Raw genomic sequence first — 288,358 nt, 5'->3', positions numbered from 1 at the left:
TTTAGAATATTGTAGGCACTTAAATCTTGTCATCATTTGCTGCACTGACTTGGACGTAGAATTCATTGATAAACAAGAAGAAAGCTGTATATATATAGAAATTCTAGATTTGGAGAGAGGAGATTTGAAAAGATTTAGAAAAGTGACAAATAAGATCCCATGACTCAAAATTCCACCAGGAAAATAAATGCAAGATGAAGTTCTCAAGAATAGAACAATAATTACACAGAAACAATTGGTAAGAAAAGGTGGTGCTGTCCAAAAGTTGTGAAAGCACTTTTTAAAGGACACATTAGATAAGAAGTAAAAAGAGTAGCAGATTATTAATATTTGTCCTTCATTTTCAAAGAAGACCACAGTATCAGGAAGGTGACTCCATGATAAACATGTGAATTGGATTTGAGTGAGAGGGTTCTGTGCTAGGTCACCAGTCTCACTTTTTCCTCCAGAGCCATCTGGGTCCAGTTATGAATCAGGACAACTGGAGATGGCCCTGGATGTGAGGCAGTCAGGGTTAAGTGACTTGCCCAAGGTCACACAACTAATAAGTGGCAAATATCTGAGATCAGATTCAAACTCCCATCCCCATGAATCCAAGACCAGTGCTCTATTCTCTATGTCACCTCAAAAGATTTGCATATTTCATTAAAGTAGTGTCAAAAATGCTAAAGTTAGAAATAAGAGCAAGATAACAATAAAAGCTAAAGTTTAACAAAAAAGCAGCAGGGGTTTAGATTTCTGGAGATAAAAGTTACTGTTTGTTCTTCAATCTAAAAAAGGACTATGACATCTGGGAGGTGATGTTATGACATATATGTGAATTGGATTCAAGTGAGAGAAGGCAGTATATAGTCAGCAGCCTCACTTGCTCCTCTGGAGACAGTTGGTTCTCTCATTTTGATGCTGCTTTCTTTGTCCAGGGAAATAATTGTACGAATTGGAAGGAAGAACAACAATGTTTTAACAACTCATGCTAAGTAAAGAGCATATAAGAAGATACCTATTTGCTCTCAATGAGTTCAGAACATCAAATGTAGATGAACTAAAATGCAAAGTTTGGAAAGAAATGGAGAATGTAATTCTTTAGCTAATGATGATGATCTGTGAAATATTGCAAAGAATGGGAGAGATGCTACTATATTGGAAAATGGCAAATACTGATTGATTTTCAAAAAGGGGAAGGGGATTTAGTCTGTAAAATATAAGATGGGAAGTTTCTTTTTTATTCTTGGAAAAGAAATAGAACATACAATGATATGATTTATATAAATAATATACTTGTACTTAATAACATGTTATTTTAGGGGCAGCTAGGTGGTACAGTGGATAGAGCACTGGATAGAGCACTGGCCCGGGAGTCAGGAGTACTTGAGTTCAAATCCAGCCTCAGACACTTAATAATTACCTAGCTGGGTGTCCTTGGACAAGCCACTTAACCCCATTGCCTTGCAAAAAAATAATGTTATTTTAAGTTCTATAACTTTTATTAAGCAAATAGCATTTACAAAGAATTTTAAAGACAAGAAACATTAATAATAACTAACATATATATTTTTATATGTATATGCATATTTGACTATTCCAGATACATCAGCTATATCTTCTCATCAGTGTTTTAGGAGAGCCCCCTGAGGGTTTGGGACACCTTTTCTCTAATGCTTCCTTCACATTACCTACCTTGACTAGCATCCTATTTCCACCATAACCAGTTGACATCATTTAACTTTTACAATTATATTTCCTTCAAAGATATATCAAGAACCAAAATATTCTCCAAAATATTTCAGTGACATACTCTTTCATACAATACCTCCATTACTGTGTAGAGCAGGCTTAACACAGTTTCTATAATTTTGATCCCCCTAGATTCATGTACAAATTCAGTAGTGCTATTGGATCATTCTTTCCCTCAACTAAGTCAGGGCTGGATTTTGAAAGTCATTCCTTTTCTTTGAGGCATCTGGATACAAGATGGGACATGAACTTAAGTGGACTACTGGGTCTCAGGAGGCTCACTGTGATATTTTGGAGATCACAAGACCATAGTTACCTCTAATATCCTTCATCATAAAAAAAGAACAAACTCTAGAGAAAAGAACCAAAGTCTCTATTATTTACAGGACATCTGCCGGTCTCAAGTGGGGAGGATATAAGGTCTGTCCCCTCATATCATCTTTTTTTTTTCTCATCAGATGTTCTCAGACTGGAAGAAGTCAAATGAAGAGTAGAAATAAAACCACCTAGTACATTTTAAATGCCTTCCAAAGCTATATAACTACAGTCAGTCAAAGGGATTTCTATATACTCTCTTAAGAATAATATTCATATGTTCCAAATCTCTCCAAGGCCCTTCCACTACATATAATCATGACTCTTCTGGAAGTAGACTTTTTAGCATCTTCCACATGGGGATTTGCATCAGCAGTACTCTTCATAAGGACTGGACACAGTGACTAATACTCCATTACATTTCTTTACTATATAGCAAAATAATCAATTTGGGTATTCTAGTAGAACACATAAGTGGTCACTAAGAGCCAGAGTTGTGTCATCAAAAACATGTCAAGCAAGATTAATATTATTTCTTTTTTAATATAGTTACTCAATCAAGAGAATGCTATAGATCGAACATACCTAGATTCCAGCAAAACATTTGGCAAAATTTCTGCTATTCTTCCGGACAAAATAGAAGTATATGGGCTAGATGACAGAGTGATTAGGTAAATTTGGAACTAATTCAATGACTTTACCCAAAGAATGAATTATGAATGAGTGAATGTAAACTTGGAAGTAGTCTCTATAAAGGAATGCTCCTGGGATCTGTGCCTGGCTGTGTGTTGGTTAACATTTTTATCAATGACTTGATGGAAGCTGTGCTTATCAGATTGCAGATGACAAAAAAATTAGGATGAGAAAGCTAACATATAAGATGATGGATTTTCCCTCATTTGAGGTCTTCAGGTAACAGTTGTCTGATCATTTGTTGGGGATGCTATAGAGGGGATTCCAGCACAGACATGGATAGGACTAGATGACTTCTGAAGTCCTTGCCAACTTTGAGATTCTATAATTTTGTGAAGATATATGGCAAGCAAAGAATTCATTTGATACACATACACAAATACACATGTATATATTCCTGTGTATATATTTAACATGAACATGATACACATATGCAGTATATATATATATATATATATATATATATATACACACATAGTTTATTTGATGATGACAGAATCAGTTTCCAAAAATATCTCAGCAATTTAGGATTTAGGATAAAGGAAACATCTTGCATTTACCTTAAAAATACTCACAACTATATAGGTACAGGTTGGAGAATACATAACTAGATATTAGTTTATATGAAAATTACCTGAGATTTTAGTTGGGATGCTGTCTTAATAGGAATCATTAGCCCCAAAAGGTGATATAATAATAATAACTGGAAGTAAAGAAGTCAGATCATCCACTATACTCTGTCCTGGTCGAATGACATCTGGAATATGGTGTCCAACTATGGGTATTACATTTCAGGAAAGACATTGATACAAAGAAGTTTGTTGAAGTCAATGAAAATATGCAAAACTATATCTTACAAACATTGGTTAAAAGAGGTAGGGATGCATAGCTTAAGGAAGAGAAAATAAGAATGTGATTTTTATCTTCAAGTATGACAACCAAAAGTTGTCATATGTAATGTGGACTAGACTTGTTTTTTTCTGGATTCCAGTAATAAATAGGGCCAATGGGTTAAAGATGCATGGAAGCATATTGCATCTCTATTCAAGTAAGAGTTTCCTAAACAATTATAGTTGTGCCAAAGCAAAATGTGTTGCCTTGGGAGATATGAATTCTCTATAACTTGAAGTTTTAAAGTAGAGGGTAGGTGGCTGTTATAAAGGATGGTATGAAAAGGATCCTTACTTCAGCTAGAGATTATACATAATGATTTTTAAATTCCTTCCAATTCTAATAACTTAGGCAACAGTTCTGGGCAAATCACATTCCTTCCATATCTCAGTCTACCCATCTGTAAATGAGGACACTGATGATCACTAAATGTCCTACCAACTCTCATAGTATTATGGTTTAATGAGCACATGGTAGAATATGGTCAAATAAGCATGCTGCAGTCCATGGTTTTTTTGTGGGGTTTTTTTTTGGTCCAATGTAGCAGGGAAGCTTGAAGAATGGGAATCACCTCATTGCAGGTTAGGGAAAGTACTCTGTTTCCAAATCAGAATTAGAAGGCCTTGACTTTTAGAAAGATGGAGTCTTCTGAAAGAGTAACACCTGGGACCCTACTTTGCAGATGTTAGAATACTTCTAGGAAAACTCCTAGAGGCAACGGTTGGTCTTTGCTGGCATTATGAGAAAGTAAACAGCAATCAGAAGCAACCAATTTTTTTTAGAAAGAGGAGAGTAGCTGAAGAGGGGAGGATGAAAATGGGGGTGGGGACAGAGAAAGCTAATTAAAAAAAAAGTTATCATTTTTCCTGTGGCTACAGCCAGTTATAGTATAATGATTTGGTGTAGGCAGAACAAACATGTGAAGGATGCCAACAAGTAAATAAAAGGCAGAGGAGGAAGGATCAACATGTTTTGCTGTCATTTCCAAGAAAGCGATCCTGTCCCCACCAGCCTCCCACAGTAGATGACCAGAAAAGAAGGAGAAAAAAAGCAAACAAATACCACTCCTTGGAAGTGAGAGTCCTTACTACTGTGTTTCACAGCCCACCCTCCCCTGAATGCTGGCTGGAGACCAGACCAGCCACTTGGCGCAGCCATGGCAGCCTGCTCACTCTTGGCACTGACTCTACATGGCAGCTGGATGGCTTGTAGTCAGGGTAGTTTTGCAGCTGGTAGTGGTAGCAGTTGGCAAAAGCTGACTGTCCAGATGGGCACTAAATTTTCTTTAATGTTTATAATATGTCAAAAGAGAATAATCCTATGTCAAAGTGGCTTAGAAGAACATTTACTCAGGAGCTTACAAAGATACTCCCTTTTTGACAAGCCTGAGTTTGTTTCATTTCAAATACGTATGCAAGTCCTATTTCTTCAACTTGAACCTTGGATCTTCTTCCATTATTAACTTTTCAGAGATATCACTGAGCTCCTGAAGAGAGGAAGATGGAGGGGGACAAGGACCTTGACCTCAGTTCACAGTCTGCGGTCTTAAGGTTTCACTGTATTAGATCAGGAGAGTCTCAATTTGAACTTTTTAGAAAGATCAATTCAAGATTTGGGGGAGCAGAAACATTGATTTTATTAGATTTTTTTTTAATAAGTCCAAAGTCAGCCAAGGCAATGAGAAATTGTGTTACATTAAAAGAAGTGACCAGAAAGACATCTGCCTCCTTGGCTGCTAGATCCTTGACAAGGTGAGGAGGAATGCCACAGTTATCTTTTCTTTTTTTGTCAAAGTTCCTTGGGTGGGAAAAAACAAACAAACAAAACCAGATTAACTTTATTTAGGGAAGGAACAGAAGGAATAGTTTCTTTGTCACATAGGAATCTAATGAATATTTTCTCTTATATGAATATTCACCAGAGAAATGATTTGAGGAAATGACTTCCCTAAAACTTTTCCTTGCTGAAATATTGTTTTAGTTACAAAGAGCAATTTGATTTTTAGAAAAGTATAGGTTTGGAAAATGAAAGCTACAAATTGCTCTTTACATTGTCACAAGATACTAATTTTGTGAGACTTTGATACAGATTATATAGAGGCATGTATTATGTGAACACAATTAATTAAAATTAAAATGCCTTTTCCTAAGAGATCTAGCTATGTAAAAATCTGATTAGTTTTTGATTCTCACCAGTTCTGACAAGGATTGGCTTCTAACAAACAATGAACTCCTATAGATTTGCCCTATCCCTATTCCCTATTTTTTTATTGCTGTCTTAGTTCTATAGTAGCCCTACCCACATGACTACAGTTTCTTTATTGCCTATCATACTAGATTGTAGACTTTAATGAACCACAGTTCATATATTTCAGTTTCTCCAATAGGCTTTATGTAATGATAGATGAGTAGTATCTCAGAGAGAGAATATAAGAATAATGAGCTATTGATCAGCTTCTCTCTGCATCTTATTACACAGGCCATCACATGGGATGAACAGAGGTTAGCAGAGGAAAAAATAGACTTTCATAAGACCATATAGAGGCTGAAAGCATCCTTTTTTGGTGACAGGAGAATTCCATATGTAGATTTCACCTCCTCCTTGTTTGGTCATATTGCCACCATGTGAAACCTCTAACCTCCAACCCTCCTTTCCCCAGTGGTGACTCCCACTCCAGAGTAACCATTTTGAGAAAGATTTCAAATATGCTTCATTTCATTCTGACCTCCATTCTCTCTGGACTCTTATCTACTGTATTGCCCTTACACATAAGGTAACCTCTTCAACCCTCCTTCCTTTCTAGCACTTTCATATATATATATATGTTGTTTTCCCATATTAAAATGTAAGATGGCAGGAGAAAGAAGTAGACTGCCTTGTGCTTCCTTATATTTGTATCTGCAGTGCTTCACAGAGTGCCTGGCAAGTGATAAGGTCTTAATGATTGACTTATTTATGTCTCTTAACTGACTAGGCAATTGGCATAAACTTTTATTCTACAAACTCACCTAGTGTCTGCTAAGTGCAAGTACAAAGATGGATGAGACATAGGGCCTGATCTCAAGGACTTTACAATCTAGAGGAATATGATGGAGATATGAATACACAATAATTGTAATAGAATGAATGTTATGAATGCAAAGGCAAATCCTCTCACAGTAATAGAAGGAATTTGAAGAGTCAGAGATCATTTGTACCCTGAAAGGGGCAAAGTCAAGAAAGGTGTGGTACTTCACTATAAAAGTACTATAAAAAAATGACCTGAGAAGATTTATATGAACTGATACAAAAGTGAAGTGAACAGAACCAGGAGAATATTGTACACATTAATAGCAATATTGTCATGATGATCAACTGTGAAAGATTTGGCTACCCAGATCAAGATAATGAACCAAGATAATTCCAAAAGATTCATGATGAAAAAATGTCTTTACCTCTAGAGATAGAGAGAAGTGATGAACTCTAAGTGCAGACTGGAGCATACTTTTTTATTTATCTTGCTTTTTATTGTTGCTGTTTTGTAGCATGGCTAATATGGGAATATCTTTTTTATGACTTCACATTATAATAGATATCATATTACTTACCTTCTTGATGTGTGGGAGAGGAAAGGGAGAAATTTAGAACCCTATTTTTAAAAGATGAATGTTAAAAAATAAATATTTTTTTTAAAAAGGGAAACATATTTTGTTTGATCCTCACAACACTCCAGGAGGTGGGTGTTATTATCCTCCTTTTACACTTGAGAAAACTGAGGCAGACAAAGGTTAAGTGACTTGTCAAAGGGAAGTGTGTGCATCTGGATTTGAGCTCAGGTCTTCCTGGAGTCAGTTAAGCCACTGTGGCTGAAAAATGTATCACCCTCCAAGAAGCCCAATTAAACCAGTACATATGCAGTCCTCAATAGCTGGTCTGTAGAGTTTCCAAGCATAGTTAGATTCTATGGGTATGTTAACAACATGATTCCACCATTGGGCATCTTAGCATTCTTTTATGATCTATAGTTCCTAGGTTAGATAAAGTATACAAGTTTGGATTTCTACTAGAAATTATATATACTTAAAATAAACATACAAATGAAGCAATGAAAACATACATAAGAAGCAGCACTTCCCTAGCAAATTCAGGTCTGGATTAAGAATGATACTTAATGATACTTATGCTAAGTGGGCAGATTGCAAAGAAAGTACTCTCCACTGTTCAATAATATGTTCCATTTAATTGCTCTGATATTGAATAAAAATCCCCAAAGAATTTTAGCTTCCAGCAATGATTTCTGTCTTTCTTTTGGAGTCTAGACTGATAATGATTTACTGAAATGTGTGGTGAGCAACATAAGAAATGGTCTTAAAAATGTTTAATATTTGTGGTTATTGTGTGGAGGGAGGGGATAGAAGAGGGAGTAGTCAGGGAAAGGAAAAGAAAGCAATATTGTAGCTCGGTACTAAATTTCCAGATGGAACTATTATACTATAAATAGGACATGAATATCAAAAAGCCCAACTGAAAATAGTTAGAGTAGGTCAAGATGGGAAAGCAGGGTTAGGAGAGAGAAGTTTCCAAATCAAACCAGTGTTCTATAAAAGTATTAATGTGAAATTGTCTCAAAACTATTTAAGAAAAAAAGAATCTTAGAATCAGTAACTTATTTGGATTATTTTCAACAGTGACTATCATGCTTTCCTGAATATTCATGAGTAAATCTACAAACATAATTTTAAAAGGGTAGTGAAAATTTGTAGCATTATACCGCAAATCAACTTTTATGATCTCTTTATAACTTTCATTTTGATTTTGGTAGGTAAGATTCAGAAAATTATGTGGTCACACCCGCCCCCAACCAATCTCTCTCACCAGTGACCTTTGACCTCCCTACAAGAACATTCAGTCCTACTTAATCTAAACAGGCTTAAATTCTTTTCTGATGATTTCAAAAGCCAATATCACAGTACAAATCAACTAAGACCTCAATTTATTGACAGTATATTGGTATTAGTTTCTGGTTAAGTAAGGGTTCATTTTTAAGTTATCTAGCACTTATTTGTGTATTAAGCATGCTACCAAGCATTAATATTAATATAGCCTTTTAAAGTTTCCAAAACATTTACATTCATGATTTCATTAGAACTTTGCATAACCAGAAGAATGAATAGAACACTGGGCCTGGAGTCAGGAAGACCTAAGTTTAAATATGACCTTAAATACTAACTGTGCAACCTCTCTTTTCCTCAGTTTCCTTAGCTGCAAAATGGGGATAATAATAGCAGGATGTCATGAGGATAAAATGAGATGAAATTTGTAATGTGGCCTCATACAGTGCCTGATAAATGCTGCTATTCAGTCATGTCCAACTCATCATGATCCCAGTTGGGTTTTGTTTTGTTTGATTGTTTTTTTGGCAAAGATACTGAATGGTTTGCCATTTCCTTCTCCAGTTCATTTTACATAGGAGGAATTGAAACCAATAGGATTAAGTAACTTGCACAGGGTCACACAGTTAATAAGTGTCTGAGGTCAAATTTAAACTTAGGAAAATGAGACTTCTGATTCCAAGCCCAGTACTCTATTTACTGTGCCACCACTGTACCTGCCTGATACACTGTAAGCACTTATATACTTGTTTCCTTCCCATTTTATGTATCAGGAAAGAAGCTCAATAAATTTAAGTGATTTTCCCATGATCACATAGCTAATTGAATGGGATTTGAACCCTGGTCTTTCTCACTTCAAGTCCACTCTATCTATTAACTATATCATTCAACTTAAACTTTTGTTTTAAAAAAATTATATTTCATGTTTCAGAAAGTAGAGCAGAGTGAAAAACAGGTTTTTTTTTGGCTTCCTGATGATGTTGTGGTATGATTGAGGCAGTACTGACTCTGGAGTTGCAGAGCCTGTATTGTATTCAAATTCCACTTCTGATGTTTGCTACCTATATGAGCTTGAATGGAACACCTGGCCTACCTGGGTCTCAGGTTCTTTGTCTGTATGCAGATAGAGATTTGTGGAGTTCTTATCCCCACTCCCAATCGAATCGATGAGTCAGGTGTTCAGTAGGCAGCTGAACCTCTGACCTAGGGGTACCAATGAGGGGCAGCAGGATTCTTGTAATTCTAGGGTCTGGCTCTTCCCCACCCCAATGCCACCTCTCTCTTTTCACTTCTCTTTTTTATTATTAGGAGACACCTTGTTGTCCAGAGCTAAGACCTAACTAGCAAGCTGTTCTGTGAGCTTGACATAACAACATCCTTTGCACACACTTTCTCTCTTTCTGAATGAACTCTTCTGCAACTAAATCACAGAACTGAAAGTCCCTGAGCTTGGGCAAGCATCACTAGACTAGACAGAAGCCCTGCTATGCATGGATTTTTTGTCACTAGGCAACCTTGCCTCACTGTTACTGCTATGTCTCCCCACTGTTACTATAACACACTTTTAAATTCTTTGTCTAGTCACAACTATATATATATATGTATATATATATACATTCATATTTATATAAATATATAGATAGATAGATCTAGACTAATTACCTTGAGTCTAGTTTTCTTCCTCCAGCAGAATAAAATAAGCCTTTTGATTATAACCAATGTTAGTACTTTGACTTTATTTTATTTTTCAGAGTTAATATTTGTTGTGATTGCTTCTGTGAGCTCTTTGGTATTTTTTTTTTGAGCCAACAGCATGTTGTGGTCATTTATTTTCAGAACTGACATATTGAATGAACTCCATATTCCAGTGTTTTCTTCCCAATATCAACTGCTAATTAAAATTAATTTGTCCCTTAAATTATTAATTGATCCAATGATTAACAGCATTAAATTAGGGGTATAGTCAGAGTAGGCTGTGGCACAAGGACTGCTTTTCAGGATTGCTTTCCACTTTTGGTGTCAAAATGCTACCCAGTTCTCACCTGTGGCTCCAAGAGGCTGTAGTATGCACAGCAGTCAAACTCTAGTAACCTATTTCAGCAGTCAGGCTAAACCATACTGAGGATAACAGGCCTCAAATCTGTTATTGAGTTAAGGGGTATCTACACCATGCATGTGATAACTTTCTACAAAGAAATGGGTGGATATGAGCAATTTGTTCCATACAGTCAGTAAAATGGTGGGAGCAGGCAAATGTGGAATGCTTAGAAGTTGGTTAAACATTGAAGATGACAAGGTCATCCACTGCATCCCAAGTCATCACCAGTCAATTTGCCAGATGCAGCTTGCCATCAATTCTGATGACTCTAGAAGAGAGATTGAGACAGTGACTTCATGCAGCTCTGCCTCATTTAATTCTCCTTTTTGAGTCAAAAGGTATCAACCCAATGATGTTATTTTGGTGCTCTTCAAGAACAAAGGACAGATACTGATTAACAGCAGCCCATTATTGATCCAACCAATAAACATTGATTAACTTTTACATGGGGATATAAGAACAAAAGTACAAAGCTTTTCATGTCCCTCCCCCCAAAAACTAGAGTATAGTCTACCTTCTACCACCTCAGTCCTTGAAGAGAACTGGCTCAAACTTAAAGTAATTGCTAAACAACATTCACCCCAAATTCACTTTCAGATATTGGCATGGCTGCTAGATGAGTTCTTCCCTTGCTGAAGCAAGATACAGTGTCTCAGATTTGATCCACACCTGAACTGGGACAAGTAAGTTACTCCTCGGGACCTTGCCAGTGTTTCACTTAAAGTGAGGGATCTAGACTAGATGGAATCTGAGGTCATGCTTAGCTTTTAATCTCTGTTCCCATGTTGAACTTTTCCAGGGTGATCACTCTTGGTATCACTATGACTATAGAGTTCAGTGTGGTGAAGTTAAGGCCCAAATAGGTCTAGTTCAATTCCCCCTCATTTTAAAAAGGAGAAAATAAGACCCAGAAAGGGTTAGTAGCATTTGGTTACCCAGAGAATGAACTCCAATATTTTATTACCCTGCCTCTCACTAACACACACACACACACACACACACACACACACACACGCACGCACGCACGCACGCACGCACATGCAAGTGCACACATGTATGAATTGTTTTCTAGTTCTTTGTTATACAAAGTGTCTGTGCATTTTGTGTTAAAAAAAGTGGGACAGGATTTTTGCAGACTATAGGACATACAATTCATCACTAAAAGAAATGTTTCCTTCATTTTCTGAATCTTATTTGAACAAAGAAAACCCAGATGGCTCACCAGTAAAGATATAAGAGAGAAAGGTTGGAGGAGGTGTTGTCAGGGATGGAACAGTAAATAAACATGTGACACAAACTTATCATCAGTAAAACTTTTCAGCATTTGTGGTGTTCATGTCTTCAGTTAGCTAGGTGAACATTTCCAGCACATAAAATGTCCCCATGGATACATGTGACCAACAATGAAAAGCAAATCTAGAGATAACAGATTCAGTCAACGTTTGAGAACAGTGGTGAAAGGTGAGAAATGCAACTTTTTTTTTAAAGATTTTATTTATTTTGAGTTTTACAATTTTTTCCCCAATCTTCCTCCCCCCACCCCCACAGTAGGCAGTCTGTTAGTCTTTACATTGTTTCCATGGTATACATTGATATAAGTTGAATGTGATGAGAGAGAAATCATATCCTTAAGGAAGAAAAATAAAGTATAAGAGATAGAAGCATTACATAATAAGATAATTGTTTTTTATTTTCTAAATTAAAGGCAAAAGTCTTTGGTCTTTGTATAAACTCCACAATTCTTTCTCTGGATACAGATGGTATTCTCCATCACTGATAACCCCAAATTGTCCCTGATTGTTGCACTGATGGAATGAGCAAATCCATCAAAGTTGGTCATCACCCCCATGTTGCTATTAGGGTGTACAGTGTTCTTCTGGTTCTGCTCATCTCACTCAGCATCAGTTCATGCAAATCCTTCCAGGCTTCCCTGAATTCCCATCCCTCCTGGTTTCTAATAGAACAATAGTGTTCCATGACATATATATATATATATATATATATATATATATATATATATATATATATATATCACAGTTTGTTAAGCCATTCCCCAATTGAAGGACATTTACTTAGAAATGAAGGCTTTTAATCCCCAGATTGATTAGAATAAGTCAAGACATATTATTGATGCAGTTGGAGACAAGGTGTGGACCTCAAGATGTGTAAAGTCCTTTAAGCAGTGAGTGAGTCTGGAATTAGAAGAAGGAAATCAGGAAAGTCTTGAGTGTGTCAATAAGAGTGAATCTGGGGGGAGTGCAGCTAGGTGGCGCAGTGGATAAAGCACTGGCCCTGGAGTCAGGAGTACCTGGGTTCAAATCCAGTAAAAAATAGAAAAGAGTGAATCTTATAAACTGTGTTAGGGGAATGAACCTGTATGAGAAAGTGGGAAGGGAAGGGAATAAAAATTTATTAAGTTTCCTCAATATGTCAGACTCTTTACAAGTATTATCTCACAATAATCCTAGGAGGTAGCTACTATTATCCCTATCTGAGGAAACTGAGATAGAAGTTAAGCCAGAGTTATAATAAAGGTCTGAAGCCAGGTTTGTTCTCAAATCTTCTAGACTCCAGGCTTAGTGCTCTATCCATGGTACCACTTTGAGTTGGGGGATCTGAGATTGTGCATACAAAAGATATATGAGAATGCTAGAATAAAGTAGAATTAGTACCAGGTTTCCCACTGAAACCTGAAGAGATGAGAACTTCATGGAGGAATATGGGTCCTTTAGCCATCACCATGCCATCATTCCAGTATCTGGGATTAGTCATAAAGTTATCCCATTTAGATGACCTATATCTAAATGATCAGTCACTGAATTGAAGGTAGATTCCCCTGGAATTAAAGAGTGCTCAGGGGGGACTAATTTATTTAGAGCTTTAAGTGTAACTGAAATCAAAGGTAACAGCTTGAGTGCTAGTAAATTATTTTATGACACTTGGTAGTAGTATTCCATCTAGCAACCTGCAAAGGAGTTAGGTAAATCCAGATAGTCACTTCCTCTCTCCCCATCAAACTCCATGACATATATACATACTGTGCACAATACAAATCATGGGGTTGAAGCTGAGGTTGGGATGGGGTGATAGAAAAGACTGAAAAGAATATGATGGTGATTCCTCACTCCTCCTCTTTCAGACTTCCAGCAAAATCACTGTCTTTTATTCTGTATTACATTCTATTCCATTCAACACAAAAATGCTTGTTTCTCTAGAATTACGATTACTGGGGAAGGTGAGAGTGGCAGGAAAATGGTATATGAATAAATATCTTTCTAGATTTTTTCATGGTTCATGCATACAATTCTAATGTGAATGACCATGTAGTTTTTGGTCTGGGAGTAAGAAAGATCTTTGTTTAAATATTACTTCCAATATTAACCACAGGCAAGTCATTTAACTACTTGGTACACTAGAAAATACTCTTAAGACTTTAAGTTATAGACATATGCAGATCTGCATCAATAAAGAAAGAAACCATACTGACCATTGTGTCTCTATACTGAGGAAATCATAAGTCTGCATCCCAACCCCAAAATTTATATAATAATGCATGCATGGATATAACTCAAATCTATGGATAGCCTGGTGTATGCTGTAAAATTTTAAGGAACTGCAAATTCTTTACCAAGGGAAAAACAGAGGTAGATCAGCAGTACTAGGCAGTTAGTAGCCAATACTTAAATTTTTGACAAGTATGTAAGGATATAAAATGAAGGCAAAGGCTTTGGGTAATCAGCTTCTCTCCCCCTTTGCTTTTAACCTTAGATTTATTTCCATAGCTACCAAGAATGATAAAGGAGGCCAAAGAGGGAAACTTCATCATTCAAACTTCACACAACTCCTACAAGGTTTTGTTGAATAGAATCTGAAAAGTAGTTTAATGGTCTGCAGACTGACAATCAGGGGTTTAATAAAATCATCAGAGCATTATTTTAAAGCTGAAAGGAACCTTGGTGGTCATTTCTTCCAGCTTCCTCTTCATATAGATGATGAAACTGAAGACCAGATAAAATAGATAAGGTGCCCAAGTCCATATTAAAATAGTCAAGTGGCAGAGCCAAGACCAATTCAGTTTCTATGGTTGCAGATTACTGTCTCATTTTCTAAAACCTTGGGATACCAGAAGATAAGTAGTCAAAAGAATAGGTTGAATCTTACCCCAAGGTTTTTTGCTGTCTACCTAATATGGTGGCAAATAGGCTTATGTTTTTCACTAAAATAAATTTACCATCCTCTCTGCCTTTGCTAGGATTTACATATTGCTACATTCCCAAGAGATCATAGAACAGAGCAAGAAATCAATCCTAAGAAATGAATAGATGAAAACCAGAAGGTCATGGTAGAAAACTATTCAATGACCAAAATAACAGCAGAAAATCCCAGTAGTAATGAAACAATGGATAAGGAGGATGAAACACCCAGCAGAGAACATCAGAGTTCAATGTCATCACCAGAAGAAACAGGTAATTCTATGGCAAAGATGTGAGTCTTCCTGATCATATATATGTTATGTTTATATATGTAGGTGCCTCAATATTTTATATATATATATATATATATATATATATATATATATATATGTATATATATGTTCCCTGGCCACATAGTTCTTTACATACATGCTCTGCATATATTTTTTTCTGATTACTCATGTTCATTGTATATTGCCCTGTCTCAATGGTAGAATTAAAATGTGTGTGGTAGGTGGAAAATGTTTCCTTGTTATATAATTTGATATTCTTTTGAATAAATGTATCTTGATTTGAACTAATGTGTCCACTGATCTTGCAAAAATAAACACATTAGAGGGATTTAAGAGTTATGGTTTAGAATAGATGTTGACCCACAAAGTAATTTGAACCTTGACTAGCCCTAGGTGTTACATTTTAGACAGTGAATAATATGCTCACTCAAAAAAATTTACACCATATTATATATCCCTAGATTTATGAAGAATCATTAGTGGGACTGAATAATACTTCATTGCATTAAATATTCCTTCATTTCTCGTGCCACTGTTTCTTTCTAGGCTCTCACTCATTTTGGGTGAAAACATCAAATACATCATTACCACCAAGTTCACTCTAGTACAATTAAGAGCTATAAATAAAAAGCAGATTCAAATTAATCTTCTCTCTAAAACTAAAAAAGGTGATTTGGGGGACAAAGTTTCATGATACTTATATACACAACATACAGAGCTATTCATACCCTTGATTTTTCCAAGAGCTATAAGTGTTTCATTTCCATGTTCATGAATTATGAAATTATTTGTTATCAATCTTTTATCATTCCATTTTTTTCTCTACCTTATGACCCCAAACTCTGTTCCTCTGTCCTCATTGTGACTTCTAATCTCTCCACTCCACATTTATTTAACAAGTCATTACTTCTTCACTGGCTTCACTCTCTTCACTTTTCCATCTCAAAACCTTGGTGAATCAGTTTGACCCTATTCTTCTCTTGAGATTGTTGTTCCTGTTCCTTTAGCCTATCACTGATCTTGTCCTGATAATACCTTATCTTGAATACTTCCATAGCACACTGCCTTCATTTTTATTCATGAGTGAGTGAATGAAACTAGTGAAAAAAATCAGGAAACCATGCTGATTGAGTCCATGACACATTTATTTTACAAAAATTTACTGGACTCTCAAAGCAGCAAGGCACTCCTTTTATACCCCCCTAATCCCATTCACTACAAACTTTTCAAAATCTTTTAAACCTCCTCAAACCTTCCAGGGCTCTCACTCCCCTTACTGTCTCAGATGAGAATTTTGTCTCATATTCCAGTGGAAAAGAAATTGAAGCCATTCATCAAGACTTTCCTTTTTTTTTTCATCCTTCCCATTTCACATCACTTAGTTTCTGTCCCCCCCCCCCCATTATCTTCTTCACTTAAGTTTCACATGAAGAGGTAGGAATTATCCTTGTCAGGACAAATACAGTTTATCTTCTCTGACAGACTGATCTTCATTCTCTTTGTCTGTTAAATGCTTCTCTACTGACTGCTTCCCTAGTGCCCACAATCATGTCCCTGTCTTCATCATCCTTAAAAATTCGTAACCATCCCTATCATACTAAATCTCTTCTCTTAATTCCTTGAAAAGACCATCTCCAATAAGAAATTTCACTTTACCTTCTTTCTCTCTTTCTACTTAACTTTCTGCAGTCTGGTTGTCAATCTCAACATTAAAGTGAAACTGTTCTCTCTGAAATTATCAGTGATATAATAATTGCTAAATCTAATGGCCTTTTCTCAATTTTTTTCCTTCTTCACTGCAGTCTTTGATACTGTCAATTAACCTTTTTCCTTTGATACTCTCTTTTCTTTAAGTTTCTAGGCACTGCTTTCTCCTGATTCTCCTCCTACTTGTTTGACTGGAAGATTCTCAGTTTGTCCTTATCTTAATCTAGATTGTACCTCTTAACCATGAGTGACCCCCAGGCTCTCACCTGGGACCTCTTCTTTTCTCCATCTATACTATTTTTGATCAATGATATCATCAGTTTCTATAAACTAAATTATCATTTGTATGCAGATAATTTTTAGATCCAGATCAATCTTTTTTTATAATCTCTATTCTTATATCCCTAACTGCTTATTTAATGTTTAATTAGAAGGCCATAGACATCTTAAACTGTACCTTATATTTTGTGTTTCAATCCAAGCTGCTTCATGCCCACTTAGGATCATGAGATTTACCCTTTTAACGAAAATAGGGTACCACATAACTATAAATCAGCCCCTAAATTCTATTTTCCCAGCAAAATAAGCTGAGAATGTGCCATGCCAATCTCTAGACCTGCTATTTCTTTAGCAGAGAAGATACTCAGTGAAGGATTATTTTTTAAAGAAGCTAGCACAATTTCTAATAAATACCTTTAACTGTGGAGAAAATCTAGTTCTCAGGATTTTTTTTCCCTTTGTGGTCTAAAACAAACATGTCCATTGCTTTATAGTTTCCTGTAATAATAACATTTGAGTACAATTGCAAATTCCTATGACAGGCACAACTATTTTTACTGTCTGAAATGATCTATAAAATTCATTTGTAAGCAAGAGTTTTGAGAAACCACTATATGAAGACATGAGTATAAAAGGAAACATTAAGAGGCCCTCTTTGGAAGATTAAGTGAACCCTAACAAATATTGAGGGTTACTCAGAAGTGTTAGAAATCTTTACTTAGTGCTGGAAGGCATCTCAAGCTCACAAATGAATGCCCACCTGAAACCATTCAGAGATCTTTGTTGAGGAAGGGTTTTGCTGACTGGTTAAATCATTTAGGCAAAGGTCTTTTTTATGAGTGTTGAGGGAGAAAAATGTACTCAGGTTAATCATTTAAAAGTCCAAGTCAATTCAAATATAGATAACCAAGATGATCTAAATTCATTAGATAATGGCTCAAAAGTTCACTTCTGTTGCATAGTCTTGGTCTAGTTGCTTTATAATCATGGTTAGTATGCAAGTAATGGTGATCAGAGATCTGTTATAGGGTTAGACAATAAATAGGATAATTTGGGGCTGGAGAAAGGAAGGGATGGAATTGAGATATTGAAAAGTTAAAAAAGTGATTGTGATTGCAAAACCATACAACCAAGTAGAGACAGAAAGACATCGTAAAGCACCACAATTTAATCACTATGGTAACTCACAAAGTATTTTTGCAGAGCTGTTCTCACAGCTCCCCCATGTACAATCAAAACAAATATGCTGAACACTAAAATTTAAAGAGAATTGGTCATTTTATGTGTTGTATTAACACATTTAATAGTGTCATTGTACATAATGTGAAATTTATGTTAAATCCATATAATGTTATAGTAGTCAAGGCTACTTTTGTTTAATTTAGTGAGCATAACCCAACATAACATGACTCTAAAGAAATGTTTTCAGTGTTGCAGTAAAGGTAATATGAATGATCACAGGTATATAAGCCTTTTTTGAAAGTGAAAATTTTATAAAGTTACCCCTCAAAAACATGATCACACTTATGAAGATCAATTCCCATAGTTATTCAATGCATAGAGTAGCACATCTCTTTGGAAGATATGCTCCATTGTTACAATCCCATTTTGGCATATTTTACAATGTTTTCTTCTCCAAATTCTTTCTTGGGTGAAATTTTCCACACTTTTTCCCCCCCAGAAAACTGAAAATGGCAGAATCATTAAAATTTTTTTTTCTTTTCCTTTTCTTCTTTTTTTGCTTTATAATACAGTTTTTAAATCAAAACAAAAGATGTGATTAATTCTCTTGAATTTGGCAATTCTCAAGTCCACTTGCAGATAGATGCTAACAAGCAACAGGTCTTCTGAGAAGTTTCTAAGTAACTGACCCTAAGTTTATATGTCCTATAAGTCAGTGTAGAGTGGTGAAAAGGATGTGGGCTCAGAATCAGGAAACTGTGGATTTAAATCCTCCTTCAGATATTTAATGCTTTTGTAATTTTGGGCAAGCTACTTAATTTCACTGAATCTGAATTTTCTCTTTTACAAAATGAACAGGTTGAACTTAATGTCTTCTAAGGATCCTTCCATTTTTGAATCTAGGATCCTATAAATACTTCCCAGCATTGTCCTAATTCATTTTACCAAAATAATTTGTTCATCATCTTTCCATATTCATCTTCACTTTAGTGTTTCTTCCAACCACCACTTCATCATTACTTATTCTCTTAGTATATCAAAACATATACTTGAAACCTTTCTGATCTAAATCTACCCTGCTTGTTTATGTAATATCACCTTAATAAGTATGCAATTATAAATAAGATCAAAGTATATGGACAAACTATTCTCAAAGGACTGTAAATTATTGAGAACCATGTGAAAAAATGTTTCACATTACTAATAAGAGAGGCACACACTAGTGTGCTGTTAGTAGAGTTGTAATATTCTTGTACAACAATTTTGGGAAACAGTTAGAAATTATGCAAATAAAATTACTAAAAAATCTTTATCTTTTAATGCAAAGATTCTCCTGCTAAACAAAGAATTAATTAAGTCCCCATATGAACAAAATATTTATAGCAGCATTTTTTTGTAGTAACAAAGAATTTGAAACAAAGTAAATGTCTGTTGATTGAGGGATGACTAAACATATTGAATATTACTATGCTGAAAGAAACAAAGAATACAGAGAAGTATGGAAAGATCAACATTAATTGATGTAAAGTGAAGCAAGGAAAGCCATGAAAAAAGCACACACAATGACCTCAATAATGTAAATGGAAAGGACAATAATCACATAATAATAGAATATAAATAAATAGAATATAAAAACAGAATAAACATGACCCCAAAGAAAATATATAGGAAGACATTTATTCCCACTCCTTTCACAAATGTGAAACACTGAATATATTTTCAGATTTTGTTGATATTGTGATTAGTTTTGCTGATTGTTTTTTTTTTCATTTTCCTATTTAAAAAAGTACTATGTTACAAGAAATGACTTTCTGGGATGTGGAGGGGGAGAAATAAAGGAGAGATAATTTAGGCAATACAAAACCAAAACTGATCTATGATTTAAAAAATAAGGACATAACGTTTTGGTCATATGTTGTTTGTTGATATTGTACTAACAAATTTCTGAGAAGGGACCAAATCCTATATATTTTTTGTAAAAAAAGAATCTTGAGCTCACCAAAGGTACTCAATCAATTTTGGTCCAATAAATTTTAAATGAACAACTAGTTGTTTGCCATAGAAAATCTTATTTGATTTCAAGATATGTCCTTATCCTGTAAATTTGAGTACATCACTTAGCCTCTGAAATCATTTTTCCTCATCTGCACAATAAGGGGATTCATTTAGATGATCTCTAAGGTCTCTTCTAGCGTTCAGATTTTATTCATTTCCATAATGAACAAATCACATAATACATATGGGACAATGGAATTGCCACCATGCTCCTGGATTTCCCTCATACTTATGATCTAAGCCTTTATGCTAGAAGCAAATGGGAGCCCATCCAGTTTTGCAGAGCTAAGACTTATGCATTTCTCACTTAGAGTTCTTGACCCCAGGGCAATCATATCACTTCTACACATGGGATTTTCATCAACTGTCCTTGGGAATCTCTCCTAAACTTGACATTCCCTTGGAACTTTGCAAATGAAAACTCTGCAAATAGAAAAACCTTATGCAAATAGCAAGAGGCCAAAAAGGAAGGTGAAACATGAACAAATGAATAAAACAGCCAAAAACTTCCTTGACTACCTGGAGCCTAATTAACAGATTGCTCCTTAGCTCCTTAGAAAAGACAGAAGATCATCCTATGACTTCTGGATTACAGATTACATAAATCATTGCATAAGAGTAAAAGAAAGAATACTAACATACTAACATACCTGAATATTTTAACAAAAACAGGGATTCTGTAAGACCAGATGTCAGTAGAATAGAACTTGCATTGTGAAGTTTCCTGGAAGGCTTATTCATAGCCATCGTTGTCTGTCTTTTGCAAGCATGGATGAGGTACACTACCTTCTCCCTTGCTTTAGTTTATTCAGAACATAATGAAAATTAATGTTCTTATATTGTTTGAAAATTTCATAAAATTAAAAAGGATGAGGCTGGAAACACACAGTGATATAAAAATGACACCTTATTTATATTTAACTATCACTTCATAATTATAGCCCAATTTACACACATATCTCATTTAAGTCTGCAGCAATCCTGTGAAATAGGTTCATTTTAAGATGAGGAAACTGAGGCTTAACTGAGAGATGTTAAATGACTTGCCTCAAGATTATACAGATAGTAAATAGCACTTACCAGTGGCAAAATCTTTAACTCATAAAGCCAGATAGAACAATGCTGGAAATCAATGCATATACCAAGAACCTCCTAATGAACAAAAGGAAAATGGAAAGATACATGGTGGGGATATGTAAACAGTGGTATATTATCCACAAAGACTTAAATGCAGTGAGGGGCATAAAAGACACCAAGCCTACATAAGGATGTAGGAACAATGCTACAACTAGTCATTTTTACAGCTGAGGCAAGCAACATATAATGTGTGCTCAAACAACATTTTATGACAAATGTATTTGGGAGAAGGGAGATAAGGGTCCCTCCGATCCCAGGCAGTTGTTTTTGCAGATCCTGTCACTGAAGGGTAGGGGAAGTAGAGTAAAATTATGGGTTTAGAGTTATTAGAGATCTCTAAGTCTGTGAGTGCAATTCAGTATTCACATTTTTATAGTAGAGGAAAATGAGACACAAAGAAATTTAGTGACTTGCCAAGGTGAAGGAGAAGATCACTGAGTTGTGATTGATGCCAGAAAGAATGTCATTTGCTAATTTTTATTTTCTCTTATTCAGGGCAAATGTTAGTTGCTACTATGACCCCCAAAGGATATTAAATGCTGTCTAAATTTAGGATGAAACCCCACCATACCCATCTTGATACACCACCTTAATTAGAGCTCTTCTATGGTCTGAAAAAAAGGATGTGGGCTCACCATGTAGTAAGAATGAGAGACAGTAGAGGAGAGAGCTCAAAGGTTAATTCTACCCTGGCATTAGTAAAAAATAAGTTCAATAATGCTAATCATTTTTTAAACATAGAAAGACCTCAATGAAGGATGCATAGAGAGATCTGGGTGATAAGACCAAGAAGGATTGCTATCTAAATTAAGAGATTAAGGCAAGGAACATCTATAATAGAAAATCATAGGTTAGCAGCTCGGTGGTATAGTAAAGTGCCAATCCCAGAGTCAGGAAAATTTGAGTTCAAATACAGCTTCAGATCCTTACTAACTGTGTAATCAAAGGCAAGTCATTTAATCTGTTTGTCTCATTTCCCTCATCTGTAAAATGAGGCTAATAGCAATAATTATGATAATATAGATGATATATTAATATAATTAATAATAATAATAAATCTTTCAGTATAATGCCTGGCACATATTGAGATAATAATGGTAAAGCTTTTATTATAGTACCTGGAAAATTAAGTACTATGTATTATTTATTAATATTATTATTTATCTTTATTAATCTAAATATCTAGGAAGTCATATTTTATAGTGTTTTAAAGTTTATATGAAATATTAATAAGACTTTAGAAACATCCTGAAAAATGGGTAAGTAGCCCAAGTATTATCTCTATTTTACAGAACTGAATGAAATTCAGTGCCTTGGATGGGATCATCTAGTGAGTTAGTGGCAGCATTGAAATTTGAACTCAAGGATTCTGATTATAAGTACAATGATTCTTCCCCTATACAACACTGCCACATACAAAGGGAGAGGTGGTAGAAGAAAACCAAAAGTCTTAAATAAAATAATACAGAAGAAACTTTTAAAAATAAGTCGTTCCTACAAAATACACCTGGCATCAGCATCAAGAAAAATGTCTTAGGATAAGACCTTGAACCCAGGCTTAGTGGAGGCCTATTAAAGAAGTAGGGTTGCACTAAACTTTTCTTATCAGGTCAATTATTTTTGCAGATACTCATTTTCTTTGAGTTCTATTTCATAATCCATTTTTTTCTTTACATACTTGAAGAGTTCAAAGTACCAACTCAAATCCTCCCTAAAAGAATCCTGGACGTTGCAATTTAAACAGATCACACCAATTATCTTTGGTGAAGAATCCTTTTTCCGTAAGGTGAAGTCCTAATGAGTTACATCCTTCTATACTGGGGCATGTCTTACTTTTTACTTAAGACACTCCAAAATACATTCTTTTAAATTACCCATGTAGATATCTAAAATAGTTATTTAATATAGGTAATTTTTTTTTCATCTGTGGTATCACAGTATCTTGAAGACAGTAGGGACTAAATGAATATTTCTTAAATTTGGGGAACAGGTAAGTGAAAAAATTTTGAGAGCTAGCAATCCTAAGCACGTTTCTAAGACTATCTTAACTGAACTTATTAATATGTTGTCGAGGATATTTTCCCATTAACAACTATAAAAACTACTATTTAAAATAGAGAAAAAGCATTGTATAATGAAAAGAGCAATTGATTTGGAGCCAGCCATCTATGGTACTGTGTACCATTATGGTACTGCCTCAGTTACATGCTACTCACAATACCTTAGACAAGCCTTACTTTTGTTGTTCAGTCATTTTCAATTATGTCCTACTCTTCATTACACCATTTGAGGTTTTCTAGGCATAGACACTGACAGAGCTTGTCAATGGTCTTCAGAGGAAACTGAGGCAAAAAGGGTAAAGGAACTTGCCCAGGGTCACACAGCTATTAAATGTCCAAGACCAGATTAAAACTCGTAAAGATGAATCTTCCTCACTTCAGACCTGGCACTGTAACATCTACCTATTTTACTCTTCTATAAAACGATGGAGTTGAAGTAGGAGGTCTCTAAGGTCCCTTTCATTTATAAGTCTATGATCCTATAAAATAAAATAATTATTATTTCCACAAAGGAAAAATAGATATGCTCCATACTTTTGACATGGTAAGTCAACACTAGAGATCTTCCTTGTTTTCTCCATATATCCAAATGATATCAGTGGAATACACTTACTATCTGCCCGTCATCCCTTGTCTTTCTACATGTCTATGTGTTTCCTCATCCTATCATACATTTCCTTGATGATATCCTTTACTATTGTTCTTTGAAGTTTCTTATTTGGTTATACTGTATGATGCAGCCTACTCACACCCACCATAACCCTCTTGTGATATTTCCTGACACATACATATTCTTTGATCCAGTGAGACTGACCTCCTGGTTGTTCCATGAACAAGACATCTCTCAGTTCTAGTAATGTTCTCCGACTGTCCCCATGCCTGGAATGTTCTCCTACCTCCACTCGCATTACTGATTTCCCTGGCTTTAAGTCCCATCTTCCACTGTAAATCTTCTCTACCCACTCTTAATTCTAGTGCCTTCCTTGTTAATTGTTTTCTATTTATCCTCTCTATAGTTTATTTCTATACATTTATTTTCCTATTGTCTCTCCCAATAGATCATAAGCTATTTGAGGGCAGGGGCAGCCTTTTGCTCTTTTTTGTATCTCCCAACATTTAACATGATCTGGCAATGATAGGCACTTAATAAATGTTTATTGGTTGATATTAATTTTCAGAAACTATTGTTTTCTATGTCTCATGGACATACAACATTGGTAGAACTTTTTTAGTGAACCTTTGTTTCCAGAAGAAAGTTAATTAAAGAAGCTTTACAGTTTCCTAAGGGTAAGCTAGTTCATTCTCTTCTTTATTTTTAGTTCTGGAGTCAACTTAGTGTCCATTTACATTGTGTCCCAAATATATACTGATAGAAAAGTACATGTAGGCTGTCTGTTCACCTATATGTATAAATACTCTTTATCCCCTTAGCCCTTATGTGAATAATGAAAACAAACTCCTTTGAGAGGTTAGAAAGCTTCCTCTTCTACCAAGCTCTGCAGTGTATCAAAACTTGATACAAGCAGAAAAATGTTATCTTTGAGCTGGAGCATTATGAACATGTTACAATTCACAGGGAGTCCCTCTTCAACTTATAATTATTTGTGTTAGACCTCCCCCACCATAGTATCAAACACTTCTGGCATATTTTGGGTATCATCTGATATTTAAGATCTGAAGGTATTTGAACAGTATTATTTCTGTAATTAATTAAGTAATCACAAGGCACTCTTGAATGATTTCCATGCATAGATGAGAAATAGCTTAAACAAGACTATTTAAGGTGATAATTTGTTCTTTTGAATCAATGTACTTTATATTGCTCATAAAAGGCTAATAAGGGAATATCAATTAATGGACTCATAAGATTATCTCCCCAAAGCTAGAAAATCTTTGTGGGAATAATATATATATATATATATATATATATATATATATATATATATAAAGGACATTGTAATACATATATAGACATGTATACATATATAAGCATATATCTATCTGAACACACACACACATATATTAGCAAAAAAGGCTCTCCAACAAAGTATCACAATAAAATCTTTAAAGATATTGAAATGTATACCAACACAGATACCTATTTGATATTTGTGGCACCATGCCTAATAAATGACTCCCTACAAATACTTTTTTGAGAGATGTAATGTTCTTCTCTGATGCCTCATTATTCTCATCAAAGTCTGAAGCAAATCCTGTAGTTTTTGAAGATGACATCAGCATATTATAAGCCCTGATGGGTTTTGCCAAGCTGGAAAGGCTTCAAATATTGGCTGGTGATAGACTATGTGCATCTGTCTTTAAGAAACAGCCTGAGTGTGGAAAGCCTTAGTGCCCAAAGGTTGGTCATAGCTAAGACCATTTACTAAACCAATGTTGTGATTTCTCTCAGTGAATAGTTTGCCCACATTAATAAAACCACAGACTCTTGAAATATTGATATAAATAAAAGTGCAATCCTATGGCATCAACCATTTACACTTCAAAGAATAGACAGTTTTCATATACTAGAAACTTTTTGTGACATATCAGAAGGCATTAATTATGATTTCCAGAGGTCAAAAAAGGGAAAATGCACATAAATAGAAGGAAAACATGAAAAAATCAAAAAGTTTGGGCTTGCTTAAAAAAAGAAAAACTCCTAATTTTTATTTGTTCCTTGCCAGATTCTTAAATTGAATGACATCATATAGCTATGAAAACTGAAATATCACTTGACAAATCAAAGAAAAAATACTGCATGTACAAATGTTAATAATATCAAAGTAGATTCATATTCCCACTTATAGTCTGGGATAGAATAAGTTAAATATGCTTAAATACATTTGTAAATGATCTACTCCTTTAAAAAATTACCTCAAAGGTCTTTTATGGATCTAAATCTATGTTACTATGATGCTATGATTCTATTGAATTACAGTTTAAAGGATAATTGACTTCTTGATGGTGAGTGCACTTGGTTTTAACTATAGACAATCAGCTCTGGAAGTCATTTCTTCTTGTCAATGTCCACATTTTAATGGATAATTGAGGATTTTGAATTGCATAATCAAACTGATGAATCATGATTGACATAATTCTTCCTGCTCAAGTTTGGATCAATGGTAAATGTATGCTTCTGCATTCAAAAATTGGTTCCCTTTTATAAAATACCTTTTCTCTTCCCTTGACCCTCTCCCCCACCAAAGAAAAAAATTTCTCTTGTTTATCTTAAGCACAAATGCATTTTTTGAATAGATGTTTATGTTTTGAACTCTAAACATTTAAATGGTTACCTGATCAAGTTGCCATGTGATCATGTGCCTTAAACACTCAATGATGATAAAATGTGAGATAAAAGAACAAAAGCACTAATTCTGTCCTTTGTATTTCCATAAGTAATAAGATCAAAGACCCATTTTTTCAAAAGAATAATAATGTCCTGAACATTTTATTTCCATGAATATCACAACAGCAGATGCAATAAACTAACATTAATGAAACATAGCCTCACCACTGACCACTGGATTAATCATTTTTAATGAGAGAAGCAATACTGAATGATCTTCAAGATGGTCCTCTCCAATTCATTTTCTGTACAAGCATTATAAATAGCAGAGAGGAAATCTTATTTGAATGAGAACAAATTTCAGTTTAAAAGATAAATAAATCACTACAGTATGGAAAACTCCATGAGATAAACATGCACTTCCAGGAAGCCAATGATCACCAACCTATTTGAATGCCCTAGTTAAGTATACCTGAAATTAAATGCTTTGTAAATGCTTTTTTTTTAAACCAAAAAGGCATATACCCAAAATGCTATTTTAGAATCAAAGAAATCTGTTCTGAATCTCATTTCACTATTTAATAGCGCAGCTGAAAAATGACTTAAAGATGTGGCCATATGGTGTGAAAATCCAGAATCAAGGAAAGAATGAAATACTGTAAACATGAACCTAATGTGAAATTTGAAAAGGCAATAAAAGGAGGCACCTCCAGGTTTGGTTAATGAAAAGCTGATGATGGAGATTGTCTTTTATTGATTACATTTGAGGACAGTGACTCACTGGTGATTTCCAAAACATGAATCCTGCATTTAAAGGACCATTTAACATATTTCAGGGAGGTTCATCTGAATATATTTCACTCAGCCTGCAATCACTTGTGCAGAAAATTCTGCCCACGAAATATTGCCATACTTTCAAGCACAGCTCATCTAACTCAAAGACACAGGCGGGAAAGAGCTCCAATCTGGTAGCCTCAGACTAGAACCTGGCATTTTATTTGCTTAAACACTTTGGAGGGCATTATTATGCTGCATTAAAATTGGGGCTCTAGAGGGAACATAATAGGATGAAGTGTGAGGAGCCTAAACTGACATTCACTTTTGACTGCTGGCTCTGCAGGACGTCAGAATCATATGTTTTCATTTTGGAACCATTTTACAGGCTGTCTTTGTATGGAATTTTTTAAAGCACTTTTTTTCTTTCCATAAATGCTCTTTTAAAGATGAGCTGGTTTCAATGAAAAAAAAAAAGAATAGATCTGAACCTTCACCCCAACCTTAGGTTAAACCAAGCATTTTTTTGATCTTCAGAAGTTCTACATAACCCTAGCCTCTCTCTCATCCAATACTTTCTATGTTTTGCTAAATATGGTATACATTTGAGTACAATGACACATGCAAATGCCTGGGCAAATGATGGCTTTCCATACCTGAAGGCAGATCTTGTTCTGGTCCAAAAACTGCATGTACATCCAAATTAGAGAACTTCTACAGGGACTGGCCTAGTTCCAGGGAATAATAATAACTAACATTAATCTAATGCTTTGGAGTTTGCAGATCACTTTTATATGTTACCTCAATTGATTCTCACAACTCTATGAGGTACAGATAATATTATTCCATTTTACAGAGCAATTGAAGGTCAGAAAGTATAAGAGAACAGTCCAGGGTCACAGAGTTTGAGATAGTATTGAAACCCAAGTTTTCTGTGCTCTGATTCCAGAACTCTAACACACTACACTAGGTTGTCTTGCTCTCCTCTGGATGACTCCCAAATTCATTTTTTGGAAATTTTTAGTCAAACACTTTCTTTGAGACACTCTCTTTGACCTTTTGGAGGCTTTAGATGTCTTCTTTTCCTCTTATAATGGGTGGGTGGCAACAGAACACCAATTGGGCTGCATAACTTTGGGAAAGCTTCAGGTCTGTTCTATGCTCTTTAACTGTCTCTAACTACCATGTGTCAAGACAACAAAAAAGGAAGAATAATGTTAACAAACTTGAGGATGGCTCACACATTAACAGTTAGCTGCTGCCCTCAAATACACATGGAGCCCACAGCCAAAGAAGTCAATACTTGTGGAAACCAGGGCAACCACATATTAAATGCTGGGAGCTCTAAAAGGCATCAGGGATGGGTTCCCACAATTAAGTGGCATCCTTCTCAACCCTGAGTGCTGAAAGCACAAAATGTGGCTGTGAGATGGGTTCATACCATAAAGAGAAAGAAAGAAAAGGATGCACAAAATAGCTGATAACATGTTAGGAAACCCTGTCTCCCCACCCAAATGGAAAAGTCACAGGGCCTCCTTACATTGCTTTCAGGCCATATGCTCCTTGCTCAACATGGGTTTTTCTGGCCCTTCTCCAATGGTGGTGCCCTAATGTTCTTCATATGAAAATAAAACAAAGGACACCATTCATCATATTTTTCAACAACTGCTTTCTTTTTCTAGATTGAAAGCAAAACTTGGCAATCGCACCACTAATTTTTTTATTTTATTTTTTTATATTTTCCCCTCAGATGTCAAAGTAAACTTAAAGAGGAAAGAAAATAGCCCAATGATGAAGGAATGAAAATACACAAAACCCTTCAGGCCCAACAGGGGCAAACCCATTCATTCATCTGACACCAAGAAGAGGAATGTTTCTCAGTGAATGCCTGGCAACCCAGAGAGACCCACTGCTCTGCTTCTGGAAGATGTGGCTACTTGGTGAAGCTCATTTTGGCTCCCAGTGTTAACAACTCTACAGACTGGCTTCATTCCAAGTGACATTTCCCAGATGGTGTCATCTAGAAAACCTCTTATGAACTAAGGAGAGAAAGAAAACTGGGTCCTTAATTGATACATGCAAATGGAAACTGAATACAGGTGGGCCATTTCCTTAAGACAATCCAATATCTGAAAATACTAGCTTATGCAACAGATAGCCATATTCACCTTATGGGGAAATTAATAATAACAATAGCAGTAATAATAGTAAATTAATACAAGAACAAGATGATAATAATTATACATTAAAATATGTAAACAAAGAAACAGTGGGAAAAATTACTAAGATTTTTTTCTTACAGAAATGGAAATATATATGATAGTGATTTAGTATCAGATTATTGGTACCACAAATTACAGAAAGGTTATTCTTCAAAGGTCTAATAGTAATGATTTATGCAGATAATACAAAGAAATGGGTAAGAAATGATTAATGTATTACTTCAGGTTGCAAAAATTAGCAACTTCTAAATATCCAGAAAGACACAATCAAGTGACTAGAATTACAAACTAGAAACTCACTACCTTTCAGAAACTAGAAGACAAATCCTCATACTAAATACTTACCCTCAACTCTCCTGAATAATCCAACAACAAAATTGAAACTGGAACATTAATACAAGTTAACACTATTCACAATGATTCAGATATGACATTCATCCATATCAATTTTAAAATGTTTTTAGTAAATGTCACTATACAAGGACCAAAGGTTTATAAACTACAAATTACATAGAATGGAAAAAGTCTCAAAATAAATACCTAATTAAAACCATATGGGGAAAGGAGGAAGTGCACATCATCCCCATCATCTTGTTTGCTACTAGATTTATTCCAAAGGTGCTTCTGTGAACCCCAAGAAGAGAAGTTTACAATACAACAAATTTATTTCAAGGACTAAAAGCAATCATTTTATCCATCAACATGGACAGTTTACTAGACATAATGTAGCATATCAATTTATCCCAGGGCTGCATCTACCAGAATGGCATCAAATATGAGAAACTAGAATAATGATAACTGGCATTTATAAATTAATTAATATATTGTGAATTGCTTTATACACATATCATTTGCTCCTGACTTACATGAAGGTGACAACCAAAAATGATTTATTTACAATGGTTAATTTAAAAACCCTTCCATTTCTCTCTCTAAAGCAAGGGTTCTTATCCTATTTTATGTAACAAACCATTTTTGACCCGTGACATACTGACTCTTTCTCAGAATAATATTTTTAAATGTATAAAAAAACACAGAGGGTTACAATGGCAGCAAAAGTTAGTGAAAATAAAGATGTAATTTTTTTCTCATTCAAGTTCACAGACACCCCTAAAACTTATCTATAGACTCCTTGAGATCTTCAAGTTATAAGCCTGTCTTGAGGGAAAGAGGTATTTACGAGATATTCTTCTTTGGTCACTCTTGAGTTAAAGGGAAGAAGTATGATAGAAAGAGTATCCCCTACCCCCCCCCCCCCCAATCACTGCAAATTAGCATCCTGGAAACCTCCAACTAGGTTCTTATGAATTCATGAATGGCATAAGATGTGTTCTTTCTACTCATCTGGATTTAATTCATGATTATAGTCTGCTTGCAAGGACCAGACTTTGTTCTGAGGCCCCTAATCACCCATTGCTAAGGAAAGGCCTTTCCTTGGGGAAAGTTCTGTGCCTTTAAGTCTTTCATTCTATCATAGTATATGCAGAGGAGGAGGCAAGCCAATATATGTAAAAGCCACCGGAATTATGACCCAATGAAGGACCAGGGGCCTCTGGGTGGAACAGTCATTGACAAGTGAAACTACCGAACTTTAGTCGTTAGGAGGAGAGGGAAAGGTGATTATAGCCATTATTTCTCCTCATTTTTGAAGTCATATTCCTACTTTTCTCCCACTTCATGGTGCCCTGCTCCGCCTTCCCTTATATCCTATTGATTGGATCTCATGATGGTCTTTGACTAGTAACTCCACCCAGGCCTTTTTTTGAAGTGAGTCATGTTCTAAGACTACTTTTAACTCCTCTACACCTGCTGCCCATGGGGTTGCTTCTATCCAGTCATTCAGTTAGGTCTGACTCTATTTGACCCCATGGACCATAACCTACAGACCCTTCTATCCTCCACTATCTCTTGAAATCTGTCCAAGTTTATGTTTGTTGTTTTCATGATATTATCTATGTATCTTATCTTTTACCTTCAATCTTTCCCAACATCATGTTTTTGTGAGTCTCATTTCCTTATTATGTGACCAAAATATTTAAGCTTCAGCTTCTAGTGTAAAATCTGAATTAATTTCTTTAAATATTGACATTTGATTCTTGCTAGAGAATCCAAGGGATTCTCTAAAACCTCCTCTAGAATCACAACTCAAAAGCATCAATTATGTGGCATTCAGTTTTCCTTATAGTCCAACTCTCACAATCATAGCTAACTTCTGAAAAATTAATGTTTTGATTATTGTTGCTGCTGTTGTAGTTTGTTGTTCAGTTATGGCTGTCTTCATGACCCCATTTAGAGTTTTCTTAGCAATAATATTAGAGGGAGTTTTTCATCAGCTCTTTATATAGAGGAGGAAATTGAGGCAAAGAGAATTATGTGATTTGGTCTGAGTCACACAACTATTAAGAGTCTGAGGTCAGAATTGACTCTAGGTGCTCTGTTCATTTCTCTACCTAGCTTCTCCCAACTTTGGCCATATAGATTTTTGTCAGCAAGGTGATGTCTCTGCTTTTTAGTATGGTACCCAGAATTACCATAGCTTTCCTTCTGAGTAGCAAGTATCAATTAATTTCATAGATGCAGTGATCTTTGAGCCCAAGAATATAAAATTTGACATTGCTTCAATTTCTTCTTTCTATTTGCCAGAAAGTTATAGAACCAGTTGCCAAGATCTTGGGTTTTTGGTGTGTATTTTTTTGGTGAGGGGGGGTTCTTTTTTTATGCTAAGCTTCAAGCAAACTTTTATACTCTCCTCTTTAACCCTCATCAAAAGTCTTATTAATTCCTCTTCACTTTCTACCATCATAGTGGTATCATCTGCATGTCTGAAATTGTTGATATTTCTCCCAGTAATATTAATTGTGGATTTTGACTCATTCAGTTTGACTTGACATGATGTACTCTGCATATAAATTAAATAAATAAGGCAATAATATACAATCTTGCATATGCCACTTTCACTTAAACCAATCATTTATTCCACATTTGGTTCTGTTGCTTCTTGGTCTACATATAGCTTCTTCAGAAGACAAGTAAAATGATCTGGTACTCCTGTCTCTTTGAGGACTTGCCACATTTTATTGTGATCCACACAAAGATTTTAGTGTAGTTAGTGGAACAACATAGTGCTTTTCAAACTTTCTTGTTTTCTTCTAAATCAAGCCAATGTTGGCAATTTGGTCTCTAGCTTCTCTGCCTCTTCAAAAGCCAGTTCACTCTTCTGGAAATTTTCAGTTCATATATTGCTGAAGCCTGCTGGCTTGCAGAATCTTAAGTATAATCTTGCTTAATGTTTGGTAATTTGAACAATTAGATATTGCCTTTGTTTAGGATTGGAACAGAAGCTTATCTTTTCCAATCTACTGACCACTGTCATTTTATATAGTTTTATTTTGCTTTCTAGGGAACATTCCTTTTTTAATCTCAGGAAGGAAATCTAATCAAAAGAGAGGGGAAAAATCAAGAGAAAAACAGGGTTTGAAAATTTGTGAAATGAATAATAATGGATATTTACTAAGGTTTTTAAAGTTTACAAAGTAATTCACCTATATTATCTCATTTGAACTTCAAAGGAAGATGTCTTGGGAGCTATGTAGTAAGTGTATTTTTTTATAATAGGTTCATTTAACAGATAAGGAAATGAATCTTTATTTTACTTCCATATTTAAAAAAATTCCAGACAGTATTGTACATAGCTTTGCCTCATTTTTGTATACTGCCAAGTTTTATTTTCTTATATCTGCCCTTCCAGAGCCCAATTGAGAATATTTTGATGGTTCCTTGATATTTAAACATTTCCCATCATTTTTCCTTTATATTTTCCACAAAGTTTTCTTTTATGTTTGTCTTATCTGAAAAAGTCACCTGGACTGCCCAATGAGTCCTAGACCTCTCTTCCAATCTTCACCAATAGCTATTTATCTTTTTTTTCCTTGTAGAACCTAATAACCCAGTTCCTACTAGTGAACCCTTCCTATGGGATTGAACCACATATAACCTCCTACAAGAAAAACAGAAAGATCTGAAACTAAGATAAAACTTCTTTTGACTGTTATTGGAAAAGTTTTTTTAATCACTTAGTTTGGAAGCTCCTTGTGTTAGACATGATTTTGCATGAATTTACCTCTTGTCTTTCCAAGAATTCTTAAAAGTTATTTGCTTTTTCTTAAGTCCTCACTATTGCTATATTATTCAGGGATTTGTCCATTCTCTCAAATATATAGAGGAACAGATGGTGAGTATCTCCTGTAACTCAAGCTAAAATGTAGCTCTCTTTAGTCCTTTCAATGTGTGTCTGCTTATCAAACTAAATACCTAATTGTTGGAATTTTAATCAAATGGTCAAAGGAAATTGGGCCTTTCTTGAATTTAATACAGTTTAATACAGTTGAGTTTAATACAGTTATTCCTTTTGTATGTAGTACTTGGAATGAGAAGGGAAGGGTGAAAATGAACTTGTAGTCCCTTCCATCTAGGAACAGTCCAGGAAAAGAATGAGAAGAGAGCTTCTCTGAGACTTTTTCTGAAAATTCTAATATCATAATAAGAGAGATCCAGGTACCCAGGACTCTCTGGAATTTCTAGGAAGGAGTCTAAGCATTCTAGGACCTCTTAGGTGATAAAAAATAGATGCTTCTAGGTAGTAAGAGCAAAAGACAAGAGTCTTGGGACCAATTTGACTCAAAATCTGGAAGTCTCCTTCATTAAGGTCAGATAGGAACATCTTGACTCATGATTCAGCTAGAAGGCTCATCAAGCATGGAGAAAGAACAATGTTCTCCTCTTGCCAGTTCTTCATTTTGGAAGGAAAAAGGACAATGTGCTATCCTTTCCCTCTTTTTTTCTCCATAAGTTGTCCTTGGAAATGCTTGGTTTGGCACTGGATAAAGTTGCCATACAAAGAAGGCTCCTTCTCATTTATGTTTAATTACATGCACAATAAATCACCAGGGAAGCCAGGTGAAGCACCAGGATTGGAGTTAGGAAGACTTGAGTTCAAATCAAGCCTCACACATTTACAAGTTGTGTGACCTGGGCAAATTACTTAAATCTGTTTGCCTCAGTTTCCTTCACTGTAAAATTAACTGGAAAAGTAAATGGCAAACCAGTAAAGTATATCTTTACCAAATGAGGTTATAAAAGTTGGACAGAAATGAAACTATTGAACAACAGGAATAATCATTAGCCTTTGTAAAGTGAATTAAATATAGATTAATTTAATTTTGTTTGAAATTTTATTTGATGTCATTCCTGAGCTCATTCTTCGTAGTTTGTTGCTCATACCTAACAACTTAAGAAAGTTAAATAGAACATTGTATGGAACCATGCCATTGTACTTCCCATGTCCAAATACCAAATTTAAAAATCCCATTCAACAGATATTTATTGTGTAAAAGCTATTTGCAAAATACAAGGGGAGGGGAGCCATGTAATGTCATTATTTCTAATCTTCCAGGGCCCCCCCATATAATAGGGTAAATGAGACTGGCACACCAATAACTATTAAAAGGAAATATTTACTATGTTAGGAAACATCATTCTAGCTGAGCCCAGTCTCTTCCCCCTTTCAAATAATGTTTATGTATAGAGAATGGCCTCCCCTGCTCCATGTAGAAATTGACTTTGTGCATAAGTATTCTATTCAGAGAACTAAATTATCCCCCCCCCCCCAGAAGAGGAACATTTCTTAGGGTGAAATAGAGATATAGAAAGACACTGCTGGAGATTATGTCCCTAAAACAATTTTAAAATTAAACTCAAAAGCTTTTCTTCACTATTCTCAAACAATAGGACAGCAACTAAAGAGAAGAAACTAGAGACTTTCCTATCTCCCAGTAGGGCTCATGGTCAATACATTCTGGAACAAAAAAAAGAGAGAGAGAGAATCAAAAATTTGTTGTATCTAGCCAATTCATGGCTACTAAAAGGCTAAAACTGCTTAACCATGGTGATGATAGAAAAATGATCTCAAAACTGCACTTCAACTTTCCAAAATGACCAAGGTAAATATAAATATATGCTAACTTCTTTAGAACAGACTATTGTTTTTATTTCTTAAAGTGATTTTGTTTCCAATAATTTTATTTTCCTGACTATACTAATAAAGAAATGGAGAAAATCTCAATGAGAATTCAACTGTCATTCTATATTTATAACAAATCAAAATGCCAGGTGATAGAAACTGTATGTAGTGAGAACTTTTCAAGAAAGTCAGCTATCTGGGCTGGCTAAATGGCGCAGTGGATAGAGCACCAGCCCTGGAGTCAGGAGTACCTGAGTTCAAATCAGACCTCAGACACTTATTACCTAGCTATGTGGTCTTGGGCAAGCCACTTAACCTCATTGCCTTGCAAAAAAAGCCTAAAAAAAAAGAAAGAAAGTCAGCTATCATTTTGAATCATTCTGATCTGGTTAACATATTAAAGAGGGAAGGTTTGAAAGAATGAGCCCCAAATGGATCTGGGATGTTGCTGAGATGGATTTTCCAGGCCAGATTGGTAAAATGTGCCACAAAGTAATGCTTCCTGGGGAATAAAGTACTGTTTCCTGGAATCTGTTGACTTATCAGAATCAAGGACTGAAGATAGATTGAATTTAAAGAAATATTGTAATCCTCTCTCTCCCTTCCAGCGTAGAAACATTATGAAGACAAGGAAAGATGTTCAAGCACAAGTTCAGCTGAGAATTTGAGAAGAGGAAAGTAAAGTAGGGCAGGCAGGGTTGATGATGAGTGACAGAAAGGGTTCCTCTGTACCTTTTGTTTCAACAGCCCAAGGAAGAACTTGAGCCTGTCTCTGAAATGGACTTATTGTTTGTATTTTTGCATTGTTCCCTCAGGAATATTTGATAAAGAAAAGAATATACTAGTATTTTCTTCCTCTTCTCCTTTCTCTGCTGAGTTTCAGGAGCAGGCTAAAGCCACAGTCTGACTCCAGGCCCAGCACTCTATTCATTAAATCATCTAGCTATGCCTATTTGTAAACACATCTGCAAAAAAAGACAGAGACAGGCAGAAATTACCACGAGATACATTGTCTGAATTGCTCATATTAGGGGATTTTCTCTCTGATTGGGGGTTCCTAAACTATGTGAGAGAGAAAAATATATAAAACATATATAAATAAAATATAAAAATATAAATTAGTTACTATATTTTATAACTTTTTCAAAGTACAGTATCAAATCATGTGTATCTTGAGCATTAAGCCTTGAGACTGATTGATCCATGAACAGCTTTAAGGGAAAAGAGATTTGATTAGCAGGAGAATGCTACTCCATTTGTCTTCTACTGACAATGCCATCCACTCTATCTTACCCTGAATGAGGGACCAAAGGAAAGTACTGACTAAGGGAACTTCATAGCAGTGGGGACAGCTAATGAGATGAATGGAAGAAAAAGCATAGTTTTGCTACTATTATTTGTCCTTCATTTTCAAAGAGAACCAATGGCATCACAGGTGATGTCTTGGCTTGTATGTGAATTGGATTTAAGTGAGGCAAAATTACACAAAGTTGTCAGCCTTATTTTCTCTTCCTGAATCACTGGAATCTAGTAACAGGACAGAAGTCAAGATTACTGGATGGCCTGGGGTACAGCACATCACTTTGCTATCTTAAATGCCTGACCAAGTTCTAAGTTCTCCAGAGTACCTGCTTCAGTTGTATTCATTGTCATTGGAGTGATGATTCATCCACCCATTCTGCCAAGGAAAATTTTCATATGTTTAGGATAGACATCCCCTAACTCACTAACAGATTTGAGGCCTGTTGGTTACCAATTTGGTTTAGCTTTTCTGCCAGGATGGTTTACAGGGTTGTGACTGCTATCTATGTTACAGCTTTTTAGAGTGAATCAGGTAAATACTGAATTGGATAAGCAGCTCTTAAAAGGGCTCATCAAGCCCTTACACCAGCAGTGTTAGTCCTCTTGAACACTCCATATACCTCAAATACCACCACAGAGGAAGGAGGTGACAAGCATCTAAGGCCTGGTTATTCTGCTAAACTAAACTCTGCCAACACCAATCTCCAACTCTTCAAATGTAAAGTGAAAGAACAATGAATCTTTACCACTTTGCCCTGAGAGAGGAAGATTTTAGATGAATGATATCCCAGGTTTCCATCTGGCCTTGCCTGATGTACCCAGCTTTAGCTTTGGCATGAATAAAAATGATGGCTAGCTTTCCTCCTGAAGATGCCACAGATGAATTAGAGGGTAGGCCTAATTACATATAGTCTGATATATATTTTTAAAAAAACAAATGGGGGCGGCTAGGTGGCGCAGTGAATAGAGCACCAGCCTTGGAGTCAGGAGGAGCTGAGTTCAAATGTGGCCTCAGACACTTAATAATTACCTAGCCGTGTGGCCTGGGGCAAGCCACTTAACGCCATTGCCTTGAAAAATCTAAAGAACAAAAAACAAATGAAGAACTAGGCCAAAGAAATTGAGCTAACTCTAGTCTGACTATTTTATTTGCCTAGCACTGTCATACACTGAGCCCTTGACTATCACTAGATAAAAATAGGTTTGGACTTTTTCATGACTCCTCATTTTGATCTTGCTTCTATTTCCAACATAGCCTTACAGTAACTTGTGATCTTTTCAGTTTTTTATATATCTGACTGGTTCTTGACTTTGGCTTGTAGATACTATCATTCTCACCAGCAACTACCTCCAAGCCTATCCCTACAAGTCAAACCAGAAAAGGTTCAATCAGCATAATTAACATTGTCTAATCAAAGTCTTTTTCAGTCAGGAGAATATTATATTTCCAAATTTTTTTTGTTTGGGGATGAATTGTCCTTTCTCTCAAGTTGAACAACTAGAAAGTTGCTAAAGACATAGTTGAGAAGGACTGTTTTAGATCCGGGGGGCATCTATTTTAGGTAAGGAAACAGAAGAGAAGTTTATCCTATGAAACCAATTCATATATTCTATATATAATTTATAAGTAATTCATGTATATGAACATACACACACATATATTATGAAATAAACTTGGATTTATAACATTTGGTCAAATCAGAAAGTATCAAAGGCAGTTTGCAAGTTACAAGTTGATAGAGAGATACTCCTAAGGGAGTCATATTTTAAAAATGAATAACAGCTTGCCAGCAGTTACTGTTACAAATAGTTGCTGGAAGGAAGATGTTTCTCTAAGAAGTGAAAGTGGTGGTGGTGGTGGTGGTGGTGGTGGAAATAAATTTTCAGGAGAATTTTTGTGCTCTAAGTTCTTCTACATGCCCAATGTAGTTTTCTTTCTCTTTGTTCTTTTCTAACATGTGTTAGCACAGTTAAAAAAAAAAACCTAACAACCCCCAAAGAGGAAAAACTTCAAAAAACAAGGGACTGTGAGTACGAAGTCAGAAAATCAGCAAGCAAAGAAATGAACTAGCTTTTCTGGGGTGCTAGCATATATAGCCAGGACATCTTATTACATTCTATCAGCTTTATCACTCACACCTCATCAGCAACCTCTTCCCCACTGATTGGAGTGGGGAACCACTCCTCCATTTGGATAGAGAAACAAGATTGACACCTTCTTAGACATCTAATTTTCCACCAACATACTTGTTTTGGCCTTGTCTCTTTTCTACCAGGGAACTTCCCCCTCAATTGTCACTCCACCCTTTTTTAGCTTTTTCCATTATATGTTCTAATTTCTATTAGATTATAATGTCCTTGAGGGAAAGAGGTTGTCTTTCTTTTTTGTATTTGTATTCTCAGCTCATAGCACAGTGCCTAGAATACAGTTGGTTGGTTCTTGTCCTTGGTTATCGAAGAAGACCAAAATGATATCACTATGTTTGAGACAAATTACAGTGTGTCTGACTGTGGCTGATCAGCCCAATATGACCTCAGAATGCTCTACCTCAGGTCAGACACAAATGGTCCATGTGAACATCTGGGGTGGGTATTCTAAACTTATAGATGTCACATTTACTTTGAACTGCTTCAATCCTGTCTTTCTCATACAACAAAGGAGTCAGTGTCTCCCATGCTGTACAGGCAATTCTAAAGTTCTTCAATGAGACCTTCAGGGTGTCTCAGTATTGCTTCTTCTGCCCCCCCCCCCGTGAGTGCTTGCACTATGTAAGTTCTCCATAAAAATATTCTTTTTGGCAAACCTATGTCTGGCATTCTAACAACATGTCTAGCCCATCACAGTTGCACTTTGTGGTAATGTTGGAATGCTAGACAGTTTAGTTCAAGAAAGGACCTCACTGTCTGGTATCTTCTCCTGCCAGGTGATGTTCAGAATCTTCCTAAGACAATTTAAATGGAAGCGATTCAGTTTCCTGACTGGGTGCTACTAGACTGTCCAGGTTTCATAGGCTTATAGCAATGAAGTCAGCACAGTGGCTCTGTAGACCTTCAATACTGAGCTAGCTCTGGCAGTGGGAGTGCTAACCTTATTGTCAATGTGTACTTCCTTGGAAAGGACTTTGCCAAGGTAAGTGAACTTATCTACACTACTCAAAATGTCTCCATTTGCTATAATCAATAGTTCCTCATATAGATGATGTGGTGCTGGCTGATAAAGCACCTGTGTTTTCTTGGCATTGATTGTTAGACCAAAATTAGCACAAGGAGCAGAGAATCTATCTGTACTTTATTACATTTCAGCTTCTGAAGTTGCATTAAGTGCACAATCATCTGTAAACAGAAGATCATGCACCAACACTCCCTCCACTTTGACCTTGACTTTTAGCCTTTTTAAGTTGAATAATTTGCCATCAGTGAGGTAACTGACCTTGAGGCCATGTTCCTTCTCAGTGAAGGCATTTGATAACATGGGTGAAAACATCATGCTAAAAAATATGGGAGCAAGGACACATCTTAGTTTCACCCCACAGTGACTGGGAAATCTCTAGAGCATCACCCACTCTCCAGATCCCAGGCATGCATGCAATCATGAAATTGATGTACAATACTGATGAACTTATCCAGGCAACCAAATTTTGAATAATTTTCTATAAACTTTCATGACTGATAGTATCAAAGGCCTTATTCTGATCTACAAATGTTGTATACAGACCTCTGTTATGGCATTTTTCCTGGAGTTTTCAGGCAGCAAAAACTACATGGACTATTCCTAGACCCTTTCAGAAGCCACACTAGTTTTCAGGGAGGTGACCATCTTCCAGGTGAAGGATCAGCCTTATGTAGAAAGACTTTGGTAATAATCTTGCCAGTAATGAGTAAAAGAGAAATACCCTCTGTGATTGTCACAGGACAATCTATTCCCTTTACCTTTGTAGAGATGGAAAATGGAGGCATCCTTGAATTCTTGGGGGATAGCCTCTTCATTCCATATACCCTGTAAAACTTCAGTCAGTTTTTGGATGAGTAATGGACCCCCACCTTATAGATCTCAGCTGGAATGGAATCAACACCAGGTGCTTTGCCATTTGAAAGCACCTAATGACATTCAAAAACCTCTTCTTCAGTTGGAACTTCAGCTAGAGACTCATTGACTTCAACTTGAGTAATGATCAATGGCTTCTGCATGGATTGATGACTGTCTGTTAACACTTTGGAAGTATTCAACCCTTCTCTCTAGGATCATGTCTCTAATCATTAATCAATGTGAGAAGAACTAAAGAGACATTCTCAGCATAGCAGCATGAGTGTTCCTGAGTTTCTTACTGTGTGTGTGTGTGTGTGTGTGTGTGTGTGTGTGTGTGTGTGAGAGAGAGAGAGAGAGAGAGAGAGAGAGAGAGAGAGAGAATGATGATGAAGGGAGTTAGGTGTGCAACTGAGCTACCTGTAATCTAGGTAAATGCTGGTAGTGATGAATTTATGATAAAAAGGCAGCAAAAGTTACATACAATAGCTCATTTAGAGCTAGCTCCTTTTCTCTGAGGTACTTACATGCCATGATAACACTACATTCCATGTGGAAGTGATGGGGAAAGATACTTAAGGAAGCTTTGGGGAAAGTAAAAGCCACATGGATGTTTCTGAAGTTAATGTATCCATAGGCAACCATGGAAACAAGTTTCAAGGATCTTTTATTTCAGTCTAGCCTGAAGTCTAGAACTATACATCAATCCCAGGTGGGATTTTATTCTAGGCTGAATTATAAAGAAACATTATAGTCAAAATGTAGTTGAAACAAAGGTTAGAATAAGTTGGGAACGTCAATACTTAAGGATTGATGAAAATAATACCTGGAATTTCATTTTCTTTTTTTTAACTTTCTCTTTATAAATCATCTTTATATAGTGGTATTTGGTAATATTATTTAAGTTCAGCTGTATTAATAAAAGAGTGTTTATTTTTAAAAGAATGAGTAGCAGGTTAAAGATTGAAATATAGCTCTAAGATAAAATATGTGTCTAGTGGTGGGATAATGGACCACATGAATGAGGAATGGCTCCCACCTGTGGGCAATGCACCCCAATTTCAGGAAATTTTTTAAATTGAGGGGGGCTGACTACAAGCTTGAACTAAGTTATACCAAATGTCTTGTATATGGTGAATCATCAGCAAAAATATTTGGCAAAACGATGACCAGTTTACAAACTGCTAGTAATAAAAAATATATAATCTTGTTGTAAGCAGCATTTTAGTCATTTTTTCAGAAACTCAAGCATATATATATATATATATATATATATATATATATATCATAACTGCTTTATATGTGGAATAAGAATACCTGAATTTAAATGGAGACATGAAGAGACTTCTGGTTTTTAAATCAAAGGACTTAGGTTAGAATCTCTCCTCTATCATTTTTGCTCCCTGTGTGACCTTGTTAAGACATTTAACCTCACAAGGTCTCAGTTTCATCATCTGTAAAATAAGAGATTTTGACTAGATGGCCTCTGAAGTTTCTTTGAGATCTAAATTGCATGATCCTAAAATTCTGATTATATTAGTTATCCCTTCTATATCACAACTTTCCCCATTATGGTTTCAGAAATATTACAAGTCAGTATAATAAATTAAATGGGAAGCTGGGAGGAGTTTAAACATATAATATGATAATTTCCTTTACTAACTCTATACATTTATTGAATCACACAAATTAATACATTATTATTATTATTATTGTTTCAGTAACTAAATCCTGAACTTCCTATGGTCCAAGATCATTTCTCTTATACCTTCCAAAGCATATAGAATAGTGTTTGACACATATCAGGGATTTAATAGAAATTTCCTCTTTACTGATCAATCAATAAGCCTTTACTAAGCATTTACAGTATGCACACCACTGTCCTATATCCTGGGGATACAAAGACTGTATGGATTCTTTTTATTTTCTTTTATTTTGCTCCTTTTCCCTTCTCATTTGAAAATCATGACAGGGCTACTGTGAATAATTTAGAGAGGTTTGGGGAAAATCAGGGTCTTGATCTTGCCAGTCTTATTATAGGCAATGACTCATACACTTCTAAAGGACAGGACAACAGGGATGAGACACCCTTCATAACAGCCTATGCAAAGGATGGTATTTATATCAACTGCCACAACATTTAAAAAGCATTCCTATTTAATGAAAATGGAGTTGTGGAATTAGAGGAAGATATAGAACTTGGTTTGGGACAGCTGGTGGTGAAATGATTAGAACGCTGGCTGTGAAGTATGGAAGACGCAGCTTTTTGAGTTAAAATTTGGTCTCAGACACTTAGTAGGTATGTGATTCTAGACAGCTCACTTAACCTTGTTTACCTCAATTTCCTCCTCTGGGAAGTGATCTGGAGAAGAAAATGGCAAACCATTCCAATATCTTTGCCAAGAATCTCCAAATGGTATCACAAAGAGTTAAATAGAACTGAAAAATGACTGAACAGGATTACTCTAGAATAGTGGCTGTATGCAGATATGGCTGGTTAAAGAAAGATAGAAGTATATAGACTGGAAAGGATGGGCCAAGGACTTGGGGAAATACTTGGGTGAAGCTAATGGGGAGGTAGTCTAATTGATAAAGTGAGACTGTATCCAAAAGGGAAAGTTAAAGGTTTCAGTAGACTAATGGGTTGATTCATGGGACATTTTATACACTACATGTTTGCATTTTATAAGGTAGAATATGTAATATCAATGAACACCTTGAAATTATGCATTTGGACACCCTACCTATTCATTATTTCTCCTTAATATTTCTCCTCTTTACTCAAGAAATATATCAGATTCTGACTGACTGAAAGGTTCACAAAAACACAGATGAAGTGAAGTAAAGAGAGATTTGTTAAGGAAGAAAATAGAGACAAGACAATGGAAAACTGACAAAAAGAACAGACTAGCTGTCTGTCATTTACTAGGAACGCTGATGATCCTGCAGATTCTATGTCTCTATCTCTATGTCTCTATTCTCTCTGCTTAGACTGCAAGAGGGCTTGTTCCTATGCCAAGAACACTGGAGTATAAACAGGTCCTGATGTTTAGGCCTCTGCTCCAACTCCCAAATCATGCTAAACTAACCTACCTCAATGTTTTATGGGATCAAACCTGAAAATACACATGAATTAAAGAAAAGCAGTCAATTGATCAAAATTCAGACTAGGTGCTCTGGGCACATCCCACATGTATAGGAACATTTGCTTTAACCATAGCTGAATAGTTACAGATGTTTTATTAGAGATTGTTTTTAGTAATTGTTCATACCTATGAAAAATAGATTTTCCTAAAAGCCATGTGCAGGCTTGCTTAAAACAATAAGCCTTTCTAGCCCCCAGAGCAAAACATGCTCTGGTTGTACAGTCTGGATTCTTATCAGACAAATTCTGTGCTATGCCCTGAAGTTTCTATGGAAGTACAAACAACCAAGTCAAAGAAATGCTTTAGAAAAGCGAAGCATTGGAGCACGTTGCCTGTCAGTGAGATCCTCATATTTCCACAAAGTAAACAGTAACACGAGAATATTTATACTAAACAAAACTATATATCAAGCCTGCTTTTGCTCAGCCAGAGGGAATGATAAATTCCTTACAGATCTCTATTATAGTGGTCCTTTGTTGATCATGGACTCCACTTCCGAGATGGTAGAGACTAATTACAGTTCAAACTTTCTTTTCATGTCATGCAAAGACAGTATCACTCCCTATTACTTTTTTGCTTTTTTACAGCTGCATTTTACTCAACCCACCTTTCATTGAAGTGTTTTTAAATTTTTATGACCCAATTCCAAAGTTGTTGGAAAAAAATAGCAACCACAAAGCATAATTTTCACTCCCAGACTTGTTTTTTCTCTTCTTGGCCCTCTTAAAAGAAATTAAAGTTTAAAGTTTTAAATTGGGCAGGGAAAGTAATACCAAGCAGTTGATAGTGGATAAATTTTCTTTCTTGTCCATGTCAATTTGATTTTGTTCTGGCACGGGCACAATTGATGAGCAAAATGACCTGGGAGGCATTGGGAACTCTTAAAGTGGGATGATTCCATCTTCCATATAATACCCATTATATGCCCAAATGAAGAAAAAATGGGAAGTTAGGCTTAAAGTTAATTTAAGCTTTTACATAAGTATTTAACATAGAAGAAGGTATATATTAAAGATTAGCTCATTTCAGCAGATTTTCTCCCATATTTATAGTACTTGTTAAGTACCAGACCAAGCAGGATGACCATTATGATATTAATCCTAAACATTTCATCTCACTTCCTTAGCATTGTTCAAGGCTCTATTTGCCAGATCTGTGTGGATGGAACTGATAACATTTGCATTCAAACATAGAAGTCCGAGAGTATGCAGAGTTGGTCCAAGAAGACATACTATAGAAATATGGTGAAGAGAAAGAGAAATGGAAAAGAAGAGAGGGAAATGGGGAGGGCATACAATTCATATGGTTTATGAATTAACTGATATTTCAAATTCTATTATTTGTGACTCAAAAATATTAAGCTAATAAAAATTTTAAATGCACAATTGCCTCAAATTTCCAGTTTGATGCAGAGGATTTATGTTCTAAAAAATAAGCACAACTAAAACTCACATACAGTAAGTAAGGTCAATTAAAGAGATAGAAGTAGAATAAAAGAAACCATATATATGTATATATATATATATATATATATATATATGTGTGTGTGTGTGTGTGTGTGTGTGTGTGTGTGTGTGTGTGTGTGTGCCCATTTGAGCTACAGATTACATTTTCTTAAGGATTCATGGGTTTATTAATAAAATTCCCTTATTTGGACTGATATAATCTAACAGGGCCTGCTCCTAAAAAAGCAGTTTGATATGTATTGATGTAGGCATATAATGGAAGAGTATGGTCATTGAAAGTCATCTTTGATACATTAAAAGTCAATTTCTATCCAATCTGATATTATTTTTATATTGAGCTCAAATGACTGACTTTAAATATTGAGAAAAAGGTTGTAATCTTAGTATAACTCTGTAAAAAATTGCTAGAGGAGAGTAAAGTTGTCACTTTCCCCCATATTTTTCACCCAGAGGTACATTGACCTAGATGCTTCACACCTCACAATTAGGAGCACACATAACTAATATTCAGATACCATAACTGTTTCACTGTTTTACTTTCTACTTTTTATTTGTAATCATAAATAACCAAAGGAAAACAAAAATCATAATTCTGGCCAGAAAAGCAAGTGGTTGGGTCCAAGGATTAAATACAAAACATACAGAACATTGGGATAAATAACAAAATACTGTCTAAGGAATAAGTGAGTTCATCTTCTTTTGTAGTCTCTTTAAATAAATTCAGATCATGTGCTATTACCAGAAAGGTTCATAATCTTTCTTGATAAATAAAGTTTATCAAAGTCCATGAGGAAATTCTACTCATTTATAGCTATACAGGAGCACCATGGAAAATCATGGGTACAATTCAATACAAATTCTGTGTATTTACAGACTATCTCCAAAAACTTCTAAGCACTTTAAAGACACTAATTGTCACAACAAGATGTATTCCACATGTTGGTTTCTTTCTTTTAAAATTTCTTCCAACAAATGCCAGTCTTCTTACCCAACAGCAATAAATTATTTCATCACTCAGATTCCCAATTTAGATACTCCATATCACTTAAAATCAATCAATCAATCAATAAACAAACCAATCAATCAATCAATGAACAAACCTTTGTCCAGTGCCTCTTACATGATAGGTACTGTACTAGAGCCTAGAAATATACATTATAGAAATAATTCATATTCATAAGCATATCAATATGAGAGGTATATAATGTAATGTACTGGGGACCAAGGACCCAGTTCTTATGCTTCCTAGAATGAGCAAGTCATTTAATTTTCAATCTCAGCTTCTCCATCTGTAAATTCAGGATAATAAGACTTATACTACCTACCTCACATGCTAGTAAAGAAGAAAGTGGTTTTAAAACTTATCCCACCCATAATTATTTATTGAGTTGTAAACTTTAAATAATTTATAAAGGTCCTGTTTTTTTTTAATGTCAATGGTGCCCAGTATGAATCCTTAACATAAGACAAACCCTGCTCTCAAAATTACCACCAGAGTACACATATGCTATAATGAGGGACATGAAAAAATGAAAATAGAAATTGGAGTATTTTTTACAGCTTTCCCTACCCCTCAATCCTAAAATTACAGAGTTGGAATGGAGGGACCTCAGAAGTCACATAGTGAAACCTCTTCCCCAAGGCCTGAAAGTTCTCCCTACCACATCCCTTAGCAGCGGTTATCCTGTTCTGAATTGTGTTAAGCTATACTACTAAGTGAATCATGCTATTAGGCCTATGAAAAACTCCTCTATATGTCAATGGTTTCTGAATAAGTATCTATCAAAACAAAGCAGATTAATCCTAAAGATAGCCTGATTCGTTCCAAGTAGTCTGATAGGCAATTAGGTGGTACAATGGGTAGAGTCCTGGAGCTGGAATTAGGAAGCCCTGAATTGAAATCCAGCTTGAGGAAACTTATTATCTCTGCTACACTGGGAAAGCTACTTAACCGCCCTCAACTTCAGTTTCCTCATCTATAAAATGAGAATAATAATAGGACATAGCTCCCACGGTTACTATGTGGATAAAAATAAAATAATATTTTAAATGCTTTGCAAAATTTAAAGAGTTTTAAATGCCAACTAGTGTTTTGGGTAGGCATCTTGGAGCAATATTTGGAGTAGATATCTCTTTAACTCACCAACAGATTTGAGGGATATTGATTATCTGCCTACCTAGATGTTTTACTGGGGTGTGATTGCTGTGCATGCTACAGTTCCTTGGAGGTATCAAAACTAGGTGAGCAGCCTTAGTTATCCCTTTGAGAACAGTGACCATGATTTACCTTCTTTTGTATGCCTACTTTTTAGCACAGTGCCTCACACATAGTAAATGGTTAATAAATGTTTGCTGCCTGGCTGACTGACTTCCATAATCCCCCACCTTCTGGTATTCACTGCAAACTAACTTTCTTCTGAACATATATAATATCCCTTGACATTCTTTGAGAGGTTGTTCTTTCTTCCACAACCTCTCACCTTCAAGTTGGGAGGAGACATATTACTTGCTCCTCAATTCAGACCCTCCTTCTATCATCACTACTCAGCAACCACTTCTCCCTGCCCTTAAAGTTCACTATAATCTATCTACATCTTACTATCACCTGGATACCACTAGATCATGTAGTCTCTTCAACAGTAATTTCTATATGTGATTTCATCTTGTTTTCCAGTCCAGTTCCTGGACTTTCAAACACTAAAGAGTCATGGTTCTGTCTCCTCAAATCCCCTGATTTCCATAGCCAATAATTCTCAACAACACAGAAATGATCAAATCTGATGTACCTCTAACTTAACTCATACCTGGCTATAGGTATTGGAATTCCTAGTTATGACTCTGATTTACATAATCTTTTAAATTATACTTCCTTTTAGTCCCATACATATTTACAACATTTTAAGATTCATTGTTTTACAGATATTATCTTAAAATACAACAACTCTACAAAGTAACTATTCCATGTATTATTATCTCTTCTTAATGAATGAGGAAACTGAGGCACCAAGAAGTTAGATGATTTTCTGTGGTCACAGAGTAAGTGAATGTCAGATGCAAAATTTGAACCCAGGTCTCTCATTTCCAAAAGCATACTTTATCAAACATTACTTTATCCACTGCTAGAAGGTATTGAGAACTTGATGGAAGCAGGAAGTGTTATTAAATTGAGAGCTGCTTCAGAAAGAATAATTAATTAAACTAAGTCTATCTTTACCTTTAATCATATCAATTAGTGATTATATATGTGTATACTTAATTTTTTTGCCTTTTTTCCAAGGACTAGCTTTTTTCTTTCAAGATCTTTCATAACTACCACACATTAGTATGTCCCTGGTATTCAAAGCAAAATCACCCAAACTCTATGCATCTTCTTTTCATCCCTACTAAATGAAGAATGAATGTAGCAGAGGCTGACTTTCCATTTAATGGAAAACCAGCATTTGCTGGAATTACATGAAAATGCCTTCCCGTTTCTTCCAGAATTCTCCAATCTTTTTCCTTAGTGCATATTCAGCACAATCTTTACACTCCTGAGGTGTAAAACCAACCAATGCTGTTTCAATGGTGCTAATTCCCTGATCATGAGCCAGTTTTTTAATTTGAGCTTCTAAAGATTGAGGAGAGATGTAAGAATATTGATGTTCAAGAATATAGTATGTCATATATCCTTTGTTTTCTATAGGTTTTTCATCTTCAAAACTTTCTACATTACAAGCTATTTCAATTTTTCCATCATGGGGAAAAGCCATAGCTTGAACACCCTTTAGTCCATCCACATTGGAGCCTCTGATCATGCTTGCAATCTTTTTTCCCATGGTCAAATCTTGAGAGTCGATTGTCACATTGCAGTTCATCACATAGGGACTAGCACCAATACCTACAATCATTAGAAAATTATATTAGTGAATAAGAACAAATTCCCATTTGAAGTATTTCAAGAAACTTCTCTTTATTCTGCTGTGATCAACAATACAACACTTTCTTTGACCTGTTTTCACCATGAAATAATGTGGAGTGTCTTTTCAGTGACTCACAACTTTCTTTTTTTTAGTTATTTTTCCAAATATATTCAAAAGATAGTTTTCAATATTCACCCTTTTGCAAGCTTTTGGGGTACATTTTTCTACCACCCTTCCTTCTTTTCTCCCTCCCCATGGTAGCAAACAATCTGATTAAGTTGTAAATGTACAAGCATATTTATCATATTTCCATATTAGCCATGTTGAACTCACAACTTTCTAAAAGATTTTCATTTTGGAAATACCTGAGTAAAGTTCACATAGCTTTTAGAGGCAACAGCAGGCATAAGGAAATTAATTATATTAATTCAAAAAGCATTTGGAGGAATTTTTCTGTCTTGATAATTACAAAACATGGGAGATTTTCCAAGGGGCTAAGGCAGGAATTCTTATCCTGAAATTATCTGATCTCTCAAAGGATCCATAGATAGACTTTAGGCAGCTGCCATTTTTTAATAGAAAGAAAATTATCTTTATTTTCACTAACATACTTTGTAATCCTTGCTATTTTATTTCATGCATTTAAAAACATAATTCTAGCTTCAGCAGACTGCCAAGTGGGTCCATAACTCCATAGCTCCAAGTGAGCTACAAGCAATGGTATGATCTTCTTACCTCATATCTCTCACCTCTCCAATCCATTTTCTACAGAGTTTCTAAAGGAAGTCTCCCAAATCAAACATCTGACCATGTTTCTCCCCTACTCCAAAGATTCTAGAGGCCCCCTGGGACAACAACAGCAGACTATCACAAAATAGTCTACCACTTCCATCTAATGCCATCCCTATGTACTGATTCAAATAATAAAAAAAGAAGTCACAGAAAGATAAAATGGAGCCTTGTTATGGATAACGGGAGGGATACAGGAACTTTGCTTTGGTCTTTTGAAGGTAGGCATTATGGACTAAATTTATGCCTCAGAGCTTTCCCCCCCCCCATAGACAGAAAAGCTTATTCCTTTCCCTGTTCCTAAGTGAGTCACTGCCCCATGCTTGAAGTAGTCAATCAATAAACATTTATTAAACATTTAATACATACTAGGTACCATGTAAAACTCTAAATATACAAAGGTAAAAATAGTCCTTTCTCATAAGGAAATCAAATGTGTCCAATCTTTTAGCTCTTCTGGGCTGCATTGCCCAACAAAAACTTATCAAGGGCCACATTTAGAATTTGATATGTATTTGGGAATACAATTTAACCCATATTACAAATGACTGCTTTTTTTGATGCCAGTGCATTTATATCTGGTTTGATAGAGGTTGTAATGATGAGAAAAATATTTTCAAGATGCTTCTCTGAAATTGTTTTACTTTTACTTTTTGTATGCTTTATAGGAAAAAAAATAGCTGAATATATATACATATATACTCCCCAAACAGATGTCATGAATAGGGCATGTTTGTGAAATGCTGGATATTTTTTAGGCAGGTACAGCTTATAAAAGTTCAATAAAGACAGTTGAATAAATTTTTCTTTAAACTCTAACATTCCATTTGCAAGTTTGCAGTGTCAACTGAGAGTGGAGTAGCAAATAAACTGAAATGCAATTGGCATTTCCTAAAATCTTGAAATCTATTCTTAAAGACATGAGACAAAATAGCAATTAATGCTGCATACAGTAAAATTGTCTGTTACAATTATGGTGAGTCTTATAATATTTTAAAAATAAAGATCCTAATTCCTATATGCATTTCTTTTGTAAAAAACAAAAATAAAACCTCCAGCTCTCTGTGAGACCACATACTTGAAAAAAATGAGCCATATTAGTTAAGGGTTAAGCTGGTCTTTGATGTTGCAATGTTGGAGGATGTGTTCACCCATTCCTTCATTTCTTGGTTACAGATGCAGGTCACATGAATGGACTTTGAGGGCCATATGTTAGACACACCTAATAATAATTAGTTATATGTATAATATATAGAGAATAAATGGAAGGTAATCCTGGAGCAGAAGTCAGTAGCAGCTAGACAGTCTGCAGAAGGTGGGCTTTGAGTTGAATTTTGAAAGAAGCCAAAGGATCTAAGAGGAAAAAGTCCAAGGAGGGGAAAAAATCCAGGCATGGGGATTCAAAGGCAGTGTTAGGAGATAGATGTATGAGAAAAAGCAAATAAACTAGTGTGGCTTGATTGGTGAGTTCCTGGAGGGGAGGAAAATTTAAGATAGAAAGAGACCAGATTGTGAAGATTTTTAAATGCTAAACAGAAGAGTCATTGTCAGAACTACGCTCTAGAAAAATTACTCTGGCAATTGGGTAGAGGATGTACTGAAATAAGGAGAGCCTTGGGCAGGAAGACCAACCAGAAGTCTTCCTTCAGGGCCTGAACCTGCTATTGCACGACTAACTGCTCACCCATCCCTTCTGCCTTTTAAGAAAAAGGGATTAAAGGTGGTCTTTGCTGTTGTTTAGTTGTTTATCAGACATGTGATTCCATTTGGTTTTGGGTTTTTTTTTAGCAAAGATACAGTAGTAGAATGCCATTTCCTTCTCCAGCTCATTTTACAGATGAGGAAACTGAGGCAATTAGAATTAAGTGACTTTACCAAGGTCAAACAGGGTCTGGGGTCAGATTTGAACACGAAGATCAGTCCACTGTGCCACCTAGCTGCCTTGGTAGTTTTGTAAGTAGAGAGAAAGAAATAGATATGACAGCTTTTGTGAAGGTAAAAGTGATAAGAAATGGCAAAGGATTGTATAATTTGAGATGACTAAGACTAGGTGACTATTACCCTCAAAAGTAATAGGGAAGTTTAGAAGGAAAGAAGCTTGGGCTGGGACACCAATGATACATCCAGTTCAAATGTCCAAAAGACAATTGGTCATATAGGATTCTAATTCAAGATTTTATAAAAATGCTTAGAACCCATGAAAGATGATGGAGATCATGAAGATAGGGTAGTGAGAAAGAAAAGAAATTCCAGGAAAGATATACTAAGTATAATGTGAATGACTAACCAGTAAAAATGACTGAGAAGGAGCAGGTTGAACAATAAGTAGTTAACCAGAAGAGATCAATGTCATGAAAATATGAAAAGGGAAAAAAAGAATGCTCCAAATCACTAATAATAAAATAAATATGAATAAAAAATATCCTGAGATTTTGGCTCAAATTCCACAAGCTGGCAAAGATGACAAAGATGGGAATAGTCAGTGTTGAAAGAAGGAAGGAAATGAACATTTTTCAGTGATGACTATGAGAAAGGCACTATGCTAAAAGCTTTACATTATTTATGATATACTCTCCTTACAACAAGCCTGGGAGGTAGGAACTAATATTGTTCCAATTTTAGAGTTGAAGAAACTGAGACAGATTAACTTGGTCGGGCAGAGAGATTTTACGTATCCGAGGATCAATTTGAACTCTATCCACTGTACAACGTCTTTGAGAAAATTAGGCACATTATTGTCTTGTGGGGGAAGCTGTTACTCAGCTTAACCATTTTTTGAATCAATTTGGAATTATACAGTAAAGTAACTATTTTGATACAGAGATTCTACTACTAAGTATGTTACCCAATGAATTCATTGCCAAGGACAAATGTCTCCATGTACAACAAAATATTTGCAGTAGCATTTTTTTTGTGGTAGCAAAGACTTGGAAACAAAGTAGATGTCCATCACTTTGGAAATGGATACAAAAATTGTGATACACTAGCATATGGGAATGTTATTTTACTATAAGAAATTATGAATATGAATACACAAAAACAAGGAAAGACATGAACTGATAGCGTGAAATTAGCAGAATCAAGAAAGCAATATCTGAAATGATTGCCATGATTCCAAATGATGTAAATGAAAGCACACAATGAACAAATGTGAATGTTGTAAAATGACAAAGAATAAGCATAGCCCCAAAGAAGAGATTTGGAAAAATTAACACCAAAACCACCACCACCATCCCTCCCTGACAATCCTTAGATCATTACATACGTTTGTCAGTATTTTTGATGAACTGATTAGTTTTGCTCATTTTTTCTATTTCTCTGTTATATGAAATAGCTCTCTGGCAGGGAGAAGGGGAAAATGTAAAAATGAAACATATTAATATGAATTAATTTTTAAAAAATTTTTATTTAAGACAATAGAGTTAAGAGTGACTTGCCCAAGGTCACACAGCTAGGCAATTATTAAGTGTCTGAGGCCGGATTTGACCCCTGAATTAAAAAAAACAGAGAGGAGGGGCAGCTAGATGGCACAGTGTATAGAGCACCAGCCCTGGAGTCAGGAGGGCCTCAATTCAAATCCAGTCTCAGACACTTAATAATTGCCTACCTGTGTGACCTTGGGTAAGTCACTTAATCCCAATGTCTTGCAAAAAAAAACAGAAAGGAGAAAAAAGGTAAAGGTGGAAGAGAAAGTGATCAACCATATCAAATGCTGCAGAAAAATCAAGAAGAATGAAGATTTTTAAAATGTAATTAAGAAATTATGAACATGATGATCTCTGAAAAACATCGATGGATTTACATGAAATAATGAAGAATGAAATGAGCAGAACCAAAAGAGCATTGTGTATAGTATCAGCAATATTGTTTTTAAAACTTTAAGCTCCTAAATCATTTTGACTATTATAAATACCCAAATTAATTAAAAGGACATATGTAAGAAGATTCTATCTGTATCCAGAGAACACACTGATAAATAGATGTATATATAGATTGATTTTTGTATATATACATATTTGTGCCTAATGCTACCCATCTCTAGGGTGGGGGAGAGGAAAAGGGGGGGAAAGGAAATAAATATATGCATATATGATAATTTTATTATATATTTAAAACATATAGCAAGTAGTACAAAATAATAGATTTATAGTTTCATGTTTAATCATCTTTTTAAAATTATAGCTTATTGTGGAAATTCTAATTTTATTTTATAAATTAAAAATAAAATAAATAATTTAAAAATCTTTAGTAACTTTGGAAAGAGCAATTTCAGTTGAATCAGAAAATAGTTTGTAGAGGGTTTAGAAAAAGAGAGAAATCAAGTGGCAAAAACCTAACAGACAGCTTTTCTCAAGAAACTTATTAGGGAGTAAGAGGGATAGAAGATGAATACTAGCAGGAAGTTGGGTTCAAGTAAGGATTTTTTAAGAGATGAGCATTTTTAAGTAGTAGGAACAGAGTCAGTTGATAGGGAGAGAATAAATATAAGAAATAATGAGGTTGATTGTGGTAATGCTGGACAAAATAGGAAGGTATGCAATCAAGGGCATATATGGTAGCATATGCCTTAGCAAGAAGTCACTTCATCTGAGACCATAGAGTAGACAGTGGGTGAAGATCGCTGAGTGGTGTGTGATAAGGAGAGGAGATAGGAGACCTCTCACAGAATAGCCCTCAGTTGAGAGCCTTCAGGGAGAGATGATCTGGGAGGCTTGAGGAGAGAGATGGTTTATAACAGTATTGAGATCACTTAAATCATGAAGCCCAGAATGTCCAGCACATTCATTGTTCTGCTTGCATTGCATATACAAAATATACATCAGTGGATCTATGATCTCATCTGACCAGTGTGGATACTCTTCCCATCAAACTATGTATCATAACCTTTCCTTACCTTTTTAGTCTATATGATTTTTCATTATGTCCTTCTGTAAAATCTCCATTAATGTGCTATCCAATGTGCAGAAGGCTTTTCTGTTTCTTTTAATATCTTACAGATAATCAGTGCTAAAGCTATTGATAAATATTGGTAGATATCTTAATGTCTTGATCTGTCCATATGTGGTCTTTAATTCTTCCTAAAATATTGACTCACTTTCTTTTCCCATAAGCTATATATATTTAGTAAGGTTTTCATATTTTTGTAGGCATTTTTGATAGTAAGCATGCACTTTTGATACTGTGCTATTTTTGATTCTTCTGAGTTCTAAATAAAGGTTTCTAAATATATAATTTATTACTTGGTTAACTTAATGGCAGCATAATACTTCTCAGTTGTCTATGTCTTCATTTGGGAATATATACATTTCTAACAGTAAAACTTTCTAGGGAGTTAGTGAAGGTATAAAAAGGGTAACTTTCTTTTTGCATTTAACAATTCCTTAGTTATTATTGCCAGTTCATTTTCCTGTCATTTCTTTTTTCTTCTTGCTTTCAAACATATTACTTATGCTATCAATGTCCACCAGAAAGGTACCTACTATTTTTTCTTTATACTTCTGAGATTTGGGTTTTTTAAAAACTCACTGGCCTGGCTACTTTCATAGTAATGGTCTCTTTTCATGATCAGAAAGACAGGCTTTACTTGAACCAGTTAAACTATTAAATAAGGCACATTTCCTTCTTTTCTCACACATGGTCACAATGAAACATTTCAGCTCTCATGAACAGGCAGGTCCCTTGGTATAGGAACTTCTGCAGGCATGAATCATATTACAGTATTTCTCTATACTGCTGATTTCACAGAAAAATACATTTCCTAACAGTCAATAGATCTCTCTCTCTCTTCAAATCACACACACACACCAATCACCTACTCCAAATATCTACAGGAAGTAAATCATTGTAACATTTCACAGAACACATTTTGACATTCCTTTTACTCACATAAATCCTGATAAAAGTGTTGCCATATTTGAACTCTATATGGGCATCTATGTGTGATAGGAAGGTAGCCCAGGTTAATATAATGAGCACTGGACTTTGAGACAGAAGAGACTTTGGCTCACATTTTTTCTTTGGATACATGCTAGCTATGTGACCCTGGGCAAGTTATTTTAACACTCTTATTCTCAGTTTCCTCATCTGTAAAATATATGTAGCATCAGTTTTTTTTAATTGGCTAGTTAACTTGTCAAGCATTTCACAAATCTTAGAATACAGTGAATGTCAGCTATTTCTATCATGATGTCTGTCTGTCTGTCTCTCTCTCTCATACACAAACATGCACTCACACAATACCTCTCTGGTCTCCTCTTTTAAAAGCACATGGATACTTCGAATTTCTCACTCAATATTGTACTCCATAATTTTGTATGAATCTATAAATAATACAAAATCTTCTTAATATGCCTTCCTGTGTATTATTAAGAACACCAACCCTTAGGAGAATGGTGGGGTTTGTTGCTGTCATTATTTTTTTAATAGCTACTACCAAGTTACTTCATAATAGTATGAAGTGAATAAGTGATCTCCAAGAATTCCAAATTTCTAATCAAAGAAGGCATTTACTTTATGATAAGTTATAGCTCTTTCTGTCAAGAATAATGGCAGTGACAGAGATCCCACTGATATTATACACAGGTAGAATTTGGTCCTCTGTGATCATTGCAACTTTGAAAGAATTTCTACTTATAAAAGGAAAGCTAATCTCACTATATCCTGTCTAATTCAAATAACTCCAGTCTTGTTTGGAAACTAGAAATCTGATGTGAACATTTTCGTTTCAAGTTGTGGCTTCACTCCCTTCCCAAAGTCTACAACAGAATGGTATTCAGATGTTCTGATGGCAGAATGCAACTCTTTGCTGCATGGTTGAAATCACAATTTTATTCCAACACAACTGTCACAACGCCCTGAAGCAAGCTAAAAACAAGAAGGGGGAAAAAACTCTGGTATGATTTAATTTTCCATGTGTTCTTTAATGAGAAAATTTATCATTCTAAATATTGGTGTTTACTCCTATTTAAATTCCTTTTTTTCTAAAAAGAAAAAGAAACTGAGATTGAGTTGCTATTATGTAGCTTGGAAATATAACAAGCCTGATGTTTTCCTGACAATTCTGCTATTTTCTTGTGTGGAAACACTGTATTTATCATATACTGTATGGCTGGTGAGTCAGATATTGTAGAGACCTTATGGTTAACTGATAGTGATGTAAACTCTTTATGCCAGATTGTTTAAGCAGAAAAAAAAAACCAAATGCACTTAATTAACATCTGATGTGTAGCTTTTTCAAACACAAATGCAATATTTGTGTTTGAGCACTGGCAGTAATGACTGTGAACTCTGCTATTAATGTCTGGTTGAAAGATGCTTGTGGCAAGATCACGTCTGAAGCAACACAAATAAAAACTTGTATTCAGACAAAACAATGGTGAAGAAAAAGCCCATTAGAAAAATAAAGAAGTAGCCATCAGAAGAGAAACATGTAATTTTTTTCCCTTAGAAACATACTGACATATCAAACCTCTCTCAAGAATGGATCCAGATACCATCATTTTCAATAAATCAAAAGTTAAAAAAAGACTCCATATAGTCTTCTCCCTTCTGCCCTTTCCCCCAAATAAGCTTAAATTTAATGCAGTCAGAGATAGTTTGGAGTTTCTGTCTTAGTTTTATTTACTAACCTAGGCACCCTCTACTTGAATAAATTGATGAGTTCAGAGGATCATAGATGCAGAACTAGAATGGGCCTTGAAGGCCATGTCGTTCAACTGTCTCATTTTATGTATGAGGAAACTGAATCACAGAAAGGTTAGGTGACTTAAGTTTACATAAGTAGTGGGCAACACAGGTAGGATTTGAACCAGGCTCCTATGATTCAGTGCTCTTTCCACTGCACCGTGCTGAGAAAGGCAATGATAGAAGATAGTTGGCACCTTCTTTCTTAGGAGTTCTTAACCTGAGCTCATTAGACCTCTGGCAGTGAACAGATTCCATGAGGTCTGTGAAGTTGGAACTTTTAGTATTTGTTAACTGTCTTTGGATATAATTACTCTCCTTTGTAATCCTATGGATTTTGTTTTATGCATTTCAAAACATTATTTTGAGGAGTTCATAGCTTCACCAGGCTTTTACAGGGGTCCATTCTATTCACAAATCTTAAGAGTCCCTGTTTAATCTATTTGAAGACATCTTTCTTATTGGTAGGCTGCATTTCAATTGCTGTCCAATCACTACATAAAGTCCTGTTAATTTTTACCAAGAGCAGTTAGATGGGGCAGTGAATAAAGCACCAGGCCTGGAGACAAAACACTTATCTTTCTGAGTTTAAATCAATCCTTAGATTATTTACAAGTTGAGGTGACCCTGGGCAAGTCACTTAACCTTCTTTGCCTCAATTTCTTCATTTGACAAATGAACTAGAGAAGGAAATGTCAAACCACTCCAGTATCTTTAGCAAGAAAATCCCAAATGGAATCACAAAGAGTCAAAACCTATTGAACAAATAACATATAAAAATGCCAAAACTCAAATTTTTCTAGAAAGTACATCTATGCCCTTCTCTACTTAGCCCTTGTAGAGATAGCTTTCTCTTCATCTCCTTCTTGAGTTTATAGTTTAAGTACCTAAGCACTTTGAGAAATGTTACTTTTCAAAAGATCAACTTGATTGAATACTAAGTACAAGAAATAATGAAATGTGCTCCTTGAAACAAACTTCTTTCTACAAATGGTAAATCATTTTCTAAGATGATATCCTCAAGATTTGAGAACACTTGAAGATATATCAAAAGAATCCTCCTAGGAAATTCTCTGTGTGGGGTCACAATATATACATATATATCAGTTGGGTTTCTTAATGCCAAGAGCAGAATTGTCCCATATTGGACTTCCTGTTTAGAGTGGAGGGAACTGAGCAGGAGCAGATCTTAGTAACCCATTTAGAGAGCTAAATAGAAAGTCCATGATTCCAAGATGTGCTATTATTCTTATCTATGACTCTTAAAACATCATATAAGATTGGAATTGAAAGAACACTTTTCTTCTATTTTTAAACAATTATACACATATGCATGCTTTTCATACAGCAGACTACAGTGTTTAAATTACCCTATAAATGTTTAGGTTTGAGGGGGGCTATAGTGTTTATTTATAGTTCTTAAACTATAACCATTATTGCTCTATCCTCACTTACATTCACAAGTTGACCAATCATGAACTTCTAAAAGGAATTTGGCTTAAAATATTTTTATGTGTTTGGCAGAGACTGAGAATGTTAATCATCCCTGGACTCATTTTGTTATCTTTTGTTTATAATATTCTTAGGGAACTTCAAATTAGAAACCTTATTGATTCTGATTGTACTTTGGTGATCATGTGAATATATTTGTCATCCTAGTATGTTGATACTAAGTGCTGACTTGATAGTAATACTAATATTTTACTTAATTTTTTTTTTAAAGAAATAAACTTGGCAGCAATGTGTTGATCTTGAGCTATGGTGTGGTTTTTTGTTGTTTTTTTTTTTTGTTTTGGTTATTTTGTAGAATAGAGCAGGAGAAGAATTGCTAAGACTTTAGAGTAGCCTGAGATGAACTGAAAAAAATATAAAAGCATATATGAGACTAAACTCCTTTGATCAAATGATAATCAAATCTGGTGTGCCTTCACTTAAACATTAGAGCTATGAAAATGACATTCTAATAAGATATTATTTTATACAAAAATAGATATTTTTTTACTCCTAACTTCATTATAAGATAAAATAAAATATAGTAAAAACTAAACTGCACTTGTAGTTTATTGTGAATCACAGACTCCACTTATATTCTGGCATGGAGTTTCTTAGAAACAGATACTTTTAATAGCTTAAAAAATTATTTTCCATTCACCTTTGAAAAAGTTTATTTGATTTGTTACTAGCATCTGTTCTGGACCTGTTAATGCATTGCTATTTTTGGCTGTTCTTATCTAAGAGCATGGAAAAATAAGTTTCAAAGTCCTTTCAACTTTCAAATCTCCTGATCAAGATGAAGTTTATAATGCTTTCAGGCAAGATTTATCAAGAAGGAGTACAAGAAAGATCACGGAAAATATTTTTCTTTCTTTGATATACAAAACATTCTAGATCTTTCATCAAAACAATTTTGACTGAAATCAAAGCCTTACTTATAAAAATTCCGAATTGACTAATCTTAACAGAAAGTCTATAAAAAGATAGGTAGCAAATAAAAGAAATATTCGTGTAGAAACATTTTAAATAAAAGTTGATCACCACCCCAAAGTTCTCCAAGGGTTTCTGGAGATCACTGACTTTCATGGAAAGTAGCAAAGAAGACTGAAGAAGGTTGAAGACAAATGAAAAAAGTAAAGACAAAAATATTCTTAATTACACACACATTTAGGATTAGAATGAGAAAGAATACGCATACCGATTTAAAAGAAAAAATAAAACTTCCTTCTTTTTAGGGAGATTGGCTAAATAAGAAGAGTAGCATTAGTGTTTGATTTTTAGGTAAAGATACTGACCAGAAAAACTTGAATTTCCCCATTGGTAATTCAATTCAACCCATTCAATTCCATTCAATCTATTAAGTGCACATCATATGCAAATTGCCATGCCAGGCACTGGGGGAGAAATATAGTCTTCATGAGATTTACATTCTAGGGGATGGCTTACACTGATACTGTCATACGCAATAATGCATTAAGGTTAGAGCTTTAGAGACAGGAAAATACTTGGTGAAAGGTTCATAGACAATGACTCACTCATTCTCACAGAGCTACAAAAATGAACAATTCAATTACTCATCCAGATGTTTGGTCTACATGATACTAAACAACTGATTGAACTATATTGTTTATTGAACTGACTGGATGTTTTGACAACATGTAGATACAGCTTCAATCTGCAGTGAAGCTTGAGTTACCAACCAGGGGTGAAGAGTCTGAAGTTTTAGTCATTAAATTTATTCTTGCTCATCTATGAACTGAGCTGTGGGGCAAGAGGTAAGAAATAAATAGGTTTCAGAGAGTTTCTCTCTGCCAATCATTAATGTACTGAGCTTGTTTTTATATTGAAAAAAGAAAACATCTTATCCTTTAGCCCTGTGAGTTTATTCAGTTTAGGTGGAATTATGTTCTTGTAAACATGATTTAATACCTGAGATTAACAATTTTTAGCATGTCTCTTGAAGTGATTAACAAGATAATAACATTCCTTTAAATAGAATGTTAGTGTTTAAAAACATATATAAATATAAATCACATATATACATACCTATACAGTATATATATACATACATATATGTATGTGTGTTTAGTATTTAGTATGATCAGTCATGCAACAAGAAGAGAATGATATGGTCTTGAGACTTTTTCTCCCTTGGAAAGGATGTGATTTGCCTAAATTAGCTACACATTCCCTTGTCCCAAGCCTTTTAATATCCCAATGACTTGGCCCTTTGTTTTATAACTGATGACAAAGTCAGAGCTAAGGAGTTCTACTAGCAATGAGGATCTTACTTTGACAGTGAAGCTCATATCTTTTAGCTGGACCTTGAAAAATGCTGCAAGATTCAAAGAAATAAATCTAAAGTGGTGGAGTTGCAGGAAAATTGTAATTGTTATTAAAATTCATTTTCTGGTCTTAGAGGGAAAGCCTAACAAAAAAATAAACAAGAAAGAATTTAAGACTGAATAAGGTATTAGAAAAAATTGGTGTAACAGACCTTATGGGAACCATAAGTATTATGTATATTTTCAGCGCTATGGAATCTTTACAACAATTGGCCAGGACCTTGGGAATAAAGAGCTCACAAATAAATATATAAAGCCAGAAATATTAACCACTTCCTTTAAAGAATGTAATGAAATTAAAATTCTAATTAATAAAGTTTAAATTATTTAAAACAAATGAGTGACTTAACAAATCAGAAAAATAAATAATTAAATCAAAGTAAATGATAACAATGAGAAAAACACTCCATAACTTATGGAAGATAGCAGAAGTACTTCATAAAGGGGAAATTTATATTTTTAAACATGTGTTATCAAAAAAGGAAAGGAGATCAATTAATTGAACTTACATCTTGAACAATTAGAATATCATCAATATAATACCTCTCAAGTAAACACAAAAATAGAAATTTTGAAAAAATCAAAACAACTTCTGAAAATAATTTTAAAAAATTATTGTTAGAGCTATTTAAAACAAAAACACAATAAAATACACAAACCTTTAGCTAATTTAATTTTTAAAAAGGTAAGGAGCCCAAGATTTAGAAAGGAGCTTTTCCAAGTTATCCCTGACCATGCCTCTAATAAAGAGTTTTCCTAACTCATTTCATTAGGAAGACTTCTTGGAGGGATGACTCATTAAGTAGTTTTTAAACTTGTATTGCTTTCAGAGAACCAACACAACACCCTTCTCAGACTGTTAAATAAATAAAATTGACCCTTTATCTCATTACTATCAGATAGGGGAAAAAATGATGTTTCTAACCTGTTAAGCCACATCTTTTGTTAGGCATAGTTCCTATATCAGGTTTGAGAGAACTGAACTCCCTCCTTGAGAACCAGCCAAGCTGCTTCCGTCTTTGGACGAGGCTCTGTTTCTCGGGCTGGTCAGCTTCCCCAAAAAGAAACAAACTGCAACCAGGCACATGAATTGTCAGCTTTTCAGCTAAGCCTAAGGAGAAAGGGAAGGAGGTAGGGAGAAACAATAACAAAAATCAAAATCTTTAAAAGTGTCCCATACTTTAATTCACATTTGAAAAATATACTTTAGGGTCATCTTTTCTTTGAAGTTCATTTCACAATTTATTTTTATACAAAGAATTCAACTTACTACCTATTATACATATTTACATTTTGTTTTGTACATATTCCTTCCTGGGTTTTCACGACATGGCTCTCTCTTAGTTTTCCCAACTATCTGAACACTTCTTCAGTTTTATTTGATGGATGATAATCAACATCTCACCATCTAGGAATGGTATAGAGTAGGATTATATTTGAGACCTTCTTTTCTTCTTTATATGTATTCTGTTCCTAATGATCTTATCAGCTTTCATGGACTCAAGTATTGTCACCATGCAGATAATATCCAAATCTACATAATCATCTCATTTCTTATCTGAAATCCAGTCCTATATAACCTGTTTGTGGACTTGAACATTTCTCCTCCTGAGTGTCCTAAATTTAGACAACTCAAAAAATAATTCAAAACAGAATTCATTATATTTCACTCCAAAATCAACTCTTTGACTGAACCATATTTTTGTTGAGGGCACACCATTTTTTCTAGTCATGCAGATTGATGAACTCATCATCATCCATGACCCATTACTCTCTCTCTCTCTCTCTCTCTCTCTCTCTCTCTCTCTCTCTCTCTCTCTCTCTCTCTCTCCCTCTGTCTCCTCCCCATCCCCTCTCCTCTCCTCTCTCCTCTCTTTCTCTCTCTCCATATTCAATTAGCTCTCAAGTTTTGTTGAGTCTGTCTTTATGTTATTTCTTGCATTTAACCCTTCTCTCAACTCATACAATCCTCTCCCCAATCAGGCTCTCATTAATTAGATTTCAACAAAAGTGTATTGATCATTTACTAAGTGCAAGTGAAGGCTGGGTGCTAGCAATACAAAGACTTTTTGTCGCTCCTTATTTGAATTATATTTTTCATTTGGTTCTTAATTGTTCTGTCCTTAGTTTCTCTCCCTTCCAATCCACAGTGTAAATGAAAGGTAATCTCAAATAGTAGAGTTGGTGGTGGTGATAGGAGAAGGTGGGGAAAGGTCTTCTGCTGAAGGAGGAATTTGAGATCAGTCTTCCAGGAGCCCAAGGAACCCAGTAGGCAGAGGGTGAAAAGGAATATCATTCCAGACATGGGGTATATCCAATTGAAAAGCACAGGCTAGAGATGGAATGTCATGTGCAAGGGACAGCAGGAAGACTAACATTATTGAACTATAGCATCTGTAGAATGAAGTAAAGCATAAGATGGGAAGATAAAGGGGACAAAGTTATGAAGGGGTATAAATTATAATAATAATAATAATAATAGTAGCTATCATTTATATAATAATGATTATGTGTCAGGAACTGTGTAAAGAAGTTTTTGCAAATATTATCACATTTGGTCCTCCCAACAAACCTGTAGCTGCCTCAGGATGTCAGAGGATTTTATATATTAAATTTAATTTTCAGCTTATCAGGAACCATTGTAGTGGAGTAACATGGTCATAATCATACTTTTAGGAAAATCATTTGGCAACTCATTGGAGGGTGAAGTAGAATGGGGAGAGACTTTTGACTGCCTTTCCTGCTATCATATTTTTGCTTCCTGTTTGACATCATGTTGTACAGCTCTGCCTGTCTCTAGCTGTTCTGTTCTATATAAGTCATTCTCTGCTACTATTTACTGGGTACCTCTGCTGCTCCTTCCTTCTTCCTCCTTTCCTCCTTTCCTCCTTTCCTCCCTTCCTCCCTTTCTTCCTCCCTTCCTTTCCTTCCTTCCTTTTCTTCACTTCCTTCCTTTTCTTCTTTCTTTCCTTCCGCTTTCCCTCCTTCCTTTTCCCCTTCCTTCCTTTCTTCATTCCCAAAATATTTAACTTAGTGTTAGAAAATTCCTTTTAACTTCCAGCAGATCCCTGATGATCAGTCTGTATCTCCTCAAATGATTTTGGAGTCTCTACCCAACAAAATCACAAAGGTGCTGTGTGGGGATGTACAAAAGTTTTATATCAATTTCAGTGACCTATTAGTTCTTAGATCCTGTCTTATAAATTTACATTTATTATTTGCCTTTATTACCATCAACAAAATCATTAAGTCTTTGTTTTAAATTTTTGACAACAAACCTTTCCAGGCCCCCCGAAAATGCAAACTGAAGAAATACTGAAGAAATGTTTGTGTCTAATTTATAAAGATGACACACACCTCTAGTGGAAGATAGAAACACTATATCCCCAAGATAGAAGAGAGAAACTCTAAATTGCTAATCTTAACTCTAAAACTTAATGTTGGTAAAGTCAATTCTTCTCTATGATCCTGTTTTCTCATCTGTAAGTGACCCATAGGTTTATAAAGAACCAAGTTCACTCTTAGGGACTTGTCAAGACTTATCCCTACCTCATAGCTTCATTCAGTTTACTCTGAGAAGATTTGTTCTTGCCTAAGGTTTCGCCTCCCAATACCATAATTTGACTCACTCCTAGGCTATAAACAAAAAAGTCCTTCAGCTGCCCTCTAATAGAACATTGATGATAAAAGAGACTTTATTTGACCTTGTGGGGGGGGAAGCACAAAGAACTAAACCAGCCCAACAGGTAATTAAAAACAATTACTCGAAGACCTCTAATGGGCCTCTCCTCTCAGGTCCCAATTGACAATGCTACTATGGGTAAGGTTACAACTTCTCTGAGTTGAATCCTCCTGTTACTTACCCACTCCTCATCCCTAGCCAGAGAAAAACATTCAGATCACTAAAAAGTTAATTCTTTTCAATGAACCTGTGCAGCTCCCAAAATTCCCAGAATTAGTGAACAAAGTACAGGTTCATTCTTCTCCTTTATGGATCTTTCTCTTTTTATCCAATATGTATCTTTTAAGGACCTACTGTTGCCAAGCATTGTACTAGACAAGGGATTAAAAAGATAAAAATAAGAGTTACTGACCCCAAAGACCTAAATTCCATGGTGGGGGGTGGGGGGGGGGGGAAATGGAGAAAGGGTAATACCATGAACATAACTAAATAAATGCAAAATAAATGCACAGTAAAATATAAAGTCATCCCGGGGGCAAGGCCACAAACAATTACAGAGATCAAAGTAAGCCTTGTATAAGAGGTGATACCTGAACTGAGGCTTGAAAGATAGGATTTCTAGGAACTGAGGAGGACTTGGGTGGGAAGACCAGACTTTGAAAAGGCACAGAGATGGGAGAACAAGTGGTATAGATTGACTGTAACAAAGAGCATGAATGGAAATTATGTGCATTAAGCTTTCAAAGTTAGGTTGGAACCAGGTAATAAAGGGTTTTAAATGCCACACAGAACAGTTTGTATGTTATTCTAGAGGCAAGAGGCAGCCTGGTGATCTTCAACAGAGGAGTAACAGGTTCAGATTTATTCTTTAGAAATAAAAGTTTAACTGCATGAAGGATAGATTGGATAGAGGAGATAATGATGATGGTTGTCCTTTTTTCTTGAAGACCATGACATCAGGGAGGTGTTGCCATGACAAGCATATCAATTGGATTTGAGTGTGGGGTGCTGTGCCAAATCACCAGTTTCTCTTTCTCCTCTAGAGCCATTTGGATTCAGTGACCAGATATGAATCAGGATGACTGGAGATGTCCCTGGATATGAGACAATCAAGATTAAGCCACTTGCCCAAAGTCAAACAGCTAGTAAGAATCACATGCCTGGGGTCAGATTTGAACTCCCCTCCTCCTGACTTCAAGGTCAATGCTCTATAAATTGCTCCTATAGAGGGGACACAGAGGGCAGAGACATAAATTAGGAACTTCTTAACATTTCTCTTCTCCCTATGATCTCCATTCTTGTTGATATCACAATATAAATGACTGATTAATTATATACAATCTATGTGAACAATATGGCCATGAATTAATCATTTATAGCATGGTATCATCAGGGAAGTCCCAGTCAAAAAATTGCAATGATGAACTTGGACATTCATTACCTACAAAAGAAGGGATTGATTGCACTGAATAATATCTTTAGACTCCTTCCAGTTCTAAATTCTGTCATGCTTTAGAGTAAACATTTTATCTATATAAATATATATGTATCATATATATGTGATATGTATGTATATATTATCATAGTTGGTTAGAAAATGAAAAGATTGAGTGGAACTGAACTATTTAAAGCAGGTTGCTCTGAATACTCTCAGAGAATGGAAATTTGGAAATAAATGTTAATTATTTAAATATCCAGTTTTTGCCCCTATTCAAACTGTACATATGTACTAAGATGATAATTCTAAGCATTGGAAATATAAAGACAAAACAGTCCCTGCATTCAAAGACTAATTTGAGGAGATGATTTGTAAAATAATAATAATAATAATAATAATAATAATAATAATAATAACAATAATGTTCATTGAGTGCTTACTATATGTCAGATGCTGGGCTAAGTACTTTAAAATTATTATTTCATTTAATTCTCACAACAACCTTTGAGGTAGAGGATTAGCCCCATTTTAAAGAAGAGGAAACTGAGTCAAACAGGTATTAAGTGACTTGTCTAGGCTCATTCTGTCTGAGATCAGAATTAAACTCAGGTTTTAAGACTTCAGGCTCAATGATCTATCCACTGTACCCCATAGCTGTCTAAATAAAGTTTACTTTCAATACTTTTTGAAAGAGCAGGGTCAAAAAGATTCCATCATAGATTATATGATTATTCAGTGGGAAAAAGCATCTCGATGTGAGAGCAGAAGGCTAGAAGAAAAGGAAGTTATTAGCAAATGGCTTTATTTTTTTCAGTGAAATATAAGGCCAGATCCTCAGCCAAAAGGGTAGGAGAAAAGAATCCATAAGAGGTTTTAGGAGGAATGAAAATATTTGGGAAAAGTTACTGTGGTAAAGGGAATCAAACTTTGCTGATCAAAATAAAGAGTATTAACAAAAAAAATCAGATCCAATTTTATCAATAGTATATCATGTAACCCAAAGAGTATTCATTAAAATAATTTCTCACCCTTGTCTTATTTGGCCAGCTCTCCCGGGAGTAATGGTTCACATCTTACTACCCCAAGGACAATGTATAGTATTGTTCTTCATTCATTTCAGTCATGTATGACTCTTTATGATTCTGTTTGGAATTTTCATGGCAAGGCATTAAGTGGTTTGCCATTTCCTTCTCCAATCCATGAGGAAACTGAGGCAAACAGATATAGTACAAAGTACCAAATTCAATATATATTATGTGATAGGTTTAAGTGCCTAATGAGTCCTTCCATCTTGCTCAAAAGAAAGAACATGTACTTACATGATTAGAAAGCAAAAAGCAGGATAAACTTTTATAGTCACCCAAATTGTTATGAAGATAACCATTATTTTTTCCTAATGTCTCCATATACAGTAGATTTGTTACAACAGAAAAAGCACTGACTCTTGAATTCAGATGACCAAGTTCAAATTCTGCCTGACATATAGGAAAATCATTTACCTTTCTTCCCTCTCTAGGCCTCTGTAAAATAAGGGTGTTGGACTAAGGCATTTCTGTGGTTTGATTTTAGCTCTTGATCTATAATCCTATGATTCTATGTCCATATGTCTTCCCATTATTGTCAGGACTGAGCAGCCTCCTTCTCTCTCCAGCTATATTTTTACTATGCTGAGACTTTTGCTTATATTGCCTGAGACTTTGGAGAACATATCTTGAATAGCCAACTGGCTGACCTTAGCTTCCCTCAAAATTATTTTTCTTTATTCACTTATACTCATTTATTATATGTTTTTTGTTTCAATTTTAGATATTTGTGTAATAAGCTTGGCAATTTCTCCTTTTTCAAAATGAAGAGACTAGTATGAAATGAAAGGTTTGTTTGTCTAACAGTTTCAGCTTGATATTGTTATCACAATTTTTTTTCTACAAATCTATACCAGACATGATTGTGGTTGCAATGTAATGTTTTATAGAGAATTTACAGTAATAAAAGGAGTACATACGGATTGTGTTTAAAAATCAGCTTAATTGATTATATGTGCCTGCTTTGTGTTTTGTGTCTGGAGCATCACTTAATATCATTCTTTTCCTTTCTGCTTTTGTTTCCCACAGAAATATTTAGGATTGCTGGCAGGAAAAGGATGAAACTTTTTTTCTTAAACCATTGGAATGGTACTATGGCAGCACAAAGAACATAACATGTTAAGTTCAGCTCTATTTAACAGCCCTTTGTTGGTCAATATGTATAACCAGAAGGCAACTCCAAGCATGTATTGTTCATCCTTTTTCCTCTGGGAAGAGGCAAAACAAATATCAATTCCTCTGGCAATCTGAAAGTATTCATGATTCACAAGAGTTGTCTCTAACCTTCTTTACCAAATCTTTGATGGTGCTCAAAGAAAATATCATATTCTCTTGCCCTTAAGTACAAATCAAGATTTTTCTACCTCTTATACTTCATACTTGAAGAAAGAAATGTACCACATCTTTCAAAACAAACTATAAAGGTATTAGATAGACCTAAAATCTTAGGAAGGCCAAGACTTGTGTATTTTGTTCAAAAGTAGGGATTTTTAATGTGATGTCCAATAACTTATGTTTAAAGATATATTTTGATAACTGTATTTCATAATAATAATTCCTTAATAAAGGAAGCAAATTATAATGAAAGTTATCAAAATATATTTTGATGTTTTATTTTATACATTTATGCATTTTAAAATATTCTTCTGAAAAGAGAGACATGTTTTACCAGTCTTCCAAAGGTGTCCATGACACAGAAATGGTTAAAAATCTCTAGTCTAAAGGATAACATAGCCTGGCATTTTTAAAGGTAAAACCCAATTATTCCTACCAGAAGCCCAAAAAAGATCCTCAGGTTACAAAATATTTTTATGCCTTTGTTCTATATGAAATATTGCCTGATCTTTTTTATTGTGATCTAATTCATTCTTAGCCTTTGTGATTTGATGAGAATTTTCCCCACTAAAATAAAATTACTAATTATAATTTTTCCCACAAATTCAAAGACCTTTTGAGATCTCTCCATGAATTTCCATGAGGGTTCATGGACTCCAGGTTAAAAACTCCTAGTTGTAGCATTTCAGTGCATACCTTTGCTCAAGTTAATTTTTTCCTCTGGCAAACTGTCAAAGGGTAACCACACCACTTGAGGGAGGAGGATTATTATAATCTATAGCTTTAGGAGTATTAAGCCAAAGAGAACCTTGAACTTGGGGTAGGCAGTTAGTTAGCCACTAAGTGATAATCTGTAAATATAAATTCTAAGAGTTAGCCTGGGAAAGGAATTATACATATATATATATAACAATATATTTGCAGCAGCACTTTATGGTAGCAAAAAATCACAAATAGAGTTAGTGTTCCTTGAATATGAAATAGCTGCATAAATTGTGGTATATGAATGCTAGAATATTAATGTGCTATAAGAAACTACAAATGTGAGGAATTCAGAGGAACAAGGAAATATTTTTATGAACTGATGGTGAATGAAGAAAATAGAATCAAGAGAATCAAGAGAACCATATGTACAATGTCTACAATAAAGTAAATAACGAAAACACAAAATTACATCAGAATTCAGATGAAATACAATGACTAAATGGATGATGAAGTATTCTTTATCCCTCTTGAGCTTAGCATGGTGAACCACAAATATAGGTAGTTGCATAGGATATTAGGTATCATGATTATGATAGTTTGATTTTCTTGACTATTTTGATATAAGAAAAGTTCCCATAGAAGACTGATGGATTTGAAAGCAATATAAATGCAAAGAACAAGAATCATCAATAAAATTTCTTACACACACACACACACACACACACACACACACACACACACACACACACAAAATCTTTACCATCTTTTCCTCCTTCCTATCAAATTAAGTTCATGCTACTTCAGCTTCTGTTGTCATATAGACAATTGAATACAAGTCTGTGATACATAAACTTCAAAATTCTAAAAATCAAATTGCCACTTAAAAATGAACAAAAAGGATGCAAATGAGAGGAAGAATTTTGACCAGCTGGTCAGCTCTTTGAGTATGTGGACACATTTTTAACATCTATCTGTTAACTATAGTGTGGAACTCATATTTGATCATAACAATGTAAAAGAACAACAAACGAACCTGTATGTTATTAACACAATAGACTGTGTATACAATCACCCACAAACTCAAGGAGAAGCATAATATTATAAATAAAGGACTAGATTTTACATACTAGAAGATCTAGATTTGAATCACACCAAGCTATATAATCTTGCACAAGCCTCATCTGTAAGATGGGTCTAAAAATATCTAAAATACTTACTTTACTCAATTGATGTGAGGATGAAAAGTGATTACACATGCAAAGAATTTACAAGCTCTAAAGCACAACTTAAGCATCTGTTTTTCTCAAGTCTATACTAAACTTTTATTCCATTTTACTACAATACTTTAAAAAAGAGCAATAATACAAACAGTTCAAGCTATATGACAGTTGAAATGTTAATTAGTTTCAAACACTGAAAATTTGGAGACCATACATTAAAAAATATTAAGAATCTAGCAATACTTTTTTAATCTTTGGAAAATTATGTGGAATTTTTTAAGGTTGCAATGTGGGGGGGCAAGAGGAAAAGTTTTCTCTTTGAATGTCAAAAAAACAAAGTATTACTTTTTCAGTGTCCTCATTAAATAGAACTGTTAAGTATGGCCCTCCAACCATCCCCATTGAATACATAGCTAACCAGTATTCACCCCATATGCTCAGCTTTGAAGTGTGAAACTGTGACCATCCCACTAGTCTATGACTACCATCAAAGCCATCTCATTACGCCTCGTACTGTGAGTTAAAGCACAGGGCCCTAACCACTCCAACACAAACACCGCATTAACAAAGCAACCGCAATATTCCTCCCCCACATGACTTGAACTCAGAAATTTCTACCATATGTACACACGCATGAGATATGAAAATTTATTGTGCTAGAACATCATTGAGAAGTACGTTAAGCATGTTGACTAAAAGGGGATGTTATTCTAAGGAAATGGAAAAAAAATAAAATGCAGCTGATCTTTATGATGAAAGAACAGAAACATTAAACTGAAAAATGAGATTAAGTGCAATTCCTAAATTGCCTTTCTTCTGACACATTCTTCTGCCTGGTTTTTCTTGTGGGAGTGGAATACAATTTAAAAAGAGAAAACAAAACACTGTCACTCCATGCTGGGTGCTACTGTTTACTCTATCACATTTTACTTCTAAAATACAAATAAAGATACAAATAAAGATAAACTGATAATGTCTATGATTCATAATGAACAGGCTTCTTTCTTAGGCAAGTAATTTCATTGGTAAGCTATATTTCCATTTACCCTGCCAACAAGATGAAAATAATAAATATACATATATATATAGAAATTCTGAAGGCTTATGAGAAGTTAAACCTGATTGAACCCTTAATAAATGGGAGCACAGGAGGGAAATGAATTCATGTGTTACTGCTGTGAATTCTACTGAGAATATAGGCTTACAAAATTCAGTATTTGCCCTATGCAAATCTCACAAGTATAAATAAAGTTACAATGTACTGTCTTATCTCTCCTACTTACTACATAACTCTCTCAAACATTTCTTCAGCTTCCTTACACTGAAGGTCCTGAATTCAGTTGCTCACTCCTCTCCCAATCTGTCGATCCCATTCTAGTTTCCTTCCCTTTCCTATCTAGACTTGACACAATGTTCAGCTATTTCTACATTGTACTTTCTTCAATCTTTGAATCACTTGACCTTTTGAGATTTAGGATAAGGGATTGCTTGCTCAGCCTCCAAATATTATTCCCTTTCTTTCATGAAGTCTATTTTCCATTCAAACGAGCTTATAAAATAATTCCCTAATTTTGTTTAGTGGTCTCCTAATTGAACTCCTTCAGAGCATCCATTTCTGTATTATACTCTTTTCTCATCCCAAGGCTCAGATCAGGCATTATGTCTTTCATGAAGTCTTCTCTGATTCCTCGAACTCTCTATCCCCACATTAAAGTATTTTCTCTGCTGTCATATTTTCCTAGAGCACATTTTCTATATTTCTCTCTCCTTTATCCTGATCATATTCTACTATGTAGCACAGTTATTTGGTACATGCATAATCCTTATTTCAAGTTCCTGGATTTTAGGGTCTTTTTTTGTCCCAGTATCTCTCCAGTGTCTAGCATAACATTTTAGACATAGTAGCTACTTGATATCTGATAAATTGTATTTCACTATGCTATTATTCCTAAAAGGCTCAACATTGCTGAAAAAAAATCACAGAAGTATATTGATTAAATGATCTACAAATTTAAACAACTTAATCTAAACAAGGTCTTCCCAGGTAATAATCTTTTTATTTATCTCTACAACATTTTGGACTGTGAGTTTTCTCTTTTCTATTCTCATTAAACCTACAATTTCAATGCTTTCTTTCTTATTTTCAACATGACCTCTTACTTTAATGAGACTATTGAAGCCATTGGCTATAAACTTTTTCATCTCCCCTAAATCTCATTTCCATTCTTTCTTATTTCCTCCATGAAATTGTTCTCTATCAGTTTTTCCACTCCTTGAATTAATTATTTTTTTTTAGGTTTTTGCAAGGCAAATGGGGTTAAGTGGCTTGCCCAAGGCCACACAGCTAGGTAATTATTATGTGTCTGAGACCAGATTTGAACCCAGGTACTCCTGACTCCGGGGCTGGTGCTTTATCCACTATGCCACCTAGCCGCCCCTGAATTAATTCTTAATCTCTCTTCTACTACCTCTTTTCCTTTAACAATGTCAGGGTCTCTTGAATAATAAATTTCAGACTGTGCTGACCTCTAAAACAAGCACACTAGTAAGAATATAGAAAGGATCAGTAGGTGTCATCAAGAGTACTAAAAAAAAAGTATGACAGAAATTTGGTACCATATACCAAAATAAGATCAAAATGGAAACATGATATACACATAAAGGATACTACCATAAGCAAATTTGGAGAGGATGGAATAATTTATTTATCAGATCTTTGGATAAAGGAAGAATTTAGGACCAAAGAAAATATTAAGTAATACAAAATGTACAGTATATGATTTTGATTATGTAAAATTAAAAAATTTTGTATAAACAAAACTAATGCAACAAAATTATAAGTATAAAACTTGAAACTTTTAAAAAAAATTTGTTACATACAAAAGCAAGTTTCAACATTTACTTCCAAAAGCTTGAGTTCCATATTCTCTCCATTCCTCTTATCCTACCCCCTTCATTGAGAAAGTAAGTTAGTTATTTAGTGTAAGTTAAAAATGTGCAGTCATGAAAAACATTACTACAATAGTCATGGTATAAAAGTAAAGAAAAATAAAATCAGGGGGAAAAAGTATGCCTCAGTCTGTATTCATACACCATCAACTGTCTTTGGGATAGATAGAATTCTTCATCATAAGTCCATTAGAGAAATTGCTTCAACATTTTTTCTCACAGTAGCTATTGCTAGTTGTATTTCCCTCCATCCTATTCCCTCCACCCCCATTTATTCTATTCTCTCTCTCTCTCTCCTTTCACGCTGTCCCTCCTCAAAAGTGTGTTGTATCTGACTTCCCTTTCTTCTATCACCTATGTTCTGCTTCCCCTCCCCTTGTCTCCTTTCTCCCATCTCTTTCCTCTCCTATTTTCCTCTAAGAGAAGATAGACTTCTATACCCAATTGAGTAGTATGTATGTTATTACTTCTCTGAAGCAATTCTTTTTTTTTAAGTTTAATCTGCATTAATGGTATTTTATCCATCAGTTTTTTTTATTTGGACAATCAACAAAGCAAAAAAGCAAGTTTTATTTGTATCTCTTGATTTCTGAGATAATAATGCTCTTAATGAAAATTTTAAATTGGTTAGAGTGAGCTCCAATATACCACTGGTTTGAAAAGTTCTTTACAAAAATTTCATTTTACTGTCACAATCACCTTGGGAAATAGGTAGTGTTATGTCCTATTTTACAGATAAAAAAGCTGAGGTGGAAGGCTAAATGACTTTCCCAAAGTCTGGATTTGACCATCCTCATATTCTAAGCTACTTCTGATGAGAGTAAGGCTCACTCACTCCCCTTCACCTCTCCCCTCTTCATCCACTGCAAAAGCTTTTTCTTACCTCTTTTATGTAAAATAACTTACCCCATTCTACCTTTCTTTTCCTTTTCTACCAGGATATTCCTTTCTTGTTCAATAACTCCATCTTTTTAATATCTGTACCTTCAAATTCAACTCCTGAGCATTGTCTATATATATATATACCCTTCTAAATGCCCTAATAAATGAGAAGGTTCATATGAGTTATCAGTATCATCTTCCCAAGCAGTAATACAAATAGTTCAACATCATTTAAGTCCCTTAGAATTTTTCCTTCCCATCCACCCTCTCTATTCTTCTTCTGAGTTCTGTATTTGAAGATCAAACTTTGTGTTCAGATTTGGTTGTTTCATCAATAAAGTTTGAAAGTCCCCTATTTCACTGAATGTTCAGTTTTGTTGGATGGTTGATTCTTAGTTGTAATTCAAGCCATTTTGCCTTTTGGAATATCATATCCCAAGCCCTTTGAGTCTTCAATGTAGAAGCTGCTTAATCTTATGTCATCCTGACTATAACTCCTTGATATTTGAATTCGTTCTTTCAGGATACTTGTAATATTTTCTTTTTGACTTGAGAATTCTGAAATTTGGTTCTAATATTGCTTTAAGTTTTCATTTTTAGGATCTATTTCAGGAGGTAACTGGTGGATTCTTTCAATTTATATTTTACCCTGTGCTTTGAGGGTATCAGAGAAATTTTCCTGGAGAATTTCTTGAAAAATGATGTCTAGGCTGTTTTTTTGGTCATGACTTTCAAGGAGTTCAATAATTTTTAAATTATCTCTCATGAATCTGTTTCCAGGTCAGTTGCTTTTCCAATGAGATATTACTTTTTTTCTCATTTTTGATTCATTGGTTTTGTTTTATTGTTTCTTCACTTCTCACAAAGTCATCAACATTCCTTAGTTACATTCTACATTTTTAAGGAATTATTTTCTTCAGAGAGCTTTTGTATCTCCTTTCCTATATGGACAATTCTGTTTTTTAAGGTATGCTTCTCATCATTGGCCTTTTGGACTGTTTTTTTTTTCATTTGACCCAAACTGGTTTTTAAGATGCCATTTTCTTCATTTTTTTTATCTCCTTCACCAAGCTGCTGCCTTGGTTTTCATGATTTTCCTGCATTGCTCTCACTTCTCTTCCCAATTTTTCCTCTACCTCTCTTACTTGATTTTCAAAATCTTTTTTTGAGCTCTTCCATAACCTGAGATCAACTGATATTTTTCTTGGAGGCCTTGGATTCAGAAACTTTGACTTTGTTAAGTTCTGAGAGTGTATTTTGATCCTCCATAGGACCGAAGTAATTATCTATGGTTGGATTTTTTCTTGTTGTTAGCTAATTTCCCCAGCCTATGACTTGACCTTAAGTCTTTGTTAAGGTGGGGTAGTGCTTCCAGTATGGAAAACATACTATCCCAAGATTTTGAGGGTTCTTTCAGCTGTTTTGAGGGATACCCCCCCCAGGGATATGCAAGTTCTCAATTCCTCCAAGGTCTTACGAAAGGCTGTGACTGTTCTGTGGCTTTTGCTCTGGTCTGTGGATGACTACAAGGACTCCTTTCTGCCCTGACCCTGAAAACTATCTGTGCAAGTATCTCTGATAAGCAAGATGATTTCAGAAAAACTTGGAAAGATTAACATGAACTTATGCAAAGTGAAGTGAGTAGAATCAGGAGAACATTGTAAACAGTAAGCAATATTGTTCAAAGAAGAATTTGTGAATGACTTGGCTATTATCATCAATATAATGATCCAGGACAATCCCAAAGCTACTAATGATGAAACATACTATCTGCCTCTAGAGAAAGAACTGATGCTCTCTGAATACAGACTGAGGTATGATATTTTTAACTTTCTTTTTTTTTAATTCTCCTTGGACAAAATGATTGATACAAAAATATTTTACATGATTGTTCAAGCACAAAATATATTGCTTAATATCCCAAAGAGGGGGAAGGGAGAAAAGAAGAGAGAGAGGGGATAGAATTTGGGATAGAATAAAAAATGTTTCAAATGTTTTGACATTGCAGGAGAATAAAATATAGTAAATATAGTAAAATATAGTGAAAATATAGTAAAAATAATAAATGATTACAACTAAAATAAAAAGAGTACATGTGCCAAGGTCATTCTGTTGGGTCATTATCACCTAGATTTTTGGTATATTTTGTTCCAAAGACCTCAAGCATCTTTCCATCCAGGCTAATACAAAAGACTCAACCAGTGACCCAAATAATATAAGGTATAAATACATATACATAGGAAAAACCATTCAATTCTCATCTGGTTTTCTTATTCTCTTTCCTATTAACACACTCAGCCCTCAACCCTTAGAAGATTCAAGAGACCTTAATTATCTCTGCTTTTATGTTTCCTATAGGCTAACTCAGAGTATGAAAAAAATTGACATCCTTGTTAGGGCATTTTGGTAGTCTTGGCAAAACTAAATGATCCTTGAGTTCCCTTCTAGTCCTCAATATTCTATGATTTTATTTTTCCAGTCCTAACTTTTTTGACTCTCACTTGACAATGCTGATCATCTCCATGTTTCTTGATAGTCTTTCTTCCCTTGGCTATCATAACATTATTGCTACATCATTATTTTTGTACTTCTCAATCATGCTTCACTGGCTCTTCACTCTCCTCTCATCACTTAATTTTGGATGTATTCCAAGGCTCTGTTATTTTATCTTTTCTCATCTCTCTCTACACACTGTTTTGATCTCATTCATTTCCATGGTTTTAAATATTACTAGTAGGCACTTAATAGATACTTATCTATACTTTAATTCTTTATAGAAATAATATATTTTATCTAAAAGGGAAAATCCTTTAGTTTTGTTATTGACCAGAATGTTAAATAAACAACAACTTTGTTGCTGGCAGGTACATATAATAAATGCAGGAATGTAGAACAAATAATGTAGGGCAGAAACTTGGCTTAGCTCTTTTTTTCTTGTCCCAGATTTTCATGGTAAGCAGGATCCTTATGGGAACTAAGAAGAAGTTATTATAATCTCAACCTCATATATCTTGCTTAAGGCATTTTAGGTGGCATTTTTGCAATGTTTTGAGGGAATACAATCTTACAATTAGGGATTTGATGGAAGTTAAAAGAAATTTTCTAAGTCCAAGTCAGATAGTTGGCTGGGACCAGGGGCTTTGAGCCAGCAACAAAAGAAGATGTAGCCAGATTGGATTTAAGCTTAGCCTGAGGGTTTTTCCTGGCTTTCATTAGTTACCTAGCTGGGTTGGTTATCATTGCCATATATGTGTATGTATATATATGTATATATATACATACTGATTAACCCTCCCTTTCTTAGGAGGGGTTAAAGAGCAGCTATGTCCCAGTTCCCCCTCCCTTTCTTAGGAGGGGTTAAAGAGCAGCTGGGTCCCAGGTCCCAAAATGCCATATCAGATTGCACTTCCAGAAATACTGTAGCTAGAAACCAATGGAGATGACACAATGCCCCATGAAAGACTGAGGCAGTGACCACGAGGGGGCAGTGGAGAGCAGTTCAATGATAGCCCCTAATTGGCTGCTTTATAGTATAAAATCTGAGAGAACCTAGTCACCTGTTTCTTGCTCACACATGTTTCTATCTGTGTGTGGCTTCATTATATGTTCTTGGGCCACATATGTTTCTATATGTGCTCCTCTTACCTGGATCCCCTGTATGTAAGCTCATTCAAACATATTTCCTATATATATATATTCACAGTAGATAGAATCTGGACTTGGAATCAGGAAGGTCTACATTCAAATTCTGGCTTAGATATTTGAGAGACTCTTGGAAAGTCATTTGATCTTTGTCAGTCTCAGTCTCCTTATCTGTAGGATAATATACATATTTCAAAGGATTATTGAGAGAATTAAATGAGATTACATAAGTAAAGTGCTTTGAAAATGTTAAAGCATTAATCATCACCATCACCATCATCATTATTATTAAGAATAAGAGACCCGATAGCCATCAGGCACATTACATAGGATACATTAAGCTAACTTCTAACTCAAGGAGTATATGACTTTTATGTTTAAATCTTTTTTTCCTAAGCTTGACCATAAACTCCCTATAGGTCCGAATTGTCATATAGTATCTTAATATTTCTTAAAGCACCCAGCAACTGAGATCATATTGAATTATTAATAAATGTCTGCAGATGTGCTTCATTTACCCTCATGATATTATTGTGTGAGACAGAGGCTACATATCATTTAACAGAAAGAAAGCTAAGTCAGAAAGGAGTTATTTGTTTGAGCTAATAAAGTCTCTAGTGCTAGAGATGTCTATAATAATAAGGATCATTTACCCTGTTTTATGACCTAGCCCAGCTCTGAAAATAACTACCATATAAGAATCCTTATTTATTGACCCTAACTTCTTGTGGTACTTGAATCCTTTACCAGCAGCAGAGACAAACAGAAGAAAATTAGGACCATGAAAATTTCAAGATAATAGAGAAGGTCCATCTGGACCTACCTGGTAAATCCATTGCATCTCTCTCCTAGAGTGTGAGAAGAAGAGATAGCTATGGGGTGTCGGGGGGATGCAGCCACTTAATAACATCCTCTTCAGTGGGGCAATTTCCCCTAAATATGCCTTTTTGATCTAGACTTTCATATTATAGCATCTTTTTTTATTTCTCTAAGGACTTTTGAGTACAGAATTATCGTTCTACTCAAATTTAAAAATCACATGGGACAGATCATTACCAAATGGCTTCCTTACAATTCTACAGGTCTGATCTTGATACTGCAGCATATCGTAAACTGAAGAGGAGAGCCCAGGGATATTCCTAGCATAGAAGAGGCTGGTTCATCATATTTATATAGCCTATTGTTAGCTATCAGGAACACTAAATATCCTCCCATATATTCACCTCTAAATCTGAACACAAGAAAACATCTAAACCCCAAGGGAAAAATGAGGAAGTCATGGAATATTAGACTTATCATTGAATTTATAGACCATTAAACCAATCCCTTTTTTCAGCACCTTGATATTTTGCTTCATTTTTTCTTTTAATAAATTTATTTTTGAATTTTACAATTTATCGCCAAATCTTGCTTCCCTCCCCCCCAACCTCAACAGAAGGCAGTCTGTTAGTCTTTACATTATTTCCAGTGCTATACATTGCTCTAAACTGAATGTGTTGAGAGAGAAATCATATTTTTTAAGGTTTTTGCAAGGCAATGGTGTTAAAGTGGCTTGCCCAAGGCCACACAGCTAGGTAATTACTAAGTGTCTGAGGCCGGATTTGAACTCAGGTACACCTGACTCCAGGGCCAGTGCTCTATTCCCAACCTAGCTTCCCCAAGAAATCATATTCTTAAGAAAAAAATAAAATGCAAGTGATAACAAGATTACATAATAATGGTTTTTTTTAATTAAAGGTATTAGTCTTTGATCTTTGTTCAAGCTCCACAATTCTTTCTGTGGATACAGATGGTATTCTTCATCACAGATACCCCCAAAGTGTCCCTGATTGTTGCACTTATGAAATGAGCAAGTCCATTAAGGTTCTGGTTTTGCTCATCTCATTCAGCATCACTTCAGGCAAATTCCTCCAGGCTTCTCTGAATTCTCATCCCTCCTGGTTTCTAATAGAAGAATAGTGTTCCCTAACCCACATATACCACAATTTGTTCAGCCATTCCCCAACTGATGGACATCCATTCAATTTCCAACTCTTTGCTACCACAAATAGAGCTGCTGTGAATATTTTTGTTCAAGTAATGTTTTTACTCTTTTTCATGATCTCTTCAGGGTATATACCCAGTAGTGGTATTGCTGGATCAAAGGGTGTGGACATTCTTATTGCCCTTTGGGCATAATTCCAAATTGCTCTCCAGAAAGGTTGGATGAGTTCACAGCTCCACCAACAATGTATTAGTGTCCCAGATTTCCCACATTCCTTCCAACATTGATCATTGCATTTTCTGGTCATATTGTCCAATCTGAGAGGTGTGAGGTGGTACTTCAGAGATGCTTTAATTTGCACTTCTCTAATAAGTAACGATTTAGAACAATTTTTCAGATGACTATGGATTTCCTCATCTGTAAATTGCCTCTGCATATCCTTTGATCATTTGTCAGTTGGGTAATGGCTTTTTTTTTTTATAAATTTGACTCAAGGGGTAGCTAGGTGGCACAGTGGATAAAGCACCTGAGTTCAAACCCTGCCTCAGACACTTAATAATTACCTAGTAGTTTTGGCCAAGTCACTTAACCCCATTGCCTTGCAAAAAACCTAAAAAATAAAAAAAATTTAAAGCAATTTGACTCAATTTTCTATATATTTTAGAAATGAGTCCTTTGTCAGAGATACTAGTTGTAAAAATTGTTTCTCAATTTACTACATTTTTTTTTATCTTGGTCACAGTGGTTTTGTCTGTGCAAAACCTTTTTAATTTAATCAAAATCATCTAGTGTTTTAAATGATGTTCTCCATCTCTTCCTTGGTCATACACTGCTTTCCTTTCCATAGATCTGATAGGTAAACTTTTCCTTGATCTCCTAGTTTGTTTATAATATTGTCTTTTATGTCTAAATCCTGTATCCATTTTGATCTTATCGTGGTGTAAGGTGTGAGGTGTTGGTCTAATCTGAGTTTCTGCCATACTAACTTCCAGTTTTCCCAACAGTTTTTATCGAAGAGAGAGTTTTTATCCCACAAGCTGGGCTCTGGGTTTATCAAACAGCAGCTTACTATAATCATTTGCTGCTATTGCACCTAGTTTATTCCACTGATCCACTACCACTACTCTATTTCTCAGCCAATACCAGATAGTTTTGATGACTGATGCTTTGTAATATAATTTTAGATCTGGCAGGGCTAAGCCACCTTCTTTTGCACTTTTTTTCTATTAAATCCCTGGAAGTTCTTGACTTTTTATTTCTCCATATGAATTTACTTATAATTTTTTCTAACTTATTATAGTAGTTTTTAAAATTTTGATTGGTAGGGTACTAAATATGTAGTTTAATTTAGGTATTATTTTTATTATACTATATTATTATATTATATTATATATATTATTATATTAGCTCACCCTATCCATGAGCAGTTGATATTTGCCCATTTTTTAAAATCTGATTTTATTTGTGAGAGAATATAGAATTTCATAGAGTTTTTGAGTCTGCCTTGGAAGAGAGACTCCCAAGTATTTTATATTGTCTGAAGTTATTTTGAGTGGAATTTCTCTTTCTAACTCTTGCTGCTGTATCTTGCTAGTAATATATAGAAATGCTGAGGATTTATGAGGATTTATTTTATATCCTGTGACTTTGCTGAAGTTGCTAATTGTTTCTAGTAGTCTTTCATATGATTTTTTAGAATTCTCTAGGTGTACTACCATGTCATCTGCAAAAGAGCGGCTTTTGTTTCCTCCTCCCCAATTCTAATTCCTTCAATTTCTTTCTCTTCTCTTATTGCTGAAGCTAACATTTCTAATACAATATTGAATACTACTGGTGATGACAGGCACCCTTGTATCCAACACCCCTCCCTTTTCTTTCCCCTTTCCCTTTGATCCTATGATCTTACTGAGAATACCTCTAGCTTACCCCATTGCATATAATGCTTGTTGATGGTTTCAGATAGATACTACTTATCATTCTAAGGAACAATCCATTTATTCCTATACTCTCTAATGTTTTTAGTAGGAATGGGTGTTGTATTTTGTCAAAGGCTTTTTCAGCATTTATTGATATAATCATATGATTTCTGATAGGTTTGTTACTGATATAGTTAATTAAACTAACAGTTTTCCTAATATTGAACCAATCTTGCATTCCTGGGATAAATCCTGCTTGATCATAGTGTATTATCCTAGTGATAACTTGCTGTAATCGCTTTGCTAAGATGTTATTTAAGATTTTTGCATCTATATACATTAGGGAGATAGATCTATCATTTTCTTTCTCTGTTCTGACTCTTCCTGGTTTAGGTATCAACATCATATTGGTGTCATAGAAAGAGGTAGGCAGAGTTCTGTCCTCACCTATTTTGCCAAAGAGTTTATATAGAATTAGAACCAATTGTTCCTTAAATGTTTGATAGAATTCACTCGTGAATCCATCTGGCCCTGGAGATTTTTTCTTAGGTAGTTCAATAATGGCTTGTTGAATTTTTTTTTCTGAGATAGGGTTTTAATTTAATTTAAATTGTATTAAAATTTAATTTAAATATTTAATTTCCTCTTCATTTAACCTGGGCAATTTATATTTTTGTAAATATTCATCCATTTCACTTAGATTATCAAATTTATTAGTACACAGTTGGGCAAAATAATTCTGCCTTGTTACTTTAATTTTCTCCTCATTGATGGTGAGTTCACCTTTTTCATTTTTGATACTGGTTTTCTACTTTCTTTTGTTTAATCAAATTCACCAGAGGTTTATCAATTTTATTGGCATTTTCATAAAATCAACTCTTAGTTTTATTTATTAATTCAATAATTTTCTTGCTTTTGATTTTATTAATTTTTCCTTTAATTTTTAGAATTTCTAATTTGATATTTAATTGGGGGTTTTTAATTTGTTCTTTCTCTAATTTTTTTAGTTGCATGTTTAGTTCTAAAAATTTGGATGTTATATCACTTAGTGCATATATATTTAGTATTGAAATTGCTTCATTATCTATGGTACCTTTTTGGAAGATATAGTTTTCTTCTTATCACTTTTAATGAGATCTATTTTTGCAGCTGCTTTGTCTGAGATAAGGATTGTTACCACTGGTTTTTTCATTTCAGCTAAAGCAAAATATATTTTGTTCCAACCTTGTACTTTTACTCTGTACATATCTCTCTCTGTTTCAAAGGAATTTCCTGTAAGCAGAATATTGTAGGATTCTGATTTTTAATCTAGTCTGCTATTTGCTTACATTTTATGGGAGAGTTTATCCCATTCACATTCAAAGTTATAATTACTAACTCTTTATTGCCCTCCATGCTATCTTCCTTCTGTTTATATTTTTCCCTTTTATTCACTTTATCCACATTCCCCAGCGGGAAATTGTTTCTGAATACAAACAAATTTGTTTCTGAATACCACCACCTTCAGTATATTTGCCCCCTTGTATCCAACACCCCTCCCCTTTCTTTCCCTTTTCCTTTTGTCCCTTCTTCCTTTTGTTAGTTCCTCTTTTCCTCCCCCCCCCTCCTTTCCCCTTTTTATACTTGAAAGGTAAGATAAGTTTCTCAATTTAACTGAGTGTGTGTATATTTAGGCCTAATTTGATGAGAGTAATATTCAGGTGGTTCTCATCTCCTCCTTTCTTCTCTATTGCAATAGTTGCTTTGTACTTCCATATGTAATGTCATTCACCCCATTCAATCTCCTCCATCCTCCCATCTCTTTGCTGTCCCCCCTTGTTAAGGAGATATTGTTTTTATTCTATGAAAGTCACGGATAAGTCATGAGTGTCCATCACTTCTGCTAAGTATATTGTCTCTAAAATAGTTACAATTTTCAAATTATGAGAATCTTTCTCCCAGGTGGGGATATAGCCAGTTTCATCTTATTGGAGAAGTTTTTTTTTCCCTTTACTGTTTTTATTTTACCTTTTCATGTGTCTCTTGAGTCTTCTGTTTGATGTCCAGATTTTCTATTTAGCTCTGGTCTTTTCATCAGGAAGAGATGGAAGTCTCCTATCTCATTAATCATCCATCTTTTCCCCTAGAAGAGAAGGTTTAGTTTGTTGTATAGTAGATTCTTGGCTGCATTCCAAGCTCCCTTGCTCTTTGGAATTTCTCATTCCAGGCCCTTCGATCCCTTAATGTTGATGCAGCCAGGTCCTGTGTAATCCGTACTGTGGCTCATTGGTATCTAAATTGTTTCTTTCTGGCTGCTTTCAGGATTTTTTCTTTTATCTGATAGTTCTGGAATTTGGCCACAATATTCCTTGGTGTTTTCATTTTGGGATTCCTTACCAGAAGGGGCTGATTTTATTCTTTCAATAATGATTTTGCACTCTGGTTTCATGATATAAGGGCAGTTTTCCATCACTAACTCCTGTACTATTAAGTCCAGGATTTTTTTTTCTCTTCAATGTTTTCAGGAAGTCCAATGATTCTTAGGTTGTCTCTCCTGGTTCTATTCTTGAGATCATTGGTTTTACTGATGAGGTATTTTACATTTTCTTCTATTTTTTCTTTTTCTTTTTTTGGTTTTGTTTAACAGTTTCTTGTTGTCTCATGGAGTCATTAGTTTCCAAAGAAACTAATTTTTTTTTTTAGTTTTTGCAAGGCAATGTGGTTAAGTGGCTTTCCCAAGGCCACATAGCTAGGTAATTATTAAGTGTCTGAGGCTGGATTTGAGCTCAGGTACTCCTGATTCCAGGGCCAGTACTCTATCAACTGTTCCACCTAGCTTCCCGATGAAACTAATTTATTTTAGAGAAGACTTTTCTTCATTTACCTTTTGCAAGTCCTTTTCCAATTGGTCAGTTCTATTTTTGAAGTTTTCCATTTGCCCAAGTGTAGTTTTGAGAGAATTATTTTCTTTCTGCATTTACCCAATTGAGGATTTGAGAGAACTGTTTTCTTTTTATATATGCCCATGGATTTCTTCTTTTTTGTGAGATGTTGCAAGGTGTTAATTTTCTCTTGAATTTCTTTTTCCAATTTTTCCAATTGATTGTTAAACTCCTTCCTGATTTCTTCTAGGAAGTCTTTCTGAGCTGGAGACCAATTCATATTCTCCTCAGAAGTTTTGATCTCTCTGAGTCAGGTTCTTTACCTTCTAGGTAGTTTTCTATGGACCCTCTTTCTGCTGACCTTTCTTCATTTTCCTAGGATCTTGTGTTAGGGAGGGGCTGGCTCACAGAGGTTTTGTTTTGAAATCCCTACAGGCTTTGTTCACATGGCTTTGTAACTCCAAGTGGGTTGGCCAGTAGGGGGTGCTTGTTGCTTTATCTCAAGTGTCTGTGGTCTTGATTTGAGGGGGTGAGGGGCGGCAGCAGGGTATGAATTATCCTTGAACAATGTGGGCTGTGCTGGGTGGGGCTATAATGTTAATATCTCTTTCAGCTGAGGGAGCTCTGCTGCCCACACCTGCTGCCCATACTGTTGCCCACACCTGCCCACACTGGGGGATATGGGGGGCTGGAGACTGTTACTGTATTTGTTCTGGGAAGAGGAGTCCACTGAGAGCATGGAGCTCATGACGTGGAGCCAAGCAGAGCAATGTCCAGCAGCATTCTACAACTCTCTGTGCTGGAGCTCCCCAGACCTCTGCTCCCATAGCCAAAGCCTCCGTGGCTGATCTTTCACCCTGGGCCCCACTGGCTCTCTGCTCTCTGCCCCCAGCTCACCCACGATCCCAGGAGACAGACTTTTTGGTAGATGTTCTTCTCCTAGCTTCTCTTTCTGGATTTTGTTGATTGAATTTCTGTTAAGAGGTTTCTTTCATGTTATTTCTGAGGGGAAACCAGGAGACCTTAACTCAGTGCCTGTCTTCTCTCTGCCATCTTTTTTTTTCTAGTTTTTGCAAGGCAATGGGGTTAAGTGGCTTGCTCAAGGCCATATAGCTAGGTAATTATCAAGTGTCTGAGGCTGGATTTGAACACAGGTACTCTTGACTCCAGGGCTGGTGCTTTATCCACTGAATCACCCAGCCATCCCTCCTCTCTGCCATCTTGGCCGGAAGTCCTTTGATTCATTTCCTCAAAGGACAAAGGAAACCTTAGCTGTCATTTTGATTTTATTTTTTATTTTTATCCTCTAACTTTTTGTGTTGTTGATATTATTCTTTAAAAATATCTGAGAGTCTACCAAAATTCAAATTCAATCAAAATGACCACAAAACAAAGAAATTAATATAAGGTTTAGTTTTTGCAGGGCTTTCATCATACGTTAGAGGGGTGAAAGGTGAGGCATGAGTATCTTTCTAATGATCCCTTGTTTTAATGCAGAATATCCTAAGAAGCCTCCACTGGGTACAGGGGAAGAGAGGTTAGGGAGAGGAGTTGGAGTTTTACATTAGTAGGGAAGAATGTTTAAGGAAGTGTAAAAGGTAAAGAAGAATTTAGTATAATCTATTTATTCTAATTAATTAGTGAGACACCCCAAGTCAATGAAACACTTTTAAAAAGCTAAGAGAACCCAAATTCATGATTGTTCTAGCTAACTCAGAATTTCTAATTGGATAAGAATGCATAAATGAAAATAATTATTACAACTATCAGTTACATAATGCTTTGAAGTTTACAAACAGCTTTATGTACATTATCTCATTTGAGCCTAAAATCAATCCTATGACATTCACTGGTACTTTAGTTTCATATACTTACTGTTTTTTCCTCTTATTTTCATCTCACTATCTTTAGTGATGAAGAGGTTCTTATAACAGTCAGCAAGCCTACAGCAATTTGCACTTATTAGTTATCAAACATCTATTTATCCTTTGTGATTGCTAAATCCACCATATTGATTAAAAATCTTCCTTTATAACAAGATGATAATTTCAAAACATTATGATATAATGAAAAGAGCAAGAATTTGGGGTCAGGAATGCTGGGTTCAAGTATCTACTAGCTACTAAAATAGGTTATAGTCATATAGATGCAGGAAAATCATTTAACCTCTAAGGGTCTCAACTGTATCTTCTGTAAACCATGGATAATAAACCTTTCAAGGTCCTACAGTGACTTTGAGGGGAGTGTTTTTATAAACCACAAGGTGTTATATAAGTAAAAGTTATTATGTTATTTCATTTAATTCTGATATTCCCATTTATTTCTCTACCCTTTTTCAGTTCCTCATGTGGAGGCCATATTCTTGAATTAAGTACTTTATTACAGACTAAAATAAATACCTATGTAAAGAAAACAATTTCTTTCAGAAATGATAACAATGGCAGGACTATGGAAAAAAGGAAAATAGAACAAAACCCAGACTTTGAAAATACCAAAATCTCCTATCCCTAACCAAATATTAGGCTGCTTTCATATGACCATTTCCATAGCAACTGGAGAATCAGAGTAGATTCAAGACTTAAAGTGAAAAGTTGTTCTTCATTTGCCAGATCAGCGTATGTTTTGACAGTCTGTAATAGGTAATCAAAGGGTACCAAGACTACCATGTAATAGTGTTGATGCCTTGTGAATCCATGATGGCATCTTTCCTCTCAGCCTTGAAAATACTAGAAGTACCATCCTGAATCTACTCCTATGGATGCTGATGACTGCTAATCAAAATCATTGATATTATGTGTGCATGTTGCATATTTTAACTGAATGGAAAATTCAAAAGTGAATATGGCAATTTCTTTTTAAATGAGCTAGAGAACACCAGGCCTCTCCAGTACTACAATATCAGTGCCTTAAACCAAAAGGCAAATCTCCATGTAGTTTGACAAAACACATGGCTCTGATACAGTGCTACTACTGAGAACTGTGCCCCTACAGTTTTGCATTTGGAAAGGGCTCACACATGCAGAAGCATATTATTTGCTGACAAGTGTTGTCAGATGGGAAAGGGATTAGATGCATTCTCTTTGGACTCATACTGTGGAACTGCAAGTGATATATGTAAGTTACAAAGAGAAAAATTTGGATTTAGTGAAAAGGAAATATATTCTAATAATAAGAGCTACCTCAAAGGGGAAATTAGTTGCTTCAGGAGGTATTAGACTCCCTCTCACTGGAAGTCTTCAAGTAAAGACAAGGGTAACCATTTGTAAGTATGGTGGAGAGGGAATTCTTATTCCAGAATGTGTCAAACTAAATGACCTGGGAATTGCCTCTCCCTAAATGGGAGAGAATGTAAAAGGGTATGGTCCATGGCAGTGTCCAGAAAACCTAGAGTAAGAAGTTCTTCCCATTCACAAACCAGAAGGAATAGTTTTAATTAATAATTTGGATAATGGATCAGATAAAATATTCCAGAACTATGCCAATGGTACCAAGAGAAGTTCCTGAAAAAAAATTAATTAACAGTTACTTTGAAAAACTAGAGAGTGGAGTGGATATAAACAGGATAAAGCTATATTGGGAAACAAAAGTAAGCTACATAGAATAGAGTATAGGAGTAGACAGCTTTTCAGGAGGTCAATCACAGGGTAATGGAATGAAAGAGTATTAGATCTGGAGTCTGAGGGCCTGATTTGGAATCCTAACACTACCTCTGAGTGGAACCTTAGGCAAGCTACTTCCCTTCCTTATTGGCAATGTGGAAGGATGGGCCTAGGTGATCTCTAAGGATCCATCCATCTTTAAAATATGATCCATAAACAAACTATAATATTTTTGTCATTGGAACAATAGAACAATACTTCAAAAGAGAATGAGGAACATGATATATGGAATCCATAACATAATCTTCCAGTAGAATCTGCAGTGGTCAGAGTTTGTTTAATTTTTTAATACTGTACCCAGTTGTACAGTTGTACCAGTTTTGTACAACTTGAGATGTACAGAATTCACAATATAAAAAGAACAACAAAAACAGCTTAAGTAGTTGGAAATAGTACAGATGAGGCAAAAAAGTGAAAGAGATCATCATTATTTATCCTAGAGGTGAACAGACAAAAAGGAAGCAAAGAAATAGAAATTTAAAGTTAGAAGAGAAATCAGTTGGTCAGACGAATTCAACACACCCAAAAAGTGGTCATCTAGTTTTTCCTTGAGGAAACCTACTGTCTCCAGAGATAGCTCATTCTGCTTTGCAATAGCAACATTTGAGAGGAAATTGGCATCAAGTCAAAATTTCTCTTTTTGGGGACCTTTTATTCACTGTGTGATTACTTCTGGGCCAAATAAAAAAAGCCTAATTTTACTTCCATATAATAACCTTTCAACATTTTAAAGATGACCTCTCTGAATCTTCTCCTATGTAATTTAAACATTACCAATTTCTTCAGCTAATCATCATTTGTCATGGTCTTAAAACTCTCCCTATTCTAATGAACTTCTTCCCTTGTCTACTTGCTTTTCAATAAACTGGAACTGAACACAATATCCAGATGTCATCTAATCCAATATTTTGTTGTTGTTCAGTTGTTCTTCAGTCGTGTCCAATTCATCATGACCTCATTAGGGTTTTCTTGACAAAGATACTGGAGTGGCTTGCCAGTTTATTTTCTAGCACATTTTACAGATGAGAAACTGAGGCCAACAGGATTGTGTCTTGCCCATAATCACTCAGCTTATATCTCACTTAGATTGGTTTTAACAGAAACATAAAACTTTCTGACTCTAAGCCCAGCACTCTGTCTATTGAGTCATCTACCTAACCCCTGACCAGGTAAGTATACAGCAAAACAATTACCTTAGAAGATATATTACATCAAGTAGTCTAAGATTAGATTCACTTTCTTGATTGTCAATTCCTATTGCTGACTCATATTGAACTTGTGATTCACTAAAAATTTCAGGTCTTTTTTCAGACTGTTGTTCAGTTATGACTCTCCCATATTTTATTTGTAAATGGGAAACAATGTAATATAAAGAACTCTAGCCCTGGAATCAGAAGACCTAAGTCTATCTCTGAACTTTGCTGTTTACTACCCTTGAGCAATTCATTTAAACTCCATGGGTCTCCTTTTCCTGAACTTTAAAATGAGGGTGTCAGACTAAATAGTCCATGAGGTCCCTCCCAACTGTATGATCCTATGATCTATTAAATCAACTATATTCAAATTTTATTAAATTTCATATTATTAAGTTTTGCTCAAACATTCTAGGCTATTAAGATATATATATTTGCATCCTGAATCTGTCATCGTTTATGTTAGTTATCCATGCTACTTTAGTTTCATCAATTAGACAAGAATTATGTCTTTGCCTTTATCCAAGTCATTAATAAAAATGATAATGAGGAGAGGGCTAAGCATAACTCCCTGAGGCTCATTCATTAGAGATTCCCATAAAGGAATGTAAAACTAACTACTCTTTGAGTCCAGTCATTCAACTGGTTTCAAATCCATTTAGTTGTACTATATTTGTATTAAGATCACATCTCTCCTGCTTTTCCAATGAAGAACATGAGATACTTTATCAACCATTATATCTACATTGCTCTGATCTATCATTTTAGTAATAGTGACAAAGTGAAATAAGGTGATTCTGGCTTGACCCGTTGTTGCTGAACTTAGGTTGGTTCTTTGTTATTGTCATTTTAATATTCTAGATACCATTAGATATATCTTTAATAATATATTCTAGAATTTCCCTGGAGATTAAAGTAAATGACTTATAATAGATTCCATTTTCTGCTTTAAAAAAAACAGAACATTTGCCTTTCTCTAATCATACAGTTAAGGAGCTAGGTAACTTAGTGGAAAGAGCACTGAACCTGGAGTCAGGAAGACTTACGTTCAAATCTGACTTGTTGGTTGGTTCTTGTCCTTCCTTATCAAGGAAGATAAAAAGGACATCACTGTGTTTGAGACAAATTACATTGTGTCCTACTGTGACAGATCAGACTAATATGAATTTGGAATGCTCTACCACCAGTTGGGCACAAATAGTCTATGTGAACACCTGGGGTGGGTACTCTAAACTTACAGATGTCACGTTTCTTTTGAGCTGCCTCTGTCTTCCTCATAGAGTACAGCATCCTCACTGATGAGAGCACAACAAGCTGGGCAGTCCTATGCCAGTGTCTCCCATGCTTCAGTCAATTCTAAAGTTCTTCAATGAGATATTCAGAATATCTTGGTATTGCCCTGTGTGAGTTCTCCATAAAATAGTTTTTTTTTTTGGCAAGCGTACATTTGGCATCCTAACAATATGTCTAGCCCATTGTGGTTGTACTCTCTATAGTAATGTTAGAATGTTAGGAAATTTAGTTCAAGAAAAGACTTCAATATCTGGTATCTTCTCCTGCGAGGTGATCTTCAGAATCTTCCTAAGACAATTTAAATGGAAGCGATTCAGTTTCCTGACATGGTGTAGACTGTCCAGATTTTGTAGTCATATAGCAATGAGATCAGCACAATGACTCTGTAAACCTTCAATTTGGTTGTCAGTGTAATACCTCTTTTGTCCTATACTTTCTTTTGGAGCCTCAAAAATACTGAGCTAATTCTGGCAATGCAAGTGTCAACCTCATTGTCAATGTATACTTCCTTGGAAAGGACACTACCAAAGTAAGTGAACCTGTCCATAGTACTCAAAACTTCTCTATTTGCTATAATCAACGGTTTCACATATGGACCATGTGGTGCTGGCTGATGGAGCATTTGTGTTTTCTTAGTGTTAACTGTTAGACCAAAATTAGCACAAACAGCAGAGAATCAACCCTCTAAGCTTGAGGCTGCATTAAATGCACAGTCATCTGCAAACAGAAGATCCTGCACCAATACACCCTTCACTTTGGTCTTGGTCTGTAGCCCTTTCAAGTTAAAGAATTTGCCATCAGTGAGGTAACTGACCTTGAGGCCATATTCATCCTCATTGAAGGTGTTTGATGACATGGCTGAAAACATCATACTAAAAAGTATGGGAGCAAGGACACATCTTTGTTTTACTCTGTTGGTGACTGGGAAATCTCGAAGATATTGTCCACTATCCAGAACCCAGGTATTGCATGCTATCATAGAATTGACATGCAATACTGATGAACTTCTCCAAATTTGGACATAATTTTCCATAAATCTTCACAACTGACAGTATCAAAGGCCTTGGTCAGATCTACAAATGCTGAATAAAGACCTCTGTTCTGTTCCTGGACTTTTTCCTGGAGTTGTCAAACAGTAAATACTATTATCAACTGTTCTAGTCTTTCTGAAGCCACACTGGCTCTTAGGAAGGTGACCATGTTCCAGGTGAAGGATTGAGAAGGACTCTGGCAAGAATCTTACCAGCAATAACTAAAAGAGAAATATCGCCTGTGATTGCCACAGGACAATCTATTCCCTTTACCTTTATGGATAGGGATGATGGAGGCATCATTGAATTCTTGGGGGATAACCTTTTTAGGTCATATACCCTGGAAAATTGCAATCAGTTTTTAGATAAGACCCCTCACCTTGTAGATCTCATCAGGAACAGAATCAGCACCAGGTGCTTTGCCACTTAAAAGGAATCTAATGGCATTCAAAACCTCTTTTTCAGTTGGAACTTCAGTTAGGGACTGATTGATTCAACTTAAGGTAAATGGTCAATGGCTTCTGCATTAGTTGATGATAGTCTGTTAAGAACACTAAGAAAGGGGCGGCTAGGTGGCACAGTGGATAAAGCACCAGCCTTAGAGTCAGGAGTACCTGAGTTCAAATCTGGTCTCAGACACTTAATAATTACCTAGCTGTGTGGCCTTGGGCAAGCCACTTAACCCCATTTGCCTTGCAAAAAAACTAAAAAAAACCCACTAAGGAAGTGTTCAGCCCATCTCTCTAGGATCATGTTCCTATCCTTAATCAATGTGGATCCATCAGCACTAGGTAGTTGAGATGCATCGTATGTCTTTGGTCCATAAAGCACCTTCAGGGCACCATAAAAGAATTTTGGTTTGTTACTGTCTGCATAAAATTGAATTTCATCTGCCTTCTTATTGAGTCTTGCAGCTCTCTCTAAATTTTGCTTAGATTTTACTTTTGATGGAATAAAATGCTGATTTCTTAGAAATGGATGAATTATCCTGCTGGTAAACCCTATGGATTCTCATTTTTCATTTAGCAGCTTTTGCATTTCTCCATAATTTTCATCAAACCAATCTTGATGTTTGCAAGTGTTCTGGCCCAGATGATTAAATGTAGTGCTGTATAACACCAGGTCTCTGAAAGCTGCCCACTCTTTTTTCTGCTCCACTGTTGCCAACTGTGTGTTGGCTCAGTTTTCCTTCCAAGGTAGCAACAAACTATTTCTGCTTAGAGAAATACTCTAATCTCTTGACATTAATTCTTCTAGTATTCATTTTGCCTTGGGATCCCTGCTTTGGTTGAATAGGAATATTTAGTTTAGAGAAGATGAGTCTGTGATCAATCCAGCACTCTGTACCTCACATTGCCTTGGCACTCTCACATCCTTTCTGTCTCTTCTCCTTACAATCACATAGTCTAATAGATGTCAATGTTTGCTACAAGGTTGAATTCAGGAAGTTTTATTTACTTGATGGCTTAATCCCTGTTTGCCTTAATCTACTGGAAAAAGAAATGGTAAAACCATTCCAATATCTTTGTCAAGAAAACCCCATAGATTGTATGATCCACAGGATCACAAAGAATTAGATACAAGTGATCAACTAAACAGCAATCTTTTATTTTCCATGAGACTCAAAAATTACTATTCAAAAGAATATATGGGTCAGATGAATAAAATTCATCCAGGGCTAAGAGTTCTCTTAATTATCATCTTATTTATATTGGATATTGACATCTTGTTAATCAGTTTTGTTCTATATAGTCAAAAAATCTGGAATATAGCTTGGCAAAACTGTTGGGAAATTATATATTAAGTATAGATTTATAGAAATAAATTCATGGTGGTATTTCTAGTATTTGTGCCTGATAGGATATTCCCACCAAGAAGAGAGAGAATTTGTTTAAACTTCATCAAGAAAGACATGTTAAACACTAAAAAGGATTACTTATAATAAGCATTTAAGAACACCATAATACATTGCCAGAATCATTTATAGAATCTCTCATTCATGTTTTGTTCCAAAGCTGAATAATTATCTTTCTTCAATTATTAATTGAGGTCCTTCCTGGATATAAGAATTGTATGGATTCCCAAAGTCTCTTGTAGCATTATAATGCCTGACCGCCTCCCAAGATAGCAAGATTTTCTAAGCCTCTCAGCAATTAATCGTTTTCATAAAACATAAATACTCTGATTTATCTAACTTGGTAATAATAGGCCAAAGCTTGAACAATTTAGTTGAAGAGAAAAAAAATCAGGAATTTATTATTAACCAACTTTCAATAGGAACATTCTTAATTTATGAGGAGAGGAACATTTCTTTATACAATTTATCTTCTGTTCATCCTGATTATCTACAATTTTTTTTTTCATTTTTATTTTATCCATGCCACCAAACTAAACTACAGGAATTCCTAAGAATGGATAGTATAAAAAATTTTAATTATAAAGCCATATAACCAATCTTCTATAAATATCACTTATATCTCTGAATGGCCACTGTTCTTTCCAAGTAGTTCCCTACTTGAGGTTGTGTAATTAGTTAAACAACACTGCCATTGTTTGGAACACATTTTGGAATTCTGATAGAACTACCTTTAGGAACCATACTGTATTATTTTCGGTATCCTCAGTGGAATCCTCATCTTTATCTTTGGAAGGTGAATTTGGAACCAACTCAAAGGCATTATGATCCAAGTAAAAAAATAAGAATACTTGTCTAGCCAGGTCATACTATTTGTTAGATATGAAGTATAACCCAAACAATGAGATTGATTTCTTTGTGAAGCTTTGAAGAAAAAACTGCAGACAAATGCCAAAGAAGAGTTTTTTAAAAATAATTGGAGAAAGATAAGCAGCATCTGAATAAGTATATATCATCTAGTAGTGATTACTTGCAATGATGGAATGCATTTGATTGTACAAATTATAGAGTGTTTATTAAAAGAAGCATTTCTCTTTATTTTATAGTTATATCTCCTATAATTACATGATCTACCAAGGATGGAAGAATCCTTAGAGATCATCTAGTCTAACTCCTCTTAGTTTGCAGAAAAATAAAATCAAGACAGGGGAAATACCTTGCCCAAGGTCATGACTTAGTACTAGAATTAAAGGAAGGGATAGGGGCACAGCTAGATACTGTAGAGTACCAGTCCTGGAGTCAGGACCACCTAAATTTAAGTCCAGTCTTAGATGTTTAATACTTACTAGTTATGTGGTATTGGGTAAGGCACTTAACCCCATTATCTTGCAAAGACCATAAACAAACAAATAAACAAATAAATAAATACATGAATAAATAAATAAAGGAGGGGGTATTAAGAGAGACAAATAGTCACAATGTAAAAAAAATATAAACATGTTATTCGATCAGTTTTTTATTCAATTGTTTCCAGTTCTTCATGATCCCATTTGTGGGTTGTTTTTTTTTTTACTACTGGAGTAGTTTGTCATTTCCTTTTCCTGTTTATGTTACAGATGAGGAAACTAAGGCAACAGGATTAAGTGACTTGCCCAGGATCACACAGTAAATGTGTGAAATAAGATCTGAATCAGAAAGTTTTACTCTTGGTCCAGCATTCTATCTATCCACTTAGCCACATAGCTGCCTCAGAACTATACACTACTCAGAAATATACACATGCACATGAACACACACACACACATATACACATACACACACACATACACACACACACTCTCTCTCTCTCACACTTCACACATGGAAGATACGACACTTCAAAGGGCTTAGTAGTAAAGTTTGTTTGTTTCTTGTTCAATTGTTTCAGGCATGTCCAATTCTTTGGATATGGCCAATAGGTAGTTAATGTGGGATTATAGTCTAGGAAAAAAATGGACTCTTGCAATGTAGATATGGGAGCTGGCTATTTAGAGTTGATAACTGAATTTCCAGGGGCTGATGAGATAACCAAGAGTATAGTAATGAGAGAGAAGACCCTAGGGTGCATTTACATATAAGTAGGAGGACATAGATGTTGACAGCAAAAAAGACTAAAAGGAAATAACCAATTAGGAACAAGTCTGGAGAAGAGAGGCTGACATACCTAGAGAAGGGAAGAGTATGTAGGGGAGGGTAATTAATAGTGTCAAATGCTACAGAGATCAACAAGTAAGAGTATGGAGAAAAAGTCTTTAGAGCTATCAGTAGTGAAATCATTGGTAATGTTACAATAAATGGTAACAGATACATTATGTTTCCATATGGAGAGAAGTTTAGTTCAATGGTAATGCTGCAGGTCAGACTGCTAGGTGTTTAGTAAATGAGGAAGAAGGAAGCAGAGAAATTACATTTTTTGTTCCTTTTTTTCTATGAACTTGACTGAGAAGAGACGAAATGTAAAAGGAAACAAGGGGATTATAGGATCACGAGAAACTTTTAAAGTGAAGGAAATCTGAGCATGTTTATAAGTAAAGATAGCATATTAGGAGAAATTGAAAATTAGAAAGAATCAATGAGGCAAGCTCATGGAGGAGATAGAACAGGGTAGAATCAAAAGCACAAGTAGAAAGTCTGAGATTTACAAGAAGGGATTATCTCTTCCTCTGAGCTTGGAACAAAAGTGGAGAGAGTAGGAAATGATGAAAAGTATAGAATTGGGAAGAAGAGGAACCTTAAGACATATATCCTCAATTTCTTCAATTAAGTGTGAAATAAGGTTCTCTGTTGGGAGAGAGAGGAAGATTCAAGATTTGAAAAGAGAAAGTTTGGAACATATGCTAACAGAAGTGGAATAGAGATTAAATTAGGGAAGAGAAAAACAATTAGTGTTCAGCAATGAGGAGTCAGTTGAGATTGGAAAACACAAATTTGTAGGGGCCTCAGTACATTTGTCTGACTTCTTCCACTGCTGTTCAGAAGCAAAGGAGCAGGAATACAAAAAAAGTTTAAGGTAAAATTAAGTCAGGATTAGTGATGGGAAGGGATGAATGATGGCAGTAGAAGGAATCAAGAGATTCAAGATAGAAGACAGTGTTAAACTGAACTAGTTAACTATAGGGTTCAAGATTTTAAAGGGAGAAAAGAGAACCAGAACAGAAATAAGGACCTTGTAAAAAAAGGGACATTTGGAATGATATTTATAAGTTATCAAATCTTCAGAAATCTAACTATGAGTTAATGACTTGTGAAAATTCCCCTGTCCTATTCTACTTCTCCACTAAAAAAATAAAATAAAACGGCAATCATACCTAATCACCAGTTTAAACACCTTGGTTGATTTTTTCAGGAAAATTTTCCCTCTAAGAGTTGAAAATATTCTACCACTTTTCTAAGAACTTAAATATTATAGAATTTGAATAGCTCTGTCTTATGAATATGCTGTTACCAAAAAATAAAAATTAAAAAAATATTGGAAGATATTAGTTGACAGCTGTGTAGAAGGGGAATGTAAAAATAAAAACTGCATGTTGGAGCATCAAAATAGTAACCATGTACAGTATATGACTGTTTTTAATCAGAGGAAGATTGAAGCTATTACATTTCAAATCAAATGTTATAAATTAGTTCAAGAATGCAGCTGAGCTCTCATTTAATTAGAAATGTCCATGTTTAAATCATGAGGTACAGTAGCTGCCAACAAACCAAAAGGGTTAGGGAGGGGAAAAGTACCAAATCCTGGACCTATGATACACAACTGTCTTCTATACAGGAAGAACATCTGGGGAGGCCTGGGCCTGTTGTAATGAAGTCCTTCATGTGTTAGCTAAGTTGAGGTTTAATGTAATTGTCCATCATTGATTTGAAGACAATTAAAATCATTATCTGATCTGGACAGATCTGAACACTTCCTCCCTCCTCCCTTAAAACCCCCTCCCCCAAAAAAACATTTTCTTTTCCATACTGAACCATAACTCATTGTTAGATTAAAAATAAAGTCAATGCTGGCCCAAGTTTCCCTGGGAAATGGCTTCTCCAATCATCAGGTCACATTAAAATGCAGGATAAGCTGCGAAATGTTCTTTTGGAAACATAATCATGCTTCCTATTTGTAGCACTCGATGTATCTGTTACCATTTGTCTCATCTAAATTCCAAATTTATAGCCAAAATGTTAGGCAATTCATTATTTTAAAAAGAGAAAGAAAACATAATAAAAAGGAGATATGCCATTCCTACTGAAGTCATACCAAGAAGAATGCAATTATCCAAAGACAGAATTTCCCCCAACTGTTATGAGCCTGTATATATTGTAATTAACAGTAGTTCAAGCTAGACAGTCCAGGCAAAGGATCCTTTCCCCTCCAATTTACCTAATTCAAAAACACCTCAAGTGACATGGCTCAAAATTTCCAAATTAAACTTATCCCTGGAGCAAAAGGCAAGCATGTGACATTTTAGCTCCAAAGGAAATCTTCCTGAAGGCAGTGGATAAGTGAAAGCGAGAAAATCTGAGGCAAGGGAGGAGTTACAATCTAAGTGGGTTTTTCAACCTCATCATTACCCCCTCTCAAAGAAAATAAGACACAGATGGACAAAAATACACCACTGTAATAGTTTAAGGAACTCATTAGAAACTACTGTTGTTTGCCTCATTATCTATGGTGAGCCTACATGGGGAGGTAGAAACCCAATTTGCAATGGTCTTTCTGTCATATCCTACTTAAGTATCTGTAGTTGTACAACATTGTGGAGAAGAAAAGAATGAGTTACCCAAAATGGAGATAGCTCTGCATGCAATCAAGGAGAGCTACATCATCTCACAGATTGTACTCATACAATTCTTTAAAGCCTTCCTTTTCAGAGGGAGTTCCCAAGTGAGTATTCTCTTCACACAAGCTGTTTAGGTTGGGAAACCTATTTACATTAGGGAATAACACACAAGTCCAAACTTTTACTTACTTCTAGCCACCATTCCACACTCTTCTACACCTATCCCAGAAAGAGGGTAGATAGGAATGAGGTCCACTGCACCAAGGCAAGGGTGAATTCCTTCTTGAACCTCCATATCAATCAACTGAAAGGCCTTCACACATGCAGCAAGAATGGAGTTGGCTGAGAAATATAAAATTCAGAATGATACTTAAATTTATTCGAAAGACAGAATTATTACTTGTTTTTCTCCAGTGGTCTGTTTATAGGTTGTCTCTAACTTACATTAATTTAAAAATAAAAGACCTAACAAACCCCTCAGTTGTCATGAAAGTTTACTTTTTTTTTAACGAAAACTTTATGATGGGGGTAAAAATAATTCATTTTATCTGTCTAAACCATTAACTCTACTTATTATGATAGATTTCTCCTGTTTGACTATATGATCTAAACCCGTGTTATTTTCAGGATATTTATTTTAAAAATTGGTCAGATAAACAACTTTTAAACTTTGTCAAATTGGTAGTGCAAGTAGATACAATGCTAGATCTGAGTTCAATCTATTTTAAATATTTACTAACTGTATGACCTACAGTAGATCATTTAACTTTTGATTGCCTCAGTTTCTTCAACTCTAAACTGGGAATAAAAACAGCCTCTACATCTCAACTTGGAGTGAGGATAAAATGAGATAATATTTGCAAAGCAGTTAGCATAATGCCTGGCACAAGGTAAGTGCTACATAAATGTTAGCTACTATTTCTTCTGTAGTCTTTGTATTCATCTACTGTCTAATATGAAAAGCATATTTTTTTGGCAAGGAAATAGGGATAAGTGACTTGCCCAAGGTCACACAGCTAGGCAATTATTAAATGTCTAAGGCTAGGTTTGAATTTAGGTACTCCTGACTCCAGGGTTTTATCTACTGTGCCACCTAGCCAACCATGTGATATCATATTAAGAGTAGAAGCAGATGGGGACCTTATTCCTTTATTATAATAATTAATGAAATGTGTTATTAAGAGTGATGAACTATGGTATCAAGATAGCACTTCAATTAAAAAAATGTATTTTTTTAAAAGGAAAATCTGTTAAACCTAAAACTTGGTTTGCTGGAAGGAAAAAAATATATATATACATATGTATATATATATATAGATAGATAGATAGATATAGATAGTTAAAATATACACACAATCATAAGTGTATATAATATCTATATACATATATATTCTTTCCCAAATATAAAATAATAGGGTTTTTGTAACTTTTTTATTCCAAAATTTTTTATCGATTTACAAATGATATCTTATCAGCTCTCATACATAATTTTTTCAGTAGTACTTGGCATAGTGTTGACACACAGTAGGCACTCAGTAAATACTAGACTTATAATATATATATAAATATATATATATATATATATATGTAAATCAACTATTGTCTCCATTTTCACACAAGGACAGTAGCTAGCATAATAGTTCCTGACTCCCCTTCTCTAAGCACAGTTTCTGTCATGTCTATTGAAATAGATGAAACCGTGTAAAGAAGTCCTTTTAAAATGCTTATCTCAAGCTTTTATTTGAAGATGGCTATTGGCCATCAACAGTTTTAGACAGTCTTCCACATAAGAAAACCATTACTCTTGGACTCCCAGAATAAATCATAAATAAAATGTAAACAATTCCAGAGGTGTGGCTGTGTGGCCCTAGGCAAAAGTTCCTTTACTTCCCAGTGCTCTTGCCAACTCTGCAATTCTATACATTTCAAAGGTACAGATCTGCTTTGGTAGAGAAAGCTTAGTCATTCAAACTTTTTTATATGAATTAAATCACAGATTCAGTCCCTATCCTTATTCTAGTGCTTTGGGGAACTTAGGAAATACTAGTTTATTTGTTTGTTTGTTTGTTTAGAGTGGACTCCCAAATAAATGAAAAGAAATTGTGTTCTTTTTCTAAAAACTACACATACAGCATTATAGAGTTAAACAGGCAACCAGTGAAGGAAGAGTAGTCAGCCCAATGTCTTCCACAGAAATACATCATATATTATTTTTAAAAAATTCTTACCCAACTTCTCAACAGGTGCTGCTATTGTTATAACTGATCTGTTATACTCAGAATCGGAAAATATATTGAGCACTGTAACTTCAGAATGTTCCTTTCCTTTAAGAAGGAAAAAAACAGAGCACACTTTTAGAAATTATTTTAATACTTTAAGAAAAAAACTACATAGGTCTTTGACTTTAATTTTTCAAGTAATATATTTAAGGGAATCAACAAATGGGGAATACTGGGATGAAAAACTTGGAGGGGACAACCTTCTGAAAATGAAATCATTAGGAAATGAGGAATGTGAGCTTTTTGACCCGAGGAGTCTAATTTGGTACCGTACCTCACTCAGTGGTTCCAAGATCTGCCTCTAGATTCGTTATGGAGTAGCTCACATTCTCTTAGCTCAAACTGAGACATACTCTGGTGCTAAGTCCAAAATCTCTAGCACTCCAACTGCTCATTATCAATCTCCTGCTCATTATTAATCTCCAGCCTAATCCATACATCTCAGCCTCTGTCACAATCTTCCCTTATCCATCTTTCCCTTCCTTTTGACACTCTCAACTGTACTAGTCTGGGTCAGACTCTGACATCTGGCAAATCTGAAGCTTGCCAATTAGTGGTCTGTGTGATGTATGCACCTGTCCATTAGAGACAGGCCTGACACCATCAGCTCTTTCCAGAGACCACCAAACAGTCTTCAGATGTTAATGACTTCCAGTTTCCAGTGGCTAGTGACTCACTTGAATTTCTGACCTAGAGGAGAAAGTTGCCACATCCCTTTACCAAAACTTTCAGCCACATAGTCGGCCTCAAAGTTATTTTGGAAGTTTACAAGCCTGAGCCCAGCTCTTTAAAAGTCTCTCTTAAGCTCTATGAAAACAAATTCAAAGTGAAGGACAAAAGCTTTAGGTGGTAATTAAATCTTTAGTTCTTGCTATTATATACCTTGTCCCAGTATCCTCCTGGCAGCCTAACAATTAATCTTTTCAGAGCAAGGAAAAGAGGCTACACCCAGGAACCACAGTGCCTAAGGCAGCATTGAACACTTAATTTTAATAATGTGAGAAGATAAACATATGTCATTCACTCATAGCCAGACAAAAATGCATAAAGCACTGCTGTGGTGATGAGTTAAAAGCAGACATTTACAACTTGGGTTACTTTACATAGATCTTCTAAAATAATTTACATTTTTTTATTATTACTTAATTAGAATTGTTATTTTAAAAAAGATCTTGTTCTTTTAACTGACTTAAAAATGCATACTATAGAAATATTTGAAAAACAAACAAGGTTCATTGTCTTATTTGATTCTATGCTTATTTATCAAAAAGATTTAAATGTATACTATATATGTTAATATGTAAGGAAGAAATTCACCCATTCCTCCCTTTGGAGTAGTTTTTTTAATACATTCTATCTTTTTGTGAAAAGAAAATTATTTTATTTTTCGTCAGTTTTTTTCCTGAAAAGCTTTCATTCTCAGTTTCATGTTTCAATCGAATAAAATGCTGAAAGAATAAAACACTCCTGCAATTTCTTAAGCATACATGTAGAAAAAAAAATTACTGCTGGCAGGATGAGCTGTCAGTATGAATCTCAGCAGAAGTAAATTGTTTGGTATTTGTAATGGAGCATAATAGCTATAATTCCATTTGAGCTGTTGCCACTAATAAGCTGATAAAAACTATGAGTCAAGACCTGGGCATCCATCAGTGTGTGGTTTCTACAAATTTCTTTGCATATTCACTTAATCACAGAGACAGGTAACTCAATCCCATTAAGTGTTGCTGCTTCTGACAATGATGAGCCAGAACTGGCTCTTAAAGCAAAGAGGATGAAAAAGCACAGCTGCATATCAACTCCAAAGGAGTTTTCTTATCAGCATTTAACAGGTGTTTTCATAGATAGCCCCATTTTCTGCCAGGACTCAAGACAGTAATTGAAATGCATTGATAGCTAAAAACAGCTTTAAAAAATACTCCCTTCCCGTTTAAATCAATAAAAAAAATGACTCCATTCAAAGACAGTGTTTTAAGTTTTGTCTGGTAAGGATGGCATTAATGCTCATCTATTATTGCCAAGGAGAGTTGATTAATTTGTTTAATAATTGATGCTATTTTACTATAAATCATTTACATAAGACTTAAAATTCAATAATATTTTAAAATTGCAAAACTATAATTAAATGACCCTGAAATGCTGTGTCCTCAGAAAAAAAAAATCTTGATAATTATTTGAGAGTTTTTTGGGGGGAGGAGAAAGATTGTTTTGTTTTAACTTGTTTTATTTTTAAAATTATCATCTTTCAAGATATTAAGGCTTTGAAGGCAAAAGACTAAAGACTTACTTGTAAGTCCTGCCAATGAATTGCTGAGTGATCTTAAATCAGTCATCTAATTTCAGGATCCTGAGTACTTGTATTTTTTAAAGGAATTAAAAATGATACATACTTCCCTCCAGAAATTCTACAAGAATAAGTTGGTTTATAAAGAATCTCCATTTCAGTGGGTTCTATGCATACATACTTCTATTAATAAGCAAGCAGGAGGGTTAAAAAAATGTCATGAAAAGGCACATTGAATAATGTCTCGAGAGTAAAAATTTTGTCTTTTGAAATTCATCAGCATGCATCAACATGAAAAACAGTATGTTTTTCATAAATATGGGAAATTACAATATCAAGGATAAGTAGTCATTCTGAGAGGATAGTACACTTAAACATATGTGTGGCTGATTTCAGTCTCCTGTATTCTTGCATAATAAATCAGCAAGGAAAACACCAAGAAAAGCAAAAAAAGTTAAAGGGAGGGGGAAAATTAGGCAAAATAAATAAATGTTCTAAAGTTATTGTTTTCAGAACAGCAAAATATTACTAATAAACTACAATACTAACCTACAATGATTTTTTTCTTACCATCTTCTTCAAAAAGAGCAGCTTTTGCTATTTTCTCAACTACGTTTTTTCTTCTGGCTTCAGAAATGTTTAGTAAACAGGCAGCCAAACGGAGCCCCAGTCTGCTAGAAGACATTGTAATTTCTTCAAAGAGAAAAATACAAATGACTATTCAGTTTTAATTCCTATGGGACTGTTCAAAAAAACGTTTTTGTCTCTGGCTTCTTTCACTTATTCTTTCTTTCATTTTTTTCTTTTATAATACCATGTATTATGTATATATAGGTTTTTATGTATACATATATACATAAACTGGGCAATAGAAAATTATAGTTATTGGAGAATTTATTTCTAGGAGTTTACTCCAACTTGGAATAACAATAAAATTATATGATTGTGAATAGTATTGATAAAAATCTACTCTGTTAAATATCTAATGTGGATGTAGTTGAGGAAATAGAGTTTTGTATGAGTGATAAATGCTTTCTACCTTCCTAACCCAGGTTCTAGTATGGCAAGCAAAAAAAGGTCTTTCTAGAAGTTGAGTATGGATATTATATAAATAAATGATCATGCTTTATTGTAACATTTGTATTAGATTTGGGAATTTAAGCTAATAAGCTAGATACTGACTTAATGAGTCTTCCAATTTTTATCTCTATACTTTCTGAATCAGTCCATAAGTTCCAGGTAACTGGTGCTTTGGGGATTAAGGTTTTTGGATTCTTATGGTTATTGCTCCTTGTGATCACTTTGAGGAATGATTTTGTTGATTAAAATCACTAAATTTTGGAAGGCATCCTGGCTTTTTCAGGACACCAGAGTAACAGTCAATTTTTTTTTCATTACAAGTGATACTTCAATGGTATGAAGAACTTAAAGATATTTCACTAAAAATTTAATTCTCTTTTCAATATCAGTCATTTGTTTTGGCACCTCTTCAATTCTGCAAAGAGAAATGTATATGAATGAATAATTTACCTATTCTGGGACAAAATGTAAGCTGACTACTTTAACTCAAACATGTTATGTGGGGTGGGGCAGGGATTTCACTGGATTTATCTACCATATTTTGTATACTGAAGTTGTATGTTGACCTAATCAACTTAATCTGGAGCAGTTCTGGGTTTTCATGTCTGCTTAAGGTCTGTAGGCAGATTTTCACATTTTGACAGCCATCTCCTAATTGAGAATTCATAAAAACATAGTTATTAGATTTTATAGACATTAATAACATTGTTGTAATAAAGTCTCTCAGACCTCTCTAGTTACTATGTAAACAAAAAATTGCTTTACACAAGGGGTGTAGGCGTCTTCTGGTTTTCATTTGTTTTCAGTGTGTTTATGTAGCTTAATTGTCTCATCAGGCACTTTCCCAACATAATTATGCTTTTTAACAAATGGTGTTTATGGCAACCCCTAGCAGTGCACAAGAAAGGATTAGTTCCATCCTCTCATTCCACATTTGGATTCCCTGTGGACAGCTAACTCACAGAAAGATGGTGTGAGAAAATCCACCTCCCCAGCAAAGACTTGGACTTGGAGATTATACCAGGCATAAGGGAGACCCGGGGAAAATTGTAGTTGAATACAAGTAGACTAGCCATGTCTTTCCTTCCCTTCTATATTGCTGACACCAAATACTTCTGTGTCACCAACACAGTACTAGGGTTGGGTACTTTGCAGTTTTGAGGTTCACCTGTCTGGTCCACATATTCCTTGGGCCAGACAGTCAGCCATGCTTTAAATTGTTTTTGCCAAGTATGCTGAGAAACCATCTTTCTTGAAACATCCTTGAAGTTTAAAACTACTAAGTGCTAAATAAAGTAGACATCTTAAAAGGAGTCACAATGAGTTTCCTAACTCAAGTCTGGTTCTCAGTTTGCCATTCTGGCAAGTGAGCAGGTTAAGTAAAAATTTATTATAAATCTCTTTTTAGAAGGCTCTTGGTATAATGGATAGAGATTTTTAAATTCCAAGGAAGTTTCACCCTCTGACATGTATTGGATATGTGACCTTGGGCAAGTCACTAACACCTATTCATGCACTCCCAATCCTGAGCCCTTGCAATTCTAAGGCTAGAAATTGAAGAAGCTGGCCTGTAGCAGTTTTAGAGATCCAGCAATATAAGAGATCCAGCCCCTTTGTAAGTCAGAGTATCCCAGAATTTGAGTTAGAAGACCTTAGTGACCAGTTACTCCACCCTCATTTTAAGAAGAGTAAACCAGTCCAGAGAGGTTAAGCAGTTTGCAAAAGTCACCTTGAAACTTAGGTCCCCTGACTCTAAATCTGGCTTTCCATTTCATCAACCAAGTCCTTCCCACCTGGTTTTCCTTGCAATGGTTTGCTATGCTTGAGATCAGAGACAATTATAACCACCATAGGGTTCTTTTTGGGACAATCAATATTCAAGGCAACAAATATATTTATGTAAAGGAAAGGAAAATCACCTTTTCCCTCAGAATTATGAAAGACAGTCTTAGTTTTGGGAGTTGATAATCACACCTAAGGTTTGAGATTCTTAGATGCAAATGTCTTCTGGGAGTGTCATCTTTGTCTCCTAAATACAGTATTCATTAGGTCTCTTAGGCATAGTCCTTAAGGCTGGGCATGGAGTCAGCTAAATCAAGTTAGAAAATAATATCTTCCTTTTTGTCCACCCCAGGATGTTGACAGCAGAAAAGTAACATTAGCAGCAGCATTAGCATTAGTATTAGCATTAGCAGCAACATTAATAGCAGCAGCAGTAGCATCAGCAGGAGTAGCAAACTTTAGTTTTGCCTTCCAGGACCCCAGAGAGTATAGACATTTCAAAAGTATCCTGCTGCATCCTGGCTCTCCTTAGAGCAGTTTTATAGTTGTTCTTGAAACAGAATTTGCTGTTGAGAGTAGCCTAGAGCAGGGTTGAAGAAAGAGAGGCCTGGGTGGCAAATACATTGGATGCTGAGACAAGCCGAAAGATAAACCCACAATTTTGCCAGATCTAGTCTATATGAGCCTTTCTTGACATCCTGGACATTGAAAGATTTTAAATTCTTTTTGCTCATTCTTTCATTTCCACCCCAATCCATCTAGTTCCCTGGAAAGTGCAGATCAATAATAACTTCTTTTCTCCTAGAACTTAAAATTTTGGTTTTCCTCTGCCCTGCCTTTATCCATTCCAGTCTTTGCAATTCTTTCTAATTAAAAATTGACTTTTTTCCCCCTAAGGTTTCAGATCTCACCCATTTATCTTATGCCAGTAGGGGGCTCACTTCTGGGTTCATATTCCTAAGTCTTGGAGAGAGCAGAGGGAGTTCTCCCATTTAATATCCCCCTGACTTCAGCATCACAGTGAGTATCTGTGTTTAAAAAATTGCTTGGTGTCAACTAGAATCAATAGGTCCCAGGAATGGATCCAGACTTTGATTTTCAAAGCCCCACTTAGTCCCAGGAAGTTACTAAGGACAGAAACCAAGTACTGCTATTTCTAGGTCACTGATTCCTAGTACTCATGTATGCTCTGAAGCCATGGAATTTCTTTTTTATTTTGCAGCAAGGAGTGAATGACACCATCCTGATAAAGTTCCCTGCCTGAAGTGAAATAACTACCAAGCAGCAACTTTGAAAGGAAGAAATTAATTTTTAAATCTATTTTTAATTTCTAATTATAATTTTTAAAAAAAACACAGATTTGGAGAAAGTAACATTTATGTGGACATTTGGTTTCTAGCCTAATGTGGCATAAAAATAAGTAACATAATGAGTGTTAAAAAAAATCAGGTTCATGATGCTTCTCACATCATCATCATTGTGCTTAGATGTCACAACAGTATTATGTGTGATTATGTCAGATTCAGCCTTCTCCATCTCTGAGTGTTGGCAGGTAGGAGGGCTGTTGGCAAGAGGAGGGGTGTTAACCTCAGGATCCTGGATTGATTCCAAGTCTGGTAATTACATTCTGCCAGCCAAAATTCATCCCATAATTTTAATTGGATAAATCCTTCCTGGCCTATGCTACTGCTCTGCCTGTCAAACTGTTGCCACATTTCACCCCAGAGGTGTCTATGTTTCAGCGGTGAAGGAAGCAATTCCTTTGTGGCTTACATATCAGTTTAAATCTGCAAAATGCTTTGGGATCCCTTGGAATGAAAGAAACTATTTGTATGTATGTATATATATATATATATATATCATAGTTATATATATATGTTATATATTTGCTTTATACTGCATCTGCATACTTAATGCAATATAGAGAAAGACATTTGTAATTGGTGTGCATGTAAATGTTATTAACAAAAAACTGAACTCCAGATAACTGTGATATCAACCAGAGAACTCCATAAGCTACAATAGGCCACTGATGTTCTTTCCCTATGTACTACTCTGTTGAATTCAGCTCTAATTTCCCACTTTCAGAGGTCACCTCATTGTCTCAAGGGACATTCCCATATAAGATATTGAAATGTCATTGCTTTATATCATTTCTTTACTCAGATTATAGAAAATGAAGAGAATAATGCATCCACCCCCCCATTCTTTTTTATCTTGCTCCTTTTTTTTCTTCATTTCATAATCAGCTCCAGGAAGAAGTAAAGATAAAGGCTAGGACTATCTTTAGTTGTGCTTTAGTCATTGTGTCAACCAAACTTGTTTCTCCACCTCTTTTTATCTCACACACAATTCCAGGGGTGAATAATGAAACATGAGGTCCATGTCTTGGCAGAGAAATGATGAACTCAAGAAGTAGAAATAAAACTTAACAGTTTTGGACAAGACAAATATACACATCTGTCGTGGCCCGCCCACCCCCATCCCCAACAGACTAGAGTGTCTGACATGGAATTAGGAAGACTCCTTTTCCTGAATTCAAATCTAGATACTTAATAGTTGAGTGACACTAGACAAGTCACTTAACCCTGTTAGACTCCATTTCCTCCTCTGTAAAATGAACTGGAGAAGAAAATGGCAAGCCACTCTAATATCTTTGCCAAGAAAACCCCAAATGGAGTCAAAAAGAGTCAGACATGACTGAACCAACAAAACAACAAATACATATTTGTTACAATGATTTTGTTTTTCTTCTTTTTCCAGCTGAGTTAATCTTTATTAGAAAGAGCAAAATAAGTGCTTCCTAATTAAAAATAAAGTAAGTTTTAAAAAAGAAATAGAATTCAAGGGAAATTGAGGTCTAAATTGTTCCTGGCAGAAAATTATTTTACTGCTCAGACTAAGCAACCAGATTTTGCTAGAGAAATAAAAAAGAGAGATGATATCAACTACAATTTTAGCAATAATTTGAAAATATGTTCCTGTTCTTTACTAGATTTAAAGATTATTGTTGAGATTCCCATAAAATTAGCCATGATGCATATAATATAATCAATGGCATATTTTCAGAAGGTATTAAATATTACGTTACATGTAAAAGAAATATATGCATTATGATGTTTTCTTATCTTAAGTACTTTCTTCACAAGGATTTATTTTCTAAAGTTGATTCTTAATAGTATAGGAATACATTATTTAGCTTATGAATTATTTCCTTTTTTTTATTCCTTGTGATGCACACTCTTTATTTTATTTCTTTATTGCATATATTCAAAATAAAGTAGGTGGGAGCAGAAAAAAAAAGAAATAGAAGTATCTAAAACTTTAGATATGTTTTCTATTTTCTAAGGAACCATGGATTCCCTATGAAATAAACAAATTGGATAGACATTTTTCTAGCATCTAAATTTTAGATTTTTGTAACCAAGGATTGTTAAGCCTTTATATAAAGTTCTTCACTAATCCAAATGTGATAAATAAATGGCAAAAAGGTGATGACATAGTCTCCTGGGGATCCATGAACCTACCATACCACTGACCAAATATGTTAGAATAACTCTCACTTTTGTCCCCAGTCTTTCTTCCACAGAGATGACAAGGTCTCACTCTGTCTTACAAGTGCTCCCCTCCAGGTTATTTTAACTGGATGTGAACCCTAAACTCTAACAGAAACAGAGAGAAAGTTTTCCTTTTCATCATTACTGCAAAGAATGGAGCATCCCTATCTAAAATTACACAAAAATCACTTATCATTTAGTGTACAGCAAATGTGTCCAACTTATTCCAATGGAATTGTCTTGATTAGTCAGTCTTGATTAGACCTACATGAATAATCAAACTATTTATAACTTGTTTCTTCAATAAAATAATTATTTTTTCTATTGTGTTTGAAAAATAATATATGGCATTATATAATTGAAATTAACATTTTAACAAATGCCCTGAATTAGTTGTTTGTCATATATCCTAACACATAATATTTTTATCTGTATTTCAGGATAACTCCTACTAAGATTATACTTATTTTAAATGTATATACTCTATACTCAAGAGAAAGTGCACATAGAACCATATTTGGATAAAGACAAATCAGGTTTTACTGCTGTTTTCACAGATTTCAACTATTTCTTGAATTATTTCAAATCTTACTATGCCCAGAAGTATTTTCTTCCAAGAAAATCAAATAATTTATTCATTTATATAGAGAGTCAATCTGAAGTATGTTTGAAATTTGTTTTAAGTAGTGTTGATTGGCATTAGGTCAATGTGGTACAGGAGGTTTGAAAAATGTAGGCTAAGGTAAAAGTTAAATTTTAATTCTTTGATTTATGTAGTGTTAGGAAGTTCATGTTCTGTTTATAAAACTGCTTTCTAAAATTATGTTATTTCATGCTGCCTTCTTTAGTTCTGTGTACTAGCCTTTTCACTTTCATTAAAGAAAAAAACCCAAAGAGTTAATGTCCATTAGGAGGGTTTAGCAAGTAGTAAGTGTAGGACAAGGTGACCTGTACCTATGTGCCTTAATCCTGACTTGAAAATGAATTCTTCACAAGTTATTGATGAATAACCTTTCTTTAAAGGCAAACCAAATAAATCCATTACAATATAACAAACGATTATGAAGCATCTGCTATAGGAAAAACACTATATCAAGTGTTTGGGAAGATACAAGGCTTGTTTAAAACAAGTTCCTTGTGTTCAAGGAGCTTATAATCTAGGAGGAAAATAAACTAGCAACATGGATAGCTATAGGACACCATTACCTAAGGACATCAGAGAATTGCAAAGTGAAGAGCAGGTCTTAGAGGAAAGTATATATTTACTAAGAATAGCAGAGAAGACTTTGCAGAAAGAAGAAAGACTTATTTAAATTTGGCTATAAAAAGACAGAAAACAAATAGGGGAAGAAAAAGAGGAAAATACTTCTAGGGGGGAAAAGAACAGAGGCATGAACATGTGATTATGAGTCAGAATAATGCAGTTTTTTTATTGCCACTTAACCTTCTTTGCCTCAGTTTTTATAAGTGTAAAATGGGCTGGAGAAGAAAATGGCAAACCACTTCAATATTTTTGCCAAGAAAATCCCAAAAGGGGTTATGAAAAGTCAGGACACAACTGAAAACAACTAAACTGTGGAGAGAAGTACTGGAAAGGCCAGGTGATACTAGAATGTGGAGAGACCTAAATTTTTAATAAAGGAGTGTAAACTTAAAACAGAAGATAATAGATACACACTGAAGATTTTTGATCAAAGATTTCCAAATCTATACATAGAGAAGATTAATATGAAGGATAGACAAGAGATTAGAGTGTTGTAAAGATTTGTAAAGAGACTACTGTAATACCCCAGGTGCATGTTACTAAGGGTCTCTACCAGGGTGTTGGCAGTAGGAATAATACAGAGGGGACAAAAGTGAGAGACATGACTGAAATCACTGAATTAAATGCTTTTTTTCCCTGTTACAGATTTCCCCCTGTTGTCTGCCTTGTTTTTTTTCCATGATGTAAAATTGATGATGATAATGATGTTTGTCCTTTGTTCTCAAAGAAGAACATCATCATCATGTTATACCAATACAAGCATAATGTAAGAGTGATTTCTGATTTAAATGATCATTTCTTACATTGCTACTCATTGTTATCACCTTTTCCCTTTCTTACTGATACCCTCAAAATTCTAAAACCACAAATATAATATGTATTAACAATAGAAGATTTGTTATAATGACTGAAGAAAGAGCATGATATTTGGGTAAATGGAGTAGCAGAAGATAGGTATCCAGGAATGGAACATCTTTTATTATTTGTGTGAGATTCCTTTCAGTCCCAGTCAGGATATCTTAAAATTTCACTGTAGGTTGAAAAATAAATCAACTTCACAACTGCAAGATGGGAGAGGCATGGCTAGATAGCAGTTTTCATGAAAAGAAAATTGTGGGGGTTTAAATGGACTGAAATTGCAATAAAAATCAACAATGGCATATGAATGCAAAAAAAAAAGAAAGAATCAGTCCTAGGCTGCATTAAGAAAAAATATGTCAAGGGGAGAGGTGAGAGACCTTTTGCACTCTACAAGAGGTATCTACCTCTGGAATATTTTGTTAATGCATACATTTTAGAAAATGATGCTTATCCTGATGAAGAGAGAGGTACATAATAGTTGTATTTAAATATTTAAAAGGCTGCCACATGGAAAAGGGATTAGATGTGTTCTAATCCCAGAGAACTGAACTAAAAGTGAAGTATGAATTGTTGTAAAGAGGCACAGTTAGACTTAATGTAAGGAGAAAAATAATTTTTTCCCATTGTTAAAACTATCCTAAAATGGGATGGGTCACATTAAGACCATAGATCTTCATTTTTTGATGAGAAAAATGTGGGTGATTTGCCCCAGGTCACAGTGAAATGATAGAATCAGGATTCAAAGTCAAATTCAGATTTTTCCATTGAAGTAGGCTTCCTCAGGTAAACTGTCTCCCTCATTGGAAGTCTCTAAGCAAAGGCTGGATAATCAATTGCCAGGTATGTTGCATGAAGAATTCTTGCTTGGGTATACTTTAGTTTATGATACTACTGAGGTCACTTCAAGCACTACAATTCTATGATGCAGTGACATGATATTGCAAGCACTACAATTCTATGATGCAGTGACATGATATTGAGACAGGAGTCTGGAATTAAACTCCAATTTATCCAAATTTTCCTCCATCTTTATTATACTTTGTATAATCATAACTCACACTGCATAATTTAGAATAACCAGAAGTGTCTCATGGAGTTTTTCATTTGAGCTGTTGTTGTTTTCAAAATTATGTGTTCCAAGTACTGTTGAAGGCTACTTGAGCAAGTTTGAGGTGAGAGGTCAATTGTGGCCAACCCCCCCCCAAAAAAAACCTAAGCTCTAGTGACCCTTGAGCTGAAAACTTCCACAGAACTGTGATTTGATAACACAACTGCATCACTCATGGCCTCACTTGTCGATAAGACCTGTTTCCAAACTTCTTGACCTGGATTACATCCTGTTGGGTTACATCTTGCCCAAAACCAAGTTTACATCATTGTTTTTATCCTGTATGCTAATTTTATGGTTTTCTTCTATAAGAACTGTTTGATGTTTTCAATAAACTGGCTCTGCTAAATGTCCTGCTAGCATTCCCCACCTGAGCTGAATTGATCTCCTGCTGGTCAGGAGGGGATCAAAACAAAGCACAAAATTAAAAATCACTTCTTAAAATGGATTTTGAACTTTACTAAAAGGCAGTACTATATGCAAAAATTTTGTCAAAATGACCTTCCAACAAGAGTAATGAGACATAGGATAGGAAAGAAAACCTAAGTTTGAATTCTGTGTTTATGACAAACCTGTGTGACCCTTGGCTATTATTTCATCTTCTTGGGCATTAGGCTTGTCAAATGAGGAGGCTAGCATAAAAATATTTTTAACACTACTATTTATTGTTACAAAAAAGTGGAACTGGACTTCCATCAACTGGAGAATGCCTGAACAAAATGCAATAAATATGCTTAATGGAATTTTACTCATCAAAAGGAAAGAACAATCAAGTAGAAATCAGAGAATCATGGGAAGATTAGCAAGAACTGATTCAAGTGAACAGAGCAAGAAGAATACTTTATTCAATGACTACAATAATGTAAATAAAAACAATATAAAAGGTTATTAGAACTCTAATTAATGCAGGGACCAATTCTGACTTTAGGAGTACTGAGATGAAATATACTTAATATGAGACATATATTGTCAGATGTGGTCAGTGTATTTGTTTTCTTTGGGGAGAGGGAAGATTGTATTATTGGTAGTATCAATGAGAAATCATAATTAAACCCCCCAAAAAAGTATAAATGAAACATTTATACAATAAAATGACTAGATTAGCCTGTAAAATTTTAAGGACAAAATGGAATAGACTGTGAGGGATATGCCTTCCCCTTTTCAACAAGGCTCTTGCCTTGTCCAAATTGTCACTCACTTTCAAGTCAACCACTAACAATTTTAATTGCTTGTTTTACCATTTCTGCTTGGAAAGTTTTACATTAACAGCTCAGTTATTCAGTGAAAAAGTACTTAAAAACACCAAATAATATTATACTCAGTTGCTTCTTCTTTTATCCATGATTAAAAACACAAAGAGTATCAGATGGTCTAAGAATGTAAAATAGTCACAGATAATAAAGAAATATTGTCTCAGGAGATACTAATGTGTCTTCAGATTTTTGCTTTCTGTCCCAATCTCATAAGTTAATTGGTCAAGGTTTCCATCTAGGACCTGGTCCTTCCCAAATAGGAAGTGTGGTTGTGGTTCCATTGAAAAGATATAAATTATATATATATATATACATATATATATATATATATACATATATATATATTCCCTAAAGAATATTTTAGAATATTTTCAAATACTATTGCTTTGCATTGTTTTGAGCAGACAAATATTCAGAGTTGAGAATGAATTTTTGTTTTAAAAAAGTAAAAAAATAATTTCTAAATGAACTATGAAAGATTATTAACATAATCCCCTCCCCCTCCCAAGGGAGTAACTGTGAAATCAGTTGTCTGGAACTAAGAGCATGGTTAAATGCCCAAAGATGCTAAGGAGAGCTAAAGAAACAAAACAATCTATGGAAAGATGAACTAAAATGAGTGAAATCTTTCAGAAGCATCAAAGACCAGAGTTGAAGAAGCTCTAATGTGTGTTTTTCCTTTCTAATTTTGTAAGCTTTATTTGTTAGAACATGAAACAAGTATGCTAATGGGTGTTGGTTTTATCTTGATAAACCAGTTATAAAAGCATATGATTTAGAGCTAGAAAATACCTTATAGATTGAACTAGAATATATCTTATGGATCCTCTGTGTGCATCCCCTTCATTGTAAAGAAGAGGAAGATGAAGTCCATGAAGTTTAAGTGACTATGGATAATAAGGGTCAGAGCTAGGACTCAAACCCAGAATCCTTTACTTCAAATATAATATCCTTCCTACTAACCATGTGGCATTTTCTACATTTCTTCACTTTAAAATGAAGAGATTGAACTGTAGGATCATCTATTTCTTTCAAGTTATAGGTCTTGTCACCCTAGTTCCAATGTTGTTCACAGTCTATACTCTTATTCCTTCCAGCTATTTCCCAAAGTTCATAAAATGTTATGGGAAGCTTAAGTGGTTCAATGGATAAAGCACTGGGCCTGAAGTCAGGAAGACCTGAGGTCAAATCCAGTCATAGACACTTACCGTGTGATCCTGGACAAGACACTTGTTTACCTCAGTTTCCTCATCTATAAAATGGAGTTAATAATAATATCATACCAGTAATTGCATAGTTCTTAGTATAAAGCCTGGAACCCAGTAGGAACTATATATAAATATTAGGTATTATCAAGACGATGATGAAAATGGACTAGGACTATGAATGCATCAAGAAAAATTCATCATCACTGCTTAGAAAGGTATAAAGTATTCATTGACTGTAGTTAGTAGTGTCAACAGAATAGATATAGCATTACCCCCATTACTTCCTAGAATAACTAAAAGAGCACTGAATTGAAAATCATTTTGCCTAGGTTCAGATGTTAGTTCTGTTATTAATTGTGTAACAAACAAATCACTTAACCTTTATGGGACTCAGTTTCTTAAACTTTAAAATGAAAGATTAGTTCCTTCCAACTCAAAATCCTATGACTAGAATGGGGAGGTAGAGAGAGAAGTAAATCTGCCAAAATACTTTTTCATGGTGTTAGTAAAGTTATTTAAACTTTTGATTATGATAATTTTAAAATTTCCTTCCATTCTCTCTTCCATCTACAAATGAATGTTGAGTCTACATGAAGCCTAGATGGGAAAGAAAAACTAGATGCAATCTCTAAATGAAAGTTAAAGATCTTCATATCAGAATCAGAGTCAATAAGTAGAGATATTTATTCATATTTCAAAATCCAAGTGTGCCCAGATAGGATACCTTTTGTTGAAAAAGGATCCTTTTTTGGATAATTTTTTGGATAATCATGAATTAGAACAGTACTTTCAGCACAATAATTTCTATCTGTCTTACCCTGAATTTTATCTCTCTCATTTTCCTAGTATATTAATGGTTTGATTCCCTTAATGAAAACTCAAGGAGAACAATTCCTTTAGAGCAAAGATTATTAGTCCCACAAAACAGTAATACTAAAAACTGAAATCTGTATTAGATTCCAAATAAATAAATAACTAAATCAAATGGACACATTTCTAAGGAATATATTTAATTAGAGATATGCTGCTGGGTGTTAAGCCTAAAAATATTACTTAAGAGAAAATAGTACAGACACTAGATTTGTCAATTTCATTAAAAGCAAAATTCAAAATTAAATAATAATATGGAAAAGAAAATTATAGTTAAGAATGGGGAAGGTTCAGTAATCATATCCTTAACCAGGCACTATGATTGCATCGCATTCATATCCTTCCCAATTGTTCTGTCATTTACAATATCGGCATTCTTAATATTCTATTTGAAGAGTAGTATATCCTATCCAATTCTTATTTGGTGTTTTAACTCTTGAGAGACAGATTTCTTGGCTTTTCTATTGTGCTTTGGGTAAGACAACTTGTTTTTCTTGCTTCCCCCTCCCCTTGCCAATCAGATCTTTTTTATTTCCATTTTTCTTCACCCTATGTAAGCTGGGATTTTTTAGTCTGTATTACACTTCAACTCTTCCAGATGGAATTCTCTTCCTTCAGTTGGTGACATTTGCAGTTATAGGTCTGCCTGTAAAAGTACTTTTGATTCCGCTGTGTTTTTACTGCTGAATATAAATATGGCCGGTGTGAAATACCTGTTTTACTTCTTTAAATCTAAACTCAATTTCCACTGTATGGTGGCTTATAATAACTTCACTCTCCTGAAATCTGTAAAACGGCTCAATCTTATAGTTTCTTAACAAGTTTGGAAAAAATTCCTAATCTTAAAACATTTTCATGGCCATGAAACTGTATGCTTTTTTGAGGCAATTCTATTAAAAAGTTTATCTTCAAAAGCAAAAACAATTAATTCTTCTTACATGATTAATGAAAATATGAATAGCAGAAAAGACTAGAAAAATCTGGAAGAATAAAAGTATCCTTCAGGTAGTTCTGAAACCAAATTCTCTGGAGAATAAGTCCCTTTTTTGAGTAATGAATATTACTTAAACATTTGCTCTATAGAAGTACTTAATCTTCTAGCTTTATATTAAACCTCAAACGTAGGAGTAATATAATTTGATCGTTTGTTCTTAAGAATAATAAAGGAAATCTATACCCACACATTAAATATATAAATTCAATGGGGATTATTAACATTTTCCTAAGATATTTAGAGATAAAGATTACTATCTCTTTCTTTATGAATGTGTGTTGTGATTGTCATTAGTTTGTATTTTTTTAAAAAACCTACTTTAAAACAAAAAAAGAACTTTTGACTTTATGATCCTAAACTAAGTGAGAAAAACATTAGGTCAAGAGACCTTAACTGAAGACCCAGTTTAGTCCCCTCACAAAATGTTATTGGAAATAAAAATTAAGTTGACCAAGGATTTAGCATCATAAATATGTCACATACTATCATGAGAGGGCATTGCCTTTCCCTAATGTGAAAGATAAATTATTGACCAAATTCTATTGCCTTTTCAAATCTTCATAAACTACAATGGAAAGTCTATGGTTTTATATAGCCATGTACTTCCAATTGTAGTACAGAATATATTTTCTATATTTTGTTTAATAAATAGGTTCGTGGAAACAAGCATTTTGGTATGATTAAGTAGGATCTAAACTCCATTTGACAGCACCATCTTGTGGATCTTTGAGGAAGTCATTGCTTATTTCAGTTTAATTATATCTAAATAAGAATTTTAAGTTTATATATAAATTTGCAGTCTGAAAATCACTATTTCACAGTAGTTCTAAGATGTTAGTAATACATATTGATGATGATTTAAAAAATTATGACACTTTAAAAATAGTTACAAAATTGTTTATTTTCTCTACTTTACATTATGAACTTCCAACCTTTAATCATATGGTATGAAAAACTTCCTATGAAGGATACTATCAACCTTCTAGGCACTCAAGTTTCTAAACCTGGAGTCATCCTCAACTCTTTACTCTCTATCACCTCACATACCCAACAGGTTTCCAAATTTTATAGGTTTTTCTGACCCAACATTTTTCACTTCTCACTATTCACACAATTACAGCTCTTATTTGAACTCATTATCTTTTATCTAAGCTATTACAATAGCTGTCTAACTTGTCTCCCTGACTCAAATCTCTTTCTTCTTCAACTTCTCTATATATAGTACCAACGTGATATAGTGATACCTCTATACTTATTCTTGATGAGTGATAAATTTTTCCCATAAGAAATAATGAAATTAGAAATAATTCTTAAAAGTTTTCTAGAAATAATTTTGATTACATTAAAAAGTTTTTATACAAATAAAGCCACTGCAACTAAAATCAAAAGGAATGTGGTAAGTTGGGAAATAATGTTTACAACTAGTGTTTCTGGCAAAGGACTCATTTCTAAAATATATAGAAAAGTGAGTCAAATTTATAAAAAAGAAAAGTCATTCCCCAATTGATAAATGGTCAATTATGGAAAGGCAATTCTCAGAAAAAGAAATCAAAGATATTTTTAATCATATGAAAAATTGCTTAAAATCATTATTGATTGGAGAAATGCAAATTAAAACATCTCTGAAGTACCTCTTCACATCTTTCAGATCGACCAATATGACTTGAAGGAAAATGATTGATGTTGGAGTAGATGTGGGAAAACTGGAACACTGACGCATTGTTGGTAGAGTTGTGAACTGATCAAACCTTTCTGGAGAGAAATTTGGAATTATACCCAAAAGGCAATAAAAATGTGCATGCCTTTGATTCAGCAATGCCACTACTGGGTCTGTATCATGAAAAGATAATGAAAAAGACTAAAAGTCACACATGTTTTCATAGCAGTTCTTTCCTGTAGTGGCAAAGAATTGGAATTTGAGGGGTATACCCATCAATTGGGCAATGGCTAAACAAATTGTGATATATGTATGTGATGGAACACCATTGTTCTATTAGAAATCATGAGGGTCAGGATTTCAGAAAAGCCTGGAAAGACTTGCATGAATTGATGCTGAGTGAGATGATCAGAACAGAAGAACATTATACATATTAGCAACAACATGGGGTGATGATCAAAATTTGATGCACCTGCTTACTCCACCAGTTCAATAATCAAAGACAAATCTAAAAGACATGATGGAAAATACCATCCTTATCCAGAGAAGGAACTGTGAAGTTTAAATGAAGACTAAAATTATTATCTTCAATTGTTAAAAGTCATCTTATATATTATGTCATTTTTTCTCTCAAATGTTTTCTTTTTTCTGTTTGGATCTGAACATGTTCAATATTGATCTATGTTTAGCATGGCTATAAATGAAGAATCTTTATCAAATTATTTTCTGTCAAGGAAGGGGGAGGGAGAAAAATTGTAAAACTCAAAAAAAAAAAAAGATTAGTTAAAAACTACCATGGCATGTAGTTGGAAAAACAAATAAATGTAATATTTTTTTTAGAAAAACATTTGCCAGGGTGGCTAGGTGGCGCAGTGGATAGAGCACCAGCCCTGGAGTCAAGAGTACCTGAGTTCAAATCCAACCTCAGACACTTAATAATTACCTAGCTGTGTGGCCTTGGGTAAGCCACTTAATCCCATTGCCTTGCAAAAACCTAAAAAAAAAAAATTCCCTGTAAGTTTCACACTTTACTGGGCTAATATTAAGTAATACAATTGTTTTTGTAATACAAAAAAACCCACAACTAAATAGACATGAATTTTTAAAAAGCATATAAATAATATAATAAATAATAATACATAAATAAAAATACATAAAAAATAAAACTTAACTGTATTTTATCTATACTGAGAGAAATTCCTGGTATAATGGGTTATTTTTTGTCCTTTACTCTGGAAGAGGACCATAACATCAGGGAGGTGATGCCATGACATGCAATTGAATTGGATTTAAATAAGGGAGTCCTATGCAAAGTCGCCAGCCTCCCTTTTTTTTTCCTCCAGAGACATCCGGGTTCAGTGACCAGATATGAATCAGGATAACTAAATGTGGCCTAGGCTGTAGTGGGGAAAACCTGCATTTTTAAAGGTAAGGTCTTTCCCAATTTGACTGAGGTAAAACTCATTCAGTGATTAAGGCTAGGTAAGAGAGATGAGGCAGAGGCCAAGAATGATCACTTTTGCTTAAGCTGGGAGAGGAAGATTTTCAGGACTTCTCAGGGATTAAGGTGGGTGAGTAAGAAATGAATTAGCCTCTTTCTTTCATAATAAAGAAAAAAATCAATCTGGAAGGGGAGATCCTCAGGGTTTGGGGCTAAAACAGAAATAATTGCTATTTTACATTCACTCTCTGAACCAATCAAGGTCCAAACAATAAGCAAGTGAGCTTAGCCTGGGGTTCTGAACTATTTCTGAGCTATACTGGAAGACGATGGTTGTGCTCTATTTCACTGTGACAGCATTTTCTCTTGTGGGGGTGGTATTGTGACCCATACAAGTTCCTGTTGTTTGTCCTTCATTCTCCAAGAAGATCTTGACACCAGAGGGATGAGGTCATGACAAGCAGGTGAATTGGATTTGAGTGAGGGGGTGCTGTACTAAGTCACCAGTCTCATTTTCTCCTCCAGAGCCATCTGAGTCCAGTGGCCAGATATGGATTAGGATGACTGAAGATGGCCCTGGATGCGAGGCAATCAGGGTTAAGTGACTTGCCCAAGGTCACATAGCTAGCAAATATTAAGTTTCTGAGGCTGGATTTGAACCCAGGTCCTCCTGACTCGAAGACTGGTGTTCTCTCCACTGCACCAACTAGCTGCCCAGATACAAGTGAGAAAAGTCTAGAGCAAGCACAGAATGCTGAAGCATCCCCCCCCACCCCCATCAAAATGCATCAAGTAACAGGTATGATGAGCTATCAGGCTGAAACTAGGAATAGACCAATATCTCATACCCTATATCAGGATAAGGTTGAAAAGAAGAAAGACAAGAAGCTGCAGTACTTCCTGTTAAATACCCTTCTGTAGCGGGTTGGACAAGGGGTGGTGCTTGGGGAGTATTCTTTCACCTTGAACCAGGTATCTTCCTATGGCAAATTACATACTGTCCTTCTTATCCCAAGGTGTGCATCCCCAAAGTTCAACATGTCATTTCCTGTCATGCCAGGTCTATGGCCAAGGTTAAGTGAAGAGGAAGATGGGAGACAGGATAAAAACAACAGGGGTCAAGGGGAGAGAGGATACAAACAACAGGGGTCAGTTTACATCTCAGGAGCAAAGAACCTTCCACAATTACCAATATTTTAACAGCATTGAAAAATTGCAGAATTTGTTTTTGGTACATTCATAATTCTTTCATAAATCTCTGTATCAATTAATACAGAGATTTATGAAAGAATTATGAATGTACCAAAATCAAATTCTAGGTCTGTATCCCAAAGAGATCACAAAAAAGGGTTAAAAAAATCCACATGTAGTGAAATATTTACAGCAGCTTTGTTGTAATGACAAAGAATTGGAAATTGAGGGGATGTCCATCAATTGGGAAATGGGTAAACAAATAATTGTGGTATATGAATGTGATGGAGTATTATTCTGTAAGAAATCACAAGGGACAGGCCTTCAGAATAACCTGGAAATATTGAGCTGAGTGAAATGAGTAAACTAAAAGAACATTATATACACTAACAGCAAAATTGGATAATGATCAACTATGATGGACTCACACATTTCAACAGTTAAGAATCAAAGACAATTCTAAAAGACTTGTGATAGAAAATGCCATCCATATCCAGAGAAGGAACCATCAAGTTTAAAAGCAGACTAAAGCTTACTATCTTCAATTTTTAAAAGTTGTCTTTTGTATTATATCTTTTTTCCTCTCTAATGTTTCTTTATTTGAATTTGATTTTTCTTTTATAATATGATTAATATAAATCTATGTTTAGCATGGTTATACATGTATAGCTTATATTAGCTTGATTTCTGTAGGAGGATAGGTCAGAGGAGGGTGAGAGGTTGAAAATGCAAAACTCAAAACCTTGTAAAAATGATTGTTGAAAACTACCATTCATTTCCTGTAGTTGAAAAAATAAATACAATATTTCAATAATTAAAAAAAAGAAATTCTAGTGGTTCTCTGTTTCTTGTAGGATCAAATGTAGACTTCTTGGTTTGGTAAGCCTGACTTCAATTTACATATTCCATCTTATTGTACGTTACTTTCTTTAATGAATTCTTTCATCTAGTTAAACTATAAGAAGCTAAGTTGTAAGAAATTCTTCACATTTAACACCTATCATCTCTTAGACTTCAAACAGCCTATTCTCCTTATCCAGAAGGTTCTCATTCCCTCTCTCCACTTTTAAGAATTCCTAGGTTCCTATAAGACTCAACTCAAGTATACTTCCTGCATGATACCTTTCATGATTTCCCCCTTGGCTGCTAATGACTTCCTCTCCCAAATTACCTAGCATTTATTTTATATATAATTTCATATATACTTTTATATTGCTACCAGAAAAATGTGTGATGGACTAAAGGTTTCAGAGGTTTGAACAAATGTGAAAGAATCACTTAAAAGATTGACTCTGACCCAGAAGAATTTAGGAACAAAAAGGTTGTATAAGTTTTACTGTGGTTAAAGTTAAGAGAAACAGAGAGACAGAGAGGGAAAGGGAGAGAAGGAGATTTAACAGCAGTTGCTGCTGCCATTAGGGAATAAGTAGTAAGGAAAACTATAAGGGCATGAGAGGTTATCTGGGGCATCACATTCCCCAAGGGCCTCCTAAAGGAAGACTCACCTTAACTGAAGAATAGAGTGAGGTTTTTTGTTTTGGTTTTTGTAAGGCAAAGAGGAGTTAAGTGATTTGCCCAAGGTCATACAACTAGGTCTGAGGATAGATTTGAACACAGGTCCTCCTGACTGCAGGACTGGTGCTCTATCAAACTAGCTGCCCCCCTTGCAAGTGAGTATTTGAAAGGGCAGAAAGATGTGATAATTAGGGATATGTAGATGAAGGGCAAAGATGTCTTATTAAGGACATGTAGATAAGAGGCAATAGCTCAAAGATCTAATCCTTTCAGATTAGGGAAGGGTTCAATTGTGTTGTTGATAGGGGATTTGTCTTGGGTTTAGGGGCAAGGACTTTACCAAAAAGTTCATTGGCCTCAACTCTATAGCATGGACCATAGGATGGGAATCAGTATTAATCTAAGATACATGGTCAGTATAGAGGGAACAGATCAAAGAACATATTTTCTTAACATTTCCTCTACTTCAGTATAAATGTGTGTATATATACATATACATATATATATATATTATATATATATATATGTATATGTATATAAATGTTGCCTGCCCTATAAAATAAAAGCTCTCTGAGGCATGGATTGTTTTGTTTTATTAATGTCTTTCAAATCTCATAGACTAACATGAAACCTGCCATATTATAAGTGCCTAACAAAATATTGCCAACTAATTATAATTGATTTTTGGCATTCATAAAGTGTCTTAAATTTTATAGGGTTTTTTAAAATACATTATCTCATTTGAATTGTCAGCTTTTTATTTGGCTATATATGGTCCCATGAATTATTCTGTGTAAGTTGGAAAGTCTATCCTCATGATTAATTTCTCTCTCTACACCCAAGTACCTTTGTTACATCTGCTAGCACTGATCTTTGGTGGATTTTGCATTTGCCATGCAATAGCAAGGGAAAATTCTGCATCTCAATTTTAATATCTGGTTCTGGACACCAGCTATGAAGCACTAATCATCACAGAAAACACAGTGAAGTTGCCCATAAGGGCATATCTCTCTTGGTAAGCTTAAGTGAAACTGAAACTGAAAATAATTCAGTCCTCTATATCTTTTGACACATTACATGTTCATGTTGTTATTCTAATGTCATTCAGTTGACTTTTATGTGCTTATCCCATTCTAAACCCTATTTCCCCTCCTTTGCCAGTATTTAATTCTCTCTATCATATACAGAGCATAGTAATCACACCTACCTTTTTCTTCTAGTAGAAGGAAGTTCCAAAAGTAAAGTTAGGGGTAGTAAAATCAACTCATCCCATTCGATCTTATTTCACTCTATATGCTATTGGCAGAGAAACAATAAGAAACAATGTTGAAAAAAAGAGCATAAAGAAGGGGAAAGGACCTACAGGTACAAACAATTTATGGCAGCTTTTTTGTGGTGGCAAAGAATTGGAAATGAGAGGCTATCCATCAGTTGGGGAATGGCAGAACAAATTGTGATATATATAAATATAATAAAATACTATTTGTTATTAGAAATGACAAGGAGAGGGGCACTGGGTAGCACAATGGATAGAGCACCCACCATGGAGTCAGGAGTACCTGAGTTCAAATCCAACCTCAAACACCTAATAATTACCTAGCTGTGTAGCCTTGGGCAAGCCACCTAACCCCAGTGCCTTGCAAAAACTAAAAAAAAAAAAAAAAAAAAATGACAAGGAGGGTGGATTTCAGAAAAACTTAGACATTAGTGAACCAATGCAAAGTAAAGTAAGAAGAGCCAGAACATTGCACACAGTAACACCAAAGTTGTGTGATAATCAACTATAAATAACTTAGTTGTCTGCAATACAATGATCCAATACAATTCCAAAGGACTCATGATGGAAAATGCTATCTATAACCAGTGAAAGAACTGATGGAGTCAATGCAGAATGAAGCATACTATTTTCACTTTATCTTTTTCATGTTTTTTCTTCAGTTTCTTCTTTTACAACATGACTAATTAGGAAATGTTTTACATGATTGTACATTTATTACTTATTAAATTCCTACTTTTTAGGGAGAGGGTAGAGTGAAAGGGAAGGAAAAAATTCAGATTTCAAATTTTTAAATGAATGCTAACACTTTTCTTTACATAATATGTAATATTTACAAAATACATATAAATAATAAAAATACTATTAAAAAGAAAGGATGCTGAAGTGGAAAATTGAGAGGGCAGTTTTGATCCCACATAATTACATTCTAGTACAAATAGTAGCTAAAATCGAAATAAAATGATCATGTAATGACCAAATGTTCTTTGCATTATATAGGCTATTCATCTGTTTCATTGGTTAATGTAGTCATAACTCAGTACAGTGGATAGAGAACAAGAAAGTCTCAGTCTTTGATGGAGTTTTGCACATATTGACTGGGTGACATATTGGCAAAGCTCTTCCCCTCTCAGTAGCCCAGGCAACTGAGGAGCTCAGATTTTAAGTTGCTGAGAAGATGCCAATCTGTTTTGATAGAAGAAATTCCTCAGTAGGAGCCCCCTGTACTAATAGAATCAAAGTTCTAGTCCCCGCCCAAAAAAAGCAACTTAAAATTGATCTAATGACAATGGTTCAGGTCCATTAAATCTAGCTTCTAGGCTTAAATGTAAGGATAGATAAGTCCTAAGAGCATTGGGGCCCTATCATTATAACTGTCTTTGAATCTGTCTTTGAATCCTCAGTGCTTAGCACATATGTAATTATTATTCAGTCATTTTCAGTCATGTCCAAGTTACTATGACTCCATTTGGTGTTTTCTTGACAAAGATTTTGGAGTAGTTTGCCATTTCCTTCTCCAGTTCATTTTACAGACAAGAAAACTGAGGTCAAAAGGTAAAGTGACTTGCCCAGGGTCTCACAGCTAGTAAGTGAGGTTAGATTTGAATCTGACTCCCAGCCCAACAATCTAAGCACTATGGAACCAACCCAGCTGCTCCCACTATGCCTGGCACATAGTAGGTGATTAATATATATATGTTCTTTGTTTGGTTGATATCTTGGGTAAACAGCAGAATGTTTTGATTGGAAGTATGGATATAGCATTACACTAAGAACTAATAACTTTAATCCTGATTTTAGAAACCTGCTATATTCCTAAATCATTTAACTTCTGAATTCATTTTCCCATGGGATCTAAACCAATAATGTGTGGTACTGGACATCTAACCTGAAATGCTAGAAGAAAAAGAAATATTCTCATCAAATAAGGAGCCATTGGTATGATACTAGAGAAATGTGCAACAGAGAGTTCTGCCTGATAACACAAAATAAAAGGACCAGAGTGAGGTTTAGGAATTCACTACAGTGTTGAGAGTAAGAAAAGATGTTTTGTAAGTTGAGTCTTAACCTTAACCTCTAACTTACAGAATATTATACCAACGTGTAGTACCAGAATGGATTGAATTTATCAAATGTTTCCCACAAAAGTCAATGACTAAAGCAGATGTGAACAATTAATCTCAACATTAGTTGCAGCTTAGACTTTAACTATAAAACACATGATAAATATTATAGATAAATTGCATATTTTATGCATGTTATATATAGTAAAAGTTACCAATATTTTATTCAACGAATAGAATATATTTACTTTCCCTTATGATTGCCTTAGGCATATGTATATTAAATGTTAATAGATATATTTTATAAATAATTGATATATGTTCTTTCTATAATAACCTTAGGAATGTATATTAATAAAGTTGATATTTTTGTTTATATACAAAATCTTTTTTTCTGTAGTTGCCAATACAATATATTCTAATCAGTTGTTTGTTTTTTGACAAAGCATTCAAGTTAAGTGACTCACCTAGGGTCACACACTCAGCTAGTAAGTGTTAAAGAGTCTGAGATCACATTTGAACTCAGGTCCTCCTGACTCTAGGACTGGTGGTCTAGCCACTATTTCATCTAGTTCTAATCAGTTTTTAAAATTTAAAATGAGAAATGCTTTTACTCAGAAAACAGACACTGTGTGGCTAATTTTTTTTAAAAAAAGATACATATCCTGAAAACATTATCTCTTTTAAAAATAAACAATGCACACTTTTCTCATTCTGACCCATTCCCACCCATTCCAACACACCCTGCCCTCAAACAAAGCAGGTTAATTGAAGATTTTTGTTCCTTTGGGCTTCTGACCTTACTTTTGGTTTTAAATTTCAGGGTAGAATGGGTTTTTAGCTAAGGAACTTTCATTGGCAATCACAGCTTCTAAAGTAAAGGGGGGAAAAACCCTTTTTTGACTTTAAATTTCACTCATTTCCTAATCCAAAAAAAGAAATGAATGATAAATCTCTTCCTGTTAGTAGATAGGTTTCTGGTCTAGATGGAAATTGTTGTGTGTTGATTTTTTTTGAAATCTCTATTGCATATTGTATACATAATTATTCTAAAATTAGTTTTTAATGTAGCAAAGTTTACTTAATCGGGAAGTCAATGATGGAATCCTAGAAATTATTGCATGATTTTATTGTTCTCTTAATTTTAATATTTTTAAAAGGTATAAGATAAGCCATATAGGAGGCTAGAACTAATTTTTCCCCCTGGGGAGGCTTCACAAAGCAATTGTAATAGTAAATAAACTTTATTGTATTCTATGTGCAGAGCAAAAAAAAGAAAAGAAAATATAGCTAAGATACTCTTTTTTTGTCATCAAAGACCGGATGATTAAATCTATCTTTCTTTAACTTCTTTGCCAATGATTCACTACTATGAATCAGTCTTTAAGTTCTCACTTGAAAGTAGCTACCATCATATCACTTACAACGATAACAAAAATGAGCTCATTTTAGATTAGTCATGTAATATCTGCTAGACATTACCATTATAGAAGCATAGAATGTGAAGAGACTTATAAAAAGTAATTTGTTTTTTCTTCTGTCTCTAGACAGGCCAATGTATATATGGAGTATAACTTTTATGTTAAAGGCTTCCAGCCTTTTCCAATGACAATCATAGGATATAGAATTTTAAAAAGTACATTGAGGTTATCTGATGTAACATTATTTTTATACATATGTGAACAAGCTCATAGACATTGAAGTACTTAATTAAGTTTATACAGGCAGTAAGAGGCAAAGCCCAGTCTGCCATAGGTGGAGTAAGATAAGCCTATGTTTCTTCTTGTTTAGTCCTTTAACCATTTACCCAGAAATTGTTCCTGGTCATTCTCATGAAAATTCTCCATAAACCTGTCTCTCATCAATCTTTTTTTTTCAGATGCTCTTTCTAACTCTTTACAGACAGTAGTTCTAAATTTTCTTTCATACAACAATGTTATTTTAATTGAGGTCTGAATGACTCATTGCTGAGGACAGTGAGATTACCACTAGGTGTGTGGAGATAAGGCATAGTGTATGTTGTAAAATGGGGATTAAGGTATTTATACTTTATTTGCAGTTTGATCATTAATTTTGTATTAAAGAAAAAGTCACATTTTAAAATAATATTTTACTAGACTCCAAATCAATAATAGAGCTCCAAATATTTAGCAGTTTTCTCAGCAACTTCAAAACAAATACTTTTGAGAGGCAAATTATTGGGAGTCACAATAAAACAGTTTGTAACATGACCAGCAAAAGTAGACCATTGGCACAGTGGATAGAGCACCAGCCCTGGATTCAGAAGATCTGAGTTCAAATCAGACCTCAGACACTTAATAATTACCGAGCTGTGTGACCTTGGGCAAACCACTTAACACACACACAACAAGTTTTGCTTTGCAAAAACTTAAAAAAAATAGACCATTGTTCTATGCATTTGAACAGGCTGTCCTTTTTATTCAAGATAGGAGATCTAAGTATATAAACCTGTAACACAAATGGCTCATTCATGATTGACCAAAGAAAGTATTATGAAAACATGATAAATGTTTTATCATTTCCTGTACTGTAACCTGGAGCAGTACAGATTTAAACTCAATATGTTAGGAGTTGACAAACTCTCAGATATATGCCAGAGATCTTAGAAAAAGTTGGGTCATTCATTGGACCTTCTGATCAGGACTAATCCAGAGCCTGTCCTGTCATCTTCTCAAGCATCTTCAATATATATACTTGCCATATTCCCTAATAACTAACTTCCCATAATGGTGGTATCTTCAGCTATCTAATACACTTGTACTTTTTTTTAGGCTTTTTTTTTGCAAGGCAATGGATTTAAGTGGCTTGCCCAAGACCACACAGCTAGGTAATTAATAAGTGTCTGAGGTCAAATTTGAACTCAGGTCCTCCTGACTCCAGGGCTGGTACTGTATCCACTATGCCACCTAACCACCCCTGGAATATTCTTTCTACTCACCTCTACTTTCTTGTCTCTTCTTGTACTTTCTAAATACAGAAAGGCTTGTACTTTCTGATTAAAGTTGCTAGTACTTTCCTCTTCAAAATCATCCTTTTTACCTCAAACAAAAACTATTTCAAGATTCCAGTGATGGGTCTGCATGCTTCAGGTCTCTCCATTGCATTCTATTCTCCATTCAGGCACCAAATGATTTTCCTAAAGTACAGGCCCAACCATGTCACTCCTCTATTAAATTCATTCTAGTTAATTTATCAACACTTGTTTATTTTAAACTCCCTTGTGACTTTTGGATTAAAAATGCTCTGATTGAAATTCAAAACCCTTCCCAACCTAGTCCCTTCCTATATTTCTAGTCTTCTTGCACCTTACTTCCTCCCCCACATATTCCTTGATCCCGTGACACTGGCCTCTTGGCTGCTCTACAAACAAGTCACTGTTAACTTCCCTGAATTTCTTTAAATCTCAACTAAAAGGGCAGCTAAGTGATGCAGTGGATAGAACATCAGCCCTGAAGTCAGGAGGTCCTGAGTTCAAATCCCACTTCAGACACTTAATAATTTACCTAGCTGTGTGACCTTGAGCAAGTCAGTTAACCTCATTGCCTTGCAAAAACAACAACCAAAAAACTCAACTAAAATCTCATCATTTATGGGAGACTTTATCCAGTCCTTAATTCTAGTGCCTTTCCTCTGTTATTTTCTGTTTTGCTATACATAGCTGGCTTTGTGTAAATTTGTTTCCATGCAGTCTGTCCCATTAAATTGTAAGCTCCCAAAGGCCAGAGAACGTCTTTTGTCTCTTTTTATCCCCAGGGCAGAGAACATAGTAGATTGGTAATAAATGTTTATTGCTTGGTTGTACTAGATAGAGGCCTGAATAAAGGCAGCCATCATAGGAAAGAAGGGAATAGATCTGAGATGTTAGAGTGATAGAATAAACAATACTGGGTAACAAACTGGATGGAGACAATGAAATAACCAGAAGACTCTAGAATGATTCACAAGTTATGAACCTGGATGGATAATCAGGAGGATAGTATACTGTGCTGGATCATTTCCTCAATGTTCTTAAGGAAGAAAGTATAATTAGAGAAGGGTCTAACATTCAGAGAGTGAGCTGCCAGACCTTGATAGTTTCTCCCTGGAAGATACTTAAATTACATTTCATTTATTGAAATTATCTCTGAAAAGTCCACTACCCAATACTATCCACTACTATTAAGGATACATACTTGTACTGGAAACCTGGTAGAGAAATAGATGCCCTATCTGATCTATTCAAAAGAAAAAAAGAAAGACTGTATCCCTATAAAGATGTTACCCACATCTGGGAATTATAAAGATTAGTATAAAGAGTGAGAGTAGCCCACAGCAATAAAGGAGTGATGCTGAATTCAGGCATAGTTCAACCAGTCCTTGCAGTCTTTAAAGAAGGAAGATACCCTCTTTAAAGGAATGCACCCAGCCATATCTACTCATTACCACTTTGTTAAAATTTTTATTTTCATCCATTTTCTATAAAAAATGTACTTTATTTTTATTAATACTGTTAGTTTTTATTTTTGAATATATGCATTTTTAACATATTTCTCCTTTTTTCCTTTACCTCAGCAGGCTATGCACTGCAACACATTATTTTGAAAGAGACAAAAAAATCAATTAGTTTAAAAACACTTGTTGGTACATTTAACAGAAACAAGAAAGTTTGAAGGTCCCTTTCCCAGGTCCTTTTCACAAAATCCTACATTAACAATGTATCCTATATTATTAATGATCCTAAAAGGAAACTTTGCCAGCAGACTCTTTTACTGAAAAATTCTAAGAGAGTCACTCAAAATAAATATGCTAAAAAAAAAAAACGAAAGCAAAGTTACCATTTAACTAAACTCGTGGTTTTAGAATGAAATTTCCAAATAATTAGATGACAGCATTCAGAACATATGCATAAATTCCTATATAAGACTGCCATATAATTTGGTGAATATCAAGATGTTATTTTCTCAAAATGAATAGTCTTAAGGGAAAATTAGCTCTCTCATATCAATCACCTTATAAAATAGAATCCTGGAGGTTAAAATATGTATTGTGTTGCAGCTGTTAGAATATTATATAAGATTAAGATTCCTCTGAGCAGGCCATTTTCAGCACTTTCAGTTTTTAATATTAGAATTGACATTCTATCTTGAAAAAATACCTAGTATGAATTTTTAAAAATGAATAATTCACATAATGTTTTGTCAAAACTTTTATAAAAGATGCATGACGTAGAAAGGCAAGTTATTTTTTTAAACATGATTTACTGACTTGTCAGTGTAGGCTGTTTATTTTTTAATTCCTTTAAGTCAAAAGGTTGTTATTTAATGTGCCACAATATAAGACACTTTCCTACTCTATCTCTTTTGGGGAGGGTGGAGAATAGGAATGGTTTCTAATTTTGAAGATTCAAAAGACTTAATAGTTGGATGAATTATATCTTAACATTCCCATTAATTTGTCCTTAAATAGGGAAAACCCACAATTTTGAGAAACTTATTATTATGGGAGGAAAGGCCCTGATGTATAATTGTAACCAAATATGAAAGCCCAGATTTTCTAAGCTAAATATTGCATGTTCTTCAAAAGATTTACAAATTCTCATAGACACAGAACTTGGAGAATGAAAAGATTGTAATTTGACAAATTATAGATTTCATTGTTGTTGTTTTTTGATGTGTGAAACCTACAAACAAATATCAAGAGATTGTATTGCAAGATTGAAAATCCCTTGTTTAGTTTTGCAAGGGACAGTGTCCTATGTGGCTTGCAACCCTGCCTTAAAAGAAAATGCAGTGTAATGTAAAAGACACTCTAATCACTACATCTAATTACAAAGAAGAATAACTCACTAAATTTTTTAAGGATTCTTGGGTGGGAGTGCGGTCAAGTGGTTAGAGCCCAGGACTGCAAGTCAGTAGTCTTGGTTTCTATTTTGAACAGTACCTCCATGACCTTCAGAAAACATTTAACCACTTTGTTTCTCAGTTTTACTCATATGCAAATTGCAGCTAATACTATCCATTATTAGGGTTTTCTGAACAAGAAACTGAAATTTATAATTTATATTTTCAAAGTACTCAAAGATCTTTGAAGAATAAAAAACAATTTGAGTTCAAATCTTGATTCTGCTTCTTACTGGAAAATTAATTTAGGGTTTCATTTTCCTACAAAATGAAGGACTGTCCTAAATTTTTTTCCAAAGTTATCTTACAGTTCTAAGTCTTATGAGCGTATGGAGCTAGGTAGGCGTCATCATGGTTCTAGACAAAAAAGTGAAGTATATTCTTAACTGTCATGACGTAAATATAACAAGAAACACAAACATTTTCTCTTAAATTTTTTGAATAAGCTATCAAGCTATTTTGAAACCTATTAAGATAAATTTCAATAATTTCAAAACTCCATGGGGGGGTTAGGTGGCACAGTGGAGCACTGGCCCTGGAGTCAGGAGTACTGGGTTCAAATTCGATCTCAGACACTTCATAATTACCTAGCTGTGTGGCCTTGGGCAAGCCACTTAACCCCATTGCCTTGCAAAAACAAAAACAAAAACAAAACTCTATGATAGATTTCTGATGATATTACTACATCCAGTTACAGTGTAGAAAATTCATTTAGGACATTATTTTATGACCAGTCCATCAATAATGAGACTAATTCTTGCAGCTTCCCTCCAAATTGTTCCTTTGCTTTTGAGTAGTTGTGCCAATGCTGCTCTTTTGCTAATCATTATTATTGTTACTCTAAAGTATTTGGATTCTGTTGCATTGTTACACCTTTGTGTTTGAGGTTTAGTGATTTTCAATGACTCTCCAAGTATTAAGTACCATACAAGTTTTTTCCTAAACTACTTCAGAGGTATCTGGAATAAAATACAGGTAAGTGATTCAAATTCTACTATAATTCTATAAATCAATTACCAAGGTAGCTCTCAATGGGAATAATCAACACCTCAATTCATAAAATAAGAGAAACATTCTGATAGTAAATATGCTTTACTTAAAAAAAATCTCAGGACTCCATGGACTTTTCTGAGACAAAGATATTCCTTGAACTATTTTCTGTCTCAATCTAGGGAGTATGTCTCACTTTTGGGAAAGCTCATTTAGTATAATTTACTAAGTCATTCTGTACACAAATCAGGAACAATTAGTAAGAACAAAAATGATGTAATATTAATGCAACAAATAATAAGAGTTCTTAAAGAAGTGGTAAAATATTCAGCCTTTTCCAAAAAGGTTCATTCTATGAACTAATTTTCTAATACAAAATGTTCTTTAAAATGCAATTAGTCAAGATAATATTTGATGAAGGGAGATGGAGACTATTATGAAGCAAACCAAAACAGCTAAAGGAAAATTCTATTGAATTTATTTGATTAGAATGCAGGATAAGTTAAAGCATAAGTTTCTAGTAGAGAATCTTTAAGTCAGAATAGAGACATCAAAGGGCTACATTTAGTCTTTTATTATTCCATGGTTGGTAAATGCATAATTGTGTTTTTACTAGGACTATTTTATAGATAAAACTTTAAAATAAGAAGCTGATTATCTGCAGTAATGGCTCTAGGGCATATCCAGTTGATATTACATTAGATAGTGAATTAAGAAAAAGTATTTCTTTTATTAAAATTTTATTTAATTCTTTTACTTCCTATTTTTCAGTTACTGTTTTGAACAATAATATCCTTAGTTGGCTGTCCCCAAAAATATATGTCTTAATCTTTGCCCTGAGTCTATCAACACTGTCAGAAAGTAACTAGAATGTTTCATCATGAGTCCCTGGGAATTTCAGTTAATCATTGCATTGTTTAGACTTTAAACAATTCTAAACTTTAAAATTTTGAATTTTGTTATTGTATAAATTGCTCACCCAGTTCTGCTCATTTCATTCTAAATTTATATATGTATCTTCCCAGCTTTCTCTAAAATATCACCTTCATCTTTTCTTAGAGAATAATAGTATTTCCTCACATTCACCTATCATAATTTATTCAGTACCTGATGGGCAACCTTTTAGTTTCCTGTTCTTTGATATCACAAAAAGAGTTGATCTTTTTTCCCCTTTATTTGATGTCTATGGAGTATAGCTCTAGAAGTGATTGTTCTGGGTAAAATTTTAATTACTTTTTACCCTAATTGCTTTCCTGGATTGCTTGCTGGACACTGCTAAACCAACAGTGTATTCATGCACCTATTTTCTGACAGCCCTCCAGCATTTGTCATTTTCCATTTTTAACCAACTTTGCCAAGTGATTGATATTAAATGAAATCTCAGGATTGTATTAATTTTCTTTAATCATTAGTGAAACTTTTTTTTTATATGGTTACTGACAGCTGGGATTTTCTTTTGAAAACTTTCCCATGAAAATATATTTCTTATGGAATGTCACAGGAATTATAGAAGTCAAATAAATATGATAGAATACTGATGTGTTCAAAAATCTAAGAATAACTTCAACCCATTCTCAGTTCCTGCCATAAGTCTTTTCAATCCAAATGTAAGAAAATCTAGGAAGTTTTGATAGTTATAAAAGACTCCAAATTTCCATTTACTTCATCAAATATTTATTAACTTTTTTGCAGGAATTAGGGCAGATAAAGTTCAAATAAAACAGAATTTCTATCATGAAATTTACCTCCTCCTTTAAAATCCACATTTCTGTTTGTTTATTAGTATCTTTATTGATCCTCTACCCCAGTGTTTAATTATCTAGCCCTTCCCCATCATGTATGTACTGTGAAAAGATTTTAAAAGAGACTTCTTAGAAAGGAAGAACAATTAAGTAGCAAGTATGCTAGATTAGAAATCAGAGGTTGGGGGGAGGGGCATCTAGTCTTAGCTCTGCCATTATAGCCTTCAAGACCTTGGACATATCACCAAGCTCTTTAAACCTCTTTCCTTAATGATAAAAGGGGAATTAAAATATGTTCTCTATCAACCTTATAGAATTGATGTGGGAATTAAAGAAACATATAATCTATCTTAGGTATGTGCAATATTTATATTGTCATTCTCCTATTATCTATTATATGTCATATATGCACATATATTAAATTACTTCAAAAGTTGTACATCATTCTACAGACACGCTATATAATTCTGCCCCCAAGTGGAGAATGGAGATAAAAGCCTCAGACCTTGATTAATATAAAAGAAGAAAAAAAGGAGCCATCAATAGTAGAAAAGCTGAATCTTGTCTTAGATAAGTAACAATGAGACAATGGGAAAATCAGTTTTTTTATCTATAAAATGAAAATAATATTTGTACTATCAATCTCCTAAGTTTGTTGTAAAGGAAACGATTTGCAAATTGTAAAATACTATATAAATGTGAGTGATTCATAAACAAATCAGTTCTTTCATCACAAAAAAAAATCAATTATGAGAACAGTAAAATTGAGAATCTCTCTTTCTTGGATATACATTACCATTACTTTCCTCTTATAGACAAAAACACCTATATTTTATACATGGTTCTCTTAGTCGTTGCTGCTAAATTTTTTGCTCTAATTCCTGGAGTCCCTTCCCCATCAATCCTATTTCTATTATATGGGTAGCTCACTGTAGTTGCTCCACAGTAATTTTAAATGTACTATAGTGCTTTATCAAAAGTGGGGAAGAGGGGTGGCTAGGTGGAGCAGTGGATAGAACACCACTGGCCCTGGAGTCAGGAGTACCTGAGTTCAAATCTGACTTCAGACACTTAATAATTACCTGTGTGGCCTTGGGCAAGCCACTTAACCCCATTTGCCTTGCAAAAACCTTAAAAAAAAAAAAAAGGGAGGAGAGTTGACTTCATGTAATACACACTAAATCTCTGAAACCTGGCATCCCTATGACATATATCAGTGTGTTATTCTTATTTTTGAGAAAAAAATAAAAAGTTATGGAATATTGAAAAATCATCATAATGACTGTTCAACATCACGGTCACCTTCTTAGAGTTCATTTTAAATTTTTTCTTTTAGTTTTTTTTTTTGCAAGGCAGTTTTCTTTTAGGTTGTTTTTTTTTTTGCAAGGCAGATGGGGTTAAGTGGCTTGTCCAAGGCCACACAGCTAGGTAATTATTAAGTGTCTGAGACCGGATTTGAACCCAGGTACTCCTGACTCCAAGGCTGGTGCTTTATCCACTACGCCACCTAGCCACCCTGGAGTTCATTTTAAATTTGATGCCTATAATAAACAATTCTTTTGTTAGGTTGCTAATGACAAACAGATTTTTTTTTATAATTGGGATGTAGTATTCACACAAAAAATGGCAGAATTAATTACCAATATTGCTAGTAAAATACTAGCTGCCCAAAGTGAATATTAATTTATCACATGATAAAAAATACTAATATTATAAATGTTGGTAATGATATTCATCTTCTTATATGTAACAAGAAATTTTTCAATTCAAAAGACAAAATATTCCATTTTTAACATGTGAAAACAATTATGTGATATTGACAGAAGATAACAGAGTTGAAATTACATTTAATATACAAATAACATGCCATATTAAAGAACTGATAGTACAATATGCAATAGTTTGGGTTTTTTTAGAATCTCACAACAATATTCCTAAAGTTTGTATTATCCACACTAATAAGAACTAAATTTAATTATACTCAATTCAACAAAAGAGTCAGCAAAATGTAATAGGGAGAGAGCTGGCTTTAGAGACAAGAAGATGAAAGCCTGTCTCTGACACCTACTGACTGTGTGACTGCTGTCAAGTACTCAAATTTATTGTGTTCTCTAAGCAATTCTCATAAAATTTTAAGTTGATTTGCTGAGATGTTGATTTGCATTGGGTAGGGGGACAGTTTTCTTGTTGGTAATCATGGAGCTGGAAAAGGTCCTCCAAAGTAATCTAGTTCAACTCTTACATTTTATAGATGATAACACTGAGGCCCAGGGGGATTAAAATGGAGGCTAATTTGTGTCACTTTGGATATATTGGGTCATATGATCATGGGTGGGATTTGATCTAGGATCAATCAACTTTGGTTCTCTACATCATTCCTTCTTTCACAACATCTTTTATACACCCCTTTCTCTTGACTCACTCAGCCACCAATCTGGTATAGGCTATTGTTCTCCCTATCTCAAATCATCCCTCCCCCCTCATTTTCCATTCTCTACTTAGCTGTCAAGTGGTCTTCCTAAAGCACAGGTCTAACTTATTTCCTCATTCCTACTCCATAAATTTCAGTGGTTTCATATTACTCCCAAGATCATCTATTTGGCACTTAAATTCCTTCACAACCTAGATCCTACTTACTTTCCCAGTCCTTACACTTAATTCGTTTCCACACACTCTATGACACAACCATATAGACCTGTTTTCTCCCTCCATATTCTTACTAGGTGAATTTGCTCTGATTGTTCCTCATCCCAATAAAGCTCTTCTTCTTCACTTCTGATTCCTAATAAGTGAAGGAGAATAGTCACATAAAGGTTGGATAGGTCAGTCAAAGCCAGAATAAACAGAGACTAAATAGGGTTAGGAGTTTATACTCAAGGGATAATCAATGGGAGTCACTAAAGGGTTTTGAATAATAAAAATGGATAACATTTATGTAATAGCTCAAGATTTGGAAAACACAATGTATACTACATTCTTTGAATCTAATAATATTGAAAAGTAGACAAAGAGAAGGAAACTAAGACTCTGAAAGGTTGTGTTTTTCTCTCATTTGATTTTAGATTCAATTCTCATTTTACCATGCCATTCTTCATTTTGTAAAGCAGAGAAGTGACATGATATTATTAGAGTGACAGGAAGATCACAAATATGCTGGAGACAGAAAATCACTGACTACTATAAAAATGTAGGTGAGAAGAGATCATAGGATCCTGGTTTTAGAGTCTAAAGAAGTATTAGAAACCATTGAGAAGTTAAGTGATTTTCCTGGGGTCTAAGTTTGAATTCTGATTTGAGTCCAGTTCCCTATATACTTAGTCTAATCAAGACTTGAACTAGGGTGCTTACAAAAGAAATGGAGAGAAGGGGTAGATGTAAGAGATATTGTGGAGGTAGAAATGGTAGAACTAGACAATTTATTGGAATTAGTGTATTAGAAAACAGCGAGGTGGTTCAGTGCATAGAGCATTAGGCTTGGAGTCAGAAAGACCAAAGGTTCAGGAGACCTACTCTCAATATCCTGGGGAGTGCAGTGAATAGAGAACTAGCCTTAGAATCAGGAGGACAGTAGTTTGAATCCAGCCTCAGACACCTGACACTTACTAGCTGATGGATCTTAGACAAGCCCCTTAACCAGGATTGCCTCTCATCCAGTCTATCTTCAAATGTCCTGATCTATATCTGACCATTGGACCCAGATAACTATGGAGAAGAAAGTTAGGCTGTTGACTTAGCACAGCACCCTCTCACTCAGATCTAATTCATGTGCATGACATGGCATACCTCCCCTAATATCACGGTTTTCTTTGAGAATGAAAGATAAACATCATCTGAATTCCCTTTCCATTATTATTCCTTGATTAAATCTACAGGTATAAATATGAGTTTGAGGAAAGAGAAAAAAACTGGAAGTATTGGGTTAAGAATGGTATGTAAACAAATTTCAGATAAAAAGAATATTTCTCATATCTAGTAAATTTTTCTATAATTCAACAGTAAATGAACAGCTTAAAAACACATTAGTCATAAACATCTCACACAAAGTATTAGATAAATTTCATAAGCAATCAAAATAGACATGACAATGACCACTAAGGTCCATTTTTCATAAAAAGGTGGAAATGGCAGGTAGTATTGCTTTGACATTGGCAGATGGCAGATTAAATCAATACAGCTATTAGCAAAGCAATAAAATTGCTTTGTTAATGGTTATTTTGACCTAAGGGGATTATAAAGACATATAAGTGATTCATAATGGTAGCATAACTGGAAAAATACAATATAGAAATCCACTACCATAAAAGCATACAAAGTAATAAAGAATAAAGTAAATAACCATTTGTGAATATGTAATTTTTAAAAATAAGTGATTTATAAAAATTTACTGAAGAAACATTATAAACAGAAGAGAAGCAACTCAGAAGAAATTGATCAGCTAAATTGTTCAAATGCAAAATGTTGTTTTCAGATTCTTGTATTAAGTCCAAATAATTCATCCTTCATTCTCAAAGTGGACCAATGATATCAAGAGGGTAATGTTTTGACTTTTGCATAAATTGAATTTAAGGGAGGCATTTATTGTATTTAGCTTTTAGCAGATAATAGAATAATTATCATAATTCTTCAGAATGTATTGACATTTCAGAGGAAAGAGAGTTTACTTAATCATAGTACTGTGTTTAATTCTTATTCACTTAATGTCCTGCTTGAGTGGGCATATCACAAACTCCTGGATCTTCATTTCCCTATAAAATGAGAGGAATGGAATAGATGACCTTCTAAAGTCCCTTTCATCTCTAAATCTATGCCCCTGAATGGGAAACAAACAAACTAACAAAAACTACTGGTCACAGGGAAGTCTCGGGTTCATATCTCACCTTTGATTTACCTGCATGACTTTGACCAAGTTTCTGGATCCTCCCTGAGTCTCAGTTCCCTGTCTATAAAATAGAGTTGGATTAGATGACTTCTAATGTCCCTTCTATCTCAAGAGACAGGATATATCATGATTCTACTCTCAGAGAGCAGTAGTAGTTCAGGTATAGTATCAGGGTTGGGTATGTAGAATGCAGAGGATGATTACCTTGGAGTCTTTTATGTCTATCCAAGCTTTAGGCACTCCCCAGTGTCTATTTTATCTGCCTTCATGGCTGTTAGAACAAATTGTTCTCATTTACCTATTCTACCAGGTAAGTTTACACGTGCTTAGGGCAGACACCTCTCTTAATTTACCAATGAGTTTGAAATCTCTTATCCTCAACTGGCCCATATGCCAAAACAATTTCCCAGAATGTGGCTTACTATGCATTCTAGTTTGTTAGAAACACAGGTGAGAATTAAGTAGATTAAGTGGAAGGTAGCCCTGAAGCAGGCTTGTGTGAGGATACCCAGGGTGCTCCTTTAAGGATTCCTAATTTGTCCAACAAGTATTATTTATCCCAGGTTCAACGTGATACACCTCTCCCAGAACTGTTATGAAAATAAATTGAGATAATCTTGGAAAAGTAAATTGTAAACATTAGAGCACCACCTAAATGCTAGCTTACTTCTGGGAGAACAGAAAGGCAGCTGACAGAACATTGCTAAGGACTGACCCTCTGTTCTTCAATGTAGTTGGGGCAGCTAGGTGGAGCAATACATGGAACATCAGCTGTGAAGTCAGGAGGACTTGAGTACAAATGTGACCTCAGTAGCTGTGTGACTGACCCTGGGCAAGTCCCAATGCTGAACAGAAAAAGAAAGGAGAGTCTGGACTTTTTCACCCTATAGAGTGCTGGGGAGGAAGCATATTTGCTCTTGAGCAGAGCAGTATGTGAATATAATGCTCTCCCTTTTGTCCATGAAATTTGGACTGTACTGCCTTCCTGTTAGGTAGAAGTATGGAAGCATTTGGGTGCTGATGAACAAACCCAGATGACTAAAGGTAGCACAGTGGATAGAGCATTGGACCTGGAATCAAGTAGGACTGAGTTCAAATCCAACCTCTGATACTTAACTGGCTGTGCAACCATAAGCATCTCACTTAATCCCTGATTTCCTCAATTTCCTTATCTATAACATGAGGATAATAATTACACTTATCTCCCAAGGTTTCTGTGAGGATTAAATGAGATTATGATTTGTAAAGTTTTTAGCACAGTGTCTGGCATTTAGTAAGTGCTATATAATTGTTATCTATTAAGCTATGTCAACCTTGAAAACAAAGGACCACCTGCTGTTAACTCTAAAAATATCAAAGAGCTCAGACAAGTTATCACAATCACAGCTAACTCTGAAATTTTTTTAAATCAACAAAATAAAATCAAAGAGATAGTTGTGATCATAAGCAAAAGATTTCTTTATTCCATTGGATGAGAAAAACTAGACACCCACTTTAGTGAGGAAAATTCTCAATATCTATTCCAATGATGATGTAATAAACTGAAGCCTTGACAATGAGAGGTAAAAACAACAATGAGACAAGTGTGATTCATAGTTGGGCATCATGGGTCTGGCAGGTGCTTGGCCAAGGTCAAGGACCACCTGGTGCTGGTGTAAAACAATTATTTTCTTTTTTTTATTTTACTGTGGTTGAGTTCATCCAGAGGGTGAGAGCACTGGATTGTTGTTATACCTAGCTAAGGGAACAACTTGCTTTCTGGGTCTTAACTCTGGAAAACAGGGTGTCTCCTAATATTAAAAATTGAGGAGTGTTCTTTGCATGGGGATCTCAACAGCTATTATGTAGACAGGTAGCAATTATCAGGGAGGCAGATCTGAGACCATGGTACTCCCATAGTTCAACAGAATGACTTCCTGTTTGATATTCTTTTTCAAAGGGAGGGAAAAGATGGGACATCCTAATTTGCAGAGATGTTCCAGGGACTATTTTTGAAAACCAGGAACTAAGCTAAGAAAGTTAGATTAGAGTAAGCACTAAAGCAGTCAATTAGAAACCAGTGTTTAGCCAAATCCAGACAGATAGGGAGCCAAAGAAGTTCTCTGAAAGCAGTTAAGAAGGCTGTGAGAATATTCCAAATTCATGACATTATTCCATACGCTTTCCTTAATTCCAGGGTTAACAGTTCCTGATCCTGTGAGAACTCCCAGCAATTCAATCCTTTCCTTTAATCTCTTCAATAACCTGAAAGAGAAGGTGGTTTGGGGCTACTCCTGGGGTTTCTCAAAGAAATGGGAGGCTAAGCAGGAGAGGTTTGAAGAATGGATGAAGCTTCCCAAGAGGGTAGAGGACTTGACTGTTTCTTGTAATTTTATTTTACTAAGTTCAACAAACCTAGTAAGGGTTTGTTGCCACAGAGAAGTTAATTGCCTGTGATTGTCAATTTAGAGGGTCAATAGAGCAGTAAATTTCTAAGAGGAATGGTTAGATATAGAGTTACAGAGAGTTAAATATATTAATAAGCTGTATTTTATGTCACATTATCATGCTTGGATTCATTCAGAATCTGAGTACTCAAAAGTTTTTCTTTGTCCATCCTCTCGAAACCACTTTGATTGGACTTCAGTGCATTATCCATCCAGGTTGATGAAACCACTAGGTTGGTGGCTGGAGTAGCATGCCATCTGGTGGACAAAATTATACATTACTTTTCTTTTTCAGTTAATGGGAAAGATAAATCTTGTCTTTTAGTATATATACATATACATACATACATATATATATATATATATGTATCCACTGGAGCTACTTACATTAACACAGTGCCCCTAAAGAGTCATCTTGAACACCTATCAAGTATACACAATCAAGCTGTGTGGCCTTGGGCAAGCCACTTAACCCCATTTGCCTTGCAAAAAAAAAAAACTAAAAAAAAAGTATACACAATCAACATCACTATTAGAAATAGATCATTAGATAGAGAATCAGGATTACAGATTTCTCTCTACATTTCATTCTTGCTTTATGATTTTGTGCCACTTGCATTCTCCTCCATGTCTAGCAATATAAGCTCCTAGAGGAAATGAACTAATTTGTTGTTGCTATTTTGTCCTGGTAAACCCAATACTTTGCATAATGTCTCACACTCAGAAGGTACCCAATCAATGTCTGCTGATTTGGGTGTAAGTGAATTGAATGCTTTTTTTTAAAGAGTTGTAAAATAGAAAATGGCACAGGAATAATATATAATTCTTCCCTATATCCTAGGAATATTATTAATATCTTACATAAAATATGAAATTGTTGCCAAACAAAGTAAAATGATAGAGAAAATCCTCAAAACATTAGCAATATTGTCCAGTGGAGGAACCAATAAATGGATAAAACATAGTACAGTTTTCTCCCTTGCAATAGTTAAAGGCCTGGTGACATCACTGAAATTCTTTACTGAAAAAAAGGAAGAAGTTGATAAGAAAATAAATCACATTAGGATTGGGGAATAAGAGGAACTAATAAATAGCAACTAGGAGAGAATAAGAAGAAAGGATCAAAGGTATCTCTGGAACTTGTATATAGCCTATTATTCCCTAGGAGAGAAGGAAAACCAGTTGAGGGAAAGGCCTATTGAGAACTTCTGACAGGTTGACTAGAGAACACAGAACTATTAAAAGGATTTAGTTTTTCACACAAAGATTTGTTGTAGGAAATGTGATTATGAAGTCACTGGGGATGATTTGAGACATGATTAGAGAGAATCAAGACTCTAAGATAAAAGAATATGACAGAGAGGGCAATTTATGACTTATTTTTAAAGATATATCTAAAGAAGAAAATTAATGGTAAGATTTTGCAAAGAATACCAATAACTAGTAGATCAAGAATAACAAATCACATTTAAATAATGCCTTAAGATTTACCAAGTACTTTCTTCACAGAAGCTTTGTTAAGGTGTCTTTGCACAGTTAGCAAGAGTTGTTACCTTGATAAAGTATATAAGAAATTGAGGAAATAGAGGTACTGATTTGCCAGTCATTACCAGGCTACCAAGTCTAGGAGATGGGATTCCAACCTAGCTCTCTTGACTCCAAGTTGATCTTGCTGTCTCTCTTAATAATTATTTACATATTATTAAAGATAAAATGATTGCTACAGACTAAATTCAATCAATAATTGTTAGTGATTATGTACAAAGACACTAGGCTAAGTCCTGGAGATATAAAGACAAAAATTAAAGAGTCTAGGCATTAAGCAGCTTTCATTTTACTTGAGGGGTTCAACAAATATTCAAATAAGCAAACATAAGAATGCAATTTAAAGAGGAAAAGAGCATCACAATGTGAGGATGATATACATAGCAATATCTTAGGCAAATATGAAGTGTAGAGAGAGAAATATGATACTCTGTGGAGGGTAGGGGGTGTTCAGGGAAGATAAGTACCTCTGTTATGAGAGCTACTGAGCCTGCTTCAGGGCTACCTTCTACCTAATCTACCTAATTCTCACCTGTGTCTCCAAGAAGCTGTATCATGCCCAGTGGCCACATTTTGGGAAGTTGTTTTTGGCAGATGGGCTAAACTAGACTGAGGCTACTCAAGGGGTCTCAAGCCTATTGGTGAGTTGAAGGGGGGTGTCTACCCTAAGCATGTGAAGACTTCCCCAGGTAGAATAGGTAAATGAGAACAATTTGTTCCAACAGCCATGAAGGCAGATGAAAGAGACACCTATCCAAGCCTAAAGCTTGGATAGGCATAGAAGACTCCAAGGTCATCATTCACTGCATGGTGAGCCATCACCGGGACTCTATCCTGCCACTAGGCTGTGATGACTCCAGAAAAGAAAGAGTGAGGCCAATGACTTTGTATGATTCTGCTTTACTTAAATCCAATTTATTCATGAATCAAAAGACATCATTCATACCATTTTATCATTTTTACCTATCTCAAAGGCCTGTATAAATAGGCAAGTGACAAAGCAGCAAGTATTGATACACTGGGAAGTATAGTTACAACCTTGCATATAGGCAGCCCATGGGGTCAGCTCAATAGAAGCTATAGTGGTATTTGGCAGCTACTTGGGTGTCTGAGCAGCCTTTTAAAGGACCACACTACTCATCTTCTGGTTCAATGAGGATGGTAGGAATTCCACCCTACAGTTGAAATTTTTAAAATGTACAAAATTTCTACAAAGATGATTCCATTCACAATGAGTACATGGAATGTGCATACACATATAGACAATACAAAAAATTCAATAGACCCAAAAGATGAACTTGTGAAAGAACTCACATATATTGCATCTCAAAAGCAGCCTTGAATGAAACAAAGCTAGCAAATAAAGGTCAGCTTACTGAAGTCAGAGTTGGAACAAGTTTTTCCTAGAATGGCTGCAGTGAAAAGAGTGCCATGAAACTGGTATAGGTTTTGCAAATCAAAACTAATCTAGTCAGCAAGCTTGTATGTCTATCAAAAGAGTGAATGACAGCTTATAACAATGCATTTGCCACTTACAGAAAAATGCCACAGCATCATCATCAGTGCCTATACTTCTTCTATGAAAAATCCTGATTAGGTCAAAGAAAAATGTCAGGAAGACCTGAAGACCCTTATCATCAATGTGTCAAAAGAGGATAAGCTTATAATTTTGGGTGACTTTAATGCTAGAGTAGGCTCAGGTCACTAGACAAGGCAAGATTCCTTGGGAGGAATAGAGTTGGAAATACCAATAGTAATGGCCACTTACTATTACTTTTACTTTTAATTATTTTTTACTTACTATTACTATTACTTTTTCATCTCATGAACTTCTCATCACCAATACTATCTTCTTTTTACCTAAATGTAATAAAACTTCATGGATGTACCCTCACAGCAAACATTGGCATCTAATAGACTATATTGTTGTAAGAAGAACAGACAGGAAGTGAGAGTTACAAAAGCAATGTGTGGTATAGGGTGCTGGAATGATTATAGACTTATACTTTCCAAAGCTAAATATCTGCATTCAACAAAAGTAGTAGCTGTAAGGAAATATGACTCCAGAAAACTAAATGTCCACAGATTAGAGCACTTCCCTGAGTAGGAACAATTCATTACTAAGTTGAAGACATGGTTGGTAACAGTAGAGCAAAAAAGGAGTGGATTGCTTTCAATAATGTGGTGTACAGCATTGCATTTTACTCATCTGGGTCAGAACACCAGTAAGCATCAAGATTGACCTGATAAAAATTATGGGAAAATTTAGAAGCTGGTAAATGAAAAAAAAATGAGAATTCTATAGGGTTTACAAGCAGTTCATTCATCTCTAAGAAGGTAGCATTTGATTCCATCAAAAATGAAGTACAAGTGAAGCTTAGAGATGTAGGATTCCTGATTCAGTTAGAAAACAGATAAATTTCAGTTTTATGCTGATGTGATGATGATGATTTTCCTTTACTCTCAAAGACAACCATGACATCAGGGAGGTGATATCATGGCAAGCATATGAACTGGATTTGAGTGAGGGGGTGCTGTGCTAAGTCACCAGTCTCACTTTCTCTTCTAGCGCCATCTGGGTCCAGTGGCCAGATTTGAATCAGAATGACTGGAGATGGCCATGGATGCAAGGCAATAACTTGCCCAAGGTCACACACCTAATAAGTGGTAAGTGTCTGAGGCTGGATTCAAACTCCTGTCTGCCTGACTTCAAGGCCAGTGCTCTATCCATTGCCTTACCTAGCTTCCCCTTTTATGCAGATAACAACAATCCAAAGTACTACTATGATGCCCTGAATGAAGGCTATCTATGGGTCAAAGACCTATGGTGCTGATGGAACCATATTGATTAGTGATAAGGATATGATCCTAGAAAGATGGGCTGGGCATTTCAATATGGTTATCAATATGTTATCATCAATCAATGCTGATGGTTTAACTCAGGTTGAAGTCAATCCCTTCCCAAGGCAATTTTCTAACTAAAGAAGAGATTTTAATGCCATTAGGCTCTCTTATGGCAAAGTATCTGCTGACATTTCTAATTGAAATTACAAGGTGATTACGATTCCATTGCTCATACAAAAGCTGATTAAAATTTTACAGGTTATTTGGCAAGGAGATCATCCCCCAGAAATTCAAGGATACCTCTTTTGTCCATGTCTATAAAGGTAAAGGAAATACATTGTCCTTGACAATCACTGGGGATAGAAGGGGCAGGGAGTCTTCTCTCTTGGTTATTGTTAGCAAGATTCTTGCTAGAGTCCTCCTTAATAGGCTGATGCTTCCCCTGGAAAATGGTCATCTACTTGAGAGCCAATGTGGCTTCAGGAAGAGTAAAGGAATGGTCAATATGCTATTTGTTTCCTGACAACTCCAGGAGAAATACCAGAAGCAGAACAGAGGTCTGTATACAACGTTTGTTGATCTCATCAAGGCCTTTGATGTTGTCAGTCAAAAAGGCTTAAGGAAAATCATGTCAAAATTTGGTTGCCTGGAGAAGTTCATCAGTATTGTACATCAATTTCATGACAGCAGGCATGTCCAGGTTCTGGATAATTGATGAAGTTCTTGTACTTTCCTAGTCACCAATGGAGTGAAACAAGGCTGTACCCTTACTCCCATGCTTCTTTGCAAGATGTTTTCAGCTCTGTTGCCAAATGTCTTTAATGAGGACAAACACAGCATCAAGGTTAGCTATCATACTGATGGTCAATTATTCAGCTTGAAAAGACTACAAGACTAAACTGGAGGGAGTGTTGCTGCATGATGTTTTTGTTTGCAGATAATTGTGCCATCAATGAAGCCTCTGAAGCTAAGATGAAACAAAATATGGATCAGTTCTCTGCTAAACACAGGTTCATCAGACAGCACTATACCATGCATACACGGAATCATTAGTTACAACAAATGGAGAAATTGTGAATTCTGTGTGGATAAATTCATTTACCTTGGGAGTATACTTTCCAGGGATGTACAAATTGATAATAAGGCTGATGCACAGCAGTGCTCAGTGTTTGGGAAGCTCTGAAGGAAAATATGGGAGAGAAACAGAGTCTTTCAGAGCTGTTGTGCTGACCTTATTGTTATACCTTTGAAACCTGGACAATATACCAACACCATGCCAGGAAATTGAATCACTTCCATTTGAATTGTCTTAGGAAGATTCTGAAGATCACCCAAGCAAGATAAGGTACCAGACATTGAAGTTTTTCTCAAGCTGAACTGCCCAGCATTCAAATTCTGCCGTAGAAAACACAACTCCAATGGGCTGTTCATGTTGTTCAAATGCCATACAATTGCCTAAAAGACTATTTCATAGAGAATACACTCAATGCAAGCACTCTCATGAAGGTCAGAGAAAGTGATACAAGTATACTCTTAAGATCTCTCTTAAGAACTCTGGAATTGATTAAACACCATGGGAGAAGGGGCAGCTAGGCAGTGCAGCGGAGAGAGCACCTAGAATCAGGGTCACCTAGCTTGTCATGCCCACACCAGAGAAGGTGTTTTGCACATGTAAGCAAAGCAGAAATGAAGTAGCAAAGAAATAGGAGATGCCCATATATAAAGAATCCACTCTAAAGGACATTATTTGTGCCCAGTTTGTGAAACAGCATTCCAAGTTCACACTGGTTTGATCAGTTCCAGTAGGACACACTCTAACTTGACTCTAACCTAGTGATGTCACTTTGGTCCTCTTCAAGAGCAAAAGACAACAACCAACTAGGCAAGAGGCACTGTGCTCAGTATAGTGGAGTCAAAGAAAGTTAAAGACAGCTCCTGTTCTCGAGGAGCAATTCATAATCTAATGGAGGAGACAACATGAAAATAACTGTAAAAAGTTATGTAAAAAAATCTACAAAGAAAAGGCACTAGAACTAATGATTCATGGGCATAGGGAGTGTTAGTTTCAGTTGGAGACAAACTTTGTAAATCTTTTGTTTACTTTGTTAAGGGAATCTTCCTTTATCATCTAGGCCATAGTCTGAGGGTCTGACCTTCAACCTGATTTTGGATTGCATTCTCTTTTGGTGGGACAGCCAGGGAGCTGGAAACAAGACTACCCATAAGAGACCCCTCCCCCAAAGGCAAAATCTCCAATTCCAGACTTGGATCACTCCCAGATCACCACCTTTCCCATGGACTCTGGGGGAGAATTTAAGGAGATCTGAGGAAGGGGTTCCATCTCTTTTTATCCTCCAGACTCCTGTTGAAACCTGGTCAACTAGACTAACCATTTCAATCAGCAATCCTACTCTTTAAACTCTTCATAACTTTTCTATCACTTTCTTATGTGTTGTAACTTCTTTTAATAAATCCTTATTTTTCTTTCCACACCTGAATTCCTGGGTCTGAATCATGATTCATTGGTGGCAGAAATTGAACCCAACAAGCCAGAGGCTACACTAAGAAGAACTGGGAAAAGCTTAAGGTGCAAGTTGAGATTTTGGCTGGAACTCGAAGGAAGTCAGGGAAACTAGGAAGTAGTGATGAGGAGGGAAATCACTGTGTGCATGCAAGACAACCAGTGAAAAGAATTTGAGGTGTTTGCTCAAGGAACAGCAAGGAGACCAGAATCACAAGACTGCAGAATGCAGGGAGGAGTAGGGGGCATAAGGTGTCAGAAGACTAGAAAAGTAGGAGTAGGTCAGGGTCATAAAGGGTTTTGAACAAAAAATAAGATTTTATATTTGCTTCTGGAAATAATAACTTAGGCCCAATGTCCGGCAGCTTAAGAAATGTTTATTAACTGACTGATTGACTGTTAGGCACTAGAGCTGCCTGTCTGAAAATGGTGGATATCATTTCAAAGCACCACTCTGCATCCTCTCTCATCACTGCTCACAAACTCCCTTCATATTTAAAATCTATGTATTATTGTTAACTCTTCTCTCTCCCTCACTTTTCATATCCTAATCAGATACTAAACCCATGGATTCTACTTTCACAGAATTTCTTGTATCTATTCAATTCTTCTACTTCTACTACCACTAGTCTAAAACAGGCCCTCATTACTACCACTCTGTTCCATCATGTTATCTCCTAATCAGGCTTTCAAAGTCCTCTGACATCTGGTGGCATCCTATCTTTCTAGCCCTTCCTCTTTGATAGCTATTGAATTCCTATACATCCTTTAAAATCCACAAATTTTACCTCCTTTAGAAAGTATTATCTGCTCTCCCAAACAATAATGACCTTTTCCCCCTTTGGACTTCATATAACATTTTTATGTCTCTAATTCAGTTTCAAGTATGATTTTATAATATAGTCATTTACATGTATGTCAGACTACTGGCCTCCTTCTTCTTGGCTAGATTTGACTGAATATAGTCCCCTTGGCAGTTGAGGTTTGATACTGATTAAAAATGAGATACTCATAGGACATTTAACTATTAACAAAAAAAAATTATTTGACCATAGCTGGAGGATATTGAAGGAACATACCACCTCAAACTGATTCATCCAAGTAATGCTCTTTTGTCTGAGTTACCCAACATTCCATCAGTCATGTATCAGAGCCCCTGAAATTCTTCATGGCTTCTTTTTATTCAAGTGATGAGGACCTGATTATTAATAGTCTAAATCAAAAAAGTCTTGTCAAGGAATGTCTCAACACTTTTCTTCTCTCTCTCTCTCTCTCTCTTTTGGTTTTTGCAAGGCAATGGGGTTAAGTGACAGTGCTAGGTTATAATTAAGTGTCTGAGGCAGGATTTGAATTCAGATCCTCCTGACTCCAGGGTAAATGATCTATTCACTGTGCCACCTAGCTGCTCCTAAGTGATTGATACTCTTCTAAGAAAAATAGTACAACTTGTCTGTGGGTAAAGGAAAGAGGGGGGAGAGAGGTGGGGCATAGGGTTAGCATCTTGCTCCTAGCATATTCATGAACACCTTTTTCAACTTGATAATTACACACACACACACACACACACACACACACACACACACAGAGTGTTCTATTTCCCCCAAAACATATGTTTAGCTGAAATAAATTGACAGAGTTCAAGAAAATTAATCCTGTGAGATTCAGCACAAGCTCAGATTGCTGGGAATAATTTAATTTCCAGTTTGGACAATTAGTTAAATGAGTTGAGATAGACTAGGAACCTTTTGTATAAAGGAAGTTTCTAATGAGAAATCTATCAAAATCAATAAATAAATAGTATTTGCTGATTAATTCATTATATTTACTCCCAAATCTACCCCCTTCCAAACTTACTATATCTGTCAAGGGTACCACTATCCTTTTATTCACCCAGTTTTGCAACCTTGGCATCAATCTCAGTTTCTTATTTTCCCCTCACCTGACTTTCAAGCTAATTGTACTTCTATAACATCTTTTATCTTCTACAACTTACACACAATCATTGCTAGATCAAGGCCACAGTGCCTTTCAAATTTAGTAGACTATTGTAATAATCTCTTAATTAGTGACCTCTCCAATTCATTCTCATGAACAGTTACCAAAGCAATTTTTTAAAGCACAGGTGTGACTATCTCACTTCATTGGTCCCTAAGCTCCAGTGTTACCTATAGCTTCCAGGATCAAATGAAAACCTTTTATAATATTTTTTCTGGTGGGGGGCATATTTAATCCCTTCACAACCTGGATCCAACTGACTATTCTAGGCTTATATATAACCTCACTTCTGCCTAGTAAGAAAAGCAATCCATTCCAAATTTTAAGGGCAAGAAGAAGAAAACAGAGAAAACTGTAGCTACACTGTACTTGGTCAGTCAAACTTGTCTTACTGTCTGTCACAATTCATCTCCCCATCTCTGTGCCTTTGAACAGGATGGCATCTATACCTCTCCTCCCCACCTGTTACAATTTCAAAGCTCAGCTCAAGTGCTATCTCATCATCCTTTACTGAGAGAGAGAGAGAGAGAGAGAGAGAGAGAGAATGCTCCATTATTTCTCTACCTCAAGGAATCGAGCTTTATATCATTCTTTTGTTCCTACCAGTCACATAGGAAAAAGTATCCCTCCTCCACTTCAAAATTACTTCCCAATGTAATCAATCCCTTTCCTTCTTAACTCTTGACAGATTTTGCATCCACAATTACTCTCTTCTTCCATTCCACACTTATCCCCTTAATTATCCTTCTCAACTGCCTCCTTGCCTTCTGTTTTCAAATGAACTCAGGATTCCTTTATCTAAAAATAAAAATTAAAAAATACTTAATTCTATTTTTTCTTCATTTAATTGCCAAATTTCTCAAATAAGTGATATGTAGGTGATACTTTTATTTCCCTGCTACTCATTTCCTCCTTAACTTCTTTCAATCTGACCTCAAACTCAGTTTAAACTAGTATTGAAGGTCACCAATGATCTCTTTCAAGAAAAATTGAAAGAATAAATTTATGGGTACTCAGTCTTCTTAATCATTTACTAACACGATCCTGCCAAATCACTCCATTTTTGAAATTTCCACTGATTTGCCTTCTATGATTCTTTATCACACTGCTTTTCCTCCTAATTCATATGATTCTCTTCCACTGATGGCTTTTTCTTCTCCCTTCTGCTAATTATGGATATCTCTCAAGGCTCAGTATTTGGTTTTCTCTTCTCTATTTTCACTGTCTAAGAGAGACAACATACTTTCTCAGGATTTCAACTATCCCTTTTACATTGATGATTCTCAAATCATGTCTTCAGTACCAATCTATTACCGAAGGTTCAGTTTCATATTTTCAGCAACACTTAGTATTTTTAATTGCCTGAACATGAATAAATTTTTCCCATTTAAATTCTATTCTCATAAATATAAGAGATTACCAAAGGATTCTACAAAATGTTGATGAATGTCAGAATATAAAAACAAAACAGAAATGGCTCTAGCACTGACTTACAGAATAACAAATCCCTTGCTCATTTGTCCTTAGTTTTCTCATCTAAAATTAGAGTATTAAAATTAATAAAGCTTTCATTTTGTGTAGGTTAATGATTACCAAATGTTCTATACATGTTAATAATAATAATATCATTTTCTATGCTACCTCTTACTACTTGCTGCTATATTATACTTTTCTTCCCTAGTCTTGCAACAGATACAATACCACATCTGTTTTCTCAACTCTTCTGTTTTGATTGAAGAGGCACCTGCTTAGAAAGTACCTAAGGAGTTGCATTTTTTTTGTTTTTTTGAATAATTAAAACCCTGCTGTAGTCTTGGATGACATCTGGATTCACTTTGAAAGACTTGGCTATGCTTTTCTGGCTCCTGGGAGGTAGTATAATGTCATGGATGAAAATGTGGTGTTGTGCTTCATTTTACAGCATCAATTTTATTCTTGCTTTGTTATTTCCCCATTGCAGTGAGTGAGGGATGCCACTTTGTTGCTGCTGCAATGAGATTAAGGGAAAAGAGTCGAGCTTCAGAAATTTAATGTGCCATATAATGCCTGGCTTATTTTCATCCTGGCATTGACTTAAATTGATGAAACTCACCTGGGATTGCTCTGCAGAATCAATATCAAGGGATTTAAAAACTTTTATAAGCTGATTCTGAAATAATTTATTTTGGGAGAGATAAAAGTAAGGAGTCTCAACTATCACCAGTGGTAATGGAGAAAAGTAAAATATGTTTAAGTATTTCATTACTACAATATCACTGCCTATGAAAGTAGTATATTTTTGGTCACTATTGTATTCCAAATTTTTTCTAAGATCTTTTAAAATGTAATTAGAGGTTTCTATTTAAGATAATCATATGGAGTCCCCCCTGAGAATTACATTGGTTCCCTGAAAATATGGAAAGAAATAGAGGAAGGCTTCTAGTATGGCACAGCAAGGAAAAAGTCTCATCTGCCATTAACCATAAATCAATCAAAGCAAAGATTTTAAATTAAATTTCAATTTTAAGTGTTTTATTGCTCATATACTCTTAAAATTGGCACAGATAATCACAACCATTATTATCAAAATTATGTTGACATTTATCTCAATCAACTAACTAATAATTTCTAAGTTCCTACTATGTGTCAGACTTGCCTTTAAGGAACTTATATGGATGTTAAGGTTATATAAGATTGCTGTAAATGCAACCAAAGAAAGAGTTTAACTAAGTTCAGTGATGATCTGATTATTATCATTAAGCATTTATCACTGTTAAGCACTGTGCTTTGCACATAGTAAATGCTTTTAAATTCATTTGTTCATTTGAGCAAGGCGTATGTGCTTATCAAAGTTTGTTCCATTGTAATGAATGGTGACCTTGATAACCTTGAGAAAGGTTTAGAAAAAGTGATCCTAACACATGGTGATATAAGTCCATGTGTTTGTGGATGGTACTGTGCTAATTCTATTAAGCTCCAAATTGTTTTTAGAGCTATACTGTGGGAAAGAGGAGGCTCAAAGAAAGACTGCTCAGGACAAAAAAGTCAACAAAACAGAAAAGGTAGGAATGCATAATTCTTAATTTGCTTCTGTCTTCACTGTTCAGAAAAATGATCTTTGTACAGAACACAACAAAACAAAACAAAAAGGCTAATAGGGAGTTCATACTCAAGATAAATAAACAGTAAGAAAGCATGTAGCTGCCCTTTATACATGCAAGTCACCTGGCCTGGAAGAAGCTAGATGTTGCAGTAACTATCTGAGCTGGATTTTGCTCAGACACTTCCTAGCTGTGTGACCCTAGGCAAATCACTTAAGACTTACCTACCTTAGTTTCCTCAATTATAATATGGAGATAATAATAATGCCTACCTCTCAGAGTTGTTGTAAGGATCAAATGAGATATTTGTAAAATACTTGGCAGAGTTCCTGGTACATAATAGGCATGTAGCAAATACTATTACCTTCACTCTTCCCAGATGAGAACTACATCCTTAGATACTGCATGAGTATGTATCATTACTAAAGCATTGTCAGTGTTTGAAAGATCATGGATAATGGGAAAGCTAACAAAGGACCAGAGAAAGGAAAACACAACCTATTTTCTTTTTTTAATTTTTGCAAGAGAATGGGGTTAAGTGACTTACCTAAGATCACACAGCTAAGCAATTATTAAGTGTCTGAGGCTAGTACCTTCTAGCTCTAATTCCTATCAAATGATGAAATATGACTTTTAATTTCAATCTAATTATCCTGTGAAATAACACACATCTCTCCCCCTCACTCCCCTTTGACACCCCCCCCCCCCCGGGGTTTCACAATAGAGAAGGGATTCCTGTGGAATCCCATAAAATTAGCATTTGCTGATATTATTCAGTTTTGTCTGACTGTGACTTCATTTGGAGCCTTCACAACAGAATTATCATGTAATGACCCAGGCCCAAAATGTCTATTTTATAATATAGGTTATTCATTTATTTCACTAGATAATATAGTTTAAAGAGTGGATAAGAGGACTTTCAGTTATTTCATTCTAATTTTTTGAGATATTATTTGGTCCTTGTCAAAGATACTGGAGTGGCTTGCCATTGCTTTTTCCAGCTCATTTTAGAGATGAAGAAAATGAGGCAAACAGGGTTCGAACTCAGTAAGATGAGTCTCTCTGACTTCTGGCCTAGCACTCAATCCACTGTGCCACCTAGCTGCCCCAACACCACCAAGGGTATAAGTGCTACTATCCAAAAGCATGGAAGATCCGACTTAGGCAGTGTCAAAATCTAGGACAATTCTATCAGTTGTGAGACTCCTTTCACAGGGAAGAGGAGTAGGGATAGGGTTTGAAAATACTAGCCATTAGAAAATTGACCATTTGGAACAATTGAAAGTAATTTTAAAAAATTTTCTTTTCTTAAGCCTTTTTTAAGGTAATTTTTTCCCATTTAAATCAAATTATAGAATTAACCAAAAAACCCAACAACAACCCCCCCTCAAATTATATAAAAATTAAATTAAAAAATTTTTAAAGCAATGGGGAATGATTAAATACAAATAGAGTGAAAAAGTAACTCTTAAGACAATCAGTACCTTAATCTGTGGCATTAACTAGGATAGAAGAAATAACCATCATCAGTACCTATTTGTGGGAAATTAGTCAGACATTTTTGAATTCGAGACTACCTATTTTAAAGTAAACGAAACACCTCACAATTTTTTAAAATCTAAAAACTAATTTTCTAATGAGATAGGGAATAGGTACTATTGCCATTCTAATTGCTAGAGATGGAAATTTCAAATATGGCAATATTAAATGACTCATCTAATTTCTTTTCTTTTTTCTTTTTTTTTTTTTTTTTGGTCAGGCAATGGGGTTAAGTGGCTTGCCCAAGGCCACACAACTAGGTAATTATTAAGTGTCTGAGACCGGATTTGAACCCAGGTACTCCTGACTCCAGGACCAGTACTCTATCCACTGGGTCACCTAGCCACCCCTCAAATAATTTCTATAATACATTAGTGACAAAATAAAATGCCAAAAAAAGTAACATATATTATTTCAGAATGACTGTCCTCTAAGAAGTATGTCATGGAAGAAAGTAATAGCATTCACAAACTACTTCGCTTCATTATATTTATGTAGTCCATGTCATTTATGTTTTCCATATCATTACTTTTCTCTATTAATTCAAATGTTTATAATCAATGCCACTTTTTTAGAGACAAAATAATTTCAAGATTTGTAGAAAAGAACAGTTAATAATGCATTTATAATATAATTTGAAAAGAAAGGTGAAAATAACTATTAGTATGACAATTTGGTTTAATCAATGGGTGCCTAAAACATTTACATAGTACTGCTAGATTGTCTATGAGCTAAACAACTAAGTTTAAAACCTTACTAAATAAGGCAATTACTATGAAAAGATCTGTGATTGAGTACAAAAAAAAAGAATGACACATAGAAAAAAAGTATCATAGCACCTCATAAAAAGAACAGATTTATGTGGGTTAGAGCAATGGGGAAATGTCAAATGGGTAAGAGTCAAATCTTTAAAATTACAAGGAAGGGCAGCTAGGTGGCACAGTGGATAAAGCACTGGCCCTGGAGTCAGGAGTACCTGGGTTCAAATCCCGTCTCAGACACTTAAAAATTACCTAGCTGTGTGGCTTTGGGCAAGCTACTTAACTCCATTTGCCTTGCAAACAAACAAAAAATAAAACTGCAAGGAACAGTTTTTCAAATAAAAAAAAACACTTGAATTGCCTTATTTGTTTGAAGCCTTTCAGTGTTTCTTCTCAATACTTCCTTGCTTTTCAGTGTTCCTTTACATTTTTAAAGACTTTTCAAATAACAAAAGGAATAAAACATGTGGTTCTAACTATGTAGACCAGATGCATAAAATTTCATACATACACATATATACATAGACAAATATATCTATGAATACATATATGTGTGTGTGTGTTCAAATACTTTATTCTTCTGTTGCAGTTAAGAAGACAGACTTTTACACTTAAAAGTAAAGGTAATTTCAAGTGTCTTAGCCATTGCTCATTTCTTTAACCATATTTGCCTTTTTCGTTTAGAATGTCAGTAGAATTTACCAAATGCTTATAAGGCCTTATAAGTAATGTTTTTAAAGAGCAAAATAAAATTTTATCTTTATATATAGTTTCTACCATTTTATTAATTTGTCTATTTTGTTGGTTTTTCAGATTTTTAGAATTTATATAGTTTTTAAAATAATCTAGCTCTGTTTGTAACATTAGTGATAAAATATCTAAGGTATTCTTATGAATAAATTTTAGCAATAATAAAACATATCCTATCCAATTTATCCCAATGGTGAATTTTCATATAGTGAATTTGATGATGTAAATGCTGCAATCTAAATGAGTGTGGCAGAGAAGTATTTTTTATCTGATTCTAGCAACAATAAGCCCATCAGTGAAGTTCCTTCTTCAGATGACAATCTAAAAAGGTAATGAGCAAAGTGATTCTATCCTGACCCCAATTCACAATAAGAGATGAAGAGCCACAATGTTTGAAAAGTAAAGATGGTTGCCCTTAACCAATGTCTACTGCTTCTCAAGCAGTATAAAGATGCTAGAAACAGCTAAATGATTTTTTTTTATCGGCATTTTTTCTTTTTAAGTAAAATTGTTTCATTTATTTAATGTTCAAATGTATTAAATTGACAAAAGCATTGTCAACAGTTTTGAGTTCCAAATTTTTCCCTCCCTTCCTCACCCACGCCAAGCCAGTAAATAATCTGATATGTTATAGGCATAAAATTTCATATTGATCATATGAAAAAAGAATCAGAATTCAAATAAAAAAATAAGAAAAAGCTCCAAAAAAAAAAAAAAACCAAACTTGAAAAAGTGAAACTAGCATGCCTTAGTCTGCATTCAGACTCTATACTATAGTTCTTTCTTTGGATGTGGATGGGGTTTTTCCATCACATATCTTTTGGAATTGTCTTTGATCACTGCTTTGATGAGAAGAGCTTAGACTATTATAATTGACCATACAATATGTACAATATTTTCCCAGGTTTGCTCACTTCACTAAGCACCAGTTCATATAAGTTTTTCCAGGTTTTTCTGAAATGTGGCTGCTCATCATTTCTTACAGAACAATAGTATTCCATCACCATATGCCATAACCTAGTCAATCATTCCCCAATTAATGGGAATCTCCTCAATTACCAATTCTTTGCCATCACAAAAAGAGCTGCTATAAATATTTTTGTACATATGGGTTCTTTTCCCAATTTTATTGGAATGCAGATATAGTGGTGGTTTTGTTGGATAAAACAATATGGCCAATTTTAAAGTCCTTTGTGCATAGTTCCAATTTATTCTCCAAAATGGTTATATCAGTCAACAACTCCACCAACAGTGAATTAGTATCCCCACATTCCCTCCAACATTTACTCCCCTTTTCCGTCTTATTAGCCAATCTGATAGTGTGAAGAGGTACCTCAGAATTGAAGGAATGAAGCCACATAGGCCACTGAATGAAACTACTTTCAAAATAGACATAGCAACCCACAATGACAGACATTATACTAGCATAAGAGATCCACATCTGTAACTATAAGTACTTTCTGCCTAGATGTTCAGAGTCTAGCAGAGAACAACCCAAAGCAAAAGTCAAATACTGTCCTATTTTTTTCAAGAATAAGGTAGATGTTCTTGACTAAAAGACAAGATGTGAAAGCAGAAATAATTCTGTGCACCTTTTCTACATTATTCTAGACATGGCCTTCCTCAACAGCTGAATAATATATTTAAAAGTTTGTCATTTAAACATTATCCATCAAGAACAAAAAGTGAGTGAGGAGTATACTGGAAATTGTGCAAGTGGCAAACTGAATGCTACAGAAACCATGATTGGAGCCAAAATATGTAGCAAGTTGCAATTTTACAAGGTGTCATCATTGATACATACATCATTTGACATCAAAACAAAAAAAAACCTGTTTGCAGCAAATAATGCACAAGAAAAAAGTATGTAAAAATAAAACTTAGTTACAAGGAAATATGTTTGATATTTTCTATCTGTTCAAATTATATGTTAAACAATAATTATGAGTATAGTTTTACTCTAAATAATTTTTATCCTACTATATTTTCTTTTTAATACATGTACATATGCATTGATCATATATGTATATAATATGTATATATTTATGTAATGTATTACATCAATTGACACTGATTGGTTGACAGAGAAATGGAAATTTCTTTGGGGTTTGTCATGCAGAGTCCATTTTTTTCAAACTTTGGTATTGGTTCTCTCTTACCTACTACACAAGATTCCATTTCCTTAGCCTGACATTTGAGGACAATGTAAATTTTCTGACCTATCTCATAATATTGTAATGCATATATTGTGAAACCAGAATACTTGTCAGGCCCTACACATAACACTGCATATTCCAATATTTATGCCTATGCTCACATTGATCTCTGGTTAAATAATTATTCTTTATGCTTGAAGAGGACCAAAATGACTTCATTATTTTGGGGTTAAGATGCAATGTGCTGTGGCTGATCAGACCAGTATGAGCTCGGAAGGGTCTATCACAGGTCAGACAAAAATAGTCCTTATGAACATGGAGTGGAGATGTCTAAATTTACACATCTCAGTATTTCGAGATACTTCGATTCTGTTTCACTTAGAGAGTATTACATCCTCTTTGATGCAAGTATGCCATGCTGGGTGATCCTGTGTCAGTATCTCCCATTTCTCCCAATAGATTCCAAAGTCTTCAGAGAGCATTTGAGGGTATTTTTGTATAGCTTCTTCTGATCTCTGTTTTGTGTGAATTCTCCATAAAACAGACTTTTAGGCAAATATACATTTGGCATTGAACAACATGGCCAGTCTCTGCAGTAGAATTTTAATGCTGTTCTATATAATTTAACGTCCTTGTGTTGTTTCCTCCCATCACCACTGTCTGTTGGATTCTTTTATAACCTTTAAAACCTAGCTCAAATATTATTTCCTCTATAAAACTTTTCTAGATACTCCATTGATAGTGAAATTTTCCTCTTCAAATACCATGTGCTTTTGTCTTCCCTTTTATATAATTAAAGCAAATATTATTTCTCTATCTCATTGTCTATCTAGCTCATGTGGATAGTTGGGTTGATCTTCTCTGAGTGATTTAGAATATCTTTACAGAAGATCTTTAATAAGCTGGTGACATACAGACCAAACACAAATGGATTTTCTTCTGCAATGAGCCTTTCCCATTTCACTTTAATGGAACTGTCTTTTCTCTGAGATTATTTCCATATTATACTAAATATATTTTGTTTGTACTCAGTCATTTGTATGTTTCTCCCTTATCAATATCAGCTCCAAGAAGGCAGATTTATTTATTTTGCTTTGCTTTGCATCACAACTGCTTAAGACAATATCCTGAATATATGCTTGTTGATGACCTATGGATACTCTTCTCCATCCATTTTCCATTTAGACTCTGTATTGATCACAGAAGTTGGAAGTGGCAAGTACTATTGATATTTTTTGTGTCTCCTTATTTTGTGTCTCATTTGATAATAAAAGGCCTGTTCAAAATTTTTTTTGCTATCCCTTTCAATCCATCTTGTACAATTTTAAAATATACTGGAAGAGTCTCTCAGAAAGCATTTAATTTTTAAAAATCTCTGATCCTTAGTTTTCTTATCTGTAACATGAGGGTTTTGAACTATATGGCAAAAGATTCCATTTAGTTCTAAATCTAAATTCCTCTCATACTTGTGAAAGTCTGTTTTTTAACCTTCAATGAGAAAATCTTGAAATACATGTGTTAGATTACTATGATAGAAATTCTATGGACATGAAAAAGTAATGATGTCCCCTATTTTCTGTTAATGAAGTCCAAAAATTTTTTCCCGAATCTATGGTATTCTCTCCTCTTTCATATATCTTGAGAATTGAGCCCTCAATACTTCCAGGACTAACTTTCTCTATACATAATTTATTCCAGCTATTCTTTTTTTTTAATGTCATTTCCACTTCCTCATACAGCACATCTGGGATTGTGAAACTAGAGTACAAATGTTGTGGTTCCAATATCATTGATGATGAAGTCTGTTAAAAAAATTATTGGTCTTTGTCATTTTTGCTTATTTTCATCACTGTTATTCTAAAATTCTCTCTAGATGACCATTTTGTATTTTGCTAGAATTTCTGAAAAGTCATTTATCCCTCCCACTCTTTTATTAGGTAAAACTTAATTTTTCACGTGTCATAACATTTTACAAATAAGTTTCTAACAAGGTGCTGTGACACTTGGCTGACATCTCTATACTTTACAAAATTAGACATGTTGGCTTAAGCATTTTCGAGACCCTTCTATTCTCATTATTGTAATTTTTAGTAAATCAATAAGCATTTTAACTGCTTAATATATACAAGATGCTATACTAGACACTGGAAAATTTAACTGTATAAATATTTATCAAACTATTACTCCACAGAGTACCATGCTAAGCATCATTGTTTTAGCTTTTTTTTTCCAATCATGTCCAACTCTTTATGACTCCATTTGAGGTTTTCTTGGTTGGGATATTGTAGTGATTTGCTATTTCCTTCTCCAGCTCATTTTACAGATAAAGAAACTGAAGAAAACAGGGTTAAGTGACTTGCGTAAGGTCACACAGCTAAGAAGTGTCTGAAGGCCAGATTTGAAGAGAATTCTGACTGACTCTAGACCCAACACTCTAGCTTCTACCCACTGTAACACTTAGCTGCTCCAGGCTAGGCACTAGAGGATGATTAAAAATTTAGATTAAACATAATCCCTACATGTATTTTGGGGTCTAGAAAAATTTTGTAAAGTCACAGAATTTCAGAATTGTAAGGAATTTTAGAGGTCATTTAGTCCAACTCTTATGTGAAAGACTATATTCTCTAAATCATGTCTGACAAGGGGGTTAAGACTTGTGCTTTACCAAGAGCAACCTAGTTGTTTTTCAAGTTGTATTATTACGTCTTCATAGATTTCCATCTGACTCCCGACTTTAAAAAGGTTCAATTCAGTTTTTGTATTCTACACAAATCCTTTCATGACTTCACCAGTTCTTAATCTTCTACCTCTGTATGTACTCCACTTCCACTCCCAAAATTACCTTGTATGCATATGTGTGTGTATGTTGTATCTCTACAGTGGAATATAATTTTTTTGAAAGGAAGAACAGGAGTAAAAATTATAATATCTAATATTTATGTGGTTTTTACTATGAAATATCTCTTTTGATCTCCACAAAGGTAGGTGCTATTATCCCTCTTTTACAGTAGAGGAAACTGAGGTAGACAAAGGTTAAAATGGTTCGACTAGGGTTACATGCTAGTGTGTGAAACCAGATTAATTCAGGTCCATCTGATTTCAAGTTGAACACTCTATATACTATGTCTCCTAGCTGTCTTTCATTCTTAATGTTTAATAAATTGAACTAAGAAAAATAGTTGGAAGATATAAGGCAAATTTAGCTTAATATAAAACAAAAATTTACTAACAATTAGGAGTATCTAAAAGTGGAATGGGGGGCATGGAAAGCTATAAAGATTCTCCCCAGGGGCAGCTAGGTGCAACAGTGATAGAGCACCACCCTGGAGTCAGGAGTACCTGAGTTCAAATGTGACCTCAGACACTTAATAATTACCTAGTGTGGCCTTGGGCAAGCCACTTAAACCCCATTGCCTTGCAAAAAAAAAAAACCTAAAAAAAATAAAAAAAATTCTCTCTACATATCAGTGAATGTAGTAGAAATTTTTTTTATATTGCTTTGCCTTCAAGTGACATTAAAAAATAAATGGATTGACAGTAGGCATTACTAAAGGAAGCATGAAATCTGAATTTACTCCCAATCTGAAGGACATGCCACATAGCAAGAATGGACACAATAAGAATGGGGTCTAAGAGAAATGTAAATAAATGAAATGGTGAGAAAATCTGGATCAAATACATGCCTTTTTTCTTTCTCTCCTCTTCTCCATCCTCCTCTCCAGTTTGTTTTTCAAAGATGTATCCTCATAATCACAGATTTTTGCAGTAGATTGGCATGAACTTCTTGCAATGTATAAAACAAAAGTACTTGCTCATTTTTAAAAGAAAATAAGACTGCATCATTTCAAATAAGGTAATTATGTCAGTAGACAAGATTCAAGGAAAAAACAAATTTCTCAGGTTCAGGTAACAGCTGAATATGAAAATATATAGGATCCCTATTTTTCTATAACATTACTTTAAAAGACAATTGTATGATGAGAGCTGAAAGGTGGGTCAGATTTATGAGAACATATATATTTCTGAAAGTGAATTATATCCTAAAGGTAGGGAAGAGAGTTCAGGTAATTGAGTCAGAGGCATCTTTGTCACAAGACTTATGAGCAAGCCTGAATTAATAGTATTATACTTTGGGTTTGTTTGTTTTTTTACATGACCTCTGACCTAGTTTGCAATCTACTTCTCTGGAAGGAAAAAAAAAAATACTACAATTCTGTTTTCAATACCCATCCATACATTCTTACATAGCTCATTTCCTTTTCTCCAGAAGATACTTGAATAACTTTTCACCCCCCTCAAGAATGATTTACTATGGCATCTGGACATAGGACAAGTTCAGTGGGGAATTTAAGAGCCTATTTACCTAATGAACATTGTGAAATTGGGTTAAGGATCAAGAGTAGGAACAATCTTGGTTAACTGTTAAAACTCCAAGTCCTTGTGTTAGACACTGGAATGATGTGTTTGCTTTTGTTCAGCTAAGGCTGGTCAGTTGATTGAGTCCCATACAAATTTGGGAGTGAAAGGGCATAAATGGATCATTACCATTCACGTGCTGTTTCAGAAGACTCAATCTGAGATTAGCAGATTGTTATGCAGCATTAATGAGGTTTCAAGGGTGTGCATTTTAATTTTTTGTTTTGTTGTTTTTGTTTTTGCCAGTGCTTTATCCACTATGCCACCTAGCCACCCTGAATCTTAATTTTTTAAAATGACATGTCTTCCTTTAACTGGTCACCTGTTTTACACTATATGATAATGAGTTTACAACATTTTTGACATATCCTTTAATTCTGGTTTATAGTCTCTTGCTTTTCAAGACTTGAAGTACAATGTCATTATTCAATATTCCACCTTTATTTCAGGAAGGCTCTGTAATTCAGAGGAATTCTGATTCTTAGGATGTCAATATATTTACCAAAATTTACCATTTCATCAACCCAGAGCAAGTGGAAGTAAAAAAAAAAAACAAAATAAAACTTCTGATGGAAAGTCAAGTGTAAGAGTTTTACAGTATGACCAAGATGCCTAGTAATTCTAGCATGAATATCAAGTTCTCAGCATTTTGATTGGGTAGAGGAAATTCATGAGAAGATTCCCAGATGGTGAAATGGGACTATAATTAGAAATTGTCTTTTGTTCTTACATTCTCAGGGAAATGATTGTTCCAGTGATTCTGGTATTTGGGTATGGGAGGGTAGAGGAGAAAGAGAAGATGAAAATCTGGTACTATTGATTTGTTGATTGCTCTAATTAGTGCCTCTTATTTTTGTATTTCGATAGTTATTAATTAAAAAATCAAAACCTCTGAATGAGAAAGCCTACTTTTATGATTATCAAGAGTTGAGAATTTAAGGGGGAAAGCACTCAACGTTCAGGAAATTATTTTCTAATTTAGTTCAACTCAACTAAGTTGGGGGCTGGGTAGGCTGAAACTAACCACAATACCCTGCTCCATCATACCATCCATGTTAGCCCTATCCCTTTTCAGGGTCCTCTGTACCCATTCTATTGGTAACAAACTGTCCTTTATATTAGACCTTTGAATTATCACAGAAATTAGGACTATAAACTTAAAAGTGGGAAGGAAACATAAAAGTCATTAAGTCTAATCATTATTTTAAAGATGCACATGTATCAAATTTGCTTAGACAGTTCATATTGGCTTAGAAAATAAGCTTTTAAGACATGACCTGTTTCTTTTTACCTTTGTATCCTCAGCACTTAGCACAGTGTCTTGACACATAATAGCTTGTTAAAGTGATAAAACTTTTGGAAAAGTGCACTACCTTTCCACAGATGGTCAAATATGCTGGAATTTTTGACTCTTTTAGAATCCTTTGTTTTCTTCAAAACTCAATTCTCAAAATATCCCTTTCACATAAAACTTTTCCTGATTCCCTACAGTGTTTTCCAAATGTTTTTGAATAAATGTTTTACATATATTTCTGTATATGTTAGCTCCTTGGATATAATTAAACTCCTTAAAGGGATGATTTCATACTTGTGTTAGTATCCCTCCTGGATCTAGAACACTGACTCATATATAGTAAATGGGGTTTGGTAAATAGTTGACTGGTTGATAATTTAAGGGGGGGGGATTATTTTGGCAACTGTAAAAATGATAGAATGTGGTGAGGGAGAAAAGACTTTGGAAACAGGTAAATCAGAAAGGAAAATTTTGCTATTATGTAGTCATGAGGTGATGAGGACCTGGAATAGGGTAATGGCATAAGGCAAGAGGAAAGGGAAAAGCTGAGAGCTATTTTTTTATAGTAGTAATAACAGGCATTTATGTAACTTTTTTTTTTTAGGTTTTTGCAAGGCAAATGGGGTTAAGTGGCTTGCCCAAAGCCACACAGCTAGGTAATTATTAAGTGTCTGAGACCAGATTTGAACCCAGGTACTCCTAACTCCAGGGCCGGTGCTTTATCCACTGCGCTACCTAGCTGCCCCCATTTATGTAACTTTTTAAGGTTTTAAAACACTTTACAAATATTATCTCATTTGATTCTTTCAAAAACCCTGAGATAGATATTATTAATCCCATTTTACAAATGAAGAAACTGAGGCAGACAGCATTTAAGTGATTAGAGTTGATGCAGAGGAAAGATGAAGAGAACTGAGAATGTAGAAATTGGGTAGAGATGTAAATTGACTAGAGAACTATGATCAAAACAGAAACAATCTGCAATCTGCTCAAATTGGGTAGAGATCCCCATTACCATTGATTCATTGTTTAATGCAAAATCTGCATCCCAATCTCCTCAAGCTCCACAGTCTACCCAATTCCAGATCCAGTATTGAAGGCAGTAAACCTCCTGCTGTCTAAAGGAATGGCAAGACACAAAAACCTGGGCTGGACTCCACCCAGGGCCATAGTCCTCCTTCTGGCCTAGACAACTCTTAGGGCTCCCCTCTCCTGGCCCCACCCCCCATCCCCTCTCATGTGTTGCAAACTTCTCTAAACAAATTTTTGTTTTTGTTTTATCTCCACCCCTGCCCCCCCCCCCCCCAACCAAAGGCTCTTCATAGGCAAATCCAAACTCAAGCAGCCAGGGTCCATAGTATAGAATTTTCTTGACAAAGATATTGGAGTGGTTTGTCATTCCCTTCTTGAGAGCTATTTTGAAGGAGAAAAAAAAGAACCATATGCAAAATCTGGCCTATGTGCAAAATGGCAGATGGGTCCTACAGAGGCAGAAAAAAAAAAATCTTGGCTTGGAGGTTTTAAAATAGTAAAGTTCATTTTAAATGTATTTATGTATATTGATTAAAAAATAAATTAATTCAAATAAAAACATGTTAATAGTGAGTTAAAAACAATGACTTTTCATATGAAATTATGATTTTGAACTGAACATGTTTTTTTATTAAAAAAATTTATTAAAAAATATAACCTCCCTTACTTTTGCTTTACATTTGTTGGATATAACTGTTTACTTGTTTTATACAATCATAATCATTTTAATAATCATCTAGGTATTTACAACCTGGCACCAGAAAACAGATTTCATTATGATGTTGACTGTGATCCAATGGTTTGACTCAGAATAGTAAACTTATGCCACCTTTTGCTGTGAGGTCACTCATTGCACATACTTTACTTGGTTATATTTTTTACAAGCTTATTTTCATACTTTCATGCAATAAAAACCTGACAGCTTATGTTAGAAGGGGCAGCTATCTTCTGTTTATATTTTTTCACAGGAGACAAAGAAAATGTTATTAAGCTATAGAATTCCATTTTGGGAACTATCACTTACCACAGAACAGGAATGGTGGCTAAACATATCAGTTTCCTAAATAAAGTCTGATATATTGTTGTATGTAATTTGTTGCAACTGTAATTATATATATATATATATATATGTATTTACATATGCACATATATATGCATATATTACATATTTGAATATTCAGAATCAAAAGTGCTTTCTATTCTTCATTCACAAGACTATTACCAATGAACCTGATAATCACCTGTCAAATTACTTAGAATGTAACATTATCTCCAGAAGTCTGGAGCCTATCTCTTTATTCCTATGATCACAACAGTCACAAGTCACTTGACATGGTATATGCAGTATTCCTTCTCTACTTGTCAGAGTGATTATGAGGTTTAACCCCAGGTTAGAGCAAAAATAGGTTATTAAAAAGCTGATTTCTTCCACTCAGAAATATTATACAATATTCTTAGGGTCCTACTGGGAAAAAAGTCTTGGAATTAAAAATAGGGTTTGCATCCTAGCTCTGTCACTATTTGTATAACCTTAAGTCAATGACTTTCTTTGGACCTCAGTTTGCTCCCCTATAAACCCAGATGATCGGAATATCTATGGTCCTAACCAGTACTTGAGTTCTCAACAGTCCAAGTTTCTCTCATATACTGGTTTAATACGGATCTTGGTTCAGCCACTTATTCAGTTAAGAGTGTTGCTGAGGGCGGCTAGGTGGCGCAGTGGATAAAGCACCGGCCTTGGAGTCAGGAGTACCTGGGTTCAAATCCGGTCTCAGACACTTAATCACTATCTAGCTGTGTGGCCTTGGGCAAGCCACTTAACCCCATTTGCCTTGCAAAACCTAAACCCCCCCTCCCAAAAAAAACAAAAAAAGAGTGTTGCTTTAGTACTTGAACTTGTATCTTTCTCCGCTAGATATTCGCTGATACTTTGCAACCTCCCTATATCCTAATCACATGAAAATATTAATGAACTAATAAAAATTTAATTCCAACTAAAACATTCTTTTTAGCAGGAGCATCAAAAGATAATTTGAATATTCCCAAGAAAAACTGATTAAAATCTTAGAATATTTTTGCTGCAACAACACTTTTTATTATAGTGCTTCACAACTTAAATGTGAAGGCTGTGGTAGCATATATATCCAAATGCGGAAAAAAAAAATAAATCCAACATCTGAATTCTTTTACTCTTAGAAAACCAGCACAAATACAACTATAATATAAATTTTGTTAAACAAAATAAACTTCATAAATTTTAGGTCCAAATCAAACCTTTTATAAACTATTTCCTGTGCAATGCGATTCACTTTAGGCAGCCTTTCCCCGCCAGGCTTCTAGAGATCTGTTTGGAAGGGCCCGCCCGGTCCCTCCCTCTGGTCTGCGCCTTCGCCTGAGTCCCGGCGCTCCGGACTGCTCGTGCGCGGCCTCTGTCTCCTCCGGGGGCTCGCTCCACTCCCTTACAACGGCGCAGCGTGGCCTCGGGCACCCTCTTCCGTGTGGGGGACCCTGCCCTGCCACGCGGGAAGGCCTGGCGCTGGAAGAGGAGGCTTCGGGGGACCCCAGCACTTCAGAGGGCGCCTCGTCAACGCCACCTCAGGATGGTCAGACGGCTGCTCCGAGGGCGCGCTCCGACTGCTGCGCGTGCGCCGCAACTGCCTTTGCCCCACCCACTTTTCGCTTTCCCTTCGCTTCCTTCCCTTCCCCCTCCCAACCCGGACGAGACACTTTCGAACACTTCCGTTTTGAACTGCCCGGCGAGACCCGAACCGGCCAATAAGAAGCGCGCTTTCCCCAGGAAACGCCCCCCCCCCATCCCCGCCTTCCGTTCCCCTCAGCCAATCCTCCCGCCGCTCTCAGGCCGCTATTCGCTCCCCCATCCCCTTCCTCCTCACGCACGCGGGGCGCGTGGACGTAGCTCGCTGACGACGACGGCGAGGACGCCGCCGCCGCCTCCCGCTCTCGGCGGCCGGCGGTTGGGGCCCTCGGCGGGTGGAGCGGCCTCGGGGCGGGACGGGGCTGAGCCGGCGGCGGCTTCATGAGCCTCCCGCTGCCGCCGCCGCCGCTGCTGCCGGTCGTGAGCAGGGCCGCCCGCGCCGGCCTGCGCCGGGCCGGGGCCATGAACTTGTGCGGCAGCGGCGGCGGCAGCCGCGGGGGCCGCGCCGCCCCGGCCGCGGGCTCCCAGGGTGGGCCGAGCGCCCGGTACCTGCGGCTGCCCCCCGTGCCGGGAGCCGACCCGCAGCGCTGCAACGAGCTGCTCCTGCTGGCGGCGGCGGGGCTCCGCGAGGGGGAGAAGGCGCCGGGCGGCCCCGGAGAGGAGGAGGAGCCGGCGGCGGCGGCCCCCCCAGCACCACGTCCTCTACTTCCCGGGGGACGTGCAGGTAGGCGGCGGCCCCGCGCTGCCCCCCGCCGCCCCCCGCCTGCGGGCCCGGGGGCGGCCGGTGAGGACGCGGGAGGAGGGAGCCCACCCGGCCGGGCGGCGCTGGGGGCGCCGCGCCCGCAGCGGGAGCGTCTTCACCTGGCCGGCCTCAAGAGGTTCCGAGTCGTGGAAACAAGCTCCTTCCTCAGCCTCTCCCCTTGGGTGCCTCGGGCGTGTGCCCGCGCCCCTCCTCTGGGCCTCTGGGGGGGCCTCGCCACTCGGGACCGCCAGCCCGCAATGCCCACCATGCCCACCTGCCTTTCACGCTCTCCCGCAGACGCCAACCATCTCTCCCTCGTAAACATCTTCCAAACGCAACTTGTCTTTGCCCCAGATATGCCGCCTCAGAACTTTCTGCTTGTACTTCCTTGGGAGACACTTGTGCCAGCCCCCGGGCTGGCACCCCACCTTCCGTCCTCAGGGCCTCACGGTCTCTCACCCTCGTAGTCTTTCCGGTTCATCCTTGTCTCCTTTCTCAGGCACTGCTACCACTCTAGGTGGAATTAATAATTATGGAGCACCCGCAAACAAGCGCTTTACAGACCTCACTTGATTCTCCTAACAACCCTTGGAGATGGGTTATTCCCATATAACAGTTGAAGAAACGGGTGAAGTGAACTTCCTCAGGTCCCTTGGTTGACTTTTCCTTTATGCTTGAATAGAGCCAAAATGACATCACTATGTTAAGGTCAAGGTACAGTGTCACTGATGAGCTGACCAATACACTTTTTTTTTTTGGTTTTGCAAGGCAAATGGGGTTAAGTGGCTTGCCCAAGGCCACACAGCTAGGTAATTATTCAGTGTCTGAGGCCGGATTTGAACTCAGGTCCTCCTGACTCCAGGGCTGGTGCTCTATCCACTGCACCACCTAGCCGCCCCAGACTCATACACTCTTGTGGAAGGTTCTTTCAGGGCTGGGGGGAAAGACTGCATGTGAATATTTGGATTGGAGAGTTTCGCAGCTAGCAATTATCTGAGGCTGGATTTGAGCTGTCTTCTTTAATGAGCCTGGCTCTCTTCACCTCATGCATGGGACTGTTGATGATGGAGCTGCCTGCCTCATATCTCTTCCCATGACAATTCATCCTCCAGAATGATTTTCCTAAAGCAGGTCCAGCCATGTCAACCCCTCAACTCCAATGTCTCCCTATCAACTCCAGAATCAAATTCAGAATTGTTTGGTGATCAAAGCTCTTCTAGCCTTCCCCTCCAACGCCTCCTCTTTCTTGGGCTTCTTTTTTTTTTCCCTTGGGCTTCTTTACTTTCCTCTTCTGTCCAGTTATATTGTCGTCCTAGCTGTCAAGCAACAAGATATTTTGTCTCTTCAGGTATTTTCTCTGGCTGTCCCCCCATACCTAGAATGGTCTCTCAACTCTTGTCTCCTGACTGCCTTCTCTCTCAACTGAAAATCCCATCTTCTACTGTAAGCCTTTCTCATCTCCTTTTAATTCTGTTTTCCTTCTTTTAATTGTATCCTAGCTATTCTGAATAGCCTGATGATATAACTTTGTTTGCTTTGTTCACTCCTCTTTAGATTCTGAGCACCTTGAGGGCAGGAACTGTCTTTTGCCTCTTTTATATCCTGTATACTTAGCACAGCACCTGACACCTTGTAGGGAATTAATGAATGCTTAATAACTAATAGCAAAATGATGTGTAGTTTAATATAAATACAGTGTGCTTTTGAGGAAAGGATGTGTGTATACACACACACACACACACACTTGATATAAATAAAATTCATTTCTTGAAAGCATATATGACTAGTATTATTCAACACATAATCTATGCACCAAGCCCAGTATGGTATAATAGTATCTAAAATCAGAAGGAACCTCAACTAATGACAGAAGAAAAATCGCTTTTATACAAGTGACCATTTAGCCTTTGAAGACCTTTTTGTGAAGGAGAACTTCACCCCTTCCCCCATTTCACTTGTTTTTGTTGTTCAGTCATTTTTCAGATGTGTCCAACTCTTTGTGACCCCATTTGGGATTTTCTTGGCAAAGATACTGGAGTGGTTTGCCATTTTGGCATTCTACCCATTGCACCACCTAGCTGCCCATTTCACTTTTGGACATTTCTAAACATTTGAGAATTTTTCTATCTACCTCAAATGAGTCAGCAAATTCCACCCTCCTGCTCCCTTCTGCCCTCAGGGACTAAGAACAAGTCTAATCCTATTTTCATAAGCCCTTCAGATCATTGAAAATTGCTAAACCCTGTCTGCATTCTCCTTACCCATCCCCCACCCCCATTTTTTTTGCTAGGCTGAAAGTCTTCACTTTCATCAACATTATGTCATGATTTGATGACCCTTTCTCTGGAAAATCTCAAGTATAACATCCTATCTACATTTATTACCCCAAACTGAGAGAACAGTGATCCAAATATATAGTTTGACTAGGGCAGAGTATAATAGCTGGCTCACCCCTCATCTTAGACATTCTGCCTCTCATTTTAATCTAAAATTATGGTACTAATTTTGTTTACACTGTTGATTCATATTGAAACTAAAGTTCACAAAAACCTTCATATCTTTTTCAGATGAATGGCTATCTAGTCATGGTTTCTCCATTTTGTACTTGTGAAACTTTTCACATTCAATTTCATAGTACTATATTTAGTACATAAATATTTTAAGTTAAATTTTGTTTGAGTCTTTATTAAAGATGAGTTACTGAAACCATAATTTTCTGAGAGCTGTTATAATAAAGTAATAATTTATAGTTAAAAATATACAGATCATTTGTAACATTAAAATAATTGGATAAATCAAATTTCATTATTATATCTTGTTGCCTTTTTGTCTCAAAAATATTAAAAGCTCTCAAATGAGTATTTGGGTGAATGGTAAAAATAAATAAAATAGAACTATTCAGAAAATATTTTTAAAGAAAATTTCAAATAATCATAGACTATTAGAATCAAAGGAATCTTGGAAGTAATTCAGTTCAACTTCATACCAAATGCAAATCCTCATCCACATTTCTACTTGAACTTTTCCAATGATTCAACATACATTTATACCTGCATACTTGGCCACTTTCAAAGTATAGCTCATTTCATTTTTAAAATCCTTAGATAATTATTTTTGTGAATGACAAAATGATCTTACTACCCAGGTTTACAGCTGGGATGTCTTTATTATGTTCTCAAACTCACCCTATAAATCTGATTAATTGCTAAATCTTATCCCTTCTACCTCCATGAGAGCTCTTGCATCCATCCCCATCTCTTCACACAACTATTACTCAACTATAAATGTTTATCCCCTCTTACTTGCAGTATTACGAAATTCCTTATTTGAATTCCTGCCTTAGGTCTCTATCCTTGTCAATTTATCCTGCACACAGCTGCCAAGGTGATTATTCTATTTTTTTCAGCTTTTATGTATTCTTATTTTGCACAAATAATGGTTTTTTATACATTAATAAAATATTCTTGTTTAAGAGTAAACATAATACTCCCTCCCCCCAAAAAATATAGACTGGCATGAGCGATAAACTAAAGGGGAGAAAAGAAAATTAAAACTAAAAAAAAAATAGTAATAATTTTAGGTATGGCCAGGTGCAGTGGATGGAGCACCAGCCCTCCAGCCAAGAGCACCAGAGGCCAAATCCCGCTCCATACACCCAACAATTACCCAGCTATGCGGCCCCAGGCAGGCCTCCCAGCCTGATTTGCCCTGCAATCCCTCCCTCAAAAAGTAATAATAAAAAATGTGCTTCAGTGTGTGTTCCAACACCACCAGCTCTGTCGTGGGTGGATCATATTCTTTATGGTAGGTTCATTGCTGATTGCAACTCCATCCATTCGTACTTCTCCACTACCATGTACTATATTTTCTCTCTCCTTTCACTCTGTCTTTGCTGTAGGGTAGCTGAGTGGCGCAGCAGACAGATCCTCGGCCCTGGGGCTAAGAGGCCCGGAGCCCACATACCACCCCTTACCCAGCATCCACCTGGCCCTATGGTTCCAGGTAGGCCGTCCAATCCCAGCCCCTTTGCAAGAAGTAAAAAAGAAAATGTGTTATATCTGACCACTCTCCTCCCATGGTCCATCTTCTCCATCGCTCACATCACCCCCCTTCCCCCTGTCCCCCCCTTTTCTTCTTACTCCAGATGCCTATACCCCATTGTAGCCACCTCTGATGAGAGCGAAGATTCCCTCATCCCCCCTCGCCTTCCCCCCTTCCATATCATTGCAATAGCTCATTGTGATAAAGAAAAATCTTATTATATGAACTATCTTAGCCTATTCCTCTCCTTTTTTTTTTTTTTTTTTTTTTTTTTTTAGATTTTTCAAGGCAGTGGGGTTAAGTGGCTTGCCCAAGGCCACACATCTAGGTGTCTGAGGCTGGATTTGAACTGAGGTGCTCCTGACTCCAGGGCTGGTGCTCTATCCACCGCACCACCTAGCCGCCTCTCCTCCTCTCCTTTTTCTTTCTCACATTACATTTCCCTTTTATCTATTGACTTCATTTTTACACCACATTATATCTTCAGACTCAACTCTCTCCTGTGCTTCATCTATAAAAGCTCCCTTTACCTGCTCTATTAAATGAGAAGGTTCATATGAGTATTATCAGTGTCATTTTTCTATACAGGAATACATGTAGTTCATCATCATTAAGTCCCTCATATTTTCCCCTTCTCCACACTCTGTGCTTCACCTGAGTCCTGTATTTGAAGATCAAACCTTCTGTTCAGTTCTGGTCATTCCAGCAAGAACACTTGAAATTCCCCTGGTTCATTGAAAGTCCATCTTTTTCCCAGGAAGAGGACGTTCAGTTTTGCTGGGTAGTTGATTCTTTTGCTTTCTGGAATACTATATTCCAAGCCCTATGAGCTTTTAATGTAGTTGCTGCTAAGTCCTGTGTGATCCTGACTGCAGCTCCATAATATTTGAATTGTGTCCTTCTGGCTGCTTGCAATATTTTCTCTTTGACTTGGGAGTTCTGGAACTTGGTTATAATATTCCTGGGGGTTGGTTTTTGGGGATCTCTTTCCCCGGGAGATCAGTGGATTCTCTCCATTTCTATTTTGCCCTCTGCTTTTAAGTTAGCAGGGCAATTTTCCTGTAGTAATTCTTTGTAAATGATGTCAGGGCTCTTCCTGATCATGACTTTCAGGTATTCCAATAATTTTTGAATTATCTTTCCTAAATCTGTTTTCCATATCAGTTGTTTTTTTCAGTGAGATTTTTTACATTTTCTTCTAATTTCTCATTCTTTTGGTTTTGAAGTATTGTGTCCTGATTTCTTGTAAAATCAGCAATCTCCCTCAGTTCTATTCTTTGTCTGAAGGATTTGTTTTCCTCAGAGAGCTTTCTTATCTCTTTTCTTATCTCCTTCTTACCTCCTTTTCCATCTGGCTTTTTTTCCATCCTTCTGCTTTTTAAAGCATTCTTCTCAGTAACTTTTTGAACTGTTTTATCCATTTGACTTATGCTCGTTTTTAGCATTTTTTTTTATAAGGGTCAGTGTTTTTGGATCTCCTTGACTGAGCTGCTGACTTAACTGTCATGTTCTTCCTGCATCTCTCTTATTTCTTTCCCCAGTTTTTCTTTTAACTCCCTCATTTGATTTTCAAAAGTCTTTTTTGAGCTCTGTCATAGCCAGAGCCCAATTTCTGTTTTTCTTGGAGTCTTTAGATGCAGGAGCTTGTGCTTCCTTATCTTCAAATTGAATGTTTTGATCCTTCTTGGGATCATATGGAAAATATTTCTTAATGGTGTTACTCTTTTTTCTCTGTTTACTCATTTCCCCAGCCTGTGCCTGGTTTTGGGGTGCTTCCTGAGCTTTTGAGTATTAGTGGGACACACTCCCCACAAGGACCTCAGTGTGTGAGGCTGTCTTCCCTCCTAGACTGTGAATGACCACAAGTGCACCCCTCTGAGGTGGGGGGGTCCCTGCTGTTCTATGTTCTAGACTGTGATCAGGCGCTGAATGTGGTCAGAGCCCTAGAGTCCTGTTCCAGGGGCAGAGGACAGAGCTCGGCAGGCTCATCACTCATGCCTGGGGGCTTCTGCTTACCAGCTCTGCCTGCTTCCAGTTCCTGGATTTGGGCTTCCACGACCATGCTGCTCACTGTGTGCCCTGAGGGCTGGGCTTCACGTGCTTGCTCTGGCAGAGCTCCCCTGCTGATCTCCCAAGTTGTGCCTGGTACTCCCTGGGGCGTAGGTCAGGAAACTCCCCCCTGCTGTGAGTCTTGGGGCTGCCTCCGGGAGGCTGGGTACCTCTGTGGATTTTGTCTCTGGAAAATGTAGAGTCCTTAGCTTACAAGTTTTAAGAGAGTGCCTAAGACAGGATCCTATCTTATCTCTCTTGTTGTCATCTTGGCTCCGCCCCCCTCCAAGGTGATTATTCTAAAGCTGTAGTCTGATTATGTTATTCCATTAACTCTGGTGGCATTCTATTACTCTTAGGATCAAATATAAACTCTGCTGTTAAGCACATAAAATCCCAACTCTATCTGACAAACTGACTATAACTTAACTTTCCAGCCTTATTACTTATAATCCCTTCACACATACTTTGATCTAGACAAACTGACTATTCCTCATGCCTTGTCTCTGAATTTATAGTTTTATTCAAGTACCATTTTCTTTATGAAGCCTTTTCCTGATACTCCAGCTTGCTAGTGACTCCCTCTTCTTCAGTTAACTCAGTGGTTTGATATCATGTTGTGTGTGTCTGTGTCTATGCATATGCACATACATGTTTGTGCAAGCAAAGAAATATACACGTAATACATATATATAAACATACATACACATGATGTCTTCCTCAATTCAGTAAATTCAAGGCCAGGAAATGGTTTAACTTTTGTTTTTGTATCTCCAGCACCTGGCCCAGCAAATGTTTATTCTTTGATTGCTGACTTATCTTGATTTGGAATCAACCTCCCTATAATGTTTATAACTAATAGGAACTAGGCTGCCCTGTTGGTTATAAATTTAAAAATCTGCTCGATCTCATATATGATAGTTCTTCAAAGAACCACTTTCAGTGGGTGGAGATCTATCTGCCTGTATATTTTTCATTTTGTTCAGTGGTTTTTCCCAAGACTTATAGTGATAGGCCAGAAGTGGCCCCCGTGACCTTCAGCAATTGATATACAGTCTTTATATTCATAACTAGTTATGGTGGGTGGCTTGATAAAGTGTAGTTTGGGTCAAGGTTAAAGTTTGTAATAAGACTGATATAGAAAGCCTTGCTCTATTACATCCAAGTTGGCATGGTACCTTAAGTGTTGGGATAGGTCCTTAATGAAATATAATATTGCTGCCATATAGAGGTGAAAAGGAATTGACAGGAATTGAGGCAAACCTGCCAACTGCCTCTGGGATTTTAGCTGCCAGAAGGTTTTGACCAGGTCTCTGATTTAACACTGGGTTGTTGCCCAGACAGGTCCAAGTGAAATTGTGGGGGGCCCATTTGCTACAGACTCTGACTCAGGTATGTTCATCTTATCTGTGTGGAGAGCATACAGTGTAGAGGTGAGGTACAGTGCTACACAGATTTCTGTGATTTTTCTCAATAAAGATTACCTCCTAGTTTCTAAGACTTTTTCAGGTCCCAGCTAAAATCCCTCCTTTTGCAACAAGTCTATTCTTGATCTTTTTTTTTTAATACTTCTGCTTGTGATTACTTGTATTGTAGTTATTTGCATTCTAACCTCCCTATTAGACTGAGGCTTCTTGAAAGCATGAACAGTTGTCTTTTCTTTGATTCCACAGGGCTTAATTAGCATGAAAATGATTTTGACTTGATTTGAAAATAGTTATTTCATTATATTTACATGCTATGGTTTGATTAGTTGTTGTCCAGTTGATAAGGTACCACCTTAGTTTCCAATCTTTGCCACTACAAAAAAGCTATTTTTGTAGATAAGGTTCTTTTTCCTCTGCCATTTTGTATTTTATCAGGACTACCTTATATGCATTTTGAAAGTTGAATTTGGTGATAGGGTCTTATCTTCTTCCATTTTTTCTTTTTTGATGACTAGAATAGATGTTATAGCCAGGAAGATGGAAGATTAGATGAATAGTTCCCCATTCTGTTTCTTTCCTAAGAATGTCTAGAGGGTATGGTCTCTAGTCTGATAATGGATAAATCCAGCTGGGATTGAAGTCCTTGACCCAGGTAGATTGCACTATCAAAAAGATTATATATCTGGCTTCTCTTGCTTGTTGCTTGTAAACACACCCTAATTGTCTTTTTTACTAGGAAGCGAATTCTGGCCTGGGATTTGGGTTGAGAAGATTGTAGAATTCAGATTCTTTGAGTATTTTTCCTGGCAATCTTTGAAGGAAAAAAATGACCTTCTCTGTGGACTGTGTCATACAACTATTGGATTATCCAGTGCCAATCAATTGATATCTCCAGTACTACTAGGAGGATGGGAGAGTCAATTTTTTTTGAATGTATTAGTCCCTAAAAATGTTTCATTATTTGGATATAAACTGTCTTCTAGGTTCTGAGCTGGGGTCTACATCAGAGTGGATACCTGTTGATTGTTTCAGTGACCACAAAGGTGGCACAAAATTTCTCATTCTGTCCAACCAGAGCTAAATCCATAAAACTGAATTCCAAAATAGCCTGGAAATTTGATCTTGAATGTCAGAAATAAATGGGCTACAAGGGAGGAAATGGAAATGTGAATTGTATGAGCATGGGGAAAGAGGAGAAAGTTCTCAAATGTCTTTCCATCTATTTTACTGACAGACTGATCCACACACGACTCTTTGCCTGCATAAGTTGTGCCCAGGGAGCAGGAATGGGCTGGGCAGCAGCATAGTATAAGGCAGGGCTGTCCAAAATGCAGCCTGTGATTTTATGTGGCCCCCTGTGAGGGAGTTTACTAAATGCAGAGCTCTCACTAAAATGGCAAATCAATATATATGTTGTCATTTCAATAAAAATTTTTAAAAGTAAGGTTGGACAGCCCTGGGGAACACAACCTTGGCATTTTTAAGGCATTCTTATTTGCCTTTTGTTTTGCTTTTTTCCATTAGGCCTAAACTGGTTTTTAACATATTCTTTTCTTCAGTTTTTTTTGTATTTCTTTCACCAAGGTGTTGATGTGGTTTTCATGATTTTTCTGCATCGCTCTCATTTCGCTTCCCAATTTTGCCTCCATCTCCCTTAATTGCTCTTCAAAGCCTTTTTTTGAGCTCATTCATAGTCTGAGCCCATTTTCTATTTCTCTTGGAGGTTTTAGATATGGAAGCTTCGATTTTGTCATCATCTGAGTATGTGTTTTGTTCTTCCATGGGACTAAAGTAATTCTCTATGGTCAGATTCTTCTTTTTCTGTTGTTTACTCATTTCCTCAGCTCAAGACAGCACTTCCAAGGCTTTGATTTTGGGGGGGGGGCGCACATCCCACTGGGATCTTGATTCCTCCAAGGTCTTATATTATGCTTTGATATGTAGATGCCCCCCCCCCCCATACTTCCCTCTCACCTGGAACTATAAGGAGGAATCCAGTTTAGCTACTTAGTATGGAAGCCCAAACTGCAACCTGGATCTGAGTGTAGGTTAGCAGCAGAGTCCTATCCCAAGGGAGAGCAGAGAAATTTCTGCAGACTTCCCTTTATCCTCTCTGGAGATGCAGGCTGCTTTCTCCAGATTCTTGCTACAGATTCTGTGGTTGGTACTCCTCACTGCACACTCATAATGGTGTAGCAGAGTTCTCTCACCACCCTTCAAGCTGTTGCTGGTGATCTCTGGGCTGTGCTGGGCTGTGCTACTCTGCTGCTCTGCCACAGTGCTCCATGGCTTTTTTCCAACCTCAGGTCCTGGTGAAACACACCTTAACCGTGGAACTTGTAAGTTATCTTGGACTGGGAAAATGCATCACTAAGTCTTTCTGTGGGTTCTGCCCCCTCTAAATTTTGGCTAGAGTCATAATTTGTTGGCTTTTGGGGGGGGTTGAAGTTTTCAGGAAATGCTGCCTTCATGCCACCATCCTGGCTCCATCCCCATCTGTATACATGTTGAAGGTATTCTCGATGCAACTGAGAAAGAAACTGGAGTGGGTTTTTGTAGCAGAGCATAGTTTGTGGCATAGAGTAGGTGCTTAATAAGTGTTTATTATTGACTGACTATTCTCTACAACAGTGTTCATATTTATATAATTGAATGAAAAGTGTGAATAACATGAAATGTTTGTAGGTTAACAGTGTTTTATTTTTTAATTATCTATTTTTCCTGTAAAAATGTTTCTTCCTATTCAACTCCCATTGAAAAGAAAAAAGAACAACAAAATCCCTTATAACAAATATGCAGAACTAAGCAAAATTAATTCCCACATTAGCCTAGCCAAAAAGATGTCAGTCTTCCCCTTAGACCATCACTTGTCTGGAAATGGGTAGCATGCTTTTCATCATCATGGTTCCCTTGGAATCATGGTTGGTCATTGTGTTGATTAGAATTCTTAGTCTTTTAAAATTGAGAACATAAGATCTTACCATATTTATTGCTTGATTACAAAAAGCATTGACTTTTTTTTAGGGGTTTTTTTTTGCAAGGCAAATGGGGTTAAGTGGCTTGCCCAAGGCCACACAGCTAAGTAATTATTAAGTGTCTGAGACTGGATTTGAACCCAGGTACTCCTGACTCCAGGGCCGGTGCTTTATCCACTGTGCCACCTAGCTGCCCCAAGCATTGACTCTTAAAGCAAGAATCAACTTTTCTTTCTAACAAGGTGTCTCCCATGCTTATATTAAAGTAATATGAGATAGTTTTGATAGATACAACCAGAGAGAAAATTTTGTTCAGTGATCCTTGGATTAAATGGTGGATCCAGATGTTAAAGAAAGATAAAATCTCAGGCAAGGTGTTCATCACTATCATTTAGAATGTCTTGTACAATCCAAATGGAAGAGAGATTTCTTATACATTATAAGGTCCTCCAAATGCTCCTGTTTGTGGGTAATATTGTAGTGCTTTCATCAAATCCCAGAATACTACAGGATCTCAATATCCACTCAATAGATATTGACCCAACAATCTACATAGAAAAAAATCAAGTGGATGAAGAATGCTGGGTCAGATTATGATATACAATTGGGTGAGTAGCCCATTTTGTCCTTTAGGATATCTGTCTATGGTAGATGCTACACATGGACACTGAACTGGGCCTGGGCCCCAAATTGAAGAGGCTCAGTGAATTATTCTTGGAAAATTAGGTAATACTGTGATTGTTCCCTGACACAAAAACTTAACTTCTTAATATCAATAATTTGTTTGGTGATTCTATTTAATTCTGAGTCATGGACAATCATCAGAATTTCAGATGACTTAAAGGATATTTTGTAGTAAGCATAAGTTAGTTATAATAAATTTATGCTTATGAATAAGAGACATAAGATTTCCACTGGAGAAAAACATCCATCATGGCATATGATTTCAGGGTTAGTAAAAATATCAAAATACCTGGACAGAGATCTTCAGCAAGTTGGGTTGATGATCTATGGAAGATGCATCTATCTATCTATATAGATATAGATATGTGTAATTGGAATACTTGAATGAGAATTTCTCTAATGGCCTAAGGCATAGATGAGTTGAGATCTCCATTAGTTGAGGGAAAATCCATATCAATTAAAACTTTCAAAAGCATAAAAAATATGTCAATGTGACTTAGTGATATATATATATATATATATATATATATATATATATATAACACCTCCTATACTTGATAGGATATCACAAAAGATACTTTGGTATACCTCAGAGGAAATCTAAAGGTGAAGGTCCACAAACAGCCAACACCCAAGCCTTTGGGGTCTTCAAGACATGTTTGGCAAATAAGTCTGAGCAGTCCCTTGTGCTGTCTGTGGCCTAGACAAACGACTTCTGCTCAAGCCAGAAGTTAATTTCTTTCGGTTACAAATAGTCCCTACTGCCCAATCGATCCTCAGGAATTTAAAAATAATCATCACAGTTTATTTATTGAGACAGACCTGAATGTCTTGTAGAAAATAACATCAGCCATTATATTCAGGCAGTCTACTCTGGACTGTGACAGTATTATGATTTACTCTAAACAAGACCAAAAAACCACTGAAGTTTAGGAAGAAATCTAGGCTTGGGAAGGGCTAAATAACAGAGGTATGGTGGAATTGAAAGAGATAAGAAAGGATAATCAAAATAATAATCAGAAAAATTGCCCAAATTAGTATTGTGTTTTGCAGAGTTCATCCAAGTTAAAGTTGCTGAAGAAAATTCTGGTTAGAATTAGAGGCCAAGAAGGCATTATCAAAGAAGATGATAGAGAAGGACTCTAGAGTTCTATCACCTGAAAATTTCACTTCTTTTTTAGTGTCATGTTGTATTTTTCCTTGCATCTAATCATGATCAGTATCATTTGCCATATTTCCTCTTGATTGAGCTTCTAATTAAGCTATATGCTTTCTGTGTGAATCAGTCCTTGATCATCGACCTAGAGCTGAATAGGATCCGAGTCTTTTAATTTACAAATGAGGAAAGTGAAGTGACATGCTAGGGGGGCAGTAGTTGAATCCATATTCCCTTAAAACTCCTTCAATGCAGTTTGAATTTTTTTTATTTTCATATTCTTTCATTCCTGACGATAGATCTAGTTCCTTCATCTTCTTGAAAAGCACTTTTTTTTCTGATAACCTCTCTGAGTCTTTAAAAAACTTTTGTCTTAATCCTTATTTTTCTAGTTAATCTGAGTTTAGAGATGCATTTTTCAAGCTTTTTTTCACTTCATGCAATGAGACCATATTTCATTTATGGCACAAATAGTTGGTGAGTTCCTTAGGCAGAAAGCCAATTAAATGTAGGTTATAACCTGGGAAGTCACTGACAAAAAATATTGTAGAGGATAGGAACCTGGAAACACTGTAGTGTAACATCCTTGAGGATACTGGGACTCAGAGAAGGGAAGACAGTTTTAAGCTTCTGAGTGATGATAGAACTGAGACTTGAAATCAAGTTGTGGTATTTTTCTACCATAGCATATTGCCTTCCAGTTCCCTTCATTCTTTATCTCTGATAAAAACAACATACTTTTTTTTTTTGCATTCTTGTTTGCCATTAGGTTCCTTGTGGAATGTTTACCTTTAAATCATTTTGGATGACCTTTCCAATTCTTAGTTATTAGCACTAACATATTAGCTTAGGTGTCAGTCCATAACACAATAACAGTTGAGCCAAATTTTCAAGAAAGGGCCACCTCTTTGACCTCTTGATGGCCCTTCTAGATTCCTAATTTTTCCCTGCCTTCAAATGACTGTAGCAATAAACTATCCTAAATAAAAGAAACATAGATTCTCAAGACTCATTCTGTAAAGAAATTCTTCTTTATATCTGGCCTAAAGTTTTATGCCTTGGTTTAAGTATTTCTCTTCTTTTTTTTCCTGTTGGGATTAGGGATTTTTTAAACATGATATCAGAAAACTCTTTAAGAAATATATTTACGTTTGATATAGCACTGGAAAAAAGATTAATTCCAATCTCTGCTGTGTTACTAACTTGACCTTGAGCAATTAATCTGTCTGAGATTTAGTTTCATTTTCTTTGCAGCATAGGAGAATTCTAGTTTAAAGTTAAGATAGGAGCTTTCATGATTTTTATATGCCATTGTAATAAACTTTACTTCTAAGGTGTTATATTGTTTGGGAAGGGACTTTCTTGGTTATTCCATCATGATTTGACATTGAGTTTAATAATAGTTTGATCATTAGAACCAGGTAGATTTACCTGCCTTCTTGGTTAATCATCTACTCTTTCATATATGTAATCATTTTAAAGTCTAGAAGCTAAAGCTCCCAGTTTAATTATTCTGTTTTATATATCTGTTCAGAGAATGGAATAATAAGTAAAAAAAAATCAATCAAACATTTAAGCAATTACTATTATGAAAAATAAAGGCCAAGATTCTGAAATAGCACTGCATACACACATACATCAGAGTTCATTGTTAGATGTAGAGCAACTCAAGTACTTGTATTCAGTTGTTATTAAAGTGAACAACATGGAGCTATCACAGGAGAGAATTATATTAATCTTAATTTACAAGAGAAGTTTGTGGCAAAAATGCAGCCAAGTAATTTATAGCAGTATTTACATTTCTATAGTGCTTTAAGATTTACAAACCACTTATAGAAGAGATGTTGAATGTATATATATGTACTGTTTCTTAGTACCTAAATATTTCTAAATATTTCTATTTGGAGCAAACCAACCAACCTCCATTTTCCATCTAGCAATACAGAATCTTAAAGTCTTCCCTCCAATTGTTCCCCCCCCCCCAAAAAAAAGAACAATGAAAGCTGAAAGCTATTTTAGGGCAATACTTATGTGTCTATCTATCTATTTGTAACAATGATTTTGTGATGGTTCTTCTCTTTCAGAACTATCGTGAAATTATGGCATGTCATTCGGAGAATTTTCAGTGGGAAAATTGGAGTCTAGAAAATGTTGCTTTCCTTCTATCACACCACTTCACTAACAGTTATATTTGGGTAGTAAAGAGCTCCCGAATGCATTTGCACAAGTTCAGCTGTTATGACAATTTTGTGAAGAGCAACATGTTTGGTGCCCCAGATCACAGCATTGAATTTGGAGCTTTTAAGCATCTTTATTCGTTATTAATTAACGCATTTACCCTCACGCAGAACATTGTCTTGTCAAAGAAGAAAAGGTATGGTTTAAGAAAAGAGGCAAAGAACTACTCTAGCTACTGTAGAGCAAATTCATCTCATACTTCAAATGGCTGCCAGGGGGAGAGAGAGAGAAAATATGAACAATATGATGACTCTGACACCAACTTTAATCCACCATCTTTTAAAGATGCATCCTTTACTTTGATTGGATTCAGTAAAGGATGTGTTGTTTTGAACCAACTGCTTTTTGAGCTGAAAGAAGCCCAGAAAGATAAGAACATAAAAACCTTCATCAAAAACATAAGAACAATGTACTGGCTGGATGGTGGTCACTCTGGAGGAAGTAATACTTGGGTTACTTACCCCGAAGTGTTACAAGAATTTGCAAAGACAGGGATTACAGTTCACACTCATGTTACTCCTTACCAAGTAAATGACCCCATGAGGTCTTGGATTGGAAAGGAGCACAAGAAATTTGTACAGATCCTCGAGGACTTTGGGATGGAGGTGACCAGCCAGATTCACTTTGAGCAGGAACCTCCTTCCATAGAAAATCACTTCAGGGTTCATGAAGTATTTTGAAACTTGAAGTTTAGCAATTTGCTGTATTCGAATAGTTAAAGAACAAAAACACTGTTGTAAAATCAAGTGACAAGAAACAATATTCACCTTGTTTTGTTAGTTTGAGGGGAAATAGAAGCACAGTTACTAAAATTTGGTATGATGTGTTGACAGTATTCCTTGAAAATGAATTCCAGTGAGTCTTAATTTTACTTGGGTTAGAGTTACAAGTCATTTATGTTATTATCAGTGTGGTTCTTGCTAATCCTATAGTATGACCCTTGAAATTAGATATAAAGTTAAATATGATTGATTTAAATTATAAAATTGTTATTGGCATTTAAATAATTGGAGATTTTGAATATTTACTTCTAACCTTAATCTTGGTAATGATAAAGAAACTTTTTATCACCCTGAAAATTTTAAGATTTGATTTCATTATACACCAGGCTGAGAACATTCCTTTTGTCTTATTCTTTCATAGAGGGAAAGACATGATATTTTCTGTCGTTTGGGAATAACTACCAATTTGTGCCTCATTCTTAATTGCCACAAAAAAGATATAATCTTTATTGTTCATTTTACAACATATGTCACTACATAGTCTTTTCTTCTAGGTATTATAAAATATTTAATATATTTTATGTATAAAATGACCAATAATTTTTAGTGTACAGAGTTGGCCATTAAGTTTTAACATTCAATCTCAAATTTAGAGTTTGATTTTTAACAATGCTTTTTGACAAGACATACTTTAATTCATTTTGGTCAGAAACTTTTGGGAAATTGGTCTGAAATAGAAATACATATTTTGTACTAGTTAATACACACACACACACACACACACACACACACACACACACACTGTGGTCAGTTTAAACATTTAATTTCATGAATCTTATGAAAAAACATCAACATGGGTGGTAAAAAACAAACCAAATAATAAAATCATTGCTCCATTTTACTTTCCCCAAAAGAAGACAAAAATTCTACAGCTCTGAATCACTGGTTCCTTTTCAGAAGAGTGATCTGCCTGCCAAAAGAAAACAGCTCTCTTTGGCCAAAATGCAAAATTACTGCAGAAAGAAGTTACAAAGGAAAGTTTAAAGACACAAAACAAAATTTAATTCTGAATTTGGTTAACACTGAAACATAACTAAGGTGATGGCCCCTTCTACTTTTTTTATGACCTAAATAATACTCTGAGTAACCAGGATGTCAGTTATCAATGAAAAGAAGTTATGTTGAAAAGATTTTTTTTAATCCACCAGGATGGATACTTTACTTGGCATAATAACTAGCTATTAGCAGTAAGCCTAAGAGATGCTTAACTCACTCTTTTGATTTGAAAAAAGATATATGAAAAGTAAAATAATAATGATTGAATAGAAAATTTCTTTTGACTCACTGAATGGAGTAAGATTGATGAAGATATTATAATCTTGGCTTCAGGTCATCTAAAAATAATTTTATAGAAAAAGCATTTGCTATTGAAACATTCCAAATTTTCAGATCTTAAAAGGAAATGGGATCACTGTCTAAAATTTTCCCTGAAAAGTGCTTAAAGCAGAAACATACTTTTTTATTTTAGCACTTAGTTCTGTATAGAAATGCTGTGTTTATAACTTTTTGTTGGATCTTTTTTTGGGGGGAGAAAAATACTTTTTTGTCTAGACTTTCTTTAAATGAATAGTTTCTTTTTGAGACCAAAAATTCCTACAGCCCCTCCCCCCATCTACTCCTAACCTTAAAAAAAACCTTCAAGCAAAGTAGTTGGTAAAATAGATTATACAATTAGCACAATTTACCTAATTGCAATATGATTTAATTCTCATTCATATGTGAAATTTACTGAGTTATCTTACTGTATATAGTCTAATGAGTGAAAGAGGAGAATTCATTTTCCATTGAGATTGAAATGAGTTTTGGAATGGGAAAGTTCTGTGTTTTATGCTGATAAATAAACATCTCAAGTACTTTATGTATTAGTGCTAATGTGAATGATAAATTGTGAACTTAATACCCTTTCTGAACTTTTCTATTTGGATATTCTGTGGAAATCAAGAAAATTAATGTGTCAGGGTCCTGGAACTACTAATATATCAAAGTGTTATTTTTTCCTATGCTGGAAATAAATTTCTCCTGAATAGTGTTTAATTTTTCAATGTATTGGCCTATGTTTTAATTATTGTTACTAGTATTTCAAAGCAAAATTTTCTTTTTGTGTCAAAATGTTTTTTTACTTTTGTAATTGTAATAATATATACTTTTAAATTGTGCCTTGTGTCACAAGTTGAAAAATAGACAAGATGATGACAATGTGAAAGGTTGGTCCAACCACAACATTAATGTATAATTGTATTAAAAATAGTAATCAATAAATTGTTTGGGGGTATATTTTACACATAAATAAGTAGTTAACAAATGTTGAGATGTTTGAGCAGAAGCTGCTAATGTGCCAGGTTAAGATTTAAATATGTGAAAGACTATTAAATTTTCTTTTTCCTTGGCTAGTTTTATTATTTATTTAAATTAATTTTAAACATTAGTTATAAAAATAAGCTATATATTCTTATATAAGAACAATTTTTTCTTTCCTAGTTTTGAATTACTTTATGAAATTTAGCATTTTTTAATTTTGATTCATTTGATTTTTTAGAGTGGGCTTAGATCTCAGAAATAAATTCTCAAACTTAGTAAATTTTAAGAGTTCTGTGAATTGTTTCAGTTCTTTCGTTACGTTGTTTATCTAAATGTTTAGGATCTTTAAAGGATAAATCCTTATCAGGGTTTTAATGTAACATTCGTTTTCCTGGCATGAATAATTTACTTTACTTTTGATATCTGTATCTTATCACCATCCTTATTTGGGCAAGGTTTTTGTACTTATATCAAGTGGGAATGTGTGAAAAGTATTTTGCTGTGCCCAGATGGTCTGCAAATAAAAATCTTGGGGATTTAATAATTAAGTCTAGTGTATATGCATTCACTTGTTTCATTCACTTTCAGAAGTACCTTGCACCCTGGAATAAAGAACTCTGAAACCATTCTTAATTTAAGAATGCCTCATATTGTGTATAATTATGTTTTAAAAGAAAGCTATATAGGAAAAAACTTATATTTGAAAATTTAAAATATTTTACTATGTCAAGAAAGACTAAAAGAAACATCTTTGATTCAGTATTTTAAAAATTGTTATTCTGAATCTCAGTTTTCATCTGTATCTCAGTTTTCATCTGTATGGTATTAAGTTTTTGTTTTTTGCTTCTCATTAAAAAAAATTGAAGCTCTACCTAAGTATAGGTTCTGGATACAATTTGATTATAATCCAGTTAAAGTACTCAAATGAAAAAAAAATTTGCTAAACTTTTTTTATTTTTGTAAGGCAATGGGGTTATGTGACTTGCCCAAGATCACTCAGGTAATTGTCAGAGGTTAGATTTTGAACTCCCGTTCCTCCTGACTCCAGGACTGGTGCTCTGTTGTGCCATCTTGCTGCCCCGTTTGCCAGATTTTCAGCAAAGTTTCATCAAAGTATACTCCACCTTACTATTTTGGGTTAAACTCCAAAATGGCTTTATATCTTGATTTTTTTTATGTCACTGAAGGAAGCCATATTTTTCATCTCCAGTAATCTGAAGAGGAATTCATCTTAAACACTTCATAAAATGATGGAGATATAAATTGGACAGGAATATTTGAAGAACCAGTTCCATTATTTTAGAAATATTTCCTTTAAGTCTCTTTGTATTGCTTAATTACAGTGAACACAAGGTGTTTATATAAGTCTTTCCCAGCCTCCTGAAATACTCATTCTCTACCTTTGTTCTGCTTCTTTCGTAGTTCCCTAATCCCTGCCTAACACTGCTTGGATTATACATATATGTTTAGATATATGTTAGAGCAGTGAAGAGGCTCACAGCCCTGAAGTCAGGAAGATTTGAATTCAAATTGACTAAACAACAAAATATAATGTTCTCTTCTAGTACATGTGTTAGTGTTCTCTGCTATATGGATTCATAGAAACTGAAGGACGGTAATAACTATAGAAAAAAAGTTCATTGATGGAGCCAGATTTAATTTTTACTGCTTTGATCTTGGATGACTGCTACTTTTGATGGACCCTGAGACATGGACTCTGATAGTTAACAGGACAATATACCTGACATTTCTTTACTAATGTAGGGGGAGCATTTGCTCTATCATAGCTCCAACTTTCTTGTATTCCTCCCTAGGTTATCTGTCCCTTTGTTTCAGTTTACTGGCAATTTTGGGTGAGAAAATAGCTCAAAGGTAAAGCTCCTTCAACCTGTACTTGCTAAGAATTATTAAAAAGATGTAAAAAAATAACTTGTTTTCACACCTCCATGAAAGTGAGTAGTATAGAACCAGGAATTTAGGTGCTCTGAACTAGTCCCTTTCTGGGATTCATTTTTGTCAGCTATAAAATTATACTTGAGCTCAAATATTTCATCTGTAAAAGGAAAATTTAGAAAGGCTTGTTGAATAATTGACTAACCAGACCCAACAAGTAAATGAAGGTGCTTGGGTCAATTTGAGTCATGTTTCATAGGAAAGAAATTAATACTAAAAATAATAAATTTTTTTCTTTGAAAAGAGAAGAGCCATATTTAGTTTTGGTTAATACATGAATATACTAGCTTCAATGTCTTGGATGTAATCCTGGATGCTTTATGATTTGCAAGGCAAAAAGATATATAGGAAAATCAGAAAGTTGCTATGCAAGTTCTCCCTTTTTACACTAATTTCCTTACTGAAAATTTTTTTTTTAAATTAAGTTCATCCGGGGCGGCTAGGTTGGCATAGTGGATAAAGCACCGGCCCTGGAGTCAGGAATACCTGGGTTCAAATCCAGTCTCAGACACTTAATGATTACCTAGCTGTATGGCCTTGGGCAAGCCACTTAACCCCGTTTGCCTTGCAAACCCCCCCCCTAAAATAAATAGAGTTCATCCATTTCCTAACTACAATATGGTTAGACTATTCCTGAGTAGAAATTGTTTTCATAATGAATGCTTTTTTTGTTGTTGTTCATTTGTTTCAGGTGCATCCAACTCTTTGTGACCCCATTTGGAGTGGTTTGCCATTTCCTTCTCCAGTTCACTTTACAGAAGAGGAAACGGAAGCAAACAGGGTTAAGTGACTTGTTCAGGGTCACACAGCTAATGAGTTTCTGAGACCAGATTTGAACTCAAAGATGAATCTTCCTATCTCCAGGCCTGGTGCTCTACCCACTGTATTACATGGCCCAAACACATGCAGAATGGTTATCCTTTCTCAGTGGCATTCTTATGGACTTAATTTGGATTAAAAGTTGCTCCTCCTATATAACCATTAAATGCTAAATATATTCATAATAAAGGAAATTTTCAAGAGTACTTCCCAAAGAAGGTGACTTAGAGAAATGTAGTTGCAGTGAATCCTGGAGCTGGATTAATAAAACCAATATTTAGGAATGAAGATAGCTAGGAGCCAACTTAGTCATGGGGTTTTTTTTGTTTAAAGCAATGGGATTAAGTGACTTGCCCAAGGTCACACACAGCCAGATAATTAAGTGTGGGAGGCTGGATCTGAATTCAGGTTTGCTATCTACCTGCCCCTGAGTCATAGATTTCAAAATCAGGGATCAGAAACGAGCAGCTGAGGGAGCAGTATACTGCATTACTTGTATACAACTTGACTTTTGAAGATAATTATCTTTCATTAATTCCACCTGGTCTCCAAGTTATAACCCTGTGAACTAAAAATTAAGTTTTTTTTTTAAAATTTCACATGTTCAATTTGGCATACCACGTTTCTAGAAAAACATAACTGGGTCCTATCTGGGGGAAAAATAGTTTCTAATATCTTATCAAAAAGGAAGAATAATCTGCTAATTCATTAAGACAGTAAGGAAACTGCTCAAAAATCCATCAGCCAGAGATGTAGATTTGAAGGAATGGGAATAGATGAAAGCGGGGAGGTGAGTTGTAATCAAAAAGTTTATACCTACCTTTGGCAGAGTAGAATGAACTGCAAAAACAATCCCCCAAATCTGTAACTGCTTTCCTTATTTCTATTTTTTTAAAAAATGTTTTTAAGGCAAAATCACACAGCTAGGTAATTGAGGCCAAATTTGAACTCAGGTCCTCCTCTTAAGGTTGATGCACTATCCACTGCATTACCTAGCTGCCCCTCTGCTCTTTACTAACCTTACCTAATACTACACAACACAAAAGTGCATGAATTCTTCTCAAATGTGTCTCTATAATTAAAAACAGATTATACCTGAAAGAATGTATTTGTCTAAACCCGAAGTGATAGCTTCCATGGTAATGAATAGAATATTTTCATTTATATTGGAATTTGCGATATTACAATTTTTTCTTTTCCCAAGCATATTTACTTTTGTAAGTTAGGCTGCTCTGTATCTCAGCATGGCAAGAGATGACAGAGAAGTATTCCCTAAACAATTATAGGTAGAAGAGACATTAACCTCTCATTGGATGCTTGCCCTGAGTTAGACCCAAATTACATAATCAACTCTGATAAAATTTGCTTAAATCCCTTCAATCATTCTTAACACAATTTAACAATACCTGACAGTTATTTCAATAAACTGGGACTTTTTTTTAAGGTTTTTTTTTGTAAGGCAAACGGGGTTAAGTGGCTTGCCCAAGGCCACACAGCTAGATAATTATTAAGTGTCTGAGACCGGATTTGAACTCAGGTACTCCTGACTCCAGGGCCGGTGCTTTATCCACTACACCACCTAGCTGCCCCTTAAATGGGGACTTTTTAAAAAGAATAGTGAATCTTTAAAAATTTTTCAAAAGTAATTTTTAATACTTCTGTATAATGTAATGAATTTTCCAAAGTTTGTTTTTATTGCATTATCTATTCATAGTTAGAGCTAAATGCTTTGTCTTGAATTCGTAAGACCATTCGCCGTGCATAGAAATCCTTATATTCCTCTGGTAGTTCATCAAGTGTTTTCAAGGCTCTGTCCAAAATCTGTATAGCTCTTAAGGCTGCAATAGGATCTTTGTTTCCATAGGTGTCTGTCTTATCATAGCACTCAGAAGAAAGGTGCTTCCAAAAAACATTCACTCCTACTCCAAACTCTTCTGAAATCACATTATGGAACCATAAAGCTGGAGAAAATTTTAAAAAAGATAGGTTAAAAATATACTTGCAGTTGAAAAAAAAAAAAAACAAAATGTCAGTGAAATATCACAAATTGAATGTAGCCAATGTAAGAAATAATTCCCATATCAAGCTTCCTTCGTTAGCACACTCACAGCCTTCAATAGAATCACGTTAACTTTTGTGGAATGCCAACCAATTTAAAGTGTCAATAGCACAGTCCTTACTTTCCAAACCTCTGGCAAAAGCCAAATTTTCCTTTTAACTTGAAAGGCATAATAAAGTTATATTTGTTTTGTAGTTCTGGAATTTGGGCCTGTGGTTTATGTTACTTGTTTATATTTCTCCAGTCTTGCAACCACATCAAAAGCTCTTTTCATAGGATATTTCCATTATTTGAGGAGTATCTCTGGCCTCAGATTGAGTACAGTAATATCCTTTTGTTCTCAAAGAGTTCCTGTTTCAGCTATAATTTGGTTTTTGTAACATGGGTAAATTTGCATATAATATATCTTCAGTTTTTATATTTCTGTTGCAATTATAATTGCACTGCTTTGAGATCATTTAAAATAAAAATCAATGGTAAAGCAAAATTTGTGGGGTGGAGAGAATGAATGAAATTTCATTACAATCTTATGACTAAAGCATTTTTAGCAGCCTGCTCCTTTACCCAATAAAACTTTCAGCATTAAAGTGCTATAAAAATGCTACAGCAATATCCTAACAATTACAATTATAAAAATAATTTTGATAAACTTTTAACAGTATGAAATTGAGTGTAGAAGAAATTTACCCTCAAGTGATCTTTTTAAAAAGCACAATAACAACACTTCTACACCAAAAGCTATAAAAAGCAGAAAATAAGAAACAAAAATTAGTCAATTCAATGTTCAAAATAAAGGGAAATTTTTTTTCTTAAATTATATTGTGAATATTAAGGAAATTATGCAATAGAAGTTTTGCCAAGTGAAAGTTAACATACTAACTTGTTAAGGAACATGAAGCCTTAAACTTTTAGTATTACTGAATATACAAATATACATACGTGTACATATAGTTCATATAAAAGACAATTTTGAGTAGTAATTTTTGATTTAAAAATTTTTAGGATTAATTATAGATGCCATTAGATTATATTACTAATGGGGATGGTATGGATTTTAAAATTAAAGCCTGTTTATTGCACGCTAAAGGTAACAGGAAGTTATGCTTAGAAAAGACCAACATTATAAATATAAGGGAAGTATTCATGTTCTTTGACTAAAGCTTTTCCTCCTAGTTTTACCAACCTGCTACTCTATATGAAATAATTTTAGTTAGATACATTGAAATTAAACTAGTTTCTCAAAAAATGAGAATAATTTTGTGTTAAATGCATACCAAGAGTGATGGACAAGGTATAGTGTTTACAAAATATCATGTTAGTGAATTGTAAAAATCCTACCAGGAATGAATAATACATCTCCTGCTTCAAGGACACATTCAAACCTTCTGGCTTTAAAAAATAGTGGATATTTATTCAAATCTGGGTTATCCAGATTCAGCACCTCTGATTTAGTACCTGAAAAGTTGCAAAAAAGAGAATACAGATTTAACAAATTTGTGGGTTTTTTCATCTTAAAGCAATCACCAATACAAAATTTGAAAATGCAGTCGCTACTACATTGTGCAATTATTATGTTCACGTCAGGAGAACAATTGCTATTCTGCTGAAACCTAAGACAATTTTCATTGACCTACCCTGTCATTATATCCACTGAAACTGATGTAACATAATTAAAGTATGAATCCAATAATCTAGTACTTCATATAGTCTATCATTATACAAAGACTCTTACACAAAAGAGAATACAATGAATTATAATTAGAAGCTCCAAATTTCTTTCTGTTGAAATGTAGATTCAGATCACTAAAGAAATATAACTGAATAAACACAACAGCAAAAATGTTGGCTTGAAGTATAATAGAATACATACCTGATAAATACAAATACTGGGCATCTCGAGGACTGAATAACACCACACGTTTTTTTCCTGTCACTTGGATTAAGAAATTATCCATAACCTAAATCAATAAGGGAATTTGTTAGAATGCAAAAAATTAATATAAAAATCTGGGTTTAACAGGGTTTCATGAATCAAATTAAGAATTCATTGCAAGTAGTAGTCTTTAGGCCAAAGTTCTTCTCTTTTATGCATACTTCAAAAAATTCTTAGTTGATATCCCAATTTAACAAAACCAGTACATGTGAATTTGAATTCAGGACTATAGCCATCTGTATAGTGTTCTAGTGAAAAAAAAAAGCAATGGCCTATAAAAAGACTTAGGGTGACCTATAATATAGAACTTAGCCAACTTCTTTGTGGACTTGGTTGTTCTCTTTATGAAAAATATCTACCTACCTAAGGAGGCAAAATAGGGGTGACCAACTCAAAGAATGTTGAGTAGAAAGCAAGTCGGTTTTTTGGTAAGTCATTTTATATATAGGCAATCTGCTTTTAATTTCTTCAAGTATGTTTAACTAGGATTTCAACATTCCTTCTATATGAAATCAATCTGGAAAATTCATCAGTGCAATTATTAAACTGATTTGCAGTTTCCTGTCGATCCAAGTTACTACTTTTTGGATGTGAATTATTAGAAATGCTAACATGCAAAATGATTTCCGCAATAAAGAATTTTTTTAAACCAATAAGAGAAACCCACAATACAAATAATATATATTATCTCTATCTAACCATTCCACCTATAAGTGTTTTAATTATGCAATTTGTAACAAAATCTTTACCTGACTATATAAAAGGCAATGTATAACTTTATTTGCTTCAAATTTAAATACATTGCCTTTTACATTCAGGTAAAGATTTCATCTAGCTATAAAGAATTGAAATAAGTTCATAAGTACATTGCAATAATCAGAAACTACATAAAGACAAAGCCATCAAATACTATGACACACAAAAACCTGACTACACGAAAAATGGCAATCTAGATTTTAATCTGCTATAATTTATCTGAGAAATTTATACTGAATTTAAAACAGTGATAAAGAGACAGGAAATTCTAATCCTTTATTACTGGAGAAATTTTAAGTGACTTAAGACCTATTGCAAAACTATTGCACCGTGTTCCCATTCAGTACTACCAAATTTAAAAAATGATATATTTATTCATTTTTAGGGTAGGAATCATCAGATCAGGAACATCTAGTAAAGCAATGAATTAACTACACAAATTTGTACACAGTGTACCATATTGGGTTGCCATTAGCTTTAGATTTCTTATTTGTGTTTCATACCTACATCATAGTGAGTCCAAAGCTGAATTCCTGGTGAACTGATACGAAAGACACTAGAAAAGAATTGTTCCTTTTCAAAGAATTCTGGAATCTTGATATCTCCTTCTAATAAAGGAAACTGTTTTCTGATATCTGCAGTATCCTGAATTGAGAGAAAAAAATTAATGCTTGATAGACTAATGTAATATAATGTGATTTAGACTTTAAGGCTAGGGGCAGCTAGTTAGTGCAGTGGATAGAGCATTGGCCTGATCTCAGACACTTAATAATTGCCTAGCTGTGTGACCTTGGGCAAATCACTTAAACCCACTGCCTTAAATTTTAAAAAATTGAAAAAAAATTTTTGAAGGCTATCTGTAAAATTACATTCTCTCTTATGATAAATTAATACTACTAGAGAAATTAAAATATTTTACTAGATAAATTCTATTAAAAGATTTCAAAAAAATTTCCTAAGCATTACATAAGCTTATTTAACTATAAAAAATGATTTAGACTACAGATATTTCACTTTAATAAACTTTATGTTCTTCCCCTCTTACTCTTAAAAACCCTTTAGCAAACTGAACTAATGCTATATTCAGAGAGAACTGCTTTTCCTCAAAGCATGCCAATGAACATTTTCAATATCACTAATCTGGCTTCCCAATACCAACACCGGGTATGGTTTTTGTCCTCATCCTCACTACCTTCACTCCTCTGTCATCTTCTTGTCCTATAAATATGTATGTTCTCAAGGGTTTTGTCCTAGACCCTCTTCAAATCTCCCCTTTACTGTAAAGTGTTTTCCTTGGTTATCTCCTACACTCCCATGGCTTTATGTATAGTATTATGCAGAAGACTTCCAAATCTGTATCAACTAACATGTCCCTAGAGTACTAGAAACAATACATTTATTACAGTTGCTGGTTGGATGTCTCTACTGGGATATGTTCAGCATGTTTAAAATAGTTCTTATCACGTCTCTCCTAAATCTATTCTTTCCCCTGACTTTTCTGTTTAGGCTAATGGCAACAGCCTCTCAGGTTTAGGTCCTTGCAGTCATCTTTAGTTGTCCCCTCTCCCTTACACTTAGCTAACCAATTTACAAATCCTTTGATTCTACTTCTACATTCTTCCATGTCTAGCTTTTCCTCTCTACTCCTATTGCAACAAAGTATCTCACCAAAATGGGTCTTTCATGCATTTAATCTATCCCTTCTTCAATTCATTCCCCCCAGAGCTATTTCAATAATTTACCTAACAAGTCACTATGATCATGTGATCATCTGAATACATATCATGTTCACTTTTTTAAAATTTCTGTTTTTCTTTTCTATCAGTCTTCTTTCTTTTCCCTTAGTTGTAATTACTCTTACACACACAAAATAATCAATATGTAAATATATTAAACATAAACATACACGAACAACTTCTAGAAAGGGAGTGTGATAGAAAAATGTATAACTCAAATTTGCAAATGGATGAATTTTGAAAAACTATAACATGTAATTCGAAAAATAGAATTTCAATTAAAAAAATCCTGTCTTTCCTCAACTTAAAGCCTTTCAGTGGATCTCCAGAATAAAGTATAAATTTCTAACTTTGGATTCAAAGTCTCCCTTGTTCAACTACTCCCCTTCATGTATTTTATATTCAGCCACACAGTTTTGTATGTTCTCCTCTGGCACTTTAGCTTTTCTTGCACTAATAGGTCAGACACCATTGCCTCTCAGTTTATTAATTCTCTTTTCTTTTCCTTTTTTTTAAAGGGTTTTGCAAGGCAAATGTGGTTAAGTGGCTTGCCCAAGGCCACACAGCTAAGTAATTATTAAGTGTCTGAGGCCAGATTAGAACTCAGGTACTCCTGACTCCAGGGCCGGTGCTCTATCCACTGGGCTACCTAGCCACCCTAGTTCCAATTTTTCTGGAAATCTAATCACGAGGTGGTGATACTGAGTTATAAAAGGAAAGGGAAGGTTTTTTTACACAAGGGGAGAGAGTATGGTTAAAACTCAACAACCACTGGCTGAAAATGAAAAATCAGAGAACAATGAAAAAACAATAGTAATTTCTAAATCATAGAGGAGCATAATTAGAAATTATGTGAGGGGTTGAAAAGAGAAAATGCTTAATAAGAGTTATACAAAAATACTATATCTGATGAACTTTGCAGTTCCTGAGTAAATACAACGCATAACTTCTCTAGAGCCCTCTTTCTAATTTTAACATCTAAAAAGAAATCAATCCTAAACATTTTGGTATAATAGAACTCTTATTCTATCTTCAGCAATAATGAAGAGCAGATAATCAAGCACACTCTTTGAATGGTAAACCAAATTTTATTCTTTCAGTCTGGGAGTTATAAAGATAACATCTTTTGATGTATGTAAGAAAGAATTTTAGTCAATACAGCTAAAAAGATTTATTTTTAATCCTTTCCTGTCCACATCTTTCCCCCTGAAAAAAAATCCCCAAGCTATTTCAATATTATATTTTCAAGTATGATTCAGAATAAGTAGAAGTAGAAAATGGATTCTCTACCCACTCTAAATTAGAGTCCTCAAAACAGGCTTGCAAAGAAATATAAATTGACAATAAAAACTTTAGCCCATGTATGTCTTACTGCCTAAGACTAAATTCACAGGTTAAGAGCATAACTTCATTTCTTTTTGTGTATAATCTGAATGGAACTGAAATTGAGTACTTTCTGGGTACTTGGCAAATATTAGATGACTTAGCACAATAGCTCTCTCCCAGGGAAACGAAACTGGTGTGTGGTTCAACTTGTCTTTCTTACTAAACATTTGTCAAGTTTCCTATTGTTATAAACTTCTATTTTTTTTGAGAAATGTAAAATTATCTCTTCTTAATAATTACAGTTTTAAAACAAAACATACCCAAAGCATCTTGGATTTTTCAATTCTATTGCAATATAGATTCAAATATGAACCACATTTACCTCCACCATGTTTTGTCAACACTTAAATATCTGTTTAAGTGTTTTGTCAACGACTTAAATAGGACTTAAAATCTCATTTAGGGGAGTATTTATGACAGGATCAAAGTGGTAATTCTGAATGTGGTGAGGTGGATAGTAATGAATGCTAGAATGAGTTAGTTCTAGAGGTCTTGGCACTGTATATGTATACATGTGTCATATGCATGAATATATTAAATCTAAAAATGTAGATTGTAGAATAGGTGTCAATTTGTTTTAATAAAGGGAGATTTCTTCCTTAAAGTTTCCTATGCCTACAAAATCCCAGGCCTAGGACAAAAATAGAACCCTATATTCCCTTGCTCCCAAATATCTTGAATACTTAGCTATCTGTGCTAATAGGAATGTTAAATTGCCCTTTTTGACCATTTCTGGATAGATTCTCTGTTGAAATATATCAGATACCTGGAACTGCTATTGTATTAGAATATTTTCTTATGCTAAAAGTATATGGGCTAAAACTATATTACAAAGCAGCAGTCAACAAAACTGTTTGGAACTGGCTAATAGAGAAATAGATCGGTGGAATAAATTAAACAGTAGTAAAGGACTATGGTAATCTGCTGCTTGATAAACAAAAGACTAGCTTCTGGGATAAGAATTCACTATTTGACAAAAACTGCTGGGAAAACTGGAAAACAGAATGGGGAAAAACTAGGCATGGATCCACATCTCATATCCCATACCAAGATAAGGTCATGGGTATATGGGTATATGATTTAGACAGAAAGGGTGATATCATAAGCCAATTAGGAGAACAAGGAGTAGTCTGTCAGATCTATGGAAAGGAGAGAAGTTTATCACCAAGGAAGAGATAGAGAACATTATAAATTGCAAAATGGATAATTTCAATAATATTAAATTAAAACATTATTGCACAAATCAATGCAACAGCAATTAGAAGGAATGCAGAAAGCTGGGAAACAATTTTTCCAGAGCTAGTGTTTCTTATAAAGGACTAATTTCTAAATTATAGAGAACTGAGTCAAATTTATAAGAATACAAGTCATTCACCAACTGATAAACCGTCATAGGATAGGAACAGTTTTCAGATGAAGAAATTAAAACTATATTCATGAAAAATCCTCCAAATCATTACTGATTAGAGAAATGCAAATTAAAACAACTCTGAGATACTACCTCATACCTCTCAGATAGGCCAAAATGATAATTTTTGGAGAGGATGTGGGAAAACTGGGACACTTAATGCACTGTTGATAAGAGTTATAAACTGATCCAACCATTCTGAAGAGCAATTTGGAACTATGCCCAAAAGACAATAAAACACTCGGATCTAGCAATACCAATATTAGGTCTATATCCCAAAGAGATCATAAAAAAGGGGAAAAGATCATATGTACAAAATATCACAGCTCTTTTTATAGTGACAAAAAGTTAGAAATTGAGGGGATGTCCATCAACTGGGGAATGGCTGAACAAGCTGTGGTACATGAATGTTATGAAGTTCTTACTGATCCATAAGAAATCATGAATGGTCAGACTTCAGAAAAGCCTGGAAAGACTTTCATAAACTAATGCTGAGTGAATTAAGCATAACCGGGAGATCATTACATAGTAGCAACATTCTGAGTTGACCAATAGCAACATTGTGAATTAATCAACTATAATCAATGCAATTCCTCTCAGCAGTTCAGTGATCAAGGACAATCCTGAGAGACCTTTAAGGAAAATGCCATCCACATCCAGAGAGAACTATGGATTCTGATTGCAGAACAAAGCATACACACTATTTTCATTTTTTGAAAACTTTTACTTTTACTTTCTCCCCCCCATTCTAATTCTTCTTTCACAACATGACTAATATGGAAATATGTGAAACATGATTGTATATATACAACCCATATCAGAATGTTGATGCCATGGGGAGGGATGAGAAGGGAGGATAGTAGAGAAATGTGGAACTCAAAAGCTTGCAAAAGGATGAATGTTGAAAACTATATTTGCATGTAATTGGAGAAAAATGTTTGGAGTCCCTGAAAAAAAAAAAAGGAAATGGGGCCCTTCAAGAAAACATAGAATGGAGGTGGTGTAGTATAGCCAATTCTCTTAGAAGTCGTTAGTGATCTCAAGAGGTAATTTGTCCATAAATACAAGTCAAATCCTGCAATGAACTATTCAGGATATGTCCAAATATATTAACCCAACTCTTCATCCAAAGATGAAAAATTTAATTGTAGTTTATGCTAGATTTAAATTTTGATCCTTCCAGTTAAAGAATTATACTAAACTGATTATTCCTTTTTTTTTAAAGTTTTTGCAAGGCAATGGCATTAAGTGGCTTGCCCACGGCCACACAGCTAGGTAATCATTAAGTGTCTGAGGCTGGATTTGAACTTAGGTACTCCTGACTCCATGGCCAGTGCTCTTTAATTGATTATTCTTTAAGTATTGGCTGTATGAAGGATTTCTGGGAACTCAAAATTTTAGAACTAGGTGAATCATTTCCTTTAGAGAAGGAGTCAGCAAACAGTAAAGATATAATAAAAATAAAATTTGCAAGACACTGGCATAGGTAGATATGAGGAATTGAATATGTTTCAGAGGGCTGGTCAGTTGAAAGAGTAAAGCAAAAGAACGATTTCCAAAATTGGAGTGGCAGCATGAAAGGTGAAGTATAAACTGAGGCTAAATTCAATAGAATTTGGAGTACAGAGGAAGAAGCATCCTTTATTGCACAGTTTGGGGTGGGGAGAGAGTACTTTCCAAAGACTTAGCCTTTGGAAAGGTATGGGAAAGGTATTCCTGTTTGTGGTCAAACAAGGGGGAAAAATAGTTGAGTTATATGCCCCAGACTTCCAGCTTACCTATCTGAAAAATGAAGAAGGTTCCAGGTGAGGACTAAAAGCCCTAGCTGAATCTTAAAACTAAGTTAAAATACAAAGTAAAAAGAGGGTGGGAGTGTTATATGTTGAGAGCCTCTAGTATACCATTAGAATCTTTGTAACTTGTGCAATTTACACTATACATTCATTTTTTTTAACTCCCTGGCCCTGTCACCATACACTTCCTTTGATACTGATTAATAAATTTCCTCTATGTACTGTTATGAATAGGCAGGAAAAGAGGTATATGATAGTGGAATCTCTATCAGGGTCATCAGGACCCTGAAAGGCCTGGAGTTTACAGAATCCCGGAGAGCCAAGGACAGACTCTTCCTTCCATGTGTTTCTCTGCCTTCTTGCATGGGGTTGCCCCCACATCTGAAATGTACTCTCTCCTTACTTCTGTCTCTCAGAAGATCTAGTTGTCTTCAAGATCCAAGGGCTACTTTTTACATGAGGTCTTTTCTGTTCTTTATAGTTGATAGTATTTCCCTCTGCTTTATTCTAGTCATTTTCCAGCTGTACCTGATTCTTTGTAACCCCATTTAGGGTTTTCTTAGCAAAGATGATGGAGTGATTTGCCATTTCCTTCTTCACTTCATTTTAAATATGAGGAAACTGAGGCAAACAGGGTTAAGTAACTTACCCAGGGTCATACATAGCTAATGTACAAACTGAAAATATAAATATGTAAATAAACTAATGAATGATGTCTAATATAGAGTTGTTGGGAAGAAGTTAATGAATCTTTAGGGGTTTAACATAATCTATAATCTATTAGTCAGAAGCAAGGTCAGATGTAAATCAAGGAAGAGGACTCTAAGCCTGGCTCACTATCCACTGTGCCATTTAGCTGCCTCTCCCTGCTTTGCTACTTTTTATTTTGTATATATCTTTATATGCAGTCCAATATAAATGTTCCGCAAGAGTACAGTACATGTTTAGAAAATTTTCTAAGCAAACTAATGTGAAAAAGAAAAAAATTTATCAAGACTATACAAAACATTTAACATTAAAAACAAGACTTGTCATTATAAAGCCCCTTTGTAAAGCTTGGACCAAATCTTCAAGAGTTCTATATTGCCTACAAAGTAGACTCAAACACCTTTCCTTCAGCTGTAGCTCCATGATCTGGCCCCAGCCCTGTACTAGCCATACCACATATTTTTACTCTCCAAAAATTATGTTCTAGCTAAACTGGTCTACTTTTCATCACTAAATGTGCTATGTGCTCTCTCACTTTGCATATCCTGGATATATATATATATATATCTTTGTATATCCTGCTCTCTTCTTCACCTAATGAATTCCTATATATTCCATTCAAAAGTCAACTCTCCCTCCAAGTTTATTTCCCCCATCCTTCTTGGGACAACAGAACACTTAATGAACACAGCTGAATTATGAATTACTGTATTGGTACTGAAATTCTTACCTTTCTAGGATCTTCACCAAGGGATCTCAAGTAGTACTTCTCATCCTTAACAAACACCCAGAGGAGAGAAATGACACTAATATTAATTTTTAAATAACATTTTAAACTGGAGAGTAAAGTTAAGTTATTTTATTAGGTTCTCTTTAAACAACAATCTGGTTAAATGGTTTTTACAAGATCACCAATTTTACTGTCTCATTTTTTCCACTAATCTCTCTGGTGGCTATTTGAAGAAATATAAAAATCAAATTATGCTAATGAATACAGATAACACTAAATAAAAGAAACTCATCAAAGGAATCAAAGAAGAATAAAACTCATTTCATTTAGAAAGCATACCACTTTAGGAGCATACAAATTTCATTTCTATTATATAGCATCATATCAAAGTAGTGACACATTTAAAATGCTAATGACACATCAGAAATAACAAAACTTCAAATACATTGATTGTAGTTAAAATAATTTTTTAAGAAACTGATATTTAGGGGCGGCTAGGTGGCACAGTGAATAGAGCACTGGCCTTGGGAGTCAGGAGTACCTGGGTTCAAATCCGACCTCAGACACTTAATAATTACCTAGCTGTGTGGCCTTGAGCAAACCACTTAACCCCACTGCCTTGAAAAAATCTAAAAAAAAAAACCAACCCCAACTGATATTTAACATTATTCTTAAGAATTTTAGAATACCTCAGCCACATAAATCTCTTCTCAAAATGCATTAATCAACAATTCAAATAGGGAATCAAGAGTACATTATTTCCCAGTATTAAATGTCAGAAATATTTTGAATTAAGAGTTATTTATTACAGTATATATTTAGCCTACTAGCTAAAGCAAGGAATTATAGTAATTAGTTGCTTTCGTTTATTATTGACTATTACTGATATATATAATTATTATCTATATTATAATATAGAATTACTATTAATAAAAAGCTAATATGGAGGCAAGTTAATAAACCCATCTATTTTCAGTGTTCAGCCCCTGACAAAAGAATCAACTAATAAATTATAGATTATGTTAACCCCCTAAAGATTCATTAATTTCTTAACAACTCCATATTTATTTATATATATAATATATATTATATATATAAATAATATATATTCAGTTTGTACATCCTATCTACTAGGTACCCTCAATATTTCTTTTTTTTTTAATTTATTTATTCAAGGCAATGGGGTTAAGTGATATGCCCAAGGTCACACAGCTAAGTATTAAGTGTCTGAGGCCAAATTTAAACTCAGGTTCTCCTCACTTCAGAGCCAGTGTTCTATCTACTGTACCACCTAGCTGTCCCAGTACCCTAAATATTTCAAGTAGTATACCTAATTAGTTCTAGGGTTCTAGGATTTGGTGGTCAAGGTCACATTCTCTTATCTATGTATCTCTAACAGTGTTCCATATTTTGTGTCTGTCTGTTTCTTGACACTTGATATTCCCTTAATTCATTTTCATTTATTTCCCACTGTCTCCATCTCCATATATATATAAAAATGGTTTTGTCATACATGTACATTGTCACAGAGACCCATAGAAAATACTTTAACTCTCTTAGATGACGCATAACTGTCATATAGAATTTGACTTTCTGATAAGAACAATGCAGTGAGAAATTAAGGAGGCACAAGGATTTCTGTTGGCATTTTATAGGAATGCACCAAAAATGTTATATTTATATAAAACTAACTGCCTTTTGTAAATACTATGTTAAGTCACCAACTCAAAACAAATTCAAAGTGAAAAAGATAGTTAAGTTGAAAAAGTAAACTCCTATTTAATTACACTAAACAATGTTTTAAAAACCAGTCTTCTCAGTATATAAATACCACTGTATGATAATGAAACTGGCTTAAAAACAGTTACCTCTGAAATAAAGAACTCCGTGTGCTTATTTTCTGCTGCTCTGTGTATAAACTTGTCAAAAGGCAAAGTTCTGAGAAAAATACAGAATACTTGAGATTAGAGAACTAATGATGATATAGGAGCTATAAGATAGGATTTTAAATGTTAATGTATTCTATTTTAAAATATGTCAGTTTAAGATAATAAAAAAAGGTAAGAGTTAATTAACTATAGATAAGTAATTCAGTCCAGAGAATCTTGAGCCTCTATCAGGAGCAAATATAGTTCACATTACCCTACATTTTGGAACCATGAATTTACTAATTCTTCTCTTTCATCTTTCCTTCTCTTCCTCTTCCTCCAACTTATCTACTTAAGGAACAATTCCATTACCAAAAACATGTATGTTTCCAGATCATGGTTTCTGTTTCCTTTTTGCAGTGAAACAAAGCTCAGTGGTGACAACTAGTATTAGATGGGTGGTGAAAAACTACTATTTAATGAAAATGAAAAGACTCTTTTGTTACACAGGCCCAGCCTCAGCTCTACCATCCAGATTGCTACTTCCCACCTCCCTTATTTATACAATCTGTCCTGATATTAATTTGTCTCCTCATAATGAATCCCAAGTATTCTCTGCTGGCTATGGTGGCTACTTGTGTTTACAAAAGGAAAATTGGTGAAAACTATCTTTGCATGTAATTGGAAATAAAATAAAAAATAATTAAAAAGCTTTTCCATCTGTGGTTCCATGCAAGTGAACTGTTGTGCTGCATTGTTCCAGCATGTCCACCTAAGTGCATCATTATCTTGCCAGGAATTCAGACACATTCATGTTCAACCGTTTACAAGACAACAAAACCAGTGTACTCATTGCCAAGATTATCATTTTAGAAGGTAGCTGTACAAAAGCTCTTGTGTGGTTGGGAAGCACTGGGGCTGAGGCTTGTTGATTTACTGAGCAAGTTGTGGGAGGGCTCCTTACCACTATGTAATTGGGACAGCCCAGGAATCAGCAAAATGGGAAATAGGATTGTGATCACAATGGTAGAAACAATTTGCAGATTGTACAACCTCTGAGCTCTTTGTTTGCTACTGGAGTAGTGACAGCAGCCCCACGACAGACCTATCACCATCCAAGTGCTAATGAGGAACTGGCAAAACTAATTTGTACTTTTTTTTTTAGCATGTTCCCCAAACTTTATAGTTTCTATAGGTTTCCTGCTTTTCATCAGGATTAAAAGAAAATGGAAGAAAAGGAGGGGGGTAGTCATCCCAGAAACAGGTTTAAGCCATTGCCTTTCTTGACTGCTCTTGTGCTATCATCAGATAAATGTCATACAGAAAGGACTCTCCTCTATTTGGTTCCACTAACCCCAGAATGCACCTTCAATATAACAATGGTAAAATATTTCAATCCCCATTGAAAAGAAGCAGAGGAAGCTAGGTAGCAAAAGAAGATAGAGCACTAAAGTTCGAGAAGGCCTGAAATCAGTAAGATCTGAGTTCAGATTCAGATAACATTTTTTCCCCTTCCTACATGGAACTCTAGCTAATCAAATCCCTTTCCCCTGGAACGCACCTCATTCAACATAACGAGAGATAAGTTGTTCTACAAAGAGATCATTTTAGTGAAATATAAAGAAGAAAATTATTAGAGATCATGAGTGGCATTTATTTCCTTTGACAAGTGAATTTCTTGCTCGACAGTTACCTTAACAGTTAATTTTTTTTAATAATAGTACTTTCCTAAAAGTCCTCAAGGAGCCAAGATGTTTTCATTACTGCAATCTTTTTTCTAGTTTTTAAACTGCTATGAATTTTTTTCAGCAAATTAAAAAATTTACAAATAACTGGCAAAAGAAAATACTTTTTTTGTATTCCATTAGAAACACTGTCAAATTTCAATCATAAAGTCTTTTGTTTTACCCCTTTCTTCACCTACATACTACTGGCAATATGGTCACTTATTAGTCACTTATTAGTATTGCCAGAACAAGACCATGCCTTTATGTAACCTGGGAAACTTGGGGTGTGTTCTTATACTGGATCACTACCTTTTTCACTTTCTTAATAGGTTTTTATTTTAATTGTTAATGTTCTATGTTCTCGTGGAATTTGTTGGTTACTGCTAGTCTTAACCAATAAACTGTTCATGCTTAGTTTACCTTAATTTTCAAACATAACAGCTATGTAGGTATTCCTCCCATTGAAGCAGGTAATGATCTGTTCAACCCTGCTACCCAGTGATACTTTTGCCCATAAGTTCTCCCCAGGGGATCTATCCATCCTGCCAATTTCCTTACTTTTCCCATATCATTACCATATTTCTTATCTATTTTTTTTTAACCATACCTTCCTTTTATGGTATCCTTTATACTCCTCTTCCTACAGAATTTCTTTTTCATAATGTGTTAGAGGATAGCTATGTGAACCAGAGGACAGAGTGCTGGGCCTAGAATCAGGGAGACTCATCTTTCTCAGTTCAAATCTGACTTCATACATTTACTAGCTGCTTAACCTTGGGATAAATCACTTAATCCTGTTTGCTAGAGAAGGAAATGGCAAACCATTCTAGTATCTTTGCCAAGAAAATGCCAAATGGATTTAGACACAGTAAATACACCCTGCTCCCACCCACCTTGTTCATTCCACTGACCTCTGTGTGATCATCAAATTCAGCTCTTCAGGTGCTTACAGTCAAACAGTATCATTAGAAAATTATAGGTATTAAAAAGATAAGTTTTTGTTCTATGGAGAAGTTTGAGACCATTAAACTCCAATTTTCCTAAGACAGTCCAGCCCACTTCTCCTATTCAATTCTGGGCAAAACCTGACATTCATTTGCAACATCTATCCACACATATAAACAGAAATTCAGACAAATTGGTTGTGTATCTAAATGCATATCATAATCTAGACAACAGGCATTTTCATCTACTTGATTTTTTCCAGGGGCATAATTAAGTCAAGCTTTTCTAAACAGATATTTTAAAAATATTACATGTTTCCTACTTTAGATTATAAATGTATCTTAAGACTCTTAAGACTCAATGTATTCAGCACAATATTATAGAATGCTCAAGAATGCTCTCTCAACTTGGATTAAGGGCTAGATCTCTTCTTTGACAATGGGATGATATATCCCAGGGTTATGTGGATCAAATAAGATAATTTTTGTAATGTGCTTAGCACAGGGCCTGGCTATTCAATAGCATTATCATCATTATTATGACTATTATTATTTTTAGTTAAGTACTAGTGCCTTCTCCTCACAAGAATTATCTTGTATTTATTTTTTAAATACTCTTATATGAGCTTGTTGCCTTGTTAGAATTTTTGCCACTTCACCCAGCACAGTTCCTGATACATAGTGACAATAATTGCCTACTGCTTAAATTTTATGTAGACTTTTCATAAAAGAATTAATAACTCTTCATCTTTTAGTGACCTCACTTCCTTTAACTTTTCCTTTTAATTTAATTTTAATGTTTATTTCAGTTATAATTACAGTATTCTTTTTGGAGGGAGGGGGAGATAATGTTCACTGAGATTTCTTGTGTGTGTGTTGCTTTCCTTTTTTAAAAAAAGATTATTTTTGAATTTTACAATTTCAGCCCTAACCTCACTTCCCTCCCTCAACCCCCACAGAAGGCAGTCTGTGAGTCTTTACATTGTTTCCATGCTATACACTGATCTAAATTGAATGTGTTGTGTGAGAGATCATATCCTTAAGGGAAAAAAAATAAAATATAAGAGCAAAATTATGTAATAAGATAATGATTTTTTTAAAAATTAAAGGTAATCTTTGAACTTTGTTCATTCTACAATTCTTTTTCTGACTACAAATGATATTCTCCTCCCCAAAACTGTCCCTGATTGCTGCACTTATGAAATATTGCTGAGATTTCTTTAGTAGAATTTGCCCTAAATCCCCACCTCCCAACTCCTGCTCATGCTTCATTTATTTTATTTTTTTTTGTTTTTTAGTTTTTGCAAGCAATGGGGTTAAGTGACTTGCCCAAGGCCACACAGCTAGGTAATTATTAAGTGTCTGAGACTGGATTTGAACCCAGGTACTCCTGACTCCAGGGCCGGTGATTTATCCACTATGCCACCTAGCCGCCACCTTATTTCCTTTTTTTAAAAAAAATGCTGTAATTATAACCAAAACTTTTAAGTTGTGAGGGGAAGGGACTAAAAGTGAAAGACATGAGGAAAGAAGAAAAAATCTGGAACAATTGCTGCTGATAATTCTCAAGAATTAATTAGGAAAGAGTAAAAGGATTGCCTTGACTTACTATATAGAGTGAGGCCTAGCTGAGATGATATATAACTGTAGTGGATTCACTAATATAGTTAGGAGATTCTTCCAGTCTTCAGTGAGGACCAAGAATATATTTAAGAAGAGACTTCTATGTATGATATGAAGTTATGAAAAGGAACTTCAGAATTCCTGATCATGGAAATGGAGTATTTGTAGGTGATGGGGAATTGTCAAAGATTGAAGAACTAGGAAGCTAAATTGTTTGAGGGAATATTTATCTATGTAATGAAGGTCCCATAATAAAAAGATAAAAGTCATATTGGAGAAGAACATGGTAAGTCAGATTCTGAATGAACTACTTTTTTACTATATAAAGAATAGTTAACTGACTATTTTATACTCTTTATGTCATAATGAAAATAAATGCTCTTAAGCTCAAAGAATCTGGAAATTTTGTTGGAGGATCTGGGTTTTGAGTCTCAGCTGACATAAGGTTATCTTGTGACATGTCCCCTAGCTTTTCTGTTCCTCCATTACCTCATCTTTAAAATGATCATCACAATATTTGCACAATCATTTCATAGGGTTATTGTGAAAACCAAATCAGATCAGGCAAAGCAGTCTTCAAAACTTAAAATGCTATTTTAAAAAGGTCAAGTTATTACTTTAATCAATGTAACATTAAAACACTGAACTAGATAATCTTTAAGGTTATTTCCAGTTCTAAATATATGATCTTAATACTATATAGCAGTATAAAGGACTAAAGTTATGAGAAGCTATTTTTTAACTGTGAGTACAGATTAAAAAAATTACAAAAGATTGGAGAAAACTGAAATTTGTTTTAAGTGAGAAATTCTCATCTATAAAAGTCAATAAGTACTGAGTAACTACTCCAGGTTTAAATGTAAATAGTCTTTAAGTAGAAGAAAGAATTTTTTTTAAAGGAACATTTCAACTCTCTGATTCCAGTAATTCCCTGAGAGAAATCTAATCAAAGGATAACCACTGAAAAAATTACTTCACTTTTTTAAAAACATGAATCTTTTGATGACAATTTAGTACCTTGAACTCAAAAAAATCAGTAATACATTTGCATATATGAATAATAATCAAAACAAACCAAAAAAGCACAAAAATACTTAAAACAATTTCCAAAGTTATTTGTATCCCCACAGTATCTTAGAAGTGAATACCTATACACAAAATTCTTACTGATGAAGTCCATCTGTGGAACTGCAGACACATGAATTTTCACTTCTTTACTTCCTCCTACTTGACTGATGTAATCCACTGTCCATTTGGTGGTACATGTCCCAAGATCAATTCCTTTTAGCACTACTGGCTTTCTCTGTTGATTATCAAAATAATAATAATGATGATGAATAACTATATTATAGTTTAATATCACTAAAATAAAATAGGATATTTAAAAATTAGGTGCAAAAATGACTTAATGCTATTATGAATGACAGAAGGATAGAAAACATTTACTATTTTATTCAGTAATGACAGTACCTCATTTATTTAATGTTTTATTTTATAGGTTTACACTATGTATTATTATTATTATTATTGCCTTAACATGTCAAATTCTACCATCCCATTGGGAACCTTCATTATTATTTCACTTTAACTTGTTCAATCATCCATTTGTAACACTGGCCCCATGAAACTATTTAGTGTCATTTCTTCTAATATCTTGTGCTTTTGTCATATCAATTATGTCATATAAGGTATAATTTTCCCAAACACCTTCAGAACAACCCTACAGGATAGTAATATATAACTATCTTTGTAGAAGAGGAAACCGAGCCACAAGACATGTTGGTTGATTCTTGTCCTTGTTATCAAATAAGACCACTATGAGACAAATTTCAATGTGTCCTACTGTGGCTGATCAGACCAATGTAAGTCAGAATGCTCCACCACAGTTTGGGCACAAATAGTTTATGTGAACTCTTGGGGTGGGTACTCTAAACTTACAGATGTCACATTTCCTTTGAGCTGCTTCAATTCTGTCTTCTTCAGAGAGCAGCACCTTCACTGACGAGGGCACACCAAGCTGGGCAGTCCTATGCCAGTGTCTCCTATACTTACAATCAATTCTAAAGTTCTTCAATGAGATATTCAAGTTCTTCTGACCCCACTGTGAGTACCTGCCCTGTGTGTTCTCCATAAAATAGTTTTTTTGGAAAGCATACACCTAGCATCCTAACAAATGTGTCCAGCCCATTGTAGTTGTACTCTCTGTAGAAATATTAGAATGCCGGGCAGTATAGCCCAAGAAAGAAACTGGTATCTTCTCCTGCCAAGTGATCTTCTGAAGCTTCCTAAAACAATTTAAATGGAAATGAGTCAGTTTCCTGGCATGGTGCTGACATATTTGATGCTGTCCAAATTTCACAGGCATATAGCAATGAGGTCAGCACAAAGGCTCTGTAGAACTTCAGTTTGGTAGTCAGTGTAATACCTCTTCTCTCCCATACTTTCTTTTGGAGACTCCCAAATACTGACCTAGCTCTGGCAGTGTGAGTGTTAACCTCATTGTCAATGTGTACCTCCTTGGAAAGTTAACTGCCAAGATAACTGAACTTGTCCACAGTACTCCAAATTTCTCCATTTGCTTTATTCCACATATGGTTCCACATATGGTGCTGGCTGATGGAGCACCTGTATTTTCTTGTGTTAATTGTTAGACCAAAATTAGCACAAGCAGCAGAGAATCAATCTATCCTTTGTAGTGTTTCAGCTTCAAAGGCTGCACTGAGTGCACAGTCAACTGCAAATAGAAAATCATGCACCAGGCACTCCTTCCACTTTGGTTTTGGCTTGTAGCCTTTTCAAGTTAAAGAATTTGCCATTAGTGTAGTAGCTAACCTTGAGGCCATGTTCATCCTCATTGAAGGCATTTGATAACATGGCTGAAAACATCATGCTAAAAAGTATGGGAACAAGGACACATCCTTGTTTCACTCCATTGGTGACTGGGAAATCTAGAGAGCATCATTCACTATCTAGAACCCAGGCATGCATACCATCATGGAACTTATGTACAATACTGATGAACTTCTCCGGGCAACCAAATTTTGAAATAATTTTCCATAAACCATGGCAACTGACAGTAACAATGGCCTTGGCCAGAACTCTGTTTTGTTCCTGGCAGTTTTCCTGGAGTTATCAGGCAGCAAACGCCATACTGACTGTTCCTCTCCACTTTCTGGGGGCTCTCAGGGAGGTGACCAACTTCCAGGTGAAGGATCAGCCTCTTTAGGACTCTGGCAAGAATCTCACCAGCAATGCCTAAAAGAGAAATACTCATGTGATTGTCACAGGACAATCTTTACCTTTATAGAGATGGATGACAGAGGCATCCTTGAATTCTTGGGGGATAACCTCTTCATGCTATATAACCTGCAAGATTTCAGTCAGTTTTTGGATAAGCAAAGGACCCTTACCTTGTAGATCTCAGATGGAATAGAATCAGCACCAGGTGCTTTTGCCATTTGAAAGGAGCCTAATGACATTCAGAACCTCTTCTTCAATTTGAACTTCAGCTAGAGACTGATTGACTTCAACTTGAAGTAAATGGTCATTGACTTCTGCATTGATTGATGACTGTCTGTTAAGCACACTTTGGAAGTGTTCAGCCCATCTCTCTAGGATCATGTCCCTATCACTAATCAAGATGGATCCATCAGCACTGAATAGTTAATAGTTAAGATACACTATATGTCTTTGTCCCATAAATAGCTTTCAGGGCATCATAAAAGCATTTTGGTTTGTCACTGTCTGCATAAATTGAATTTCATCTGCCTTCTTACTGAGCCAAGAATCCTGCATCTCTCTAAGTTTTGCTTGGACTTTACTTTTGATGGAATTAGATGCTACCTTCTTAGAAACAGATGAACTATCCTGCTGGTAAACCCTGTGGAGTTCTTGTTTTTCATTTAGCAACCTGTATTTCCCCATCATTTTCATCAAACCAGTCTTATGTTTGCAAGTGTTCTGATCCAGATGAGCAAATGCCTTGCTGTACACCAGATCCCTGAAGGCTGCCCACTCTTTTTCCTGCTCCACTATTGCCAACAGTATATTGGCTCAATTTTCCTTCCAAGTTAGCAACAAACTGTTCCATCTCATAGAGACACTCTAATCTCTAGACATTAATTCTTCTAGTATTCATTTTGCCTTGGGGTGGAAGCTCTGGTTGAATATGAATATTCAGCTTAGAGAGGATGAGTCTGTGCTCAGTCCAGCATTCTACACCACACATTGCCTTTGCCACTCTCACATCCTGGCTGTCTCTTCTCATTACTATCCTTATTATTAGACTATAGTTTAATAGATGCCAATGTTTGCTACTAGGGTGCATCCAGGAAGCTTTATTGTGTTTAGGTAAACAGTAGACAGTGTTTGTGGTGAAGAGGTCATGAGATGCACAAGCCTTCAGCAGAAGGTGATCATTGTTGTTGCTGTTTCCAACTCTATTCCTTCCAAGAACTCCCTGCCACATCTGGTAATCTGAGACTAATATGGCATTAAAGTCACCCAGAATTATAAGATTACAATTACAAGCTTAGTCTTATCATCAATGTACAAAGTAAACATCTTGCTGAGGGTTACACAGAAAATGATGGTAGAACTGAACCCTAAACTAGTAAGCTGCCTTTATTTAACTCAAGGGAAAAGTGCAATTATGCAATTATGTTTTAATAAAACAGAAACTATTCTAAGTACATGCAATGGTGCTTAGGACAAGCAGATAAAAGACCTATGCTCCATTTCCTGCTCAGCAAGTAGTTATCCCTCAGTGGGTTTCAGTTTCCAAGATCCTGTCCAGATTTAAATCCTAGGTCTGAGCATGCATGGCTTTTCATTAAAAAAAAAGTTCAGAACTAATTGCTTATATTTATATAGTACTTTAAAGTTTGCAAAGTATTTTAGATACAATCTCATGCTTGCTTCATGATAATCCTTTGAGAGAAAGACATTTACAGGTATTATTATTATTATTATTAATATTGTTTCTCCTTTAGAAAGGAGGCAACTAAGGCTCAGAAATGTTGTAACATATCTATAACACAGCTATTACTTCTAAGATATGAGGATTTAAACCCAGGTCACCAAATTCAATATTCTCACCATACCACCATGTTGCCTCTCCCTATTGGTTAGAAGGGGAGTGAAAAATTGTTATATTATATATTTACTACTTCATTCTCAATTGACATCAAAATACCACCTACAAACTTGCAATCAGAAAGTTTACAGTTGCAATTAGATATACAACTTGTATACAAGTATCTTTTTAAAAAGTTGACTTTTTAAAGTTGGATTTGCCTGAAGAAAAATATATGGCATTTCATTATGTCTCTTTTGAAGAATATGTTTATTTTTGAGCACTGTTTTCCCCTTAGGAAGCATACAAAAAGTAAAAATAGAACAAAAATTCCAGAGATGCATCTTGAAAATATTCTTCACATTGCTACAACCTCAAACTAGATATAGAAGCACTAGTATCAAAAAACCAAATTCTATATTCACATCAAAAATGTCATGGTCTTATTTTTTTCCTTAAGTAGTAAATGTTTTATTTTTCTACTCTTTTTTGTGATCCTGGTTAAATCATTTACATTGTTTGCTTCAATTTCCCCGATGTTAAAAAGAGGATAATAACAGCACCTCCTCGCAGGAATTGTTGTGATGATCAAATGAAATATACATAAAGTTTTAGTATAATGCATGTCACAGTAGGCAAGATAAAAATGCCTATTCCCTTTCCTCTTGACCACCCTCTCCTTTCCTCAACACTTTTTTTTTTCTATCTTCATTTTGTGATATTGCTGTCTTTGTTCTCCCCTGACCTGGGGAACTGCTCCTATTTTGTATTCCTTGTTGGCTGAGTATGTTTCATGTCCCTTTACTGGGTTTTTTTCCCCAAAATACTGTCCTGGCTCTGGCTCGCTCGCTCTCTCTCTCTCTCCCCAGATCCTCTTGATAATCTCAACAGCTTTCATGGATTTCACTATTATTTTTATGCAGAAGATTCACAGATCTATATATCTGGCCCAGAATGTTCCCTAAGTTTCTATCCTACATTGCCAAATGCCTACTGGACATTCCAAATTGGATATATAAGAGATATAACAAACTCAATGTTTCCAAAACAGAATTCATCTTTCCTCTCAAACCACCCTCTCTTCCAAACTTCCTCACTTCATTCAAAGGTACCATCATCTTTGTAATCTCTTAAATTCATAATTTTGGCATAATCCTGGCCACCTCATTCTGCCTTACTTCATGTATCCAAATAGTTCTCAAATCATCATTTCTACCTTCACAGCATCTCTGGTTTCTACTTCTCACTACTCACAAAGCTCTAAATTTAACTCTGACCCTCATTTTCTCTTTTCTAAATTACTAAAACAGGCTCCAAATTGGTCCCTTTCCCTCCCAGTTTCTAACCTTTCTAATTCATTTTACACAGTATCATCAAAGTATCTTTTTTTTTAAATGAAGATCTGACCATGTTATTTTCCTGCTCATTCAAACCTATGACTGTTCCCTTTTGCTCCTGGGTTAAAATATAAATTACTTTTAATTTGGTTTTTAAAGCCCTTTAAAACTTGACCTCAGTCTATCTTTGCATTCTTACTGGACATTACTCTCCCCTCCTATTGAGCTAAACTGGTCTTTTCTCTTTTCCTTATACAGCTCACAGTATCGCCCATCCTTTGCACTGCCTGTCCTCCATGCCTGGTATGCACTCCCTCTTTATCTCTGCCTCTGAGGCAGTATGGATTAGGGGGCGAAAATGCTGGTCTTGGTGGGTTCAAATCCTGACTCTCTATTTGTTACTTGTGAGGTGGATGGCTAAGATGGCCTCTGATGTCCTTTGTAGCTCTATATTCAGACCCCATAACCAGAACTCCCATTCCTTCAAGACAGCTGAAACACCACCTTCTCCAGGAAGCCATTCCTAGTCCTGGTGGCTAGTGCCTTCCTTCTCAGACTACCTTGTACTTAAAAACTTAGTATTTTCCTAAATTGATGTATATCATTGTGGTCTTCCCCATTAGAATATAAGCTACTTTCACATAACTTGTTCTTTGCACAGAACAAAACAGAACAGTACCTGAGTGTCCAGCACCAAACAAGTACTTAATAAATAAGCTTGCTGATTGACTGGTTCCATGCCTAGAAGGTTCTCCCTCCTCCACTGACTCATTTCCCTTCTTTAAGTCCTAGGTATAAACTACTGGAGTGAAGACTGTGTTGTGCATTTTTTTTTTTTGTGTGCACTTAAAGAGTGCCTGATACAGAGCCAGGCACTGAATAACTGTGGATTGCAGGTCTACAATCTTTCAATGCAGAGAGCCTTGTTTTCCTACTAAGACTCTCCCACTAGTACTTCTAGAGTCACTCAAGTTTGAAACTTCTATAGAACTACATTTATTTTTGTTTAGTCATTTCAGCTCTTTGTGATCCCAACTGGGATTTCCTTGGCAAAGTAGTTTATCATTTCCTTCTCCAATTCATTTTTTATTTTATAGATGAGGAACTGAGACAAAAAGGGTGAAGTGACTTGCCCATGGTTACAGAATCACTAAGTGTCTGAGACCAGATTTGAACTCAGGAAGATACTGCGTTTGCCAATTTGTCCACTGTGGTATTCAGCTGCCTCATAATTTCCATTCTCTTCTTTCCAGACATTCCTATTGTAAAATCTCCTATTTGGATTCCCTACCTCAGGTTTCTGTCCCCTTTAATTCATTCTGATTCATTTTCCTAAAATCAGGTCCTGTTATTCCTATTATTCTCTTTCCAATTCTTTAAACTTCTGAGATGCCCTATTGCCCTAAAACAGAAACTTTAATGACACTTAAAGCTCCTCATAAATTGGTTTCTTCCTGCCTTTTCAGTCTTTAGTTATATTGGTCACCAACAAAAAACTTCAGGTCTAATCTCCTTGTCTTTTCATCAGTTACTTCCAGTCCTGGAATGGACTCCCTCTTTTAGTTTTTCAAAATTTCCAATATCCTCCAAGACTTAAGCACCAACTCCTTCGTGAAATTTTTTTTCTGGTACCCCTGGTTACCAGGGCTTCCCTTTCCCAAACTACCTTGTATTATTTTGTCTATATTCATATATACACCCATTGTCTCCCTAATTTAGAATATACAGGATTGTTTCATTTTGTTTTCTTTTTTATGATCAAGGCTAGCACAATGCCTGGTAAACATAGTTAAGTGTTTAATGAAAGCCTACTGACTGAAGGGACTATACACTGGTCTTTAACTTAAATTTATATCCTAAAGATGCCAATCAACAAGCATTTATTTGCCTTTATATATATGGCAGCTCCAGTATTAAGCCTTAGGAAAAAAAAAAGGCAAAAACATTGGTGGTTCCTGCTTATAAAGAATTCCTATTCTAATTGGGGGAATAATTTACAAGACACAGAATAAATGAAAAGTAATTTTTCAGGCATATCACCATGAAAGTGAGAAGGGGAAGAAGTTGAACCAATTTTGTTCAGTGGTTCAGGTTCTTTGTGACCTGATTTTCTGGGGAGAGGGAGTTTCTCTGGACAGATGAGGAACTGAGGAAAACAGGATTAAGTAACTTGCCCAGGGTCACACAGTTAGGAAGTATCCGAGATTAGAGGTTACTTATGAAAAGAACTTTTGACATTCCAATCCCAGTGAACCTAGCTGTGGCAAACTCTTCCTAGCAGGGAAACTGAAGCAAGAGTTCCCTTCCTATGAGTTTCAAAAACTGGGAGTCAGATAATAGTAATAATTAGCCTGTATTCAACATTTTAAATCTGGCAAAGTGCTCTTAAAAAATCTAATTTTAAAAGGGGGCGGGTGGCAAGGTGGTACAGTGGATAGAGCACTGGCCCTGGAGTCAGGAGTACCTGAGTTCAAATCCGGCCTAAGACACTTAATGATTACCTAGCTGTGTGGCCTTGGGCAAGTCACTTAACCCCATAACCTTGCAAAAAAAAAACCCTAAAAAATCTAATTTTATACTTCCCACAAACTCTGGGTTTCTTATGATGTCCATTTTACATGCCCAGGGTCCGGAAGCTGCTTAGAGCTGGAGGCAGAATTTGAACCCCGGTTTTCCCCAACGCCAAATCCATCACTCTAACCCGGACATCACACCCTCGAGGGGGTTCAATGGGCCCCCAAGTAGCGGGCAGCAAGGCGAGGCGCCAGAGTGGCCTCCGGACCGCCAGGGGGAGCCGCCAGCTTCAGGGCAGAAATGGGCTAGGCGGGCTGGAGCTGACGATTCTCCCGAAGGCTTCGGGGTCTGCCAGCGCTTTCCAGCCATCAGCTCGCTTTAGAACCGCGCAGCCCCGCCGAATACGTAAGAGGAAGGCGGCCCGGAGCCGGTCCGGCGCCACATCCGGTGCCACATCCGCCGCAGCCCCCAGGGCGGCTCGCGGCCCGGGAAGGCTTCCGCGATGGCTGCCGCCCGGGTCACTGCGGCTGCCCCGCCAGCCTGGGCATGGCGGCATGGAGCGGCGAAGCCGGCGGCCTCACCTGCGGATAAATGTGCTGCAAGAACTCTTCGCGAGTGACGCCCCGCAGCTGCGGCACCGGGACGCGCTCCGCCATGACGCGCGGGTGAATGCCGGCTTCCTCCCCCTCCTCACTTCCGGGTTCCGGTCGTTCCGCTCCATCCGGTCCGCCCGGAAACACGAGCGGCTACAGAGAGGGTCCGCCCGTCGGAGACAGAGACAGAGAGACAGGGAGACAGGGCTCGGCACCCGGCGAAGGCCGTCCTGAAGGGAGGTTCTGGCGCCGCCGCCGCGGGGAGCCCAGGCCCGAACCAATCCCGGCAGCCCTGGGTAACGCTGGCGAGTTTCTCGCCCGGCCCGCTCTTGAGGTGACGCCGGCCGGTGGGGGTGCGAGGCCGGCAAGATGGCGCTGGCCCCTCGGCTGCCGCGCGCCCTGGCGGCCCGGCTGCTGAGCGGCGGAGCCGCCCGCCCGGTCCGGCCCCGGCCCGCGGAGGCCTCGCCGCCCTTCCCCGGCTGCTGCGGCCGCTGCCGCTTCAGCCTCGGCCTCGGCGCCGGCTGGGCCCGGCCGCCGGCGCTCCCCCGCCTCGGCCGCCGCCGCCCCCTCCTCGGCGCTGCCCAGCGCCCCGCCGCCGCCGCCGCCGCCTTGGTGCTCCCCGGGCCGGGCCTGCCGCCGCCCGAGCGCAGCTACAGCAGCGCGGAGGAGCCGCCGCCGCCGCGCCCCCAGGCCAGGGTCCTGTACCTGGGGCTGTTCAACCCCGCCGTGTGGCTGCGCACCCGAGTCTACGCCTTCCTCATCTGGGCCTATTTCGACCAGGAGTTCAGCATCGCCGAGTTCAGCGAGGGCGCCAAGCAGGTGGGGCCTCCCTCCCCTCCGGCCCCCGGCCCCCGGCCCCCGGCCCCCGCCCGCGCCCAGCTCCGCCAACGACCCTCGCGTTGCGCTGGTGCAGGGCGAATCGCCACGTGAACGGACCCAGGAGCCCCCTCCTGCCCCACCTAGTGCCCGGCCGGAGCCGCCCGGACTGGGGATCCAGTGAAGCTAATAATAGCATCATTATTTACTGATATTATTATGAACAAAGCTTATTTACAACTTCAGGAACTGCTTCTGATGTTTGTCCTCCCTCTTCTGCTCGCTTTCCAGCCAATTCTTACGTCAAGTCAGATGAGTAAAGCCTGTCCTATCTTGGATCCTTACTGTGGCTTAGGCCGCTGCCTCCCCTAAGCGTTTCCTCGCCTTTTTCCTTGACTTGCGCCCAAGCCAACTAACAACCAAACCTTAAACTTTGTCAACCCTCTTTGTAGTGGTTAAAGTATAACTAAGGGGTTAAACAGAACTTGAATCCTTCACATTGTTGGGACAGTGAATAAGTGAAATCACTTGTCATGCTGTATTTGTCTATTCACAAGAGTAAATGACTAACTTTCATGAATCAAAGGATACTTGTGATATTTAAACTAGATGGCACATGTGAAGGGTTTTTTTGGACTAAATAAGTGAAGATTAGAAGTAGAAAAGATTGTCATCTTGTCACCACTTTCCCCTTTTTTTCATGAAATTCTGGGTAGAAGAAAAGGCCAATTCTCCTATCCCCCTAGCAAGTGTCCTTTCTACTATACTAGGCTACTTCCTTTAGATTTATACATATTTGACAAAATAGTGTTATAGTGCAGACAGGGTGATTCTGCCTTCTTGAAGTATATGAAGATCATATAAGTAATATTTTCATATTTAAGAATTAAGACAAACATCTAGAGTATATGTAATGTTATTCTAGGAGACAAAAGTATCCTTCCTTCAAGAAGCTTAAATTGATCTAGGAAGATGAGACACATGAAAAATTATCACCAAAAAAAAAAAAAGATCCAGACTTAGATTTCATTGGTGTAAGCACCTCCAGATAAAGAAACTTCCTCTACCAATGCTGATCAATTCTTACTTTGCAACTTAGGGTGTAGAGCACTCAACCAGGTCCCTTGATCCCAGATCCATTATTCATTCTCTCTCTCTCTCTCTCTCTCTCTCTCTCTCTCTCTCTCTCTCTCTCACATACACACACACACTCACTCTCACAATCTCTCGCTCATGGTGGGCAGTGTGTACATCACAATGAGTATTGAAATATATAATATGTACTCTATATTAAATACGTAATTTACATTTTTATACATGTATATACATCACACACACACACACAAAATCTCTGTCTCTGCATTGATTGAGTGCTGGACTTGGAGTCCAAAAGATTTGAGTTCATGTTCATATAGGTCTGAGACACTAGTTGGGTGAACTTGGGGAAGTCATTTAACCTATTTGCCTCAATTTCCTCAACTGAAAAATGGGGATAATAATATCTACTTTAAAGATGTTGGCACGATCAAATGAGATATTTAGAAAATTTATCACAGTCTCTTAGTAGATCCTAAATATCTGTTTATTCCCTCCACTTCTCACTAAACCATGTGGCATGGACAAACTCTTGACACATATAGAGGGAAGATAAGATGATTTCTTTTCCAGACCACTGATTCATTTCCAAAGTCTTACTACTATTCACATCCTTTTCAAGAGGAAATAGCACTAGCAACTTTTGTAGTCCCTAAATATCATTCTATGAGTAAAACTTTTGAGAGAGCCATGTCTGACTGACTTAGCATACTTTTTATGCAACTCTTACTATAAAATCTCATGCTACACTCTACAATGTGTATTGTTTATATTTGTGTGTGAGGAAAAGTCTTTTCTCATGGTGTTATGAAATATTTAATCTTTTTTTCCTTTCTTTTTTGATAAAGGCTTTTACTCATGTATCTAAGCTGCTTTCTCAGTGTAAATTTGATCTTCTGGAAGACCTTGTCACCAAGGAGGTAAAATAATAATTTCCCTTCTTCTTTAAAAAAGCAACTAATACACTGATCTTGTGTTAAGCTACAAATTTCATATATATGTGTGTGTATTTGTATGCATACATATATATATGTATGTATACATATACATATATATAGTAAACACAAAGAATATTATGTATTTTATCAGCCAGTAATTACCTACTATTTATATATACTTAGAGTTAGATGGCAGTGGGTTAAAGTTGGATAGTTCATATCCCTACCTTAGCACTAGCTGTGTGACCCCAGTGAAATCACTTAGCTTTTCCTAGCCTCAGTTTCTTCACCTGCATAATGTGGATTTCATAGTACCTTCCTTATAGGATGGTTGGGAAGATCAAGTGAGAGCACATAAGTAAAGCACTTTGCAAATCTTAAAACTATATAAATGCTAGTTATTATTTTAGAAATGTCAAAGCAGTGAACTCTGATTTTTCAGTACATGTAAGATTAAGTTTGTGTGGTGGATCTATAATCTTAACAATGTACTTCCTTACACCATTATTAAAGTTCACAAATCATCCATACTTTTCTCATCCTATACAACTCTTATCCATATCTTTCCACAAATCTTCCATAGGAGTTCCACCCAGCATGTTGGAATGACTCAGATCTCTAAATATTGCCTAGATATTAGTGGAGTATCCAGTCTTTTGTTCCTCACTCTGATTACATGACTGATCACCTCCTTGTCTTTAGATAGTATCTTTGATGTTGCTTCTTTGCAACACATAAAACAAAGATGAAGGTAACTCGTAACATTGTAACTTGTAACATTGGCAATAAACCGACTTGTTTAAATTGCCCATTACAGTTTCACTTCACAAATGCTCTATCTGAATATTTAAAGCCTCTCCAGGCTACTTCCATGAGGATTGCCAAATATAGTAATAAAACTTAGAAATGAGAAAGAAAATTCTTTTTTTTTTTTTTTGCTAAATACTATTTTGTCTTTGAAATCATATTTTAATTGGTGAACTCAGTTAAGCTATTGACTTGATGCTTTTAAACCCAGGTACTACAAGTATTGAAAGAAAAAGTTGTTTCACTGCCTGATAACTATAAGACTGCACTTGCTGCTGAATTAGATGAAATTGTATACACTGCAACAGGTGACATCTCCATTTACTATGATGATAAAGGTATGAGTTGACATATACATCTGAATTATTCATAGTGACAAAGATGAATTAGCATTTAGGTAGATGATTCTAAAATTATTATCTGCATTGCTTTTGAGTAGTGTTCTTTTGTCTCTTTGATGTTATAGGAACTAATAGTACTGGAATAATAGATCTGTTCATTGAAAACCCTAGTCAGAAGGACCCATAAAACTGATGATACCGATATTCTTGATATTTTCTCTGTTAACATCTTTATGCTTAAAGATTTTTTTCACATCTCAGGTTGATAAAATGTATTGCCTTCTCCTTTTTGATTTCATGAATCATATTCATGATTCATAATTTGGCTTGAGTTTCAAGGGAGTAAATATGAATTTGAGTGGAATTGGTTTTGAATTTAGGAAAAAGAAAGAGAAAATAAAATAAAATAAGTAAATTATATCAGCCAAGGACTGATTAATTAAGTATCACTTAATCTGGTTACTCAAGAATTTGAAAACAAGTTTAGTTTCAGAGCTAAGTTGACTGTAATTTTACTGTAGCACATCTAGGTATAATAATAATAAAAAAAGTTTTTATCTTATTTAACAAACATTAGCATGCTAATGTACAACAAATAAAGAATATTGCATATGAAACTATAAATGCCAGTTAATGTTTTTTTTTATCTTTTGGTGTGGTTTTTTTAAAGCAGATATTAACCAAAGTGCCTTATTTTGACCACTTTGGAGCTTCTGGGTTTGTTTGTTTTTTCATATTTTTAATTCATGTAAACTTGATCTTCTGGAAGGTCTTGTCACCGAGGAGGTAAAATAATAATTTCCCTTCTTCAAAAAGAAACTAATACACTGATCTTGTGTTAAACTACAAATTTCATATAGAATATATGTACATATACATACATGTATATTATTCATATTCATATTATCTTATTTTTTCCTTCTCTGTCACTCCCAGATGGAAGGCTTTCCATATAACCTTAGTAAAGTCAAGCAAAACAAATCAATTCCATAGTCACATCTGAAAATGTCCAACTCATTTTGCATATCAGTTGAATCACCATATGGTGATAAAGTTTTACAACTTCTTTATTAACTTTTTATAGTGTATCACCCCTTTTTTAATTGCTTAATTATATAATTCTCTGTGAGAATATTATTTATTTCTGTTTTCTTTTAATGAAATTCCATTTCTAAATTTCAGTGTTTTGGCTTTTTGCCTCAGATTGACTTTGGTGTCTCTTTGATCCCTAAAAAGACAATTTAATTAATTTGACAGAATTTTTTTTTATATTCCATACTATTCTTTTAACCTGCACATGTGAATTTGAGTAATATACTCCAGTATTAAAAAGCATTTTTAAGCTTACAATTTAATTACAAGCAAACTATTCAGATTATTATCTACTTAAATGTCAATAAAAAAGGAAATAAGCAGTACAAAACAACTCATTTATCTAAAGCTATAGTTTCTAGCAACCTCAGTCATGAAAACATAGTCACAAATATCGAAGTAAACTGGAGAGATATTCAGCCATCTGAAGTAGATGTCACAAAATCCCAAAACAATGAAGTTCATTCTTATGTCTTATAACTAATTAGATACTGATTTAAGTTATATGTTCCTAGAGTTAAATTTCCCTCTTTGTCTTCAGATGCAGATCAAAGATTAAAAGAATTGGAGCCTTGAACAGCAGACCTAACATAGGACCAAGTGTTTTTTAAAATAATTTTATTTTTATTTTATATATATATGTTTTATAAACACTCAAAAAATGGTCTTACTTTCTGAGAGCCCTCTAGTAGCTATAACTTTTAGTTCTCTTTGGCCTGGAACCAAGATCAAGAACTCAGTTCTCTTGTAAATGTTCATGTGGTTCCTGCTTGCTTAGTCCACAGCAGGGCTGGACCTGACGCAGACAGACACCCAACTCCTCACACTGTCCCAAAGATGAGAATTCCTGTGATTGAGGTGGAGGATACCTCCCAACCCTGCTGCTTCTAGTACTGTCTCTTGCTCTTTCAGGGACCCAGCTTGGAGGGGTTCACATATCACTAGAGCAAACTAATGTCTAGAAATCTTGTCTCCCAGGAGGACCATGTTCTTTCCCCACTCTTGTTTATTTTTATTGCTCTATATTCAGCCTGAGGCCCTTTTTTGATTTATTTATGGAGGAAGCTGAAGAATTTTCTACCCTACTGAGGAACAGAGCCAAGGTGGTAGAAAGAAGCCAGGCTTCCTTAAACTCTACTTAACTTCCCTCAGAAACAACATTAATCAAACCTGTAAATGGATTCTGGACCTACAGAACCCACAGAAAGATAGAAGGGAGCATTTTCCCAAATAAAATACCTTGGAAGGACATCAGGAAAGGTTGGTTTCACTCAGGTGGAAGGGGAACTTGGCCCAGACTAAGTCCAGCAAAGCAAGCCACTAGCATTTGAGGCTATGAAATTTTGTGAGCAATCCTCTCTCCCCCAACTCAAGAAGCTTAGGGCATTGCTGCACCCCTTTGTGTCCAGCAACAAATTTCAAAATAAACAAAAGTTAGAGAAAAGTCATACCCATAGACAGAGCTAAGAAAGATCACAACACCATCTGAGAAGAAGGTGGCAGAAATAGTACTGCCTGTGAAGCCTCAAAGGGGAATATTAATTGTGCCAACCCAAAGATATCTCTTGGAGGAAGACAAAAAGGATTTTAAAAATCAAGTAAAAAAAGTGGGGAAAGAAATACAAGAAAAACTCAACATCTTGCAAAAAGGAGCACAAAAATTGAAGAAAATTATTCTTTTAAAAATAACAGTTGGGTGAATGCCAAAAAAAAAAATCTCTTAGCGCTTTAAAAAGTAGAATTGACCAAATGGAAAAAAAATCCACAAACAATCTAACTTCTTTAAAAATACAACTGATTAAGTGAAAATAGAATATTCGAAAGCTAACAAGAAAATAATACCTCAAGAACTAGAATTTACCAAATGGAAGTTAATGACTGAGATAGCAAGAATCAATCAAGCAAAATCAGTAAACTAAAAAATTAGAAGAATTTTCTGACCTACTCCATCATCTTCCCAGAATGCCTTCCAAGACCTTTTGACATTTTTTTTTTTACCACCCCACCTTGTAGCCATTCATTCATCATTTGGCTTCCGAATGTTGTCCTCTGATTTTCTATATATTTCTTCTTAGCTATCTCCATCTTGCTTACTGTAGGGACCTTTTCTATACCCTCTTCTCTTTACACTCTTTCTCTTGATCTATGACATTGATTCCTAAATCTATATATTCAATTGTAATCTCTCTCCTGAAAGCCAGTCAGGTGTCACCAACTTGTATATTTGTATATTTTTTGGATATGCTTTGGTCATTTTACACACATAATGTCTAAAATATAATTCAACTCCACCCTGATGGAAACCTATTAATTTTCTAGTTTTATTGAAGGTACCGTCATTTCCATCCTTAATCCCAATCAGGTTACAATCTCAGAACTTCCTGACTTTTCTTTTCCTCACTATTCTTATCCAATTGTCAGAATTGTCCCTTCATCACTGCTTATCTTCAATACTGTAATTATCTCTTTAATTGTCCCTTCTGAATCCAATTCCTCCTCTGTTCAACCTATTCTCCATACAGCTGCCAAAATAATTTTCCTAGGATAGAACTCTGACCTTGTCATTCCCCGTACTCAAAACTTTTTATAATTCCTCATTTTATCTAGGATAAAACAAAAACTCCTTGGTTAAGCCTTCCCAGATCTGATTCTGATCCTTATTTCCAGCCATATTTCAGGCAAACTCCCCTTGGCAATTCTAATTTCTAGGCAATCTAGATTACCAGTTGTTTTGATGTTGCCAAATAGATGTCTTTGCATTTGGTAGCATTTTAAGTTTGTTGTTGAAGTAAAGACATATTTATCTAGTTTCCTGGATCTTACAACTAAAGAAGATTGAAAAATAAAACCTCTTTCACCACAGCTAGAAAGCATAGCAATTTGAGACGTTTCATATCGGAACAAACAACAATACCCAGAGGACTGCTGTATCACAACACAGAATAATCATGGATATTAATGATGATCTAGAAAAGATGATTATCTTATATGTTTTCTGTTGGAGGTTTTTGGAATAAGGAAAAGGATTTTATTAATTACTGATATCACTAATTTTCATTATCTAAAACTTCAGCTTTATTTTAAACTCTGAATTGTCTCTACCTCCCCTTCTCTATATTGAGAAAGGTAGAAAAACAAAACCTCTTGTAAACATGTATAGTCAAACAAAACAAATTCCTGCATTAATCTTGGTCATAAAATTCCAACAACAATCTATTCCTTAATCTTCACTCTGAGTCTGTTACCTCTTTAGCTGGAGATGATGAAGCAAGTGTCATGAGGCCTCTAGAATTGTGGTTGATGATTGTACTAATCAGATTTCCTAAATCTTTCAGAATTGTTTGTCCTTACAGTATTGTAGTTATATATTTATTCTGGGGTTCTGATCATTTCACTTTTATTTCCTAAAAGTCATGCCAGTTTTCTCCAAAGCCATCTCCATAAATTCTTATAGCACAATAATGTTTCATCCTATTTGTACACTATAACTTGTTCAGTCATTTGATAGTTGATGGGGTAGTTACTCAATTTCTAATTCTTTGCTACTACAAAAGAACTACAAACATTTTTTATATATATTGGATCTTGTCCTTTTCTTTGGAATATAGACTTGGTAGCAGTATTGGTAGGTCAAAGGTTATGCCCAGTTTAGTAACTTTTTAAACATAGTTGCAAATTAATTTCCAGAGTGATTGGACCAGTTCCCAGCTCCACCAACAGTGCATTAATGTGCCCACTCCTCCCCCCACCCCCAGCTCTCCAAAATCTGTTATTTTTTTCTTTTCTGTCATCTTAACCAATCTGATAAATATGAGGTAGTACATAAGAAGTTATCTTAATTTTCATTTCGCTTTTGGTGATTTAGAGCATTTTTTGGGCAACTGGGTGATGCAGTGGGTAGAGTCCTAGGTCTGGAGTCAGAAAGATTCATCTTTCTGAGTTCAGATGTGGCTTCAAACATTTAATAGCTGTGTATCTCTGGGCAAGTCACTTAATCTTATGTAACTCATTTTCTCATCTATAAAATTGACTGGAGAAGGAAATGACAAACTATCCTGTATCTATATTAAGAAAACCTTAGAGATGGCTAGGTAGTACAGTGGATAGAGCACTGGCCCTGGAGTCAGGAGTACCTGAATTCAAATCTAGCCTCAAACACTAATAGTTACCTAGCTGTGTGGCCTTGGGCAAGCCACTTAACCCCATTGCCTTGCAAAAAACAAAGAAAAGAAAACCCTAAATGGAGTTAAGAAGAATTAGACTGAACAGTATTGATAATTGAGATTTCTTCCTCTGAAAACTGTCTCTTCATATCCTTTGACCATTTATAAATTAGGAATGATTCTTATAAATGTCAGTAAGTTCCATATATATATATATATATATACCTTTAAAAAAACCTTTATCAGATATACTTTCTACAAATATTTTCCCCCCAGTTTCTTGTTTTTCTGATTTTATTTATGTGAAAAAAAGTTAATTTTATATAAACAAAATTGTCTTTACTTCCTATGAATCTCTTTGTAGCTTGTCTGATCATAAATTCTTCCCTTAACCCATATACCTAATATCTGTTTTAAGAAGGAAGAAAGAAACAAAATACATTTCAGAAAGATTCTTTTTGTAATTATTTTTAAGTTTGCATACTTATGTTGTTCAAAAATATTTATGAACAGTGCCTTATTCTCTTAATTTTAGATAACATTGATAACTTGTTTCTTTAGTTAAAGTTTCCTTTAAGACAACTCTGTAGTAAGTATAAACTAATGTTTCCATATTGCTTTAATGGTTGCATAGCACTTCACAAACATTGTGACATTTGAACAATATACTGTCTCTTTGAGAGATAACTATTATTTGTCCTTCATTTTGGAAGACTATAACATCAGGCAGATGATGCCATGAAAAACATGTGAATTGGATTTGAGTGAGGGAGTGCTGAGCAACCAGCCTCACTTTCTCCTTCAGAACCAACTGGATCCAGTGGCCAGATATGAATCAGAACAACTGGAGATGGACCTCGATGCAAGGCAGTTAGGGTTTAAGTAACTTGCCCAAGGTAACACAGCTAGTAAAAATCAAGAGTCTAATCTGGATTCGAACTCCCATCCTCCTGATTCCAGGGCCAGTCCTCTATCCAATGTTCCACCATTTTGCAGATCAGGAAATTAAAGCACAGAGACACCCTATAAGGCGTAAGTGATATGTCAGTGTTCACAGCTAATGTTAGAGGCAAGATTTAATGCAAGTTCTTTCTGACTGAGTACAGCACACTATTATTTTCATTTTTTATATTAGGAAATTGAGGCCCCGAGAAGTTAAGTGATTTATCCAAGATCTTACAGGTAGTAATAATCAGTAGAAACAGAACTTGAGGTCTTCTGATTCTAGTTCTAGTATTTTTTTCCAGTTTAAGTTATTGTATAAGTTCTTATCCAGAAATATGTCTTTGGTTTTATCAAGCAGTAGAGTACTATAGTCATTTGTTACTATTTCTTTTGTACCTAATCTAATCCACTGATCCATTACTCTATTTCTTAGCCAGTTCCAGGCAGTTTTGATGACTGCTACTTTATAACATATTTAGGTCACATTCCTTTCCTTTTTATTTTCATCAGTTCCTTAATGTTCTTGACCTTTTATTACTCCAGATAATGTTGTTAATTGTTTTTTCTAGCTCTGTAAAATACTTTTTGGTAGTTTGATTGGTATGGCACTGAATAAGTAAATTGAGTAGAATTGTCATTTTTATTATATTAACTCAGCCTGTTCATGAACAATTGACATTTTCCCAATTGTTTAGATCTGATTTTATTTGTATAAAAATATTTTGTAATTGTGTTTTCTGCGATTTTGGGGGGAGGTAGATTCCCAAGTATTTTATCTTGTCTACAGTTACTTTATTTTTTTATTTTTTCCATTTATTTTATATTTTTCCAACTACATGTAAAGGTAGTTTTCAACAATCATTTTTTAAATTTTTCTCCTTCCTTCTCCCTTCTCCCTTCCAGAAAACAATGTAATATAGTTTCTTTTTTTATAGCCATGCTATATTATTCATGTTATGAAAGAAAAATGTCATCCAAACAGAATAGGAAACAAAATTAGGGGAAAAATGGCATAATTTATGACAACTTTTTTTTAAAAATTGAAGAGAAAAAAACTGGTCTGTATTTAAACTCCATGGTTCCCTTTCTGGATATGGATGATATTCTCCATTAGAAGTCTTTTATTATTGTACTGCAGATGATGCTCAGGTCCTTCATAGTTGATAATTACCCCAATTTGCTGTTAGTGTGTATAATGAATGTTTTTCTGGTTCACTCACTCATCATCAGTTTATGGAAGTCTTTCTAGGATATTCTGAAGTCCTGTCCCTTGTGATTTCTTATACACCAATAGTGTTCCATCACATTTATATACCATATTTTGTTCAGCCATTCTCCAGTTGAGAGGCATCCCTTCAATTTCCAATTCTTTACCATTACGAAAATTGCTGCTATAAATATATTTTTGTACATGAGATTTTTTTTTTACACTTTTTCGTGATCTCTTTGGGATACAGACCTGGTAGTGGTATTTCTGGATCAGAGGGGTATGCATTATTTTATTGCTCTTTGGGCATAATTCCAAATTGCTCTCCAGAAAGATTAGATCAATTCACAACTCCATCAACAATGTAATAATGTCTCAGTTTTCCCACATCCTCTCCAACGTTGATCATTTTCCTTTTTAATCATATTGGCCAATCTATTAGCTGTGTGGTAATTCTAATCAATAATGATTTAGAGCATTTTTTTCATATAACTATAGAATTAGCTTTAATCTCTTCATTTGAGAATTACCTTTTCATATCCCTTGGGATTTATCAGTTGGGAAATGACAGTCTAGAGTTACTTAAATGAAATTTCTCTTTTTTTATTTCTTGCTCTTGGGCTTCATTGATCATATATAGAAAAGCTGATGATTTATGTGGGTTTATTTTATATCCTGCTTCTTTGCTAAAGTTGTTCATTGTTTCAGGTAGTTTTTTTGGTTGATTTTCTAGGATTCTCTAACTATGCCATCTGCAAAGAATGAAAGTTTTGCTTCCTCAATGCCTCTTCTAATTCCCTCAATTTCTTTTTCTTCTTTTATTTGCTAAAACTAACATTTCTAATACAATATTGAATAGTAGTGGTGATAATGGGCATTCACCCCTGATATTGTTGGAAATATTGCTAGTTTATTTCTATTACATATATTGCTTGCTGATGCTTTAAAAAAATAACTGCTTATAATTTTAAAGCAACAATAAATACTCTTATTTTTTGGATATGTGGAGAGGGGAGAAGTTTGACTAAACAAGAAATAAAAAAACATTTGAATAGAAACAACATTCCATAGAGGTGCTTTGCATTCTAAATTCCAAGATGAAACTCTTTACGTGGAATCATAATATTCTAGGTTCAACTGATGGATCAGAATCTTTACGTGGAATCATAATATTCTAGGTTCAACTGATGGATCAGAATATAAAAACTAAACAACATTCCATCTTGCATGATTCTGATGATTTTATATTTAATTCATCCTACTTTTCAGAGGAGGTGTACTACAACAGTTTCTGTTGATTTACAAGTAACATTGTTTTCTACAATTAGGTTAATTCCTTTTTTTGTGTACCTTTTGACTTGCCATTTCATAAAAATCCTACTTATTTTTACTTATATGTAACTGTCTATGGCACTGTCTCTATGCACATCACAAATTCAGGAGGCTAGCAGAAATTTTTTTTAAAAAGTGTTCTAAGTTTATTAATTGCTAGCTCCTCCCCTCCCCCACTTTGCAATTATTGTAAATTTTTCATTTAAGTGCCTGCTAAAATGCATTAAGCAAATAATATTTTCATCACAGATGTTCCCATGTATACTCATTGTTTATTAGGTTCAGCAAGGTAAATTAGATTAGATAAGTCTCAATTATTTTTCAATTTGGGGCTACCAAGTTTTCACATTTCAGTTTCTTTTATGGTATACTTTCTGACAAAGACTTTTAATTACTCTAGAGTAATTAATGGTAATCTGGAGAGGTAGCTTAAATTTATTTTTAGAAAAATGGTATCATGATTGTTAAGGAAGATTTATTAGAATTGTATTTTTTACTGTTCTTACTGGGTTTTTTCTTTTCCACCAAGGCTATAAAACATATTTGCCAATAATAAATATAGTAAAATTTTGAATGTTTAGCATATTGACTATTGTGCATTTGATGTATTTTTGTTTGTTTTTCTCCTCAAGGAAGGAAATTTGTTCACATCCTGATGTGCTTTTGGTATCTAACGAGTGCCAAACTACCTGATGAGCCATTAAGTGGAACCAAAATATTCCAAGTTCAGCTAGGAGATCAGAACGTAGAAACTAAACAACTTCTTAGTGCAAACTATGAGTAAGTCTCTTGCGATTTGTTTCCTCTTTCTTTTGAGAGTGGAGAAATTGATACCAAAGAGTAAAATCAAAATGTAATTTGTTAAAAGTTAGAGGGAAAGAAATACTAGCTGAAGAATAGAAGTTTAATTTCAAAAATTTAAGATTCAGTGATGGTGGGACAGCTAAGTGGCACAGTGAATAGAGTACCAGCCCTAGAGTCAGGAGGACCTGAGTTCAAATCCAGACTCAGACACAATAATTAACTGTGTGACCTTGGGCAAGTCACTGGATCCCATTGCCTTAAACAAAAAAAAAGATTCAATGATGGTGCTGAAATTCAGTCAAGTGACAAGTAGTTAGTTTTAGAATGTCAATGCCACAATTCATAGTAATCAAAGTATACCATTTCTTAATAATAAACTGCTTACATTGTATCAGCTAAGGCTATGGAATATTTGCTTTAAATAAAAAAATGCTCAAAAATATCCAGTGAAAGAAAAGGCATTTAGATATTTCCAGAGGTAAGAAAGTTAGTTGCTATATTATTGACCTTATTTGTTTTTGTCTTCATTACATCTATCATCCCTTATAATAAAGAATAAAAAAAAGAGAGAGAGAAATTGAGTAACAACAAATCAACCCATCAATTTCATCTGACAGTATATTTATGTCCTACATATACAGCTTCCTTATCCACAAAGATTGGAGAGAGAGGTTTATTTTCTCATTCCCTTGTCCACATGTAGTTGGTTGACAATTCTTTAAAACATTCATATTCTCCATTGTTGTTTCTTTGAAGTTTATTTTATTTGCAGTTACAAAAAAGACATTTTAAATAGAATTTTTCCTTTGATTATACTTGAGAGGCCAACATTTCTTAGAAAAAAGCACAAGTCAGTTTTAAATTCATCATTCTTTGTTGGTTTTGAAACATTGTTACTGTCAATATTGATAATTTATTTTATAATAAAGTAGTGACGATATGAACAAGTTTAATGCCTATATAGTTGTCAAAATTTATATGGCAAGGTTAGGCTAGATCACTGAAGTATTTTGTGGTTAATGGTAATGTTAATCATTTAACAAATGCTTAAGTACTTAGTAGGTATAGAGTCTTGTCATCACAGCCTATATAGGGAGTATTTCTTTGGATAATAAGCAAAGAGAATCTGCTTGTTTTTTAATGAATGTAAGAGAGATTTTTTTTTAACAGAATAGTGATAAAAGCACAGCAAAAAGATATTCATTTGATTATAAAGTCTAAATTTTTATGCACATCAGTTGAAATTTTTAACTGCCTGGAGAGGATTTGCCATTATTTAGGTTGTGTTCTCCAAACAGGTGAAGGATCAGAGGGTGGGAAGGTTGATTGCATCCCACCTTCCTGAGATAGTCATTTGTAGGGTTTTTCTCCAATACAACTATCCTTATCATTATCACCTACTCTGTCTTCTTCCTCTTATATGCAAACTCTCAATTTTCCTAATTTGGAAGGTGAATGTTGGAGGGGCAAAAAAGTCATCTACCTTGGGAAGTGGTAACCACTACAGTCAGTATTCCCTAGGCACTCTCAGTAGGGAAAATTCCTTATTCTGTCACTTTCCCCCAGTTCCTTAATATCTCTAGACCCTGCAGTCTGGATCCATATCCTGTGAGAGAGTATGACTCCTTATATCCTCACTTTTTCTTTTGGGTGAGTATTACACCCAAATTTTGGATTGAGTATTACCAAGTTGAACTGGTATGAATTGACTATGCTCTGAAATGTTGTTCTTATTCCCTTCAGTTCAAATCCTTTTCCAAACTTCCCATTTACTTGAGCGTAGTGGTGTCCAGTCTTTTAGCTCTTCTGGACTGCATAGCCCAACAAAATCCCCAAGAACTGAATATAGAATTCAGTATTGATTCATGACAACAATACAATTCACTACCAACTCAGCACAACAATAAAAATGTGACTAGGTTGGGCACACCTGCTTTAGAAAGTACCACAATCCTTCTAGTCACTAGGTTCCTTTACATGTCTATCTTCATCTCATTTCTTGTATTTGTCTCTATCCATATAAACATTCCCGAGCTTGTAACACCTTCCACCAAACTGCCAAAATGATTTCCCTAAAGCATGGCTTTGTCCATGCCTCTCTCCCACTCATTAAACTCCATTGGCATATGGAGATGAAGTATTATCTTTTAATTTCTAAGACATGTGTGTGTGTGTTATGATTACATAATGATTAGTATAGTAATACATGTATATAAATTATAAATAAGTAAATATGCATATTGGAGCTATGTGCTTTCAATGAAAGGGGGAGTGCATGATCAAAAAAAAGTTAGGAGACCAGTGATCTGATTTTATTTTATAAGAATGACTTAAAAGTATGAAAATTAAATTCTTCCACCTTAACACTTGAAATGACTTTATTAAATGTAAACTGCATATAATAAAATGCTTGCCTATATACAGATAGAAATAAGGAAAAATGGATTAAAATTTTAATAGATTGAATAGGAAGAGAAGCTGTCAGATTACTAAAACATCTACACTATTTTTTTAATGCATGAATATTTTTCATATATATAATTAAGAAATTGTTTTATCATGTAATATTGAGATATGTTACATAAAGAAATATCTTAATTTGGCTAGCCTTCAGAAAATACCCATTTAAAGTCTGAGAATATCTTAGAATTATATGATTATAGAGTTGGTGATTTGGTAAATTAAATGTTTTGCTGCGATAGAGGTTCCTTGTTTTAGTTTATATTTAGCATCAGACAGATATTTGTAATTAGCTGGTTGTTCAAGAAGTATAAAATAATTATAAATTATGTAATTATTCAAGTTTTATATGGATTGATTTTATTATGCGTTCATTATTCTATCTTTTCTTTTAGATTTCAGAGAGAGTTTACACAAGGAGTGAAACCTGACTGGACGATTGCAAGGGTTGAACATTCAAAGTTATTAGAATAATCATCTTTCTCTTGGAAAATCAGCTTTTGAACTTTTAAGAGCTGTTATGACAAACTAGAAATAGAACTTTTTTGATCATTCATTCTCCACATTATCTATTCTGTGGATTAATTTTGTATTACTTTGAAATATTTACAGTATCTTGGTATGATACAATAAAAACATTTGCAGATCTTCATCAATTTATATAAAATACTTTTTTAAAAATAGACTTTTTGATGTTGTAAATGACCATACATATGCCATCAGGCATGGATTTCACTACCCTTTAAAAGAGGTAATGTAGAGGGATTATAGAACCCTAAAGATTTAACTATTTGGTGCTTAACTCAGTTTTAATATTTAATCAGATCCATTATAAGGGTTTTTTAAAAGCCATAAATGAAATTTATCTCCCAAAAGGGCTAGTTTTGCTGAGAAAGTCACAAAAATTGTGACATTGAACCCACTGAGTATTTTTCCTGTTTATAATATAGTGGTTGCCAGGGGAAGATACTTATATGAAACTCTCATAGGAAAATAAATGCACAAATAGTTTAAAAGCTTGGAGTGATTCCTTAAATCATTAAAATTTTAGAAATGGAATGGACCTTAGAGCTTATTTAATTGAAAACCCAGATAAAGAAAACTAAGATCCAATGAACTCAAATGACTTGCCCAAGATTACACAGCTAATTAATGGCAGGCCCCAAACTGGAACCCAGGGGTTTTAATGCTTGGCTTAGTGTTTTTTCCTCAATACATGGGCCTGGGACCAGAATGATTTTCAGCTTTTTTAAATAGCAGACAGTCTCCAAGCAAAAGGCAGATCATATCAGTTCAGGACCCAACATTGCCAATCTCCCTCCCTCTCCCCCTCTTCCTTCCCCCCTCCCTCAACTATCCCCCTTCCTTTCCCTAGCCTTTTTTCTCCCCCCCCCTCCCCCCACACACATTTTAAAACTCAATGGTCTTATCTCACTTGGACTGGCTCAAAATGCCTTATCTATTGTTTTCACATCTTCACTTTCCAACCTGGGCCAACTTGCCTAAGAACAGCACCTTTGGTGCTTTGGTTATTGGTACTGGACTTAGTATGAACAACCAGCCGGCTTTAGCTCACTTCAACTCAGAGCTCCAGCTTCCCCCAGTAGCAAGGACTACAGGTGTGTGTTACCACTTCCTGAGCCAATTGCTTTTTTAGCTTTCTTATTCAATATTCTTTTGTCATTTTCTTTAATATTTGATTGATTTGCCTTTCATATTTTCCCCAGGTTATTTTATGTTTCATCGATGAAATAAAGCTGTCAATAGAAAACCAAGAACTCCAAAGTTTTATCTCATTTCAAGGAACTTTTAAGAGGCTGTTTGCATGAAATGTGATAGGCAATATTCAAAGCAACTTAGCCCCTATAATAATTAAAACCAAATTTTCATCTTGGTGGTGAGTAGTACTCAATTGTGTTTTCCCTGGTTATCCTTTCCAGACTTAGGGTTGTTGAATTCTAATATTTAAGAGTATTTATAATGACACATAATTTTTATATATGGCTTGTTTTTGTAGCCTTTTACAAATCAAGTAAAAATTGGAAAAATATTCTTATATGGACTTTACTGTTATTTTTATCCAGAAAACTTCTTAAACTCTCAAAATGACATGCTTATATCCTTGAAATAATCTGAACACTTTTTAAATAAAAAAAGCAAATGGAAATTTTGTTTTAACCTGAAACTTCTTTTTGGTTGCATTCCCCAGAGATATAAAATGGGTAAAATGGGAAAAAAGACAAAACAACCATTGATAAAATTTAATACCAATGAGTATTTACAGTATTTTCAGTTTTAGGCCACAGTTAGTTTACAAACTGTGTGTGTGTGTGTGTGAGTGTGTGTGTGTGTGTGTGTGTGTGTGTGTGTGTGTGTATACACATAAAGACCAAAAATATCTTGCTAAAAATTTGTTGCATATTGCATAGCCAGCTTAGTTTTAAACCTAATAACATTGGTGCCTTAAAGAAATTTCATAGTTGTAAATTATTTAGGCTTTCATCAGCATATATTTGAGCAGAAGAAAAATTATTCATATTAGCTAGAATTTTTGTGTTCATTCAGGAAATGTTCATTGAACCACATCTCTTTGGTGAGTATATACCATGCTAGGTTCTACAGGAGATGGAAAAGAAGCATAAGGAAGTGTCCCTAGGAACTTCATTTGGTGATAACATTATTAATGTGTAATTTAGAACATCATTAATTATTTCCTGAAACAATGTTTTAATATATAAATTGAAAGCCTTAAATAAGGTTTATCTTTAGATGACATGGTCTGGTTTAGAGTGATAAAGGCTAACACATGAAACTAAGTGAACCATTTAAAATAGTATATAAGTGCCAAACTGTTTCAGTTTTAGAGGTAAAGAAAAGCAGAAAGATCTAAAATACTCCAGCATACTTTTCTTTCTTCTCCACTATTTAAATTCTACCCATCCTTTAAGATTTATCCATCTTCTTTATGAAACCCTCCCTGCTAATCCTAACCCTTATGAGAAGCATTATGATAATGAAAAGAGCAAGTCTAGGAATGGGGAGATTGAATTTATACAGTCATTATGATTGGGAGGAATCTCTTTAAGTATTAGTTTCCTTATCTATCAAGGTGAAGATAAACAGAGCACATTAAAAAAAAACTTAAAGAAAGGGTCCCATGCTTTGTTTAATATCTTTAACGTGGATAAGAATTTGTAAGATGAGAGGATGTTTGATAGGTGGAGAGAGAGCATAGGAGGAAAAGCCCATATCATTGAGATCTGAGGGATCACCTAAAGAAGCAACCATACTTGGGTCACCTACCTCACAAGGTTGTTGTGAGGAAAATGCTTTGCAAACCCAGAATTTATTCAAATGTGGATCCTTATTAATAAAAGCATCATATTAATTCTTTCTAGACTTTTTTGTCTCCATGACAAAAATATTCTATTTTGAAATTTTAAAACTCAGGTAAACTGCACACATGCCGACTGTTTATTTTTTTGTAAATAGTGATCATGCCATACACTGTCCCATTGCCTAGCTGTGATGATATTCCCCTTTTATATTCATAAAGAAAATAATGTAATTTTTTTTTTGGTTTTGTGATTTTGAGCACGGGAAGGGAAGAAACAAGTGTAAATTGTGTTTCTAGTTCTAGTAAATATGGGAGGAAGGGGGGAGGATTTGTGGCAGTAGAATATTTAGACTTTATTTGAAGTTACTTTGGGTCTTGTAGGAGGCAGATATAGGGTGTTTTAACCATCATTGAAATATTGAATGGTTCTTATTCTTCATTATTGAAGAAGACCAAAATGGCATCACTATAGAGATAAATTACAGTGTGTCTGACTGTGACTGCACTACAACAGGTAGAGCACAAAAAGTCCTTGTGAAGACTTAAGGTGGTTACTCTAAATTTCCTTTGAGCTGCTTCAGTTCTACTTTGCTCATTGAGCAAAACACCCTTTCTGAGGAGGGCAAGCCTTGCTGGATGTCTCCAGTACTGCACAATCAATTCTAAAGTTCTTCATTGAGACCTTCAGGGTATCTTGGTATTGCATCTTTTGAGCCCCATGTGAGCACTGCCCTGTGTGAGTTCTCTATAAAAGCCTTTTTGACAATCTGAAAACATGGCCAGCCCACTGTAGTTTCACTCTATGGAGTAATGTTTTAATGCTTGACTGTTTAGGTTTAGAAGGAACCTCAGTGTCTGGTATCTAATACCAGGTGATCTTCAGAATTTTCTTAAAGGCAGTTTATTTTTTTTATTAGGTTTTTGCAAGACAAATGGAGTTAAGTGGCTTGCCCAAGGCCACACAGCTAGGTAATTATTAAGTGTCTGAGACCAAATTTGAACTCAAGTACTCCTGACTCCAGAGACGGTACTTTATCCACTGTGCCACCTAGCTGCCCCTTAAGGCAGTTTAAATGGAACTAATTCAGTTTCCTGACATGGTGCTGTAGACTGTCCAGGTTTCACAGGCATGTAGCAATGAGGTCAGCACAACTGCTCTGTAGCCCTTCAATTTGGTAGTCAGTCTCATGCCTCTTCTCTCTCCCACATTGTCCATAGTACTCAAAACTTCTCCATTTGCTGTTATTTGTTGGTTTCACATAGATGATAATGGTGCTGGCTAATGGAGTTACCTGGGTTTTCTTAGTCTTAATTATTAGACCAAAGTTAACAAACAAGCAGCAGAAAATAGATCCATACTTTGTTGCATCTCAGCTTCAAGAGGCTGCATTGAGTACACAAACATCTACAAACAAAATCATGCACCAACTCTCCCTCCACTTTGGACTTGATATATACATACATATATATATATATATAATTTACCATCAGTGCAGTAGACCTTGAGAGCATTGAAATAAGTGTATTACAGTATAGTTTAAAAAAAGAAAATCCCTGAAAATTGCAAGAAAACTGAATCAAATTAAGACAAGGGATGGAATTAATTAGTCTTGTATAAATATGAAATCTATATCTATTTTCATTGTCTTTACCTTTTTTAAACAAACTAATTTAACTTGAAACAGTTATGAGTCAAAGAGAGTTTGCAGCTTTGTACCATATTGGTCCAAATATATGTTATCCTCTAATGAAGATTGTACCTCCAAAATGAGATTGTTTTAAAAGTAAGGCAATATATAGACATTCCCTGAAAAACAACAAATTATTCACTGTAGTTAAGTTTTATACAAGACATATGTAAAGATTAGCCTACATTCAGACTATTGTGTTATATTTGAGAAGAATTACTTGACAAATCTTGCTATACTACCAGCATGCTCTAATGACTTTCTCTTTTCCAGACTCAACTCTGTGACCATTGACCTTTGGAAAGGCCTAAATTTTCTATGAACTCAGCAAAATTGAACTTGGTTAACTTTGTGGATGAGAAATTGTAAAGGGAAATTTCATATGTTATTGAGGAAAGGTGTCGTTTAGGGGCAATAAGGTGGTACAGTGTCTATATGTATAGCTGTTAATAAAATGAGTCAGACTGACCGCATCAATCAAATCATCGACCAAGATTAGAAGGCAAAATCCCTCTTTATTGAGAGGCAGAAAAAAGAAGTTCTGGGTAGTTGGGAGATGTCACACAATTTACAATTGGGAAAGAAGGATTGTTCTTCAGGAGTGGATGATCTTGTCTTTCTGACAGTTTAGGAATGTTAATTGTTTTATTAGCCTCCAGGGCTTTTAGTAATCTTGACTAGAAAATTAGAACCACTCAAATAAGGATCAACCAGGTAATCATCCTCCTGAGGGAGATCAAACCACCCAAGGGGAAGACCTCAACCTAGACTAGTTTTTGTTTACAGGTAATAAAACAGAGGTCCCAGGTTCAACTGGTTAGCAAATCAATGTCTTGGAAGCTAGAAGTGATCGCATTTCCCCTTAATCATGCCTTAAAAGCTTAAAGCTAAACTGAGAAATGGGCTTTTGACAAAATAGGGCATAGGCTTGATTATAGAGTAAATTCAATTATTAAATGATACACCATAATTTAAATTCTCTCATCACCTTTCACCATTCACTCTTGATCACACCAAATTATTAGGTACTGAATTTTATCATTTCTCATTCTTGTTCCATTCTCCACATATACACCTGCTACCTTTGTTCAGTTCCACATTACCTGCCATTTGGACTATTGATATCGCTAATTAGTCGATGCAGTGCAAGTCTAACTTACTTTACTCAATTTACTCCTATTGCATCCAAGATCAAATGCAAATTCTCCTGTTAGGCATTTATAACTTCACAGCTTGGACCTAGCTCATCTTTCCAGCTTATTTATAAATTATTCCCCTTTGCACACTCTGTGATCCTGTTGAACTGACTGACCCTGCTATTCTTCACACAATAATCTCCCATCTCTGCACAGTCTTAATCTGGTACACACCCAATTCTCACTTTTGTTATCTTAGAATCCCCAGTTTACTTAGAAGCTCAGTTCAAACACCACCACCTCCTGCATGAAACCTTTCCTGTTCTGTGCACCACAAACTACCAGTTTTAAATATTACTGTTTATTCATTTTGTCTTACCCTATAGAAATTAATCAGTAATGGTTTAATTTTTATCTAGCACCTAGCACAATGCTTGATAAAAATTATTAGGTACATAAAAATTTGTTGATTAGTTGATTTCTAAGAACATAGTTGGAAATCTTAGAATATTTTCTTGTTGAATTTTAGGTTTTCTAAGTTCATACAATTTAATACTGAACCTTTTAAATCATTTAGTCCTCATTTTATAGCCTAAGTTGGTGAAATTTAGAAAAGTAATGTAATTTACCATAGCTTACATCATATTAAATCTATGGTGAAACCCCAGGGAGATAAAAATGAGAATAACCTTAGTTTTTTCTTTTGTTTTCTTCAGATTAGCTATATAAGTTCCAAACTTTATGTCTTCCAAAAGCAGTTTTCCTTTTCTATCCTTACTGAAATAAAGAAAAAATAAAGTAACAGAGAGAAAGGGCAGTAATTTAACTAGTGTTCATTTCTTCAATTTCATTTATTCAGTTAGGATTTCTTAAGGTTTTTTTCCCTTAAGACAACACGTATTTATTCATTTATTATGCACCTACTACATGGAGAGTATTGAGTTAATCACCCAGGATATAAATACAGTGATTTAAATAGTCCCCATCACAAGATGCTTATGCTACTTTATCCTAACTGAATCATTACATTCTTTAAAACATTATTTTCATTTCATAAGTGTAATGTAAACTGTATCTAAAGAACAGTAGAACCTTTTATTTCTCTAGAATGTAATTATTGGGATTGTAATCAGTTTGCAAAAGAAGTAAAAGCCTTTGCCTTCTTAAGCAGAGGTTATACAATAATAAAGTTGAAAGGAATCATGGCCATTTTCCAACTTAGGAGTTCTTAATTTGGAGTCCAGCAATATTTTTTTCAATTTTGATATATTTCCATATAATTGGTTCCCTTTATAATCTTATGTATTTTATTTTATGCATTTAAAACCATTATTCTGAGAAAGGGTCCATGGGGTTCACCAGCCTGCCAAAGGGCCATTGACATAAAGTTTAAGAACTCTATCCCCCTCCTTTTGTTTTGGTTTTTTTTTTCAAGTAAAGGAGGTTAAGTGACTTACCCTAGCATTTATTAAGTACCTACTATATGCCAGCCATTATAGTGGCTGGCTCCAGCTCTATCCACTGAGCTTCATAGCATTCTCTATCTAGAATTTTAGCAATTTCTTTCTCTTTTCTGAAAAAATGTGCAAGAGAAATTACTGAGTGTGTAAATGCTCCAAAGTTGAACCACTGGCCTTGCAGGAATGCCAACTTATATCTGCTTGATGATGTCTCCCATTAAATAAAATTTTCTGTATTCGGTGATTATTCATTAAATCATGGTGTCTGACTCATTGGTTATACTTTTGTTCCTAATGTATAAGGCATCATTGTACATTAATGTACATAGAATGTATTTATAATTTTCTGGGTACCATTATTCTCATAGGCTAGCTAATAATCATAATTAGACTACAACTGTGAATAACTGAAACCTCTGCATTTTCCCAAGGATAAAGAAAGCAGCACTGATTGACCTTCCTAAGCTCTCCATGTGCATCTTGGGGATTTATCTAAGTCTGTTTGGCTATGATGAACAACAAACAGAGCTCCAGTTGTATGTGTGAAATTTGGAACTTTTACTTTAGATCAGAATAATTTATCAATAAGCATTTTTTATGTACCAGCCACTTGGCTAAGTGCTGGTGATACAAAGAAAGGCAAAAATGGTTCTGTTCCTCAAGAAAATTAAATTCTGATGGGGGTAATCAAGTAATTATGTACAAGATATAAACATATATATATATAGATATATATATAGATATATATAATATATATATCCATCCATACAAAAATGTGTGTATGTATATGTTAAATTGGAGGTAATTTCAAAGAGAATGGACTTCTATTAATGAGACTGAGCAAAACTTCTTGGCAAAAGGTAGATTTTAGCTAGGACTTTCAGAAATGGGGGGGAGGCAACCAATGAAAATACACAGATATTTGGAGTTGAGTGTATTATATGAAAGAAGGCCAGTATCATTGGATCACTGAACACATGACTGGAAAGGGATCTAGCTTGTGAAGGGCTTTAAAATTCAAGCAGAGGATCTTTTTCTGAAATAGAGAGTTCTTGTTTATTCTAGAGAAATAATACCCTTTTAAAATCTAATCCACTTGATGAATGTTCTGATTTGCTTCTTTTGAATCTATATAATAGTGCTTTTGAATTAATAGAGCATTATGAAGTGGTGGTATTTAAGCATTAAGTTTTGTTAATGGGAAAAAAAAATTCTTTGCAAACAAGAACCTGAAAAGGACCCAGAATTTATTCCTTTATCCTCATGACATCAAGAGCAGGAAAAGTAGATACAAGGATAAAAAAGACATGGTATTTAGAATAGTAAAGAAAGGGATTAAATATATATCTTTTTTTCAAGAACCAAAGTATTCAGAATGAAAAGGGTGATGAGGTCATACTTTCCATGGATAGAGGACTATGGACTCAACATTAAATCCCAAGTACTTATGTACAACAGAGGGCTACTTGAAAAGCAACTATGTGGATCCAGTAATTTCTAGGATCCATTATTGTAACTTGGCCAAGTATTTGGGTATGAAAAATCTGTTGGCCAGTAGGTGTCCTCCTTCTCCAAAAAAAAGCTCCAAAAACAAAGCAAACAAAAAAAAAACTACAAAATCCTAAACTCTTGCACAGAATTAATTGCACAAGGAATCTCACCAAGAATTGTTAGGATTGTTTTAAATGTTAAACTCAAACTGAATAGATAATTCCAGGGATGGTCCCTAACTGGTTTCCAAGACAAATAGATGGTCTTGAAGGGATTTCTTGTATCCAACAGCTTTTATCTTTGGGTTTGTCTCTTTTGTTTCTCAATCTTTTCAAGTGATTTAAGCATGCTGCATTTGAGATTGAAACTATTAACCCTAATGCCTGGCAGTGCCCAAGAATCACACCACCAAAATCAAACAACTTGGTTTCATGGAGTTTGAATTATGTTGGCTGTCCTGCTGTTTACTTCATTTTTCTTCTTGGAATTGTGTTTAAACAGAGTCCCATCTTTTCTGACTCCCTTTTGTCTTCCATTTTTGTTTACTATTTGGCTTATTATTTTCAGTTTTCAGGGATCTTTTTAAACATTAAGTTTTATGTACTGTGTAATACAACATCTACTGCAGGAATTTGAGAGAAATAAAAATAAATTGGGAATCCCTTCAATACTGTGATGATAAAAGACTGCTTATAGAATGTACTGGTGTGATCTTGACCCTGAGTTCAAGTCCAGAATCAAATCATCAATTAGCTGTGTGAAGACTCAGACATTTTTTCTTTTTTTTTAATTTTTATTTAAGGCAGTGGAGTTAAGTGACTTGCCCAAGGTCATATAGCTAGGTAATTATTAAGTATCTAAGCCTAGATTTGAACTTAGGTCCTCCTGACTGGTGCTTTATCCACTGCGCCACCTAGCTGCCCTAACTCAAACAGTTTTCAAAAACCTTGTTATTTTTCTCTGCTTTGGGGAAGTGCCCAAAATTACAGGACAAATGCAATAGCTAGCATATCTCTTCTTCCTTATTTTCTTTCCTTTTGCCTCTTCTCTTAGCAAAATGAAGAGGGTATTAGATGGAGAGAAAGGACTGAGTATTAGTATTGCAGCCTTCCAAATCGGTCCTGTCTTTATTTAGACTCTGTCTACTTATAGAATTTATGTCAAAAATGGCCTAGCCAAAAGTTCAGAAAAACCTGGAAAGACTTGCATGAACTAATGCTGAGTAAAGTGAACAGAACCAGGAGAACATTGTATACATTAGCAGTAACATAGTAAACTATGATTAACTTAGATCCTCTCAGCAGTTCAATGACCAAGGACAGTTCTAAAAAACTTATGATGGAAAATGCCATCCATATCCAAAAAAGAAAAACTATAGAGTATGAATGCAGATTAAATTAGCATATTATTTTCACTTCTTAAAACTTGTTTTGTTATTTTTCTTTTTTCTCATGTATTTTTTCCCTTCAGTTCTGATTATTCTTTAACAACATAACTAATTCAGAAATATTAAGTATAATTATTCATATATAACCTATGTAACTTTGCTATTATGGGGAGGGAAGGGAGAGGAATGGTGAGAACTATTTTTGCATTAATTAAAAAAATAAAATAACATTCAAAAAAAGAAAAAGTAACCCAGTCAAAGATTTGTCAGGGGGCCCCATGAACTTTTCTCAGGAACCTTAACAAAATTCAAATTAGGAAAAAGTTTTCTTTGAGCCTTTCAACTAATTTTGCCAAAGAGAAATATACCCTCCAAGAAACAAAAAATTACTGAAGGCTATGAATTAATAAAATATATAGTCAGCATGGATAGAGTAGGGAAGAAGGGGAAGGGAATAGCATTTATATAATACCTACAATGAACTAGGAATTATGCAAAAATATCATTTGATCTTCAGGACAACCTTTCAAGGTAGATGCTGTTGTTATCCTCATTTTACAGTTGTAGAAATAAGGCAAACAAAACTTAAATGGCTTGCTTATACCTAGTAAATATTTAGGCAAGGGTCTTAACTTTTTGTGTCACAGACTCCTTCACAAGTCTAGTAAAGCCTATAGACCTCTTCTTAGAATGTTTCAAAATAATTGAATGAAATGTTAAATTTCTGTTGATGCTGCTGCTGCTGCTGCTGCTGCTGCTGCTGCTGCTGTTTATCCTTGGTTTTCAGAGAAGACCATGACATGAATTTGGATTTGAGTGAGGGGGTGCTGTGCTAAGTCACCAACCTCACTTTCTCCTCCAGAGTCATCTGGGTTCAGTGACCAGATATGGATCAGGACTAGTGGAAATGGCCCTGGATGTGAGACAATCAGGGTTAAGTGACTTGCCTAAGGTCATATAGCAAGTAACTGTCTAAGGCCATATTTGAAATCTGGCCCTCCTATTTTCAGGATCGGTGTTTAGAGAAAATAAATATGTAAAATTTTTCCTATCCATGTTCACAGGGTTTTTGAAATCTATTCAAGGACCTGAAACAAGGATCCTAGGTTCAGAACCCTTGACCGTTTGCCTTTCCCCAGAATTTTTCTCACTTTAATATGTAGGGTTCTGACTCCTAGATTTATACATTTATGTCATTAATATTAAATGAAAAATAATAATCTTCACAGGAACTTCTATTTTATTTCAGTACTTTCCGAATAATTCCATTACTGTGCGTCGGCTTGATACTACTGCCAGAGAATTCAAGGACTTTCTGCCAAGTCTGCAACTTGAGCACCAACCACATCCTACCATTTATCACATTGAGTAGATAACTCCCTGCACTTTGTGCTGTTTAGATACAGCCTTTGGCACAAGATTTTTCATAGCCCATGCATCCAGGGGAGCAGAGACCCTGGGTACAGGGAATACTTTGGGAACTTGTACAGGGTATTGTGAGGCAGCTGACCTGATGGTACATTGAACTTTTGATTCTGGGGTTCTCATTTTAATTTTGGATTTGATGTTGTCAGGTTGTTTGGCTGATGACTTAAAGTTTATCAATGATGATATCCCTTAATGGTCAGAATTGAGAAATTATGAATTACTGACAAGATGTTATTGTTATTGTTGCTGCCACTATTGTTTTTTAAATAAGAAAAATGTTATTTAAAAAAATACCAAGATCTGTTTTTAGCATTGCCAGTCTTGAAAGTATCACTTTAACTAAAACTTATCCCAGTTCCATTCCCAGCTCAGCCCTAACTTGGTGGATGACCTTAGGCAAGTTACCAAATTTCTCTGTAGACTTGTTTCTTCAGCTGTGACAACATTATCATATCTAAAACAACTGTATAACCAGAGACAAAAAACACAAAATAAGTAAAGGTGGGAATGATTGAAATGTCAAATAACTATAAAGTAAAACACTTTAGAAGGCAACTTTTTTTCCTCTCCTGAGCTAACCCTAACTTCCTATAAGATTCAACTCAAGAACTGAACTATTTCCTTGAAGAGGTCTTTTCTGACTCACCTAGTTGCTTATTTCTACCCATCATTTTGTATTAATTTTGTTATATATCTTTTATTTACTTATTTTTTAACATAAGCTATCCTATAATAGAATGGAAGATCTTTGAAAGCAGGAAAATTGCATTAGTATTCCCCAATCCTAGCACAAAACCTGGCCCTAAAGAGGCATATAATAAGTGCTTATGATTCATTAATTTAAAGTGATATAGTTAACTTGAGATAGCACTCCTGTAATCTTAGCTACTGGGGAGACTGAGACTTTTGAACCATTTGAAGTCAATAGTAAGAACTCTATTATGGTTTTTCTTTTTCTTTTTGCATGGTAATGGATTAAGTGACTTGCCCAAGGTAAATATCTGAGGTCAAATTTGAACTCAGGTACTCGACTCCAGGGCAGGTGCTCTCTCCACTGCACCACCTAGCGGCAACAGTAAGAACTCTTGTAAGACAAGGGAAAGAAGGAAGGAGGGAGAAAGAAAAAAAAGGAAGGATGAAGGAAGAAAAGAAAGTAAAAAGGAATGAAAAGGAAGGAAGAAGAAAAAAATAAGGGTGGAAAAATATTGTTTCAAAATTATATCATTAGCTACTATTTAACTAACAAATTTCATTAACTAATTACATGTAAAAAATTTATAACCTTTTTGAAAATTTTTTGAGATCCAAGTTCCCAGGGGTGGCTAGGTGGCACAATGGATAGAGCACCAACCCTGGAGTCAGGAGTACCTGAGTTCAAATCTGACCTCAGACACTTAATAATTACCTAGCTGTGTGGCCTTGGGCAAGCCACTTAACCCTATTTGCCTTGCAAAAAAAAAAAACCCTAAAAAAAAAAGAGATCCAAGTTCCCTCCCTCCCACAAATCCCCCTTCCTTGAGAAGCAGTTTGATACAGATAACACATATTTCCATATTAGCCATGTTGCAAAAGAAAATACAAACAAAACAATAAAAAATAAAGTTTAAAATATGCTTCTTTTTGCATTCAGAGTGGATCAATTCTCTCTCTGAAGCTTGGTAGCATTTTTCATCATGGGTCCTTTGGAATTGTCTTGATCAGAGTACATAAGTCAAATTTAATCACAGATGCAATATTGTCACAGTTATAATATTGCTATAATCTTACAGTTATAATTTTTTCTGTTAATCTGAGCAGTTTATATTTCTGGAAATATTTATCCATTTCACTTAGATTATCAGTTTTACTGGCATATAATTGAGGAAAAACTCCTTTTAATTGCTTTAATTAGATTTTCACTGGTGGTTCACCCTTTTATTTTTGATTCTGGTAATTTGATTTTCTTTCTATAATTAACCAATAGGTTGACTATTTTATTGGTGCCTTCACAGAACTAACTCCTGGGTGGTTTTTTTTTAGTTTTTCATTTTTTTATTTGAATTTTATTAGTCTCTTTTTTGAGTTTCAGGATTTCTATTTTGATCTTTATTTGGGTTTTTTTAATTTGTTCTTTTTTCTCATTTTTAATTGTATGCCCAATGTACAATCTGTACAGTGTTCTAGTTCTACTTATTTCATTTTTCAAGATCTCATAAGTCTTCTCAGGTTTTTCTGAACCCAGCCCATTAATCATTTTTTTTTTAGTTTTTGCAAGGCAATGGGGTTAAGTGGCTTGCCCAAGGCCACACAGCTAGGCAGTTATTAAGTGTCTGAGGCCGGATTTGAACTCAGGTACTCCTGACTCCAGGGCTGGTGCTCTATCCACTGTGCCACCTAGCCGCCTCCCATTAATCATTTCTTAAAGTACAATAGTATTCCATCACAATCATATATCACAAGTTGTTCAGCTGTTTCCCAATTAATGAACATCCCACAAAAAAGAACTGCTATAAATATTTTTGTACAAGTAAATCCTTTTCCCTTTTCTTTGATCTTTTTGATACAGACCTAACTGATAGTGGTATTGCTGGATCAGATAGCATGCAGTTTGATAGCTCTTTGAGGATAGTTCCAAATTATTATCTAAAATGGTAGATTAATTCGCAACTCCACCAACAATGCATAGGTGTTTCAGTTTTTTCATGTCTTCCAGCAGTTGCCATTTTTTCTTTCTTTGTCATTCTAATCAATCTAAGTGTGTGATGATATCTCAGAGTTATTTTATTTTGCATTTCTCTAATCAGAAGTGATTTAGAGCATTTTTTCATGTTAGTATTGATAGTTCTGAAAACTACTTATTTATATTCTTTGACCATTTATCAACTGGGAATGACTCTTACTAGTGTCTTATACATTTGACAAATGAGACCTTTATTAGAGAAACTTGTAAAAAGTTTTCCCAGTTTTCTCTTTTTCTTCTAATTTTGACTGTACTTGTTTGTGCAAAAGCTTTTCAATTTTGTATAATCAATATGATCCATCTTTTCAACATCTTCTCTATCTCTTCTTTGGTCATTAAAATCTTTCATTAATCCATATTTCTGACTGGTACATTTTCCCATACTCCCCTAATTTACATCACCCTTTATGTCTAAATCATTTATCCATTTTGACTTTATCTTGGTATACAGTATTACGAGTTAGTCTCATTTCTACAAGTTTCTCCCAAACTGCTTTCCAGTTTTCCTAGCAATTTTTGTCAAATTTATCTCAAAAATTTGGATCTTTTGGTTTATGAAATATTAGATTACTATAGTCACCTACTACTGAATATTATATATCTAATTTATTACTGATCTACCACTCTATTTCTTAGATAGGTTCAGATTTTTTTTTGATAATTACTGCTTTGTAATTTAGTTTGAAATCTGAAACTGCTAGGTTACCTTCCTTGACATTGATTTAATTGATTCCCTTGTAATTCTTAAACTTCTCTTCTTCCAGATGAATTTTGTTTCTATTTTTTCTAACTCTATAAAATAATTCTTTGGTAGTTTGATTAGTATGGAATTGAATAAGTAAGTTAATTTAGGTAGGGTTGCCACTTTTTCTTAAATTTGACTCAGACTACCCATGAGCAATTAATATTTCTCCCATTGTTTATATTTGTCTTTATTTTTGTGAAAAATGTTTTGTAATTATTTTCATACAATTCCTAGATTTGTCTTGGAAGGTAGACTCCCAAGTACTTAATTTTGTCTGAATGGAATTTCTCATTTTTATCTCTTCTTGTTGGGTATTGTTAGTAATTTATAGAGAAACCGATGATTGACATGCATTTATTTTACAACCTGCAATTTTGCTTAACTTGTTTATTTCAACAAGTTATTTAGTTAATTCAATTAATGTCCATTTTTATCCTTCAATTTTTTTTCTTGTCTTATTTCCATAGCTAGCATTTCTAGTACTGTATGGAATCATAATCTTTACTTCCCTCCTGATCTTATAGGAATCACTTTAGTTTTATTTCCATCACAGATAATTCTTGCTCTTGATTTAGTTAGAAACTACTTATCATTTTAAGAATGACATCATTAGTTCCTTTGCTTTCTAATCTTTTTTTAATAAATATGGCTGTCGCATTTTTCAAAGGTCTTTTCTGCATCTATTGATATAATTATATGATTTTGTTGCTATTGTAATTGATATAGGTCATTTGTGCACATAGTTTTCATAATATTGAATTCCTTGTATAAATACCACCTGGTCATAATGTATGATCTTTGTGATCTGCTACTGTAATCTTGCTAATATTTTATTTCAAACTTTTCCATTGAGGAAACTTGTCTATATTTTACTTTCTCTGTTTTGGCTTTCCCAATTTAAGTATCAAAATCATATTGTTGTCATAAAATGAATTGGGTATTCTTTTCAAATATTTTACAAAGCATTGAGATTAATTGTTCTTTAAATGTTTATTAGAATTCACTTGTAAATGCATCTTGTCCTAGGGATTTTATCTTAGAAGGTTCAATTTCTTTTTCTAAGAGAAAATTCTTTAAAGTATTTTTTTTTCTGTTAGTCTGGACAGTTTACATTTTTGGAAATATTTATCCATTTCCCTTAGATTATCAGTTTTACTGGCATATAATTGAGGGGAAAAAAGCTTCTTTTAATTGCATTAATTAGATTTTCATTGGTGCTTTGTTCACCCTTTTATTTTTATTTATTTAATTTTTTTAGGTTTTTGCAAGGCAATGGGGTTAAGTGACTTGCCCAAGGCCACACAGCTAGTTAATTATTAAGTGTTTGAGGCCAGATTTGAACTCAGGTACTCCTGACTCCAGGGCAGGTGCTCTATCCACTGCACCACCTAGTGGCCCCTACCCTTTTATTTTTGATTCTGGTAATTTGATTTTCTTTCTTTAATTAACCAGTAAGTTGACTATTTTATTGGTGTCTTCATAGAACTAACTCCTGGGTTTTTGTTTTTTTAGTTTTTCATTTTTCCATTTGAATTTTATTAGTCTCTTCTTTGAGTTTCAGGATTTCCATTTTGATGTTATTGGGGTTTTTAAAAATTTGTTCTTTTTCTAATGTTTTAATTGTATGCTCAATTTATTGATCTGCTCTTTCTCTCTTTTATTGTTATATGCATTTAAAAATATGAATTTTTCCTGGAGTATGACTCTGGCTGTATCCCACAAATTTTGGAATGTTGTCTCACTGTTGTCATTTTCTTTAATGAAATTACTGGTTATTTCTGGATTTGTTCTTTGACCCACTCATTCTTTAGATTCTTTAAATTAGATTATTTAGATTCCATTTCATTTTTAGGCTATTATTCCACAGCCTTTTATTGAATGGAATTTTTATTGTGCTATGATTTAGGAAGGGTACATTTAATATTTCTGCTTTTCTGAAATAGTTTTCAGGTTTTGTGGCCTAATACTTGATCACTTCTGTGAAGGTACAATATGTATAGCCAAAAAAAGGTATCCTGCTTTCTATAACCATTCAGTTTTCTCCAGATCGTATCTGGCTTTTCTAAGATTCTATTAATCTTCTTGACTTATCTATTTATTTTATGGTTTGATTTATCTAACTCTGAGAGGGATAAACTGAAGTTCCCCAGTAATATAGTTTTACTGTCTCATTCCTCCTATAATTCATTTAGCTTTTTCTCTAAGAATTAGGTTGCTAGGGGAGGCTAGGTGGCACAGTGCATACAGCACCAGCCCTGGAGTCAGGGGGACCTGAGTTCAAATGTGACCTTAGACACTTAATAATTACCTAGCTGTGTGGCCTTGGGCAAGCCACTTAACCCCATTTGCTTTGTACTATTTGGTTCATATATATTTAGTACTAATATTACTTCATCTAATATTTATTTTAGCAAGATGTAGTTTCCCTGCTTATCCTTTTTAATTAATTCTATTTTTTTATTTGTCTGATATTATGATTGCTACTCCTGTCCTTTTTACTTTAGCTAAAAAACAATAGATTCTGCTTCAGTTCTTAATTTAACTTTGTGTGTATGTCTCTTTTTCAAATATATTTCTTTTAAATAACATATAGTTGGGTTTTGATTTTGAAACCAATCTGCTATATATGGGTATGTTCATCCCATTCACATTCACGGTTAAGATTGCTAATTGTGCATTCCTTTCATCCTATTTTCTTCTGTTTATACTCTTTCTTTTTATCCTATCCCTCCTCTAAAGTCTGTTTTTATCACTGACTTCTTTTATGTTTTTCACTTCCTTATCCATCTCTTATTCCCTTCCCTTCCTATCTCCCAGATTAGCAAAATAGATTTATATTCCCAACTGTATATACATATATATGTATATTCATATTATATTACATATGTATTTTCCCTCTCTAAACCAATTTAGATGTGAAGTTCAGTTGTTGCCTCCCCTATCATTTTCCACTCCAGTATGAAAACTCTTTTCTTTTTTAGGTTTTTGCAAGGCAAATGGGGTTAAGTGGCTTGCCCAAGGCCACACAGCTAGGTAATTATTAAGTGTCTAAGATCAGATTTGAATCCAGATACTCCTGACTCCAGGGCTGGTGCTTTATCCACTGCATCACCTAGCTGCCCCCATGCTTCTCTTATGTGAAATAATTTCCCCCATTCTTCCTCTCCATTTCCACTTTTCTAAGGGCATTGCTTTTTCTTGGCTACCTATTTTTTTATGTCATCCCAGCATAATTAACTTGCTTCCATTCCCTTTCTTTTTAGAATCCTTCCAACTACCCTAGTAATGATGAATTTCTTATCATTATCTAGGATAAAATGGTTAATATTTTCTATAATTTGTTTTTTGGTCTACTCATTTTTTAAAATGAGGTTATTCAGTTTCCAATTTGGTCTGGGTCTATATCTCCTTGGCCCAATATTGCATATGACTTTTATTGCATTGTGATCTGAGAAAGATGTATTCACTATTTCTGCCTTTCTGCAGTTGATCATTAGGTTTTTATGTCCTAATACATGGTCAATTTTTGTGTAAGTTCCATGTACTGCAGAGAAAAAAGATATATTCCTTTCTATCCCCATTCAGTTTCCTCCATAAGTCTACCATATCTAATTTTTCTAACAATCTATTTACTTCCTTAACTTCTTTCTTGTTTATTTTATGGTTCAATTTATCTAGATCTGAGAGCAGGAGGTTCAGGTCTTCCACTAGTAGAGTTTTGCTGTCTATGTCTTCCTGTAGTTCTTTCAGCTTCTCCTCTAAGAATTTGGGTGCTGTCCCACTGGGTGCATATATATTCAGTATTGAAATAGCTTTACTGTCTATGGTACCTTTTAAGAGGATAAAATTTCCTTCCTTATCTCTTTTAAAGCTATCTATTTTTGCTGCTGCTTTGTCTGAGATAAGGATTGCTACCCCTGCTTTTTTTTACTTCAGCTGAAGTAAAATATATTCTGCTCCAACCTTTTACCTTTACTCTATATGTATCTCTCTGCTTCAAATGAGTTTCTTGTAAGCAGCACATTGTAGGATTCTGGTTTTTAATCTACTCTGCTATTTGCTTACATTTTAAGGGAGAGTTCATCCCATTCACATTCAAAGTTATGATTACTAATTATTTATTGCCCTCAGTGCTATCTTCCCTCTGTTTGTATTTTCCCCCCTTCCCTCCCCCCATCCATATTCCCCAGTATTTTGTTTCTGAATACCACCCTGTTTGCCCTCCTATATCACCCCTCCCCTTTCTTTCCCCTTTCCCTTTTTCCCTTTTCCCTTCCCTTCCTTTTGTTATTTCCCCCTTTTCCCCCCCACTCCCCTTCCCTTTCTCTGTCCCCCCCTCCCCTTTTCCCCCTTTTAAAACTTGAAAGGTTAGATGTTTTATAAGTTAACTGAGTATGTGTAGGTTAACTTTAAGCCAAGTCTGATAAGAAGATTTAGGTGTTTCTCATCGGCTCCCTTCTTCCCCTCTATTACCATAGGGTTTTTGTACCTCTTAGTGTAATGAGATTTACCGCATTCAATCTCCTTCCTCCTCCGTCTCTTTCCTGTTCCCCTTTTTAAAGGAGGTAGTGTTTTTTAGATCGTAATGATGAATTTCTTAGAAGATACATGTATTATTGTTTTCCCACTTAGAAAGGTAAGCAAGTTAACCTTATTGAGTCATTTGTGATTTATCTTTCATGCTTATCTTGTTATGCTTCTCTTGAGAATTGTATTTGAAAGTCAAACTTTCCATTCAACTCTGCTGTTTTGATCAGGAATGCATGAATGTCCATTAAATATCCATTGTTTTTTCCCTTTCAGTTCTGTTGGGTAGATTAGCCTTGGTTCTAGTCCCAACTCTTTCACCTTATAGAATATTATATTCTAAACTCTCTATTTTTTTATTATATAAATATTTTATTTGTTTTTCTAACTACATACAATTGTGGTTTTTAACCAATCTTTTTTTTGCAAGGTTTTGAGTTTTACAATTCTTCTCCTTCCCTCCCCCCTCTCCCCAACAGAAAGGACTCTGATATAGGCTTTACATTTGTAACCATTCTAAACATAGATTGAAATTGAATGTGTTGTGAGAGAAGAATCAAATCCAAAAGAAAGAAAGAAAACATTAGAGATAACAAAATTACATAATACATAAGACAACTTAAAAATTGAAGCTAATAAGCTTTGATCTTCATTTAAACTCTCCTTTGGATATGGATATTTTCCATCACAAGTCCCTTAAAATTGTCTTTGATTATTGTACTGCTGAAATGAACAAGTCCGTTGATCATCACCCCATATTGTTGTTAGTGTGTATAATGTTCTTCTGGTTCTGCTCACTCACTCAGCATCAATTCATGCAAGTCTTTCCAGGCTTTTCTCATGAATTTTTATAGAACAATAGTGTTCCATCACAAATAAACCACAATTTGTTTAGTGGGTATCCATCCCTTCAATTTCCAATTTTTTGCCACTACAAAAAGAGCTGCTATGAATATTTTTATACATGTAGGATTTTTACCTTTTCAGTGATTTCTTTTTTCTTTTTTTTTTTTAGGTTTTTTTTTTTGTAAGGCAAATGGGGTTAAGTGGCTTGCCCAAGGCCACACAGCTAGGTAATTATTAAGTGTCTGAGACCAGATTTGAACCCAGGTACTCCTGATTCCAGGACCAGTGCTTTATCCACTACACCACCTAGCCGCCCCGTGATTTCTTCAGGATATAGACCCAGTAGTTGTATTGCTGGAACAAAGGGTATACACATTTTTATTGCCCTTTGGACCTAATTCCAAATTGCTCTCCAGAAAGGTTGGATCAGTTCACAACTCCACCAACAATGCATTAGTATCCAGATTTCCAACATCCTTCCCAACATTGATCATTATCCTTTCTAGTCATATTGGCCTATCTGAACTCTCTATCTTTTAAATGTGATAGCTATTAAATTTTGTGTTAATGACTATGGCTCTAGGACATTTGAATGATTTCTTTTTTTTTCCTTGAATGGTTTCTTTCTGGTTACTAAAGTATTTTTTCTTTGACCTGAAAGCTCTGGAATTTGGCTGTAATATTTCTTCCAGGAGGTGAACTATGGATTTTATTATGCCCTTTTGTTTGAAGATATTGGGGCAGTTTTCCTTGATAATTTCTTGAAATATGATCTCTATGAACATGGCTTTGAGGTAATCTAATGATTCTTGAATTATCTCTCCTCAGTCTATTTTTTCTAGTCAGTTAATACATAACATATTATTTTATTTTTTAAATTAAAATTTTATTGTTTCTTGATGTCTTATGGAGTCAATAACTTCCACTTACCCCATTCTGATTTTTAAGGAATTATTTCCTTTAGTGAACTATTGTACCTCTTTTAACCTTGGCCAATTATATTCTCTTAAGGAATTATTTTTCATTATTGAATGTATGTACCTCTTTCTTCCATTTTGACAATTTTTAAAATTTTTAAAAAGATATATTTTCTTCCTCTTTCACCAAGTTGTTGATTTTTTTCATAATTTTCTTCCTTTACTTTTATTTATCTAACTTTTCCTCTACCTCTCTTATTTGATTTTGAATATAATTTTCTATCCCTTTCAGGAATTCTTGTTCAGATTTGGAAACAATTTTCATTTTTATTTGAGACTTTGCTTGCAACTCTTTTGACTTTATTGTCTTCTGAATTTGAGTCTTGGTTTTCCCTGTCAGCATAGAAGTTTTTTTATGGTAAGCTTCTTTTTAGTTGTAATTATTTGCACATTTTTTTTCATCCTATTGCCTGATTTGTTACTTTATGTTTATGTTTCGATCTGTTTCCTTCATGGGGGGAAGAAGGGGTATTATCTCAAGTTTCAGGCTTTTTCACACTGCTGTTTTCAAATCTAGTTCTGTGGTTTTAGAAGTTTTCACTGCTTTTAAGGTGGTATAACCTTTGTCTTTTCTCCAGTCCTTTCTCTGCAAGGGCTCCAGGATTTTAGGATTCCAATTAATACTGTTCCTCAGGGTCCTTCTTCCCTTGGAACTGGAAGTGATGTTGCCTCTCAGAGCAAGTTCAATTGTCAAGTTCCTCTTGACAGAATCTCTTTCTGCACATTTTCCAGGTCCCCTTACTGCCTCTGGCTTGAGAGCTACCAAAGCTGCTGCTGCTTCTGTCACCACCACCACTTAGTCCCATTACTAGTATATCATCCACATGGGCTTTAGGCCAACCTCTACACCATGTCATAGATCTCTATTTCTGTCTTGAGCTGGGAAAAATGTCTCATTCTGTCCTTGCATGCAATCTTCAAAGAAACTAGATAAAGAAAACAGAGGACTCTTTCTTCAACACCTTGAATGAGGGCTCTATTCAGACATAAAAGAAAAAAGTGAAATATGGCATAACTGGCCATCTTTTGTTTACTGTGTTATAAGAGAATTTCTGGATTAACTTTCTGTCATTTACTTAAGATAAAATTATCTAAACTCTTCAAAATCAAGACATCAACTATAGTCCCATTGTTGATCAGTTAGTTCCTGCTTTATCTTTCTGAAAATTCATTGTTGAGCTATCAGCTATAGCTCTGCTGTTTATAGCTAGTTTCCTGTCTTACCTGAGAAAGATTTTCCCTTTCTTCAATCTGTGCATTAGTCTGTAAATCATAATCTTCCCTTATTTACTCTTTGAACTTCCATTGTGCTCATCCTGATTGTGTAACCAAAACCTGTATTATAGAACTTAAAATCAGGGTTCATTGTTTTGTTGTTGTTGTTCCTTAATGCTTATGCTCTGGAAAAAAACTATGGTTTTTTTTTTCCTTTCTCTACATTGTTGGTTGCCTGATTAGCAGTAGTGCCTGTCAACAGATCCAATTTTTACCATAATTACAATGATCAAAGTGGATCACAGCCCATACCAAATACTGTGTATTAGGGAAATGAATGAAAAGATCAGATCCACTCTTAGGTCACTGGATTCACTGCTGGCTAAGATCATAGCCCTAGAGTTGAAAGTATCTCCTTAACTGGGGTACTTTTCCAAAAACTTTCATCTCCATCCCCCAAAAAACAATTTTCATCTTACCTTAGATGATTATTCTGAATTTACTGTAACCCTAGCTTCATCTTCTCCATATATTATCCCCTCTTATTGTCTCTACTTTTTATCACTCAAAATTCCAAGCTTTTTAATGAGATCACTTCAAGATTCCTGGTCACCATTTTTTTGGTTGCTGTTCTGTAGTTTCCATAAGCAAATTTCATTTTCCCACAAATATTAGCAAAACTTAGTAATGCCTTACACCAGTATGTTTATTTAATATATTTTCAAATAAATAAATTAAAGGTCTCATCAAGCTGACTTGGCTTTGGGGTCCATTTCTGTAGTATAGTCCAATTTAAAAGTTATTTTCCAGAACATCTTTTCATTGTCCACATGTTGAAGTAATATCATTGCTAATGAATAGTGTTTGAACTCATCTGACTATCTAATATATTCCTTGGAACTTAAGTATCCCTTACCATATTTAAGTTCTTTTTGATACAACATATATCCTTGTTGGCCTACACATTAATACTAAATTATGTGATGCTTCTTTTTGCCTAAGCAACTATAGTGGTGTCTCAGCTAGATAGTGCAGAGAACAGAATATTGTATCCTAGTTTCAGGAAGACCAAAGTCTAAATTCAGCTACAAATACTTGCCAGGTATGTGATTTTGGGAAGTCACTTAATCCCTGTTTGCCTCAATGTTCTCATCTGTAAAATTGGAATAATAATAGCACATAGAGAAAAATTATTTAACCTGATCTTTGACTTTAATTTCACCATAAGCCAGTTCTATTTCTGGCAAATCTGAGATACACACTGTGAATCTGTGAAGTCAATTCCTTTTTTAGCCTTCAGTGGGGTGAAAAAGAACAATTCCTCTTCTTTCTCTTTCTCCACTTGAATGAAGAGTTGGACATACTGCTATGTCCAAATAGCCTTCATAAATCCCCTTGCTTCCTCTCTGGGGCCTCTTTGTCTTTAAATAATTCTTACTCCTCTATACTTCTCCCCATTCTGCACTACCATTGTAGAGAATATCAGAAAGCTATTCTGTTCTTTGTTTGCCTGAATCTGGAGCCCCTGTTCTAAAATTTAGAGTCAGAGAGCCATGTTGTATTATTTCCAGTAATGCCTTTAGATTTTTTTTCTTAATATCTCATAACTCTTATAAATCCCCTCTTTGCTGACCAAAGGGTGGGCAGCTGCTGATTTTGCAAGATAGTGGGTAGCAATGTAAAGTATGTCTCCTTTGAGCCTCTTTATCATTGAACTACTCTTTGCTCTACCTTTTCCATATTTATATCCTTATCAGAGCTGTGCACAGTATTTCAAATGAGCTCCAGTGTTCTTCATGCCATGATAAAGTATTGACTGTAATGTAATACCATAGCTCAAAATTGGTTTTTCAGGATTCTTTTTTTCCTCACTGTGGATAAAATAGCTCACCCTGTAAATGCTGTAACTTAAATTTTCAGATTATGGTTTTTACATGGTATTGTGACCAAAAGCTTTCCTGAAATCCATTTAAATTGTCTCTATTCATAGGTGGCTTCAACCATCAACATTTTCCATTGTAGCTTTAACCTAGCAGATTGGCTGAATATAGTCTCTCTACTGAGAATCCATGCTGATTACCTTTTAATCAATCTTAACTTTCTGAAAGATTGTATATTCTCCATATGGTTTAGCATTAGGAAAAAAATTTCCCCTGCTGTGGAAATCAAGTCTATAGTTTTCTAGCTCTTCTCTAAATCCTGTCTTAATGGAGAAGCTGCCACAGAATCTGTACAATTTAGTTGTCACTATTGATATTTTCTAAGACATTTTCATGGGTTCTGTTAAATGGTTAGTGAGTCTTTAGAAGGAGAACTTTGGCTTCTTAAAGTTTAAAAAGACTCTGTTTTACAATTTGTCTGTTTCCACAAATGGAATATATTTATTTCCTGTTTTCTTTGTGCTGTGATTTGTTTTTGCTTTCTAAATCACTACCTGAAGTTTACCTGGCTAGTAGAATGCATATGACCTATCCTTGCACTTCTTCCCTTTATGTCTTCCTTTTATTTCAACAAATAAGAGATGTTTTGCCTCATCTTTACCATTTAGATCTTAGCCTGAAATCACAGTTTTCCTGATATTAGTTCTAAAAATCTTAGTTTAGCTTTTTTGTCAGAACAGTTTATAAAAATCTTTATCCTAGGATCTTATTGAAGATTGATACTCTAGATTATAATCCTTATTGAAATTTAGTCATTGATTTTTAGGGCATCTCTTGTTAGATTATTACAGATAGTATATCTACCCTATACAATCATTTACTAAGTGTATCATGCCTACAGCACATTTTGATACACATTCATAGACTGAAATCACCCATAATCAAATATTGTTGTTGTTGCATGATTTATTTTATCTAATTATATTTTATTCAGATTCTTCCTCTTTGGAAGTCTCTAGTGAGTTACTTCATCTTTTTAATGTCTTCTGTCTTTATTTCTAAAGCAGAAACTGAATAGATTATTTATTCTGTGTTTGTAGTGATTTGTCTGAAGTAGTATTCAGGCTAAGAATGCCATCCTATTTAGCCAGTCCAGCTATGTTATGTGTTCAATCAATGAATTACTCTACAGTTATTAAATGCTTACTATACAGTAGGAGTTGAGGACATAAGCGCAGAAATGAAATGGCCTCTGACCTCCAGGAACTTTATTTTATTGAAGAAAATAACATAAAACAAATGCAATTTGTTTTTAAAAAACCAGCATATTAGTATTACAAAATAAATGCAAGGCAGCTTTATGAGAAAAGAGGTACAAGCAGCTGGGGGCATCAGGAAAGGCTGTGTGTAGGAGATAGCCTACTTCTTTTGTGGAAAACAACCTGCACAGCTTTATTCATTTGTTATTTGCCAAGCTTTTCTGAACCATTGTATTCCAGCTGATGGTGATAAATTAGATAATGTATTTGATAATTTTTGACCATAGCTTCCAATATCCTCTCCCTTTGTTTTCTGGTGTAATCAGTAGTAATATTTAGAATGTGGGATGAAGAGACATGCCAAGGGCAATATCTACACAAATCCCAAATAGCTAGATGTTTGAAAATATTTGCATTTTGAATCCTATACCCCCCTCCTTTTTCTTTTAGTTTTCAGTTGACTATTTGGCACTATGTAAAACAGACTAAGATTGTCTTCTTACATCTTATTCCATCCAGTTTTACTCAATTCTTGTGAGGACAGAAAGAAAATAATATAAATAGAAAGTATTCTTCAGGAATATATCCCAAAACTCTTCAGGAGAGAATTCTAGGTCACATTGGACCCACCAAGAACAATCTAGAGTTCCTTTGGCTCTTTCACTCAGGATCCTCCATTTCATAGAGAAAAATCTTGGACTTAACATGGGAAAAAAAAAGAACTAGGATGTTTGACCATCTCTTCTCAATGAGTCTATTATCCTTTGCCTATCAGTCATTTATAGTTTATTTTGTGTCCTGGGAAATGGGAAGATATAACTATAACTATAACTATATATATTTACTTTGTGTTAAGTACTAGGGAAAAAATGCAATTTTCCTGGGGCTTACGCCTTAATTGGGGGAAACAATAGACAGAGGCACAAGAAGGATGTTACAAATGGAGACTAGAACAATTGGCGGATTCATACTTTCCAAAAGAAGTACCTGTAATAAAAACTGTTCCCTGAGATTTAGGTGGGAAAAAAGAAGATACTTGATACATACTGGGATATATTAGGAAGAACCACCAAGAATCATTGGATCTGGATTGGACTAGTTATGAAGTAACCCAAAGTCAAGGAGCCCAAGAGCTGGTGTCATGTGGAGGCTGGAGTGCAGGAATATCACATGAAGATGAAGGTAAAATAGGTATGAGAGCCAGTATTAAATAAGGGCAAGACAGAACAATTTGCTTCTTTCTGAGAGAGAAAGCAGAAAATTTCAAGTCATTAGAAATAGAGGAGTGAAACTTCTCTTTTATCACCTCACATACAACAGATAGAATAGGCTCCAGTTACCACCAATAAAGTGCAATTCATCCCTTTTTCCTTTTTTTCCCTTTTTTCCTTTTCTATTTAGTTTCCTGCCAACTTTGCTTTCCTCTCCACCCTTTCTGGTGTCTGCTTTTGGGCAAGGAAAGAAACTTAGAGTAAGATGCAGCATTCCATCCCCACCTCACTCTTTGTAGTTCCATCAATACTCTTTTCCCACCCCATCATCCTAGAATCTGCTTATCTTAGCCTCCCTCAGAAAGAAAAGTACAGATCAATTGACTTTTTAGTACCATGCCATTTAACTATATAATATCAGTAATGGGACAAACCTATTTCTCTGTGGTAAGATTTCTTCTGTAGTCAATGAGCCAGGATTATTATTGTTATTTTTTTGCTTGAACCATTCAGGATATTAGGTTGTACTTCAACAAGAAAGAATTGACCTTAATCCACACTATATCCTTATATTTTGCTTTGGGATTTAGGGAGACAAATCTGAAACTCCATAGGTAATCTAAATATGAACTTTCAAAACCTTTCCTCTATACAATGTGACTTCAATCTCTTTCCATGGAAATATATATCAATTTTTATTATTTCCTTTATTTTTTTTAGTTTTTTTTTGCAAGGCAAATGGGGTTAAGTGGCTTGCCGAAGGCCACACAGCTAGGTAATTATTAAATGTCTGAGACCAGATTTGAACTCAGGTACTCCTGACTCCAAGGCTGGTGCTTTATCCACTATGCCACCTAGCTGCCCCTATTTCCTTTATTTTTTTCCAGCACAGATGGCATTTCTTATGTGTTCAAAGTTATTCTTTGGAAAGACAATTCTAAATTTTTCCTCTGGTGTGATTGATTTTGGAGTCAATGAGGGTTGTTGTCTGTTGCTTTGCCTTGTCTAAATTCCATCTGAAGCTTAAGATAAAATGGAGTGAAACTCAAATCTCAGTGCTTACATGATAGTTTATAATCTGTTTCACATCTGATTCAGACAAATAGGAGCTGGTGCAAGTGTGAACCTGTGGAGATTTCATTAACTTTTTGGACATTCTGGAAGTCAATTTACACTCATGCACTGCCCCTTGAAAAGTCACAATTCTACTACAACTGAATGAAATGTGAACTGACTGGAGACCAAGAGCCCTACTAGTACTCCAAAGGATTCCTTAGGTAAGGTAGGGATTTTGGGACAAAGAAGTGAGATTTAGCTTCCCACCACACTGATCAGACACAAAAGAACTAGATCTTGGAACTATGTGAAAAGAGATTTGTAGTTAGGATTTGAGCTTATATATTGGATCTTGTTTGAGTTTATATATTGGATTAAGTTTATATATATATATATATATGTATATATATATATATATATATATATATATATATATATGTATGTATACCCTACAAAATTAAGCAATTTAACCTTTCTGTATGGAAGCTTGGTGGTGCATTGGATAGAGCAAGATGCCCTTGTCCTTGCCCTCCCCTATCAAATCCACTTCACATGTAGGTCATAGCATCACCTCCCTGATATTATGGTCTTCTTTGAAAGTGGCCAAACATCATAGTCTCATATTTTCAAGGTGATTTCTATCATCCCTATTCCTTTTCTTAAATATAACCTTTATATGTGAACTTCCAGTATACTTTTGGCCATGAGAATCTTTCATGCATATATAAGAAGTTCATAGCATCTAATTAGCAAACATCTAGTCCAATTTTCTCATGTTGCAGTTGAGAGAAACTGAGAACCAAGAAATCATAGTTCAAGAGACCACTAAGTTTTCAGTCTAATCTTTTTATTTCATACCAAAAGCAAAAGAATTGCTCAAGGACATATGAATAGTAGTAAGTAGTACAGCTAGAATTTGAACCCAGATACTTTTGACTCAAAGCCAAAATTCTTTTCACAGACCTAAAGCAAAAGCCTATATATGTTAAGAGGCAGAACCAGAATTTGAACCTAGTTCCTTTTTAAAAATTTCTTTCTTGTATAGTGTATTTACTCTCATTAATATGAATTTTCACCTATAATGCCATTTGTTGTTAATAACAAGTAACCAGGAGGTAGATGAAACAAGAATTATTATGGCTACTTTGTTATTGTTGTTCAGTTATTTTGGTTATGTCCAATTTTTTGTGACTTCATTTGAGATTTTTGTAGCAAAGACACTGAAATAGTTTACCTTTTCCCTTTCCAGCTCATTTTATAGATGAGGAGTCTGAGGCAAACAAGCTAAATGACTTGACCAGGATCATACAGCTAGCAAATATCTGAGAAAAGATTTGAATTCAGAAAGATGAAGCTTCCTGACTCTAGGCCCCCTAGCTGTTCATAATACCTACTTTATAGCAAGAGACATGAAATCAGAAAGGAATTTGCCCAAGGTAAGACTGCCAATAGGTCATCAGGAGTCAAACTCAAGTTTTCTGACTCTTTCTGGAACATTTTTTTTTGCTACACCACATTAAACACAAATCAAAAAAAAATGCTAAAATAAATTTGCAGTCCTTCTTTTCTGAGAACTATATGTGAACTTGTCAAAGGATGAGATTTTTATTTATAGGATTTCTTTACTTTTGTCCAGTGAATTATACTTAATTACATATGTTTTGCAACAATCCTGAATGATGATAGAAATGTGTATGGGTTGACTAACAGCATTTAATTTGATAAAGTCCCAGAGCTTTCAGTGAATAAATGAGATCTATTATATATTATTTCACATGATGTAGGAGAATCTAAGTCAGAACAAAACATCTCCAGAATTTTAGCTGGATAAATTATACCCTGAGAGTGGTGAATTTAAGCTTTATTTTTTTGGATTGAAGATCATAGAACATAGCCAAGTCAAAAAATTCTATGTAAGAATTGTCAATTTAGTACTAATTAGTCATTAAAGGGTCAATGTGTTTTTTTCTAAATAAACTGGAAACTTTCATGTCTCCAATGCATCAGATCATGAAATCTTAAGAGTACCAACTATGCCATCTCATAAAAATCATTCACATTGCTTCAGTGCCTATCTACTGATGCCATCCAATGTGAAGAGTTAGAGTTCTAGGAGTTCAGAGGAGAGAAGAAGAGGGAGATCACTTTGGGCTATGTATTTTAGGTTCCTGATACTTTGAGGAGGTAGGATTTGAATTGAGTTCAGAATAATGAATAGAATTTAGATGGAGGAGATTAGAGAGGGAAGACTTTCTAGGCTAAAGTGAATGGTCAACAAAAAGGAACAGAGGGGAGAAGCCATAGGACTATTTGAAGAATGAATAGGCCATAAATGGAACAGATGTTCCATTTTGATGTTAGGCTTCAGAATGAATTAGAAAACCACATGTTCACATTATCTGTGTTTCATTGCATTTTTTTCTTTTGTTAAATATTTCCAAATTAAATTTTAATTTGGTTCAGACTTACTCCTGAATATTTACCTAGAAATCCTGACACCTTTTCTCTACAACAGCTTATTTTGGGAGGGGATCTAAGGGCAAAGGAAAGTCCCTGATTTAGTTCTCCTTTTTCAAAAATTTCTAAGAGATTTTTAACCAAAAGCCCCAACACTATAAAGATCTAACATATATAAGTCAGGAAGCTACAGGTTGGAAAGAAATTAGAACATTTTTAGATCTGCCTAAATTCTGTGTTGTTTTAGCTAGTCACTGTCATCTTTCATTTGCCCTCCCTTGTAATTAATAATAAACATATATCATAAAAATGTTGTGATCAATTATAGATATTTTTATATAAAACAAAATCAGGAAATAGAACCAGCTTAAAGAAATAAGAACATTGTTTGAAAGTGTCTGCTAACAAGTATTTCTCTTTTGTTTTTGAAGTGGACCAATGACATCATGGGGTGATATCTTGACTTGAATTTAAGTGAGGCACAGTTACACAAAATCATCAGCCTTACTCTTTGAATCATTGAAGACCAATGACAAGACAAAAGTCACAACAACTGGCAATGGCCCAGAATACAATGAATGACTTTGAAGTCTTCCATGTCTGACCAAGCTCTAAGCACTCCATAACACCTACTTCAACAACCATCATGGTGTTGGATCAAACTGTTCTCATTTGCCCATTCTGCCATGAGAAGTCTACACATGCTTGGGGTGACAAACTCATTATGGGTTAGAGATCTATGAGTCATCTTCAACCTAGCCCATCTGCTAAGACAGTTTAACAAGAGTGTGACCACTGCATATGCTACAGCTTCTTGGAGCTACAGATGAGAGTTGGGTGAAAATTGGACACCAAAGGTGAATGAGCAGCCCTGAAAAGAGCTTGGGAAGCCCTCACATCAGAGGTGCTAGTCCTTCCTTATTATCTCATATACCTCTCAGGCAGAGAAAGTTGAGGAGAACGGAAACTTTCATTGCTTTTCCTTGGTTAAAGAATATTCTAGTATTAAGGAATATTAATTAAGGAATTAAGGTTAAGGAATATTCTAATATTCCAATTCTAGTTGTTAACTGTTTTCAATTTATCCTTAGCTAGTTTGTTAGTACATAGTTATAGCAAGTAGTTTAACAAAAATAGCTCAAGAAAATAAGTTAACAAAAATAGTTTGCATATTGTCTCTCCCATTATATTGGAAGCTCTCAGAAAGTAAGGACTATCTTTTACCTTTCTTTGTATCTCCAGTGCTTATATAATAGTAGGTATTTAATAAATGTTATTTGCCTGACTTGATAGAGGAGAGGCTTGTCAGCTAAACCTATACTGCCTCAATTAGTTTCTAGTCTTGAGAATCATACCATAAAATGACTTCAAGCACTTAATCATCAATTAATTGCTATAGGATCCATATGAACTTCTCTCAGCTACATGTCTCCTCTCAAAAAGCACTTAGATTTGAAGATCCAGGGTTTTGGGACAAAAATTCATTATTTGACAAAAACTACTGAGAAAATTGGAAAATAGTGTGACAAAAATTACATATAGACCAATATCTCATATAATATACTAAACAAAGTCAAAATAAATACATGATTTACATATGAAAGGTAATAACATAAGCAAATTATGAGAGCATGGAATAGTTTACCTATCAGATCTATTATATGGGAAGAATTCAGAACCAAACAAGATATAGAGAATATTACAAAGTATAAAATAGATCATTTTTGTTATATATAAAATTTAAAAGTTTTTACACAAACTCAGTGTCAAACCAAAATTGAAAGGAAAGTAGAAAACTGGATAAAATTTTATAATAAGTATCTATGACAAAAGCTTCATTTCTCAAATATATAGGAAACTGAATCAAATTCATAAGAAAACAAATCATTCCTCAATTGATAAATGGTCAGTGGATATGAACAGGCAGTTTTCACACAAAGAAATCAAAGCTCTCTATAGCCATGTGAACAAATGCTTTAATCACTATTGATTAGAGAAATGCAAATTAAAACAATTCTGAGGTATCACCTCATTTCCATCAGATTAGTCAGTGATGGAGGGAATATGGGAAAAATGGAATACTGATGCACTGTTGGGATTATGAACTGATCTAATCATTCTGGAGACAATTTGAAACTATGCTCAAAGGCTATCAAACTGTCCATACCCTTTGATTCAATATTATCACTCCTAGGTCTTTATCTCTTTTTTTAGGAAAAAAAAAACCTATCTGTTCAAAAATATTTATAGTAGTTATTTTTGTGGTGTCAAAGAATTGGAAATTATCAATTAAGAAATAGTTGAAGAAGTTGTGGTATATGATGGTTATGGAATATTACCATGCTTTAAGAAATGGACAAACAGGATGATTTTAGAAAAACCTGGAAAGGCATATATGAACTGATACATAGTGTAGAATCAGGAGAACATTGTATGCCATAACAACAATATTATATGTTAAAGAATTGTAAATGACTTTGCTATCCTCAGCAAGACAGATCCAAAGGATTGGATGAAAAATGCTATCTGCCTTAAGAAAAAAGAATTGATGTTGTATGAGTAGAGACTGAAACATACTATTTTCCCTCCCTCCTTTCCTTATTTTCTTTTTTTGTTAGAATTTTCTTGTACAAAAATGACAAATATAGAAATGTTTTATATGACAGCTCATGTTTAACCTATATCAGATTGCTTACCTTAGGGAGAGATGGAAGGAGGAGTAAGGAATAGAATTTGGAATTAAAAACTTAAAAAATGAATGAGGGAAAAGAAAATGTTATTGAGAGAGAGAGAGAGAGAGAGAGAAGAGAGCACTTCAAAACTTCTATGAAGAACTGCAACTGTGCAACTGTATGCATTGTCTTGAAGCTGGGGATAGTCCCAATGTCTCTCAAGGTTGATGACAGAATATTTCTCCAGCACTACAATGTCCAGGATTGATGTCTATCCTGTGAACACTGACCCCTCAACCTACAGAAGAGTTATTCCCTCTTGGGGCCCTATTATAAATAGAAATTACATTTCTGAACTTTTTAAAAAAATTATTACTTTAAGCATTTTGAGTAGTTTCCCTCTTAAGGCCAGTTTATAGGCTTAATAGTTCACATTTATATAGCACTTAGAGGTTTACAGATTTGTTTTAAGAAAGGTTATATTTAGGGGCAGCTGGATGGTGGAGTGGATAGAGCAACGGCACTAGAGTCAGGAGTACCTGAGTTCAAATCCAGTCTCAGACACAATAATTACCTAGCTGTGTGGCCTTGGGCAAGCCACTTAACCCCATTGCCTTGCAAAAAAAAGGTTTTATTTAGGAAAAATAAACATATATTGTTCAATATCTAAGTTTCTGGTGAGAAACTTTCTCTGCTTATTTTATTGGTACATTCTCAGAAATGGAGAGGAAAGGGGGAGGAAATGAGCATTTATTTAGAACCTGCCAAGGACTAAGCTAAGTTCTTTGTTCAAATATTCTTTCATTTGACCTCACACTAACTCTGGGAAGGTAGGTGTTATCATCATCTACATTTTGCAGTTGAAGAATATAAAATTAAAAGAAGTCAAATGACTTGCCAAGAATTACATAGCTAAATCTAAGACTGAATTTGACTCAGTCCTCCTTGTCCCTATGTCCAAGGCTCTATCCACTGTGCCACCAGCTATCATTAGTGTACTACCTTAAAGAGTTGATTGGGGACACTAAGAGAAGAAAAGATTTGCCCAGGACCACATATCCATTATGTGATATACTCATATGGAGTGGATCTTTTCATTTTTCAATTCAGGAGTATGAATTTTCAAGGTTTTACAGATAAGAAGTAAACCATTGCTTTTTTATTTTACTTCTAGCTAAATGATCATAAGCTTCAAATTGGTGAAGTGAAAATAAATGAATTTTTGTTATATTCACCTTAATTAAAAAATAACTAATGTAATCAAAATGATACATTTGAATAGAATTCACAAATTGAGGCAAATTATTAAGTATTTTTCATCTAACAAGCAAACAATAATCCTTATTCTTGCTTTAATGCAAAAGTACCATACTATATTCATTCTGCTTCATAAACTAGAAATAAGGTTTTTAATTAAGATTTATCCCCAAACTATAATTATAACTACCTTCATCCATCATTCAAAAAGCTGATGTAGGAAAAGTATGGTGGTAGTTTTTAGTTAAACTCTCATCCTGAAGTAAGTGGTAGTCAAGGTGAAGAGTTTCTCCTGATTCCTTAGGATTGGAAAAGGATAGGGAATCAGTCAGATTAAAATACAACATGAACTCCTCTTCCAAAGAAGGCTTAGATCAGTTTGGTTACAAAAATCATGAATGGACTAAGCTCCATGGGCAAAACTTTGCCTTTCCTCCTGGGAGAAAAAGAGATGGAATACATTGATCTGAAGGAGGAGACAGGAATCATTCCCTTAGGGAGATCCTAGTCTGAAGGTGAAATTGTAAAAGTATCTTCAGATATGGGAGCTATTGGGAAAATGTGAATAGATCTCATGATACATTTGTGCTACTGTTTTCATGCAAATATATTTAGTGCAAATTGACAAATTCTAGTCACTAGGGAGGTTTCTTTGTTCATATTGAAAACTTTTTACATGTCATGGATTTGACACTGAGACCAGTGTCACAATGCTTTATTAACATGAGCATAGTATTACTTTCCCCCACATGGAAGAGACTGAGGAGCCTGCTTCTGAGAAAATCATCATGATATCAGAAGTGCCCTTGGAGAGATTTTGTGCCACACACACAGATGTTCTGTAACTAGTTCTGAACTACTAACCACATGACAAACAATAACATCTTTAAATGACTGCAGCTGTGTGGTCTGAATTATCAGTGCATTTAAAAGCTTTACAGCTTTGGTGCCATCAAGTTCAAATGTGGCATTGCTATAGGATGACCCCTCATCCCAGCTCACTTTTAGAGTGACTGGGTATTGAAGGTTCCTTGCTTCTTGTAGCATAGATTCTAGATTAGCTACAAGACCTGGAATAAACTTGATTCCCATATTTTGTACTTCAAATGTCTCATTCTCCTGACCTTTCAAAACTCACAATATCATAGCCTCCACATTAATCTCCTCTACCTAAAATGAAAGAACAAATGGCAAGGCAATGAACCATCAGCCTCAGAGGGGGAGAAACTTAAGCCTCTTCCTTTAAAAGATTTTCTTCCACTGGATGCTGTCCAAATCACACAAAGAATTATTAGTGACTCCAGAATGCACTCCCCAATTCCAACTAAACAGCTGCCACTCATTAAAGAGGAGTTTCATCATGTGGTGAGTGGACTAGAACCAGATGAAAGAGTGTCTGAAAAATGAATTGAATATTGAACATGGAATCTAGAGATCTGAAAAGGAATCTCAAGACACCAATTGTGGTAGTTAATCTCTCTAAAAATTCATCTTTCCAGCTGTAAAACATGGACAGTAGTAGCACTTATCTCAGAGGATTATCATATCTCTCCATACCTCAAAATCTACCCCAGACTCTGTGGGAGGATCTATCTGATCAGGTAGCCATGGAAACATAGAACAGTTTTGTCTACACTGTAAGGATACACAGGACTTATATTCAAGTCAATAATTGCAAGAAATGTTCCCTACCCCTTCCAGTGGACCATCAACAAGAACCTTTATAGTGTCCATATTTTCAGTGATATCTGGGTACTGGGGAAATAAAATTAATGGCTTGCTGTAAAATGTTTTGAAGTGGGTGATGTTGACCCCAGAGATCCAGAAAAGAGAAATTTTCCACACCACCACCTGAGAGACCCACCATATGAATAATAGAGCTGTAGATCTTCTATTATGGGAAACCACAGAAGGTTTAAATAACTCAGAGATATTCTTGTCCTGCATTAACCATAAAATTATCAACTGAAATTCTAGTGTAAATCTTCTATAACACAGCTGCCTGAGAGTAGGCATCATTTTCCAAGGAGAGCCAAGCAATGAGGAACAGAAAACAGAACTAAGAATAGTGACAGTGGAGAGAAAGAACAGCTTCCAGAGGAGAAGAAAAAGATGGCAACCATGACTTTTTGAATGCATTGTCCTACTGGGAAAAGAACAGCAAATCCATGGACTTTTGATGAGAAAGTTGTCAGTGAAAGAGCAATGAAATAGTGTCACCAATTAAGAAACATCCTTTTCAGGGATCCCAGTCTCACTTTACCATAAGTCACAGAGACTGTACAATACTCTTTGGAAGACTGGTTCCTTGGAAGGCAAAGAAAGGTTATCTCAACTCTTAGTATTTTGAATGTCTGTCTTTGCTATATAAATAAAACAGTTCTGTTTTGAAGATTTGTAAACTGGAGTGTTTATAAGAAGAAATGATTACTTCTTTTAGGAATATTTGAGATAATGAAGATCCCAAATTTTACCTCAGAAAGGGGCAATAAACTAGACAAATGAAAAGTCCATAAAGGATATCAGGCCTGGAGGAAAACTCTGACACAAATTTTCAAACAGGTCTAGTCCAGAACTAAAAATCAGTGCTGCTAAAAAAAAAATATCACACGTATCTGGGTCAATTTCCCCAACAAAGCTATTCAGTGCTTTAGTTCCAGTCTCAACTGTGACAATTTGGTTACATATTATAACCTCACTGAAGGCCAAATAGCCACTCCTCAGTTTTCACATCTGTACAATGGGGAGGTAAGACTAGATGTTCTCCAAGGCCATTTCTAGAACTACCTTTCTGATTCTATTGGACCTCCTCATTTTAAGTGATAGATCTATACTGAAGATATTTTCACAACATTTCTGTACAAGCTTCTTACACATGGATTCCTGACCTAAATTAGGGTTTTAGCAGACCTACATAATGATCCTCAGAAAAGATATTCTCACATTCAAATGTGAGAAATGGAAGAGATGGAACTGAAGGATGAATGAAAAGGTCTTTCCAATAGGAGAAAAACATCTAAGTTCAGTTTCAACACAACCTGTCCCCTATTTACAACTGCAATAGGAAAAACATGACTACAAAAAGAAGAACCAGAAAACCACAAGACCCTGAAGGTCAAGGGAAGAAAGAGTGTCTAAAAAGATAGGAAGGAGTCAGTACTGTTAACTTCTGAAGAGATCCAAAGAATAAAATAGATGAATGGATTTAATGATTAGGAAAAAAATACTTTCAATGAAGTAGAAAGGGGAGCCACATTATAAAGACTGAGAGGTGGATGATAAGAAGTGAAAGAGAAGAAAGTAGATAAGTAAAGACAGTGGGTAGAAACAACTTTTAAAAATAAATTTGACTTTTAAGGGGATAAGAGAAATCAGAACTGAATAGGGTGGAAGGGTCAAGGGAAGAATTCTTTAGGATTCATAGGAATTTTTGTAGATACTTGGGAAGAAATCAGTGTGAAGGGGAAATATTCAAGATCAATCAACCAATAAGCAAGTATTTATTGTTTACTCTGTACTAAGTGTTGTGCTGGGGATGCAAAACCAAACCAAAAATATACATGAGGAAGTTAGACTGATTACTGGAGCAATCCTGAATGGAGGAAGTCAGAAATCAGAGGATTAAGGGCACAATCAAAGAATAACTGATTAGGAATAGGGATTATCGGGGGTTTTTTTGTTTATGACAGAAAGGGGGACACAAGTGATGATGCAGAAAAGTTTTAAGTAGTAGAAGGGAGTTTAGAAAATTTGTGATTGGTGGATTTGACCTTCTTGATCTTAGGAGGAAATGGGTTTTTGAGGCTTCATCCTCTGATTCCAAATCTTTCCATTGCATGTCATTGCCTTTCAGTGAATGAAATAGGAGGCTAAGATATCTGTATGGGAATCAAGATGGGGATGGGCATAAGTATGATAGGTGCTTGAGTTGAGAAGAGAAAGTTTATATCAATCAGTGTGGGGAATGAAATAGTGTCATTAAGAGTAGTCAAAGTTGATAAGAAGGAAGGTTGGCCCAGATGCAAATACATAAATTTACAGGGTGTTAAATCAGGTTGACATTGTAACTTCCCCCAATGATACAAAGCAATTTAGAATAAGACAAGAGGCAAAAGATAGTGGTGTTTAGCTAGGATTGAAAATTAACTAGGTAGGAATTGTGGAAGTTTCAGAAGGCAAGATTTAAGGTGATTACCATGAATCATTAAAGTGGCAACCATTGCCATTGGAAGAGGACTTTTTCTGGAGAAGACTGAAGTCAGAGTGGGGGAAATGGACAGCTCCATTCAGTAAATTCAAGAAGAGTCTTCTTGACTTCAGGTCCAGCACTCCATTCATTGTACTACCTAGCTGCCCACAACAATAGCAACAATTAAATTATAATATAAAATAGATTTCACTTTCACAATTTCATCACAATTCTTCAAAGGTCAAAGTCAGACAGGCAGGAAGGAATCTATTCTTCTGATAAACTCACTTCTATAAGACTTAAGTCCAAATACCACCTCTGTGCTATTTTGATCAAATCTTTCTACTTTCCCAGGTCTCAGGTACTTCATTTAAAAAATGAGTGGATTTAGCTCCTTGACCTCTCAGGTCTCTTCTAGTTCTAAGTCTGTGATTCTTTGAGCATATTAATAAGTCTGCCTTCCTGTTCAAGTACTTGATTTAATGACTGCTTTTAGCTTTGTGCTTCTGACAAAAATGTAGAAAGGATTTTCTGATTTAACTAGTTTTATTTCCTTTATTACATACAGTGGCTTAGGTTTTCACTATTTAGTAAAGTTCTTGCTTACAATCTAAAATTCATTGGAGTTTCTATATACATGAGTATATAATACTTATATATGTAAATATGAGATCCAAACCTATGTCTGTACATCTATGTGTGTATGTATGCCTGTAAGTACATGAATGCATGCATATATACACATAAACATATATTTGGAGTTTAGTTCATTTTTTCCAGGTCCTAGACTTGACTCAGCATTTTTCCAGGTATATTGTGAGATATATCAGGAAATAAATAATAAAAATTCTTTCATTTTTGCCTGGGAGGGAGAAAAGAGTAGGAGCACCTCTAGTCTTAATTTCCATGTGTCTAACAAACTCTTGGTATATCACTGATACCTAATGTTTCCTGGAGATTAAATTACTTTTCCAAGATACAACAGCTAATATGAACCCAGGTCTTTCTGACTCTATCAAATATGTTTTTAATTATATTTTTATTTTTTAATGAACAGAAAACTATGTTCTCTTCTTCCCATTCCACTGAAAATGTAAAAAAGAGAAAAAATTTCCCTGTAACAAATAGGTATAATCAAGCAAAGCAATGTTTCTGAGAAAAAAATATATGTATGTAATAGTGAGAAAAAATATGTGTGTATGTGATTTTACATTTTAAATTCATCACCTGTCAGGATGTGGAAAACAAACTTCATCATTGTTTCTCTTGAAACGCAGATGATTATTTTGTGGAACAGAATTCTTAAAGCTTTCACAGCTATTGACTTTACAATGTGGTCATATAAATTATTCCTCTGCTTATGCTCATTTTATTTTTCAGTTGATAAAGACTTTCAAAATTTTTTTGTTTTTATAATATTGATGCTATAAATTGTTCTCCTGGTTCTGTTAATTTCACTCTGCATTAATTCATACAACTTTTTTCATTTCTTGCAGCTTGATAGTATCACTTCATATTCATATACTATATGGCTATTCAGTTACTCCTCACGTGACAGACAAAAAAGAGCTACAATAATTTTTTTCTATATGTGTGTGTGTGTGTGTGTGTGTGTGTGTGTGTGTGTGTGTGTGTGTAGGGCCTTTTCCCTCTTTCTTTGATATCTTTCGAGTATGATACAGATGGGTCAAATAGCATGCAATACTTTGCTCTATAGAATGGCTATACTCATTCACAGTCTACCAAGAGAGCATCAATGTACCCATTTCTCTGAATGTTGTCACAATTTTTCATTTTTTTTAGTTTTTTTGCAAGGCAAATGGGGTTAAGTGGCTTGCCCAAGGCCACACAACTAGGTAATTATTAAGTGTCTGAGGTTGGATTTGAATTCAGGTACTCCTGACTCCAAGGGTGGTGCTCTATCCACTGTGCCACCTAGCCACCCCTTTCATTTTCTTTTGTCAGTTTTTCAGTTTTTTTCCTAGTCTAATGAGTGTGAAGAATCTTAAGGTCAATTTGCATTTTTAATTTTTAGTGTTAAAGAGCATTGTTTCATATGGGTATAGATAGCCAAGGTTTCTTCCCTTGAGAACTGTCTGTTCATATCCTTATCAATTGGGAAATGCCTCTCCTTCTTATAAATTTAAATCTATCCCTTATATATATCTTTGAAATGAGACTTTTATCTGAGAAACTTGCCTCTCAATGAACTAATTATGAAGTGCTAAATAATAATGTACCAAAATGTCCTAAAATTTCTGATTCTGTTATGAAGTTCTAAATATGAGAGATTATATAATCTATAACTTCACAGATTTATGGCTAAGCAATTTTATCTCTTTAATAGCTTCCACATCTGGTACCTCTTGCCATTTGAATGGCCATTACCCTTCTACAAACTCTTATCCCCTCTGGCCTAGATTATTTCAACCATATCCTATTTGAATTCCTAATTTCCTATGTCTCCCCACCCCTACTCCACCCCGAATATGCCTTCCACACAGCTGGAAAAATAATCTTCCAATAGCAAATATGATCACATGACTCCTTTGCTTAAAAACTTTCAATGGTTTCCTGTTGCTTTTGCAACAAAATATAAATTGCTCACCTTGATATATAAAGCTAGTTATAATTTGTCTTCTACCTACCTTTATAAGTTTATTATTATTCATTATTTTCCTCTATATGCTTAACTTTACAGACAAACTGCTTATTTGCTATTTTCCAAACTTGGCATACCTCCTCCTTGCTTAGCGTCTTTGTAGAGGCTTTTTCCCATGCTTGAAACCTCTCTCCTCCTGAAATCTCTCAGAAACCATAGCTTTCCTTATGGGCTCACCTCATGTATCTGTAACAGGAGACTGACCAATGAGAGAGCCTAGTTCATATTAGCATGAACTGTTCTGCTAGACATGAGTCACCAGCATGTTCAGGTATTTGAAGAAAGGAATTTGATTGGCTGCTGAGGTTGAACTGGTTTTGCATACAAAAGATACTAAATAGGAATATCACATCTTGGAAAGGGAGACTCCTGATGACCCCAATTTCCAACTAACACTAGTAATAGCAGTAGCAGCAGCAAATAAATACCTAACCTTTACATAGCAAGTACTATGTACCAGGCACTTTACAAATATTATCTCATTTGATCTTCACTACAACCTTGAGAAGTAGATATTATTATTATTACCCTCACTTTACAAGTGAGGAAACTGAGGTAGAGAAATATTAAGTGACTTGTCTGAATGATACAGCTAGCAAATGTCTGAGGCTGGATTTGAACTCTGGCCTTCCTGACTTCAAATCTGGTACTTTATCCATGGCACTTCTGTAAGCAGCTAGGAGGCTTCCCATTCTTTTCTGCTCCTGGCTAATGGATTATCAGAGATAATTATAACCTTGTGTCTTCTGTAAGGTCATTTTGTGCAATCAATTCCAAAGTTCTTAAGAGAACCTAATTGTATCTTTGGAATTCTTTCGATGACCACTATGTGAATACTTACTCTATATATAAGTTCTCCATAAAATACTCTTTCTGGCAAACATATGTCTGGCATTCAAACAACATAATCAAGCAGAACTAGATAGCTCAAAAGAAACACAAAATATCTAATTTTAGAGAAGCAACTATAAAAGTTCATATGGATCATATGTACTTTACCTATGGTAGAGCATTCTGAGCTCATATTGATCTGATCAATCAAATGATATCTAGCAATTGTATTGTGGTTTTATCTTTTTCCTCCTGGGTCATGTAGACTTAGCTAGAGCTGTTCATTGAATTAACCAACTTGTGCATTGAGCTTGATCAAAGAATGGATGACTCAGACAATATTGAGGTGGGGGGAAGGTTATGTGATCTCTTGCCCTGGGCCAGGAGTTCCTCATCCAACTCAGCTCCTGTCTTATTCTATCCAGTAATTTGGGGGTTGCTCAGTTAAAACAATTGACTGGCTAAGAGCCACAAACCAATGCTAAAGAGCTGTCTAGGGGAGGTAGCATAGGATTGTGGACAGAATACTGGATTTCCATTCGGAAGATTTTTAATTCAAACCAAAATCTTCTACTTGTTAGGTGTGTGACTTTGGACAGGTTGTTTCACTTCTCTAAGCCTCATTTGTAAAATGAGAGGTTTGGGAATAAAATATCCTTTACAGCTCTTTTTCATCTCAAAATCTATGATCCTGTGATTACCTTGTTCCCTTTTTCTATTTGGCCACAATATACTTTGGTTTCCACAAAAAATTCTATTGATTATGAGGCCTCTCTCTGGGTAAGAATATGATCCCAGGTCCTCTCTGGGCTGATACAATAAGAGGCAAAAAGGCAAAAAAGAACCATGCTATCTAAATTGAGAAGACAACATGCAAACATATCAATCCAAAAACAAGCTATATATAGCATGAATAACTAACAGAGGGAAGACACTGGAATGAAGAGGAATTGGGGAAGGTTTCCTATACTAGAAGCTGGGATTTTAGTTAAGATTTTAAGGAAGCCAAGTAGGTCAAAAGTCAGAATGGAGGAGGGGAGAAGCTATCAGGTATAGAGTTGATAAAATGGCTGCTGTTTTAGACAAGAATAATTTATTTTTACCAGAATTTTCAATTTCTGAAAAATAATCTGAAGCACCTCAGGTTTGATGTATTTAAGGATTCCTATCTCAAAGAGGTTGACCAGATTAAATCATGATGGATGGCTATCTTGCCCTATACAAGGAGACATTTTAGTCAAGGTATTCTTACAGCCCCTTCTCATAAGTACAGGGTCAATAAACACATTTTACTCTTTTCTCCTTCCTGGACCTATCTTTTGTTTAAGGTAAATCAACCATTTAACTCTTTTTGACATCTACCCTTTTCATCTTTGTAGCCATGAGAGTAACTGTAAACTTATTGGTCAGAATTTTAAAAGCTCTTCTTCTTTTCTAAGCTAAATTATGTCATTTTTGAAAGGTGATGTACCTTATCCAATGATAGAGTTAAAAATTTTTTAAGGCTGATATGTCATCTTCATTTGACATATTGAAATCCATTGTGAGTTTTCTTTCTATAATATGGCAAGGTTTGCCAATCAGTGCTCCCTGAGTTGGTGAACTAGGGAGCCCTATGTATGTAGCTTCCTTGAAGAGTGAGATGGACAATAAACTAACCATTTATTAAGGGCTACTATGTGTCAGGCACAATACTAAGGTCTTGGGGCTACAAAAACAATGAATGATACAATCCCTACTCACATTCAGGAGCATCACCATATGTAAGAGACAGCTGCTTTACAATGATCTCATCTGATTGTCCTAACAGCCATAATAATGATATTATCATCATTTTGCATTGGGAAAACTGAGATGGGCAGAAAGAGATTAAATGATTTGCCCAAAGTCAAAGAGTTAATAAAGTGTCTGAAGCCAGATTTGAAGCCAGATCTTCTTGACTTCAGGACAAGAGCTCTATCCTACTATATTTCTAGCATACTCTCTCAATTGTGTAAGTGGGGTAAAGAATGGGGAGAATCAACTATGGAATGAGTTATTTACTCCAGTAGTGAGTGCTTTGCCTCTCCTTGTGAGATGGTGCCATCTTTTTTGGGTGGCTCCAGTTTCAACTTCTCTTGCTGAGATAAAATGGAAACAGACATTCGGGTATCTGTTTTCACACTCTATCCCCTACTTTTGGAACAACAAACATCCATATGGAAGGTGAGAAGTATCTTATCTTTGGTTTGATTCCATTATATTCCTTTTCCATGATCACTTTGTTTCACCAGCTTCGGAGAAAAACAAAAATAGGAGTAGCCTTTCTCCTTTTCTCTTCTCAGAAAAGTCTCCCTTCTCAGGTCTCGGGGCTACAAAAACAATGAATGAAACAATTCCCACTCACATTCAGGAGCATCACTACACAAAAGGGACAGTTGCTTTACAATGATCTCTGAGTAAGTCCAGTAACATTCTTAATGGCCACTTCTCCTGAAAGAGTTAATATTCTTCCCTAGTCCCAAACTTATTATTCAGTAGTGACTTGATGATAATGCATATTCCATAGTAATATTTGTGATTTATTAGGTGATCTCTGTGATTCAGTAGGTTGAATGATTTTGATTCAATAGGTGCTAACTCTGATTGAATTTATGCTTCTGATAATCAACTGGGAAATATTTCTGATTCAATAAGATACAATATACCTCTGCATCCATTTCAATAAGTAATGTTTTTGTATTGCTATACTAGAAGATTCATCTATTTTTTGAGAGAACTGTATCAGATTTTTGATGCAATAGATTTATCTCAAAAGATAGATGCAGTCTTTCTAGTAATATAAACCAGAAAAATTAATGTACTTTGTATCAATGTAGTCATTTTGAGGTCACATATGTGGATGCTGTTGGTAAAATTTACAGTGAACTAGGGTTAGACACGGCATTTGATTAAATATGGGGTTCAGTTAATGAGAGGAAAAATGCTTCTTTCAACATTTTGCCATGTTTAAGTCACCCACAGATTCTATTTTATGACATCTAAAGACAAGAACTGACCAAAATCAGTGCCTTAGTTAACAGAGGAAATGTACTTTCTAAAGTTTGACACTGGAAAAAATGTCTTCAACCAAGGCCTTTCTGCACATAGCCTTTACTGATTCGAGATTCTCTTCTACTCTCATTCTCTATAGAAGAAAATCCTTGGGCAGATTTTGAACATTCAAATTTTCAAAAATCTATTCAGCATTTTCTTTCATGTGAATAATAAAGATAAAGAGTGAACACTGGCAAATCTCTTTAGAGGAGATCAATGAGTATCTTCTTTATTTAGTATCCTTTGTATACTTTTAATTATTGTTAAGAGTGAATTTTTAAAATTTGAACTGAGATAGATGTCCCATCTTCATTAAATGCTTACAAATAAAACTACTTTTAATATTGTATATGCATTGTGTAATTTCACAGTAAGGGGTTTAGTGTCAGAGCTTTGTCAGGAAATGTGGAATAACCTGAAAGCCAAACAACTATACTCTAGGTTTATCCTGTAATTAAATGTTTGCATTATCTTTCATGAATTTTTGTGCTCCTGACTTTAACTTATCAGAATACTGTTACCATGACCCTGACTCCTTTCCTTGTCACTTGTGTTTACTTCTACTCAAGGTTCTGATCTTGGTATTCTTTACTTCAGTCTGGTAGTCTGACCTTGATTTTTCATCATTCTATTTTTGTGGATTGGATTCAACTTTCTTAAGGCAGGATGTAATACAACTCCAATTAACCCTGGTACCACAGCTTAGGACTTCTTGGGTCCAGATCTAGGCCTTGCCTCTTGACACCTAAATTGAGGCAACAGTTTACTAATTCTGATAGTCAAGTCACTTTTGCCTTTCTTTGTAGATCCAGCCCTTAGCAGAGTGCCTGGTCATAGTATATGCTATGAATGTTTGCTGACTTAATTTAACTTGACAAATGATTTTTAAAAAAACCATTTATATGACTATTTTTAATATCACCTATGTTTCTGAATACATGCCTTCTAACACAACTATCTTATGAATCATCACTTGCAAAAAAAGAATAAAAAAAAGGAAGAAACAATCAGTTCAGTAAAACTTGTCAACATATCAACCAAGTCTAACAATATATACAGTGTTCCATTCCCAATTTCCCCTCATCTTTGCAAGAGACCATAATAGTATCAGAGACCTAGAGCTAGAAGGGTTCTTAGGGGACATCTAATCTAAACTGAAGCAAGGAGAGTTAAGTAGCTTGCCTAAGATCTCCTGTCAGAGAAGGAAGGACACCCAACATAGTACTATCTCACATAACAGATTTAACAGATGTCTGATTTAAGAATTTCCTTAATTTTTTTCTTCCTTCTGTAAAGTGTGGCTGTGATTTGATTAAAGGAATTAAAGTATATGAAATATAGTTTAACTTAAAGCATTGAGTAAATAACTGAGAATGTCAATTATTATTATTATTAATCTTTAGTCATAATATAAATAAGTTCATATTCTTTCTTTCCCTCAGTCTTTTAGATTTAAATTCTAAGTAATTAATCCAAATTTCAGTGGCGAAATTTGATGTAGGGTTGGAATTATTTTCCTTGAGCACAGGAAAAATTTTGTCCTGTTTTCTCACTCACCCTATATTATTGGCATACCAATCACATTTTTGGCTAAACTAAGAAGAGACCGCAATACTTCTTAATGGAGCTGTCCTGGGCTGTTGGGAAATTGGTCCAAAAATATCTTTCCCAGACTTCTTGTTTCATACTTGCTTGCCATTCTCTGAAGTTCTGGTCAGAACACAGTTGGTGCTTTACATTCAGTTCTAGTCAGCACATTTTAGGATGAATAGTAATAAGTTGGAAAGTGATGAGAGGAGCTCAATTAGATTGGAGGACATTAAGATCATGCCACAGATGAACTGGTTGAAGAAAAATGAGGAGATTTAGCCTGGAGAAGAAAAACTTTAGGAAGAAAATGCAAATTTTCCTCAACCATTTGAATAGTTGATTTGTGGAAGAGGGGATTAGATGAGCCCAAGAGAATAAGAATAAGAGCAATGGGCACAAAAAAAGCAAATTGAAGCTTGTTATTATACAGTCATGAATAACTTTTTGTGATCCCATGGATCACATCAGACCCTTCTAATACTCCATTATCTCCCAAAATCATGAGTCCAAACTCATGTTCTTTGCTTCCTTGATGCTATCTGTCCATCTCATCTTCTGTCCCTTCCTTTTTTGGTCTCCAATTCCAAACTTCAGGGTCTTTTCCAATGAGTCCTGACTTCTCATTATGTGACCAAAGTATTTAAGCTTTAGCTTTATTATTTGTTCTTCCAATTAATAGTCTGAATTAATTAATTTAAGTTTTAACTGATTTGATCTCCTTGCTATCCAAAAGGACAATAAAAAGTCTTCTCCAACATCCCAATTTGAGAGCATTGATTCTAAATTGCTCAGCTTTCAGCTGTAATAGCTTTGACTTTATGGACTTTTATTGGCAAGGTGATATCTCTGCTTTTTAGTATGCTGTCTAAAGTTGATATAGTTTTTCTTCTATGGCAGCAGTCACCGCCTTCAGTGATCTTTGAGACAAAGAATATACAATCTGACACTGCTTCCAGTTCTTTTCTACAGAAAGTGATGGAACCATTTGCCATGATTTTTTTTTTATTGTTATGCTTCAAGCCAGCTTTTACACTCTCCTCTTTCACCCTCAACAAGAAGCTTCTTAAGACTTTTTCACTTTCTACCAAAAGAGTGGTAGCATCTGTATATCTGAGATTGCTGATATTTCTTCAGCAATCTTAATTCTGGCTTTTGATTTATCCAACCTGGCATTTAGCATGAACTCTGTATATAAGTTAAATAAATAGAGCTGTTTGAGCTGTTCCCTGTTTCATTCTAACTGTTGCTTCTTGACCCATATATGGATTCCTCAGGAGACAAATAAGATGATTTGGTACTCCCACTTCTTTGGGGATTTATCACATTTTGTGTGACCTACACAGTCAAAGATTGTAATGTAGTCCATGAAGCAGAATTAGAATATATTTTTGTAACTCTCCTGTTTTTTTTCTGTAATCCAATGAATGTTGACAATTTGATCTTTTGTATCTCTGCTTTTTAAAGAACCTGTCTACACCTCTGCTAATTCTTGGTTCACATATTGCTGAAACCTACCCTTGCAGAATCTTAAGTGTAAACTTGCTGGCATGTGAAATAAGTGCTATTTGGTAATGTGAACATTCTTTCACATTGGCTTTCTTTAGGACTTTGGGCATAAACTGAGCTTTTGAAATCCAATGGCCACTGTTGAGTTTTCCAAACTTGCAAGCATATTAAATTCAGCACTTTAACAGCATCATCTTTTGAGATTTTAAATTGCTTGGTTTGGATTCTGTCATCTCAATTAGCCTTATTGCTAGCAATGTTTTTTTTTTTAGGTTTTTTTGCAAGGCAAATGGGGTTAAGTGGTTTGCCCAAGGCCACACAGCTAGGTAATTATTAAGTGTCTGAGGCTGGATTTGAACTCAGGTACTCCTGACTCCAGGGCCGGTGCTTTATCCACTATGCCACCTAGCTGCCCCCTAGCAATGCTTTCTAAGGATAATTTTACTTCATTGTCTAAGATAGCTGACAGAAACCACACCCTTGTGGTTACTGGTAATATTAAACTTTTTTGTATAGTTCTTTTATATATTCCTGCTACCTATTTTTATCTCTTCTATTTCTGTTAAGTCCTTATCATTTTTGTTTTTATCACATCAATTTTTCATAAAATGTTTCCATGATATCTTTAATTTTCTTTCTTTTTTTTTTTTTTTAGGTTTTTGTGAGGCAAATGGGGTTAAGTGGCTTGCCCAAGGCCACACAGCTAGGTAATTATTAAGTGTCTGAGACTAGATTTGAACCCAGGTACTCCTGACTCCAGGGCCAGTGCTTTATCCAGGGTGCAACCTAGCCACCCCTATCTTTAATTTTCTTGATGAAATCTCCTGTCTTTATCATTCTGATGTTTTCTTGTATTTCTTTACATTCACATAAGAAAACCTTATTTCTTGTTCTTTGAAATTCTAAATTCACTTGGGTATATTTTTCTTTTTCTCCTCTGCTTTTGTTTTCCTTCTTTTCTCAGCTATTTGTAAGGCCTCATCAGATATATATTTACATCTACTTTTTTGTTTTTTTTTCTTTAGAATGTTTTTTGTTGCTGCCTCCTGAATAATATTGTGAACTTCTGTCCATAGATCTTCAGAAATTCTATTTATCAGAACAAATCCCTTAAATCTATTCATTATAACTCCACTTCATATTTCATAAGGGATGTTATTTAGGTCATATTTATATTATCTGATGATTTTCCCTAAGTCCAAATTTTGCAACAAAAATCTCAATAGTCTGAGGTATAAATCTGACTGTGTAGAACTTTTACTTTGCTTGCAAATTATATTATCAGTCTGATTTTAATATTGATGCCCATGTGTAGAGTTGCCTTTTGGTTTGTGGAAAAAGAATTTTTAATATGACTATGGGCTATCTTGACAAAACTCCATTAGTTTTTATTCTGTTTCATTTTTTATTCTTAGGTTAAACTTGACTGTTATTTCAATTTTTTTTGATTTCCTAATTTAGAATTACAATCCTCTATGATAAATAGGATATTTTTTGGTATTATTTCTAGAAGATATAAATCTTCATAGAACTGAGCAACTTTGACCTCTTCAGTATCAGTGGTTGCAACATAGACTCATATTACTGTGATATTGAGTGGTTTGTGTAAGATGTGTACAGATATTATACCCTAGTACTGCTTTTTAATTCTTTTATTAACTATTAGAGCTACTCCATTTCTTCTAAGGATTTTTGCCATAGTAGTGTATGTAATGATCACTTGAATTAAATTCACTCATTCCCATCCATTCACTGACACCCAAGATGTTGATGCTTAAACTTTCCATCCCCTATTTGACCATATTCAACTTACCTTGGTTCATGAATCTTACATTTCTATTCAATATTGATCTTTAGATCATTGGACTTTTCTTTTACTATGAGACACATTCACAGCTTTGGTTTTGGCCCAGTTGCATCATTCTTCCTGGAACTATTTCTAGTAGTTCCCTGCTTTTCTCAGGAACATTTTGGATGCCTTCTTACCTAAGGGATTCAGCTTCCAAAGTCATCTCTCTTTTTTTTTTTCTAGTAATGTCTGTGATATTTTCTTGGCAAAGATATTGTAATAGCTTGCATTTCCTTCTCCATGAATCATTATTTTGTTCCCCTCCTTATAGCTGTCTTGTGGTGGTGGAGGGGCTTACAAAGCTCAATGAAATTATGAATTGTGTTGGGTAGATCACAGCGAGTAATCCTGACAAAAGGTGATTCACTGAAAAAGAAAATTGAAAGGTAGCTAGCTGGCTTATGGATAGAAGACCAGCCCTGAAATCAGAAGGACCTGAGTTAAAATCTAGCCTCTGACATTTATTAGCTCTGTGATCTCAGGCAAGTCACTTAAACACAATTACCTCCAAAAAAAAAAGAAAGAAAAAAGAAGGAAATTGAGGCTCAGTATAAGGAGAAAACTTTCTCTTAATTGCAGCTAACAACAAAAATGAAAATGCACTGCTTTGAGAAGTAGTAGACACTCTCTCAATGATGGTTTTTAAGCAAAATTTGAATGACCACTGGTTTGGCATGTTATAGAGGGGATATTGTTTTTTATAGTTTAGAATAAATGGCCTCTAAGGTCCTTCCTTACTTTAAAGTTCTGGGATTTTTTCAAGGACAATTTTTTTTCTGACAAAATAGATTATATCTAGATCTGTAATCATAAGATTTGAATTAAAATCCCTTTAGACAGTTACATAACCTCTCTGGGCCTCAGGTTCCTCATCAACCTCATCAACCCTAAGGAAAGGGTCTCCAGTTTTAAATCAACAACAAATATTTATTAGTATCTTCACGGCATAAAACTTTGAACTGGGTACTGGAAAAATTAAAAAGTTGAGATAGGCTATAGTCCATCCTCTAAAAGAACCTTTAGGGAGAGCTACTGGGGGAAGAGTCAGGCACATAGAGAATTATAATTATGATATACCTAATAATTAGAGAGTTGCTAAATAAACCTTAGGGAAATCTGAAGAGGGGATGACATTATTAAGATGGTAAAGAAAGGCCTCCAAAAGTAGGCAGTTTCTGATCTGGTTTTTAAAAGGTTGTTAAGAACTAAGAAGAGAAGGATGAAGGAAAAACATTCCAGGCACCCTAAGGGGCATGAAAAGTACAGTAGGAACCTAAGAGGGAGATTGTCTACATTCTAGTTTGTGAGTGTATAGGGTATAGGATATATGTTTTTGAAATATAGTTGAAGATAAATAGTGGTATCAGGTTATGGCAGGCAGAATAGTTTGATTTTTACATGGAAGTCATGGGGAACAATTGATTAATTTTAAGTTGATGGGTCATATGACTAGATTTGTTCTCAAGAAAGATCACTCTGGTGGCAGTATAAGGATGAACTGGATGAGAGTGTAGGGGCAGAATTATCTGGATAGATGTGATTAAAATCTATAATCATAGAGTTTTGGATATTAATCATTGCTATTAAAAATCTGAAAATCAGAACATTGTGCCTATATCAATATTACCTGTTTTCAACCTATCTTATTAAAACTAATCATTTCTTTCCTCATTAGGGACTGATAGAAAATCAAAGTGTAGTGGTTGTTATCCAATCAAAATAATATCTTCTGAGTCCTGAAGGAAGTGCTACAGTTATTTTTTAGTTCTTATGGTGACTTGGTTTTTTGTTTTTGTTTTGTTTTAAAATCACCTAAAGGAAGAAATAAAAAAATATACATGGTACCTTTTGGTGGGGAGTCAGGATCTATGAGTCTATAAATGTTGTCAGAGTTAAGTATATTAGGTAGTTTTGTTTAACTGTTACAATGAAGGATTGATTCATGAGTGAAGGTAGCAATGGTGGGATTCAGTAGGAGAAACATATCCATTAATACTAGATAAAACAAAAGGAATCAGCAAAAACAAGACACAGACTCAATTAGATCTACTGTCTTATAAATGAAGTATCTTCCTCCAATGATGCCCATTGAAACTAATCCATGTCTGTCCATCCTGTGTGATTCTTGTTCATGTCTTCCCATGAGTCTTCTATTGGGAGTCCTTCCCTTCAATAATCTGGGAGCCTCACTTGGGTTTTTTTTTTTGGACATCATGAGGATATCAGTGGAGTATAAGGACCATCCAACTATTATATCTTACTCTTGCCTATGTTTTCAACCTGCTCATTCTCCCCCAACCATGTGTTTCTCCAACCCCTCAGAGTGCTATCAAATTTTAATTTTTCAGATATTAAAGTGTTCTATATCTCACAGCTATGCATAAGGGTTAAAAAAGACAAAACAAGATGGTAAAAAATGATCAATATAATTTGTCTGGAAATTTTCTATTTGCATATCCTATGACTGATCAAACTCAATGAAGGATGAATAAATTTCCACTATCTGTTTAAAAGATAGAGTATAATCCAGTGGAAAGAAAGCTAGACTTGAAGTCAAAAAGACCTGATTACTAATCTGATTGCAGATACTTATTGTGTGACTCTGGGCAAATCATTTATTCTTAGTCTGTCTCAGTTACCCTAACATAAAACAGGGATAATAGTATCATCTTCCTCCCATTGTTGTTGTGAGGATCAAATGCAATAATAATTTGAAAGTGCTTAAAGTGTTATATAAAAGCTATGAATTATGAGAGCTACTTCCTTAAAAGTTCCACTTCTTTTGAAATTCTTCCCTGGTGCCACATGGTGGTATAATGGTGACCCTGGTTTCTCAAAAGCAATTCAGTGGAGT

The 288,358-nt window shown here is 35.1% G+C and overlaps 4 protein-coding genes across 16 annotated transcripts; 2 read left to right on the top strand and 2 right to left on the bottom strand.

The window, feature by feature from the left end:
- Positions 1-46,222: 46,222 nt before the first annotated feature.
- FTCDNL1 (formiminotransferase cyclodeaminase N-terminal like) lies at positions 46,223-171,134 on the bottom strand. 12 transcript variants are annotated; one of them, XM_074215368.1, is made up of 8 exons: positions 170,718-171,134; positions 130,135-148,468; positions 125,044-125,132; positions 104,605-104,748; positions 101,721-101,816; positions 99,682-99,834; positions 62,883-63,068; positions 46,223-49,624 (listed from the first exon to the last, which is right to left on the bottom strand). In XM_074215368.1, exons 4-8 carry the CDS (start codon positions 104,738-104,740, stop codon positions 49,197-49,199), a joined length of 999 nt encoding a protein of 332 aa, XP_074071469.1. In that variant the 5' UTR covers positions 104,741-104,748; positions 125,044-125,132; positions 130,135-148,468; positions 170,718-171,134; the 3' UTR covers positions 46,223-49,196. The 12 variants fall into 12 exon arrangements, with proteins under 12 accessions (XP_074071469.1, XP_074071470.1, XP_074071473.1 ...); XM_074215369.1 differs by having other exon boundaries at positions 147,802-148,468; XM_074215372.1 differs by lacking the exon at positions 170,718-171,134 and adding an exon at positions 169,320-169,722.
- C1H2orf69 (chromosome 1 C2orf69 homolog) lies at positions 170,010-188,641 on the top strand. Its single transcript, XM_074215365.1, is given in 3 exon segments — positions 170,010-170,384; positions 170,386-170,425; positions 184,860-188,641. Coding segments are annotated over 3 exon segments (1,176 nt in total). The 5' UTR covers positions 170,010-170,082; the 3' UTR covers positions 185,694-188,641.
- A 3,854-nt stretch (positions 188,642-192,495) lies between these two features.
- Positions 192,496-219,205, bottom strand: TYW5 (tRNA-yW synthesizing protein 5). The gene is made up of 8 exons (XM_074215378.1): positions 219,043-219,205; positions 210,685-210,839; positions 205,243-205,312; positions 203,375-203,419; positions 196,121-196,258; positions 194,795-194,882; positions 194,263-194,379; positions 192,496-192,826 (listed from the first exon to the last, which is right to left on the bottom strand). Exons 1-8 carry the CDS (start codon positions 219,115-219,117, stop codon positions 192,570-192,572), a joined length of 945 nt encoding a protein of 314 aa, XP_074071479.1. The 5' UTR covers positions 219,118-219,205; the 3' UTR covers positions 192,496-192,569.
- Positions 218,926-245,192, top strand: MAIP1 (matrix AAA peptidase interacting protein 1). 2 transcript variants are annotated; one of them, XR_012474184.1, is made up of 6 exons: positions 218,926-219,873; positions 221,814-221,885; positions 222,922-223,048; positions 232,423-232,570; positions 235,450-236,673; positions 236,782-245,192. XR_012474184.1 is itself a non-coding variant. In XM_074215379.1 (5 exons), exons 1-5 carry the CDS (start codon positions 219,424-219,426, stop codon positions 235,526-235,528), a joined length of 876 nt encoding a protein of 291 aa, XP_074071480.1. In that variant the 5' UTR covers positions 218,926-219,423; the 3' UTR covers positions 235,529-245,192. The 2 variants fall into 2 exon arrangements, 1 of the variants encoding a protein (XP_074071480.1); XM_074215379.1 differs by having other exon boundaries at positions 235,450-245,192.
- The last annotated feature ends 43,166 nt before the right edge of the window (positions 245,193-288,358 follow it).

This window comes from Macrotis lagotis, chromosome 1 (genome assembly GCF_037893015.1).
Source record: "Macrotis lagotis isolate mMagLag1 chromosome 1, bilby.v1.9.chrom.fasta, whole genome shotgun sequence".
In the NCBI taxonomy this organism is placed as follows: domain Eukaryota; kingdom Metazoa; phylum Chordata; class Mammalia; order Peramelemorphia; family Peramelidae; genus Macrotis; species Macrotis lagotis.
This window is presented reverse-complemented; position numbering and strand designations above follow the sequence as displayed.

What these genes read in the sequence shown, in the direction of transcription:
- MAIP1 (XM_074215379.1), top strand. Translation starts at nt 219,424, where the DNA reads ATGGCGCTGGCCCCTCGGCTGCCGCGCGCCCTGGCGGCCCGGCTGCTG. An exon ending in AAGACCTTGTCACCAAGGAG is followed by an intron (nt 221,886 to 222,921) that starts GTAAAATAATAA and finishes TTTTAAACCCAG; the next exon opens with GTACTACAAGTATTGAAAGA. An exon ending in CTTCTTAGTGCAAACTATGA is followed by an intron (nt 232,571 to 235,449) that starts GTAAGTCTCTTG and finishes CTTTTCTTTTAG; the next exon opens with ATTTCAGAGAGAGTTTACAC.
- FTCDNL1 (XM_074215366.1), bottom strand. Translation starts at nt 170,924, where the DNA reads ATGAACCGGAAAGACTACGAGG. An exon ending in TAAGAAAAAAATCATTGTAG is followed by an intron (nt 101,817 to 104,604) that starts GTTAGTATTGTA and finishes TCCTTCTTAAAG; the next exon opens with GAAAGGAACATTCTGAAGTT. An exon ending in GTGTGGAATGGTGGCTAGAA is followed by an intron (nt 63,069 to 99,681) that starts GTAAGTAAAAGT and finishes CTTTCTCCTTAG; the next exon opens with GCTTAGCTGAAAAGCTGACA.
- TYW5 (XM_074215378.1), bottom strand. Translation starts at nt 219,117, where the DNA reads ATGGCGGAGCGCGTCCCGGTGCCGCAGCTGCGGGGCGTCACTCGCGAA. An exon ending in AGTAAGAATTTTGTGTATAG is followed by an intron (nt 205,313 to 210,684) that starts GTATTCACTTCT and finishes TATTTTTCTCAG; the next exon opens with AACTTTGCCTTTTGACAAGT. An exon ending in AGCTTTGGACTCACTATGAT is followed by an intron (nt 194,883 to 196,120) that starts GTAGGTATGAAA and finishes TTATTGATTTAG; the next exon opens with GTTATGGATAATTTCTTAAT.